At 37.4% G+C, this 248,632-nt stretch overlaps 3 protein-coding genes across 4 annotated transcripts; 1 reads left to right on the forward strand and 2 right to left on the reverse strand.

The window, feature by feature from the left end:
- Nucleotides 1–41,041: 41,041 nt before the first annotated feature.
- Nucleotides 41,042–238,542, reverse strand: IPO11 (importin 11). Of its 2 annotated transcripts, XM_043887205.1 has the most exons (30): nt 238,384–238,542; nt 216,078–216,221; nt 211,637–211,737; nt 203,788–203,860; nt 201,859–202,062; nt 194,030–194,162; nt 189,270–189,328; nt 185,228–185,276; nt 183,720–183,790; nt 181,882–182,074; nt 180,836–180,988; nt 178,294–178,337; nt 176,522–176,612; nt 174,630–174,677; nt 173,758–173,863; nt 170,824–170,950; nt 154,413–154,446; nt 154,164–154,204; nt 152,777–152,893; nt 147,923–148,036; nt 139,687–139,802; nt 133,549–133,625; nt 128,414–128,493; nt 127,930–128,010; nt 110,726–110,821; nt 109,942–110,055; nt 100,445–100,566; nt 71,771–71,866; nt 65,853–65,937; nt 41,042–42,414 (listed from the first exon to the last, which is right to left on the reverse strand). In XM_043887205.1, exons 2-30 carry the CDS (start codon nt 216,213–216,215, stop codon nt 42,250–42,252), a joined length of 2,928 nt encoding a protein of 975 aa, XP_043743140.1. In that variant the 5' UTR covers nt 216,216–216,221; nt 238,384–238,542; the 3' UTR covers nt 41,042–42,249. The 2 variants fall into 2 exon arrangements, with proteins under 2 accessions (XP_043743140.1, XP_043743141.1); XM_043887206.1 differs by lacking the exons at nt 41,042–42,414; nt 65,853–65,937; nt 71,771–71,866 and adding an exon at nt 84,678–85,675.
- On the reverse strand, nt 84,678–87,534 carry LRRC70 (leucine rich repeat containing 70). The gene is made up of 2 exons (XM_043887207.1): nt 87,222–87,534; nt 84,678–86,728 (listed from the first exon to the last, which is right to left on the reverse strand). Exon 2 carries the CDS (start codon nt 86,715–86,717, stop codon nt 84,822–84,824), a length of 1,896 nt encoding a protein of 631 aa, XP_043743142.1. The 5' UTR covers nt 86,718–86,728; nt 87,222–87,534; the 3' UTR covers nt 84,678–84,821.
- On the forward strand, nt 118,119–118,519 carry LOC122683549 (60S ribosomal protein L36a). The gene has a single exon (XM_043887208.1). It carries the CDS (start codon nt 118,144–118,146, stop codon nt 118,462–118,464), a length of 321 nt encoding a protein of 106 aa, XP_043743143.1. The 5' UTR covers nt 118,119–118,143; the 3' UTR covers nt 118,465–118,519.
- Nucleotides 238,543–248,632: the final 10,090 nt, after the last annotated feature.

The following is a 248,632-nucleotide window of genomic DNA, read 5'->3' on the forward strand; positions in this document are numbered from 1 at the left end:
CACTGCATATGGTGACTGCAGCCATGAAATTAAAAGACACTCTCTGGAAGGAAAGTTATGACCAACCTAGACAGCATATTAAAAAGCAGAGACATTACTTTGTCAACAAAGGTCCGTCTGGTCAAGGCTATGGATTTTCCAGTAGTCATGTATGGATGTGAGAGTTGGACTATAAAGAAAGCTGAGCACTGAAGAATTGATGCTTTTGAACTGTGGTGTTGGAGAAGACTCTTGAGAGTCCCTTGGACTGCAAGGAGATCCAAGCAGTCCGTCATAAAGGATATCAGTCCTGAATGTTCATTGGGAGAACTGATGTTGAAGCTGAAACTCCAATACTTTGGCCACCTGATTCGAAGAACTGACTCATTTGAAAAGACCCTGATGCTGGGAAAGATTGAAGGAGGGAGGAGAAGGGGACGACAAAGGATGAGACGGTTGGATGGCATCACCGACTCAATGGTCGTGAGTTTGAGTAGACTCTGGGAGTTGGTAATGGACAGTGAGGCCTGGCATGCTGCAGTCCATGGAGTTGCAAAGAGTAGGACACGACTGAGCTGAACTGAATCATTACTAAGGAATGTAGAAAAAAAATTTGTCCTTTCTTCCTCCTTGAGAATTCCAGACACCTATCTCCTCTTTGAGAGCCCCAGACCCCTTTCTCCTCCTTGTGGTCCCTGGACTTCTTATCAAGCTGCTTAGGAATTGATTCTTTCATTACTCTGCCTCTCTCCCCCACCATGGCTTTAGCCTCTGCTTGTAGATCCAAGCATTTACAAAAGATTTGTCTCCTTTGCTTATGCTCTTTAGTAACACAGAAGGGAGGGGATGATTAGATTTGACTTTCTAGGTCTCCAACCAGTCTCCAAATGGAATGACACAGTATGTAATTTTCTCTACTGATAGAAATTGTGTAACCTCACATACTTAGACGTCAAAGCAACCACTGTCACCTCTGTCTTTGCATATGTTTTCATCCTGCTACTCACATGTAATTCCACAAAGCCGTTACAGCCGATGCTATATTGTGAAGTGAAAAAAAAGCAAGCTATTGAATTGTATCCCAATATGGTATCCAAAATACACAAAGATGCATAGAAAAAAGATCTGGTGATATGCACCATAAAGTTAACAGTGAGTGGTTCTATTCTAGATATTTATTTTCTTTTATATATTTTTCCGTATCATTAAGGATATCTCTAATGAACATGTTTTACTATTATAAACAGAAAAAAAGATTATTTTTCAAGACAATTCTATTGCCTAAATTAAAGAAAACCAGGAAAGCAGATATTTTACCAAATTCTGTCTTCATAGAGTCCATTTTTCTGTGGTTCAGATTTGTTGAACTCTCTCCTCTGGGTTCAGAAGCAAGAATAATCCTGCTGTCCCAAAGAATGGGAACAATAGGGGAAACTTAGGGAAACTGGGGGAGCCAGGCTAACTTTTGAACCCTGGGTTTCATTATTTAAGCATGTGTCCTGAGCTGGCCCACCCTGCAATGCACTTGATCTTCTTTATTTGCCTGTTCTTCTTATTTCAGATCCCGCATAGTCAATTTCTTTCTTTCTTTTATTGGTCTGAAGTTTTGTGAGAGGAGTTTATTTTGTGTTGGTGAGTTTTTTAGAAAATTTATTTATCTTTAAATTGAAGGTTAATTGCTTTATAGAATTTTGTTGTTTTTCTGTCAAACCTCAACATGAATCAGTCGTCTACATATGTCCCCCTCCGTTTTGAACCTCCCTCTCATCTCCCTCCCCATCCCACCGCTCTAGGTTGATACAGAGCCCCTGTTTGAGTTTCCTGAGCCATACAGAAAATTCCCATTGGCTATGTATTTTACATACGGTAATGTAAGTTTCCATGTTACTCTCTCCATACATCTCACCCTCTCCTCCCCTCTTCCCGTGTCCATAAGTCTGTTCTCTATGTCTATTTCTCCATTGCTGCCTTGCAAATAAATTCTTCAATACCATCTTTCTAGATTCCATATATATGAGTTAGTATATGATATTTAGCCTCTCTTTCTGACTTACTTCACTCTGTATAATAGGCTCTAGGTTCATCCACCTCATTAGAACTGACTCAAATGTGTCCCTTTTTATGGCTGAATAATATTCCATTGTGTATATGTACCACAACTTCTTTATCCATTCACCTGTCGATGGACACCTAGGTTGCTTCCATGTTCTAGCTATTGTAAATAGTGCTGCAATGAACATTGCAGTACATGGTCTATTCTTTACTATTACCATTTTTAAAATTTTTTTGGCTGTGTGGCATATGAGGCCTTAGATTCCTGACCAGGTATTGAACCTGAGACCCCTGCTTTGGAACTGTGAAGTCAACCACTGGACCACCAGGGGAATCCGCCATGTGGTCTATTCTTAATGCCAGATTTACAGAAGATGGTGTTTAATCTAGTTAGTCCACAAGGATCTATTAGGGCTTCATTTCAGTTCAGTCACTCAATCGTGTCTGACTCTTTGCGACCCCATGAACCGCAGCACACCAGACCTCCCTGTCCATCACCAACTCCCGGAGTTTACTAAAACTCATGTCCATTGAGTTGGTGATGCCATCCAACCGTCTCATCCTTTGTCGTCCCCTTCTCTTCCCTCCTTCAATCTTTCCCAGCATCAGGGTCTTTTCAAATGAGTCAGTTCTTCGAATCAGGTGGCCAAAGTATTGGAGTTTCAGCTTCAACATCAGTTCTCCCAATGAACATTCAGGACTGATATCCTTTATGACGGACTGCTTGGATCTCCTTGCAGTCCAAGGGACTCTCCAGAGTCTTCTCCAACACCACAGTTCAAAAGCATCAATTCTTCAGTGCTCAGCTTTCTTTATAGTCCAACTCTCACATCCATACATGACTACTGGAAAATCCATAGCCTTGACCAGACGGACCTTTGTTGACAAAGTAATGTCTCTGCTTTTTAATATGCTGTCTAGGTTGGTCATAACTTTCCTTCCAGAGAGTGTCTTTTAATTTCATGGCTGCAGTCACCATATGCAGTGATTTTGGAACCCCCCCAAAATAAAGTCTGCCACTGTTTCCACTGTTTCTCCATCCATTTGCCATGAAGTGATGGGACCAGATACCATGATCTTAGTTTTCTGAATGTTGAGCTTTTAGCCAACTTTTTCCACTCTCCTCTTTCACTTTCATCAAGAGGCTCTTTAGTTCTTCTTCACTTTCTGCCATAAGGGTGGTATCATCTGCATATCTGAGGTTATTGACATTTCCCCCAGCAATCTTGATTTTAGCTTGTGCTTCATCCAGCCCAGCGTTTCTCACGATGTACTCTGCATATAAGTTAAATAAGCAGGATGACAATATACAGCCTTGACATACTCCTTTCCCTATTTGGAACCACTCTGTGGTTCCATGTCCAGTTCTGTTGCTTCCTGACCTGCATACAGGTTTCTCAAGAGGCAGGTCAGGTGGTCTGGTATTCCCATCTCTTTCAGAATTTTCCACAGTTTATTGTGATCCACACAGTCAAAGGCTTTGGCATAGTCAATAAAACAGAAATAGATGTTTTTCTGGAACTCTCTTGCTTTTTCAATGATCCAGTGGATGTTGGCAATTTGATCTCTGGTTCCTGGATTATATAACAATAATGTATCCTGCTTGAGGACAGTTCCTCCTTCCTGAAAACATTCTGCCTAATCCTGATATGTTAGAATGTATATCATGGGAGTGGGTCTGGTAAGATCTTTCTACTGTTAAATTCTAATCCTGTTATTTTAAAATGTAAATTGTGGGAGTGTGGCTAGTAAGAGCTATGCAACCTGGAGACATTCTTTTGATTTATTGTAATAACCAATTAAAAAGTATATAACTCCCTTGCTAACACTAGAAAGGGGGGCACTCTCCACTCCCCTTCTGATGTCTATGTCGGAAGCTTTCTCTGTCCCTTGTCATACTTTAATAAAACTCTGCCACACAAAAGCTCCTGAGTGATCAGGCCTGGTCCCTGGTCCCGAAACTAGATCTTCTTTTTCAGTAATACAGAAGGGGCCCAGAGGAATGGGACTTTTCAGGAGTCTACAATGATGCTAAATAATAGTAACACCCACTCCAACCTTTAGCACAGGCTGCTGCTCATCCAGATGACTCCCTAGAGTGGGCTGAGGATTAACCAAGAAAAGAGGGCACATGATGTGTCTGGGCTGGCTTGCAGTCTGGGAGATGAAAACTGAGATTGACAGAGCCAGAGCTCAGCACTGAAAATGCCTGCAAGAACTTAGCCCCTGGAAATTCATCAAAATCCTAGAGAGGATATTGAATTTTCCACAGGCTGTCAGATACAGAGCTTGAGCCAATTTCATTTCAGTCTCAATAGATAGGGGAGCTCAGATGCCATGTAGTTATATTGATGTCTCATAATTTATTTACTGAATCTCCAACCATTGTTCATTTATTTAGGGTTTTTCACTCTTCCCAGTGAAATGATAAACAATAGAGCAGAGACTGGTAGCCAGCCACCAAATCTTTGTCCTTCTTCTCTTCCTGAGCACAAAACTACAACTATATTTTCTAGTCTCCTGTGCAATTAGATGTGGCCGTTAAGACAGAGTTAGAGCCAATAGAAGGTATATGGGGGCTTCCCTGGTAGCTCAGGTGGTAAAGAATCTGCTTGCAATGCAGGAGTCCCCGGTTTGATTCCTAGGTCAGGCAGATCACCTGGAGAAGGGATAGGCTACCCACTCCAATATTCTTGGGCTTCGCTGGTGACTAAGACAGTAAAGAATCTGCCTGCAATGTGGGGGACCTGGGTTCAATCCCGGGTTGGGAAGATTCCCTGGAGGAGGGCATAGCAACCCACTCCAGTATTCTTGCCTGGCGAATCCCCATGGACAGAGAAGCCTGGCGGGCTACAGTCCATGGGGTCTACAGCCTGGGGTCACAAAGAGTTGGACACGACTCACTAAACACAGCACAGCACAGGAAGCATATGGTGATTTGCCCTCTCTAGGACAAGGCTTTTCTTTTTTTTTAATGGCCATACCACATGTAGGATCTTAGCTCCTCAATCAGGGCTTGAACCTGGGGCCCCTGCAGTAGAAGAGCAGAGTCTTAACCACTGCACCATCAGGAAAGTCCCCCAGGGCTTTCAAATAGTGGCATGTTTCACTCCTTCCCTTTTACCTTCTGCCAACTAGATGCAAAATAATGACGAGGCTCTAGGGAATGAGGGGGCCACAGATGGAAGGAGGTTGGAGCCCTGAATTATTTCATGGAAGAGAGCCCTCTGTTAGCCTGGAATCCTACTTCAAACTTTTTCATGAGTAAGAAAGAGCCTTTCTACCTTTTGGAGGCTTATTTGGAACTGCACTATTAGTTTACCCTAACTCTACAAACATCTGGAAACATCAGTGCTTGTACACCTATCTATATTACTTAGGACTATCACTAATTCATCACTGTCATGTTCAAGGTTGGGAACATTTTAAGGCATTTGATAAATGCCGTATCAAATGGCATTTATGATAAATGGTAAAGAATCCACTTGCAATGTGGGAGACCTGGATTTGAACCCTGGGTTGGGAAAATCCCCTGGAGAAGAGAAAGGCTACCCACTTCTGTATTCTGGCCTGGAGAATTCTAGGGATTGTACAGTTCATGGAGTCGCAAAGAGCTGGACACGACTGGGTGACTTTTGCTTTCACTTTCAAGGCATTTGATAAACTATGGCCAAACTAAACCCAGAATTGTGCCTCTGATAATTATTTGAGGTCATTCCAGTTCCTATAACTGCATATAAGAATGCATAAAATCGTTTTCAACTCATCCCTTTATAGAGAAGTAAAAAATATTTGTTGAGAATGACTGGACCCTCCCTCTGATGACTATACACTTTGAACCACAAAGAGTGAGTTTTCCTATTAGCTGAACCCAGTTCTTCATTAGTAATTTCTCAGTACCCTTAATCCATGTGGCACATCTTCATCTCATCTCCATCTTAGAGTTCTAATCCACTGATCCTGTCTGACCCAGACCCCTGCTTCTGGCTTTAGAGCCTTTGTTAAACAGTCACAATTTTTGCTCGTTTGTGTAAAGTGAGTCTCCAAGTATTTTTAAGTGTGTCCATAGAAACTGCTTTCCAGAAAAAGGCTGTTTAGTGAAAGCCTAAAATCAAAATCTATGTTTCAATACTTAGAAATCTCATTGAAAAACTTACAAAGAACCATATAAGATGTGGCATATTCAATCCTGTACTTGTAAAAAAAAATGTATATTGTATATAATATCTGACATATAATAAGGACTATAAAAGTAACATCTAACTTTCTCAAGTTTTGTGATTTTTCTCTTTTTTATGCTTAAAGTATTGAAAGTCAAGGGTTTATTTTTCAAGACCAGTCCTCTGAAGGGTGACCTTCCAGGAATGGAGTTGCTCTTCTGCAAGACTCCAAGGGAACTGGTTCAGGCCCACCCCTTGAAGCAATATATTTCTGGTTAAGCAAAGATTTAGACTCCAGTTCCCCATCTCGCCAGGATGGAGCTGAAATGGGTAATTCTACCACAAGCGGGCCCAACATTCCCAAAGGCTCGAACATCATCCCGTCTCACTACACATCAGAGAAAGAACCCGTGATTCCCTAGTCATGAAACTTAAAAGCCCCATAGCCCAAGGGCTCCTCTCTGGAGTCTGGTACCTGGTCCTGCCGGATTGCCAGGCTCAACCAAGATGGTCAAAAGTGGACAGACACCCTTTCTACTGTCTCTGTCTCCATGAGTTTCCCCTGTGAAGACTGCTCCAAGAGATTTACCATGTGCTGCTTGACCGTTTGCTTTTGTTTGCATGAAAACTATTTAGGGTATGGCTCTAATGTAATTAATGTACTTATTTACTCTCTAACCTACTCTCCAGTTTTGTCAATGTGTGAATGACATTAATGGATGGTATAGAGGTCAACCATCTTTGCATTTTCAAGATAAACTAGATCATGAAAGCTCCAGCTACAGATGTAAGTATATACACATTACATATTGTTGGCTTTTGGTTTCTTTTTTTTTTCAGATTGTTAGTTTTATATATATATATATATATATATATATATATATATATATATATATATTTTTTTTTTTTTTTTTTAATTGGAGGCTAATTACTTTACAATATTGTATTGGTTTTGCAATACATTGACTTGAATCCACCATGAGTGTACATGTGTTTCCCATCCTGAACCCCCCTCCCACCTCCCTCCCCATGCCATCCCTCTGGGTCATCCCAGTGCACCAGGCCCAAGCACCCTGTCTCATGCATCAAACCTGGACAGGCGATTCATTTCACATATGATAATATACATTTTTCAATGCCATTCTCCCAAATCATCCCATCCTCGCCCTCTCCCACAGAGTCCAAAAGACTGTTCAATACATCTGTGTCTCTTTTGCTGTCTCGCATATAGGGTTATCATTACCATCTTTCTAAATTCCATATATATGTGTTAGTATACTGTATTGGTGTTTTCCTTTCTGGCTTACTTCACTCTGTATAAGGGGCTCCAGTTTCATCAACCTCATTAGAACTGATTCAAATGTATTCTTTTTAATGGCTTAATATTCCATTGTGTATATGTACCACAGCTTTCTTATCCATTCATCTGCTGATGGACATCTAGGTTACTTCCATGTCCTGACTATTATAAACAGTGCTGCGATGAATATTGGGGTACACGTGTCTCTTTCAGTTCTGGTTTCCTCGGTGTGTATGCCCAGCAGCGGGATTGCTGGGTCATATGGCAGTTCTATTTCCAGTTTTTAAAGGAATCTCCACGCTGTTCTCCATAGCAGCTGTACTAGTTTGCATTCCCACCAACAGTGTAAGAGGGTTCCCTTTTCTCCACACCCTCTCCAGCATTTATTGCTTGTAGACTTTTGGATAGCAGCCATTCTGACTGGTGAAATGGTACCTCATTGTGGTTTTGATTTGCATTTCTCTGATAATGAGTGATGTTGAGCATCTTTTCATGTGTTTGTTAGCCATCTGTATGTCTTCTTTGGAGAAATGTCTGTTTAGTTCTTTGGCCCATTTTTTGATTGGGTCATTTATATTTTTGGAATTGAGCTGCAGGAGTTGCTTGTATATTTTTGAGATTAATCCTTTGTCTGTTGCTTCGTTTGCTATTATTTTCTCCCATTCTGAAGGCTGTCTTTTCATCTTGCTTATAGTTTCCTTTGTTGTGCAAAACTTTTTAAGTTTAATTAAGTCCCATTTGTTTATTTTTGCTTTTATTTCCAGTACTCTGGGATGTGGGTCATAGAGGATCCTGCTGTGATTTATGTCAGCGAGTGTTTTGCCTATGTTCTCCTCTAGGAGTTTTATAGTTTCTGGTCTTACGTTTAGATCTTTAATCCACTTTGAGTTTACTTTTGTGTATAGTGTTAGAAAGTGTTCTAGTTTCATTCTTTTACAAGTGGTTGACCAGTTTTCCCAACACCACTTGTTAAAAAGATTGTCTTGTCTCCATTGTATATTCTTGCCTCCTTTGTCGAAGATAAGGTGTCTATAGGTGCATGGATTTATCTCTGGGCTTCCTATTTTGTTTCATTGATCTATATTTCTGTCTTTGTGCCAGTACCATACTGTCTTGATGACTGTAGCTTTGTAGTAGAGACTGAAGTCAGGCAGGTTGATTCCTCCAGTTCCATTCTTCTTTCTCAAGATTGCTTTGGCTATTCGAGGTTTTTTGTATTTCCATACAAATTGTGAAAGTATTTGTTCTAGTTCTGTGAAAAATATTGTTGATAGCTTGATAGGGATTGCATTGAATCTATAGATTGCTTTGGGTAGTATACTCATTTCCACTATATTGATTCTTCCAATCCATGAACATGGTATATTTCTCCATCTATTTGTGTCCTCTGATTTCTTTCATCAGTGTTTTATAGTTTTCTATATATACGTCTTTTGTTTCTTAGGTAGATATATTCCTAAGTACTTTTATTCTTTTAGTTGCAATGGTGAATGGTATTGTTTCCTTAATTTCTCTTTCTGTTTTCTCATTGTTAGTGTATAGGAATGCAAGGGATTTCTGTGTGTTCATTTCATATACTGCAACTTTTCATTGATTAGCTCTAGTAATTTTCTGGGGGAGTCTTTAGGGTTTTCTATGTAGAGGATCATGTCATCCGCAAACAGCAAGAGTTTCACTTCTTTTCCTATCTGGATTCCTTTTACTTCTTTTTCTGCTCTGATTGCTGTGGCCAAAACTTCCAAAACTATGTTGAATAGTAGTGGTGAGATTGGGCACCCTTGTATTGTTCCTGACTTTAGGGGAAATGCTTTCAATTTTTCATCATTGAGGATAATACTTGCTGTGGGTTTATCATATATGGCTTTTATTATGTTGAGGTATGTTCCTTCTATGCCTACTTTCTGGAGGTGTTTTTGTTTTGTTTTTTTTTTTAATCATAAGTGGATGTTGAATTTTTTCCAAGGCTTTCTCTGCATCTATTGAGATAATCATATGGTTTTTATCTTTTAATTTGTTAATGTGGTGTATTACATTGATTGATTTGTGGATATTGAAGAATCCTTGCATCCCTGGGATAGAGCCCACATGGTCATGATGTATAATCTTTAAAATGTTGTTGGATTCTGTTTGCTAGAATTTTGTTAAGGATTTTTGCATCTATGTTCATCAGTGATATTGGCCTGTAGTTTTCTTTTTTTGTGGCACCTTTGTCTGGTTTTGGTATTAGGGTGATGGTGGCCTCATAGAATGAGTTTGGAAGTTTACCTTCCTCTACAATTTTCTGGAAGAGTTTGAGTAGGATAGGTGTTAGCTCTTCTCTAAATTTTTGGTAGAATTCAGCTGTGAAGCCTTCTGGTCCTGGGCTTCTGTTTGCTGGAAGATTTCGGATTACAGTTTCAATTTCCGTGCTTGTGATGGGTCTGTTAAGATTTTCTATTTCTTCGTGGTTCAGTTTTGGAAAGTTGTGCTTTTCTAAGAATTTGTCCATTTCTTCCAAGTTTTCCATTTTATTGGCATATAGTTGCTGATAGTAGTCTCTTATGATCCTTTGTATTTGTGTGTTATCTGTTGTGATTTCTCCATTATCATTTCTAATTTTGTTGATTTGATTCTCCTCCCTTTGTTTCTTTATGAGTCTGGCTAGTGGTTTGTCAATTTTATTTATCTTTTCAAAGAACCAGCTTTTGGCTTTGTTGGTTTTTGCTATGGTCTCTTTTGTTTCTTTTGCATTTATTTCTGCCCTAATTTTTAAGATTTCTTTCCTTCTACTAACCCTGGGGTTCTTCATTTCTTCCTTTTCAAGTTGCTTTAGATGTAGAGTTAGGTTATTTATTTGACTTTTTTTTGTTGTTGTTTCTTGAGGTAAGCCTATATTGCTATGAACCTTCCCCTTAGCACTGCTTTTACAGTGTCCCATAGGTTTTGGGTTGTTGTGTTTTCATTTTCATTCGTTTCTATGCATATTTTGATTTCTTTTTAAATTTCTTCTGTGATTTGTTGATTACTCAGCAGCTTGTTGTTCAGCCTCCAAATGTTGGAATTTTTAATAGTTCTTCTCCTGTAATTGACATCTAATCTTACCCCATTTTGATAAAAAAAGATTCTTGGCATGATTTCAATTTTTTAAAATTTACCAAGGCTAGATTAATGGCCCAGGATGTGATCTATCCTGGAGAAAGTTCTATATGCACTCGAGAAAAAGGTGAAATTCATTGTTTTGGGGTGAAATGTCCTACAGCTATCAATTAGGTCTAACTGGTCTATTGTATCATTTAAAGTTTGTGTTTCCTTGTTAATTTTGTTTAGTTGATCTATCCATATGTGTGAGTGGGGTATTAAATTCTCCCACTATTATTGTGTTATGGTTAATTTCCCCTTTCATACTTGTTAGAATTACATATTGTGGTGCTCCTATGTTGAGTGCATATATATTTATAATTGTTATATCTTCTTCTTGGATTGATCCTTTGATCATTATGTAGCATCCTTCTTTGTCTCTTTTCACAGCCTTTATTTTAAAGTCTATTTCATCTGATATGAGTATTGCTACTCCTGCTTTCTTTTGGTCTCTATTTGTGTGGAATGTCTTTTTCCAGCCCTTCACTTTCAGTCTGTATGTGTTCCTTGTTTTGAGGTGGGTCTCCTGTAGACAGCATCTATAGGGGTCTTGTTTTTGTATTCCTTCAGCCAGTCTTTGTCTTTTGGTTGGGGCATTCAACCTATTTACATTTAAGGTAATTATTGGTAAGTGTGATTCTGTTGCCATTTACTTTGTTGTTTTGGGTTCAAGTTTATACAACCTTTCTGTGTTTCCTGTCTAGAGAAGATCCTTTAACATTTGTTGAAGAGCTGGATTGGTGGTGCTGAATTCTCTCAGTTTTTGCTTGTCTGTAAAGCTTTTGAATTCTCAAAGCTTTTAATTCTCCTTCATATCTGAATGATATCCTTGCAGGGTACAGTAATATGGGCTGTAAGTTTTTCTCTTTCATCACTTTAAGTATATCCTGCCATTCCCTTCTGGCCTGAAGAGTTTCTATTGAAAGATCACCTGTTGACCTTATGGGAATGCCCTTGTGTGTTATTTGTTGTTTTTCCCTTGCTGATTTAGTATTTGTTCTTTGTGTTTGATCTTTGTTAATTTTATTAATATGTATCTTGGGGTGTTTTGCCTTGAGTTTATCCTGCTTGAGACTCTCTGGGTTTCTTGGACTTGGGTGATTATTTCCTTCCCCATTTTAGGGAAGTTTTCAACTATTATCTCCTAAAGTATTTTCTCATGGTCTTTGTTTTTGTCTTCTTCTGGAACTCCTATTATCTGAATGTTAGGGGGTTTAACATTGTCCCAGAGGTCTCTGAGGTTGTCCTCATTTTAATTCTTTTTTCTTTTTTCCTCTCTGCTTCATTTATTTCCACCATTCTATCTTCTACCTCACTTATCCTATCTTCTGCCTCTGTTATTCTACTGTTGGTTCCCTCCAGAGTGTTTTTTATTTCATTTATTGCATTATTCATTTTTAATTGACTCTTTTGTTTCTTCTAGGTCCTTGTTAAACATTTGTTGCATCTTCTCAATCCTTGTCTCCAGGTTATTTATCTGTAACTCCAATTTGTTTTCAAGATTTTGGACCATTTTCACTATCATTGTTTGGAATTCTTTATCAGGTAGATTCCCTATCTCTTCCTCTTTGGTTTGGTTTGGTGGGCATTTATCCTGTTCCTTTGCCTGCTGGGTATTTCTCTGCCTTTTCATCTTGTTTATATTGCTGTGTTTAGGGTGGCCTTTCTGTATTCTGGCAGTTTGTGGTTCCCCCTTATTGTGGAGGTTCCTTGCTGTGGGTGGGGTTGGACAGGTGGCTTGTCAAGGTTTCCTGGTTAGGGAAGCTTGTGTTGGTGTTCTGATGGGTGGAGCTGGATTTCTTCTCTCTGGAGTGCAATGAAGTGTCCAGTAGTGAGTTTTGTGGTGTTAGTGGGTTTGGTGTGATGTTGGGCAGCCTGTATATTGAAGCTCAGGGCTATGTTCCTGTGTTTCTGGAGAATTTGCATGGTATGTCTTGCTCTGGAACTTGTTGGCCCTTGGGTGGTACTTGGTTTCAGTGTAGGTATGGAGGTGTTTGATGAGCTCCTATTGATTAATGTTCTCTGGAGTCAGGAGTTCTCTGGTGTTCTCAGGTTTTGGACTTAAGCCTCCTGCCTCTGGTCTTTAGTCTTATTCTTACAGTAGACTCAAGACTTCTCCATCTCCTTTCGAAGACAATGGGCTGCCTTTCTGGGTGCCTGATGTCCTCTGCCAGCATTCAGAAGTTGTTCTGTGGAATTTTCTCAGCGTTCAAGTGCTCTTTCAATGAATTTGTGGGGAAGAAAGTGGTCTCCCCATCCTATTCCTCTGCCATCTTAGGACCGTCTCTGGCTTTTGGTTTCTGACTTTTTCAGCTTGGATCCCATGATTAGACTAAGTTTACAAAGTCGATTGATGAACATTTGCTCTTTTCTAGTCTCCTGAAGAGTTCAAGATTAGAATTAAGATCCAAAAATATTTCATTGTGCTGTTCTATGCTTAGTTGCTCAGTCGAGTCCAACTCTGCAACCCCATGGACTGTAGCCCACCAGGCTCCTCTGTCCATGGGGATTCTCCAGGCAAGAATACTGGAGTGGGTTGCCATACCCTCCTCCAGGGGATCTTCCCAGATGAGGGATCAAACCCAGATCTCCCACACTGCAGGTGAATTCTTAATATTTGGTGGATTTTTTATATTATATCCCCTGCATGGATCACAACCTTGTTATGGCATCGGGGCTTGGGTAACACAGTGAAGCTATGAGCCATGCCATGCAGGGTTACCAAAGACACACAGATCACAGTGAAGAGATCTGACAAAACGTGGTCCACTGGAGAAAGATATAGCAACCCACTCCAGTATTCTTGCCTGGAGAACCCCATGGACAGTATGAAAAGGCAAAAAGATATAATATTGGAAGATGAGGCCCCCAGGCTGGAAGGTGTCCAATATGCTACTGAGGAAGAGCAGAGGGCAATTAGTAATAGCTCTAGTAAGAATGAAGCAGCTGGACCAAAGCAGGAATTTCTTTCTCGATGCTCAGCTGTGGATGTGTCTGGTAGTATAAGTAAAGTTTGATGCTGTAAAGAACATTGTATTGGAACCTGAAATATTATAGGTCGATGAATTAAGGTAAATTGCATGTGGTCAAGCAGAAGATGTCAAGATTGACCTTTGACATCTTAGGAATCAGTGAACTAAGATGGACGGGAGTGGGTGAATTTAACTCAGATGGCCATTATATCTACTACTGTGAGCAAGAATCCCTTAGGAGAAATGGAGTAGCCCTCATAGTCAACAAGAGAGTCTGAAATGCAGTACTTGGGTGCAATCTCAGAAACATCACAATGATCTCAGTTTATTTCCAAGGCAAACCATCCAGTATCACAGTAATCCAAGTCTATGGCCCAACCAGTAATGCCAAAGAAGCTGAAGTTGACCAGTTCTATGAAGACCTACAGCAAAACCTTCTAGAAATAACACCAAAAATGAGGTCTCTTTTATCATAGGGGGTTCAAATGCAAAAATAGGAATTCAAAAGATACCTGGAATACCAGACAAGTTTGGCCTTGGAGAACAAAATGAAGCAGAGCAAAGGCTAACAGCCTTTTGTCAAGAGAACATGCTGCTCATAGCAAACACCCTCTTCCAACAATGTAAGAGACAACTCTACACATGGACATCAATAGTAGGTCAATACCAAAGTCAGACTGATCATGTTCCTTGGAGCCAAAGATGGAGAAGCTCTGTATAGTCAGTAAAAACAAGACCTGGAGTTGACTGTGGCTCAGATCATGAGCTCCTTATTGCAAAATTCAGGCTTAAATTGAAAAAAATGTAGGGAAAACCACTAGGCCATTCATGTATGACCTAAATCAAATTGCTTATGACTATACATTGGAGGTAATGAATAGATTCAAAGGATTAGATCTGGCAGACAGAGTGCCTGAAGAACTATGGACAATATAACATTGTACAGGAGGTGGTGACCAAAACCCTCCCAAAGAAAAAGAAATGAAAGAAGGCAAAGTGGTGGTCTCAGGAAGCTTTAGAAAATAGTGGGGAAAAGAACTGAAAGGGAAGGGAAAAAGGAAAAGATATACTCAAATGAATACAGAGTTCCATATAATAGCAAGGGAAGATAAGAAGGGCTTCTTAAATGAACAATGCAAAGAAATAGAGGAAAACTACAGAAAGGGAAAGACTAGAGATCTCTTCAAGAAAATTGGGAGATACCAAGGGAACATTTCAGGGCAAGGATGGGCATGATAAAGGACAGAAACATTAAGAACCTAACAGAAGCAGAAGAGATTAAGAAGGGTGGAAGAATACACAGAAGAACTATACAAAAAAGGTCTTAATTACCTGGATAACCACAATGGTGTGATCACTCACCTAGAGCTGGACATCCCAGAGTGTTAAGTCAGCTGGGCCTTGGGAAGCATTACTGTGAACAAAGCTAGTGGACATGATAGAATTTCAGTTGAGCTATTTCAAATCCTACAAGATGATGCTGTGAAAGTGCTGCACTCAATATGTCAGAAAATTCCAAAAACTCAGCAGTGGCCACAGGACTGGAAAAGGCCAGTTTTCATTCCAATCCCAAAGAAGAGGAATGCCAAAGAATGTTCAAACTATTGTACAATTGTGCTCTTTTTACAGGCTAGCAAGGTAATGCTAAAAATCCTCCAAGCTAGGCTTCAGCAGTATGTGAACTGAGAACTTACAGATGGACAAACTGGGTTTAGAAAAGGCAGAGGAACCAGAGATCAAATTTCCAGCATTCATTGGGTCATGGAGAAAGCAAGGGAGTTCCAAAAAACATCTACCTCCGCTTCATTTTCAGTGCTAAAGCCTTTGACTGTGTGGATCAAAACAAACTGGAAAATTCTTAAAGATATGAGAGTAACACCACCTTACTTTTCTCCTGAGAAACCTGTATGCAGGTCAAGAAGCAATAGTTAGAACTGGACATGGAACAACTGATTGATACCAAATAGGGAAAGGAGTATGTCAAGGCTATATTTTGTCACCCTGCTTATTTAACTTACATTCAGAGTGCATCATGCAAAATGTCAGGCTGGATAAGTCACAAGCTTGAATCAAGATTGCCTGGAGAAATATCAACAACCTCAGATATGTAGATGATACCACTCTAATGGCACAAAGTGTAGAAGAACTAAAGAGGCTCTTGATGAAGGTAAAAGAGGAGAGTGAAAAAGCTGGCTTGAAACTTAATGTTAAAAAAACTATAAGATCATGGCATTCAGTTCCATCACTTCATGGCAAACAGATGGGGAATCAATGGAAACAGTGACAGATTTTACTTTCTTAGGCTCCAAAATGATTGTGGATGGTGACTTCAGCCATTAAATTAAAAGACACTTGATCCTTGGAAGAAAAGCTATGACATACCTAGACAGCATATTAAAAAGCAGAAACATCACTTTGCTGACAAATGTCCATCTAGTCAAAGCTATGGTTATTCCAGTAGTCATGTATGGATGTGAGAGTTGGACCATAAAGTAGGTTGAGAGTCAAAGAATTGATGCTTTTGAACTGTGGGGATGGAGTAGACTCTTGAGAATCCCTTAGACAGCAAGAAGATCAACCTAGTCAATCCTAAAGGAAATCAACCCTGAATAGTCATTGGAAGGACTGATTTTGAAGCTGAAGCTCCAATAATTTGGCCACCTGATATGAAGAGCCAACTCACTGGAAAAGATTCTGATGCTGGGAAAGATTGAAAGCAGGAGGAAAAGGGGGTGACAGAGGATGAGATGATTGGAAGACATCACCAGCTCAATGGACTTGAGTTTGAGCAAACTCTGGGAGATGGTGAAGGACAGGAAAGGACAGGAATGCCTGGCATGCTGCGGTCCACAAAGAGTGGGGCATGACTGAGTGACTGAACAACAAGAGTCCATGGGAGGAACTGTTGCTGAAGCTGAAGTTCTGATACTTTGGCCACCTGATGTGAAGAGCTGACTCACTGGAAAAGACCCTGACGCTGGAAAAGATTGAAGGTAAAAGGAGACTGGGGTGACAGAGCATGAGAATGATTAAATACCATCACCAACTCAATGGACATGTATTTGAGCAAACTCCAGGAGGTAGTGGAGAGCAGAGCAGTCTTGTGTGCTGCAGTCCATGGTGTCACCAAGAGTCGGACTCAGCTGAATGACTCGGCATGCACGCACTGCCAGGACACTCCAGAAAGCTTTAGGTAACAAGTCCTACGATCATCATTACCTGGTACTGTATGCTTCTCTGTCAGAATGTAAACTCGTGGGGAAGCAACTGTCTTGGGCTCATTGATCACAGTGTTCCCATGTCATAGTACCACCTTGAAATATAACTGTTGAATTAATACACTGTTCAGTAAAACATCAAGAGAATCTACTGAAAAGGTATTTAAAATACTAAAACAAAATTCAGTATTTCTGTTTAATAGTAAAGCTACAAGCTACAAAGCAAGTTACAAAGTAATTATGTATAGCCCTCTTAAACATCAGTATTGACTAGTTTGAAAAATATTGAAATCAAAATTTCCATTCACATTGCCATCAGCTACAGGAGTCTAGGAACAAAGTTAAGAAGAGATGTGCACAAATTATAAAAAGAAAATTAAAGATGTGTTTTAAGGACAGAGAATATCTGTATAAATGAGGAGATACATACATTCTGAAAGTGGAAGGCTGTATCTTGTAAAGAGGTTGGTGCGCTAAAAAGTGAATCCATTGATTTAAATCCAAGTAAAGGAGAAAACAGAGAATACAAAGCCTTATGAGCTGAAATGATAACAGCATAAGATTTGGTACATGAATAAATGAAAAAAAGAGAAAGCTCTGTGTCTATTTCGGGTTGGACAAAATGTTCATTTAGATTTTTCATACACTGTTACAGAAAAATCTGAATGAATTTTTTGGCCAACCCAATATATGCTGGTAGGAAGTACTTATACATACTTACTATGTGCCAGACACTGTTCCACATGTTTTATGTTTTCATCCTTAAAACACTGACAGGTAAAGTGATTAACATATTCCCATTTTTACAGATGGAAAAACAGAAGCCAAGAAAATGGAATGCAGAAGGGGCCAGGGTTAGTCTATAGACTTACACATAATCTCTGTTTTACACCTATGCTCAGCCCTCTCTGGTTAACATCCCAAAGTCTGCAGACTCTTCAAAATTACGGGAGGCCTCCTGGGGCAGTGACCTGCCTTCTTATGCAGATGTCCGTGCAATCCTGCTCTCAAGTCTTCACACTCTTCTAAGACATGTGGTACCTCCAATTCCTACGCCCTTCAAAGTTTCTACAACTTCTAAATTTTTTATAATGATTTCATCCACTGCTGTCTCCAGGATTAAGTTTGTTGATTTTGACTGTTGATTTCTTCAAATCAAAACGGAGTTTAAGAGGTAGCCCAAGAAAACTTACTTTCAATGCATCATGTTCAACCAGAAGTCCACATATTAATTTACCCTAAAGAAGTTATCAATGAAGAACACCAAGATTTATGCTTCTTAATGTATAATGACAAAAAATGATAATGGTTAAAATAGCTAACAATAAAGGGTTAATTAAAGAATTTAGGGCATGCCTATGGTGACCAGGAAGCGGTGCCATTCAGATCTCCTTCAGCAGAATCTTCCACGAGGGACTGTTGACTGGAAGCTTTCGGTTGCCATCCCTTTGGCTCCACATTGTGTTCATGCTGAGGTCATGCCTTCTCCCTGCTGCCCACCCCCACCACTGATAGATGGGTGCGTTAAGAGTCAGGCCATTCTTCTCCAACATGAGAACTGTGCGAAGGGCAACCTCTGCCAGGGGCTGACCCTCCATCAGCCTACGCAAACCCTTCTCAGGACCATGATTCTCCGCCTGGCCAACCCTTCCTCCTCGTCTCCTCGCACAGATGTCACACTTGCACCACCCCACCTGCCCATTCCTGCTCCCTCTCCCTTTGTCCTTCACAGAGATTTCCCCCTACGTGGTCCTTGTGCGGTTAGTCTTCTCCTGGCATCTTGGAGGACCTGAACTGACAGAACACCCACCCACCAAATATTAAGGCAGTTTTCAAATGTTATATTTATAAAAAATATATAATGATAGAAAAAATAGGATATAATGCTCTCAAAAATGCCAGTATTCTAAATGTATATGCAAACAATCCTAGTTTGTTTTTTTAAAAACCACATATAGTAAAAGGCGTGTGTGTATACACAAAATCCTTCACACATACACATCACAACTTTTAAGAGTGGTTATCTCTGGGTGAATGGATTATGAGTTGCTGCTTCTTTATCTTTTTCTTTATTTTCCAGAGTTTCAATAAAGAACATTATTACATTTATAATCAGAAGCAAAGATAAAGTGCATGCACACACACACACAAAACACTCATAAGAACCCTCAGTTCCCCTGAGGCAGGATGCTGTCTGAAGGAGCCTGTCACGGGCCTCATCTTTGGAGGTCGATGCACTGCAGGCAGGCAAGCTGAGCAGCAAGAAATACAGATTACAATGTCAGCACTCAACAGCTTCAGAAATGTGCTTAGCTGATTCCAGATGTTTTCAAAATCCAAACTGCATTTAGGAATCTTGTTGGGGCATCAGAAGGGAACAAAAGAGATGGAGTACCAATCCTACCAAGTCAGTATTTGCCTAAACTACTTTATTTTTCATTTTATTACTTAACTGGTATGCAAGAACAGTCTCTCCTCCTCTTTGAAGAACAGGCGACTTTCCTCCCAAGTCTGCAAAAGTGCACCAAGCCGGTTGTGGAGCACACACACCATCCTTGATCCTGGTCACCCTCAAACTCACCTGCTTCCCTCCAGCATGGAGGCAGCTCCGTGTCTGCTGCTCTTGAGGAACCCTTGTGAACCAACCCAACAGAACAATGTGACACCAGCACCAAAACAACAGTTAGAGCTAATACTCATCTGAGGACTGCTTTGTGCAGGTCATGTTCTGAACCCTTTTCATGTACTGAATAGTTCACTTAATCTTTACAGGAATCCTACTGGGAAATAATAGCAGCATCCCCCTTTACCAGAGAGAGACACAGAGGTGCAGAGAGGTAAAGCAATTCTGCAGGACCACAGAGTCAGTGCGTGGTGGAGCTGGAGTCTGAACGCAGGATATCACAAAGGAGAAATAAGACAGAGAATGCTAGTATGCAGCTCAGGGGCTGCCTTTGACAGAAATGAAAGTTGGACAATGCTAGATAAGCGGCAGGGGAAATGCAATTCCACTGGGGAGTAAATCTGGCAAAACAGACAAGAGGATATGACTTTAAAAGACAAGGGAGGAAGTCAATCAACAAAGGCCAGCAAATATGCAAGGAAAGACACAGAGAAAGTGATGCAGATGACAGAGCTGGGGGACAGAGTCAACAAGTCCAAGAGGCCACTCTGTGGCAGAAAGGGCCATGAAGAAGGGGGGTGAGCAAGTGGAGATCAGATCTACGGGGTGTGGAATTAACAGGGAAATCAATGGTGGAGAATGGGGGCTGTTGGCCAGGAGGAAAGAATGGGAACATGGGAGTACAGATATCTCCACTCTGGAAAAGAGGCCAAGAGGAGGGAAGCAACTGGTTGGGAGGGAAGTGCGTCATCTCCTTTCCACTGTTATTTTAACCCTTGTGTGACGTCTTCCTCAGCTGCCCAGACAAACAGTGAGAAGGATGAATCCTCCCCCTGCTTACACGTTACAGGATGAGAAGGGAACATGTCACTCGGCGTGTGGAGTGAGGGGGGGATGGTTGGTTTTCTGTGCATCCTCTGTGCTTTCAGGGATTCTTGCCAAGAACAAGGTGTAATTTCAGGTGAGTAGGTGCCACATGAAAAGAGAATTCTCCTCTTGCCGAAATACTGTGGCTGTGAAGTAAGATCACACGTGTAAGGGACACATGTGCCAGGCCTGACATTTAGTATGTGCTCTGTGAGCAGGGCTCATGAGGAGGGGCTGTCTCTCTCTACTCGGGAACATTCAATGGCTCCTCCTTGTGTCAGGACACAAGTCCAGACACCCTGCCTGGCACTGGAAGCCAGTCGTTGGCGAGGCCTCTGCTTACATTTTTAACTGTTCACCGCATTTACATCTTGGCAGCCTTAGTCCTACTCAGAAATGTCAAACAGCCTGTGTAAGAGGATGTAAGAATTAAATGACATGGGGCCCCTTCATCATGGAGCTTAGTCACGCACCCCAGGAGTTTATCAGCTAACTCAGGTCCAGGTGGGCGAAGTGAGGGAACATCGTGAGCTGCATCCTGAGGCAGTGGACAAGTCTGGATGAGATGTGACACAGTGCTGGGTCCCCCACTGGATAGCAGCTTTCTGTTCAGACGGCGGCAGAACAAGAGAGAGATTGCGAGTTCAAGATCACAGGGACGAGAGACAAGAGTGCGTGTCTTGAATATTGTGTTCTAGGGTAGACAACCATAAGTGGTCACAGGCTTCAAGATAAGCAAACAGCAGTGAGGACAGGGCCCTCTTGGCAAAGTCCAAGGATCCGACAGCAAATAGGAAAAGAGCTGCAGATGTTGCTCTCCAGGACGACAAAGACTAAATGCCACTTGGATCTATATTCCAGACACACAAATCCCATGTTTACCAGTCATTCTTTGGCTGAGTGCAGAGAAGCTACTTTTGTTTGTTTTTTGTTGTTTTAGCCCTTCTCTGGGGAGGTTCCTTCCTGTGTTCAGTCCTCATCCTGACAATTCTGTTTCCGGTTCCAAATGCAGGTGCAAGACACAGGTTTGCTATGCCATCAGGGCAGCGAATTCTTTTTGCCCCAGTGATTGGTTCAGAATCAAGTCAGTGACCCAACAAGAACCAGTCAGATACAAAAAGACCTCTGTTGGGGCAGCAGGGGAAAAAACACTTTTTCTGCTGGAATTTCGAGAAGGAAAATGCTAAGTACCTAGAGTTGCCCAGGAAGCCAACACTATGCAAAACAGAGCCAAGAAATAGCCAGAAACTGGGTTGTCACAACACTGGATCTGATGGCACCTGAAACCAATATATTCCCACAATGTCAACCAAGGGAGCCAATAAATTCCATCTTTCTTAAGCCAGTCTGAAGTGGGCTCCATCCCCACAACAATGGAGTCACAACTCATGGAGAAATGGAAGCTGAGATTGAAATAAACTTCTCTCTGCCAGGGAGGTGGGATGGACCTTGGACATGGAGACACACTCTACCCCAGGAACCTGCCCAGCACACAAGAACCTTAACCAAAGGCTCTGCTTCACTGGAGAAAGAGCGGGTGTGGACTCTCAAAGACACAGCAGCTCTTTCCCCAGCCCTACAAGGAAAATAGACATCCTCCTTGGATGCAGAGAGACCTCGGGCAGGCAGCCAAGAGGGAAAGCCAGCTACAGGAGACCCTCCAGACGTTTTCTGCCCTGTGATCTTCACCATGGCCTGCTCAGCCCCTCTTGCCCACAGTCCTCCAACTTAATTCATCCTCGCCAGTGGAGTGGTCTTGTTGCAGTCCCCTGACCACACCACAAGTTCTCCTGACTCCACATGCCAGCTCCTCTTCCTCCACCTCCTCTTCACCCACCTACTGTGCCCAGAGTCCACTACCTGGCTCAAATCTTTGCAGTATCTCTGGCTACACCCACCCACATTTGGACTCAGTTTCTTTATCCATGAAGTAGAATAATCTTTTAGATATTTAGCTATTAAAATATAATAATGACAATTGTTGTAACAGCCAACATTTATGAAGCATTTTAAAATATATCAGGCACTGCCCTAAAAGTGCTTTACAGGCATTACCTTATCTAACCTTTAAGCAACTTTTGGGGAGAAAAAGGCACTATTTTTACACACATTTAGGCAACAAAGGCACAAGGAAGTTAAGTAATTTGCCCAACATTCTTTGCCCATAATTTGCCCAGAGCCTTCATTCTTAGCTGCTGCATTAACTGTTCTAAATGGAATTAGGATAATGTAAGAGTGTGGGATACAGAAATGTCAGACTTGTGCACAAACCACTTCCATTCCAAACTGAAAACTCCCTCAGAGCAGTTTAATCACAAGTGACAATGGCAGATATTTTTTTGTTGTTATACTATTTTATTCTTGATACCTTGGTATGAGGTCTAAGAAAGACGCTCTCTTCTCTTAAACTCTGATACAGGTCTGGACCCAGGCGAAAGAGGGAGCGACCCCACAAGAGGCTGAGCCTGTGCGCACATGAGGGTCTCCTGTGGAGGAGGCGTGGGGTGGGGTGGCCTGCCATAGGGACAGGCCCACTGGCAGCAGCAGACCTGCGAGGTGTGTGTTGGCATAAGTCCTTTCTGGAGGCCATCAGTAGCCCTGTAGACTGTAGGCTCCAGGATTGGGTCGTCTCAGGCCAAACAACTAACAGGGAGGGAGCACAGTCTCATCTATCAGCAGAAAACTGGATTAAAGATTTTCTGAGCAGGGCCCTGCCCACCAGAGCAAAACCCAGTTTTCCCCACAGCCAGTCCCTCCCATTAGGAAGCTTGCACAAGCCTCTTAACCTCATCCACCAGAGGGGCAGACAGAAGAAGTAAGAACTGTAATCTTGGCCTCCAGAAAGAAAACCATAATCACAGAAAGCTAACCGAAATGATCACATGATCACAGCCTTGTGTAACTCAATGAAGCTATGAGCCATGTTGTGCAGGGCCATCCAAGATGGATGGGTCATGGTGGAGAGTTCTGACAAAACATGGTCCACTGGAGAAGGGAATGACAAACCACTTCAGTATTCTTGCCTCGAGAATTGCATGGACAGTATGAAAAGGCAAAAAGATAGGACACCAGAAGATGAGCCCTTTAGGTCAGTAGGTGTCCGATATGCTACTGGGGAAGAGCAGAGAAACAGCTCCAGAAAAAATGAAGAGGTTGAGCCAAAGCAGAAACAACGCCTAGTTGTGGATGTGCCTGGTGGTGAAAGTAAAGACCAGTGATGTAAAGAACAATATTGTATAGGAACCTGGAATGTTAGGTCCATGAATCAAGGTAAATTGGACGTGGTCAAGCAGGAGACGGCAAGAGTGAGCATCAACATTTTAAAAATCAGTGAACTAAAGTGGACCAGAAGGGGTGAATTTAATTCAGATGACCATTAAGTCTCCTACTGTTGGCAAGAATCCCTTAGAAGAAATGGAATAGCCCTCATAGTCAGCCAAAGAGCCCAAAATGCAGAACTTGGGTGCAAGATCAAATGGATACAATGATCTTGGTTCATTTCCAAGCAAAGCATTCATCATCACAGTAATTCAAGTCTATGCCCCAACCACTAATGCTAAAGAAGCTGAAGTCTAAAGGTGCTATAAAAATCTACAAGACCATCTAGAACTAACACCAAAAAAGATGTCCTTTTCATCACAGGGAACTGCAATGCAAAAGTAGGAAGTAAAGAGATACCTAGAATATCAAGCAAGTTTGGCCTTGGAGTACAAAATGAAGCAGGGAACACACTGGTCATAGCAAACGCCACCTTCCAACAACACAAGAGACGACTCTACACATGGACATCACCAGATGGTCAATACCAATATCAGCTTGATTACGTTCTTTGCAGCCAAAGATGGAGAAGCTCTATATAGTCAGCAAAAACGACTGGGAGCTGACTGTGGCTCAGATCATGAACTCCTTATTGCAAAATTCAGGCTTAAATTGAAGAAAGGAAGGAAAACCACTAGACCATTCAGGTATGACCTAAATCACATCCCTTATGATTTTACAGTGGAAGTGACAAACAGATTCAAGGGATTAGATCTGGTAGACAGAGAGCCCAAAGAACTACGGACAGAGGTTCATAACATTGTACAGGAGGCAGTAACCAAAATCATCCCAAAGCAAAAGAAATGCAAGAAAGAAAGTGGTTGTCTCATGAGGACTTACAAATAGGTAAGAAAAGAAGAGAAGCAAAAGGAAAAGGAAAAAGGAAAAGATATTCCCAATGGAATGCAGAATTCCAGAGACTACCAAGGAGAGATAAGAAAGCCTTCCTAAGTGATCAATGCAAAGAAATAGAGGAAAATAATAGAATGGGAAATACTAGAGATCTCTTCAAGAAAATCAGAGATACCAAGGAAATATTTCATGCAAAGATGGGCACAATAAAGGCTAGAAATGGTATGGACCTAACAGAAGCAAAAGAGAGTAAGAAGAGGTGGCAAGAATACACATAAAAACTACACAAAAAAGGTCTTAACGACCTGGATAACTACAATGGTGTGGTCACTCACCTAGAGCCAGACATCCTGGAGTGCGAAGTCAAGTGGGTCTTAGGAAGCATTACTACAAACAAAGCTAGTGGAGGTGAAGGAATTCCAATTGAGCTACTTCAAACCCTAAAAGATGATGCTGTTAAAGCGCTGCAAGCAATATGCCAGCAAATTTGGAAAATTCAGCAGTGGCCACATGACTGGAAGGTCAGTTTTCATTCCAATCCCAAAGAACGGCAATGCTAAAGAATTTTCAAACTACTGCACAATTGTACTCATTTCACATGCTAGCAAAGTAATGCTCAGAGTCCTCCAAGCTAAGCTTCAAAGGTATGTAAACTGAGAACTTCCAGATGTCCAAGCTAGATTTAGGAAACGCAGAGGAACCAGAGATCAAATTGCCAATATCCGCTGGATCACAGAAAAAACAAGGGAATTCCAGAAAAACATGTACTTCTGCTTCATTGACTACGCTAAAGTCTTTGACCACATGGATGGCAACAAACTGTGGAAAATTCTTAGAGATGGGAGAACCTGACCATCTTACCTGCCTCCTGTAAAACCTGTATGCAGGTCAAGAAATAGTTAAAAACGGATATGAACAACAGACTGGTTCAAAATTGGGAAAGGAGTACATCAAGGCTGTACATTGTCACCCTGTGCATTTAACTTATATGCAGAGTATATCATGCGAAATGCCTGACTGGATGAAGTTCCAGCTGGAATCAAGACTGCCTAGAGAAATCAACAATCTCAGATATGCAGATGATACCACTCTAATGGCAGAAAATGAAGACGAACCAAACAGTCTCTTGATGAGGGTGAAAGAAGAGAGTGAAACAGCTGGCTTGAAACTGAACATTCAAAAACCTAAGATCATGGCATCCAGTCTCATCACTTCATGGAAAATAGATAAGGAAAAAGGGAAGCAGTGACAGATTTTATTTTCTTAGGCTCCAAAATCACTGCTGATGGTGACTGTAGCTATGAAATTAAAACACTTGCTCCTTGGAAGAAAAGTTATGACAAACCTAAACAGAGCATTAAAAAACTGAGATATTACTTTGCTTCAAAAGTCATCATAGTCAAAGCTATGGTTTTTCCAGTAATCATGTACGGATATGAGAGTTGGACCATAAAGAAGGCTGAGTGCCAAAGAATTGATGTTTTCAAAATGTGGTGCTGAGAATCCCTTGGACCGCAAGGAAATCAAAGCAGTCAGTCCTAAAGGAAATCAACCAATCAATCAATATTCATTGGTAGGACTGATGCTGAAGCTGAAGCTCCAATACTTCAATCCGCCTCCTGATGTGAAGAGCCGACTCATTGGAAAAGACCCTGATGCTCTGAAAGATTGAAGGCAAAAGAAGAGGGAGGCAGAGGATGAGATGGTTAGATAATATCACCAACTCAATGGACATGAATTTTAGCAAACTCTGGGAGATAGTGAGGGACAGGGGAGCCTGGTGTGCTGCAGTCCTTGGGGTTGCAAAGAGTTGGACATGACTTAGTGACTGATCGACAATGAACGACATTTGAAAATGTAGTCCCTCTTGAGTAAATATTCAAATTCAGGTATTTTGTTGTCAAGACTGACTGTCCAGTTTAATCCACTCCCTCTGGTTAAACTCTAAATCACCAGAAGGCTTCACTCTGGCTGTCACGGGGCCACAGAGGCATCTGGAGGACCGTCAGAGTCAGTTACAGGACCTGCAGTTCGGCCACCCCCAGCCTCGCCCCACCTTCCACGAGAGGGGGAAACCAGCCTTGCTGCCAGAATGACCAGAGCCTCTCAGGAGATTTCTTCAGGGTCTGACCTGGCGGAATGGTGAGAAATAGGCCAAGTGCCCCTCCCAGACCCTGGACCTTTGCTCTCCAGGAAGTCCCACTTCTCCTTCCTCCTCGGGGCCAGAGGGGAAGGGACTGGCACCCGGCCAGGCAGCTCCTCTGGTCCACTGTCTCGTTTCCTCTACTCCTGCCCAGAGTACACCAGGTCTCACCCTGTGCCTCACCTCGTGATTGATCTGGGGGTCTTTGTTCTCTGTGATCTTAAGGGGCTGGTGATAAGTAAAGGACAGCAAGCTTCACAGCTTCACCCTGCATCACAAGTACAGCCACCAAAAAAGGCTTCCTATGTACAGCTCCACGCCCCACACCCAAGTGCTCAGTAACACGCAAAGCCCCACCCGCCCGGGAGGGCATGTACTGCCTGGTTCCAGCCACTCCTGATTTCCTCCCGCCTTGTTTTGATAACATTTATCCTGGGGTGTTTGTCCTCTGCAGAGGTGACAGGGCAGGAAGCATCGGGATCCTGATTTATCGTCCTCTGCACAGACCCTGGAGTTGAAAGTCCGGCTTCAAAGCTTTGCTCTGTCACCTGCTTGCTGTGCGACCCCCGAACAAGCCACTCAACCATCTGAAACAATGTCTTCTCCGTGGAGAGGGTCGTATCATGAAAAGTAAAGAAGTCAGTAGACGTGAAGCACTTGAGGACCATTCCTGGCATACACTAGGTACTGGGCATAGTTGCTCAAAGAACAAGACAAGGCTCTGAAGGTCGAGGCTGCTACGGAAAGTACAGAGCATTCAAATGATTCAACTAAATTGCTACTCATCTCCCAGCACCTCCCCTGCATGCTTTAGAGGGGTGACATTAGCAGTGCTTAGCAGGAAGAGGGGCCCAGTGATCTCAGAAGAGACTGTCCCACTTGGGTCCTGGGATGCTGGCAGAACTGCTTTTCAGAAATTTGGCCGTGAAGTTTTTAATCGTTCAATCTTGGTTTTTCTGGCCCAGAGAACAGAGTTCCATGCCCTCAGACTTCTCCTGAGAGAAGTCCCTGGCCTTGACAAGGAAGGCTACTTCTTACCATACGGTTTTCTTCATATACTAACATCTGTTTCCTGTGACCAAAGGCAGGTCATCTGCATAAATCATGCAGACTTGACAACTGCAGAGGGACAGCAGGGATACCTGAACAGAACTCTTAATCTGTTTGAAGGGATCACAGTTCTGATATTGTGCTCAACATCACTAATTATCAGAGGAATGCAAATCAAAACAACAATGAGGTATTACCTCGTACAGGTCAGAATGGCCATCATCAAAAAGCATACAAACTATAAATGCTAGAGAGGGTGTGGAGAAAAGGGAGCCCTCCTACACTGTTGATGGGAATGTAAACTGGTACAATCATTGCAGAGAATAGTATGGAGGTTCTCTAAAAACCTAAAAATAGAGCTACCATATGACCCTGCAATCCTACTCCTGGGCATATATGCCCAGAGAAAACCATAATTCAAAAAGATACATGCACTCCTATGTTCACTGCAGTACTATTTACAACAAAGAAATGAATAAAGACGATGTGGTGAAAATATATACAATGGAATATTAGTCACAAAAGAGAACAAAATAAGGTCATTTGCAGCAACATGAATGGACCTATAGGTTATCATACTAAACGAAGTCAGAGACAAATATATAATACCACCTTTGTGTAGAATTTTAAAAATGATACCAGTTTACAAAACAGAACTTATTTACAAAATAGAAACCAACTCATAGATCTCGAAATCAAACTTACGGCTAGCAAAGGGGAAACATGGAGGGAGCAATAGGAGATTGGTATTAACATATAACATACTACTATATATAAAAAAGATAATAAGGACCTACTATATATAAAAAGATAATAAGGACCTAGTATATATGAAAAGATAATAAGGACCTACTATATATGAAAAGATAATAAGGACCTCCTGTATAGCACAGGCAACTCTACTCAACACTCTGTAATGGCCTATATGGCAAAAGAATCTTAAAAAGAGTGGATATATGTATACATATAACTGGATTTTTACTATACCCCTGAAATGAACACAACACTGTAAGTCAACTATGCTCCAATAAAAATTGAAAAAAAAAAAAAAGGCTGAACAGAAAAAGTGTTTTCTGTTCAGTGAGCTAGAGACCCCAGGATGGCCTGCACTACCAGAGCCACAACTGATAGGCTCTGGGCCAGTGAGCTGCGTCTAGTGGGACCTCAGGAGACTATTTCTAGAGTAGGGAAAGCGTGGAGAGAATGTGGTCATGAGCAGCCCTTGCAGGGAACGTACAGGCAGCTGAGCCCTCACGGGCTACAATGGTGAGTTTTCTCCAGACACCCCCTTGGTTGGGCCTATCTCCCAGTTCATTCTGCTGTTTGTGGTGGAAGCTTTGAGGGTACAGTGCTGGTCTTCACCCTGTCCTAAAAGGCAGCCCAGAGCATCTGCCCTCATGTCCTCGCTGCCTAGTAGAGAAGGTTCCTTGAATCCATTTGTAGCTGTCCAGCAGCTTCACCACTGCCTCCTAAACAGCTGCCCTTCTGCCCAGGTTTGCTCTCAGCTCCCCATTTTCGGTTTTGGCTCCAGTCTAGAGCCCTCATCCAGCTGTTTGCACTTGGAACTCCTGAATCTGAGTCTCTCTCCAGACATTCTGTGCTGGGTGTGCTGGGAAGCCATGCTAGTTCTGCTTCTTGGAATGCAACTCCATGTTCCAGGTCATGGAAACATGGCCAGGCTGCCCTGAGTACAACTGCCGAAACTTCTCTTTATGCTCCTGTCTATGGAGGAAGGGGTGCAGAGGAGAAAACGTTCCAAAAACTCTTGTCTGTCTTCTGATAATTTACTAAGTGGTAGATCTTTCTTGCTGAAGAGAAAGCAGCCAAGGTTTAATGTCAAGGTTCCACACTTGAAGAGCTGTCTAAGAAATACTGCTTCTAAGTGTAATGAAGCTGGATGAATCTCATGAAGTCTAATCAAGGGCATATGATAAAGCCTGAATAGGAATCAGAACAGTTAAGAACTAGTGAGAAAGTATCTCTGCTGTTCTTTGATGTTTATTCCTTTATGGATCTTTTAAAAATGCAGCACTTAGCAACACTTACCTCGAATAGTTGCTTTCCTTAGAGAAAAAGACATTAATTGAAAATTTTACAATTCTAATTTGAATTTCATATATTAAAGTGTATCTCTAAGGATTTATTCCAGTGATTATAGCCTTCTACATTAGAAATACCTAGAAAATATACTAAAAACACAAATATTGAAACACCATCCTCCTAAATTATAGACCCAAGGACTTGTTCTGGCAGCATATGTGATGTTTGAGAACCACCAGTCTAGTAGCGCCTCTTGAATTTTAAAGTGCATATAATCATCTGGTGAAGTTCAAAAAATACAGATTCTGACTCAGTCGGTCTGGAGTGTGGTCTAAGATCCAGTGATCCTAACAAGGTCCCAGTCTGAGGCCGATGCTGCTGGCCCACACGTCACACACTGACTAGAAGGCATGGACCACGGAGCCAGGTGCAACCATTTACCTGAGGGCTTGTTGTTGTTCTTTAGTTGCTAAGTTGTGTCCGACTCTCTGTGACCTCATGGACTGTAGCCCACCAGGATCCTCTGTCCATGAGATTTCCCAGGCAAGAATACTGGAGTGGGTTGCTACTTCCTCCTCCACGGGATCTTCCCAATCTATGGACCAAACCCGTATCTCTTCCAAGTCTCCTCCATTGCAGGCGGATTCTTTACTGCTGAGCCAACCAGGAAAGCCCCATCTGATGGAAGCTGGGCTAAAAATGGAGGCTAAGTACCTGAGAGAAAATAGTTTGACTCCTCAGGGCGGACTCCTGACACTAAGTCACAAAGTGATTAATGACGGATTTTACATACATCATCTCAGTAAGTCTGCACACACACTACACAAGATCAATATTATTATATATATACATATAAATATATATATCTATATATATATATATTTTTTTTGGATGAGAAACCCAAGACCCAGAATGTCATACAGCTAGTCAGTAGTGCACGTATTGTTTCTCTACTACTATTTTAAATTACCATAAACTTAGAGGCTTACAACACAAGTTTATTAACTTTTGGCTCTAGAGGTCAGAAGCCCCCAAATCAAAGCATTGGCAATGCTGTAGTCATATTCCGGGGCTGTGAGGACAGGATCTATTTTCTTTCCTTTGCAGCTTCCGGAGGCCACCTGCATTCCTTGGTTCATGGTCCCTTCCTCCATCCTCAAAGCCAACAACTCTCTGACGTTTTTCCTTTCTCTTCAAGTAGTGCTGGGAAATCTTCTCTGCTTTTAAGGACTTCTGTAATTAGACTGAGCTCCTCTGAATGATATAATGCTCTCCCACCCCAAAGTCTGTGCCTTAATCAAACCTGCAGAGTCCTTTTCGCTATCCCAGTTTCTAGGGATTAGAGCACAGATATCTTTGGGGCCCATTTATTTTGCCTACCATGGTGTTGGGGGTGGGGGCGGTTCAGTAAAGCTGGAGCCTGGAGTCAAATTCAGACCTGATTCCAAGGTCCACTCTTCTTCCCGCACACAACTTAAAACAGCAGCTAAATTGAATGTCCTCGTGGTTGTATTTTCCAGAGGCCAAATCAAGAATGGAGCCCAAGTTTAGTGCAGCTATAGGCACCCTGAATTCCATTATCATTTTAAATTGATCTAAATGGTGCTGGAGTGGACTTTGTTTATTGCAATTCATTCTGCATTCTCCTCAGACTCAGCAAAACACAGTCCTGCTATGCAAGAGCAGCGCCTTGGACTCTGCATGGACATCTAAGTGTGGTTCCTGGGTGCTATTTAATCTAACTAAAACATAAAATGGAAATCGAGGAACATATTTAAGATTTGACAATAAATTACTTATACCTTTAAGCAATGATTTGGAAGCAGGATTAGTAAATGAGCCTGGATCGTTCGATGGCCTTGCAGGGAGCCCCTGACTACTGAGGGGGGGTGTCCAGCACATCACTCAGGCTCCCCGTCACTGAAGCAGCAAGGTGCTTCTGCAGACAGAGACTCAGCCCTTAACCCGAGGCAAACCTCCACCCACTCTTCTTTTTAGAGCAGCAGGTACATCCACAGAACTGGGGTTTTAGGTATAAGACACATTATCACTGGGACAAGGTGAACAGAGAAACAGTTAGTATGGGTTCTCCTAAACCCATCTATTAGGGGTTGAATTGTGTCCCCCCAAAAAGAATTGTTGAGGGTCTAATCCCCAGCACCTCAGAATACAGCCTTATTTGGAAACGGGGTCACTGCAGATGGAGTTAGTTGAGATAACTGGTGTCCTCAGAAGAGGGAAGAGGCAGGTGGAGAAGGTGCCCATGTGACAAGAGGTGGAGACTGGAGTGCTGCATCTATAAGCAAAGGAAGGTGGAAGAGTCAGCGAATGCCAGAAGGTGGGGGAGGCAGGACGGATCCTCCCTTACAGGCTGCAGAAGGGAGCAGCCCTCCTGACACCTCAGTTTTGGACTTCTAGCCCCCAGAATTATGAAGGAGTACACTTCTGTTATTTTAAGTTGCCCAGTTTGTGGCAGTTTGTTACAGCAGCCCTAGGAAAACTTGATACACCATCTTTTAGGGTGTTGGGACAAATTTTATTTCTCACTTTATAGAATGGACACATTTCTGAAAAGGTAAATGAAAATAGATCAAATAGTAATTAAAACATGACTTAAGCACTGGAGATGTAGTTCCAGAGAATGATTTTGACTACAAGAGGTTACTTAAACCACACCACAGAAATCTTGCTAAAATACTATTCACTACAATGCTGAATATTAGCACAATGGGCATTTCCTAGTCCAGTTTCAGAAAATTCTAAAATGATGTAATAGGAACTTCCCTGGTAATCCAGTGGTTAAGAATCCACCTTCCATTGTAGGGGACACTGGTTCAATCCCTGGCCATGAAACTTAAGATCCCCCATTCAGCCGGGCAAGTAAGCTGGGGTGCAACTAGAGACTATACACCGCAACAAGAGAAGCCAGCGCGTCTCAACCACTAACCTGCATGCTCCAGAGCTGTGATCCACAACGAGAAGCCTGCATGCCCCAGCGAAGACCTGGTGCACCACCCCCACCGAGGAGTTTAAATGACGTTATAGAGCATGGACACAGCTCGGCAGTCACAGTAAGAGTCCAATGAGAACCCGCTCACTTGTAAAGCGCCTACTAGGCACCAGGCACTGTGCTAGGTGCTTTTCAGACATACTTGTCCAGATTATTACTTGTCCCTTTCGTAAAACAAACGAAAAACAAAAAAGCCTTTTCCTTAGGGCTATAACCTTCTACACAGGGTAAAAGCAGGGGCATGACTAATATAACTGAACTCCCAGCCATGGTCCCACACTGACCCTTGTCATCACTGAAACTGCTCCTCCTTCAGTATGTCCATCTCTCATCACCTCCGCCTGTCAGTCCTTCCAAGTCGCTTATCAACCACTCCTGCAGCCACTGCTCTAACACCATCAGGACCTACAGTCCACTGAACCTTCCATTTACCCTATCCTTTGCCTGCCCCGACCTTTATTTCCTTTTCATTCCTCTTAGAATCCACTGTCCATCATCTGGCCCTAACTCCTGAATCCTCTTCTGGCAGCATCATCCGCTGAAACCCAACTCTGCAGCTATAGGCGGACAGCGCAGTGCTGCCGGAGTCACACACCGCTGTTCACGACGAACACATGTCACTGTTATAATAAGGAAACAAATATTTTTAAAAAGCAACTGACCATGTAATTTCCTTGAAAGGTTTTTGCATTTATCAGAGTTTCAAATTGCTATCTCTAAATCATTTCAGAAACAAAATTGCCAGTCCTTTGAGTTTTCCTTCTCCTAATGTTCATCCTACAGGTTACACAATGGAAGGCCATATGGAGAGGACACTGGATGATTTCAGCTCCACATATGAAGGGTTTGGAAGTTGTTACTATCGTCCTTATGGGAAAAAACTGGACAAACTGAAAAACAATGGCTTTTCTTGGACTCAGAGAACTGAGTTTGCAAGGCTGTCTCCCCAAAACGTAGAAAAAAGGTAAATTTAGATTTACAGCTAACATATGCTTACTTGGATCAGAAGTGCCAGAGCCATAAACTGGAAGGATCACCTCTGGGGACCACAGTCTTAGGGGAAGCCCTTACTTTGTTGAGTATTACTTACGGCTCTGGCAGGTGGAGGGGAAGGGTCATGCTTGTGAAATATGACCAGGGATTTCTCTATCACAGAGGACTACTCCCCAGGGAAAATAATTTACTAGGCCCTTGTCCTACAACCATGGGAGAAGGACATTCCTCTCAATCCAGCCCCTTCCAGCTTTCATGTCAGAGGGACAAGAGGGCCATCCAAGAGGAAACACGTGATGGTCACAGGCCAGAGACTCAAGCCCACTAAGAGACTTGAGATTTAATCCTAAGACCAGAAACACTCCCCTCCCACACACTTTGCTACTTATCACACTAACAGGGCTCCAGTGAAACGGTGGACAGTCACTGAAAGAGCTATCAGACACAGGGTCTCTCTGAGACAAAGTACTTAGGGAAGTCCAAAGTCAAGAGGGGAAACAAAAACAAGACCCCTATCCTAGAACAATTTGAAATCTCTGGCACCAAGAGCCAACATTAAACGCAGCCTAACTCCTGGCCAGATCAGCATACATGCTCACACTAGAAAACCATTTATCTCAATTTCTATCACTCAACACAGTACATCCAGCTTTCAACCAAAAATTAAAAGGCATGCTAAAGGCAAGCGAAACAGACAGATCAAGATCTATGATCAAGCAGGAAATCAGAGCTCTCAGGCAAGCATCAGAATGAGACTCACATATATTGTATTTTTATCTACCTACCTACCTATTTATTTATGGCTTTGCCATGTAGCACACAGGATCTTAGTTCCCTGACCTGTGATGGAAGCTGGGTCCCTGCCTTGAGAGTGTAGTCTTAACTACTGGCCTGCCAGGGAAGTCTCTTGTATATAATATAGATGTTAGAATTCTCAGGGCATTTAAAACAGCTACCATTAGTATGTCAAGGGCTCTAATGAAAAAGACAACATGCATGAACATATGAACATTATAAGCAGAGAGGCTGAAATTCTAAGAAAGAATCAAAAGTGAATGCCAGAAGCCAAAAATACTAATAAAAATTAACCGAAAACTGACAACTAGGCATATCATATTTAATCATCAGAAGAGCAAAGGCAAGGAGAAAAATCAAAAGTCAGAGGAGGAGGGGAAAACCATTTTACCCATAGAAGATCATGGATAAGAACAACAGGGGACCGTTTTTCAAAACCTGTGAAAGCAAGAAGAAATACTAGCCTAGAATCCCACTTTCAGCAAAAGTATCCTCCACAAGTGAAGAATAAAGAGTTTCTCAAGCAAGCAAAAACTGAGACAGTTCATCCTCAATAGGCCTGCCCTGCAAAGAAATGTTAAGAAGGTTAGAGTTAAGTTGCAATGGTTAGGAAAATTTTATGTCAGAAATTTAGATCCACATAAATAAAGGATGATTACTGGAGAAGAAATAAATGAAGGTAAAGTTAAACTTTTGTGTGTTTTTTTTTTTAATTCTTAATTGATCTGAAAAGTAACTGCTGAAAGTAACAATGTACTGAGCAGATGAGTGAAGAGTGACAGCAAGGTCACAAGGGCGGGAAGGAGAGCTGGGCTCCTTGCTACCAGGCGCCTGCACTACACATGAGTAGTGTTATTTGAAGGCGGACCTGGGTCAGTAAAAACGCAACTTGTAAACCTAGGCAACCGTTAACATTTTATTTTTACTACTATTTTTTAATTAAAAAATTTTTTGTTTTTTTCTTTTAAATTTCTGCTACGAGGCATGAAGGATCTCAGTCACCCACCAAGGGATGGAACTCATGCCTCCTGCACTGAAGTGTGGAGTCTTAACCACTGGACTGCCAAGGAAGTCCCACCATTAACATTTTTTAAAAAGAAATATAATTGAAATTGGAAGAGATGCTAGGAACCCAAGGCTGTGGGCCCCACCTTTCCGGGCGCATTTCCTCACCTGTGAAATGGTAAGGTTAGGATAGATCCCCAGAACAGATCCCCTCTCTCTGATTCCCATCCTGCTCTGAAATTCTTTAACTAGAAACATTAAAATAAAACAAACAAACAAACAAAAAAAAAACACCTCCCTTCTTCCTTTACATATATCTACGAGGAGCCCTTTGAAAGGTATAAAAATAATCAATTCCCTTATGAATTACTGCAGTAAGTTGGGATTTCCATACTTCCATGGTATTAGCTGGCAAAGCAGGCTTATCTAGTAAATTTAATAAAATACTGGATTTGCTCACACAGATCAGCACATCTCAATGCACTGTGAGTAAAGAATGCATCCGGCTAAAGGAAAGGTCATCTCATAGCATTGATTTCACTGCCAGAGACAGCACAAGACATGTGCACTGCAGTCCAAAAACAAAACCGAGCTGCCTTCCTCAGCTAACAGAACTCATGATTAGTTGGTGATTACCTCCAGAACTGTCAATAGACTTTCCTTTGCTGGCTGGTAGGCTATCGATACACTTCTGAGCTCAGTTCACATATTTATGAACTACAACTTCCCTGACAATCAACAAGTTTTGATCTTCTAGATTACTGCTCAAGTTGTGTTCGACTCTTTGAGACCCCATGACTATACAGTCCACGGAATTCTCCAGGCCAGAATATGTGAGTGGGTAGCCTTTCCCTCCTCCAAGGAATCTTCCCAACGCAGGGATTGAACCCAGGTCTCCCGCATTGTGGGCGGATTCTTTAGCAGTTGAGCCACTAAGGAAGAAGAATACTGAAGTGGGCAGCCTCCTCCTTCTCCAGTGGATTTTCCCGATCCAGGAATTGAACCAGGGCCTCCTGCATTGCAGGTGGATTCTTTACCAGCTGAGCTACTAGGGAAGTCACTTAAGCTGCAAAATTCATTAAAAAAGAAAGGGGGGGAGCCCCTTTGGGGCTAGCCCAAATAGCTCTGTGTAGACACCTGCCTCTTTGGAAATGAGATACTGATCTTGCCTCAGGGCAGAGCTATGGGGGGAAAAAAAGCTCACTTGCAGGTCTGCTCACAGTTTATCTCCAGACCTTTCTGCTCTGTGTACTTAGTTGCCCAGTTCGACTCTTTGCCACCCTTTGGACTGCAGCCCGCCAGGTTCCTTTGTCCATGGGATTCTCCAGGCAAGAACACTGGAGAATGTGTGCCTGCTTTAACCCCTTGCAATAAAAACCCCCAACCAGCAGACTTCCAGTCATAAGGCTAATTTCCAGATTTAAAACCACGTGCCAAGTGGCAGACAAATACAAGTGCTTTAAGCCTCACTAGACTCCTACCTGTTCTAACAGTTACTTGCATTCTATTTTTGCCCTACTGGGAAATTAAAGTGGCATGAAAATCAATGCTTCACTTTGAAGGGAAAAAGGGCTGGATGACCAGACATCGATCCATTCCTTCTTGGATTAGACAGTTCTTCAAAGCACACTTGGCTAAATAAATTCCAATAGGCCCAGACGAGCAGGATGCAGGCATTAATTGAAACAAGGAGAAAATCTTGCTTGTTAAAGATCTATGGCTAATTGGAAACTCTCTACTTGTTTCAGTAAGAAAGGATTCTAGAGAAAATATAGTCAATGACTCTCAGTTCTGAATTTTATCCAAGTGCTTCAGACCAAAAGAAGTCCCCTAGGCCAGGAGTTCAACTGCACAGAAGTAAAATCAGGGAAATTCAGACCAACAGCAAAGCCCTTTTCCAGAGTATTTGCCCCAATGGCTCAAAAGCTCAGCTTCAGACAGTTGCACAGGGCTGTCATGGCACATCAGGTTCTTTATACTAACCTGGATGTGCTGAGGACAGAATGCAGTTTCTTCTTAAGAGGAAAAAGTGAACTTTCAACTGCTGTTTCAGGTGTCATGGTTCTATGGAGATACCAAGATCAGAGCTTCACATATAAGCCATAATTATTTTTTCTCTTCCCATTTCGTCAGCTGATAAAGTACTGCTTTTCATCCTAAGCCACACTAAAAGAAAATGCTCTAAAGTGTGGCATGTTTCTGCCTTTTAAGCTCAGACCAAATACAATGATAAAGTATTTGTGAAGTGTTTAAAAAAGCATACTGTTGCATATTTGCCAACTTTTTACAAATCCAAAAACAAGAAAAGGCAGTGCTTACCTTTATTTCTTCATTTTAGGTGGCATGTGAATTAAGGTTACATAGGTGTTCACAAAGATTTACATATTTCTTAAAAACACAAGGGGGTAGGGGAGAAAGACAGAAGGAATGAGAAAGAGATGACACTTAGCTGATGTGTGCCGGTAACAAAAAGGCAGCTTAGGACACTTGGGAAGGTTGATGAAACACACACCAGGTTCAATATACCTTTTCCATAGCTTAGTCATTGACTCATCCAGGTTAAGATAAAGCTGCAGAAGTTGCTGTAAATGAAAAGATAGGCTAGTAGAGGTTAAGAGTTTTAAGGTTAAAAAACAAAAACAAAAACAAACACAAAAACCAAAAGCACCACTGGAATTTCTACTGCTGGAAGGTCTTTGAAACACCATGGAGAGGCCTGGTGGGCACCACCTCATCCACTGCAGCGGCGGCAACAGACACAGTCTGACACTCTGCAACCCCTGATGGACACCCCGGCAAGGACACGCCGGAGGGAGTGTCGCTGCCAAAAATGTTACCCTGAATCAATTACCAGGAGACAATCAGAACACTGCAGACAGATGGAGATTCTACAAAACAGCTGTCCCAGACTCTTCAAAAGAGCCAATGATATGAAAAAAAGGACTACTGTACACTTAAAAACAAAAGCGCCAAAAGCACTGCATAAATGTTCAGATCATAAAACAAGCATGATATAAAAGATACCTTTGCGGGCATTTGTGAAAACTGAAATATGAACTATTTGATATTACTGGATTAATTTCCTTAGGTATACAATGGAATATTAGTGGATGTGTAAAGAAATACCAGTCTTAGAGGTAACTGAGGCTGAAGTATCTAACTTACAAATGGTTTAGCAAAAGCATATATACTTTCCATTTGTGTATGTGTCTATGTGTGGAGAGAGTAGATGTGTCAAAATGGAACAGTTTGATGAATCCAGATGAAGGGTATACTGATGTTTGCTACACTATGCATTCCAGCTTCTGTAGGTTAACTTTTTTTTTCTTCCTAAAGATAGAGGAAGAAAATAGTATTTTTTGTGACATGCATCTCTGGTTTTCCCTTCATCAGCTCTCTAACAACTTTTAAATTTCTACTCATTTGGTATTTATAAGATATGAAGAAACAGAAGACTATTACCCTAACAAGGTGAGCCTTATGTTATAATTCACTGAAATAGGAATTAGTTGTGAGGCTACAGAATTCTAACATTTCCAAAATCTCACTGATGACTTATTTTATACATCAAATAGCTCTAAGTCTGGAATCAGAGAGAAGCCCAATTCCAGTACAGAGCCATTTGGCACAACGCTATTTGAGAACAATTTTTTAAGGGATATCAAATAATAAAGTGCCAACATCATTCTTTTTTGTGAAAGACCTCCTTCCTCTACACATGTGCCCACTGCTCCTGAACACACATTTCCATTAGAACCATGATTTTCACATATTATATTGGCACGTGTGTGTTCCCACTGGACTATAAAACTTCATGAGGTAAGTAGCCTGTTCTAAACCCAGAATTTAGCATAGAAGTATGTTATAAAACAAGACCTCAACAAACAGTAGTTGAATAAAGGAAAAGGGAAAATAAAGATCTAAGGTGAAGATCTTTCAAGGGAATCTGAAAACATGAATATTTTAACATCTAATGATATGGCTTCTCCAACATGACTGGTAGGAGAAAGAGGAAGCAGGAGCCAGTCATAATAAAAACTCTAAAACGTTTACTGTTGGCCACATAGGCCTTTGTCAGAGGGCTGGGAGAAGTCTCTGGAGACAAAATAAATAGAAAAGGAGTACGTTTATGGAATAGAAATGATCATTACCTTATATTAGGAAGAGCAGTTCAACCCGAGGCCTGGCTGAGTTGTCTGTCCAAAACTTAAAAAACATTTGATATGAAGCTGCATTAATGAAGAGAATTCTGTAAATCAATAATTACATTTTAACTCTTAATTGAGCAGTTAAAGATTCAAGAATTTTTCTTTTTTTCTGAGCTTATTTTAAACATTGAGTTTAAAAAAATGAACCAAATTCTTTCCCCGAGGTATTTTTTACCTTTTCTGGCAAGGTGGCTATTTCAGTAACATTTGCCGTAACACTGTAATGAAATCTATCAGGAACTGGAAAGATGAGTATTTTACTGTAAGTGAAAAATGGGAGTATGTATGTGCATTTCTGAAAACATTAATGGGAATAGTGCCTCAAATGAAAATAATTAAATCAACAAGAGAAATTATTCTTCTTAGGCCAGTCCTGCGGACTGAGTCGTATTGATAAAGAAATATCATAGGAGGGAGGAGGCAAGATGGCAGAATAGAAGGACATGAGCTCACCCTATCTTACAGAAACACCAAAAGTACAACAAACTGCTGAACAACCATATAAAGAAAAAAGTTGGAATCCACCAAAAAAGATAACCCTACATCCAAAGACAAAGAACGTTCTGAGCTCCACATCAGGCTTCCAAGCCTAGGAGTCTGGAAGCGGGAGGAGGATACCCCAGAGAGTCTGACTCTGAAGGCCAGTAGGGTTTGATCCCAGGAAATCCACAGGACTGGGGTTGTGTATGTACTCGGACATTAAAAAGAGTGAAATAATGCCTTCTGCAGCAATACGGATGAACCTGGAGACTATCATGCTAGTGAAGTAAGTCACACAGAAAGACAAATATCACATGATATTGCTTACATCTTTAAAAAATGATAAAATGAACTTACTTACAAAACAGAAACAGACTCAGACTTATGGTTACCAGGGAGGAAGGGTGGGTTGGCGGGAAGGACAGACTCGGGAGCTTAGGACTAACACACTGCTATGTATTTGAAACAGACAACCAAAAAGGACCTCCTGTGTTAGCACAGGGAACTCTGCTCAATACTCTGTAATAACCTAAATGGGAAAAGAATGTGATAAAGATTGCACATGTGTAACTGAATCACTTTGCTGTACATTGTAAACTAACAGAACACTGCTAACCAACTTCACTCCAATATAAAATAAAATTTAAAAAGAAAAGAAACCTCATATTAAAGAAGTTCTGGTCATGAAACGAAAAGAGAAACTGAAAGGGTAACTAGGATTTGCTACATGAAGGACTGCCGCCTACTAAGAGAGAGTCAACACCAGACTCTGAAAGAAAACCTCTCTTCAAAATTCACTGGGCCATTCTTATGAACTCATTTTTTGTGAGGCAGGAAAAATAATCAGGCAAGTCAAAGGTGAGGTATCTTTGGAAAATTTAATTTGGACCATATTTTTCTTTCTTTAGCTGAAAACATCAAATATTTTCATACATTTTGGGCTCCATGACTTACAAAGGGGCAGTGGGTTTCCTGCAGTTACATAGTGTACCCAACTTTCTATAGAAAGATCAGACATTCTCCAACCTTGCTTTTGAATATTTTCTTTAAAATGCTTCAAAGGTTCTTTACAGTCAATGGCAAGTAGAACAAAGTAAGGCTTTTTTTTCTCCTTTTTCCCCGTTTTTGGTACTGCGTGTAGGAGGAATAAGGAAGGAAGACTCGTCACATCAGCGCTGGTACCCTGGGGGACTGCTGCTAGGCCCCCCACGGGCACCCCTGCACTGAGGAGCCCAAGGCGGGGGAGTGCTCAACAGCCTGTCACAGCAGAGGGGGGTCTGTGGCTGTTAGCTCCTCTCGGGTCCGCAGGGCTCCTGGCCTCCAGGAGTAACAGAGGACCGAGGACCAAACCACGACCAGATGTCTCCCACCTGGCACTGCAGTGCCGCGGGGTCACTTCTGTGGGCCTTACAACGTGCATTTAAAGACTAAATGTAATTAGTGAAAATAACACAAGGAAAAAAAAAAACTTTACTAATTCCCATATCAAATTACTAGAATGAAAATAAAAGCATCTGTCTGATAAAACATATCTTCTATTCGGTTGAAAGCAACTCCCCTGGCGAGACCATCTCGGTAATGTGTGTCTGCCACGACGTGTACACTTCTGCCTGGTGCACGCATTTCTTTAATTGCATCACCTGAACAGCGCTGTCACTTTTCAACTTGTAGTCTCATTAGCTTAGAAAAGGGATAAGGCAGCCAAATTTAACTAATTTTGGTTGCAGTAAAACATCTCAGACATTAAACCTTCTTCTTCTCAAGTGTTAAGAGCACATGATTAAAAGGTAATAAACACTTTCTTCTCTTAACAGGAAACTAAGCAGCTATTGTTGTCAAATCTATCTCTAGTAAACACAGGGCCCCTCATAAATATAAAATTAAATTCTTTTGAGGAATAGGTTTGCGATTTTAGTTATGTAGGATTTACATTTATTCGCTGAATTTTTGTAGTAAAAAAAGGCGTGGTCTTTGCGTCTCTTTGCTTCTTACACAAGGGATTTCTCCACCGTCCCAGCAGGCTTGCACACAGGGTGGCAGGCTGGCCTCCTCAGCCACGGCTCACACTCAGAAGCCCTGCAGAAACTCCTGCAGCTGGGTGACGATCTCGGTGTCCACCGTCTCCATGAGGGACTGGAAGCCTTGCTCTCCCAGCAGCTCCTGCTGGGCCTTGAGCTTCTCGTAGATAAACTGCTGCAGCGACACGGTGTGCACGGGGTCCTTCAGGGCCAGCTGTGGGACAGAGAGGAGCCACACTGCGTCACAGAGGCAAAACAAGGCCCTTATACCTGTGAGTGACTCAATCCTTTGTTAATTCCTTTCACAGCATCTAAAGTGCCTCTGCCTCCCTTCTTGCACGGGACTCGAGCGCAGCCTCAGCGTGAAAGGGTTGCCAAAGAAAATTTCACTAAGTGAGTCTAACCTCAGTCCCCTGCACCTCCAAGCACAGTCGTCTGATTAGCCCAATTTCTCAACAGCTCATCCATGTAAAGAATCAAAACCTGGTGGAAAGTACCCTAAAAGGAACACAACGTGCCAAAGAGCATTTAAACAGCTTTAACATGATTGGCCAGGGTGTCTCATAGGAACAGCAGGGACTTTACTGCGGCAGCTTGGTGAGGCCCTCAGGACTGACAAAGGAGATGCTGCCTTGTCCCGGATCGCTGTTACTTACACACATGTATATTCTTCTGGTTAAAAAGAGAAAGAAAAATAATTAGTAAAAATAGATTTTAACAACCCAAATATGTGCTCCTCCCCTATGGTTGAAGTATTTGAAAAACAAAAGAAATACAATTAAATTAAAAATAACCCATCCATCCACTTCCTAAAGATAACAATCTGACAGAAAACATTCTGGCCTCTTTGGCCTAGGGCATGCAGCTATGTACATATAAATACACAATTAATATTGCTGTTTGCACTTAAAATTATCACACAAAAAACTGTACTCTAATACATTTAAGGATTCTAAATATATTCGTCTTTTTTTTTTGTTATAGGCGTGTTGAAGTAATCAGTCTAGTTTAAATGAAATTTTTTTTTTACAATTTTAACTATAATTTTGCTAAATGATCTTTCATGAATAATGTTCCATGTTACTATGTATACAGCCTTTCCTTTACATTTCAGAGTATTTCTTGAGGATATCTATCACTATTTTAGAAGAATTACTAAAGTACATACGTAATTTTATGACCCTTGATACATACTATCAAGTTGTTTTTCCTATGGTTTGCACCAACTTAAAAGGTGTATGAGTTTTCAGCTTGTGACACTGTTGGCACTGGTATCGTCAGCATTTACATTACTTAAAATTTAAGAACTGAAAAATTACACATCTTTGCTTTAAGCTGTATATTGCTCTCATTATCAATAATGCTGAACATGCACAAGGCTTTAAGTAAAGCTTCTGGGTGAGAAATTCTCCTTCCTTACTGAGGCTCAATTCTCTTCTATGCAGATAAAGTAGCTGAGTCAGATCTGCTGTTTGAGCCATTTAAGTAGATTTTTATATTATGACCACAAATAGAAAATGTAACCGAGAGGCAAAGACACAGGAGCCACGAATATGAAATTGAATCCCTTATGTGACCATTCCGGAATTACAAAGTAAATTCATGGCAGGGGTAATTTCAATACTCATTCTTCTGGAAAATGGGTAGGAGAAAGAACAGCAAGAATTGACAGGCCTGAAGATATCATTCTACAAAATGTACAGAAATTGAACATTTAAAGGTACATGCTCTCCTAAGCAACATGTAATAATGTTCAATATTATTTTAATGACCAGGAAATAGCCTCTTATGAAAGAGGGTGTGAACTTTGTTGAAATACTATGAATTATCTCTAACTAAAGCCATCTGCTACAATATGAGTGAAAAGAAACTGAGCTTCAAGCTGATGTTCAACAAGTCACTCCAATTACTGAAACAAAGCTTAACAGTCTGGTTTAAATGTGGTTTCAATTTGCTATATGACACTGGAAGCAGTTAGCTTATCACATCTCCACTTTAATTTCCAACAGACTAATAAAGAAAGAAAAGAAAACTCAGCAGTGGCCACAGGACTGGAAAAGGTCAGTTTTTATTCCAGTACCAAAGAATGCAATGCCAAAGAATGTTCAAACTACTGCACAACTGCACTTATTTCATATGTTAGCAAAGTAATGCTCAAAATTCTTCAAGCTAGGCTTCAACAGTATGTGTACCCATAACTTCCAGGTGTTCAAGTTGGATTCAGAAAAGGCTTAGGAACCAGAGATTGAATTGCCAACATCCATTGGATGATAGAAAAAGCAAGAGAATTCCAGAAAACATGTACTTCTGCTTCACTGACTACACTAAAGTCTTTGTCCATGTGGATGACAACATACTGTGGAAAATTCTTAAAGAGATGGGAATACCAGACCACCTTATACCTGTCTCCTGAGAAACTTGTATGCAGGTCAAGAAGCAACAGTTAGAACAGGACATGGACCAATAGACTGGTTCAAAATTGGGAAAGGGAAATGTCAAGGCTGTATATTCTCAACCTGCTTATTTAACTTCTATGCAGACTACATCATGAGAAATGCCAGGCTAGATGAAGCAGAAGCTGGAATCAAGATTGCCGGGAGAAATAGCAATAACCTCAGATACACAGATGATACCACCCTTATGGCAGAAAGTGAAGAGGAACTAAACAGCCTCTTGATGAAGGTGAAAAAAGAGAGTGAAAAACCTGGCTTAAAACTCAACATTCAAAAAACTAAGATAATGGCATCTCCGTTTGATGATGGGATCACCAGTCCCATCACTTCATGGCAAATAGATGGGGAAACAACAAAAACAGTGACAGACTTTATTTTCTTGGGCTTCAAAACCGCTGCAGATGGTGACTGCAGCAATGAAATTAAACGATGCTTGTTCCTTGGAAGAAAAGCTATGACAAACATACACAGCATATTAAAAAGCAGAAACATTACTTTGCCAACAAAGGTCTGTATAGTGAAAGCTATGGTTTTTCCAGTAGTCATGTATGGATCTGAGATTTGGACCTTAAAGAAGGCTGAGCATCAACGGATTGATGGTTTTGAACTGTGGTGTTGGAGAAGACTCTTGAGAGTCCCTTTGAATACAAGGAGATCAAACCAGTCAATCCTAAAGGAAATCAGTCCTGAATATTCACTGAAAGGACTGATGCTGAAGCTGAAGCTCCAATACTCTGGCCATCTGATGTGAAGAGCCGACTCATTAAAAAAGATCCTGACGCTGGGAAAGATTGAAGGCAGAAGGAAAGGGGGACGACAGAGGATAAGATGGTTGGATGGCATCACCTATTCAATGGACATGAGTTTGAGCACACTCTGGGAGATGGTGGAGGACAGGGAAGCCTGACGTGCTGCAGTCCATGGAGTCGCTAAGAGTCAAACACAACTGATGACTAAACAATAACAAAACCCCACCAGATGTGGCAGAACACCTCATCAGTATATTTTTAAAAGTGTATTTTAACAGTGATCAGTCATGAGAAGATTAAAAACATTTATCTGCTTTATAAGGACCGCTGTGGAGGGAAGAAGGAATTAAAAAAAAAACAAACATACAGAATCTCTAACTGCACACCTTGCACGTGTCATGTGTGCTCGGTAATCATGTCCAACTCTTTGTGGCCCCGTAGGCTGCAGCTCACCAGGCTCTTCTGTCCTGGGATTTTCCAGGCAAGAATACTGGAGTGGGTTGCCATTTCCTCCTCCAGGGGATCTTCCTGACCCAATGATTGAACCCAAGTCTCCCACATAGCAGGTGGATTCTTTACCACTGAGCCACCTGGGGAAGCCCTAACTGTACACCTCAAAGGATCTTAAAAAAAAAAAAAAAACAACACTATATTTCATTAAAATAAAATACACATTGGCAAATAAATGTCTATTTTGGCTTGTGGTAGACATTCATTAATCATAGCTATTAATACCTTATTTTGAAGAATTAAAGCAGATTGACCAAATGATTGCCTAGAGAAGAATGATCACTGCACATGCACAAAAAAATTCAGACACTATTTTTTTGAAGGTAATAATGCCTATGCGTGTGTGTGCTGAGTTGCTTCAGTAGTGTCTCACTCTTTTTGACCCACGGCCCCACCAGGCTCTTCTGTCCATGGGATTCTCCAGGCAAGAATACTGGAGGGGGTTGCCATGTCGTCCTCCATGGGATCTTCCCAACCTAAGATCGAACCTGCCTCTCCTGCATCCCAGGCAGATTCTTTACCATTAGAGTCACCTGGAAAGCCCAAAAACGCCCGTAGTCACTAAAATTAAGAGACCCTGAAGTCACTAACAACGTTTTTAAAACTATTACTTTTATTTAAATAATGTCCACTTGACATAATTATTTGATTTAACGTGAAAATACACAAAATGCATACCATGTTTACCAAGTGGCATGTTCTCAAGAAAATAATTAGTTTTCTAATGTAGTAAGTAAACTGTAACTAGGAAGATACTGGACATTATACATAAACAAACTATAAGGAGGCTCCAAAAGGTGGAGAGAAGGCAGACCAGGGAGCCTAGCACCCAAGGAACAACACAGTGTTGAGCGCTCTTTCTTCTTGCCTAATAAATCCCAGATTTGGGGCTGAAGAAGCCAGCAACTGGCAACACCCATGAGCATAGAAATCTCCAGCAAAATATCTACGAGATCTCTAGCCAAAGGACGAGGAAAGGGACCACACAGCAAGACAAAAACACTGAGACACCTGCTCTACTTCAGACAAGCACCGCTGAGTAAACCATGGCCCACTCTCACTGTGCGATCACAAGGACGCCACCCTCTCCCGTGTGTGGGAGCCCTTGGGGACCTTGCACTCTCTCCTTTCTCCCCTCAGGAGGTATCAGTGGAGGCTCTGTGAAGGGGAACATGGCCTTCTTCCCCTACCTGGCAGTAACAAACTGGCACATCTACTTCTCCTGCCAGAGCAGGATCAGAAGAAACCAGTTAAAACAGAAGATATTTTTAAATAAGACTCAGAGTCTCACAACATAATACTAAAAGTGGCCAGTTTTCAGTAGAAATCACTTATAACGCCAACCAAAAGGAGAGGTCATGGCCAAGAGTGAAGTGCGTTTAATTATAAAAGGGTTCCAAATCTTGATTCATTAATTTCAATATTCTGGCTGTGAAGTTATAGTTTTACAAGATGTCCTCATCCAGTGGAAGATGGATCATCCTCCATCCATCCATCAGTGGACATCCAATGATGTCCTCATCACTGGAGGACATGAACAGTTAACAGTTTATAAACTAGAGAGATCATTAATCTGGCAACCTCAATGACCAAGAATACACTGGGAGGCAAGGAGTTAACTTCTAAAGATGAATGATCAAAATAGTTTGGCACATATATGCCCAATTTAAACAAAGTATTCATAGAAGAATCTTACAAAATCAAATTATTTATTCTTCTTTCCCAAACATATTCTAACAGGTGTGATTACCTTTGCTGAGGTGCACAAATGTGAGGAGATAAAAACCTGCTACAGGGAAAACAAAGGCAACAATATTGAGGTTCAACTGACAACATGGAAATACTGGGAGCAATGAGAAGAAACAGAAAACTATTAAACATCTGAACCAGACAAGATGCAATATGTGGTATTCTGGGCTGAATCCTGCAACCGAGAGCATGAGCAGAAACCTGGTGAAATTTAAGTAAAGTATGGAGTTTAGTTAATAGCAATATACCAAAGTGGGCTTCTCAGCTTTGATAAACGTACAACGGTAATGTAAGATGTTGACTCTAGGGAAAACTGGGTGAAGGGTGCATGAGAATACTCTGTACTATCTATCTTTGTTACTTTTCTGTAGACCTAAAACTATTTCAAACTAAAACGATTATCTTTATGCCAGTACCATACCATTTTAATTACTGTGGCCTTGTAATATATTTTGAAATCAGGGCATGTGATACCTCCAGCTTTCTTCTTTTTCAAGACTGTCTTGGCTGGCTATTCAAGATCTTTTAGGGTTCTATATGAATTTTAGAATTGTGTTTTTCATTTCTATAAAAACTGCCATTGACATTTTGATAGGAATTGCACCGAATCTGTAAATTGCTTCGGGTAGTACAGACCTCTTAACAATATTAAGCCTTCCAATCCATAAACATGGATATCTATTTGTTTTTAAATTCTTTTATGACTATTTTATAGTTTTTGGCATACAAGTCTTTCATTTCTTTAGTTAAGTTTATGCCTAAGTATTTTATACTTTTTGAGGCTATTGTAAATTTTTAATTTCTTGATTTTTTTCTCTTAATTTCTAATTTTTTTCCTAAATTTCTTAATTTAGTTTTCTTAATTTCCTTTTTAGATAATTATTAGCATATAGAAAACACACTGAATTTCTGCACATTGATTCTGTATCCTGCAACTTTACTAAATTCATTTATTAGGTCTAGTATTTTTTTTAACAGTGTCTTCAAGGGTTTCTCTATATAAGATCACGTCATCTGTAAGTATGAACAGTTTTACTTCTATCATTTCAATTTGTATGCCTTTAATTTCTTTCTTTCTTTTTTTTTTTTTTTTTTGCTTAATTGCTCCAGCTAGGATTTCCAGAAATGAATAGAGAGATCAGAAATAAATCTACACATATATAGTTACCTACTCATCTTCAATAAGGGTGCCAAGAATGCACAGTGGGGAAAGGATAGCCTCTTCAACAAAGTGTGTTGCGAAACTGTATATCCATATCTAAAACCTTTACCTTATACCACACACAAAAGTCAACTCAAAATTAAAGGCTTAAACATAAGACCTCAAACTGCAAAATGCCTATAATATAGGGGAAAATCTGTACGACTCTGGCATTGGCAATGATTTCATGGATATGATACCAAGAAACACATGCAACAAAATCAAAAACACGGGGAACTATGTCCAACAAAACTTTAATTAAAAGTTATTTTAAAATACAGATTTAGACTAAAAAATACTCTCCTCTGTGGATATATGGTTTGGGGACAAACTGCTGTAGAAGCCTGAATTAGTTGACAAAAATGTTCATTATATACACAGAATGTCTAATCAGTAAGACTGGCAAGTTCATTCTCAAAATGACAAAAATTGACAAACTTAGTCACATCCAAAGCTGATTCTTCTCAAGCTAATGGCATCATTAGATGCCACTAGACTACGGACTTCCAATTTCTTGGTTTTGTTCTTTCTGTTATGTCCATATGCCTAACCCCCATTCTTTCCCTTCAAGAAAGCACATGATAATTTAAGAAATATTTCCATGGTTATAAGATTAGGAAACATAACATTTTTCAGTTATTAGCAGAAGATAACTAGCCAGAATTTCCTGACTCCAAGGTAATGCCTAAAAAATTAAATGTTAATAACCTGACTCACTTCAAAAGTACATTCACTGGACTTTAATAAGCAAGTAGTTCAATTCCCTGGTATTGAAATTATTACTCTAAGACAGAATGATTCTGGTTGAACTGTATAAAGGTCCTTCTGTTGGTTAAAAAAAAAAAAATAAGGTCCTTCTATTGGTAATGATAGCTTTCTGATATAACAACAACGGACCCATAAGGTGTTTAGTCTCTAAAGTTGGTACAAGATTTTTAGCTCCTGTGGTGCTACTTGCCAAGATTCATGTATATTTCATGAGATTTTTATTCCTTAAAACTAAAAAACATTCCATTGCATTAATCTTCAGTTTCACCCAGCATGAATTTGGTAAAGCTGAATCTTTTATTTTCTTAGGTTATCTGGCATATTGGGTCATTGTTCACTTTTCTCCATATACCTTATGATAATGTTTCAGAAATTATTCACAGTTAATTTTTTTATATAATATTTTGCTAAAGAGAAAAAGTTTCCTATCTTAGAGAAAAATACAGAAGATGTTTTCAAAGAACAATATACTTTCTATAAAATCTCAGAGATTATGTATAAACACACTGGCTATGCAATAAGACAAAAATCTTAAAAGGAAAATTTGCCTACAAGGTATTTAACCATGTAGCCTTTAGAAATTCTTTAGTTTTGATCCTTTGTTTAAAATTATCTTCTTTTTTTACCTCTGATTGTTTTACTAAAAGGTAACTCAATTTCTAAAATATATCTAAATAATTTAAAATTTCTAAAATCTCTTAGGATATAAATTCTCCCTTTGTGGCTTAACAAAGAGTTTGAGGCCTGTAGATAAGGCCTGCAGATATCAACCAGAACCCACTTCATTAATGATGCTTGGCAGTGCAAATTTAGTCACTAATTACACCCAGTGTGAAGCCCAAATTCCAAGGGAGTCAACTGAGATTTTTACTTTATTCTATTTTTAAATTTATTTTTATTTTAATCACTGTTATGGTTGCTCCTTGAGGAATTTAGTTTACAGTTTTTATCTGATGAGCTTGTAAGTAAAGGAACTATCTTACACTGCTATGTCTAGAAAGAGTGGGATGGAGACTTGTTTTATTCTATTATACCTTTCCCTATAAAGTACATTAAATCTTTTGCAAAGTAAGTTTGAGAGGAATGCACAATTTAAACAATGAGCCAAGTATTTATTTCAAGTCCAGCTCTGAGGAACAGAACATCTGCTTATTTCTTTATATCTGTCTTGGTATGGAATGTTCTCTATCAGAGCAATTAAATAGAAATCAAAATATTCTATTTATATTACTAAATTCCAACCACAAGCAAGGCATGTGCTAGGCACAGACTAGGCCCTTCACTCACAATAAAGAATCCTAGGAAACAAGGGAATCTTCAGCAATATAACCAAAAATTCTGAAAGAATGGTGGTCCAGTGTGCTTGGCAGCGCTGGGAACAGTCTGAGAAACTGTTTAAAATGCTGATGTCTAAGTCTTACTTCTAGAAATTCTGATTTAACTGGTTTCAGGCACCAGGGTATTTTTGAAAGCTCTCCAGGTGATTCTGATGTACATCTAAAAGTGAGAAACCCTGTTATAGAAAAATTTTGAGGATTAAGATCTCAGAAAGTGAAAGTGTTAGTCACTCAGTCACATCTGACTCTTTGCAACCCCATGGACCATGTCCTCTGTCCATGTAATTCTCCAGGCAAGGATAGTGGATGGAGTGGGTTGCCATTCCCTTTTCCAGGGGCTCTTCCTGACCCAGGGATTGAACCCAGGTCTCCCACATTGTGGCTTAGCGGTAAAGAACCTGATTGCAATGCAGGAGCTGCAGGAGACCTGGGTTCGATCCCTGAATTGGGAAGATCCCCTGCAAGAGGGCATGGAAACCCACTCCTGTATCCTTATCTGGAAAATCCCATGGACAAAGGAGCCTGGAGGGCTACAGTCCACAGGGTCGCAAAGAGTCGGACACAACTGAAGTGACTTTTAGCAAGCAAGCAAGTTGCCATACTGCAGGCAGATTCTTAACCATCTGAGCCACCTAAGATCTCAAGTGAACCTAAAAAAAAAAAAACTTTGTATTTTTACATTCATTCAAATAAAAAGAATATATGTAACAGACTGGTATCTAGAAAAACATTTCCTTTATTCTTTAGTTTCAGTGAAACATTTTTAAGTTCCTTTTGCTTACTGTATGCATAAGGAGCCAGTCAGTGTCCTTAATCTATTTCAAAAAGTTGGATTATCGTCCATCAAATTGTAAACCATTAATAATTTACAAAAATGACAGAATATGAAGGCAATGAACACTTTCCAACCTGACCATTGCTGGTATAGCAAAACTGTTAGAGAATTTGCAGTATTTTAAGACTTGTTTCTGGGAAGGGAAATACTGTTCTATGGCTGTTTAACCTAAATTCACTGGGGTACTTGAGATGATATCATGCACAATTTAAATTGCATTGTGTGTTTATTTTAGTAGGCAGACTTGGCACAGAACAAAGGAATACACAGCATGCCTCCAGGACTGAGTTATCTGTGGAAGTCAAACAGAAAACTCAAAAAAATAGCAGCACTGTGATTAACAAAGATGGGACTGACTCGACAAGGTTTTAGAAAACAGCACAACTGAAGCATTTCAAAATATCTGTCCCACTATTACCTTTTAATATTGGAGTTTATTTAAATCTAGCCTACCAACATTTATTTTATTTCCATAAAAACAGACTAACCACAAGCAGAATATCTACAATACCCAATGGATTTAAGACCATAAATGAGCTTGTACCCGTCTCTGAGAATTACTCTCGTTTTATATTCAAGGAATAAATTCATCGTGAAATGGAACAAGTAGTTTCAGAAGCAATTCACCAACATCAAAGGCTAGATCTTTCCTGAAGAAAGGTCATCCAAATCGCCAGTAAATAGTTCATGTTAAGTGCTGACTTACGTGTTTAAAGAAATTTGTTACCACTAGCATCTAATTCAGTGAAAGGTTATTGAGTATCCATTTTGTACCATTCTACATATGTGTGTGTGCACGCGTGCGTGCGCTAAGTCGCTTCAGTCATGTCTGACTTTGCAACCCTATGGACCGCAGCCAGGCTCCCCTGTATGTAGTCAGGCTCTTCTGTCCATGGGATTCTTCAGACAAAAGTGGGTAGCTGTGCCCTCCAGAGAGAGTATCTTCCTGATCCAGGGATTGAACCCCTATCTCTTAAGCCTCCTGCATTGGCAGGCAGATTCTTCACCACTAGCACCACCTGGGAAGCCCTCAACATATATAACCTGTATGTAAAATGCTTTGGGGGGGCAGGGTAACATGAAAATTAGTGGTGTAGTAAAATTTTTTATATTAAATAGTAAAAAGCTGCTGCATCATTTGTTCTTTGGAATGAAACAGCTACTGTGTGTATGTGTGATAAAAGAGAAGATAAAGAGAGAAGGTGGGGAGAGGTAAAGAGGGTGCCAGGAGAGACAATGAAGAGAAGATATATCTCTCAGTTACCCAGGTCAGAAGAAAGCTAGCTGGTGATATAGCATATCGAAGAGCAACAGTATTCAGTGCGTGGAAGCAGTTAATTTGTAGTTAAATGAGTGGAGTAGGAAAACACTATCAAGTTCTCTTGGCAAGTATAATACTGGAAGCCTCTTCCCCATTGTATGGCTAAATACAATCTCAAACCTTTTCTTGCCAAAAGTTTTCTGTGCTACTTTTTCTTTTATTGAGAAAAATTTTAAAAAGTCACCAGATGATAGAATTTCTTTTTAAATACATATACATCTGGTCTACAACAAAAAAATGAGAAAAGGATTTCTCATTAGAAACACTGACTTTATAACCAAACTTAGTTAGAACATATAGGTATTCTGTAAAATAACCAAGAAGTAACTTAAAAAAAAAAATAATTGAGGTTTAAAACAAACCCAAAAAATGACAAAGTCAAAAGATTCCCTTTTATTTAGAGAAATTCTGACAGGGTACATTACCTTTTTTTTTTTTTTTTTGAGTGGAACACAATTTTGTTTTTAAAAGACAAAACCATCTATAACATCTACTTACAATTTTTCAATTAAAAGAAAATCTATGTGGATTTTTGGTGCAGCGGGCCACATAAGTGGTAGTCTGTCAGGGAAGATGAAAGGACTAATGGATACACTTCTTGGTTAACAATTCTGGAGTTTGTGGAAATGTACAAAGGTTAAAAAATGTACAAAAGAAGACAGCCTATAGTTTAACAGTCACATTACATAATGCCATTTTCTTAAAGAAAAAAAATGAACATCTATAAAATTCAAATGTAAAGTATGCTAAGGAATTATGAGTCAAAGATCTACACAGAAAACTTTAGTTCAAAGGAAAGAGAAAAACAGTTATTAATAATAAAGCCTTCTTCCACATTTCACTGAAAATGTGGAGATCATATTTGTGGAATTTAGGGTTTATACCCCAATTTACAAAAGTCAATTGGTATCTGAAGTTTCACGGCCTCCAGTATTTATGCAGTCACAGTCACAGTATTATGCAGTCAAAGTCACAAACACATAATTTATGAGTTAGCAAATTCATGATAGAGCATGGCTGTACAACAATCTTCTACAATACACATCTGACCAGGTCACTCTTTTGATGACAACTTTTTAATGCCTCCCTGTTCCTACCAAATAAAATCCAGATTCCCAGATATCCACAGCTACTGTAACAACCACAACTTACTATCTCTGCCCGTATAGATGAGAAGGCCAGAGGAGTCTCACAGGGCTAAAATCCAGGTGTGTCGGCAGGGCTGCTTTCCTTTCTGAAGGTTTAGGTGAGAATCTGTCTGCTTGGCTTTTATTCTAGCAGCCTTCTCACGCCATCTTTAAAGCAACAGCAGATGGAGCCTTTTTGACACTGCATCATTCTGACCCTCTCCGCCTGCCTCCCTCTTCGCTTCTATGGACTCTAGTGATTACACTTGACCCACCTGAATAATCTCCCTTGTGATCAGCCAATTAGCAACCTGAGTTCCACTTTGCTGTGCAACAAAACATGGTCATGGAGGACACAACATATTCATAGCTCCAGGGACTAGGACACAGATGTCCCTGAAGGTGAAAGGGATTATTCTGCCTACCACACTTAGCATAGATTATACCAGGCCCTCTACAACCCAGCTTCTTTTGATACATAGTGCTGCTGCTGCTGCTAAGTCGCTTCAGTCGTGTCCGACTCTGTGCGATCCCATAGACGGCAGCCCACGATGCTCCGCCGGCCCTGGGATTCTCCAGGCAAGAACACTGGAGTGGGTTGCCATTTCCTTCTCCAGTGCATGAAAGTGAAAAGTGAAAGTGAAGTCGCTCAGTCGTGTCCGACTTCGCAACCCCATGGACTACAGCCCACCAGGCCCCTCCGTCCATGGAATTTTCCAGGCAAGAGTACTGGAGTGGGGTGCCATTGCCTTCTCTGCTGATACACAGTAGGCACCTAAAAAATGTCTGAGTGACATTCCCCCCATGGCCCACTGTTCAGTGAAATAAGACAAAGAACTACTTCTCCTGAGTACCACAGCATGCTTAGCAGCTTCATTGGCTCCTACCCACTAAACACCCACAGCACTTCTCTGGCCTTGTGACAACAGAAATGTCTTTCAGACAATGTTGTAAGTCCTGGGGTTGGGAACAACTATTAAACAAGGATCCATTGTTTGTATCTAAAATAATGCAAACCTAATTCACACAATGACATAAAGCCATTTGACTAGGGTTAAGAAAGTCATCCATTTCTTCATTTCTTCCAGCTCAGTAAGGAAGTGGTGAGAAAGAAGTTACCTCCAGTTTAAGTTAAAAGAAAGTTAAAAATAACACTTGGCTACTTTCTATAACAAAAGCTTTCTTCTTTTTTATCTGTTTTAAAGTAATTTATTTCAAAGGGACAGTTTCAAAAAAAAATCAGACGACCTATTAATATGATCTTCACATACACTATCACATGTTAGATATTAAAAAAAAGCATAAAATTGTGAAAGCTGTTTTAAATCATTTCACTTTGCTGTGGTTTATGTAAAACTGAATTCGAGTAGCTAGGATACAATGAAATCCTATGAAATAATTAATTTGTTAATTCTTTAGTTAACAAATCTTCTTTCATCAGAAAGGATATTTTATTTGTATCCCTTTATACAGAATTAAATCATTTTAATTGTTTTAAATTAATACAAATGGACATGTTTTTTCTCATATTTTCTTCATTTGATTCTGAATCACAATAACACACCTTAGCTATTAATAAAACTATGTCTTTATTCATATCACACAGCGTGAGACAACAAAGAAGCAATTACTTTCAATGCACTGCTCAAAAGAATTAGCTGGACTATAATGTGAATGTATGTATGTATTAGATTTAAGAAATAGTCTAAAAGGAAATAAATCTGCAACTCTTAGCATCAAAACAGCAGAAGCCTTATGCCTCTGACTTTCAAACAGTCCTGTTTTTGCTGTTTTCCAGTAACCACACCTCTTTCTCACTTTAGACTCAGATAATTAACAATTCTTTAGTAAGTGTTCAGTTTATCTTAAAAATTATATTACGATGAATTTTCAAGTAAAATATCCTCAGAAATCATTAACGGGTATTAAAATACACTGTTAGGTTATAGTAATTAAAATAGGCAGGGATGTAGACTATAATATGGAGTTCTCAAATTCATGCAAGTCTGGCCATGTAGTACCTAGTAAAGGTAGCATTTCAAAATGGTAAAGAAGAGGTATGCTACGGATTAGTCTTGTGACAGAAGCCATATATGTAAGTGTGTATGTGTATAAATACATATATAAAGCTGATGCTCAATTCACTCTTACCAAAAAATTTCCAGTTAAAGATTTAAATGGAGTAAGCCCATTAAAAACATGAGAAATTATTTCTTGAGAGTGGGGGTAGCCATTCCAATCATGCCATAAAATGAGACACAACAAAAGAAGAGTTAAAAAAAAAATGGTTAAAATTAACAAATCGCTAACAATTAAAAAGGTGAAAACAACTACCACTGAAAACAACACATGGTGATGATCTCTCAAACAGCCGTGCAGATCTGGTGCTCAGAAGACAATGCTTCATCTTTCAGAAAGCAAGTCAAAGGAAGTGAAAAGGAAAAATAAAGCCTCACTAACAGTACCTGTAAGGGGGAGTCTGAGAATTGAAGCAGAGACCACTATTTGCAAAACTGTACCAGGACTTACAAACAGAAAAACTATCCTAAATCATGGTTTGCAAGACAAGCACTCTAAGCTCAAACTCTTTTAACACAGCTCATTGAGATCCATGTGCTCCAAGACAAGAAAACTGCTGACTGGCCTAATGGTAACTGTATGAACTTGTGTTAAAGCTAAGACCAGTGACTGTCCCGGCAAAATGACTGGCTTACAAATTCTGACCAGTCTTTGACAAAACCACTCTATGACTAAACTTCAGCCCTCTAAGCCCTATAAAACTCTTTCTTGATTTGCTCACTGTGACACATCCCATGTTCCCCAATGTGTGCATTCTCCCTCATTTTAACAACCTAGTATGCCTAACTTTGGTTCCTAGTTTTAGACAGACAGACAGACTGACAAACAGATAGATGAATAAATGGAAACAAAGGTGAGAATTAAGGGCTGATTTCTTTAATCTACAGAGTTTGTTCAGTTTTCTGACGGTGGCTTAATGAACTACTACAAACCATGAGGCATAAAACAACTGTTTTTTTAATGTTAATGGAGTCAGTGGATCTGGAATTCTTAAGAGTAGACAGAGGATGGATTGCCTCTGCTCCACGGTCTCTGGGGCTTCATTTGAGGAGACTTGAAGGCCAGAAGTGACTCAAGTCATCTTGGGAGTTGGAACCATCCGAAGAGTCACTCACTTATGTGTCTAGCAATTAATGCTTGTTGTTATCTGTGACTTCAGTTGGGGAAAATAAGACCTATGTTCTCCTTGTGGATGCTGGGGTTCCCTTACAGCATGGCACCTGGGGTCCAAGAATAAGTGTTCCTGGCGAATAAAGTGGAATCTATACCTAATGATCTAGACTGAGAAGTCATAAAGCATCAGCAAGCCTGACCAGTTTCAACAAAAGGAAATACATGTATCCTTTTAAGGAGGAAGAATGTCAAAGTCACACTTTAAGAATAGCATGTGGAATGGGAGATATTATTGTGACCATTCCTGGGAAACAATCTGTCACTCTTATTTAAAACCAAAGGAAAAAAAAAAACATAATTTCTAATAAAAAAATATAAACAAGTCATTCATCAGCCTCACTCATAATTAGAGAAAGTACATTAAACAACAAATTACTGCTTTCTAATTATCATATTGCCCAGGGTACAGGATAATTCATATACCACCACTGGGCATACAAATTTAAATTGCTAGTTGTTTTCCTTGAAGCGATGTGCTTGCTTTCAAGAAAATGCCAAATACTCAAGTCTGAATAATCATTTTTATCTTTCAAATGCTCTTCCACATCCACATTCAAGTGGTATTCATGAACAAGGTTTAATTCGGCTCAAAACTCAATCAAAAAGTAGTTTTCCTCAAAACCAACCATTGTCAGAGGACATCACCATTTTGACAGAAAATATTGAAAAGATGTACACTCAAGAGTGGAGATTTAGGAAACTTAACAATTTGTATTGTGTCATCAAAAACACTCTAAATTGAAACTGGCTTTAAAAAACAAAAACTAAGACTATGGTGGTGGAGAATATGATGACTACTAGCATAGTCGTATAGTTAGCTGCCATTGACCTTATCAATGCTAAGTGCCAGCAGTTATACCCACCACTGGGCACCCCACTGGTTTTAGCACCACCAGTACAAATGTTCACACATGAAAAGGGAAAGAATATCTCGGTATTATTATAAATGTTGCCTTGCAAAAGGGTATTCTGCATCAGACAAAGATTTCATGACTTTTAAATTAGTATAGGTTACTTTCATAATTTAAAAAAAAAAAAAAGTCTTCAAAATAGGAACTTCCTGATGTAGAACAATTCTTTGGAAATGTTTCCTAAATTTCCCTTTCTTCAAAAGACAGGCTCCTTATAAAAACACAACTAGCACTACTGATAATTTATTGAGAAAAAGAAAGAAGCAGTAGAGAAATAAAGTAGGAAAAACCATCAAGAAGACAGTCAAGAAGTTCACTGGAATGTTACCTAAGTACTCCTAAACTAGGCCATATTCTTCATCTAGAATATGAAGACTTTATTTGCATGGGGGTGTGGGGGTGTGCGTGCTCAGTTATGTCCGACTCTGTGTTACCCCAAGGACTATAGTCTGTCAGGCTCCTGTGTTCATGGGATTATCCAGGCAAGAATATCTGAGTGGGTTGCTATTTCCTCCTCCAGGGGATCTTCCCAACCTAGGGATCAAACCCATGTCTCTTGTATCTTCTCTATATACACTGAGTCAGTACCAAATCGCCAAAGTTTCCCAGTGAAGAGTGGCAAATTACTGAACTCTTTCTAAGGTTTTTAGTAACAATTCAAGTTGTTCTTGTTCAGTCGCTCAGTCATGTCAGACTCTTTGCAAGTAAATAATGAATAATGAGGCTGCCTCATTAAAATTAAAAAACTCAATACAAATGAATTTTTTTTAATACTCAAGAACAATACTGATGTCAGCAGGCAATTAGTCTCAAATCTTACCTAAAAACAAAAACTTAGAAGCATCATTTCATTTACTTCCAAGGGCATTTTCAATAGAATTGTCTTTTCCAGTGTCTTTTGATTACTATTATGTAGCCTACTGTGAAAGATCTTAACCTCTGGGCCTCAGATACTTTTTGATTAACATTTTAGTTCCATCAAGGGAAAAACTACTATCTCAGGAGGATGTCTGGTTATCAATTTGTGATTTTATTACATCTCAGTTGGATTATTTCAAGTCATTATTTCCTATCCTCTTGGATTTTTTAATGTCACATGCAACTCTACAGTTGAGCTGTACAGTAAGAGCTGAATTAACCACTGCAATAGCGTATTTCAAGATTTGGGGTAAATTTAACATTGACTTTGAGCTCTCACTGGTTAAAGAAAGTTTTGTTCAATCCAACTTTGAAATACTTAGTATTTTTATATAGCTGGCCTTAGGTAAAGTTATGTGTCCTAGGACAGTTTTGGTTACATCTTAGCATCACCTAAAAATCAAGATAAGGATATATTAACAGCAGTATGCCAGTCAAATGTAAAAAACAAATGCAAAAGAAAAATAGTTCATTTTGAAGATGCTACTTTATTGCCATTGTGTGGAGGTATAGAGAGACAGTTGTGTAACTACTGAAATCAGACTGATTATATTCTTTGCAGCCGAAGATGGAAAAGCTCTATACAGTCAGCAAAAACAAGGTCAGGAGCTGACTGTGGATCTAATCATGAACTCCTTATTGCAAAATTTAGACTTAAATTGAAGAAAGTAGGGAAAAACACTATTTTGGGCCACTATTTAGGCCATACAGGTATGACCTAAATCAAATCCCTTATCATTTATACAGTGGAAGTGACAAATAGATTCAAGGGATTAGATCTGATAGACATATGATGCCTGAAGATATATGGACGGAAGTTCGTTACACTGTACAGGAGGCAGTGATCAAAACCATTCCTAAGAAAAAGAAATGCAAAAAGGCAAAATGGTTGTCTGAGGAGGCCTTACAAACAGCTGAGAAAAGAAGAGAAGGGAAAGGCAAAGGAGAATAGGAAAGATACACCCATTTGAATGCAGAGTTTCCAAGAATAGCAAGGAGAGATAAGAAAGCCTTCCTAAGTAAACAATGCAAAGAAACACAGAAAAACAATAAAATGGGAAAGACTAGAGATCTCTTCAAGAAAATTAGAGATACCAAGGGGACATTTCGTGCAAAGATGGACTCAATAAAGGACAGAAATGGTATGGACCTAACAGAAGCAGAAGATATTAAGACGAGGTGGCAAGAATACACAAGAGAGAAAAGAGATCTTGTTGAATAAAGAAAAATCAGAAGACAGGATATCTTCCATTGTCATCAAAATAAAATTTCAAAAAGACTTCACAAGATTTCTATGGACAGAGGAGCCTGGCAGGCTACAGTCTATGGGGTCACAAAGAGTTGGACACGACTGAGTGACCAACACTTACAAATTAAGTAGAGATTAAATAAAACAATTTTTGTTTTCAGTAGTAAAAAGTTATATCAAAAGATTATTTTAGTGGGACTTCCCTGGCAGTCAAGTGGTTAAGACTCCATGCTCCTAGTACCGGAGGCACAGGTTTGATCCCTAGACAGGTAATTAAGATTCTACACGCAGCATGGCACGTCCAAAAAAAAAAAAGGATTATTTTAGTAATGTGAGAATAAGAGAAATGTTTTTTTTCTTTTATTACTTTAAAAATGCTGCACTGCTACTGGCTCGTTTATACCGTTTCCAATGACAAGTCTGCCATCATCCTTATCTCTTTCCTTCTCTATACAATGTGTCTTTAAAAAACACAGAAAGACAAGGAAATCTAGGTTAAAAGCTGGGAACATACATAAACACTAAGTCACTAAACTGTGTCCAACTCCGCAATCCCGTGGATTACAGCCCACCAGGGTCCTCTGTCCATGGGATTTCCCAAGCAAGAATACTGGAGTGGGTTACCATTTCCCTTTTCAGAGGATCTTTCTGATCCAGGGATCGAACCCCACATTTCTTGCATTGGCAGGCAGACTCTTTACCACTAAGCCACCAGGAAAGCCCAAAAGCTGGGAAAGTGATTGCAAAAACAAGGATGAATTATGGAGCTTCAGATAAATGGACAAAGCAGATTTGCCAGGAGAAAAGGAACAGTTAGTAAGGAAGAAGAAAAGGTTGTGATGAGAGAGAAATGTCAGAGTTCAGGATTTTGGATGAGATCAGTTCCAAGTTAAGATAAAGTCACGATGCAGCACAAGAAGTAAAGGTGAAAAATGAAACTGGGCATGTTGAGAAAAGGCAGAAACCTCCCAATTCATAACAGCATGCCATTTCTTGCAAGTTGAATATTAAAGAGTGTTTTCAGCAATTGTATGTTACCTCAACTACTGAATGTGATAGGGTAAGGATTTACAAAAGCAGTTTAAAAACCACAAATAACAAGATAATGAATTAATCTCACATTATCTGTAAAATAAAAATGCCTTTTTACCAGGCATTTCAAGGTGCTGTGCTGTGTTTAGTCACTCAGTTGTGTCCAACTCTTTATGACCCCATGGACTGCAGCCTGCCAGGCTCCTCTGTCCATGGAATTTTCCAGGCAAGAATACTGGAGTGGACTGCCATGCCCTCCTCCAGGGGATCTTCCCAACCCAGGAATCGAACCGGGGTCTCCTGCATTGCAGGCAGACTCTTTACCATCTGAGCTACCAGGGAATCCCAAGAATACTGGAATGGGTAGCCTATCCCTTCTCCAGGGGATCTTCCCGATCCAGGAATCGAACCAGAGTCTCCCGCATTGCAGGCAGATTCTTTACCAGCTGAGCTACCCAGGAAGCCCACATTTCAAGGTACTGATATTTAATTAAGAAGAAGACAGTACCAAAATAGTGATAATCAAATACAACTCTGTCCCTATACTGGTTTTTGTTCTGTTGAGTTTCTCTAGAGGCAAATGGGGCAACCAAAAGAAGTATCCTAACGGTTCTCAGTGATCAGAATAGTTCAGGTAGGGTTTACACATCCCACAGCAAACCATCACTACAGTGCACCCAACTGATGTTATATTTGTACTAAAGATTTACAAAATAACATTGTGGAACTGAGAAGGGTAACCTTCCCTCCAACAATATATTCTGTACATGTAAGCAAAAGTCTGAGGAAAACTGCTCGATTTCATAGGTAGGCAAAGAAGTTTTCAGGGAGAGTTGATGAGAGGAAGAAAGTTGACGGGAGAGGGAGAAGAGGGTGGGAGGCAGAGGCAAAGGTGGAGGAAGAGGCAGTCTGTTCTCAGAAAGAAACACCAGCTACCTGTAGGCTATGATTTTCAGACAAATTCCATTCCCACAACACAGCACTTCTGTCCCTCCCTGAACCAGCAAAGCAGCAAAGTAGACAATACTCACGCAAAGGCAATAGGCAAGGTGTGCTCAGGATTTATTATATTCACCATAAGACCTAGGATTTGGTCATAAATCTACCAAGTAAGATGCAACACAACCTAACACACCATCAATTTGCTTAGCTGCATTATAGCAAAAGCAGAAGACATATGGATGATGCTTGGACAGAGCTTTATTTGTGCAACTGGTTCTACTAGCACGAGTGAGTGAGAAGTCAGCACCATTTTAATAATGCTCAACTTATTTACACCTACCTCATTATCAATTAAAGTATCTATTAGTACACATAAAACTAGATTATTTTTATAGAAACAGATTATTAAAATATTTCTAGGGCTTAAACTGAGAATATTTAACAGGAAAGAATGATCAAAACAACTCTACTTACTGTATCAAATGTTATATTAACAACGCTTTCTTAGGTACCATAAGGTTGCCAGAAAGCATTAATATGCTCAAAACCTAAATTTGAGAAGTTTGAACTTTTAAGTGGCTTGTATGTCACATTTCACAAAAAAGAAATTAGAAACAACTTAAAATGTTAATGTGTTAGCTAAATTCTTTATAGAAGAGAGATCATGAAACCACTGTCGTACTATAGAAGCACACAGGACAGAGAGGAAACTTAGAAATGAAATGAAATGCTTGAGCCACGTTCAATCTTCTCAGAATGTTTCCCCAAACAGAAAGTACAGAGGGAGCTAGATTAAAAAAAGCACATAATCAAAACTCTGGAAAGCTTAATAGCTTTTCTGAATGGAAATTTCATCCTTATTTAAGATAAACTATAGAGAATCTTCATAAATTTATGGAAAATCATTTGGCACATTTGATATAATACTAATTATCTGTCTTTCTGAATTACAGTCACCACTGGTTTGCTCTACTAAAGCAGCTACTGAAATGAAGACACCACATTTTAGGGACCACTTTAAGACAACAACGACAGTAAATCAAACATTCAATTATGTAATCTTGGAATCAAGAAGCTACACTTTTTCTTCTGAGTAAATAAAAAATTCTGTTTTAAAATGAAGATAATCTTTGATGCTAGGCTGGTTTTCTTTTGAATAGTAATTCATAATCATCTACCAGCAAATACTACCCTTTGAAATTACAACCAATATACATCTAGTTAGTTCTCAAAAAATTTCTAATGTTAAAAACTTCACAGTACAAGAAAGATGATATAATTATGGGAAAAAATATATACTTTATTCTTGTAACCTTGAAGATACACTGAAACTAATTTTGTTTGTTACTGAAAAGTTATTGAAAAATTAGCCCTGTATTCATAATTATATTTATTCAAGGCTAAAATACATAATCTCCACACTGATCATAAATGCTATGATATTAACAGCATAAGACTAAGCTTTAAGTCTAAGGCACTAGAAATCTTAAGAGATGACAATGTAAATCTACATCCAATAGCTACTGTGAAGACTAATTTCAAATAAAATCAGTCACTTTAAAAAATAAAAGTTGTTCTATAAATCAATAATACCTAAAATAAAACAATAATGATAAAATAATGAGCTCTCAAATAAAATTTAGGATATAACAAAACTGAATCAAAAAACTTTAAGGGTTATTTCTAAAATTATGTTCTTATACTGCTCTTTGAGATAATATTTCATTTACATTCAAAATAACGTTAGAATTGAAATCTCTACCCTATGATGTCATGAAGCACTCTATATGTAAAAAAAGATCTGAGCAGATCAATATGCAAAAAGTAGATCTAACCAGACTAAGCAAGTTATTAAAGTATACAAAAAGCTGATGACTAAAAGGAACCAGGATACCTATCATTCATTTACAAGGACAGAATCTTATTAAGAAAAATGCTATCATATTTTTCTATAACATCAATGATATATTCAAAGTTTAAAAAAGCAAGACGAAAGATAAAGTATTATGTTATACCAAAAGGCTGTTATCATTCTAAATGCAGAAAATACATTATTCATGTATTTAGGATACCACTTAGCAGTCTCATTTCACAGGAGAATTATTTCCAGAGGTACACTCATAACTGAAAACTTCATTGGGATTCCATATATTGGGGAAGGAAAGTAACAGTATTAAGAGCTAAAAAAAACACACACAAATAATTTTTTAGCTCACTGCCCTTGGAATTTGCTAATCCAATTTCCCCCTCATTTCTTAGAAGAGAAAACAGTTCTCAAGAGACAGTGTGACTTGCTCAAGGTCATAATTAGCAACACAAACAGGACCAGAATTCAGGTTTTACAAATTCTGAATATTGTCCTTTCTTCTACACTAGTGCTAGGGAGATGACACCTAGCATAAAAACAAAATAAAATGGATTAAACTCAAACGCAGTTTCAAAGAAGGCTGTCAGAACAGTGCAGTATCAGCTATATACTGAGGATGAAATTCTTTGAGGGTTAATGTGAGATAATTCAGGAGGTGAATATCATGAGTAGACTAAAATAATGATACCCAACATTAACTATTAGGTGCTCAGCATTATCTCATGACCATTTTATATATTAATTTATTTATTCTACTTTAGAGGTAGATAGTGCTGGTGTTCTTAATTGCAAATGAGGATAGAAGGCACAATGAAGTTAATATTTGGTAAGGTCAGGAGACTAGAGCAGATTCCAAGAGAAAAAGGAGAAAAAATTTATTTACGTACCTATTTTATATTCATGTGTCAAAGTATTTACAAATTTATGCTTATAAATAACTCTTTTCTTATCAGATTCTTGTAGTAAGAGTTATGGTTTTCAAAACAATCTAGCAATTAATTTAAAGGCATTCTTATAAAGACTTATATTTCAAAAAACAATTCATTACAAGATCCATGAACTAACATGGAAAAAGGAAATATTAATAAATCTCAAAACAGAAGAATGAGCATTACAATTGAAGTAAGGTTTGAGGGTCACATTGTTCTTATAAGTAAAGGAGTAAGTCTTCTGCTAAGACAAGAAACAATTATTTCAGACCAAGAGTTAAACTCAAGTTCCTGCACTAGGAATACAATTTATCTGTTTTAGAAGTACACCCAAAACTTCAAAATCAGTTATTTTACATTAATTCTGCAACAAGGGGTGGACTAATGGATGGACAGATGGATTGGTAGATGGAAGAACAGACCACCAGGTATCTTCAAACCTCCAGAATATAATGATGATCTATGGTTTTCCCAGATTTTAGAAGCTACTTTTGTAACTTACCATCTTTTTCCTCTTATCCTGTTCTGTGGGTGGTTCTTCATCTTCTGTTACTTTTGGTTCTTCAAGATGAGACATTAACATACAGCTGCAATTAAAAAAAAAAGTTTTAAATAAAAAGTCTATAACATACATTTTGCATTGAGCATTTTTGCTTGAATATTTAGGTAATAAATCATAAGAAATTTATTTATAGGAAATTTTTGAACCATAAACCACAAAAGCAAGGTGTACCTTTTATAATCTTTCTAAAAATGATATGCCAAAGTCTTTGACTGTGTGGATCACAATAAACTGTGGAAAATTCTGAAAGAGATGGGAATACCAGACCACATGACCTGCCTCTTGAGAAACCTGTATGCAGGTCAGGAAGCAACAGTTAGAACTGGACATGGAACTTCAGACTGGTACCAAATAGGGAAAGGAGTACGTTAAGGCTGTATATTGTCACCCTGCTTATTTAACTCATATGCAGAAACGCTGGGCTGGAGGAAGCACAAGCTGGAATCAAGATTGCCGGGAGAAATATCAATAACCTCAGATATGCAGATAACACCACCCTTATGGCAGAAAGTGAAGAGGAACTAAAAAGTTTCTTGATGAAAGTGAAAGAAGAGAGTGAAAAAGTTGGCTTAAAGCTCAACATTCAGAAAACTAAGATCATGGCATCTGGTCCCATCACTTAATGGCAAATAGATGCGGAAACAGTGGAAATGGTGACTGACTTTATTTTTCTGGGCTCCAAAATCACCGCAGATGGTGACTGCAGCCATGAAATTAAGAGACGCTTACTCCTTGGAAGGAAAGTTATGACCAACCTAGATGGCATATTAAAAAGCAGAGACATTACTTTGCCAACAAAGGTCCATCTAGTCAAGGCTATGGTTTTTGCAGTAGTCATGTATGGTTGTGAGAGTTGGACTGTGAAGAAAGCTGAGCACCAAAGAATTGATGCTTTTGAACTGTGGTGTTGGAGAAGACTCTTGACAGTCCCTTGGACTGCAAGGAGATCCAACCAATCCATCCTAAAGGAGATCAGTCCTGGGTGTTCATTGGAAGGACTGATGTTGAAGCTGAAGCTCCAGTACCCTGGCCACCTGATGCAAAGAGCTGACTCACTGGAAAAGACCCTGATGCTGGGAAAGATTGAGGGCAGGAGGAGAAGGGGACGACAGAGGATGAGATGGTTGGATGGCATCACCGACTCGATGGACATGGGTTTGGGTGGACTCTGGGAGTTGGTGATGGACAGGGAGGCCTGGCGTGCTGCGGTTCATGGGGTCGCAAAATGTCGGACACATGTGAGCGACTGAACTGAACTAAACTGAAAAATGATACTTAGAAACACTTAAAATTAAAATTAATACTTCTTCTTTTACCATTAATCTTCGTATGTCTAGATTATTATATGTTTCATAATAGTAACAATAATTTAAACAGTAACATCTTTAAAACACTATTAATTATGTAACAATCTACTTTGTGCTCCAAATGACATTACTATGCTATGAAGAACTTGTCCCTGATGGCACTGCAGGACAGTTACAGACCATTTTATTTTGATTATCTGCATCACTGCTCTTTACATTAGCAGAGATAAGATAGCTTCCTATTCAGTCAACACTGGTTCCAGGGAGACAAGATGAATACTGTCTAGTGAATCAAGTTAAAAGAAGGAACTTTACTGTTCCTAATTTAGAACAGAATTCAGTAATTTATCAGAGTCATTAAGTTCTTAACCAATGAAAAACTGTGGCAAAGAAAGCTTGCTTTCTGTTATGTTTTGTAGCAAGTAGACATGAAGGGCATTTCTTGCCTTAGTTATAAATACCCTTCGATTCAGGGCTAAAGATAAGTGCCGAAACCAGAAACTTGATCACACTCACTCTTGTAGGGCATATGAATGTCCTTTTCTTCTTATCCCCCATCATTAAAAAATTAATTTTTTAAACAACTGTGTCTGACCCAGTCAGTCCACCTGATAGAATCAAATACTAAGAACCTTAAACTGGAAATCGGAAACCCTGAAAAACAGCAAGAACTCAATCTCTAACTCACTTCATGACTTTAGTCTTTTGGAGCTGCAATGCTTTTGTCCACCATGATGTACAGTTGACTCTTCAACAACACAAGTTTGAAATGCAGGGGTCCACTCATATCTGGATTTTTTTTCCTATAAAAAATACCATTGGGGACTTCCCTGGTGTCCAGTGATTGGGAATCTGCCTGCCAACGCAGGGGACACAGGTGCGATCCCTGATCCGGAAGGATCCTACATGCCGCAGAGCAACTAAGGCCATGCCCCACAACTGAACCCGTACTCTAGGGCCCACAAGCTGCAACTACCGCGCCCACATGCTGCAACTACTGAAGCCCAGGCACTCAAGAGCCCACACTCCACAGCAAGAGAAGCCACCACAATGAGAAGCCCACACACAGCCATGAAGAGTAGTCCCCCTCACTACAACTAACGAAAGCCTGCATGCGCCAATAAAGACCCAGCACAGCCAAAAATGATTAATTACAAAAATACTACAGTATCACATGATCCATGGTTGGTTGAATCCGAGGACATGGAACCAGATGAACTGTCGGTAAAGATGGCCAACTATAAGGTTTACTTGGGTTCCCACAGTCACAGAGGGTGGATGCCCCTAACCCCTGCATTGTTCAATGGTCAACCAGTTGGCCAAATAACTCTAGCACAAAGTTGGAAAATTATGATATTATTATAAAGGTATTTAATAAAGTGAAAAGTCTAGGAAAAGTTTCGATTCTATTTTGTATTAGAACTGAATAATAAGATGGAGTTCCTTCACATTAGCTCTCTGAAGTCTGCTGCAGACTTGAACTATAATCGTGATGAATCTGGATCTCCATGGAAGTAAGTTTTATACTGTATCAAATTCTTTCACTACATTTCAAAATCTAACTTACTTGTACTGTGAAAAGCTCTCTGTTCTCCCTTCCCTGAAGATTTATTAATAATAAAGTATACTCTGGATATAAATATACACATTTTTGTCAGACGGTGGGATATTTGTACTTTGCAATTCTGAAAAACTGCATTCATTTGGGTCTCTGAAAGGTAGAAAGTGAAAAAAAAATTTGAAAAGCCCAAAGCTGAAATTTTCTCCTGCAGGAGAATCCTCAAGTAAAAGTCAAAAATCTAATTCTGTTGACAAAGATTAAAGATAGGGAATCACATTTTACACAAAAAGCAAGGTAAAAATTAATAGAATTTTACTAAGCTAAAAGATGTGGACTGTGAGTACAATAAAAGTAATTGTAATAAAATTATAATAACAACAGCTTAAAATAGGGACAACTAACATGTAAGCATAGGCAGGCACCCCTCACATTCTACACTCATTCACTAAATACATCAAGGCACTCTAGCTGGCTAACTCAGAATCTTTCCCAACAATAAACTGCAACCAGCCAAACACAACCAACAGTATTAGCATGCAATATGAAATTATTATTTCTGGCTTAAAGGTACAACGTTTATTTAATCTATAGAAACCCACTTCTTAAGGAGATAAGAAAACTAGAACTGATGCTATTCCATTGGCCTCTGCAGTGGACACTTAGGTTGCCTGTATAATTGTCCTCCTTCCTAACAGAGCCCTGAACTTGTCAGTTATCCTCATGTTCCATGTACACCATAAGGTTCAGAAAAAGTTGATCTGAGCCCTAACGCCAGTGGCTCAGTAAGCAATCAAGGAAATCCTATTCCCCTGGTTGATGATGCTTTCAACATGAGTGTGTTTAAGAAATTCTAGCCAATTAGACATGGAAGGAAATCTGATGAAATGATTTCTAGAACAGTGCCCTATGAAGTTAAAATGACACGAGGAGAAAGATGACTACTTGGGTGGCACTGGCAGTGTCATGAACTGTAATATCTAGAACTACTTTTTGACAATGAGGGTAAGTAGCCTGCATATGAAGTTAATGTGTTGAGGGGATGGGGTAGGAAGAACTGGGTCTTTAAGGTACTGTGCGGTCACGAATAGCTAATCCGAGAGCCTCCCACTCGCATCCACGTGTGCTAAGTCGCTTCAGCTGAGTCAGACTCTTTGTGATCCTATGGACCGAAGCCTGCCAGACTCCTCTGCCCATGGGATTCTCCAGTCATGAATGCTGGAGTGGGTTGCCATGACCACCTACAGGGGATCTTCCCAACCCAGGGATCAAACCTACATCTCTTAGGTCTCCTGCATTGTGAGGTGGGTTCTTTACCACTAGCGCCACCTGAGAAACCCTCTCTCACCTGCAATTATTTTTTTATTGTTAAAGTCAGCTGACTCAGGGGTTTCTCTTACCTGCAGCTGAAAATCCTTTTACAGTCCCTTATGTAAGTATCACAAAAGTATCTTATCAAAAATTCACTTCTTGATTCAGGACAAGAAACAATCTCCCTCTCTTGATACACCTACTCCCTTCTACATGATAACAGGAACCAGGTAATTCCAAATGCTTTTCTCTGCCCTGGTAGGTAGTAAAGTCAAGGCTGTTTTACACCTGGATGGCATGTTTCTCCATTCAAGATTTCTTGTTTAAATTCCTTCAATCCCATATTAATAGTTTTCAGTCACAAAGAGCATGTGCTTTTCTTATTCACTGCCTCAAATCCTCTTATGACCACCAAATTGAACATATGCAACTAACTAAAAGTTGTATGTTAGTAGTACAGACAAAGTGTCATGAAGGAACAGAAAGTGAAAGTGTCAGTCGCTCCTGTTAGCCCTGTCTGAGTCTTTGTGACCCCAAGAACTATAGCCCGCCAGGCTCCTCTGTCCATGGGATTTCCCAGGCAAGAATACTGGTGTGTGTAGCCATGCCCTTCTCCAGAGAATCTTCCCAACCCAGGGATCGAACCCAGGTTTCCTACACTGCAGGCAGATTCTTTACCATCTGAGCCACCAAGGAGCAAAAAAGGAAGCAATGAATTTTTACTGAGATTATAGAAAGGAATCTAGAAGTAGGTATTTGCTACACAGGGCAATGCTGAGCGCATGACCTGCCAAGAAGAAGAAATGTTATGAGTCAAAGGAAATGGCATTCCTTCGGCACTCAATAAACTCATGTAACAGTGCTACACATATTACAATACTACACGATCTGTGCTTGGTTGAATCCACAGATACAGAATTTCAGACATAGAGGGTCAACTGTAAAGTCATATTTGGAGTTTCAACTGTGAAGAGGGTTGGTGCCCCAAATCCCTATCCGCCCTGTACAAGGATCAACTGAAATTTTAGTACTCTCTTTTGGAACTAGCCAAGTACCATGTGACCCTCTACTATCTTAAAGGTGCCAGTGATGCTTCAACCAGTCAAAAACAAATATAGGATGCTAATCCACTCCCCTTTTTCTCCATAACTTGCCTGAAGGGCAAGGGAACACTGTCAGTGGAAAAAAAAAACACATTCAAAATATTTTGAAAGATAAGATCAGGCGTATTTAGGGTGGTATGCCTAGTGGGATGGGGTAGGAGGAGGTGGGAGGGGGGTTCAACAACATATGTATGCCTATGGCTGACTCATGTTGATGTATGTAGAAAACAACACAATATTGTAAAGCAATATCCTTCAATTAAAAATAAACTAATTTAAAAATCTTAAAAAGGGAATTTATATGACAAAATACACTTGCAATATTTTTTAAAACCTAATGTCAAGACATAAAATGATTGACTAGACCAAAGAACCCCAATTCAAAATTGCACTATAAAAAAATTTAGCTTATCTCAAGATGAAACAATATTACAAGCAAAATAACAAAAAAGTTTTCTTTTATAAAGAGAAAATTTAAAAGCTGCCATATGATGCTTATATGGTTATGATAAAGAAAAATAATGTAGAGTATAATTAATTACCAAAGTTCAAGTGCAATTAATTAAATGATACACCTACTCTTTGTAAGTTCCCGTTTCAGGATCTTCGGTCATGACGTCATGTAGGCCCTCCACTGAGATGTTTATAATACCACAGAATTTATCCTGGATAACACTAGAATACAAGAAGAGCAAAACATGTTGAAATGGATTATTTCAACAGATAATTGCTTTTTTCCCTCCTAATTATCCTCTTGAACATGAAGATAAATTTTAGTGTGAAAGTATAAATGAAACTTTCAAAATATATTTCTTAAAGCAGAAATTGTACTTTGCATATTACATTAAGATTTTCTTTCACTAGATTACCAGTATGCTTAAATACTTACTTACGTGGATAGATTAGAAGGGAAAGAAACACTTTAACATTCTTTATTATAATAGTCTTACGTTAATGTTATAACTAAAAAGATAAAGGTACAAAATGTTGAAGCCATAGACTGTGAAAAAATATCTGTAAAACAAACATCTGATGAAGATCCTGGCTCTGAAAACTCGGACAACAAATAACTCAATTTAAAAACAGGGCAAAAATTTGAAGATACTTCCCCATGTAAGACATACAGATGGCATATGAGCACTTGAAAAAATGCTCAATATCATTCATTAGTCACCAAAGAAATGCAAATTAAAACTGTAATGAGATTTTAATAAAAAGTAAAATGATGAAGACTGACAATACCAAGTGCTGGCAAGAGTAGAAACAATAAGGCCTCTCATACAGTCCAGTAAGAATACACACCCATTTTGGAAAGAACATTCACAAGTTTTATAAAGTTAAATATTCCATACATGTAAGCAACCTCATTCCTAGGTATTTACCCAAGACCAAAACAGTATTCTCAGAACTGTATGTGAATATTTATAGTAGCTTTATTCATAATCCCAAACTACAAATGATCTGAATGTCCACCAACTAACAGATGGATAAACTGTGGGTCACTTGTCCAACAGAACAATCAGCAATAGAAGGAAACAAACTAGAGATACATGCAACAAGTTGGAAAAAAAAAAATCTCAAAAAACATTATGCTAAGAAAAACAGATTTGAAAGGCTATATACTGCATGACTTCATTTATGTATGTGACTTTCTGGAAAGAAAAAATTACTTAATCAGTGGTTGTCATGCAAAGGGACCACAAGGGAACTTTTGGGGTGATGGCTACATACTGTACCTTTTTTTTTTTTCTTCCATACTGTACCTTGAGTGAGGTACTGTTATATACTGTGTATATCTGTCAAAACTGTATGCTTATGAGGTTTTACTCTATGTGAACTATACCTTAATAAGCCTGACTTTAAAAAAGGAGAAGTATATAACCATCCACTGGTACACAAAATTATGCTATTTGAATTTTAAAATAATTTAAAATTTTAAATTATTCAACTCTTTTCTCCAGAGAACTCATACTATCATTCCTGCATGGGACATATCATGTTTCTCAAACTGCATTAATAAGCATAATTAAGTTTTAAAATATTCAGTAAAGTAGTTCCCAAAGTCAACACAGTTTGGGTAATGTTCCTGCCTTTGTAAAGTCAAAATCATTTGTCTGTACTCTCAAGTGTGATCAGATTTTAGAGAACTAAATCAACAGATCAGCAAAATAATAAAAAGTTGATATCACTGATACATTTTAATGTGTATATAACAGCCTATTGAAATAGTATATATTTTTGATATCACTATATATCCTTCACGTAAGAACTAAAAAACCTCTCTCCACTCCGCCAGGCCACCCCTCTAGGTCATACGACTGATTCACACTGTTGTACACCAGAAGCTAACACAACTCTAAAGCAGTTATGGGATTCCCAGGCGGCGCTAGTGGTAAAGAACCTGCCTTCTAGTGCAGGAGACGTAAGAAACGTGGGTTCAATCCCTGGGTCGGGAAGATCCCCTGGAGAAGGAAACAGCAACCCACTGCAGTATCTTTGCCTGGAGAATTCCATGGACAGAGGAGCCGGGCAGGCTACAGGCCATGGGGTCACAAAGAACGGGACACAACTGAAGCGACTTAGCATACAGCACAAAGCAATTCCACCCAAATTTTAAAAAACTAATAAAGTGAAGAAAAAAAAAAAAACTAAAAAAAATAAAATAAAATAAACACACAGTCTGCCTTATGCGGTTCAGTGAGAAACATCTTAGAAAAAGGTATTGGAACTCATATCAGATAAAATAGACTTTCAAATAAAGGATGTGAAAAGGGACAAAGAAGGACACTACATAATGATCAAAGGATCAATCCAAGAAGAAGATATAACAATTATAAATATATATGCACCCAACATAGGAGCACCGCAATATGTACGGCAAACACTAACGAGTATGAAAGAGGAAATTAATAGTAACACAATAATAGTGGGAGACTTTAATACCCCACTCACAACTATGGATAGATCAACTAAACAGAAAATTAAGAAGGAAACACAAACCTTAAATGACACAATGGACCAGCTAGACCTAATCGATATCTATAGGACATTTCACCCCAAAACAATCAACTTCACCTTTTTCTCAAGTGCACACGGAACCTTCTCCAGAATAGATCACATCCTGGGCCATAAATCTGGTCTTGGAAAATTCAAAAAAATTGAAATCATTCCAGTCATCTTTTCTGACCACAGTGCAGTAAGATTAGATCTCAATTACAGGAAAAAAATTGTTAAAAATTCAAACATATGGAGGCTAAATAACACGCTTCTGAATAACCAACAAATCATAGAAGAAATCAAAATATGTATAGAAATGAATGAAAATGAAAACACAACAACCCAAAACCTATGGGACACTGTAAAAGCAGTGCTAAGGGGAAGGTTCATAGCATTACAGGCTTACATCAAGAAACAAGAAAAAAGCCAAATAAATAACCTAACTCTACACCTAAAGCAATTAGAGAAGGAAGAAATGAAGAACCCCAGGGTTAGCAGAAGGAAAGAAATATTAAAAATTAGGCCAGAAATAAATGCAAAAGAAACTAAAGAGACCATAGCAAAAATCAACAAAGCTAAAAGCTGGTTTTTTGAAAAAATAAACAAAATTGACAAACCATTAGCAAGACTCATTAAGAAACAAAGAGAGAAGAACCAAATTAACAAAATTAGAAATGAAAATGGACAGATCACAACAGACAACACTGAAATACAAAGGATCATAAGAGACTACTACCAGCAGCTCTATGCCAATAAAACGGACAACTTGGAAGAAATGGACAAATTCTTAGAAAAGTATAACTTTCCAAAACTGAACCAGGAAGAAATAGAAGATCTTAACAGACCCATCACAAGCAAGGAAATCGAAACTGTAATCAAAAATCTTCCAGCAAACAAAAGCCCAGGACCAGATGGCTTCACAGCTGAATTCTACCAAAAATTTAGAGAAGAGCTAACACCTATCTTACTCAAACTCTTCCAGAAAATTGCAGATGAAGGTAAACTTCCAAACTCATTCTATGAGGCCACCATCACCCTAATTCCAAAACCAGACAAAGATGCCACAAAAAAAGAAAACTACAGGCCAATATCACTGATGAACATAGATGCAAAAATCCTTAACAAAATTCTAGCAAACAGAATCCAACAACATATTAAAAAAATCATACACCACGACCAAGTGGGCTTTAATCCCAGGAATGCAAGGATTCTTTAATATCCGCAAATCAATCAATGTAATACACCACATTAACAAATTGAAAGATAAAAACCATATGATTATCTCAATAGATGCAGAGAAAGCCTTTGACAAAATTCAACACCCATTTATGATTAAAACTCTCCAGAAAGCAGGAATAGAAGGAACATACCTCAACATAATAAAAGCTATATATGACAAACCCACAGCAAGCATCACCCTCAATGGTGAAAAATTGAAAGCATTTCCCCTGAAATCAGGAACAAGACAAGGGTGCCCACTCTCACCACTACTATTCAACATAGTGTTGGAAGTTTTGGCCACAGCAATGAGAGCAGAAAAAGAAGTAAAAGGAATCCAGATGGGAAAAAAAGAAGTGAAACTCTCGCTGTTTGCAGATGACATGATCCTCTACATAGGAAACCCTAAAGACTCTTCCAGAGTTAAAAAGAATTCATTTGAATCAGTTCTAATGAGATGGATGAAACTGGAGCCCATTATACAGAGTGAAGTAAGCCAGAAAGATAAAGAACATTACAGCATACTAACACATATATATGGAATTTAGAAAGATGGTAACGATAACCCTATATGCAAAACAGAAAAAGAGACACAGAGGTACAGAACAGACTTTTGAACTCTGTGGGAGAAGGTGAGGGTGGGATGTTTCGAAAGAACAGCATGTATATTATCTATGGTGAAACAGATCACCAGCCCAGGTGGGATGCATGAGACAAGTGCTCGGGCCTGGTGCACTGGGAAGACCCAGAGGAATCGGGTGGAGAGGGAGGTGGGAGGGGTGATCGGGATGGGGAATACGTGTAACTCTATGGCTGATTCATATCCATGTATGACAAAACCCACTGAAATGTTGTGAAGTAATTAGCCTCCAACTCATAAAAAAATAAATAAATAAATAAAAGAAAAAGGTATTGGAGCCAGTAGGCACATGAAAAGATGCTCAACACTGCTAATTATTAGAAAAATGCAGATCAAAACTACAACGAGGTATCCCCTCACACCAGTCAGAACGGCCATCATCAAAAAGTGTACAAATAAGAAATGCTGGAGAGGACGTAGAAGAAAAGGAACCCTCCCACACTGTTGGTGGGAATGTAACTTGATGCATCCACTATAGAGAACAGTGTGAATGTTTCCTAAAAGTCGGAAAATGGAGTTAACTCTATGATCCAGAAATCCCACTCTGGGCATAAATCCGGAAAAGATGAAAACTCTAATTCAAAAAAACACAAGCTCCACAAAGTTCAAAGCAACATAATTTACATTAGCCAAGACACGGAAACAACTAAATATCCATCTGCAGACGAATGGATAAAGAAGATGAGGTTTATATACAGGCATAAACATATACACACATTGGGATACTACTCAGGCATAAAAAGGAATGAAATAATACCACTTGCAGCAACATGGATGGACTGAGAGATTATCTTATTAAGTGAAGTAAGCTAAACAGAGAAAGACAAATATTATATGATATCGCTTAATATGTGAAATCTAAAACAATGATACAAAATAACTTATTTATGAAACAAATAGACTCAAAGACATAGGAAACAAACTTATGGATACCGAAGAGGGAAGGTGGGGTAGGATAAATTAGGGACTTGGGATTAAGAGATATATATTAGTATATATGAAGTAGATTATCAAGAAGGACCTACTGTATAGCATAGGAAACTATATTCAGTATCTTGTCAAAATCTACAATGGAGAAGAATCTGAAAAATACAACACACACACACACACGCACACACTTGTGGGCTTCCCAGGTGGCTCAGTGGTAAAGAATCTGCCTGTTAATGCAGGAGACTGGGGTTCTATTTCTGGGTTGGGAAAATCCCTTGGAGAAGGAAACAACAACCCACTCCAGTATTACTGCCTGGAAAATCACATGGTCAGAGGAGCCTGATGGGCTGCAGTCCATGGGGGTCACAAAAGAGTCAGACATGACTTGGCCACTAAAACAACAATAAATCATACTGATCATTGCTGGAGCTACCAGCATGGGCACACGTTTCTGAGGAGAGGGTAAGAAGACATATCTTTGCCATAATTAGAAAATAACACACTTCTACATAATCAGGCCTCAATTCAGATATGCACATTTATGGAATGAGCTGAAAACAGATTACGAGAATCAAACTGCAACATGGACAAGATAAACTTTTGAATGCACAGTTATTGCCAAAAGCAGTAACTTCACCCCTTTCTCATAAATGAGGAGACTGTTTAGCTGACACTGTTGGAATCAGAATAAAGCTTGAACAGTTCTGACAGAAATCTAATGGGTTTAGGAACCTGAAGTTTACAGAAAGCCAAAATGTAGAATTAGTGAATGACTGACAAAAAGAAGTGTCAAAATCTGCCAGAAGATGGGATAAGGATATTCCCAGAAGCAGACTGGACACAGGCCAGAGGATACAGGTCCAACCTCTACCCTGCCTGCACACAGCAGTCAGAAGAAAGACTTGTCCTGGCCCGTGGCTTACTCAGGCTTAGAGAAGTCAGTCAAGTGACCATCAGGATTCACTCCCTTTCTTCCCTCCCCTGCCTGCAGATGAATTTCTAGCTCTACCAAGGGAAGTTTGGACGGACGCCTGTCTTGTAGGGGTAAAGAACTGAGGTGAGGCAACCTCAGTCAGTCTGTTGTTTTTTTTCACTAAAATGTGACCCATGCTGCACAGAAAAGGACACAAGAGGCAGAGATGAGCTGGGGGAAAGTGAAAAGTGAAAGTGAAGTCGCTCAGTCGTGTCTGACTCTTTGCGACCCCATGTACCGCAGTCTACCAGGTTTCTCCGTCCATGGGATTTTCCAGGCATGAGTACCAGAGTGGGTTCATTTCCTTCTCCAGGGAATCTTACCGACCCAGGGATCAAACCCTGGTCTCTCACATTGCAAGCAGACGCTTTACCCTCTGAGCCACCAGGGGAGGGGAGGGTTAATTCCAGTAGACAAAAGGAAACCATGCTCACTCTGGAATATCTATTAGGTACCAGAGGGAGTGAGGCTTGGATTTCAAGAGGGAAAATGACTATGGTCCAGAGTAGAAAGGTATGTAATATGGCTTTGAATGAAAAGAGTTGATTCTAGAAAAGGAGAAGTACTGAAGAAAAAGATTCTATGCAATATTTGTATGTGTGAGTGTGCTCAGTCGTGTCCCAGTCTTTGCGATCCCATGGACTGCAGCCTGCCAGGCTCCTCTGTCCATGGGATTTCCAGGTAAGAATACTGAAGTAGCTTGTCATGCCCTCCTCCAGGGGATCTTCCCAATCCAGGGATCAAATCCTCATCTCTTGCATTAGCAGGCAGATTCGTTACCACGAGTGCCACCTGGGAAGCCCACATTTAGGGATCAGTAAAAGGAGAAGTTATGTATCTTCAGAGCATTCAAATTCAAAAAACCACTCAGAAGGATGCAACTCAATTATCATTCATTAAGCAGTTTGGGAAAAGAACCCCCAAATAATGGGGTAACAAAAAAGCCAGAAGAGGATTGTACTTTCCTGGCATACAGAACAGATATTTAAAGAAAAGAAGCACTATGAAGTTATAGTTTCTTTTTCTCCTTTTTGAAGTATTACAGAAATGTTCCCTCCAAATGTGTAAAATGTAACACTTTAAAAAGAAGCATTTAAAGTAAAAATTTTTTTTATTTTTTTTATTTTTTTTAATTTTTTTATTAGTTGGAGGCTAATTACTTCACAACATTTCAGTGGGTTTTGTCATACATTGATATGATATCAATGTATGACAAAGTAAAAATTTTATACAGCATTCTATACGAAGTTTTGAATATCAGGCATTTGCTTTCCTTTTTATTCACACAATTCTCTCTCAATGCTGTTATAAATTAAGAATTTTGTTGTCTGTAATATACAATCTTTCTGAATTACATGCTTTAAAACGTAATTGGACATCTAAAATGGAAACAATCAAAGGAGCTGTAAACCAGGAATCAAACAGCAATGGGTTTGGTAGAAGAGAGAGAGAAGGAGAAAAGTCATTGTACTTAGATAATCTTATATACATTATTTCTTTAAACACAACAAGCCAAGAACTAGGTATTACACTATTTTTGTTTATGAAAAAAGCTGTTTTTTCTTTTCTATGTGCTACATACTGGACTTATGAGTAACACATTATTGGAATTCTCAGTGTATCATCTCCTAATAGTAGTCTTCTCATGTAAATCCATTCAAATCTAGTGTCAGGTATAAGGTGGAGAAGTAAAAAGTAGCCAGAGAAGACCATGTACTTTTAGAAATTCTAATTTTCTGAAACCAGTGCATACCACAAGTGGCAGTTCACATTAGCTAGAACACAGCCATCTAGTGCCTCTGAAAGAATTAGCCAAACTCCATGCTAGTCTATACAACTGTGCTTGGATATCCATGGATGCTCAAGTCCCTTATACTCTAAAATGATATAGTACATGATGTCTTCTGTATCCATGGATATGGAAACTTAGGTTTTCTACAGCACAACAGTAAAAACAACATCAGGAGTTTACAAACAAACAAAAAAACCCTGATAGCTGATTATTAAAGCCAAAACTTTATCTTAGTGTAGTCCCATGAGCAGACTTCAGAAGACTGGCTTACTGAGTATTAAAAGCAGGTGGATTTACACCCGGATATCAACTAACTTGGGCTTCCCAAGTGGAAAGTGAAAAGTGAAAATGTTAGTCACTCAGTCATGTCCGACTCTGTGACCCCACGGACTGTAGCCCACCAGGTTTCTCTGTCCATGGAATTCTCCAGGCAAGAATACTAGAATCAGTAGCCACTCCCTTCTCCAGGGGATCTTCCCAACCCAGGGATTGAACCCGAGCCTCTCATACTGAAGACAGATTCTTTACCAGGTCACCAGACTCTTTACCAGAGTCACCAGGGAAGAATCCGCCTGCCAACGCAGGAGACACAAGAGATATGAGTCTAATCCCTGGGCCAGGAAGATCCCCTGGAGTCCCTTAGGGTAACATTATGCATCATGTGAATACATAACAAATAATCATGGGAATTTATGATCCCCAAAGCTCAAAAACTGCCCTCCCTTGTTTTATAAACAATATTATTTTTCCTTATTTCTTTTTTCAATTACAACAATGTGTAACTAAGTTGCAGATAACATATTACAACTGATTCAATCTACACCAGATATGAGGCAGAAAATAGAACAGAAAGTCACTGTATTGAATGAAACCTGTGTCTGAAACATTCATCTTAGATAATGCAAAGAATGTTTAACATCAAGGATGAAAAGACAATAAAATTAAAACTGAAGGGCAGGAAGTATAAGCAATCTTCCTTTTTACTTATCACGTTTTTCTTATTGTTCACATTTGGTTGATACATTAATTTATTTGCACAGACCAGAGTAATATCTACATTACAGACAGAAAACGGGCCTTTTTAAACATCTGCTTGTTTTGTATATATGTGTGTATATACATTATATACATATATATATATATATACACACACACACATACACAAACATTAAATAAATAGGTGAGAATATGAAAAATTTTACTCAGTAGGTAAAGATCACCTGATCATTGAAAACGATTCCACTTTTTAGTAAACTTTCTTTTTTTAGTCAAATGCACAGGAGTGAAACTACAGCTCTTAACCTTAGTATTTTCTAGACGTATGCCATTTTGAGGTTACTGTCTGGGTATATAAAAGTACCTGCAGAATATGTGAACTGCAGAAACTTCATAGAAAGTGATTTTTTTTCCTTACTGTTGAAAACTGTGCACAATACTAAAAAAAAAAAAAAATCCTTCTTTCTTGTGTTTTTCACCCAACTTAAAAAAATCATGGTGGCTTAAAACTATTTCTGTCCATTTGTATCATTACACACTCAACGACAGGTGTTCAGAAAACAAAATACCCCTAAAATGATAATGCAAAATTCTTAATCCCAAAGGCACAAATAAAAAAAAAATTCTAATATTCATCTGGTTACCCAAACAATAAGTAATAGACTAAATGTGAACAGGACTCTAGTTTCTTTTCACTTGTCCAACTTTTATTAGTAATTTTCTAGTGAGCACTTCACACTTCTAGTTTTTAAATTAACTGATTCATCAGCACAGATCATGTGTCTCAAATAACTTCTCAATGTGATGAATTTACATACTTAACATCACATCTTCATCCCCTTGGGCCCTGGAGAAAAACAGGTATTCAGGAACACATTTACAAGAACACAAAAGTTTAAATTACCTGTTCTGAACAGTTCTACAACCTAAAGTTGATGATTTAAGTTTTTCATAGTAGCAAGCACAAGAAAGAAACCAGAACTTTAGTCACTTTAAAATTTTCTCTGCTCTAACTAGATCACAACCTGTACACTGCACCTAATAATATTTGAACTCACATTAAATCCTAAGTTAGAGGGTGGATGAACTTAGGGTAATTTAAGAAAATAAATACGTTTTTAAGCACTAAAAGTCACAACCAAATAAAATATTCTCTAAAGTGTACTTTTCTGCTTATATTAACAAGTCTAAGTAAAGAACAGTTTATTGGAAAAAAAAAGGAAAAAGCCCTGATATGTCGGTCTTATTCTAGAATTCCTACCACACCAGAAGCTATACATTTACACTAAAATCAGGTCCCCCCTCCTCTATTTTCCAGGACCTAGGCTGAAAATATTTCTGTCACTTAAGTGGAAACATACATCTTTCTACACAGTTAATTCTCTTCATGGTCACGTGAAAAGTGACCATTGACAAATGTTAGCAAGGAAACAGGATAAAAAAATTCATGTGGAAATTCACTAAGTTATTTAAAAATAAAAGTTTATACCCAACAATTATCCTTACAAAGTCTTTCATATTATAAACCATTCTCCCATTTGTGTGTGTGCTCAGCAGTGTCTGACCCCATGGACTGCAGCCCTCCAGGTCCTCTGTCCATGGAATTTTCCAGGCAAGAGTATTTCCTACTCCAGGGGATCTTCCCAACCCAGTGACCAAACCCACGTCTCTTGCATCTCCTGCACTGGTAGGCAGGTTTGTTTTTTTTTTTTTTTTTACCACTAGTGCCACTTGGGAAGCTCATGTTATAAACCATTCTCCCAATTAACTTTTTTTTAATGAGTGCAGAGAGGTGGGGGCGGAAAACAAGCCATTTTCTTTAAGAAAATAAGAAATAACTACAGTGATCTGTGTGTAATGAGATGGGCAGAAACTGCCATGTTACATGATTTTCAACAGGAAGACTATGCTTTAAGAAATACTGTTCAATGAAGATATACTAAAGTTCCATAAAAAGGAGATGATCAATGATTGGTAAAGAACCATTTGGAAAAGACATTAGGGTGAAAAAAACTAACCAATACTTGTTTTCAATGCTTACAGGAATCACTTGACAAACTGGTTCTCGTGTTTTTCCTTTTTTTTTAAGTAATATAAAAGAATTGAATAGATTTGATAATTATGGGGTTGGACGCATGACCTCACCATCAAAAATATTTTTAAAAACTATACTTGAGATGGTGTAATACTGAAAAAAGCAGGCCCATTATCTTAACAGTGCTCCCTAACTGTGAAGTCATGAACAATCTAGATAATAATGATACAACTGATTCATATCCCTCCCCACCCACCTATGGCCCCATCAGTAGGTACAGTAACACAAAAGAAAAATACAAGTTTTAATGAGAAATGAAACAGGCCTTCTAAAGAGAAAAAAAAAAAAGTTATTATTATTTTGTGGGTGATGCATATAAACAAAGTCTAACTTGTAAAGAGAACAACCTTCTCTTTGGTTTCACCTACCCCATTCTCTTTACTCCTAGTCCAGAGCAGCACGACACATTACAAGTCCATGCATATGTTTTTCGGTCTGGCCTAGTAACAGAAGACGAGCCAAGAAGTGGGAAGAACAAGAAGTGCAACAGGATGGGGGGAGTACATGTGCAGTCAACTTGGTGGGTAGGAAGACCTAACATCAAAGCTGATTTTCAGAGCCTTAGAAAAGGTTTCCAGGCTTCCCCCACTCCCCCGCCCCCTCCCCCTGCCATTTTCACAACCCTTAAAAACAAACATGACAAATTTTGCTGTTTCTGTTGCGGTATGGGTAAGATAATGGAGTAAAAATGTCCTAATTACATATGGGTCCCCCTCTACCTTAAACACTTGGCTATCTCTATAATCCTCAAGTTTAAGAATAGTCCACATATATGTTACCTTTGAATGTTCTATTTCTTGACCTAAGTGGTGACTCAAACAGGTCTATTTTGTTCTGCATGTGGTTTATAAATGAACAGAAGTTTTCTAAAATGTTGCCTGTAATCTTAAAACAAATATTTTCCAAAAACCTAACATACAATTTATCCCCCGTCTGTCACTCCTCAGCCAATCACCAAGGCACCTTGCAAAGTAGCTCTAGAATTCCTCCATCCTCTCTGCCAATACCCTGGTCCAGGCCTCCAGCATCTCTCCCCTGGATTAATGATTCATATTAATCCTGGTTCTAGTCTTGTCATTTCCAGAAACAGTGCACTTCAGTTTGTATTTGCCAAATGCTAAATATTTAAAAGAAGCACTGAATGTGTCACCAAACAATAGCATTTGCTACTTTTACCATTGCTTAAGATCCTTTCATGGCCCCCTGCTGCCCCGGGGAAAAACATGAAATTACAACATCCTTCATCATCTGATTTTTCTCTCTAGCTGAGATCTCAATACCATTCACAACTCCAGATGGAGTGAATTTTAGTTCCTGAAAGCAGTATTCTATTTCTTCAACCCTTCTGATATAATGTTATCTCTACCTACTACTCAGCTCTCTTCACTAGGCTAATGTCTACCTATTCTTTGCAAGCCAGTTTCAGTGTCCCTCTTCTTACAAAGCCTTCTCTCATCTCCATGTATATTACAGAAAACAGTACCTCCAAGTGCGGTAGTAACCATACGGTACAGTACCCCTATGTGTCCTCCTCAACATCGCAAGCTCTACCAAAAACAGGAACCATGCCCATGTTGTTCACAAGTATAACCCTAGCACCCAGGCAGCAGGATAGAAAAAAATTAAAAGCATGCATTTGGAAGTTGGGACAGTTTCTTAACTCACTCTGCTTAGGTTTCCCTATTTGTAAAATGAAGATATTATTACCTTTAGGCTTTTTAAGGATTCAGTGTGATATGTAAAATATTTAACATAGTGCTTGGTACACAGAAATGTTAGCTATTATTATTACTTAATATAGTGCCTATCAAAGATAATATTTACAGAATGAATACAGTATTCACAAATTATTAAAAACCTGTATTTATTAATACTAAGCTCACAGAAATCATTATATACCCAAATAAAGTCTATAATTCTATAAGGATGTTTCAGTTTTATTCATGTCCATGACACTGAGGTTTTCTTACAGCCCATTATTTAACTGAATTATAAGGCAGAATGTTCAAAGAGAATGACCTGTGCCTCACTTTCAGGAACAATTTGTTTATGAAGTTGAATCTGCTCCAAACCAGGGCTTTCTACAGAATTTGGGGAAGTGTTACAAATTGAAGCTGTTACATTATACCTTGCTGACTGATAAAAGCTGTAGTATTCAAGTCTATTTTCCCCTGAGTTTTCTGGCGCCTTTAGTTTTTGTTTAAATTGAACAACTTTGTAGATCAAAAAAACAATTAAAACACAGGCTAAAATAAAAAACGCTAGCAAAATGTCAAAAGCCTCATTCAGCTTTTCAATTTCTTGGGTACAGATCGGAGACGCTTTCCCTGATACTGAAGCAGCATCAATCGGTAGAGCACTGTGTTTTTCCAAGTTCAAGTCAGCAGGAGAAGTACGCTGTATCTGCACAGGTAACATCGCCGTGGTCTGTAACGGATTACCAAAGGTATTCTCTTGAAAAAATCTACTGGCAGGTGAAGCACGAATTCGTTCCCCAAAAGTAACGCTCTCAGTGTTTTCCAAATATTTCCCATTTGTGGTTATTTTATGCCAGGCCATCATTAACGTAGTGGTCTTGTGGTAAATATGAAGAGATTTTATAGCCCAAGTTCTGGATACATTTGCAGAAGATGTAACACAATTTGTAAAGTCAGTCCATTTAACATAATGCAACGCTCTGCCACGCATGGATGGGGGATTCTGACAAAAGATGTTTAGAGTAATGGCTGAAGATGCTAACCAGTCACGAAGACCCAACAGTTTGCAGTTACATTCCCAAGGATTAGAATTTGCCTGAAGATGAATCAATGAAGACAATGGCTTAAGGACCCTTGGATGTAAGTCTGTAAGATTATTAAATGACAGGTTAAGAATCTTCAAAGATGCTCCCATGTTTTCAAATGTATTATTATCAATGCTGATTATTCTGTTTCTGTCTAACCTAAGGTAAATTAAATTCTTTAACAAGCTAAATGTGTCAGAATTTAAATTTTCTAAATCATTATGACTTAAGATCAAATGTTTAAGGTTACTAATTCCACTAAATCCATCCCTAGTAACATTTTTAATTCTTGAATTTTTCAGGAGGAGATATTCCAAATTGACAAGTGCTTTAAATGCAAAGGGCTGTATTGTTTCAATATGGTTATGAGACAAAGAAAGTCTTTTAAGACTCTTAAGTACTTCAAAAGCATTTGATGGTACTTTTGTTAAATTATTACCTTCTAGATACAAACAATCCAGGTTTCCAAGGTGTTGAAAGCCTGAGTCTGATATTCTCAAAATTTTATTGTTTGACAAATCAAGTATCCGGAGAGCAATCATACCAACAAAGGTACCACTCCCGAGGACAGTGAGACGATTTCTTTGCAGATTTAAGTACTGAACTGAAACTAAATCATGAAACACTCCTCTTGGAACAAAAGATACTTGATTAGACTGTAGATATAAATTACGAAGATTGAAAAGTCCCTCAAATATTCCAGGATCCAAGCGTTTTATAAAATTATTATTCAGGTACAGAAAATACAGATGCCTCAAATGAACAAAAGCTTTTGGATATACATACACAATGCTAGAATTATCTAAATGCAACGCTACAAGTGAATGAAGTCCAGTTAATTCACTTTCATTTATATGAGAAATATTATTTCCAGTCAGATACAGAAAAACTGTACTTTCAGGGAAATTCTTAGGAATGCTTGAAAGGCCTAAGTTACGGCAGTTAATTTGTCTCCCAGTGCAGAGCTGGCAAACAGACGAACATCCAAGAATCTCTTTATGGAATAATAATACAAAATAACAGGTAACAAGTAGAAACAGTCGTAGGCAAGGCAGAGAAAAACGTACTCCACACATAGCCCTGTTCTTGGTTTCTCTGTTCATATCAAAATTGGCTACAAAAAGAAAAGGTAAAACTTTAAATCATCAAAAAGTTCTTTAACTGAAAGCTTTATAGTACTAGAAATTCTACACCCTATTTTATTAAGATTAGCCATAATACTAAATATCATAAATCATACAACAGTGATGGCATAAAATAATAAGTTTGAAATACATTCTAGAATTATTAGCACCTCTAGGCCATTAACTCACTGTCTAACAAAATGATAATCAAATTTAATGAACTGCAAAATAAAATGTTTGCTAAGTTAACCTGAAATATTACAACTGACTATAACAAAATTGACAAATGATGATGCGGAGATAAAGATCTTGGGTATAAATATGCCCTTCATCAACTTTAAGTCTACTATCAATTAAGCAACATAATTTTTGAAAACACAAATTCAGTACAGAACAATTAAACTCTCTTTAAACTATGGATTTTTACAAATCGAATTATTTCTTGTTTCAGTTGAAAGTTCATATTTAAATAAATAATCTTACCAAGAACAGGAAATTCATATTATTAACACTCGGCTGATTCAAGCAGAGGTTTTCTTTCTAAATCTGAAGAACGACATTTCTAGGCTGCGTTTCTTTTGTGGCACTGTTGACCTCCACCCCTCCACCTTTTTTTTTTTTTAAAGTCACAATTTGCTCAGGAAACACCACTCTTCACATTAGTTCCTCCACACTCACTGTGTAAAACACAGGTTGCCATGGATACAGGAAACTAAGAGACAGGAAGTCATGTTATCTGTGTTTCAAAAGTTTGCGAAAAGGAAATCTCAGGAACTTATTTTTTCAGAATGCAGTTAATTTGAGTTTTCTCAATGCACAAACTTAAATATTTCATCTTTAAAGTAAGTATTTTTAAAAATATGTATTATTTAAATATTCAGAATGAACAAACTTCTGTATACATCAACTACAAATAGCTATCAAAAGGAAAAAAGTTGAAATAAGATATAAATAGAGTAATGTAACTTCTGTGAATTTTTTAAAAGTACCGAATATTTATATTTCTATTATTCTGAGTATACAGTAGAGACTTTAATTTTGTTTTATTCCTTAAAAAAAATAGGTAGCAAAACAAGTAATTTAGAATGATGAACATAAAGGCTGTTCCTCTGTGCTCTCCTTTTTTGATTAAAAAAAAAACTGGCACATAAAAAGTACTGAATACCACCAATAAGTACCTTAATACATTAAGCTATATGCCTTGAGCTGGAAAATGACAATTTGTATACCAAATCACTGACAAAGGTGATCTTTGATGAAAGACACCCTTTAATGACTTTTCATTATATATACATCTCAACTAGTCTGAATTTTTTATAAAACACATCTGTGCATAATGCAATCCTTTAAAGTAAGGATTTAAAGCACTGACTATCCACCATATATATTAAGTACTGTTCAGTCATTACTTTTCCAAAAATGTGACTGCTTAGGCTTTCTAATTCTGACTTATTAATATTACCAATACCCTGACAGTGTGATTAAAGCATCAGTAGTAATACGTATAATTGTATACTATAACTCCCTTTGATACTAAAGCAGCTTTTTGACATCAAGACAATTACTTCAGATAATAATATGAATTATTTCCATATTAATATTTTGTATAACCCAGGATTTTTTTTACAATAAAAATTCAAAAGTGTACTCTAGAGACAATCTTTATCAAAATGATTTACAAATCTCACAACTACCTTTTCTGGCTTCTATTGTTATTACTATTTTATAGTTACAGAAATTAGAAAACAGCAACCAAAAACCTAAATGACAGGGAAATGACATGAATCAGAGGTAAAGATGAAACAAGAGCTAGGTTTTTCAAGTTCATTTTTTTCATATTTTGAATAACATATAGGATTTTTTTCAATTATGTCACGTAACTTAAAGAATTATGGTGGGGTTTAGGACATACGACCACAAGATACAGCACCCTGGCATACTGATACTTTAAGCTGAAGGGGACTGAGCATACAGCCTAAGCAGGAAGTCCTCCCTCTCTGATCTCCACAGCCACAACCCCATACTCCTTGCCCTTGTCCCCTGAAACAAGTCATTAAACCCTAGAGTGAGAAATGCCCTCCCTATAATGGGAGGAAGGGAGCACCCTTATCTCCAAAGATAAGAGGACTCAGAAGAACCCAAACAAATAGGACTTGCAAATTTCCCCCTGGTTTATTATGCATACTCATCTCATTCCCTTCACCCTAGATATCTTCCCAAGACTGCACCAAAGCTGGTGTAAAAATACACAGGTTTAACGGTTTCTGTGGGTCTTCATTTCCTCAAGAAGACTCTCATGATATGTAAAAGTGAAAGCGTTAGTCGCTCAGTCCAATTCTTTGCAACCCCATGGACTGTAGCCCAGCAGGCTCCTTTGTCCATGAGGATTCTCCAGGCATGAATGCTGGATGGGTTGCCATTCCCTTCTCCAGGGGATCTTCCCGACTCAGGGATCAAAGCTAGGTCTCCTGCTTCTTCTGCATTGCAGGCAGATTTCTTTCCAGTCTGAGCCACCAGGGAAGACCAGCTCTCTCCCAGAATGTTCCTCATTTGGGGTTTGTCTGATATTTCCTCATGGTTAGATCCAGGTTAATCTTCCTTGGTTGGAATATTACATAAGTGATACGTTATTGAAATATCACATCTAGCAGTACATAGTGTCCACCTGCTTCTCATTCATGATGTTAATTCTGAAGGTTGCTAAGAGTCAGATATGACTTAGCAACTGAACAACCACCACCCACTTCCCTAGTGGGCCAGTGGTGGAGACTCTGCGCTTCCACTGCAGGAGGTGTGGGTGCGATCCCTGGTAAGGGAACTAAGATCCTGCATGCCACATGGTGTGCCCCACCCAAAACTTAAAAACCATTCAGTCCATCAGTGTTTTGTTTTTTCTTTTTAAGTGTCATTTAAAAGTCACAAGTATTCAGGAACTTCCCTAAGCAGTTAAGACAGGAGATAGAAGACATAAGTAGTTGTTTTTCTAAGAAGCCAGGTTGAACTGAACAATAATGTGTAAACTGAATGCACAGCATGGCTCCCTAACACATGAAAGAAACTTCAAAAATATTGCTGAATGTCTGTTGTATCAGTATCATAGGCTTGACATGAGATAGGAAGGTAGGGGCACTTTAGTTCTGCTATATGTTTCAAGGGTACAATGAATTTGTATGAAACCAAAATGGACTATTTCCATTCAAATTCTAAGGTGGAAGGATAGAAACACTTCAAAATATCTCCAAAGGTGCCAAACTACTGGGTGGGGAGAGACATTGGGTTTTCAAAGGACTGGTCAGAAGAACAAGCTGACATTCAGCTTTGAAAAGTTTTATAAATGATAATAATTTTTTTTAATCATCAAGCCCAGGTATTAATAATCTCCCTCTTTTTTCCACAAAACTACTCAGTGAACATGCAATTATGGCACCAAACTGTTCATCTCCCTAAACCATATTGTCTACGCCTCCCAGCTTCTGTTACTGAAAGATACACGTGCACAGTCGAATCAAAAAATAAAACATGAAAAGCTGCATCACAGAGGGGTTGTTCCTCATAGACTGAAATGATCTGAACCAATCTGATGTAACCTAATATTTTCCTCTTTCTGTCACTGTATCTTTGCTCATTCATATCTCCATAGACAAGCGTGCCCCTAATACCTCAAACTCTTGCCAGAATATCCACATCAAGATCTAGCGTCTTCATACACAGGTCAGATGCCAAGTACAAAGCTTCCGCTGCCACAAAGTACACAAAATTTACCTTTCAAACTCTGCTGGCATGTGGTGTTAATACTTACCTTGCGCTTTTCAAATATCCTGGTATCAGCTACCATCCCTTCAAGTTTACCACTCTTTTACATACTCCCCAAACTAGAACTGTCATCTTCCCTCATAGCTCAGTTGGTAAAGAATCTGCATGAAAGGCAGGAGACCCAGGTTGGATTCCTGGGTTGGGAAGATCCCCTGCAGAAGGAAATGGCAACCCACTCCAGTATTCTCGCCTGGAGAATCCCATGGACAGAGGAGCCTGGCAGGCTAGAGTCCATGGGGTCACAAAGAGTCTGACATGACATAGCGACTAACCCACCACTTAATTAGAACTATGAATTTCTCAATGGTAATGTCTATGCCTAAAAGCCCTGTGTATTCACATAATACTTAGTTAATACAGTTTTTTATATATATATTTTCAATATATGTTTTAACGCAATAACATAATTCAAGCCAAATTCACCAACTGCATATTTTTTTAAAAGCTGATATAACTGTGATTACAATAACATGAATACCTCTGCTGTTTCCCAAACCCATATAATCACTGTAATTATCTGCATAAAACTCACTATTGGACCACTCCCAAGACCTAACCAAACAAATATATTAACACAGGGGGAAAATGCCATAGCAGTAGGTAACATATTTCTGTGATTCTCTTAAGACCCTGCAGCATTGCACTATATTTTAATCACAGGGAAATTTAGATAAGTTATTTCAAATTAAAACAATCTAGGATGATTATAACAATCATAAAGGTAAAAAAAAAAATATGTCTATTAAGGAGTAAAATTCCCAAAGACACTAGTTATTACTGTAATTTCCTGCTCTCCATTTTTTCCCCTGTAGTTCTTGAGACAATCAAAAGCAACTGCAAAAGAACTACATTGACATTAAAATCGCTCTGATAAGTATAAAGTAAAAGCAAACAAACAGTTTTAAAAGTAGGCATTCTGTTCAAAACAAGGACCAAAATCTGTTGGTCCTAATCTATGTGACTATCAACCACACGAGATTTCCTTTTCTGTCTGGGCACAGCAAACTTTTCAGCTTTCTCTTCCTCTCTGCCCATGGAAATGGAGCAGAGGAAAAGGCTGCAGTTTTTGGACCTAAAGTGTTTGGGATCCAGAATTCACAAAGCCGGCTTTTTGTAGTATAGTATTACCAAATTTCCTTTGATTTCTCTAAATTATCAACGTGTAACATTCCTTATAAATAACACTCTTATTAGACGAAAACATCAAACAAAACCACCACTGGAGAAAAACAACTCAGTGTCTATGCATTGACTGACTTTAAATTCGGCTGGAATAACAGAAAGACTGGCAACATACCAGAAATTCAACTCCCACAGAACAACAGATTACTTACTACTTATATTTCAGAGCCTCTATAAAAATGGCAATACTATGCAGCAGCACCAATCTGATAATGAAAAAATGATACTAATTGAAGAACAAGCTGCTTTTGGGAGAATATATCAGTTTTTCTAAACATAAAACATATGGGTTTCTTTTTTTCCATACAGAATCAAATGTAATCTAGTAACTGTAGCCATAACAGCAAGTAATATCAATTGAGTCCTTTATATCTAACATATAGAAGCAAGTAACATTATACAAAAAAAACTAATAATAATCAATGAGTTTTGAATTATCTCACTTAACCTTTACCAAAGGATGTCTACAAAAGAGATACTATTAACCTCATTTTAAAAATGAAGAAAAAAATGTAAAGAATTTAAATAGCTTGACCAGAATCACAATTAAAAGGTAACAGAAACTTGGGAGTAAGATTCTCAAAACACTAAGGTATATATTTAGTGATGATTTTCAGGAACCCCCAAATTAGCACATAGTAATCATAGCCTTGACTAGACGGACCTTTGTTGGCAAAGTAATGTCTCTGCTTTTTAATATGCTATCTAGGTTGGTCATAACTTTCCTTCCAAGGAGTAAGCGTCTTTTAATTTCATGGCTGCAATCACCATCTGCAGTGATTTGGGAGCCCAAAAAAATAAAGTCTGACACTGTTTCCACTGTTTCCCCATCTATTTCCCATGAAGTGATGGGACCAGATGCCATGATCTTTGTTTTCTGAATGTTGAGCTTTAAGCCAATTTTTTCACTCTCTTCTTTCACTTTCATCAAGAGGTTTTTTAGTTCCTCTTCATTTTCTGCCATAAGGGTGGTGTCATCTGCATATCTGAGATTATTGATATTTCTCCTGGCAATCTTGATTCCAGCTTGTGCTTCATCTAGCCCAGCGTTTCTCATGATGTACTCTGCATATGAGTTAAATAAGCAGGGTGACAATATACGGCCTTGACGTACTCCTTTTCCTGTTTGGAACCAATCTGTTGTTCCATGTCCAATTCTAACTGTTGCTTCCTGACTGTCCTGTCAAGGCTATGGTTTTTCCAGCGGTCAGGTATGGATGTGAGAGTTGGACTGTGAAGAAAGCTGAGCGCTGAAGAATTGATGCTTTTGAACTGTGGTGTTGGAGAAGACTCTTGAGAGTCCCTTGGACTGCAAGGAGATCCGACCAGTCCATCCTAAAGGAGATCAGTCCTGGGGGTTCATTGGAAGGACTGATACTGAAGCTGAAACTCCAATACTTTGGCCACCTCATTGGAAAAGACCCTAATGCTGGGAGGGATTGGGGTCAGGAGGAGAAGGGGACGACAGAGGATGAGATGGCTGGATGGCATCACCGACTCAATGGACATGTGTTTGAGTAAACTCCGGGAGTTGGTGATGGACAGGGAGGCCTGGCGTGCTGCGATTCACGAGGTCGCAGAGTCGGACACGACTGAGTAACTGATCTGAAATGAACTGAATCAATCAATTGTCAAAAGATGTTGTGTCAAGCAAGCTGCCCAAAGGTAAGTAATGGTATAGCAGAACTCTTTTAAAAAGGTTCCTACTACAATTAGATACCACCACTTCATACCAACCAGTATGGCTATAATCAAAAAGAAAGAATAATACGTGCTGCTAAGGGTATGCAGAAACTAGAATCCTTATACAATGCTGGTGGGAATATAAAATGATATAGCTAACTTGAAAACAGCCTGATAGCTCCTTAAAAAGTTAAACAGACTTACTATACAACCCAGGAATACCCAAGAGAAATGATAAGTACCTACACAAAAACTTGTATGCAAATAATAGCACCATCATTCACAATAGCCAAAAGGTAGAAACAGCTCACATGTCCATCATTTGATGACTGGAGAAACAAAATGTGGTATATTCATACAGACGACTATTATTTAGCAACAAAAAGAAAATAGTGATACCTGTCACAATGTGTAAACCTTGAAAATATGCTAATTTAAAGAAGTCAATCACAAAAGACCACATACTGATTCCATTTGTAGGAAATGTCCAGAATAGGCAAACCTCTATAGAGACAGAAAGTAGATTAGTGGTTGGCTGGGGAAAGGAATGAGTGGTAAGGACTGCTGAAGAATGCATGGCTCCTGAAACTTTTGCAACTTGTTTTAAGTCATTGGATATGTCCCAGTGTCTCCTAGTTTATAGTCTGTGGGAACTTGACTAGAATTTGTATCCTACTATTGTGTGAAAATTGTATAAATTTAATTATGTTGAATTGGTTCATGGTGATTTTCAGGTCTACTATATCCCTGCACTTCTCTGCATATTCATTCTAATAATTTTTGAGAGTCTGATATTGAAATTCCAACTAAAAATTTTAATTTATATAAAAAAATTATATAATGGAACTATCTGTAACTGTGTTCTGTATTTTCCAAGTCTCCTGTAAACGTGTTATCATACTTTCATAATTTAAAAAATAAAGAGAAAAATACTTAAGAAAAAGAGTACATGGTTCCTCTGGAAATGATAAAATGCTCTAAAATTGATTGTGGTGATGGATGCACAACTCCATGGATATACTAAAAACTACTGAATTGTACACTTTAAATGGGTGAGCTGAGTGCTCCGGCCTGGTGCACTGGGAAGACCCAGAGGAATCGGGTGGAGAGGGAGATGGGAGGGGGGATCGGGATGGGGAATAAGTGTAAATCTATGGCTGATTCATATCAATGTATGACAAAACCCACTGAAATGTTGTGAAGTAATTAGCCTCCAACTAATAAAAAAATTAAAAAAAAATAAAATTAAATTAAAAAAAATAAAAAATAAATGGGTGAGCTGAATTATATCCTAATAAGCTGTTACCACACACACACACACAAGATGCTTCTAAGACATTTTTCTTGTGAAAGATGTAAAAAAAAAAAAAAAGATTGAGAACTAATTTTTACTGTAGAAAACCCACTAAACTATTAGGTTAAGAATTTACTGATAAAAGAAAATACTATAAAATGCTAAATAAGAATGCATGACCTAGAAGTTAAAATGTATCCTATTTTAAAGGAAGAAAATAAAATTTTGTCACACTAAATACCCACTTAGGAATGGTCAGTTTAAACCAAACACAGTTCTGGTAAAACAACACATCCAAAATTTAAAAAATTTTAAACTGCCATTTATTTAACTATATTTAAACATTACTTTGTCAACAAAGGTCCGTCTAGTCAAGGCTATGGTTTTTCCAGTAGTTATGTATGGATGTGAGAGTTGGACTATAAAGAAAGCTAAGCGCCAAAGAATTGATACTTTTTGAACTGTGGTGTTGGAAAAGACTCTTGAAAATCCCTTGGACTGCAAGGAGATCCAACCAGTCCATCCTAAAGGAAATCAGTCCTGGGTATTCATTGGAAGGACTGATGTTGAAGCTGAAACTCCAATCATTTGGCCACCTGATGCGAAGAGCTGACTCATTTGAAAAGACCCTGATATTGGGAAGGATTGAAGAAAGGAGGAGAAGGGGATCACAGAGGATGAGATGGTTAGGTGGCATCACCAACACAATGGACATGAGTTTGGGTAAACTCCACGAGTTGGTGATGGACAGGGAGGCCTGGCGTGCTGCAGTTCATGGGGTCGCAGAGAGTCAGACACGTCGACTGAGTGACTGAAGTAAACTGAAACTATACCAAAGTATTACTCTTTGGAACCTGTCATCTTGATTCTACTACCTTGTTTTAAAAGTTGTAAACTGGTTTAGAAAATTATATTAGAAAATTTGTACAGAATAATAAATTTCCAAATACTGATATTTTATTTATACTATTCTTGAGATAAAAGAGAACTATGGAGAGATACTAAGTGACCAATCCAAGCATGTCTAGTAAATCTGATACCCAGAGGACTTTATTATAAGGCAACTTCTCCTGGAAAGCAAGCCATCATACCTAAAAACCCTGTTGCTTTGTCAATCTTTTTTTGAATTATTCAACTAGCTTAAGAAAACCATTCCCCATGGGTGACTTTCTTAAATCTTTAAAAAAAAAAAAAAACTAAACTAAATTCTTAAAACATTTCATCTCAGAGAACACTTACACACATCTGAAATTCTTAGAACTACATTATAAAAATAAGTCTATGAAGTTAGAGAATGAATGAATTGCTATTTCAGAGAATAGAGCCAAAGAAAAGTTTGATTACTCTCATTTTCATCTATGAAAAAAGGTTTTATTTAATCTATGTCTTTGGACAAAAACTTTGGAAAACTTTAGAAGAGCTGTATGTAAATAATGTTATTTTCATATAAAAATTAGCAGAAGAATATATTACTGCCTTTGTGCATAAATAATATAGACTTTAAGAAATAGAAAAATTCAAACTTGGAATCACTCCAGTTATAAAACAAAAAGGACACAAGATAGTTGTACCACACAACTAACAAAAAAAAGATTGTACTATATTCAGAAGGTGACCAAGAAGATATACTAAAAATGCCTAAAAGATATACTAAAAGACAAAGGCAAAGACAAAATTATATATTTTTAAGTTAGTAACAGTGCAGAGAGAATACTACAAAAGGTCATTAAGCTGAAGGTGATATAACCTTTGACATATGTGGTTAACATATTTTTAATGAATTAATGAACAGTTTTATAAATACTCAATATACTGAAAATGTCCTGAATTTAAGATTACAGGTACACAAAAAGACTTAAGCTTTTAGAACTTATACTGCAGGAAATGGATGAATGGTTGAGAGAGAGGAAGCAAGGGATAAAACAAAAACAGCTAACTTCATTTGTCTAGACTATGTGACCTTAATATGTAAACTCATTTAATCTTTATAATACTCTAATCAGGAAGATACTATTAATATCCTCATTTCAAAACAAGGTAACTTAGGCACAGGAAGTTATTTGGCCATGGTCATTAGTGACCAGTGGCACTAGAATTTGAGTGTGGTCCTAAAGCCTACAGTCTGCCAGAGATCTGAATCAGAGGTAGTGGATAATGGTAAAAAATAGCTTAAATAGCTTCCCAGACAGTCATTCTTCAAATCAGTGGTTCTACCAGCATCTAGTGGGTAAAGGCCACAGATGCTGCTAAAAAGCCTAAAATGCACAGCACAGCCCCAGTATCAAACAATCATCTGGGCCCAAACAGTCAAAAGTACTGTGGTTGAGAAACCCTGCTTTAGAAAAGTGTTATTTCTTGCATGTGGAAATCCGTTATAATAAAGAAGAAAATAACATTTCCCAACGTAGCCTGATTCAAAATATCATCATCAACACATTATTCGCTAGATCTGCTTATTTCAGGCAAAGGAAATGTTACACTGCAAAGCCTAAAAGAAACACAGGAAGAAGAAATTACTATTATATGGGAGATTAACCAGAAAATATCACTGGGGACATGAAAGAGGGAAAATTTTCCTCAAACTCCATCAGCTATGTAGTTTTAAGTACTGAAAATTTTTCTATACAGAAAAACTCAAAGGAACTTTTTGGTCAACCCAATAGAAGAAAGGTTATAACGGGAAATGATAAAACTGCTGACACTGTCAACATTCCCTTCCACTAAAGCACTTGAACCTAAATTTTCCAAAGCTATGTCATGGGCCAATGATAATGTGGCAAATTTTTAGAGCAATTAAGTTGTTTTGTTTGTTTTTCAAATGGACACATTTCCTGTATCTATCAACGCTTCTTTACTCACTAATCCATCAAGGTGTATAAAGTTAAATGTTTTAAAATTCTATTACCACATTATTTTAAGACTTTCTAGGTACCCGTAAAATGATATGAATTCACAACCACTTAGCAGACTTTTCAATACTTCATTTTAAAAACAAAAATAAGATCTGATTTTCCTATTCAGAAAGCTATTTCCTCACAATTTTTAATTTCTTTTTTATATTTTTAAAATTTATTTTTTCTATTGAAGTATAGTTAATTTACAATGTTGTGTTAGTTTCTGGTGTATAACAAAGTGATTATATATTCTTTTTCAGATTCTTTTCCATTATAGATTACTATGCTGTGTTCAGCCACTAAGTAGTGTCCGACTCTCTGGGACCCCGTGGATTATAGCCTGCCAGGAACCTCTATCCATGGGATTTTCCAGGCAAGAATACTGGAGTAGGTTGCCATTTTCTTCTCCAGGAGATCCTCCTGACCCAGGGACTGAACCTGTGTCTCCTGCATTAGCAGGCGGGTTCTTCACCATTGAGCCATCAGGAAGCCTGATATCATGATATTTTTAAATTAAAAAAAAATTAATGTTTAAGAGAAATTCAAGCCTTAATAAAATCTTGCCCCTTAATTTATGTACACTGAGATAGGCCCCAGTCTAAGTATTCTTTAACCTTAACAGAAGCCTTTTTTATTTTCTTTAGAGAAGTCAACTATTTTCACAACTTACATATCAAAAATATTTTTGAAAATTTAAAAAAATTAAATATTGAAGTCAACCATAGTATCAAAAAGGGTAAAACAAATATGCTTTAGATACAATTAGATATCTTTCTCATCTTTTAACCTATGTCAAGTTTTCTCTTAATCTCAGTACTTTATGTTAGAGAACACTCTAACATGCTCTATCAACCTTAGTTTTTTTTCCATTCATTAATTTACTGAGCAAATGTTTACCGAGTATTGACTACTGCCAAAGAACAGATTCTTTAACATCTCTACTTTAAAGGCCTGTTAAACCTCTAGTCACTGTTTTTCTACTAAAAAGAAGGGAAAGACCAGTAAGTTAAAATGTTGGTAGCTTCAGTTTGGCTTCCAAAAATAAGATGCCACTCAGTTTCACAGAGAGGAAATAATGTTGCCCTTGTGTACATCCACCTGGGAGCTAAAAGAGCAAGCTCCAGCATCAAGCTGCCCAAGGTCAAAATCTGCCCTCTGATATGCCCCTTACCAGACCCTAAGCAAGTTATTTAACATTTTTAAGTTATTTCTTTGCTCTATAAAAACAAGACAATTATGTCTCTAACTCAGGACTGTTTAAAAATTAAATGAGACATAAATGTAAAGTACTTAGTGAAATATAAGGCAAATGGTAATGTAAGCATATAAGGTAGGGGGGTCCCTAGCGAAACAGAATGAGGCATGGCTTTCTTGACATAAGAGAAGCCATTTTTGGCCTATGCCATTTTGTAATCTAAGCCTGGTTACAATGCTTAATACTGAGAAGGATTTAATAATAATGATTTTAAGGGAACAAAAGAACAAACTGCTATCAAGCAAGAGAAGTAGCAAACATGACAATAGCAAAACATAATAGCAAACATAACAAACCAGCTGTAAAAACTCACAGGTCTGTTTCAACAGTAAAGAACAGTATGAAGCACTTTCCTGAGCAGTTTTGCAGAATTTAAACTTCCCAGGCATTCAACCTCCTGATCAACTGGAACCTAAGAGATGATGATGTTCACCTTTACTGACCCTCATGACGTCAACCAACCAAAGCTTGGACTCTGAGGACTACCCATGCCCCTTCACAGTTATGCATGGACTGGGAGCTTAAAGCTTCCCAATGTTGCTGTTCATGGAGACACCGCATGGGGAAAGGTCCCTGCTACTCTCCTTCCTTGCTGCAAGTACTTAATCCTTCATTCTCCCAGTCTTTGACTTGTTGTGTCTTTTGGCTGGACACTCACCAAGAGGTAAACCCAGTTTCTGGGTAACAGCAAGGGCTCAAAAATTATTATCTATTTTTATAATAACATACAATAGCATATGATATTATTATGATGTGAGGACTAAATAATTACCTGTGTTCTTAATCCAAACTGCTATACCAGAAATAATAATAAATTTTTAAAAAGAATTTCTAAAGCTAACTGCACTTATTTCACTAATTTATCACTAGGATACAGGTTTGTAAAAATTCTCTAAGACAAAAAAATCTAATATATTATTCTTCTCATACAACATGAAATCTTAAGGCCTGTTTTTACACTTGTAAAATTAAAAATACCCCAAAAAGAAATATAATGCCAAACAAAAGACAGGGATAAAAGCAAAAAAAAAAAAAAAAAAAAAAATTACTCTTCTTTAAATGCCCAAAATCAAAGCATTTTGTATTTGCTTTATGGAAATGAGAATTTTAATAAAGTCTGTAAAATATAATATAATGACTTCATCTATATAAGGAGAAAAAAATAACTTGTAAGCTTCTATAGAGATAATCCAAAATTAACAATTATGTAACAAACTATTGAATTACTAGGAGGATAATACACTTTATGAAGTGTTACTGACATTGAAATATTATTTATTTAATATATTTATATAAAACAAGGACCCAAAATTAAATCTAATAAAATCTGGTTATTTTTTAAAATGGGAATTCAGACAAAAATGAAATAAATTGGTAAAATGAACACCAACAAATTAAACTGCAATGCCCACCATTCCCACCTTTTTAGATCCAGGTCAGCACTTGGTTGGTTATCAACTAACAAAATTAGCATACATATGCATAAAACAGCACTGCCCAGTAATACACAGCAATACCAACAGCCAAAACAGTGTTAATATTTTGATGCTTTAACAAAACAAATTTTAAGTAAACATTTCCTCACCTATTATCAGATGGCAGAAGAGAAAGTAAAGCCAAAGCTGAAAGTTTTCTTCTTTCAGGCTGAGTAATATTGTCCATGCGATCAACCCACATTTCAATCATATTTCCCAAAAGCTGGTCCATCTGAAAAAAAGACCAGGAGGCATCTCAAAATATTTGAAATGCTCTTTACTTATAAGTAGTGTTAAAGGCAAAAAGCTCATAAAAAAAGGTTAAAGTACAATTCCAACAAACCACAGAATTGGAATACAAGAATGTGGGGCAAGCTGTGAGCTGGGGGGAAAAAATGAGCAAAATCTGAAAAGGAATCTAATTAATCTTGAGAGCCAATTGAGTGCCAAATAGACTTGTTCAACTCATCTAGGCTAAGGGTCCACTTGTTTGGTCAAATGCTAGTCTAGACACTGCCATGAAAATATTTTGCAGATATGATTAACATTTGCAATGAGCTGACATTAAGTAGATTACCCTAGATAATGTGCTATAGTGTCATTCAATCAGATGAAAGCCTTAAGAAAAAACTAAGGTTTCCTATAAATAGAAGAAACCCTGTCTCAAGAATGTAACACAGAAATCCTGCCCAAGTTTTTAGTTTCAGCCTGCCCTACAAAATTAGGAATTGCTAGCCCCTGCAGTCAATCATAGGAGCCAATTCTTTTAATATCCATGTCCACTTCTCATGTGTGCGTACCTGTATGTGTGTATATTCTCTCAATGTCTCTCTCTCCATACACACAGAACTGGCTCTGTTTTTCTGAAGAACTGTAACTAAGCCATAGGTAGAATCTATATAATAAAACACAACCAAGTATACTCATCATGTAGATTGGAAGTGGGTCTCAGGTTTGCTTATAAACATTTGTGCACTATTCACATCTTTTAAAAAGTGCATTGAATACCAAAATTTGTACTTCACAGATTTTAGTACATAAAATCAACCTTGAGTTCCCACACTTTCCTACTTTTGTGCTTCTACATCTTTTCCAAGAAATGCTTCAATACATTTCTTTCCAACACAGTTTAAATGATTATAAACAGTCAAGTGAACACTTATTAATTCAAGACAATCATTTATACCTGAGCTCCCCTAATGGTGTGCTGTGTCCTAAGATGCCACAGTGAACTCACAAAGTATTTAAAATTATTCAGAGAAACACAGTGACATCTGTCGATTACTGCAAGAACTACTAGCTCAATATAGTTCCGTTTTAACATTACATTCCTTTTGATGACTTCCTATCTTTGCACAGTACTATCAAAAAGGCAAGGTAGAACAGAAGATGAAAGCAGAGGTGTCCAAACTGAATCTAAGGTTTAAGAATCTTGGTAGTGCCCAATGGCCATTCATATTCCACTAATCAGTAACTACGGCTATTTAAGAATGAAATAAAGATGTTATTCTTCATATTTTTGTGTACAATTTTCAACAGATATGAAGTTATAAGGACATGAATACAAATTAAGTTATTTGGATTATGTAATCAAAAGAACAGTTAGACATTTACTCTAGAGGCATTGTGAAAATGTTACTAACACATTAAGGGCACCATGAAGCAATACAGTCTAGTAACTGATGATTTATACCATGTGTCTTCAATGTTCACTTAATTTGGAAACAAATGGCTCAGATGCTTTACAAATTTACTGCAATTAATATCAAGTAAGCAAGATTTTAAAAACAAAGCATAACCAAACAAAAGAAAGTATCAAGTTACTAAAATCTAATATATACAACTAAAGCTACAGTAACATGTAGTTGAAATGAAGATGTAATCAGCAGAGACAGACATCTCTATGGTCTAACACTATTTATAACTTACATTTATTTGCTCTATTATAAAAGTAACAACAGGACATAACAAAAGCAGAAATAAGACAATTGTAACAAACGTTGATGACTAGTTATAGTGAATCATGAAGCAAAAAAATTCTGCAGTATTTCACAGAACTATTAATTTCTAAAATTAAAGTATTTCTTAAGCAGCATAATAAAAAGATGATGAGATTTCTCTACCTTGATAACATGCAGAAATCTACCCTGGCAGGTCATGCTAAAGATACCACAATTAAATAAATACCCATTATAGAAAGAAAAAATTTTATTTCTGACTGGTTCTATCCCTTTTATAACTTTAAAGAATATGAGTTATGCTTTCTGTAAGAATTAAGTAATGTTATATAATTATATTCCTTGTAGGAACAGAATAAAATGTTTATGCAAATAGCGATCTTTTTTTCTCTCTCCAAATGTTGTCGTCTTAATCTAACCTTCATAGCAGCTGCTATTCAAGCAATAAAATGTCATTTTTACATAAGATTTCATGAAACATCATTCATCTTGTGGGAAAAAAAAGTGCCTTCAAACTCTGCAGTATCAGAAAGATATGTGCTATTTCAAGTCAAACACTTAAAACAGATTAAGGGGAAAATAATCTAAGAGGCAGGTCTTGAAGAAAGTCATCTCTTTAAGATGAAACATCTTAAACTGAAGTATGTTATCAAAATGTTAGAACTGAAGTATGTTATCAAAATGTTTCACTCCTCCCCCCAAATTTACAAAGTTTAAATTAAAGGGTATTGCCAGAAAGAGTAAGATGATAATGTTTCTAGAAAACAAAGAAATACTCAAGGTATATAGTTCAGTCTTAGTTTTGTAGAAAGATAAATAGATACTATTCCAATTATTCAGCTACAAACAACTTGCTGAATCTTTAAAAAAAAGTTATTTACCCTAGAAGCATATTGTTACTGTGAAAACAATTTTAGTTTAGCATTGAACATTTGCTCACTACCTCTGAAATTCAACTAAAATAAAAGTAAATAAATATAAAAAGCAAACAAATAACGCCACAGGGTCTATAAAAGAGAAGAAACTACAATTGGTAAAGATGGCAACAACTTTTTAGAAGATGACAAGTGGATGAAAGAGTGCTTAGTAAGTGACTTCAGTTCAGTTCAGTTCAGTTCAGTTCAGTCACTCAGTCATATCCGATTCTCTGCGACCCCGTGAATTGCAGCATGCCGGGCCTCCCTGTCCATCACCAACTCCCGGAGTTTACTCAAACTCATGTCCATCGAGTTGGTGATGCCATCCAGCCGTCTCATCCTCTGTTGTCCCCTTCTCCTCCTGCCCCCAATCCCTCCCAGCATCAGGGTCTTTTCCAATGAGCTGACTCTTCACATGGGGTAGTCAAAGTATTGGAGTTTCAGCTTCAACATCAGTCCTTCCAATGAACACCCAAGACTGATCTGCTTTAGGATGGACTGGTTGGATTTCCTTGCAGTTCAAGGGACTCTCAAGAGTCTTCTCCAACACCACAGTTCAAAAGCATCAATTCTTCAGCACTCAGCTTTCTTCACAGGCCAACTCTCATATCCATACATGACCACGGAAAAAACCATAGCCTTGACTAGACGGACCTTTGTTGGCAAAGAAATGTCTCTGCTTTTTAATACGATATCTAGGTTGGTCATAACTTTCCTTCCAAGGAGTAAGCGTCTTTTAATTTCATGGCTGCAATCACCATCTGCAGTGATTTTGGAGCCCAAAAAAATAAAGTCTGACACTGTTTCCACTGTTTCCCCATCTATTTCCCATGAAGTGATGGGACTGGATGCCATGATCTTAGTTTTCTGAATGTTGAGCTTCAAGCCAACTTTTTCACTCTCCTCTTTCACCTTCATCAAGAGGTTTTTGAGTTCTTCTTCACTTTCTGCCATAAGGGTGGTGTCATTTGCATATCTGAAGTTATTGATATTTCTCCCAGCAATCCTGATTTCAGCTTGTGCTTCTTCCAGCCCAGTGTGTCTCATGATGTACTCTGCATATAAGTTAAATAAGCAGGGCCTTGATGTAAGCAGGGCCGTACAATATACGGCCTTGACATACTCCTTTTCCTATTTGGAACCAGTCTGTTGGTCCATGTCCAGTTCTAACTGTTGCTTCCTGACCTGCATATAGGTTTCTCAAGAGGCAGGTTATGTGGTCTGGTATGCCCATCTCTTTCAGAATTTTCCACAGTTTATTGTGATCCACACAGTCAAAGGCTTTGGCATAGTCAATAAAGCAGAAATAGATGTTTTTCTGGAACTCTCTTGCTTTTTTGATGATCCAGCAGATGTTGGCAATTTAATCTCTGGTTCCTCTGCCTTTTCTAAAACCAGCTTGAACATCTGGAAGTTCACGGTTCACGCATTGCTAAAGCCTGGCTTGGAGAATTTTGAGCATTACTTTACTAGTAGAACAAAAAAGCCTGAAAACAAACTGCTTGACAGGGGAATAACAGTCTAATGCAAACAGACTTGTTTCTCAGAATCTTGCAATTATCAGGCCACAAAGAAGACAGTGGCATAGAGCTCAAAACAGGAAAACTAGTTGAGAATCTGTATAAGGAACAATTAGAAACTTCCAGATCACCATCCCCACTCCTATAGGAGCACAAAGATTCAGTATCTGCAAAAATAAATTTTGAGAAGTTCCAACTCAAGGCATCAAGAACAGGGAGAAGACAAGGTGAGAAACAAATTAAAATTAGATGATCTAAACGAAAATCAAGATGCTAAGTGGTGAAAAGCCATAATCCCCAAAGCCCGTCCCCCCGTACTGAATTCCACAACATGTGTTTACAAGAAGAAAGATGCTATCCTTTGGAAGAAAAAGTAAGTCTATAGAGAAAAGGGGCCTACAAATACTGTCATTTTCTAGCAAATTCCCCTACAGCAAAAGTACCATTCTTCAATACTCTAGGCTCTAAACTGAATTAGGTTTTCGTCTAAAAAGTATTCTTCATTCAAGATAGAAAACGACTCTGAAAGACTTTGATTAGCAAATGCTTAGAGGTGGACTAAGCAGGTGCACTGTTCTAACAGTGACTTTTACAACGAACCCAACTTCTTTCCTAAAAATATAAAATCACTCATAATTAACTTGGTTTCCTCTACTGACAACTGTTTTCATATGTTTAGAAGAGACAAACCCTTCTGCAAAGTCTTTGCTTGTTCAAAGTTATCTGAATTTACTGGAACTCCTTTTCCTAGTCCTATTTAATTCTGATGTCCTTTAAAACCATGCTCACAGTCAACAGTAGTCATTTTAACTACAGTAAAATTTCATTCTCTTTCATTCACATAGTCTCTTGACTCAAACATGATGGCTTTGACAATTTTTGGCCAATTCTTTGCGAAAAACATTTTTTCTTCACATTGAGAAGTGTTCCATGAAAAGCCAGTGCTCCTACTACAGTGACAGAAGTAAGTCTGACCCTATAACATCTCTCTCCAATCCTTCATTCTGTCAACAGGCTGAAGCAGCACCAGCACCTGCCACAGGTCATTATTTCTATTTTGCCAGGAACAAGGCAAGGATGCCAAATTTTACTTCTATTCAACACAGTATTACAAGTTCTAGCCAGAACAATTAGACTAGCAAAAGAAATAAAAGGCATCAAAACTGGAAAGGAAGATGCAAAATTATTATGTTTTTGGATGATATGTTCTTATATATAGAAAGTTCCAAAGATGCCACCAAAAAAACTGTGAGAATATATAAATTCATCAAAGTAGCAAAATATAAAGTCAACAAACAAAAGTCAGTTGCATTTTTATACGTGAGCAATGAACAATCTAAAAAAGAAAGTACAAAAACAATTCCATCTATATAACCAGTAAAAAGAATAAAACACTTAGGAATTAACCAAGGAGGGGAAAGACATATAACAAAAATACTAAACATTTTTTATTAAGACATTAATAAATAAAAACATAGCCCACATTCATGGATTGCAAGACAATATTAAGAAATGTCAATATATCCACTGGATCATAGAAAAAGCAAGAGAATTCCAGAAAAATATCTGCTTCATTGACTAAGCTAAAGCCTCTGATATGGAGATCACAACAAACTGTGAAAAATTCTTAAAGAGATGGGAATACCAGACCACCTTACTTGCCTCCTGAGAAACCCATATGCAACTCAAGAAGCAACAGTTAGGCCAGACATGGAACAACGGACTGGTTCAAAATTGGGAAAGGAGTGCATCGAGGCTGTATAATGTCACCCTGCTTATTTAACTTATATGCAGAGTACATCATGAGACATGCTGGGCTGGATGAAGCTCAAGCTGGAATCAAGATTGCTGGGAGAAATATCAATAACCTCAGATATGCAGATGACACCACCCTTATGGCAGAAAGCAAAGAAGAATTAAAGAGCCTCTTGATGAAGGTGAAAGAGGAGAGTGAAAAAGCTGGCTTAAAACTTGACATTCAAAAAACAAAGATCATGGCATCCCGTCCCATCACTTCATGGCAAATAGATGGGGAAACAATGGAAACAGTGACAGATTTTATTTTCTTGGGCTCCAAAATCACTGTGGATGGTGACTGCAACCATGAAATAAAAAGATGCTTGCTCCTTAGGAAAAAGCTACAACAAACCTAGACAACATATTAAAAAGCAGAGACATTACTTTGTCAACAAAGGTCTGTCTAGTCAAAGCTATGGTTTTCCCAGTAGTCATGTATGGATGCGAGAGTTGGATCATAAAGCATGCTGAGCACTGAAGAATTGATGCTTTTGAACTGTGGTGTTGGGGAAGACTCTTGAGAGTTCCTTGGACTGCAAGGAGATCAAACCAGTCAATCCTAAAGGAAATCAGTCCTGAATATTCACTGAAAGGACTCATGCTGAACTTGAAGCTCAAATACACTGGCCACCTGATGCAAAGAGCCAACTCACTGGAAAAGACTCTGATGCTGGGAAAGATTGAAGGTAGGAGGAGAAGGCGGCATCAGAGGACAAGATGGTTGGATGGCATCGCTGACTCAAAGGACACAAGTTTGATCAAACTCCAGGAGACAGTAAAGGACAGGGAAGCCTGGAGTGCTGCAGTCCCTTGGGTCGAGAATAGTCGGATATGACTGAGTGACTAAACAACTACTCCTCAAAGCAATCTACAGTTTCAGTGCAACCTCTATCAATATCTCAATGATATTTTTTCTTTGCAGAAATAGAAAAAGTCATCCTAAAGTTCACTGAGAATCTCAAAGGATCCTGAATAGACAAAATCATCTCCAAAAGGATGAAAAAAGCCACAGGACTCACACTTTTGAATTTCAACATACATTACAAAGTTTTAGTAATCAAAATTATGTGATAATCATACAAAAGTAGACATATAGACTGATGGAATAGAATAGAGAGCCCAGAAATAAACCCTTGCATAAATGATTGAATGATTTTTGACAAGAGTGCCAAGATCATTCAATGAGGAAAGAACAATCTTCACAATAAATGGCACTGTAAAAAGTGAATAACCATATGCAAAATAATGAAGTTGGATCCTTACCTCATACCATATACAAAATTCAACTCAAAATGGGTCATAGATAAACAACAAGGACATACTGTATAGCACAGGGAAGTACAGCCATTATCTTATAGTAACATTGTACACACACACACACACACACCGACACACACACACACACACACTCACACACCCACACACCCACCCCCACACCCCCCCCACACACACATACACACACACCATGGACATACACACACACCCCCACACTCACACACACACATACACCCACACCCCCCCACACACATCCCCCCCACACACACACCCCATGGAATATTATTCAGTCTTAAAAAGAAAGGAAATTCTGACATATTCTACAATACTATGAACATTCAGATCCTTGGAGAAGGAAATGGCAACCTACTCCAGTATTCCTGCCTGGAGAATCCCATGGACAGAGGAGCCTAGCGGGCTACAGTCCATGGAGTCGCAAAGAGTCAGACACGACTAAGCATGCACACACCATAAACATTCAGAATATTATGCTTAAGTGATATGTTAGTCACAAAAAGACAAATATTGCATGATTCCACTTATACGAGGTATTTAGAGTAGTCAAAAATCACAGACATAAAAAGTAGCATGGTGTTTCCAGGGGCTACAGGGAGAGGGTAATGAGAAGTTATTGTGTAATGAGTACAGAGGTTCAAGTTTTAGAAGTCTGAAAGAGTTAAGGAGATGGATAGTGGTGAAGATTGTACATTATTATGTTTAATACCATTGACCTGCATACTTGAAAATAGGTAAAATGGTATTTTATGCTATGTGTATCTTATCACAAGGAAAAAAAAAACTGGCGAAAAAATGTAACAGGAATTTTTCACTTCCCACAGCACGCTGGACATAATTCTAACATAGGACATATAATATAATAACATTACAAAATGGCCTGTTAAGTACTCTCTCCCTTTAAAAAGCAAGCTTGTCAAACCAAGTGTCTCCAGTATACAGTGGAGAAGTGCCTATTTCAGGATGTACAGGAGGCAGCAGAATGTGGTCACTGAGATGAAGTGAGGTTACTGGGGTGTGCATATCAATTCCATCACTTACTAGCTTTGCAAACTTGACCAAGTCACTGAATCTCTCCAAGTCTCAACTGTGTCAGGTGTGAGATAGATATAGAAATATCATTACCTCATTGGGCTGTTGTGAGGACTTAAAATAATACATAAAATTTATAAATATATTATTACTAAGATCACTCAACAGATTTCGCTGAACTCAACTGAATACACTCTTTAAACTTTTAACATAATGAAAACTCTCTCCTGTCTATTCATCAAAATGAAGTCTAGGTTCTCTAATTAGGTTAGTCTAATTCTGTAAAAACTAACATACATTCTACAATTTGCACTTCCTTACTCTGGATTTTCATTAAAAGTGGAGATGGTAATATCTGTTTCAGCCACAAACCTAAATTTTTCACAAATTGCCCCTCCATTCTAGAGATACCAGTCAGGTAAATTCTACCTTCTACATTTTATAAACCTTAACAGATGAATCATTCAAGACATAAAAACCATATCTCAAGTAACCAACTCTTTGAAGAACCTATTCCAAACTTACTCAGGTGACTGGTTTCAGCTTAGTATGTTTTTAATAAACTACTGCTGAAAAGGTCATTTCCTACAGTAATGATGACAGAAACACTGCATGACATTAAAAACAAGTTCATTAAAGAAATGAAACAAAGGTAGGACATGATTGTATGTAAAGTATTCCTGTTTCATTTTATGTATGAGTTAACAAAAACTACAACCACAAACAAATCAAAATTCAATCCTAGTTAAGTAGAATAACACTGTCTATTTTGAGAAAGAAAAAAACTAAAGTTTCAATTGCCACTCACAGATTCCTCTTTCTTCTTTTTCACAAATTATCGTATAGCATAGGTTATTAAAGATTTAAAATAACAAAAATACTTATTTCAAGACCATACTTGTTGAAAGTAATTCCATGAATGATTCAACTACGTACAACTTCATTTTGTATTCTTGAACATAATAATTTGATTCAGGCAATAAATAAAGTTTAAGTACTTCAAGGTTTTTTTAATAGACTCATTATCTCACCAATTTTTTCCAAACTTCATTTTGATAAAGATTTTCTTCAATATAAGTACATAGATTCTTACCTCTTGATTAAATTTATGTGCCATTTCATTAAGAAGTGAAGAAAAAAAACTAGTGTTTTGTAGCAGGACTCGACCCATAACTCCGAGATATGTTGACATTACTACAGGATACCTCTGTGCAATTAAAACACAGCACATTTAAAATTGTGTTATGGTACAAGTATAAACAATCATAAACAATCATTGACAAAGTAACAATCAACAGGGATATGAAGTAATATTCTTCTTTATACTGCTTCTTTAGAATGTTCACTGCCAATATTGTTGAGTTCTAACTAACTTACTAAATATATATGTCACACAAGGTAATATATATGTATTATGTACATATTTATATGGTTTATATATGTATATATATAATAAAGAGAGGAACAAAGAAAGAATATTTATCAATGGCACACTTACACATTTATATTACTTTAAAAGCTCCTAACATACATATTTAGAGTCTATTAAAGAGCTTAACTTAGAAGAAAACCAGCATATTCTGTATGTAACAAAACTAGCACTATTTTTCCCATTGCTATGCTTAACATGTGTGTGTATGAATACACATGCATATGAGTGAAAGACATGAGATAGCAAAGGAAATTCATACTCTCCAATGTAGAGAGAGAAATAACAAAGCTGTATAACTACCCTGAAATTGAGGTAATTTACTTCAAAATAATCAAACAGTAAGTCCTTTTCATATCTAACAATGAATAAGAAGTAATTTTCCAAAGAATAAGGAAAATAAGCCTAGAATCTAGTATTAACATTAGAAGCTTAAGAAAAATCTTACCTCCCCCTCTATAATACCTCTGAAAATACAGGGTAGAATTGGTTGAAACATTTGTGGGCCTAATACTGGGTTCACTTTAAGGGCATTTTCCACAACCTAAAAACCAAATGACACAATGGTAATGCTTAGTAATGCAAGTCAATGCTTTACACAAAACATAGGTAAAGAAAATAATATATTAAATACACATACATACAAACACATGAAATATTCATTATCCTGACACTAGACACACTTCTATAAGATAGTCCATTAAAAATTACAATTCAATTTTAAGGATATAACATTTAGACACAGCTATATATTTCACATAGAATTATAATTAATCACATTCTGATAACACAAGTTTCATGATGTCAATGTACTTCTTATCTTTGCATTTTAAACAAACAACCCTTAGAAAATGTTTAATGATGCTTGCTTAATGCTTGGTATCTGTTTAATATTTATGGCCTTACAGAGACAAAAGGCATTTCAAAAGTATTCTAATAGTGAAAAGCAAAATTAGTCAACTATACTCACTATACAAAACTAAGCCTACATTTAAAATTTTTATTTACTTATTTTAATTGGAGGAAAATTACTTTACAATATTGTGATGGTCTTTGCCATACATCAGTATAAATTGGCCATAGGTAAACATGGCCCCTCCATTCTGAACCCCCCTCTCACCTCCATCCCCACCCTGTCCCTCCAGCTTATCACAGAGCACCGGCTTTGGGTGCCCTGAAGCCTGCCCTTTTAATTTATCAGTCAACTGGATGGAAACGAATGCATATAAACTGCATATTTATTAAATGAGAAATAATCTTATTGTATTTATAATATAATCATACAGATTATTAACCATGCACACTGACTGTAACATGTGAAAATTTGAAACATAAAGTACTTTTATATGAGTGAGATGGGTTCCTTCTAAAACAAACACAGCATGAAATTCAAACTGGGCTGGGATTTTTGTTTTGGTGGGCAGGGGTCGGGGTGCAGGGAGTGAGGAAGGCAGTGGTCAGAAAGCAGCAGTGAGGACCAAGAAGAAACGCCCATACTTCTAGTCCCACTGCTTGAGGGGTGAGAATGAACACAGACACCATCTGAGAGGGTTGCGGACAAGCACCAATCTCAAAGCAGAGGCAGGCTTCCCTGAAGAGCTTCCGGCAATGGTTCGCAGGACCGAATACCGGCATTCCCAGTGGGACAAGGGTTTACTGTGCAGGACTATTCCACCTATCAAAGGGTTTTAAGCATCTCTGATCTCTGCTTATTACGTTCCAATTGCATGCCCCCAATACAGTGACAACCAAATACACCTTGAGCATTTCAAAACATTCTCGGAGAAGGCAATGGCACCCCACTCCAGTACTCTTGCCTGGAAAATCCCATGGATGGAGGAGCCTGGTAGGCTGCAGTCCATGGGGTCTCGAAGAGTCAGACATGACTGAGCGACTTCACTTTTACTTTTCACTTTTATGCACTGGAGAAGGAAATGGCAACCCACTCCAGTGTTCTTGCCTGGAGAATCCCAGGGATGGGGTCGCACAGAGTCGGACACGACTGAAGTGACTTAGCAGTAGCAGTAAAGTCTACTACTACTTTATTTAGAGGATAGGTGTAAGTGAGAGCAGGAGAGAGTGGGGTAGACACACCTGTCCCTGCTTTCCTCATCCCATCTGGACCCTTCTTTGCCCTTGAATCTATTCCTCCCTTTCCCCAGCAGTCTATTTATTAACTAGCAAGAGGGCAAATAAGGGATCTTCTAGGATTGATTTTGCTAATTTTTTTGAGGATACCGAGCACCATTTCACCATATTCTGTACCCTTATCTGACATTCCCTCCCAGAACTGAGTTTTCTTTTCATCCAGGTTCAGAAGGAAAAACAAAAAACAAATCATATCGTCACGCACCAATAAAAAGTAAGCTGTCCAGATGGAAATAAAATCTAATTAGGCAATAAAAGTAGAGATTGTGGGAAAAAAAAAAAAAAACATTCTCAAGGTAAGCAAACAGTACAATGAACGACAAGATTCTTTTTTTGTCCATGAGACAAAAGGAATGTCCAAAACAAAGTTTAAAAATACAAAACCTTTTACTGTGGGCCAAACACTATGCTATCTACTAAGAGATACAGGAAAAAAAAAAAGATATCACAGTTTATGATTAAAAGCCACAGGAAATGATAAGACTCAGAACATAATTAAATCTGACTTCAGTAAGGTTTGTCAAAAAAATTAGACTCAGAATAAAGAGCAGGGGGAAGGTGTAAATAAGCTACTCAGAGGTAGATGTCACTAGAAATTTTATCTATGAATGGAAAGTAAGGCCATCTGCTGACTGTTGGACCCACTTTAACTTCCTAAAACTCCACTAAAATTAGAGTAAGAAGATTTTAAAGGGAGGGTGAATAATTTTAAGAAGACAAAAGGAATGAGAGATGAATACTGGAAGGTACAAAAAAGAAATTCAAGAAGTGACTTATCAGATGAGAGAAAGCTGAAACCTAAAACTGTAATACAGAAAGCCAAGAGCAACTCAATGTGTATCAAATTTATCTTCTCCCTACAAATTCTTCAAGAGATGGGAATACCAGACCACCTTACCTGACTCCTGAGAAACCTGTATGCAGGTCAAGAAGCAACAGTTACAAATGGACATGGAACAACAGACTGGTTCTCAATTGGGAAAGGAGTACATCGAGGCTGTATATTGTCACCCTGCTTATTTAACTTACATGCAGAGTACATCATGCGAAATGCTGGGCTGGATGAAGCTGAAGCTGGAATCAAGATTGCCAGAAGAAATATCAATAACCTAAGACATGCAGATGACACCACACTTGTGGCAGAAAGTGAAGAGGAACTAAGGAGCCTCTTGAGGAGAGTGAAAAAGCTGGCTTAAAACTCAACATTCAAAAAACGAAGATCATGGCATCCCATCCCATCACTTGATGGCAAATAGATGGGGAAACAATGGAAACAGTGACAGACTTTATTTTCTTGGGCTCCAAAATCTCTGCAGATGGTGAGTGCAGCCGTGAAATTTAAAAAAAAAAAAAAGCTTGCTCCTTGGAAGAAAAGCTACAACAAACCTAGAGAGCACATTAAAAAGCAGAGACATTACTTTGCCAACAAAGGTCCATCTAGTCAAAGCTATGGTTTTTCCAGTAGTCATGTATGGATGTGAGAAAAGGAAAAGGAAAGTGAAGTCACTCAGTCGTGTCCAACGCCTTGAGACCACGTGGACTGTAGCCTACCAGGCCCCTCCATCCATGAGATTCTCCAGGCAAGAATACTGGAGTGAGTTGCCATTTCCTTCTCTAAGGAATCTTCCCGACCCAAGGATCGAACCTGCATCTCCCATATCGCAGGCAGATACTTTATCCTCTGAGCCACCAGGGAAGACCGTTGGGGATGTGAGAGTTGGACTATAAAGAAAGCTGAGCGCCGAGGAATTGATGCTTTTGAACTGCATGTTGGAAAAGATTCTTGAGAGTCCCTTGGACTGCAAAAGGATCAAACCAGTCCATCCTAAAGGAAATCAGTCCTGAATATTCATTGGAAGGACTGATGCTAAAGCTGAAGCTTCAATATTTTGGCCACTTGATGCAAAGAACTGACTCACTAGAAAAGACCCTGATGCTGGGAAAGATTGAAGGCAGGAGGAAAAGGGGATGACAGGATGAGATGGTTGGATGGCATCACCGAATCAATGGACATGAGTTTGAGCAAGTTCCAGGAGTTGGTGATGGACAGGGAAGCCTACAGTGCTGCAGTCCATGGGGTTGCAAAGAGCCAGACACGACTGAGCGACTGAGCTGAAGTGAACTGAACTACCTCTTCTCATCAAAAAGCACAGGAATTAGCAGAACCATAAATCTCTGGAAAGGAGGGTAAAGGAAAAGCTAAAAATAAGACTGGCTTGAAGTCTACTTAAGAAAAAATTGCCAGATATTCCCAAGTCTGCATATTTGGGCAACTAACCTTCCCCCACCCCAGGAGAAGATAACGTATTTTCTTTAAAGGGTCTAAAAGAGAGACGTTTCAGAGTAAAAGGGCCCAGCAGTGCCTGGTACTATTAATTGAAATAAACCTACATCAAGGCACATCATTGTAAAATTTCAGAACACTAAGAACAATAAAAAGAAGCTATAAGCTTGGGGAGGGGAAACAAGGAGGGGGAACTAGCATGACTCTGAAAGAGACTTCTTCAAGAAAACTGAAGTACATTAATAAAACCCCTATGGGTCAATCCGTCTGAATATGTGGAACGGAGAAGCTGCAGACAATTTAGTGCACTTAAAAAATTACACCAAAAAATTTATTAGCTCCAAACATTATAGAAGCTTGTGCAGAAAGGTAACCACATGCTAAAGATTAAGACTTTTAATATATAAATTCATTGAAATGTACTGTTCAGTACAATCCAGCTCTCTGCCATTAGGCATTTTCCTTATATACAGAGGTAAAGTTACTGTTGTGTAAAGGATTCACTTATTTCAGAACTAAAATGGAGGAGTCTGTAATCAAAAAAGTTAGGAACCATAGAAACTATGAGACCCTTTCTGAAGAATTATACAGGAAAATGCAAGTACTGTGGATCAGAATTAAGAGAAAATTCAGAAAGTATAACTGATCAGATATAGAAAAGAATTTGAACAGCTGATCAAAGGTGAAGAAGTCTGGAAATACTCATTTTCACATATGGTCAATGGGTACAATTGTGATGCCATTAATAATAGTGAGGCTTTGTTTTAGACACGGTGAACCTGAGATAATTTTTCCTGTGGGAAAATCCATATGGGAATGGTCTTATATTATTTTCACACTCATGACACTCTATAGGGTCCACTTTTCAAGGAAGTTATTGCAGCTGTGACTGAAAAATCATAGAGTTCAAATTATAACTATTAACAAAGTGAAAAAAGAAGGTTCTTGCATGATGATCAAAATCCTATCTTTCACTTCTTTTTTTTTTTTTTATCTTTCACTTCTAAACAAGATTTCTGAAAAACGCATCTAGTGGTTTCAGTGGTAATAAACAACTTTGCATATTTTAAGCAAAATGCATGTATACCTAGACGGCCAAACATCTCCAAGAGGAAATAATACTAAAGACAACTACAATAATAAACAACAGGTAGTTTTATTAAAAGATAATTTACAGATATTACGAGAATTTAAATCATAACTTACTCCTCTTGGGGGGTGGGGGGCAGAATCATTATGTCCTCAGAGATTTTAACATGTGCGATGTGTTTTAATCCACTTATTTTAGTTTCCATGCTCAAACTGTACCCTTACTAGTCAGTGGGAGCTCCTTCAAGTTGACTCTTGCATTCTTTAGGCAGAATCCCATCTTCTCTTCCTGGTTTATCTTGTGTCCCTCCCACCTGAGCTCTGGAGTCAACCAGCAGCAGACACGGTGTTCACAGGCCACAGCATTTAATCTAGGTTCTGAGGTGCTTATTGCCACTGGGCTGACACTGCTTCTAGGTCTGGCTTACACGAATTAGGAAATCTGTATTTCTCTTCCTGAGAAGCACATACCAATAATTTGCCAAATCCAATTTAAGATTATAGCATTTTATGTTGTTGTTCAGTCGCTAAGTCGTGTCTGACTCTTTGCAACCCCATGGACTGCAGCATGCCAGACTTCCCTGTCCTTCACTATCATCCTGAATTTGCTCGAAGTCACGTCCATTGAGTTGGTGATGCCATCCAACCATCTCATCTTCTGTCACCTCCTTCTCCAACTGTCCTCAAGCTTTCCCAACATCACAGTCTTTTCCAAGTTGGCTCTTTGCATCACATGGCCAAAGTATTGGCGCTCCAGCTTCAGTGTCAGCCCTTTCAGTGAATACTCAGGACTGATTCCCTTTAGGATTGACTGGTTTGATCTCTTTGCTATTCAAGGGACTCTCAAGAGTCTTCTCCAGCATCACAGTTTAAGCACCAATTCTTCGGCACTCAGCTTTCTGTACAGTCCAACTCTCACATCCGTACATGCCTAGTGGAAAAACTACAGCTTTGACTATATGGACCTCTATCGGCAAAGTGACGTCTCTGCTTTTCAATACGCTGTCTTGGGTTGGGAAGGTCCCCTGGAGGAGGGCATGGCAACCCACTCCAGTATTCTTGCCTGGAGAATCCTCATGGACAGAGGAGCATGGTGGGCTACAGTCCATGGGTCACAAAGAATCGGACATGACTGAGCGCCTAAGCACAGCACAGCACAGGTTTGTCATAGCTTTTCTTCCAAGGAGTGTCTTTTAATTTCATGGCTGCAGTCACCGTCCACAGCATTTTATGTAACTTCTTTGATTTTATCGTTCCATCCTTCTTCCCTTGTATTGAAAAATATCATATTCAAATAACCTTAACTTACATGGTATGTACAAAATATCCAAATATGTACATATGGGTTTCAAAATAACAATACCAATATTACTGATAACGATAACAATACTGAAAGCAATTGATAATTTCCTTATGTTTCTTTCTGTTTTAAAGTTATATCTCACCAGGAACATACATATAAATAACTGTGTATTAAAGTTACTTGGAATATTCTCAGATGACTTATTCCACCAACACAGTAATAGATTCAAATGTTTCCTTTTTAAAAAAATCTTTAGAACTGCTTTTACTTTATTAAGTCATGTAAAACGTCTCTATGGCTCCAACCCCTAAAGTACAAAATGTACTTTCTGAAAGACTTAGTTTGCATTCTGTTTGCATTCTCTGCCCCTCTTTCCCCTACTTAACTACTTTTATTAATTTGGTTTATTTTTCCATTGCTATCTATGTGCACTCTTTAAATACAGGAAAACTCTGGACTCTGTTCTTTGCTTATAGTCTCAAATCACTCTGAAACTGTATATAGATGTTGTCTTCATTTCTTTCCAAGGTTGCACAGTATTTCTCTGTGGCTGAATAAGCTGTAGTACCTCCTATCCTATCATCTAATCCCCTACTGCTATTTTTATCAGCATTTTGCTATCACATACATAACTTCTGAATTTTAGTTTCAATCCACCCCCTTTCTGATTATACAGTTTAGAAACAGACTATTTTTATAGTTCCTGTGAAAAATGTAGGCTTTTAGTTTGTGCCTTACACTCAAATCATTTTCTGGATTTAGGCTTACACAGCATACAAAATGATTAAGAGCACAGATTCTGAAGTCAGAAAGCCTATGTTAATGTCACGGTTCTAATACTTACTAGCTGTGTGACCCTGGACAAGGTATTTATTTCTTTGTGATGTAATTTCTCATCTGTTAAAATGGGGGAGAGAACAGTACTACCATCACAGGTTTATGTGAGGATTAGAAATGTGTAGTAAACAGTCACCGTCTAGTATTAGCTATAGTTACTAAAGAATAAATTATAGCTTTTTGTGCTGGTATCGCTGTCGCAAACATGGTGAACGTTCCAAAAACCCGCCGGACTTTCTGTAAGAAGTGTGGGAAGCACCAGCCCCACAAAGTGACACAGTACAAGAAGGGCAAGGATTCTTTATATGCCCAGGGAAAGCGGCGTTATGACAGGAAGCAGAGTGGCTATGGTGGGCAGACTAAGCCAATTTTCCGGAAAAAGGCTAAAACTACAAAGAAGATTGTACTGAGGCTTGAATGTGTTGAGCCCAACTGTAGATCAAAGAGAATGCTGGCTATTAAGAGATGCAAGCATTTTGAGTTGGGAGGCGATAAGAAGAGAAAGGGCCAAGTGATCCAATTTTGAGCTTCATATTTTGTTTTATTATGAAGACAATAAAAGTCTGAGATCGTTTACTTCATTTAGTTCCAGTTGGTTTTTTTGGAAGGGAAATAAAAATGTCATCAATAAAATCCTTTTTGGGAAAAAAAAAAAAAAAAAAAAGAATAAATTATACCTTAAAGATATGTGTGCCATCTTAAATAAGGCTTATCACAGTCAATAAAACCAACGTGGCTCACTACTGCTTGATAAGACCATGATAAAAAAAGAGAATTTCTAAACTCAAATTGGTGTATACAATAGAGATAAATTTCAAATTTAAAAAAATGTTAATTGAAATTTGTGTATTTTTAGAATATAATTGTATTCATCTAGATAATGTGTTCCAACTCATAGAATACAATAAAGCCTATTTTTGCTCCTAAAGCAGGCATACTTGTCTCTCTATCCAGTTTTCATAACATTATAATTTTCTGCTTCAGAGAACAAAGAAGCTACTTCCAGATACTGTCAGAAGTAGTATAACAGTGACATTTAGTCAAAAATATATTAAAAATGTTACATAGCAGACTCTACTAAGAAACAGTATCTGAGAGATATTAAAAAATGCAAAAATGAGTTAATATTAAAAACTATTATAGTTTTATTGGAACTCTGAGAATAGGAAAATGCCAAAAATTTTGAGTGTTATCTCAGCTTTCAAGTGCAAGCATAATAGCACCATTATCCTAAAATATTATTTTGTATAAAAAATGCAAATAATTCATGATAATGAGTATATGTCTAGTACTTAACATCCATTTAATAAATAATAAACTTCCCTTTCTGGGATTTCAAATCAAATATGAGGTTTAGCTACAGCAATGCTATATAAAAACAGTCTTAAACATAGGTTATTAGACTGCCAATTTTTTTTTTATCATAAATTTTTTTTTTTTAATTTTTTTTTTTTTTTCCAGTGGGTTTTGTCATACATTGATATGAATCAGCCATGGATTTACATGTATTCCCAATCCCGATCCCCCCTCCCACCTCCCTCTCCACCCGATTCCTCTGGGTCTTCCCAGTGCACCAGGCCCGAGCACTTGTCTCATGCATCCCACCTGGGCTGGTGATCTGTTTCACCATAGATAGTATACATGCTGTTCTTTTGAAATATCCCACCCTCACATTCTCCCACAGAGTTCAAAAGTCTGTTCTGTATTTCTGTGTCTCTTTTTCTGTTTTGCATATAGGGTTATCGTTATCACCTTTCTAAATTCCATATATATGTGTTAGTATGCTGTAATGTTCTTTATCTTTCTGGCTTACTTCACTCTGTATAATGGGCTCCAGCTTCATCCATCTCATTAGGACTGGTTCAAATGAATTCTTTTTAATGGCTGAGTAATATTCCATGGTGTATATGTACCACAGCTTCCTTATCCATTCATCTGCTGATGGGCATCTAGGTTGCTTCCATGTCCTGGCTATTATAAACAGTGCTGCGATGAACACTGGGGTGCACGTGTCTCTTTCAGATCTGGTTTCCTCGGTGTGTATGCCCAGAAGTGGGATTGCTGGGTCATATGGCAGTTCTATTTCCAGTTTTTTAAGAAATCTCCACACTGTTTTCCATAGCAGCTGTACTAGTTTGCATTCCCACCAACAGTGTAAGAGGGTTCCCTTTTCTCCACACCCTCTCCAGCATTTATTGCTTGTAGACTTTTGGATAGCAGCCATCCTGACTGGCGTGTAATGGTACCTCATTGTGGTTTTGATTTGCATTTCTCTAATAATGAGTGATGTGGAGCATCTTTTCATGTGTTTGTTAGCCATCTGTATGTCTTCTTTGGAGAAATTAGACTGCCAATTTTTAATTCTAGAATTTATATGCTATTAATGACCCCCTGCTGGCATACTAAACTGGCTTAATGTGTAATATATGTTAAATGTTATAAGTATTTCAGTGTTTATTTGGATGGTAACTGATTTGTGCTGAATCATTCAATCAAAAACCATTAGGCACAACTGGGGAACAAATAATGATATTATCTTCTTTCAGTTCAAGGAAAGAGAAGAAGCAAATAGATTCCTTTTCAGTGAAACTATAAAGGTAGTGTTGTATGTGATGTAAACTTCAAATTTTCCATAATAAAAAGTTTTAAAAGACTGTGTAATTCTGTAAAGGAAGAATTTAAAACAACTATTTTTTAAAAGCCAGCTGAGATACATGGCTTTGAAAAAAGAGTAAAGCTCTATCACTGTGTAAATTACCTACTTAAGTCTTAAAAAATTTCACTAATGTATTATTTTAAACAAACATTTATTTATCAGTAGAAGAAATGTTCAAAGGAGGAGTTCCTTAGTGGACTGTTTTCCCCAAAGGGAGATTATATAATTAGATAAAAACAGCCAACACTTGTACTGTCTGATTATATGTTAGGCAATGTTTTAAGTGGTCTATACATATAAGGTTATGCAATCCTTACCTCAACCCTAGGAAGTAGGTAAAGTTTTTCTCCTTATTTGACAGATCAAAAGTGAGGATTAGAGATTAACTTGCTCACCTCACCCAGGTGTGAGGTAGCAGAGACAATATTCTAATTGTAGCAGTTTTGCTTAAGTCATCTGTTAAGTTACATACACTACATCAAGAAAATAACTTAAACAGTAAGAGAAAATAGTCTCCTTAGGACATATCCTAAAAACTTGCCTCACTTTTCAAATAAATTTCACAATCTCATTCTGTATGACAGAACAAGCTGTCTTCAACAATTACTTAACTAATAATATTTCAGAAAAGCAGGAGGAAAAATCTATTTAAATTTTTTCTGGTAGGTGTTTAAACATAGGAAAAATTCTAAGTTTTTCATCACTTAGAATTTATAGATTATAATTTAACACAAGAATTTCAGATAATGGTAATTACAGGTTATTAAAATCATATAGTATAACACCTTTTAGAATAAATAAGAGAATTTAAGTCCAGAATGTACTCAAGAATGTGTAAGTAGCAGAGCTGGGTGTACAAAACGAAGACACTGGTCAAGGAGAAAATAACATTCCACATGCAGTTATTATTTACTAAACTTAGGCTCATGGAAAAGCTTACAGTCAAGAAAAGAAAGATAAAACACACACACTGAAAAATCTACAAAAGCAACATCAAAATGACAAGGCAACTTTCTCTCAAATTTCTATCACTCCCACATTACCAATCAGTTATTTCTCAAACAGAATTAAGTTCAAAGTATCAATTCCTTGTATCTCTACTTTCAGAGAAGAAATTATCACTGAGGCAAAAGATGAAGCTCAGATTCTGTAAGACAGATGGAATCCTCAACATAATCAGTTTGGTAAGAGAGTAAATGCAATAAAAATTCACAAAAACATTTCAGCAAGCAACAGGACAAATGTTACTTGGCTTGTAAGCTTTAGGGCTAGAATACTTTGAAATTAGTAGAAGTGAGGCTGATAGACACATGGTGGCAAACAGGCCTCCCGGATCTGGGGTCAAGACCAGTCACACAGAGATTATTACTCCTTCAGGGCCCAGAAGCTTCTCAGGAACAAGGGCCTATACTCCCACCCTTTATCCCCTACTCTAAATAAGAAACCAAAGAACCTATGAAATTCAAACCAAAGAGTCCTGCTGTATTTTCACTCTCTATTTACCCACTTCCTAGCTTACAATACTATGATTTCGGACTTAAGTTTCCATTGTGATTTCAAGCATAAAACGCCAAATCAGAGAGTGTGCTGAAGAATGTAATGGGTTAGATAAATAATCTTTCTGGGAAAAATCAGAATTAACCAAAGAACTTTTTATTTCAAGCCTTGTTAAAAGCCTTTCTGCAGGAAATCTCTCAGAAGTCTCCAATGACACTTTAATTGAATCACTCTTAAATATCAACCTAAAAAAAAAAAATCAACCTAAACATCAATAAGATATAATTCATTTAAGAATGAATACTGAAGGGCCTCCCTGGTGGTTTGGTGGGGGGGAGAGGGGTGAGCCTGCCAATTCAGGAGAGCCAGGAAGATCTTTGCAGGTATAATTAAGATGGAGTAATGAGGGTAGGCCCCATCCCTGGTGGTTCAGAGGGTGAAGAATCTGCCTGCAATAAGGGACACCCAGGTTCGATCCCTGCATCAGGAAGATCCCCTGGAGAAGGAACTGGCAACCCACTCCAGTATTCTTGCCTGGGAAACCCCATGGACAGAGGAGCCTGGCAGGATACAGTCCGTGGGGGTGCAAGAGTTAGACACGTCTGAGCGAGTTACACACACTCAAGTCATTATGACTGGTGCCCTTATAAGGAGAAAAGACAGAGATATAAGGAGAAGGTCATGCGACAACCGAGGCAAAGACTGGAGTGACGCATGTTGAAGCGAAGGAAGTCAGAAACTGCTGCTAACTACCAGAAGCTAAGAAAAAGGCAAGGAACAGATTTTCCTCTAGAGTCCTCAGAGACAGTGTGGCCCTATGAGCACCATGATTTCCGACTTCTAGTTCCTAGGACTCTGTGGGAAAGATAATCACTATAAATATTATAGATTAGTTCCCGTTGTTATAAACCACTCAGATTGCAGTACTTTGTTATGCTAGCCCTAGGAAACAAATATCATTCTTAATGATATCATCATTTTCTCATTGCTTTACAATTTAACACTTCAGTAATTTGGCATATGAACCTCTCCAATTTATCGATACTAAAGGTTTTAAATAACACCATTATCCCCACCCTCAACAGATAATTCTCACAATAGTCCCTCTGTTCTTGTTCACGTCTCTGCAGTATCTAATACTGTATTAATCTAATTTATCCTGCTAGGATTGCCAGATTTAGCAAATAAAAATACTATGTTTTATCAGCAACCCTAACCCAACCAAACAGTTAAGACTCAGTTCCCATCTCAACTCGCTCTCTCTGAAAAATGTTCTCTGCAAAATGTTGGGTTGGAAGATCACTTCTGTATTCCCAGAGGAACATAAAGCGAATAGACAGCAATGTGGTTAAAGCGTCTGCCTGCAATGCGGGAGACCTGGGTTCGATCCCTGGGTCAGGAAGATCCCCTGGAGAAGGAAATGGCAACCCACTCCAGTATTCTTGCCTGGAGAATCCCATGAACCAAGGAGCCTGGTGGGCTACAGTCCATGGTGTCACAAAGAGTCAGACATGACTGAGTGACTTAACTTTCTAACTTTCATAGCAGAAAGTGCTCATGAAAATCACCTGGGGAACTTTTTAAAAAAGAAATCCTAACATCTTATGTCAAATATGTACTCAAATTTTCAAAAAATTCACCAGGTAATCTGAGATACCTCTAATCCAAAACTATGTAACACACTAAATATGGGCTACCTGTTTACCAGCTTCCAGCCCCGAAAAGAATGACTACTCAAAAGCAGAAACTGTGGTTTTCCCATCACATGGGCTTAGAAGAATGCACTGAAGACCAACAGCAGGGTTGGCAGACAATGCTGCTGGGCCAGATCCAAACAACTGCATGATTTTGTTGGATACATGTAGTCTATGCCTGCTTTCAATCCATAACAACAGATATAAACAGTTTAGACAAAAACGCTATGGCCCACAAAACCTAAAACATGTACTATACAAAAAGTTTGCTGACACCTGACTCACATGGTCAGTTGAAGCTGAAGTTTAATGGTTCTATGAAGACCTACATGACCATCTAGAACTAACACCCAAAAAGATGTCCCTTTCATTACAGGGGACTAGAATGCAAAAGTAGGAAGTCAAGAAATACCTGGAGTAACAGGAAAATTTGGCCTTGGAGTACAGAATGAAACAGGGCAAAGGCTAACAGAGTTTTGCCAAGAGAATGCACTGGTCATAGCAATCACCCTCTTCCAACAACACAAGAGAAGACTCTACACATGGACATCATCAGATGATCAATACTGAAATCAGATTGATTATATTCTTTGCAGCCAAAAATGAAGAAGCTCTATACAGTCAGCAAAAACAAGACCATGAGCTGATTGTGGCTCAGATCATTAACTCCTTATTGCTAAATTCAGACTTAAATTGAAGAAAGTAAGTAAAACCACTAGACCATTCAGGTATGACCTAAATCAAATCCCTTATGATTATACAATGGAAGTGACAAACAGATTAAGGGATTAGATCTGATAAAGTGCCTGAAGAACTATGGACAGAGATTCCTGACATTGTGCAGGAGGCAGTGATAAAGATCATCCCCAAGAAAAAGGCAAAATGGTTGTCTGAGGAGGCCTTACAAATAGCTGTAAAAAGAAGAGAATTGAAAAGCAAAGGAGAAAAGGAAAAATATACCCATTTGAAAGCAGAGTTCCAAAGAATAGCAAGGAGAGATAAGAACGCCTTCCTCAGTGATCAATGCAAAGAAACAGAGGAAAACAATAGAATGGGAAAGACTAGAGATCTCTTCAAGAAAATTAGAGATACCAAGGGAACTTTTCATGCAAAGATGGGCACAATAAAGGACAGAAATGGTATGGACCTAACAGAAGCAGAAGGTATTAAGAAGAGGCGGCAAGAATACACAGAACTATACAAGAAAGATCTTCATGACCCAGACAATCACGATCGTGTGATCACTCAAATAGAGCCAGACATCCTAGAATGCGAAGTCAAGTGGCCCTTAGGAAGAAGCATCACTAAGAACAAAGCTAGTGGAGGTGATGGAATTCCAGTTGAGCTATTTCAAATCCTAAAAGATGATGCTGTGAAAGTGCTGCACTCAATATGCCAGCAAATTCGGAAAACTCAGCAGTGCCACAGGATTGGAAAAGGTCAGTTTTCATTTGAATCACAAAGAAAGGCAATGCCAAAGAATGCTCAAAGTACTGCACTCATCTCACACGCTAGCAAAGTAATGCTCAAATTTCTCCAAGCCAGGCTTCAACAGTACATGAACTGTGAACTTCCAGATGTTCAAGCTGGATTTAGAAAAGGGAGAAGAACCAGAGATCAAATTGCCAACATCCGCTGGATCATCATAAAAGCAAGAGAGTTCCAGAAAAACATCTATTTCTGCTTTATTGACTACGCCAAAGCCTTTTACTGTGTGGACCATGACAAACTGTGGAAAATTCTTCAAGAGATGGGAATACCAGACCACCTGACCTGCCTCTTGAGAAACCTGTATGCAGGTCAGGAAGCAACAGTTAGAATTGGACATGGAACAACAGACTGGTTCCAAATAGGAAAAGGAGTACGTCAAGGCTATATATTGTCACCCTGCTTATTTAACTTATATGCAGTACATCATGGGAAATGCTGGACTGGATGAAGCACAAGCTGGAACCAGGAGAAATATCAATAACCTCAGATATGCAGATGACACCACCCTTATGGCAGAAAGCGAAGAAGAACTAAAGAGCTTCTTGATGAAAGTGAAAGAGGAGAGTAAAAAAGTTGGCTTAAAGCTCAACATTCAGAAAACTAAGATCATGGCGTCTGGTCCCATCACTTAATGGCAAATAGATGGGGAAACAGTAGAAACAGTGGCTGACTTTATTTTGAGGAGCTCCAAAATCACTGCAGATGGTGATTGCAGCCATGAAATTAAAAGATGCTTACTCCCTAGAAGGAAAGTTATGGCCAACGTAGGCAGCATATTAAAATGCAGAGACATGCTGGGAGGGAGGATCGGGATGGGGAATACGTGTAAATCTATTGCTGATTCATGTCAATGTATGACAAAACCCACTGAAAAAATAAATTAATTAAAAAATAAAATAAATAAATAAATAAAATAAAATGCAGAGACATGACTTTGCCAACAAAGGTCCGTCTAATCAAGGCTATGGTTTTTCCAGTGGTCATGTATGGATGTGAGAGTTGGACTATAAAGAAAGCTGAGCACCGAAGAATTGATGCTTTTGAACTGTGGTGTTGGAGAAGACTCTTGAGAGTCCCTTGGAGATTCAACCAGTCCATCCTAAAGGAAATCAGTCCTGAATATTCATTGGAAGGACTGATGCTGAAGCTGTAACTACAGTACTTTGGCCACCTGATGGGAAGAACTGACTCACTGGGAAAGACCCTGATGCTAGGAAAGACTGAAGGCAGGAGGAGAATGGGACAACAGAGGATGAGATGATGGGATGGCATCACTGACCCAATGGACATAAATATGAGTAAACTCCAGGAGTTGGTAATGGATAGGGAGACCTGGCGTGCTGCAGTCCATGGGGTCGCCAAGAGTCGGACATGACTGAGTGACTGAACTCAACTGATCCACATGGTGAAACTGAATAATCAGCAGTGATATTAAATGCAGCCATTTGAAAATCAAATTAACATCCATGCTAACACAGATACCTGCAGCTTTATACGTGCATTTAAGTGTATAATAAATATCTGAAGAACAGCACATTAAATAGTGTGATGCTTGAATAAGTTCCAATGGTTGGTTAATATGGAAGAAAATTTTACTATCTACACAAACTAATACCCACTTAGTTTCCCAAAATATACTATGGATTGCTGCTTTGATTACTGTAGTTAATGCATTTCTAACAATGAACCTTTTTGGGAAAACACATTTTCATTTCATTGGGAGGAAATCAAATAGCTTTTAGGATGTAAAGCCAGGACTTTCACATAAAAAAAATGCTACTTGGTTATGTTAAAATAGTACTTCACCCAACCAGCTCTCATATCTGACTTAAAACATAGCTAAGAAATTAGAAACAAAAAAATAGAGGCTTTTAACAAGTATACCTTCTCAGAAAGTTCCATACAAAGTAAGTGTGTATGAACCACACATATACATGTAAAGATATATTAATATATATTTAAAATATTTATATCTAAGTATACACATTTGATACAATTCATAGCTTTAATATGTAGATATATAGATAACTCAGAGCCTGTTCTTAATTATACACAATTATATACAATATATAGAGATATAGTGATTCCATAAAGATATAATGCATAAAAATCAACTCACAGCCTATCAGTTGTTTTTTTTAATGGGGATATAACTGACATATAACACTATATTGGCTTCAGGTATACAATGTAATAATGCAACATTGGTTCTTTTTTATACACAATTCATACCAACTTGGCCAATCCAAATTAAAAATACCAAATTATAGTGGGATACTGTGTCCCAAAAGCAGGTGAACAAACTGGACAGGTGAGAAGTATCAGACGTCACCACCCTTTGGGTAATTTATAAGTTTTTAAAGCCTTATTACACCAAGTGAAGTCTCAGGACAGGGGCAGGGGAGACTTTGGGGACTCATCAGCAGACACTTGGTTAGAAATGCGAAATCTGCATTTTAACAACATCTTCAGGTGACTTATATGCACAATCAGATTTCAGATCCCTAGTCCAGAAGTATTAGACCACGTTAATACTGCTAAAAGAAAATATTCTGTCTAGAATTACTCTTCCCCTTCTTGTCAATCATTCAAATCCAAATGAAGGTCCAATTTCACAAAATACAGATGGAAAACTTACAATAATAGTCATTACCTTCAGCACTTGAACTTGACCATCTGTAGTAATTTCCTTTAGCAGTTCACAAAAGGACTGACATAGACCTACTGCATAGGTCTGAAATGCAATGAAAAGTCAAATTATACTTATGAATATATCTGCAATATCAAAAAAGGCATCTATTTGAGTATTAGATACTAAAGCTCTAAGTATACAAAATTTCAATTAGAACTCCGTAGGAAAAGTTTAAGAAATAAAAATACAGTTTACTGTTATTCTGATTTTTATAGCAATGTAAGGATATATTTATACATAGAGCATATTTTCTGTGTTAAATAATGTAATTCATGGAACTGCGTCACATTTGCAGTGGGCAATGCTTATGACAATCCCCCCAACCAAAGTAATAAATCCATCTTTTAAACTTTGAAAAAGCTTCAAAATAAGATTTCTGATTTCAAAGAGGAAACAATGAAACAATAACTATATAAATTCTAACAATGCAAAAACTACAACATACCTGTAAAAATTCTGTTGATGATAAAAAGATATAACCATTGATGATCTTAAAGCAGGTTCTGAGACTTTCTGAACTCAGTTCTGCCAAAATAACAATAATAATAAAGAACAAATTAATTAATTGTTCAAAGTCAGTTTAAATGAAGTGATTCATTTAAAGCTAAGCTACATGCCCTTCTTTACAAATTTTTTCTGAATGCTATTCTGACTGATAGTATATCAATATCTATCTAAAAACTGGCATTAACCTGTAATTTATGCTTTCCATATACTCCCATTAGTTAAAACAACTTAGAAAATACTAAGCTCCCTTTTCTTTCCTTTTAGAAAATAAGTACATAATCCAACCTTTCATTTCAAATTAAATTCTAGTACCAGTATGACAAACCACATGCAACTGAATCATTTTACCATCATATTTTGACATCTGCTTAAATGGGTTCATTCAATAAGCATTTACTGAGTGTCTACTGTGCTGGCATTGAACATGTAACCCTACTTAAAGGAGTGCCTGTTATACTTTGAAAATTATAATTCTCAATTTTTGGGCTTTGTTATTCAAATCCACTCCCCTATGAAAACCCTACACATAGGAAATGTTCTTAAAAGTATTATTACAAGAATAGTATAGGAAAATAATATTGTTTTTAGGTATTCCTTTCAAAGTGCAAAGCAAAAAACCATTTTGTTAAAATTGAGTATGATCAAATGTTTATGCAGTGCTATTTTACATGTCATATCACAAACAATAATGGTAAAACAGAATATAAATTACATGTATTTACTATACAAATCAAAACATGATCCCCAAAATATCATCTTAATCTAAAACTTTTCAATTTTGTATTGCTATTATTTTATTTTTTTCCCATTTATTTTTATTAGTTGGAGGCTAATTACTTTCAATATTGTAGTGGTTTTTGCCATACATTGACATGAATCAGCCATGGATTTACATGTATTCCCCATCCCGATCCCGCCTCCCACCTCCCTCTCCACCCAATTCCTCTGGGTCTTCCCAGTGCACCAGCCCCGAGCACTTGTCTCATGCATCCAACCTGGATGATCTGTTTCACCCTTGATTATATACATGTTTCGATACTGTTCTCTCTAAACATCCCACTCTCGCCTTCTCCCACAGAGTCCAAAATTCTGTTCTGTACATCTGTGTCTCTTTTTCTGTTTTGCATATAGGGTTATCGTTACCATCTTTCTAAATTCCATATATATGCATTAATATACTGTATTGGTCTTTATCTTTCTGGCTTACTTCACTCTGTATAATGGGCTTCAGTTTCATCCATCTCATTAGAACTGATTCAAATGAATTCTTTTTAATGGCTGAGTAATATTCCATTGTGTATATGTACCACAGCTTCCTTATCCATTCGTCTGCTGATGGGCATCTAGGTTGCTTCCATGTCCTGGCTATTATAAACAGTGCTGTGATGAACATTGGGGTGCACGTGTCTCTTTCAGATCTGGTTTCCTCGGTGTGTATGCCCAGGAGTGGGATTGCTGGGTCATATGGCAGTTCTATTTCCAGTTTTTTAAGAAATCTCCACACTGTTTTCCATAGCGGCTGTACTAGTTTGTATTCCCACCAACAGTGTAACAGGGTTCCCTTTTCTCCACACCCTCTCCAGCATTTATTGCTTGTAGACTTTTGGATAGCAGCCATTCTGATTGGCGTGTAATGGTACCTCATTGTGGTTTTGATTTGCATTTCTCTGATGAGTGATGTTGAGCATCTTTTCATGTGTTTGTTAGCAATCTGTATGTCTTCTCTGGAGAAACGTCTGTTTAGATCTTTGGCCCATTTTTTGATTGGGTCATTTATTTTTCTGGAATTGAGCTGCAAGAGTTGCTTGTATATTTTTGAGATTAATCCTTTATCTGTTGCTTCATTTGCTATTATTTTCTCTCAATCTGAGGACTGTCTTTTCACCTTGCTTATAGTTTCCTTTGTTGTGCAAAAGCTTTTAAGTTTCATTAGGTCCCATTTGTTTATTTTTGTTTTTATTTCCAATATTCTGGGAGGTGGGTCATAGAGGATCCTGCTGTGATTCATGTCGGAGTGTTTTGCCTATGTTCTCCTCTAAGAGTTTTATAGTTTCTGGTCTTACATTTAGATCTTTAATCCATTTTGAGTTTATTTTTGTGTATTGCTACTATTTTAGAAATCATATGCACTTGCAATAGGACAGACTAAAAAATGTTTCCTGGCAGAAGTGTAGGTTCTGGGTTCTTATCTAACGCATATCATACAAAGTGAGAAGATCTTCTATTTAGATGAGAATAACCCATAAAAGACGCTTGCTCCTTGGAAGAAAAGCTATGACCAACCTAGAGAACATACTAAAAAGCAGAGATGTATCTTTGCCAACACAGATCCATCTAGTCAAAGCTATGGTTTTTCCAGTACTCATGTACAGATGTTAAGAGTTGGACTATAAAGAAAGCTGAACGCCAAAGAATTGATGCTTTTGCACTGTGGGGTTGGAGAAGACCCTTGAGAGTCCCTTGGACTGCAAGGAGATCCAACCAGTCAATCTTAATGGAAATCAGTCCTGAATATACACTGGAAGGACTAATGCTAAAGCTGAAACTATAATACTTGGTTACCTGATGTGAAGAACTGACTCATTGGAAAAGATCCTGATGCTGGGAAAGACTGAAGACAGGAGAAGGGGACAACAGAGGATGGGATGGTTGGATGGCATCACCGACTCCTTAGACATGAGTTTAAGCAAGCTCTGACAGTTGGTGATGGACAGGGAAACCTAGCACGCTACAGTCCATGGGGTCGCAAAGAGTCGGACACGACTGAGCAACTGAACTGAACCCACCCATATGTTTTTATCAGTAGATGAAAAACATACCCCAAATTCAAAATGTTTCAAAGGAATTATTTTGTATACTTTAGGATTGAACATATCAGTTAAAATGAGAATGTAGAGGGGACAGAGACTAACCAACTCGTTACCATGCTAATCAAAGACAGAAATAACAAAGGTTGTCACCGAAATATACAAAAGTGTTAGTATCTCAGTCGTGGGCTCTTTGCAAGCCCATGAACTATGGCCTGCCAGGCTCCTCAGTCCACGGGCAAGGACACTGGAGTGGTTTGCCAATCCCTTTCCTAGGGATCTACAGGCCCAGGAATCGAAGCCGGGTCTCCTACACTGCAGGCAGATTCTTTACGATTTGAGGCACCAGGGAAGCCGTTTCACAATAGAAGTAAGATAAAATGTCAGGATAAAAGGATAGACAATTATATTGGATAAAGTTATCCTTAGGAAAACTTCACACTGTCCTTTTCTCCTTAAGGAGCAAGTTCAGTCAAGTCTGAACTTGGGCACATTGTTTAACAGACAAACAATGAACAGCAAACTACTTGGCCACCACTGTGATAAATAAGGCAGAAGGGTCTACACTTAAGTAAGAAATCAGAATGGTTACATTCCGGGTATGTCTCCACATATAATTTCTAAATCACTGCCATCTAAAATTTTACCAAGGTCTATGAAGAAGAAAACAATATTTAAGAAAGATTTGATTTTGAAAACCATAGTTCCCATCTCTTCTCACAGATATTTTAAAAGCTATTTCTAGATTGATGTATACAAGCAAAAGCAATTAAGTCACTTTATACTGTTTTCCATGTCTCCATCATGCCAAGTACAGCTTATACTAAGGAATGCTATCTTCAACAAATACTACATACTTATAGTAAAAAAACAGCCCTAAAATTAACAAATTTATCTTCAAATATATTGAACACTATTCACTGTATCTATGAGTTCCTAGTAAAACTCTGATTTAAAAAAAAGTTACTGTCTGGTCCAAGTATCAAGAGGAGTTGACCATGCAATAGATCTGTATTTATTTTCAGACTATGAATAATTTAATTCAAATGCTCTCAACCATGGGCAATTTTGCCCTCTAGGGGACATATGGCCATGTCTGGAAACTTTGGCTGTTAAAACCAGCATCCAGTGAGTTTTAAGGATGCTATTAAGTGTCTTACAATGCACTAGATTCCTCAAAAGAAAGGAATTAAAAGATGTTTCACGGGTAAGTATTAAAGATTGGGAACTCTGAATGGAATAAGCGTAAACAATTTTTACATTTTGTAAATAAACAATGTTTTTAAATGGCAGTAGTTTGCAGACTGAAAAAGAAGCAAAAGGCCAGTAAGTAGCACTGTATACAACTCTTAAATAGTCTATACAGTTTAAATGTGAATCTGCACTGGTAACAGTTACACACAAAATAACTCTATAGAAGTATTTTTTGTAAATTTAAGATATCATATACTTGTGAATGGTAGCGGATATGTAGCAGACAAGCATTGGCTTTCTATGGTTAAGTATCATCAGCATACATGTTCACGTTCAGAAAGGAATCAAACTACATATAATCCATGGTAGCTAACAGAGACTAAAGAGCCTAATCCTAGCACAGTGTCTAGTTCTCTAGTGTCACATGTCAAAAGTGTTGATTCAAAACATTAAGCTTCCGGGACTTCCCTGGTGGTCCAGCAGTTAAAGAATCCGCCTTGCAATGCAGAGGCAGAGTTCAATCCCTGGTCAGGGAACTAAGATCCCACAGGCCTCAGAGCAACTAAGCCAACGCGCCACAACTAGAGTCCACACGCCACAACAAAAGATTCCACAAGACACAATGAAAATCACACAGTGAAGACCCTGTGTGCCGCATCTAAGACCCAACAACTAGCCCTGACTCCGCCGAATAAATAAAGAACTTTTAAAAAAGAAAATTAAGGTTCCTTGTTTCAAGCTCATACATAAATAATACCTCAACAAACAATAAATACTTTTCTAATATTTAATCATCTTTATTTTAGTGGTTCCTTAGCTAAATCAGAAATATGTATAGAGCTCATTTATGAACAACTGATATAACATGAAATGACTTTTCAATTAAGTAAATTTAGTGTTTGCTCTTTAATACACAGAAATAGTTCTAAAAAGTTATACTGCAGGAAAAAAAATTCAGAAACTATTAGAATACTATCCAACTTATATCTTAAAATCAAGGGTTTATTAAAAATGGAAGGTATAATTTACAGCTACCTCTAAAACAGTAGTAATTTTATGTTTTAAAACTTACCTAGAAGTGGTGACATATTCTGAAATATACGAAGCAACTCTGGTGTAATACATGGGCTGTTTTCCAAAGTCACTAACCTAGGAAGGGGGAAGTAAAACAATGATTAAATCATCTTCCACAGCCTTTAAAGCTATTAACAATACAACTTAAGTATTTCAAAACTGTCCCATTTAAAGGAAGAAAGCAAAATAGACAATACAGAGAATTATTTTTTTTTTAAAAAGGGGGACTACTCAGTCTTTTTGTGGTGAGACACCAAACCTCTCCTCCATACAAAATACAGAAATTAATTCCAGGATTTATATGAGAAAAGTAAGGTTTTACAAAAGGTCAGAAGATTTTTATGGCATTAGATTAGAAAAAGTCTAGAAAAAGACTGATAAATACAACTACAGTAAAGTTAACAACTACTATGTACCAAAAGCTGTCTCAAAAAAAATTAAAACATAAAAGTTACATACTGGGAGGAGATATTTTTTTTAAAAAGTCAAGAGAAAAATGGACAGAACACATGAACAAATATTTCACACAAGATACAATGGTTGACAATAAACCCGACTTTAAGATATCTAAGTAGTAATCAAGAAAATATAAATTATAACTAAAACAAGGTACAATTTTATCCCATCAATCAGCAAAATATTAAGCGTGACATCCCATGTACTGTCAAAGCTACAGAACAGTAACTTGCACACTGCTAACAGCAATGAAAGTTGATACAATCACTTCAGGAAACAGCTATTATCCAGTAATACTGAATATGTACCTGTGTATATAGCTATGACCTGGAACTATTTCTAGGCAGAAATGTTTACAGGGCATATGGTCTTATACATTTGCTCTAGGAGTCAGGCACAAGAATGTTCAGAGTTACATTATTTGAACATCAAACAAAGTGGCAAATGAGTAAGTGAATTGTTACAGTCACACCATTAAGCTCATCACTATGGATCAATCTCAAAACAGGAAGCAAAAGAAGCAAGTTAGAACATACACGATACAATTCATAAGAAGTTAAAATATACTGTTTAGAGATACACACACATATGTGACTTTAAAAATATAAAAACACAAGAAAGAAACTCAAGGAATGAAAACAAAAAAATTGGTACAGTGGGTCATCCCAGCATGGAACAAACTTGCCATACCATGGGCTTCACAGATACTCTCACTGTTCTATTTCTTACCCAGAATATGTAAAATGAATTTTCATTTTATATAAGTTATAAATAAACAACATGACCCCCATATTATTTTATGTCTACGAAATACTTCACAAATGTTAAATGACAAAATCAGGTAATCTAGGCAGGCGACTACACAGGGAAAACCAGGTACCTCCAGATGAAGTACTTCTCAATAGCACAAGGAATGATATCTTTAGACACCTTAACTTGATCAAGAGTAACAGGATTTTAAAGAGAAAGACAAATACCATATGATATCATTTACACATGGAATCTAAAATATGGCACAAATAAACCTATCTACAAACAGAAACAGACTCGGACACAGAGAACAGGCTTGTGGTTCCCAAGGGGAGGGGGAAAGAGGAGGGAGACGGACTGGGAATTTGGGGTTAGTAGATGCAAGCTGTTACATACAGAACGGATAAACAAGGTCCTACTGTATAGCACAGGGAACTATACTCAACATCCTGGGATAAACCATAATGGAAAAGAATATAAAAAAGACTGTATGTGTGTGTATAACTGAGTCACTCTAGTGTACGGAAGATATTAACACAACATTGTAAATCAACTATATGTTAATAAAAAACCAGTTTAAAAAAAAACAATAACAGGATTTCATTTTTAAAGAATAAAATTTCAGGTAAGGTTAAAAAAAAAAAATCCTATTCATCTTTAAAATACCCATGAAACCAAAAGAAAAGCCCCACTCCAGTCCTGAGGTTTCACTGAGAAAAACATTGAAAGGCATACTCTAAATGCTAGAAGATGTTTAAAAACACTCCTTTACTAACAGATCCAGAAGAGATTCTATCTGAAGCGTGCTCTTTCCCTTCCACCATCATTACTTTAGTGAAAACGCCACTCAAGTCACTGTCACTCCCACTTTCACGGCAGTTTCCATAGCACAAACTATGCTATTCCAAAGAGGGAAAAGATTTGAAGAACTGAAACTACTTAAAAGTAAAATTACATGATTTATAATTTCATGTTAAAAAATAAAGACTTGGAAAGGAGAGGAAGTGAGAAAAAGTCAAAACACTAAATTCTTAACCATCAAGGAAAAGGAAAAGTTAACTACTTTGATGAATAATTAGACAAAGATGTATGTACCTATATCTTTAAATAGAGAAATTCAAATTTAATGTTAACCTTCCAAAAAATGTACAAAAGAGAGAGAGGGCATAAAGTAAAAAAGATATATCAATTCAACAAATAAATATACAACTATAAAAGTTCTTTTGAAGTAAAGCATCCCTGGTTAGGTTAAAATGTAAAATTAAAAAATTTGCTCTGTATAGGAACATAACTAAATTTCAAATAAAAAAGCTAAGATGTAAAAAAGATGAACATAGATAGTTAAATCAAATCTAAACAAAACAGGGCTTCTCTGGTGGCTCAGTGATAAAGAATCTGCCTGCCAATGCAGGAGACATGGGTTTGATCCCTGATCCAGGAATAACCGCCCCCTCCCCTGCGATGCCACAGAACAACCAAGCCCTTGCTCCATAACCATCAAGCCTGGCAGCTGCAACTACTGAAGCCTGTGTGCCCCAGAGCCTGTGCTCTGCAACAAGAGAGGCCACCTTCAGTGAGAAGCCCACCTACTCCAAACTACAGAGTAGCCCCAACTCACCTCAATTAGAAAAAAGCCCATGCAGCAACAAAGATTCAGCAAGCCAAAAATAAAATAAAAAAATTTTTTAATCTAAATGAAATAAACCATACAATATTAATATAAGATTAAATGCAAAAGAATTTAAACACTGTACACATATATTACATCACATTACTTCATAAAAATTTTTAAATATATTTTAGTTCTTAAATCTTATAACACTATACAAAAGTATCAAAATTTTGTGCAGTGAATATCTTCTTTAACTTATAGTTCAAAAATGCTAGGAATAAAAAGGGGCACTCACATGAAGAAAACTGAATGGGATATTTTAATAGATCAGTGTCAGGATAAAAAACCAAAATAATGTGAACAAACAATCTACAAGTTAAAAAGAATAGATATCATAGATATTCATGAAAGTGCATCTTTGATACTATCATTACTATTTATATGAATATATTACTATGTAAGTCATTAAAATTCAAATTAAGTTTAAAAAACTTGTACAAGTGGTATGTTGTATTTACAATGCAATAAATCCAGGCCTAAATCATTTACTTTAACATCAGCAAAAAAAAAAAAACAATGTTGGGTCAAAGAAGTCATGGGGGGAAAAAAAATCACATAATCAATCTGAAGAATTTCACTTTGCACGTAACAAATAACAACTTGTACCTCCCTATCAGTTCAAATTTCCATTCCCCAAGTTAACTGTTTTATACTTTCGTCCCCACAAATCTTTCTCATCTTATTTAATACTCCCATTCCAGCCCATAACACTCAGTTGATGACTATCCTTCATACTTTGTTGAGAAAATAGACATTATGAGATGGAATATCCTCCCATCTTATTCTACTACAATACAGAAATCTCTCTCTGTCTCCAGTTAGAATAGATGAAATATCCCTGCTATCTAAAGGAGAAAAAAGGAAAAAAAAAAAATCAACCCCTCCACTTCACGCTGAATCCCATCCCTTCTTGCCTCCCTCAATTATCTCACTCTCTTGAGCCTCATCATACCTCCAGATCTTCATTCCTACACTGGCCAACTGTTGACCAACTTCAACATCCTCTTCACAGTAGCTCTCAAAACAACTCTTCAATGCTCACAGGCTGTGCTTAACTCCAATTTATTCTTCAGTCTACTCTCCTCCTCCTCCTGTTCTCGCTACTCCACTGAAACCCCTCCTGCCATCTCCCTTCACTCCTTACTATGGACTACTCTCACTGTGACAATCAACAACGTTTGACATAATTAACCATTCCCTCTTTTAAGATATATTCTCTCTTGGCTTGGTTTTCCTCCTCTGATAGCTTCTCATGTGACCTCAAAATTTTTTCTTCAGGATTCCGCCCAGAACACCGTGTTCTCTATTTGCCCTTTTCTTCCTAGGCAGTCTCACCAATTCTCAGACTTTATAAATCATATATATCATGTGCTAACCACTTTACAAACAGCATCTCATGCTCATATAACCAAGTCAGGTAGAAATTATTTTTCCTCATTTCACAGATAAGAAAAGATGTAATCATCAGATTATGATTGCAAACCTAATGTAGTGGTACATACATGGGACTGCCTACCTATGTTCCAAATAGAGGAGTTTGGAATACTGATTCCAAACAGGAGTTCTAGCCCCCTAAAAAAATTATATTAAGAAATATGTACTTTGATTTTTTAAAGTATCTTAGCATTAGTAAATCTGATAAACTTTTAAAATGCATCCTAATGATTTAATTTTGTTTATATATAATGAAAGGCTAGGAAAAAATGAATTACCATTAGTAAAGCAATGCATTCAATGCATTCCTATTATCTGTTAATATAATCCTTAAAAAATGTGTACACCTTTCATTAACACATTAATATACTAAATCTGTAATTATATTGATAAACATATGAGTCTACCTCTTTAACATTTTCAAGTTATGATAAGTAGTGTGTGTGTATATATATATACATATATATGTTTACAGAAAAGAATCTATTTGCCAGAGATTACTGTTTAATTTGTAATCTAGAGTAGAAGTTGGCAAACTATAGCTCATGGGCCAAATCCAGTCCGCACCCTATTTTTATAAATGATGTCTCACTGGAGCACAGCTGCAGCCACTTGTATAAAGACTGTCTGTGACCGCTTTGACACTGCAACAGCAGAGCTGAATCTCTGGGACAGAAAGTTACAGAGCCCGGGAAGCCTGCCATCTGCTCCTTTACAGAAAAAGTTTGCCAACCTCTGATCTAGAATAGCCCACACTGTACAAATAAAAATATATGAATATAAAAGACTCCAACACACGTTAGTTCACAGTCAAACCATCCAGAAGTCATTTAAATTCAAACAATATAACCTAGAAAATATGAGAAACACAAACTGCAAATTAGTAAGTATCTACCTATGTTTTTAAATTGTTCATCTAGTATTCTGATTTGTTGTTGCTGTTGTTTACAGACCATTCATTCAGCATTTGCACCTAAAACAATTTCTAAGAATCAAAAAACTGTTCACTCCTACATCCAAGGAAAACGGAAGGAAGGAAGAGAAGGAGAGGGGAAGGAATGACAGAAGGAGACACCACTAATGTTTCCTTTTTTCTGTGTTTACTTTCTTTGATTTGCTTTTTTAAATTCCAATACTAGGTTTTTTACATTGGAGTTTTAAAAGCTTTCCTGTATTACTAACTACATCTTAAGTAGATCTGCCCCAAAAGAAACTGCTGCCATCAGTAAGATGAAGCAAAAAGATTTCTAGTCAATGCTCAGTCTGTGTTTACTTAACTCCAATTCATTCATTCATTACATAATTCGTGGCTCTGAGATGCCACACAAACAGGGTCCGACTGTTTTCACTACTTAACACTGTATACTACTATACTCAGTAAAATAGGAAGTCAAGACTACGTAGCATTAACATTTGGGGCTGAGGTATTTTGTCCCAATATTTACAGGGTAAAGCAGTAAGAAGTTGAAAATAACTCAATAACCCCTCAAACATCCCATTTAACAGTGCGGAGGTTTTTATGTCAATTTTTAGTTCTGGTCAAGATTCCTCATTTCACATTCCAAATTCCAAAAGATGAAATGCAGCTGAGTTCTTATTGAAACTTCCTCTCTAACTTTTACTATTACAAGCCTACAATGAGTGACAGATGCAAAGAAAAGTAGGAGTTATTACGTTACCCAGTTCAGGGAAGCTGACTTTATGTTTTTGTTTTTAAATGCTGAGCTTTTAACCCTATTACATGACCTTTGCTTTATTGGCATGAGTAGGGAAGGCCAGGAAAATAAATAAATAAGATTCACAGTATCAAGTTTTTCCTCTTACCATAATTCTAAACCATCTTCCAGAAGATAAACATGTGGAGGCTGGGAAACATCTGTACTCAGTTGAATAACTGGGAGCAGGAAAGGGTACAGGTTCTTGCTGTCTGCTCCTAATCCCTATGGGAAGTATAAATAAAACTTAACATAGATAAATCTAAGGTCCCACCTCCCACCAAAAAATCACCTATCATATTAAAAAGCCCTAAAACCAATTTATAAAAAAATCAATCAGATTTTAAACGGATGATTCTAAGAATTATTAAAACAAAATTAGTTCTGTTTACAAATGGAAATCAGTAGTAAAAAAATATTATTCAATTGCCTAATGGTAGTAAAACCATATAAATCAAGGTTACAAATATATGTTCATTTTAAGAGATGTCTCATATACATATTTATTTTTCTTTCCATGATGACTGAAGATGTGTAAACAGTGATGTGTTAAATTCTACAAATTATCTCAACTAAATAACTAAGCTAAAAAGAACCTAATCTAAATGTTCATCAGTTAAGATAACTACATTATAATACCTTCATATTCTAGAATACTCAGTAGCCATGAAAAAGGATTAGGCATGGAATGAAAACAATCTCAAAAATAATGACAAATTGGGATTAAAAAGAAGGGTGTATAACAATTCCACAAGCCAAACAAGTTTTTTAATAGCTATATATCTGATATGAAGATATACACATAAAAAAGTTTCTTGGGAGCAAACAGAGAAAACTGTTGACACTAGTTAAATATGGATGTTGGAAAAGGATGCTGGGGGGGTAAAAGGAGTCTTTTTTTTTTTAATGTGTGCATTTTTTTAATAAAGAATTTATGCCAATTAAGTTAATTTATGCCAATTAAGTTAAGAAAACAAGGATGGAGGAAGAAGAGGGGGGTTTAACCCCAATGTTCATCGCAGCACTGTTTATAATAGCCAGGACATGGAAGCAACCTAGATGCCCATCAGCAGATGAGTGGATAAGGAAGCTGTGGTACATATACACCATGGAATATTACTCAGCCATTAAAAAGAATTCATTTGAACCAGTCCTAATGAGATGGATGAAGCTGGAGCCCATTATACAGAGTGAAGTAAGCCAGAAAGATAAAGAACATTACAGCATACTAACACATATATATGGAATTTAGAAAGGTGATAACGATAACCCTATATGCAAAACAGAAAAAGAGACACAGAAATACAGAACAGACTTTTGAACTCTGTGGGAGAATGTGAGGGTGGGATATTTCAAAAGAACAGCATGTATACTATCTATGGTGAAACAGATCACCAGCCCAGGTGGGATGCATGAGACAAGTGCTCGGGCCTGGTGCACTGGGAAGACCCAGAGGAATCGGGTGGAGAGGGAGGTGGGAGGGGGGATCGGGATTGGGAATACATGTAAATCCATGGCTGATTCATATCAATGTATGACAAAACCCACTGGAAAAAAAATAATAATAATAATTAAAAAAAATAAAATAAAATTCTAGTTGACTAATTACTGTCTTATGGAGGTTGACTCAGTGCATCACACTAAATCTAAACATTTGAAAGGAACAAAAAAGGATAGAAAATCAATTTCTAACTCATAAAAATCTCTACCATCTAATAAGCAAAGAAAGGAAACCAAACTAACTATCAAACACCTCCTCACTTAGAAAATAATTCAGATGTCAATACAATTAATACATAATTACAAAGCAACAAAATGTATATGAATGCCTCTTTTAATGACATACACATACATATAAAGTCAAAATTTTATCAGCAGAATATAGATACTTCAGTGGAAATACACTAAGTTTATTCTTAAATACATTAAGTTTGGGCCTTTCTACAACTATGCAAGGATTGATAGACTTTTGAAGATTTTTCCAAAGAGAAGATTTATTAAAATGTCACATTCAATAAAGTAGTAAACTGGGCCTTAAAATTCAGTTAAATTTTACTCTCCACAGCTCAATTCTTAACAGAACAAAAAAAGAAAAAAAATTAAGGAAAACTAATCAAGTTCAGTTTTTAATATCAATAGACAATATTTCCTAGGAATGTTAGAATCTACTTACTTAGTGCACATTCTAATGAGCACAAAACGCTAGCATTAGCAAAACTGAAGTTAAGTAACCGCTAAACATAAAAGACTCTCTCAGTTAAAGCGTCAAGAAATTTAGATTTGTAATCTAGTGGGTTGAAGTATGTGTCTAACCCCAGATATGCAGCTTTAAGTAAATTTGAACACTTTCGATCCACAACTGTAACTATAAAACAATGTCTACAATTCTGTGAAATGATTGCAGTTATAGTTACAGTTAAGCAGGGAGAAAAGAACACCACTCTCTAAAAAGTGTGTTTCTCAGGGTACCGTCTTTGGCTCTCTTCTCACGTGCTTTGTACTTGCTGATAATGTCCAAAATCTATTATTGCCAACCCAACACCTTTGAACTCCAGACACTCCTTATGACACAGGAAATCATCAACCAGAAGGCATCTCAAGTAAATCACTGAACCAACCCACTATCTTCCTAAAAAATAGCTCCTGTTCCTGCATTTCCTAACTCAAGTGACATGAACCACTGTCTACAGAGCAAAAATTTATACCACAACTACCTCCTGTGCTTCTTCCCCCTCACCCCAAATCTAAGCAATCCTTAATTCTATCTCAAATTCTCCCCCTTCTTTCCATGGCTTTACTTCACATCATCGTCTCTTTCACAGTTAATAGAAGAGCTTCCCAACTATTTCTTTGACCTTAGTTTTACTCCACTCTAAACCAGTGTCCCCACTGGTGCACTGATTACCTTTCTAAAATACAAATGATAACACTCCTTCCTCTGAACTTCAAGACACATTCTTTATGCCTTCCTAACCAGGCCCCAGGCTTTCCTGGTGGCTCAACGGTGAAGAACCTTTCTGCCAATGCAGGAGACCTGGGTTCGATCCCTGAGTCAGGAAGATCCTCTGGAGAAGAAAGTGGCAATTCACTCCAGTATTCTTGCCTGGGAAATCCCAAGAACAGAGGAGCCTGGCGGGCTACAGTCCATAGGGTTGCAAAAGAATCAGACATGACTTAGCAACTAAGCAACAACAACAAGAACTGGCCCTTACACCCAACTGTGATACTCAATGTTGCAGCTATACAAAATGACTCTGTATTAGAAATCACTATGTTAGCATCTGGAGAAAGCTGATGGATATAACACATGCATTTACTACTGTGCTCTCCCAAGATCCACTAAAAGGATATATGAGTATGTGTTTTTAAAGATCTAGAACTCTAAGTACAAAGACAGCTTAAGAAGAGATAAAAGCAACTTATTTTTGGAAGCAGGAAAGAAAGACTGATTTAGCAGACTCAGAAAACCAAAGCTCAAAGCCAGTAGTGAAAAAGGGCAAGAAACCACGTGATGTACACTACAGAAACTCCAAAAGACTTGGGAATTGACAGCACAAGGTATTTTGGAAAGGGAAGCCGAAGGGAAATATTAAAAATAATAGGACCTGTAGAAGGTATTTTAAAATACATTTGATGACAAGATCTCATCCTTGTGCATAGTCAAACAACTGGCCCTCTTTAATCAGTACAGATTTGGCCATTTATTCTCATAAGGTAAAACAAAGCATCTGAAGACAAGGAGACATCAGGTAATCAAGACTAGGAATACTATATAAAACAGTGATATAAGATAATGGGCAAAAGATCGATGGATCTTTCACTAAGGAAAGATCTCAGAATCACAGAACCAAAACATTTGTCACATACAAAAAAAAAGCTTCCAGCTAGACTCTTCTAAAGAAAAAACCCACAATCAGCAAGTTTCCCATATATATATTCAATCCTTTTGATTAACTTTTTAGTGCCCACTCTAAAATATAAAATTTATACAGACAAAATATTGATACAGCTCTTGAAGTTGAGAAATGGTTACCTAAGGATTCATTATACTGTTCTTCCTTCTTTTGTGCATGCTTCAGTTTCACAAGAAAATAAAAAGAGTAGGCAACCGATCACATCAACAGATACGACTGAAGGAAACAGAGACCACACGTAGAGACAAAAGCTTATAAAAATACTAATATCCTTATTAGAATAAAACACTGTATTCATGAAACAAAAATGAAATGATTTTTCAACAATACAAATGATTTTATCTGTATACAAATGATTGTATACAAATATAAAATGATTATTCAACAATACAAAAAAGAACTCATCGAGTGAGGACGGACAAAACAGGGTTATGGGATTAAGAGCCACAAACTCACACGTATAAAATAATCAACAAGGATACAGGACACAGCACAGAGAAATGCAGCCATTATTCTGTAATAACTTCAAATGGAGTGTGATCTATAAAAATACTGAATTGACTATGTTGTACACCTGAAATTAATACTATAAATCAACTACACTTCAATTCAAAATAAAGAAATAAAATTTTAATTTAAAAAGAAAGCACTCATAGACATTAACAGTATTACAGCAGGAAAGAAAAACTCAATAGAAAGATTGAAAGATAAAGCTCAAAAAATTCCCCAAAAGGACAAAGAGAAGGAAAAGCAGACATGAACAGTAAGAAAAATATAGGGCTGAGTCATTCATCTATCATCTAAGTAACAAGAAGCTCAGAAAGAGACAAAAGAAAAACATGAAGATGTGGAAATAATCAACAGAATGTAATAGAGTTATCTAGAACCCAAGAACATGAGTTTCCATTTTGCAAATATACATCAAGTGTCCGGAACAGTGGAATGAAAATACACCCACATCATCATGAAATTGAAAATAGAAACACAGAGATCATATAAGTTGCCAAAGGGAAAGAAGAGATGACACATTCAAGAAACAAGAATTAAAATGGCTAAGGATTCCTAAGAGCAACTCCAGAAGCTAGAAGACACAGGAAAAAGGCCCCTAAAGGGGTAAATTCAGAATTTTACACCCAGCCAAACTACTAGTCACCATGAAAACTATAAGGCATTTTCACACATGCAAAATCTTGACAAAATTTACCCCCCAAGTACCTTTTGCAGAATGCCACAGACATTCGTGGGCTCCAGCAGAAAGAGGAAGTCATAACAAGGAAGAAGACAGGTACAGAAAACAGGCATCCTACAGAAAGGATAGGCAAGAAGAACCCTTCTGATGACATTGAAAGGGGATCCAGTTATAACAGCCATGAACAAGCACAGAATAAAAACCAGTGCATACTAAAGCTCATATGAATTTTCCAGATTCCAAGATGATGAAAGTAATAAAATACCTGATGTGTATGAACATACTGAGGGAATGTTTAGATAACAGGTGGACAGAAGAGATTGTTACACAGAAAGCTAAATGTAGCAGGCAGAATTCTAAGATGACCACCTATGACTCTTAACTTCCTAACTTCAGTGTACACAGACCATTCCCCAGTTATTCAATCAAATGCTAATTTAGATATTACTTTCCAGATGTGATTAAGGTCTCAAACTGAATGATCTTATAATAAGAATACTGTACAGATTGGCCTGACCTAACCATGCGAACTCTTCTAAAGAGTTTTCTTTAGCTAGTTTTCTTTAGCTAGTTAAGAGATTCAAAACCTGAGGGGATTTGAAAACCAAGAATTTCCCCACTGCTGACGATAATGATGGAAGGGGTCATGATTAAGGAATGTGGCTGGACTCTAGAGACTGGGAGGGCCCCCAAGGCTCCCCTGGTAGCTCAGTTGGTAAAGAATCTGCCTGCAATCCAAGAGGCCCTGGTTTGATTCCTGGGTCAGAAGATCCCCTGGAGAAGGGAATGGTTACCCACTCCAGTATTCTGGCCTGGAGAATTCCAAGGTAGCCTGGCAGGCTACAGTCCATGGGGTCACAAAGAGTCAGACACGACTGAGCAACTTTCACTTTCACTTGCAGCTGACAGCCAGCACTAAACTGGGACTTTAGTCCTACAGACCAAGGAACTGAATTCTGCCAACAAGCTGACTGAACGTAAAGAAAAATTTTCCTCAACGCCTCCAGGGGAGAACTTAGTCTGGCAACATGTCAATTTCAGGCTATCAGGCTGATCAAAGAGTACAAAATGGTGCTCGACCTCTGACCTGCAGAACTGTGAGGTATTTTGAATGCCGTTTTATTCCTTTACATCTGTGGTAACTTGCTGCACGGTAACAGGAAACTTATAATAAACTAAGCAAACAAAATTATTAATACAGGAGCGGAGATTAGGCGGATGGTTGTACAGGATAGAAAATTAGCCATATATAATGATAAATGACTTCAACATTCTTTATATATGAACTCCGTGTATGTAGTCATACAAACACTAAATAGTGACCTAATTTAAATTATAATCTAACTATATTGGGAGGCTTGAAGGATAGGAGTCATGATACATAGGAAAATGAAAATTAAATCCTCATCTTCTATACAGGGAGGTCAAGAGATAATGATACACTATTTGGGTATCACCTCTGAAGGAAGACTTCTCTGATGACCCACATGAGGTCTTCAAGTCTGAGACAAGTAACCCACCAAGTACCCCACAGCACCCTGTTCTTACTGCTAAAAGAGCACTTAGCTGTCCAGTCTTTCCCTAGACAACCACATTCGCAGAAAGCCTGTCCTAGTCATTTCTGTTTCCCAGTGGCTAGTATGTATTGCATATTGCAGGTGTTCAAAAACATGTTTATCAAATAAATGAATGCCTACTTCTACTGCAGCCAACTACTGCAGGTGAGAAAGTTTATTTTCACTCATTATTACACTCCTCAATCAGACAGACTATCAGTCTAGGTTCCCAGAATTTTAAAAAGGAAAACAAAAATAAAAACAGACAAATACTTATACTAATATCTGTCTACTAAATTTCAATAAATAAATAAATAAAAATGATAGTTGAAAGATGCAACAATTTCCATGAAAGGAAACTGACCAACAACCCTAATAATTATATAATTTCCTCAAATGACTGAAAAACTTATTTTAAGGTAGTCTCATTTTTAATGTTAAACATTATATGCTTTCTCCAAGAAGGGCAGATGATTACTTAGCTGAAAACTTGCACCACTGGCCTATACATACCCAGGGTGTCACAATGAAAGGAAAAGGTCCTATAGATTCCAAACATTTCCCACAAGTTACTATAGCTTCCTAAGGTTTCCTGAGGTAACACTGCTTGAAGAGCACACCTCCTTCATAAAAATTTCAAATTGAGTCTAAAAACACATTTAGCAGAGATATAAGGCAAAAGACATGAGGATCACTCTGTTCTGATGCTTACATGAGCAATCTCAGACTAATTGCTAACCTTCTATTAACCTTTGTATCCTCATCTATTAAAGGGATACAATTTTTCAGGATAATCACAAGAATAGACAAAAGTGCTTAAAAAAATTTTTTTATCACTATCTATGTATCTAAAACTGTCTCAGATAGAAATTTATAACTGTAAAACTCACCATAAATATCTGGTAAAAGCATAAGTTTATGCTTCAAGGTGACTGAAAAAGGTTTTTTTTAAAAAAAAAAAAAAAACACTAATATTAGTTTAACTTATTGGAACACTTTAGAGTAGTAATTCTTAATTTTGAAAGAGATCTCCCCATTGGAAAAACTCTATCAACTTTTGCAGCAAAGGCAATAAAAGTCACTTGTGCATCCCTGCAGACAGATATTCTCATTAAGTGCTTGCCTCTCCATTCTCTTACCATCAGACCATAATCCACCCTAACAGTTCAAATGAGAACTGCAGCTCCAGCTCTCTCTGAAATTTTAGGGTCTCTCAACCTGCTGCACATCCCCATACCTCAAAGTCAATATATCGAGTATCAAATTAACTCCTTCCCTCAAAGGCAACTCACCTGTTTTTCTGTCTTCCCAACAATATGAAAGGGAAAATTTTTACTTTAAATTAAGTGAAAATGGAGAGTAAGTTTATGTTCTTCCCTGAATACCAAGGAAACGACATGCAAAAAACAACTGACTGTAAAAATCACAAGTCTATCTTCTGGGGACAACCGCCTCTAATGAAAGAAATTGTCTTTTAAACGTAGAGAATATTTTTTTATATGTCAAAAAATGCTCATAGTAAACATAAAAAAAGTGTGTTTAAATTCTGTAGATCACACATGAAAAAGAAAAATGTGAGGTCTTTCACTGCCACTAACACCAATCACATGAAAATAGTAAAAAAAAATTTTAAAGGAGGAGAAAATACAAAAAAACTAAACTAGAAACTGTGGAGAAGAAACTTACCTGAACAAGATGAATAAGTGTTGTCAGAATAGCACATCTCAACATATTGTGCTCTTCACTCTGCTTCCAAAGAAGAGGCAAATATTGTACCAAACATCCTACATACGGTCGTATCTATCACAATAGAAGCAGAGGAAGCAACAGAACTGTGTTAGCAAAGAAGGTGACTTATTTTAGAAACACTGACAGACCTATCAGGTCCCAGGTAGCAAATGGGTTAATACTTACTGGATGTAATGTATGAAGTATATATCCTTTTAAAGATAAATTCGACAGTACACAGAGACACAGAGCTCTAGGGTAAATCTTTTTAAATAATTTTAAACAAGCAGCAAATTTATTGCATGAAATAAAATTTAGGAATATAAAAGTTACTTCTTTAACAGAAATAATAGAAAATGCTGTTATATCCTGGTTCTTTTTAATGAAACAACTTATATAATTGGCAATTATAATGTTTTTAAAAGAGTCAGCATTTCCTCATTCATTCAACCATTACCAAATGGCATCTTTCAAGTATCAGGCCCTGAAGACTAGGCACCAAGAAGAGGAGGATATAAAGGTAAACATATGAACCCTTAATCCTTTTCAAAGGATAAAACTGTTAACCCCAATATGGATTAACTTCACCAGTTTTAAAAAATATCCCCTACATCACACACAGCACAGCTTGATAATGAGATTTTTGGAAAATAAAATGGAACCTGATTCCACACAGAACCTGGAAACAGCGCTCCAGGTTTAGGCCTACAGTCACCCAGTATTTGGAACTGACCTGGTGACAGTACACTTGGTGATAAAACAAAACACTAGAGTTTCACAGTTTCAGTACTATCAATCCCAAGGATTAAAAATTAAAATTTCTCCCATACATACGGCTGATTCACTTTGTTATACAGCAGAAACTGACACAATATTGTAAAGCATTATACTCCAATAATTAAAACAAAAAAATTGCTCCCAGAAACAGTAAGAGTGTCTTTATTCTGCTTATAAAACATCATACACTAAAAGTACAGCAAAAAAAATCTCTAAGATTTGTTCCCCCCCCGGGTTTAGGATAGGAGATACCAAAAGATAAGAAGTTAAATATTTGCCCAAATATTTCAGTGAGATAAAACTGAATAAATATTAAGAAACTCTTCTTGTATCCAATTCTGAATCATATTATTTTAACAGATATTTATTGAGCAGTTAATTTTGCTAAGTGCTCTATCTCAAAGATCCCTCCAATTAATTTATAAAGGCAGACCGGTTAATACATAAAAACAGGTTTCAGAGTAACTAATGCATTCATATTCAACTAAAAACAGCATGTTTTACTGATAAGGAAAGTTTGGGTTTTGAACAAATTAAACAGAATATCTTCCAAGGCATGGAAGAAAGGAAATATGTGCTATGAATTATAGACAGGGAGAATAATAAAACCAAGCACCCAATTACATTTGAAAGTCATGAAATATTTATATCCCAGTCTCAGTTGTTCATTAGAGTATGCTCTAAATTAAAATTAATGCTTCAAAGACACTATCTTAAAAACCACTCATATGATCTGAGAGAACAGCATTGAAACATGTATATTATCAAGTGTGAAACAGATCGCTAGTCCAGGTTGGATGCATGAGACAAGTGCTCAGGGCTGGTGCACTGGGACGACCCAGAGGGATGGGATGGGGAGGGACGTGGGAGTGGGGTTCGGGATGGGGAACACATGTAAATCCATGGCTGATTCATGTCAATGCATGGCAAAAACCACTACAATACTGTAAAGTAATTAGCCTCCAACTAATAAAAATAAATGGAAGAAAACAATCACTCATAGATTCAGTGTTGTAGGAGATTTTAAAAGGGGGCTGGCGATTAGAAAACAAAGTGATAACATGAGAGCCAACCACATTTCCTTAGGTTAGGAGGAGGGAGGTAAAAAAATAAATTATTAGGGCAACTGAGAAAACCTGAATATGGACTTGATATCAGAAAACAGTACTGCATCAATGTTAAGTTCTCTGAATCTAATCATGATTATGATTAAAAAGGAGAGGTCTAATATACTAGGGTAAAGTGCTGTGATGAAATGAAGTGAAGAATATATGGGTAGTGATTTACTACAACATGTCTGCATATTTAAAATTTTTCAATGAAAAGATGTAAAAGATTAAAAAAATACTATAAACAGTTCTTAAAGTGATTATGCATTTTTGGTAGACCAATGATCAGTTATTTAAATAACATTTTAAAAACACATAGAATTAAGAATGTTCTATAGGTATCAGGCTGAATATCCCACAACAGAAACTGAACCACCAGCATAGCACAACTGAGACGAGAGCACTCCTCCTCTGGCACTTCTCCTCCAAAAAACAGAATGGGGTGGGGCTCTCCTATGAGCATTATAGTCTCACCAGTTCATTCTACACAGGAAGATACCACTTTCATTCATAGCACATTGGAAAAACAAGTGAAACTCGAATATGTCACAGACTAACAAACGTTTTAACAAAGGTTCCATTCACAAGGGAATTTAAAAAGTAAGTCTCTATTAACATCTCATTTTAGCTAACACTTTCAACAGAATATTTAACATTTCACACTGGCTCTTTAATTTTTAATTTTGTTCTTTTCCTTCAGAAATGCTTAAGTCATTAAGAGATGCTTACCTGACATCTTATCTGATGATTAACACATTTTTTCTTGACTGTGTATTTACAGAATACCTGAACTGGAATAATTTATTTACAGGTTTTTCGAGTACTTCTTTTTTTAAAAAAAAAAGAAGAAATATAATCTTCAAAAAATTTCAAGCTATGGTATAAAGATGGTGACTTCCCTAAAACTTCAAAAACTATTATGTGTCAGAAAGTACAGCTGTAAGACGGCTCAAAATGTTTGCAATCCAGTAGACAAAATCATATTTATATACAAATGATACCTGAAGAATATCTAAGTGATGGTGTTGTTCAAAGGTTAACACAAGAGAATGTTTTTCCTGAAAACATTTTTCATGACCTTTTCCTATTCATGTTCTAAAAACAAAAAGTATTAATGGATAACTATATCTTATTTACTAATGATATAGACATATGAGCTGCTTAGGCTATGTGTGCTGTGAAAGATAACCATGGATAGAAACGAAAGAATTTTTAAATTTACTAAGCAAGAGTAATGTTAAACTTGTGTGGGAAAAGGTTTAGTGGTTTGGGGAGATAGGGCTAAGAAAATTCATTTCTACAAAAAGAAAAAAAAAGCCTTCTTTAAGAAATTCCCATTAGCCAGATGATATCTAAATAAGATTATTTAAAAAACTGCCAAATCTTGCTTCTACAATATAATCAATTTTTAAATAATTTATTGCAGTTGTACAGTAATCTGCATATTGAACATTTAATATTAAATATCTGTGATAATTTTATACTCAGGAATCCTTGAGAGTTATCTTTACCATTTTATACATGAGGACTCAAGGTTCAAGACCATATCCAAGCCAAAGAGCAGAGACAGGGACTTGAAATAAGTTTAAAACACAGTCTCAATGTTATTTATAAACCAATATCAAAATGAAACAATGTAATTAATGTAATAAGAAACACAACTGTTAAAAAATTTTAAGACATTACTACTTTTAGACACCAGGCCTCAAATCTGCTCAAAATGATTAATGGTCACTCAAAACTGCAATGGGTGTTCCATCAATATAACGCTGAATTCAGTTAGTTAGTCTGTTAGTGTTAGTTTCTCAGTCACGTCCAACTCTTTGTGACCCCATGGACTATAGCCTGCCAGACTCCACTGCTCATGGGAATCTCCATGAAAGAATACTGGAATGAGTTGCCATTGCCTTCTCCAGGGGAGCTTCCCAACCCAGAGATTGGACCTGGGTCTCCTGCATTGCAGGCAGATTCTTAGCTGAACTACCAGTGAGAAGGTTAACATTGAGTTTGAATATTATCAATGCCACTAAAACATCTGAACTTTGGCAAATTTCTTGAAGCCTCAAATTGTTCGAGATAATGAATTCTAATTCCCACTCAAAGGTTTTTTTAAGGATTAAATGAGAAATATATGCAAATCACCTGGCAGAGAAGTTGGAAACTTGTCATTACTCAATAATTGATAGCAATTCTCATCAACTGCTTAAGAATTAATAAGCAGGTTCAAGGTTGTCAGAAGTCACTAACAGATTCAGGAGCAGACTCCAGGACTGTGGACTTAAATTCAGTTATTTTTTCCTAATTAATACCTCACAGATTTACTCAGCACTTTTCAAATAAAAATATGCAGTGTAAACTTAGATGTAAGAAATTACAGGATAATTACAGTGTGGTTCCTGGATTAACAATTTTTCACAAACATTAGGAGTGATAAGGGAAACTGAATACAATTAAATAATAATTTACTGTTAAAAACTTTACATATTATTTTTACATTAAACCAGTGATGGATATAACATGGCCTAGACTGCAAAACACACTCAAGTTTTTAAGGTACAAACAACAGATTTCTGAGAATATTTGTATTTGCTGACTGACACTTGTGAGTATGCACTCAAACATATTAAATTTTAAAAAGTATTAGTCAATATAAACTGAATTTTATAAAAGATATATAATTTTGCTTTCTAACAAACAACACTACATTGTTGATCCAATTTTTTATTTCTTCATTTTCTTAGGTCATTTTTTAAAAACGCAAGTATAAAAGTCAATTTTGATACAGAACTGAAATCACAACCTAATAGAACCATTTTAATGAATGTTTTAACACTAAACAATGTGTACAAAGCAAAGATATTAATGAATTCTACATATACTCTACACATTTCTCTAACATTTATTTTCAAGTTTACAACAAAATTACCTGCACGTTGACTCTTTCAATCACACAAGATAGGACATGTAAAACATGCATCTTTGTGTCACATTCTGTAACTTGCTGAAGTAACTGAAAGAGTAGTGTGAACATAGTTTCCAAATACTGTAGGTAAAAAGAAAAAATAAAAGTTTGGTACAGAAATGTAAAAAACCTTCACATAAAGACAGAAATAAGAAGTAAAAAAAAAAAAGAAAGAAATAAGTAAAATTAAGTCATAATATCAAAGAAATAAAAGACAAATAGACAAAACCTTACCATTACCTATACAACTTCAAATTGGTTAAGTTGTCAATATTTAGGGCAGTGATCTTCTTCTTTATTGCTGTTAAATGTGCCCATTTTCTAATTTAATTCACCCACAAATGTTTTCAGAGAAAAAGTGTGTCTGAACTTTCTGTGTTTAAAGTTTATACAGCTAATTCAACCTTTAAAAGTGCTTTGTCACTTCTTTTCCACATATGCCTATTGTTTTGCAAAGTCTACTCATTATAGCAAGAGGAATGCCATTACTGCACTCACATACCAGTTTTCTGATATAAATTTTTGTAGACAAACACTTGTAATTGTAAGTACAACAAAATGTTTCTGATTAGGAAATAGAAAACAAAAAACCTATGTCTGACTTTTAACTTCTGCATCATGAAAGTTATAGTAGAAATTAACAAATCATAGGATGTCAGATACAGAAACGTCTGCTCTTTCAGATATTTGGTTCACCTTTAAACAGATTGGTAAAACATCTTCCTTTCATCCAAAAGCATTTAATGATTCTTCTATTAAAGAAAAATCTCTGTTCTACAAGTTTACCCATTTATGACTCCATAAGAAATATAGGCAGATATTTTATCATAAAGTTTTCTTGTCTAGCCCTCTCAAGAAAACCAAACACTAAGGCCCCAATCATACTTACATATTTAACAAGTGTTTACTGAGTCACAACTATGTGGAAACAAAATAGGTGCTGAGGGTTGAGTGAAGAAAAAAAAGGAGTAAGACTAGGTATTGTGCTTTTCAGGCAATTGGTACTCTTGTGTAGGATAGACATATATACACAGACAACAGAGGGGGATAACCTAAGGATGAAAAGTAACAGACAAACATGAAATGAAATGAATAGATGCCTTATAATAGTGAGAACAAAAAGTGCAGCAGTCAACTCTAAAATGGATGACAAGATAATGAAACAAAAACAAACATAATTATTAAAATTAAAGTTACCAATAAAAGCGATCACTTCCAAAATAATCTAAATATACTTTTGAAAGCAGCTTTACTAAATAATAGATACATACAATTTCAGCTGTAAAATAACACAATATTCAAAAGACATAAGCAGAGAAATTGTTGTAAAACCTGAAATAAATATTCTTACCGGCAGAAACTGATCTGTTCTAAACTCAAAATCATCAACAGGTGAAGAGCGGTTAAGGAATACTGAGAATACATGAAATTGAGAATATATGAAATTATCAGGATAAAATATATGTAAAAACCAAATATAACAAACCAATCAAAAATTACATTTTAAACTACCTCATAAATTACTTTTTAAAAATAATTAATTTTAAAGTGTTGCTAAAATCCCTTGCAGTGAAGTATTTTTAAAATATTTAAAGGATATTTAACTTCAGAGTTGTAGCTGTTTCAATACGGACCTAAAAAGAAAATATATTGTGAAATCTGAATCATTCTGGAATTAGTAAACATCATTAACAACGAATGAGAAAAAAACATATCACATATTAATTTCTCTATCCTTTTTGTTAATATGAAAGTCACAATGTACATTAACATCTAGAAACAAAAGGACATTCTCCTTCGCAAGCAAGGGCTAAAAAGAAAAAGTAAAATTTTATCATTTCCCACCCTTCTCAGTTAACCATGATTTGCTTAATCCAGTCGAAAAATAATTTGCCATAAATCTGCAGAGACTGTGAGACTGAGAGAAAAGACTGTGGATGATGCCAGAGGGAAAGGGCAAGTTGAGAAGCAGAGAAGAGAAGCAGGAAAACAGGGCGGGCCTAGGGAAGCTGGAGGATGTTAAGTGAAGAGGAGCAGGGAGAAGAGAAAGAAGGCGGAGAAGGAAAAAGAACACAAAATGCCACTTGTAACCTCAATTACAGGAAGTTCTTGAAACAACCAAAAGATAAAGTCTGCGACTTTCTAAACCTCAAAGTTCACAAGAGCTTTCTACAAGCTCTTGACCTTGCCAAATCACATTTTTTTGTGTGTGTATCAGCATGTTATGTGGGAAAATCATATCATGACAGCATATTCTACATTTCCTTTCAGGTTTTACCTGTGACTTGGCCAGCTAAATGGCACAGGCTACCACACTCCATCTCCACACCAAGTAACACAAACTCAAGCCGTGAATAAATTCTATATGCTACTCTGCAAAATAATGTATCTACAACTTTTAATCTCCTGACCAACAGCCTCTAGTTTTTTAGATGCTGTTACGCTTTCCACACCTATAACAGCAACTGGTTTTTCCTTTCAAGTCATTTTCTACAGACAGTTTTGATCATTTTACAGGAGCTGAGGACTTAAGGTGCTTATTAGCCATGTTCATTGAGTTAGCTAAGTACTCTAGTGCCACATCTAGAGATCATAAAAACCTTGTGCGCAGCTGCTTTCTCATCTGCTTTTTCTTTTTTGTCATTGTTTCTAAAGGTAACACGAACATTTCTAGATTTTTAAATGATTTAACAAATGTGCTGATTATCCAATATACATAAAGCACTATGCCAAGTGTTCTACTATGAAATGACCTAATGAAAAGATGACATACTCATGCAATTAAAAATATTCAACAAGGAACTATTTCTCCCAGGCATTATGTTGGGTGTTGTAGAAAAAGAGTTGAGTAAGACACACCTCCTCTTCATGGATCACAACCCTGTTGTGACGAAGGGGATTGTCTAACTCAATGCAGCTGTGAGCCATGCCATGCAGGGTCACCCAAGATGGACAAGTCATAGTTAAGAGTCCTGACAAAACATGGTTTGCTGGATATAGGAATGGCAAACTCCAGTATTTTTACCACAAGAACCCCATGAAAAGGCAAAAAGATAAGACACCAGAAAATGAGGCCCCCAGGTCAGAAGGTGTCCAATATGCTACTGGGGAAAAGCAGGGGGCAATTACAAAGAGCCCCAGAAAAAATGAAGCAGCAGGGCCAAAGCAGAAACAATGTCCAGTTGTGGATGTGTCTGATGATGTTGTAAAAAACAACATTGCGTAGGAATCTGGAATATCAGGTCCATGAATCAAGGTAAATTCGGATGTAAGCAGGAGATGGCAAGAGTGAACATTGACATTTTAGTCCATCAATCAGTGAAATAAATTAGTGAACTAAAATGGACAGGAATGGATGAACTTAATTCAGATGACCATTGTATCTATTACTGTGGGCAAGAATCCCTTAGGAGAAATGGAGTAGCCCTCACAGTCAACAGAAGAGTCTGAAATGAAGTACTTGGGTGCAGTCTCAAAATGGACAGAATGATCTCAGTTTATCTCCAAGGCAAGCCATTCAACATCACAGTAATCCAAGCCTATGCCCCTACCACTGATGCTGAAGAAGGTGAAGTTAACCAGTTCTACAAAGACCTATAAGACCTTCTAGAACTAACACCAAAAAAAAAAGACATCCTTTTCATCACAGGAGGTTGAAATGCAAAAGCAGGAAGTCAAGAGATACCTGGACTACCACACAAGTTTGGCTGTGGAGTACAAAATGAAGCAGGGCAAAGGCTAACAGAATTCTACCAAGAGAATGAACCTGTCATAGCAAACACCTTTTTCCAACAACACAAGAGACAACTCTACACATGGACATCACCAAATGGTCAATACTGAAATCAGACTGATTTATATTCTTTGCAGCCGAAGACAGAGAAGCTCTACACAGTCAGCAAAAACAAGACGGGGAGCTGACTGTGGCTCAAATCATGAGCACCTTATTGAAAATTCAGGCTTCAACTGAAGAAAGTAGGAAAAACCACTCGGCCATTCAGGTATGACCTGTATCAAATCCCTTAAGATTATACAGTGAAGGTTACGAGTAGATTCAAGGGATTAGATCTGGTAGACAGAGCGCCTGCAGAGCTATAGAAGGAGGTTCGTAGCAATGTACAGGAGGCGGTGACCAAAACCATCCCCGAGAAAAAGAGATGCAAGAGGTAAAATAGTTGTCTGAGGAGCTGAGGAAAGAAGATGAGCGAAAAGCAAGGGAGAAAGGGAAAGATATACCCAACTGAATGCAGAGTTCCAGAGAACAGAAGGAGAGACAAGAAGGCCTTCTTAAACGAACAACGCAAAGAAGTAGAGGAAAACAAGAGACTGGGCAAGGCTAGAGATCTCTTAATAAAACTGGAGACATCAAGGGAACATTTTATGCAAGGGTGGGCATAATAAAGGACAGAAATGGGAAGTACCTAACAGAAGAGATTAAGGTGGCAAGAATACACAGAACTATACAAAAAAGATCTTAGTGACCCAGATGAGTACGATGGTGTGGTCACTCACCTAGAGCCAGGCATTCTGGAAGGTGAAGTCAAATGAGCCTTAGGAAGCATTACTGCAAACAAAGCTAGTAGAGATGTGAAATTCCAGCTGAGGTATTTCAAATGCTAAAAGATGTTGCTGTTAAAGTACTGCACTCAATACGTTTGCAAATTTGGAAAACTCAGCAGGGGCCACAGGACTGGAAGCAGTCAGTTTTCATTCCAATCCCAAAGAAGGGCAATGCCAAAGAATGCTTCCATAGAATTGTGCTCATTTCACATGCTAGAAAGGTTATGCTCAAAATCCTTCAAACTAGTCTTCAGCAGTATGTGAACCAAGAACTTCCAGATTTACAAGCTGGGTTTAGAAAAGGCACAGGAACCAGAGATCAAGCTGCCAACATTCACTGGATTACAGAGGATGCAAGGGAATTCCAGAAAAACATCTAGTCCTGCTTCATTGACTACCCTAAAGTCTTTGATTGTGCAGATCACAACAAACTGTGGAACTTTCTTAAAGAGATGGGAGTACCAGACCACCCTTACCTGTCTCCTGAGAAACCTGTATGCAAGTCAAGAAGCAACAGAACCAAATATGGAACAACAGACTGGTTCAAAATTGGGAAAGGAGTATTAAGAAGCAGAGATATCATTCTGCTGACCAAAACACATATAGTCAAAGCTACGGTTTTTCAGTACTTAACGTACAAATGTGAGAGTTGGACTATAAAGAAGCCTGAGTGCCAAAGAATTGGTGCTTCTGAATTGTGGTGCTGCAGAAGATTTGAGAGTCCCCTTGACTGCAAGGCTCTGTTTACTTGACTGCCACTCTGTTTACTTAACTTATATGCAGACTACATCAGGAGAAGTGCTGGGCTAGATGAATTAAGGCTGGAATTAAGAATGCCAGGAGAAATAACAACAAATTCAGATATGCAGATGATACCATTCTAGTGGCAGAAAGCAAAGAGGAACCAAAGAGCCTCTTGGCGAAGGTAAAAGAAAAGAGTGAAAAAGCTGGCTTAAAACTCAACATTCAAAAAATGAAGTTGATGGCATCTGGTCCCATCACTTCATGGAAAATAGAAGGGGTAAGTGTGGAAGCAGTGACAAATTTTATTTTCTTGGACTCCACAATCACTGCTGATGGTGACTGCAGCCATGAAATTAAAAGATGCTTGCTCTCTGGAAGGAAAGTTATGACAGGCCTAGACAACATACTAGGAAGCAGAGACATCACTCTGCCGACAAAAGCCCATATAGTCAAAGCTATAGTTTTTCAGTTGTCACGTACAGATGTGAGAGTTGGACCATAAAAAAGGTTGAGCACCAAAGAATTGATGCTTCTGAATTGTGATGCTGCAGAGCATTTGAGAGTCCCTTGGACTGCAAGGAGAGCAATCCAGTCAATCCGAAAGGAAATCAACCCTAAATATTCACTGGAAGGACTGATGCTAAAGCTCCAATATTTTGGCCACCTGATTCAAAAGGCCAACTCACTGGAAAAGACCCTGATGCTAGGAAAGACTGAAGGCAAAAGGAAAAGAGGGCAGCAGAGAGCAACATAGTTAGATAGCATCACTGACTCAATGGACAAGAATCTGAGCAAACTCTGGGAGATAGTGAAAGGGAAGCCTGCTGTGCTGCAGAACATGGGGTTGCAAAGAGTGGGACATGACTAAGTGACTGAACAAGAACAAGATACACTTAGTCCTTGTTATCAAAAAGCTTACAATTGGGGGGAGGAGCCAAGATGGCGGAGGAGTAGGACGGGGAGACCACTTTCTCTCCTACAAATTCATCAAAAGAATAACTGAATGCAGAGCAAACCTCACAAAACAACTTCTGATCGCTAGCTGAGGTCATCAGGCGCCCAGAAAAGCAGACCATTGTCTTCGAAAGGAGGTAGGACAAAATATAAAAGATAAAAAGTGAGACAAAAGAGCTAAGGACGGAGACCCGTCCCGGGAAGGGAGTCTTAGGCGGCCTTGCTTGGGCTAGGGTCCGGGCCTGAGTGCCCTGAGGACAATCGGAGGGAGCTTCTGTGAGGTGCCAACTTGAACTGTGGGAGAGCAAAAGAGAGAAAATTAACCGGCCGGAACACACTGCCGGCCGTTCGCAGAACAAAGGGACGGAGAAAGTCCCAAGAAGAGGTCGCAGGCTGCGGACCCGCCCAGCCCCGCCGGAGGCAGGAGGCAGGGGGGAGGGGAAGGTCGCAGCGAGACACAGGGCGCAGGCACCCGACCGGCGCGGGCGGGGACTGGGGCTGGGGACGCAGAGGGCGCAAGGCGCGCGCACCCGACTGGCGTCAGCGGAAACTGAGACTGGGCCCGCGGAAGGGAGTGAGTGTGCCACACCTGGGGATAGTGCGCCCATCAAGCCCCTCGCTGCCTGGACCGCTCTGACGGGGAAGGCACAGAGAGCAGGTGCAGCTTTTCCTTCCGCGCTTTTGTGTAACACCCGAGGGCTGGAACCTAGCGCAGCGCGGGGCGCGCTCCATATAGAACAGCCGGGAGCCTGAGCAGCGGCAGACGAAGAAAGCAGCGTCAGCCCCTCCCGGCAGCGCCAGCCCGCCCCCGCAGGGCCAGCCCCTCCCCGCAGCGTCAGCCCCGCCCCGCAGCGCCAGCCCCTCCCCGCAGCGCCAGCCCCGCCCCGCAGCGTCAGCCCCGCCCCGCAGCGCAACGGAACTAGCTAACTGAATAAGAGCCCACCTCCGCCCGCCTGTGTCAGGGCGGAAATGAGGCTCTGAAGAGACCGGCAAACAGAAGCCAAATAAACAAAGGGAACCGCTTCAGAAGGGACTGGTGCAACAGATTAAAATCCCTGTAGAAAACACCGACTTCACCGGAAGGGCCCTGTAGATATCGAGAAGTGTAAGCTGGAACGAGGAGCTATCTGAAACTGAGCCGAACCCACACTGACTGCAGCAGCTCCAGAGAAACTCCTAGATATATTTTTACTTTTTTTTTTCTAAGTAAGGAAAAAAAAAAATTTTTTTTTATTTTTTCTTTTTTATTTTTTCTCTTTTATTTTCCTTTAAAATTCCCTATTACTCCCCCATTACTCCTTAACTTTCATTTACATAGATTTTTACGATTTTTTTAATTAGGGGAAAAAAAAATTTTTTTTTTCTTTCTTTTTTTTTTTTTTGTTTTTTTTTCTTTTTTTTCTTTTTTCTTCTTTTTTTTCCTTTCCGTTTTCTCTTTTATTTTCTATTTTTCTTTTTCTCTTATTTCTTTTAAAGTCCTCTAGTACTCCTCTACTACTCTTCATTTTCATTTTCACTACACTATAACCTTACCAAAAAAAAAAAGAGAAGCCCTATCTTTAAACCGAAGATTATTCTCTCCCAATCTTGACTCTCTGTTTTCTACCTCAGAACACCTCTATTTCCTCCTTTCCCCTTCTCTTCCCAATCCAATTCTGTGAATCCTTGTAGGTGTCTGAGATACGGAGAACACTCTGGGAACAGACAGCTGCGTAGATCTGTCTCTCTCCTCTTGAGTCCCCCTTTTTCTCCTCCTGCTCATCTCTATCTCCCTCCTCCCTTTTCTCCTGTTCATGTAACTCTGTGAACCTCTCTGGGTGTCCCTAACAGGGGAGAATCTTTTCGCCATTAACCTAGAAGTTTTATTATCAGTGCTGTATAGTTGGAGAAGTCCTGAGACTACAGGAAGAATAAAACTGAAATCCAGAGGCAGGAAACTTAAGCCCAAAACCTGAGAACACCAGAAAACTCCTGACTACATGGAACTTTAAGCAATAAGTGACCGTCCAAAAGCCTCCATACCTACACTGAAACTAACCACCACCCAAGAGCCAGTAAGTTTTACAGCAAGACATACCATGCAAATTCTCCAGCAACACAGGAACATAGCCCCGAATGTCAACATACAGACTGCCCAAGGTGACACCTAACACATAGACCCATCTCAAAACTCATTACTGGGCACTCCATTGCTCTCCAAAAAGAAGAAATCAAGTTCCACGCACCAGTACACTGACGCAAGCTTCCCTAACCGGGAAACCTTGACAAGCCAATCGTCTAACCCCACCCACTGGGTAAATCCTCCACAATAAAAAGGAACCACAGACCTCCAGAATACAGAAAGTCCACTCCAGACACAGCAATCTAAACAAGATGAAAAGGCAAAGAAATACCCAACAGGTAAAGGAACATGAAAAATGCCCACCAAGTCAAACAAAAGAGGAGGAGATAGGGAATCTACCTGAAAAAGAATTTAGAATAATGATAATAAAAATGATCCAAAATCTTGAAAACAAAATGGAGTTACAGATAAATAGCCTGGAGACAAAGATTGAAAAGATACAAGAATTGTTTAATAAAGACCTAGAAGAAATAAAAAAGAGTCAATTAAAAATGAACAATGCAATGAATGAGATCAAAAACACTTTGGAGGGAACCAAGAGTAGAATAACGGAGGCAGAAGATAGGATAAGTGAGGTAGAAGATAAAATGGTGGAAATAAATGAAGCAGAGAGGAAAAAAGGATCAAAAGAAATGAGGACAACCTCAGGGACCTCTGGGACACTGTGAAACGCCCCAACATTCGAATCATAGGAGTTCCAGAAGAAGAAGACAAAAAGAAAGGCCATGAGAAAATACTCGAGGAGATAATAGCTGAAAACTTCCCTAAAATGGGGAAGGAAATAGCCACTCAAGTCCAAGAAACCCAGAGAGTCCCAAACAGGATAAACCCAAGGCGAAACACCCCAAGACACATATTAATCAAACTAACAAAGATCAAACACAAAGAACAAATATTAAAAGCAGCAAGGGAAAAACAACAAATAACACACAAAGGGATTCCCATAAGGATAACAGCTGACCTATCAATAGAAACCCTCCAGGCCAGAAGGGAATGGCAGGACGTCCTGAAAGTAATGAAAGAGAATAACCTACAACCTAGATTACTGTATCCAGCAAGGATCTCATTCAGATATGAAGGAGAACTCAAAAGCTTTACAGATAAGCAAAAGCTGAGAGAATTCAGCACCACCAAACCAGCTCTTCAACAAATGCTAAAGGATCTTCTCTAGACAGGAAATGCAGAAAGGTTGTATAAACGTGAACCCAAAACAACAAAGTAAATAGCAACGGGACCACACCTATCAATAATTACCTTAAATGTAAATGGGTTGAATGCCCCAACCAAAAGACAAAGATTGGCTGAATGGATACAAAAACAAGACCCCCATATATGCTGTCTACAAGAAACCCACCTCAAAACAAGAGACACATACAGACTAAAAGTGAAGGGCTGGAAAAAAATATTTCATGCAAATGGAGACCAAAAGAAAGCAGGAGTCGCAATACTCATATCAGATAAAATAGACTTTCAAATAAAAGCTGTGAAAAGAGACAAAGAAGGACACTACATAATGATCAAAGGATCAATCCAAGAAGAAGATATAACAATTATAAATATATATGCACCCAACATAGGAGCACCGCAATATGTACGGCAAACACTAACGAGTATGAAAGAGGAAATTAATAGTAACACAATAATAGTGGGAGACTTTAATACCCCACTCAAAAAGCTTACAATTCAGCAGGGGGGAAAAAACACCCAGATATTAAGTAATTATTAATAAAAATGGCTAATATGAAGAGCTTAAGAACAGGATAATTCCCTTGAGAACATGAACTATTTCTAGGATCTTCAAATTGTCAGTATTTAGTACATTGTGCGGAGAAGGCAGTGGCACCCAACTCCAGTACTCTTGCCTGGAAAATCCCATGGACGGAGGAGCCTGGTAGGCTGCAGTCCATGGGGTCGCCAAAAGTCGGATACGACTAAGCGACTTCACTTTCACTTTTCACTTTCATGCATTGAAGAAGGTAATGGCAACCCACTCCAGTGTTCTTGCCTGGAGAATCCCAGGGATGGGGGAGCCTGGTGGGCTGCCATCTGTGGGGTCGCACAGAGTCGGACACGACTGAAGTGACTTAGCAGCAGCAGCAGCAGTACATTGTGAGGCACACAACTGGCACAGTGGCAGTAATTTAATTCACAAACAACAGGACATGAAACATGCCCCGCCACCCGCCCCCAGAAAGGAAATGAAACTGCCAACAGCAACTTATCCTTAAATCTTCATTCATCTTCCTCCACAAAAGGACCAGAGATGCACGCTACCCACAACAATGACATTTACACAAGTTAAGTATAGGAAAGAGACACCTGAATGAAAACTAAATGTGTTTTCCCTCCTAACAAAGGGAAGTCAGTGCAGTATTCCATACAGACAAAAAGATAAAACGAGTCACGATGACTTGCCTGCACTTTAACTACAAGAATAGGAAGTCAAATCATCAGGGGAAGAAAAGAGCACACAGCTTTAAAGAAAAGAGGAGCACTTAAAATGACAAACACAAATAACAACAGAATGAGCTCTTCCTGAGCTATAGAAGAAATAGGAAGCACTTATTGCATAGGAACAATGAATTTTGCAGCAATTCACAAGTTATGGGAGGAGAAAGTCAGAACCTGAATTTCTAGATTGAAGAGTAGGGGAATCGGATGGAGGATGGGCAGAGGAGAGTCTAAGACAATTTCTAACACACAACTCAATAAATAATAAATAAATGCAAGAAAATGAAACAAAACAAACAAAATTTTCCCTTAACCAGACTCTAAACATGACTTTTCACACAACAGACACAGACCTCTGAAGGAGAGAACCAGACCCAGACCGTGAACTCAGGCTGAGTCTACCCTACACCTTCATCTGAGACATCAAAAAACTTCTAAAAAGATAACAAAGTAATTCCATACAGGGGCAAACAAGAGCCACCAAGCCATCAGAATCATTGGAAGGATTCCAGAGAAGCATGACAGCAACAGAGAAATGAACAAGAAGGAACTGCAAGTTAACACTACTTCCAAAGACTGGCTGCTACATAAAGGCAAGAGTAACAGACACTGCCATGACTGACAGGAGAATGAGCCTTCACGTAACTGTCACGGTGGCTGAGCCGAGGTCCAGGCTTGGAGGAACCTCAAGCTTGACCCCTGCCACAGCCCGCCCACAGCAGTGGAGGGAATGTCACACACTAAAGCCGTGAGCGTGGAGCTGGGAACAAGAAACGGCAGTGTCTCAGGGGCTCAACCATCAGGAAAAGGTAAGACAGACATCAAAGAATAATTCTGAAAGAGATTCTATTTCTCTGCTGAAGAGAAACAGAGTAATAACTTTATAATCTTGTATCCTTATCTCAACTGTTTCATTAAATATTTTCTATTTTTCTGACTTGATGCTAGGCATAAGAGATACGTTAATATGAATAACATTATCCTACTCACTGGCTCTTTTACTACTTAGTACTACTATGGTACTCTTTTCATTCTATTCTGCAATAAAGTCAAGATCACTGAATTACATATTTTAATGTATTTATTCTGAAATATGCCTGTAAATACGTTTCCTAAAAGGATTTAAAAAAAAAAACCTTCCATTTACTCATTTCCTTTTAAGAAAAAAATTTTAAAGCTCATTTTCATGCAATATGGATACCAGACCTATCAATACAAAGCCAAAATAGACTACAAGATACTTACTAGATTACTAGATTAAGGCTGCCTTTCCTCCTGGTTTTAGAGGGTCCTAGGAATTTATGGCTCAAACACAGATTTTTTTTCTTTTTATGTTTTCTTTGGAAATTACATGTGTTGAATATAAGTGAATTCAGAATTCATTTTGTGAAAACACAGACTAACACAAAGTTTACAATAGTGCTTTGAGACACAAAAGGCGGATAAGCGGGAAAACTCTGTAATAGTGTTTTTGAGACATGAAGGATGGACAGACACGTGGGAAAACAAAATCAAAACTGTAAGATAGAAAGTTTGATAGAATTGGGAGACCCATGAAAGACACAAAAGTGAAAAGATAGGAGAATTTTAATGCACCTTGTTAAAAAATATCTCTGCCCAGATCCCAGCTGCAACTCCCAGTGTTTTCAGGACCTGCTGCAGTCATGTACATGCCAAAGTGCCTTCTTAAACTCCATCTAGAAAATTCACTATTTCTATGCTGGTAGTCAATCTGCCCATGGGAATAGCCTTTTCTTTGCTTGACAGACAATAATTCCAAAACACCCATCCCCAAACTATAAATCTTCTGGTTGTACTACAATATACATTATATACTGCCTCTCATAAGAGTGAAAGTGAAGTCGCAGAGTCGTGTCAGACTCTTTGTGACCCCATGGACTGTACCTTCCAGGCTCCTCCATCCATGGGATTTTCCAGGCAAGAATACTGGAGTGGGTTGCCATTTCCTTCTCCAGGAGATCCTCCCGATCCAGGGATTGAACCTGGGTCTCCTGCATTGTAGGCAGACACTTTACCATCTGAGCCACCAGGGAAATCCTTATAAGAGTACACTAACGCTAATTTTCAAGCAACTACTGCTTGTTTTATTGAAGACTGCATAAATAACCCAAGTAAAAATGAGTTTTTAAAATTAGTTATAATTTCCAAAATTGAAAGATATTAATGGGTCAGAAACCTTACAACTAAAGCAGCCCCGTACGTAAATCAAATATTCTGGTTAGAGAATCATCTAGAGTCCTAGGAAACAAAACTTCCTCTCATCAAAAATTTAGCCATTCTATTTCTACTGTGGTAATAACATTCTAAAATCTGAAACTTGCCATAAGCATTGCATCTACTAAGTAACATGTTCTAAGAGGAATGGAAGAAAACATGCAGAAGATACTTTTTAAATGGATTTTTCAATAAAACACTGGAGCACTGTTATCCTCATTAAAAAAGTAATAAAAATGGAACCTTACTTGATATCATGTTGATAAATAAATCCCAGGTGGAATAAAGAAGCAAGTATGAAGAAAACCAATTTTTAAAACAAGAAACAGAAACAACAAAACAGAAAAAAGAAATCAATAAATCTGATTACACTAAAATTAAAAAACTCTGTTCAACAAAAAGACAACAGAATGAGCACAGAAAGATACAGGTGGGAGAAAAGAAAGATACAGAGATTTCACTCCATTTGTAATGTTTTATTTCTTACATACTTGAAATATTACAATGGAAATATGGAAAACCAGGTAGCTCTAATTCTAGTCACTGAATTTTTCTCTGTACTTGATATAATTCTTATTTTTAAAAAGTAAAAAGTTAAAAGCATCCATTTTTTAAACATGAGTCAGGAATAAGCTCAAAAGTACAAATTTTCAAAGTAGCATTAGCATTATCTTAAACCTAATTAAAATTCCCAACATTACAAAAGAAGTTTCCAAATATTGCAGTATCATCAATGATTACCGATTATCCCTAGACCAAGTTTTAATTACAAAATACTGATAAAAAGTTGTAATACTACTTCAAATAAACCAAAAAATTTTAACTCAACTTGCATTATAATCCCCTGGATCAAACAACATTATCATGCAACTAACAGGAGTAGAGATTTTCTCTACACAGTAGTTTCCCATACTATAAAATTTTAAAGAATCCTGAGTTTGAGGTTTTTCAGCATAAGCTCCCTGTGCTCCTTGCTTGCAAGGCCCTCCAATAAACCCTCCTTGCTCATAAAAAAAAATTCTTTTTTAATCGTCCTATTTTCTCTTCTATTTGCCATGAAGTGATAGGACCAGATGCCATGATCTGAGTTTTCTGAATGTTGAGTTTTAAGCCAGCTTTTTCACTCTCCTCTTTCACTTTCATCAAGAGGTTCTTGAGTTCTTCTTCACTTTCTGCCCTAAGTGTGGTGTCATCTGCATATCTGAGATTATTGATATTTCTCCCGGCAATCTTGATTCCAGTTTGTGCTTCATCCAGCCCGGCATGTTGCATGATGTACTCTGCATATAAGTTAAATAAGCAGGGTGATAATATATAGCCTTGACATACTCCTTTCCCAATTTTGAATCAGTCTGTTGTTCCATGTCCGCTTCTAACTGTTGCTTCTTGACCTCCACACAGATTTCTCAGGAGGCAGGTCAGGTGGTCTGGTATCCCATCTCTTTAAGAACCTTCTACAGTTTGTTGTGATCCACACCGTCAAAGGTTTTGGCATAGTCAATAAAGCAGAAGTAGATGCTTTTCTGGAACTCTCTTGCTTTCTCAATGATCCAACGAATGTTGGCAATTTAATCTCTGGTTCCTCTGCCTTTTCTAAATCCAGCTTAAACATCTGGAAGTTCAGGGTTCAAGTACTGTGAAGCCTGGTTTGGAGAATTTTGAGCATTACTTTACTAGCGTGTGAGATGAGAGCAACTATGCAGTAGTTTGAACATTCTCTGGCATTGCCTTTCTTTGGGATTAGAATGAAAACTGACCTTTTCCAGTTCTGTGGCCACTGCTGAGTTTTCCAAATTTGCTGGCATATTGAATGCAGCACTTTCACAGCATCATCTTTTAGGATTTGAGATAGCTCAACTGGATTTCTGTCACCTCCATTTGCTTTGTTCATAGTGATGCTTCCTAAGGTCCACTTGACTTCCCATTCCAGGATGTCTGGCTTGCTCCTTGGAAGAAAAGCTATAACCAACCTAGACAGCATATTAAAAAGCAGATACATTACTTTGCCAACAAAGGTCCGTCTAGTCAAAGCTATGGTTTTTCCAGTAGTCATGTATGGATGTGAGAGTTGGACTAAAAGAAAGCTGAACATGGAAGAATTGATGCTTTTGAACTGTAGTGTTGGAGAAGACTCTTGAGAGTCCCTTGGACTGCAAGAAGATCAAACCAGTCAATCCTAAAGGAAATCAGATTCATTGGAAGGACTGATGCTGAAGCTGAATACTTCAGCCACCTGATGCAAAGAACGACGCATTGGAAAGGACCATGATGCTGGGAAAGATTGAAGGCAGGAGGAGAAGGGAACGACAGAGGATGAGATGGTTGGATGGTATCACCAACTCGATGGACATGAGTTTGCGTAAGCTCTGGGAGTTAGTCATGGACACAGAAGCCTGGCATGCTGCAGTCCATGGGGTCGCAAAGAGTCAGACACAACTGAGCAACTGAGCTGACTGACTGAACTGATACCAACTGGAGAGGCTGGTTTTCCCAGCTGCTGTACTATTTCTATTCTGCCACAGTCAGCCTTGTAATAACGTGTCTATAAGACTAGGAAACCACACAGACAACTACAATTATATATATCCCATCTATGTAACAGCAGCAATCAAGCAAGTGACCATGGACTCTGAAAGCCAAAGAAGATTCAGATCCATAAAAATCTATGTGCTTTGTGTGTGTGTATATGTGTAAATGTGTACATAGACCCACAAAGTATATGGGCTTCCCTGGTGGCTCAGATGGTAAAAAATCCGCCTGCAATGCAGGAGTCCTGGGTTTGACCCCTCAGTAGAGAAGATTCCCCTGGAGAAGGGAATGGCTACCCACTGCAGTATTCTTGCCTGGAGAATTCCATGGACAGAGGAGCCTGGCGGGACACAGTCCATGGGGTTGCAAAGCAACTGAGCAACCAGCACTTTCACTTCTTTCATATGTGTATATACATACAAATGCACTTGCATGTATGTCTGTACATGTATGTCTGAACATCTGTACACTGTTGCATCTGTATATGCTATCTTCCTACATTTCATCAGCCAGCATTTCTCACAAGTTGAAATTAGAACAGTATATCTTACATACTACTGATCTTAAAAGTACTTAAAAGAAAAAGGAGGGGGGTAAACTATACAATGTTAACTTAGTGCCTTACAAAACACTTTTTTCTTAAGAAGTTATAACAAACAAATGAGACATAGCCACCAAAAGACGGACAGCAAAGGGGCAAAAGCTGTATCTGTAATAGCATTTCCTCAAAGTGCATTCCTTGGATATTAACGTATTTGTCATCTTGGATAGTCACAACACAATCAATGTACATTTTTAACGTTCTGATTGATGCTATAGGAAAGAGGATTATTTGAATATGTAGTTCAGTGTTTTCCAAACTTAACTGGTCATGAAACCCTTTTGCCCAATGTTTGTTAATGGGATAGAATTAACGTTCTGCTTTTAAAGTGCTGACCAAAATGACTCATTTTTCTCTTCATTTCTTTCCCAATAGACTCATTAAAGAAAGAAAAAAAAAATCCAAGAAATTTCTCTTTTCCAAAGAAAATTTACCTGAAATTTATATCTTTTCTAATACTTTCACATAAAGCATTTAATGTCTTCTCTCTCACACCACTGACAGAATAGCAAATAATATTTCCAAGAAGGAAAACAAAACTTAAATCTTATAAATGCTTTATTCTAAATAAATAGAATTTATTCTATTTATGAAAGTAAATTAATTCCAGCAAACAGTATTCTTAGAAAGAGCTTAGATAATATCAATAAACTTCTAAGAATTTAAACATGATAAAACTAGATTCCCTTGTTTAAGCATGGGATACTTAAACTATTTAATAATTATAGAATGATATTTAGAGTAAATTCTCAATTATTTATACAAGAAGTAACATTTAAGCAGAAAATCCAAAGATCAGTTCTATTTGCTTTCAGAATGCATCATGCTTCTGCAATTATGATGTTTTCTTAATTTCATATTTTCCCTAATTATGTTTTCTTTTGTCGAACATTAAAAATAGTTTATATTATCATGTACACATGTGAAAAAGAAAAATGACCCAAACCTTTGCTGGAAGATAGGGTAATCAGGTAGGTTTAAAACAATTTTTTAAGGTGGAATACTAAGAAATGATTAAATAAGATCTTATCATAATTTAGGGGGTAAAAATCATTTAATTTTACCTACAAATAATTTGAAACTCGGAAAAAGACAACCAGATTCACTTTTCAAAGACTATGCTGGAGTCAAATCTAAGTACAAGACAAAGTACATTAAGTCATGAATATATTCTCACTCAGGCATAAAATAAAGCACTGAGGGAAAACCTCTTTAAAAAAAAAAAGCTCTTTGAGTAATCAACATAAAATAAAGCAACAAACCTACTGAAGTGGAACAAAGCAATGAAGAAGTCATTATCAAGTTTTCAGTAACACAAAATCAGTGTTACTTCAGCTACACATGAAGAAAAAGTCCTAAAAGAAACAAGTCCAAAGTCTAAATCAAAATTTAAAAAAAAAACTTCTCAAAACTGAGAGACAAAATAAGAATCAACAGCAAGGATAAAAGACTATGGTGTTAGCTCAAACGTAAAAATTACATATTCTATCATGAATAAGAAAAAGGATATTTAAGCTATAAGGGGATTTTTTTTTTTTTTTAAAGAAAACTGCCTTCTTTTATTCGTACTAAAAAAATGATAAATAATTATAGATTAGTAGACTTTGGTTAATTTTTTCTTCATTGACTAGTGATGAGAAGGACAAATGGCATCAAAAAGACTTTCTTCCCTCAAATCAAACTTCTCACCAAGGAATAACTATAGCATTGAAAGACTACCAACATTCTAAGAAAAGATATAAACCATTTCTGAATCTGAACTTTGACATATGTGAAACTTATAAAGAACTCTTTTAAGACATTTAAGCAACATACCACTAAGTCTTGATCCTGAAGCAAGTTACATATTGCTTCATATAACATGGGTCTTAAGTCAGACTTGAATTTCACAGAAATCCACTGACCGATGAGCCAAATCACCCTGCGCCGCAATGGCTTATACCTAGATGGGAAAACCATGCAGTTAAAACATTAAGTATTTTAAGAAGCCTATTTCACTAAGCATATTTTATCATTTAAATCTAAAATGTAATAAGAAAGCAATAAGCATTTTATATAAAAACCTAAAAGCTACTTTTAAATGTACCACAGTACAAATACTAACAACAAAGTTCTGATCTAAAAAACTGAAAATTCTTAGCAGACATATTATAAATCTGATTATTTTATATTAAGTATTTACAACATAGATATGTACATAAAAGCCAAATTCACTTCTATTCCTCAAGTAACCAAAAGGAGTTCATCTTAATAGGTGTAAGTAGCTGATGTCCCAAACCCTGAGGCAGGAGAGGCTCCAAAAAGTAATAATAATAATGAAAATAAAGGAACTCCAGTACTCATTTTTCTAATTCCAATTTTGTTCATCTCACAAAGATTATTTTCAAAACACTGTGAGAAATTTCTAGACTTAAGACATTTACAGTAACATGCACATACACTTGTTTCTCTATGGCCATCTTTGCTAAAGAAAATGAAGGTTCTTTAGGCAAAAAGAAAAACCATGTGTGTCCAAGACACGAACTCTCGGTATTATATTTATTTTAGTGGCAAGATGATATTTCTGGGTGACAATGTAGTAAACTAATGAATATAACACATCTTTTAGAAAATTACAATCTTTTGAGATTATTAAACACATATAAAGAATTACTCATTAAAGTTCCAATAAAAAGTACATTTCCTGCTCTCAAAATGTTTAACATATCTAAAAGAATTAAAGACCACAAAACTTTAGGATTGCAGAAACATAAGAGAGAAGAGCAGGCAGAGGGAGATGGGATTTGAATAGCGTTTCCTGGTGGCTCAGACGGTAAAGAATCTGCCTGCAATGCAGGAAACCTGGATTCGATTCCTGGGTTGGGAAGATCCGTTGGAGAAGCGAACAGCAACACACTCCAGTATGCTTGCCTGGAGAATCCCGTGGACAGAAGAGCCTGAGAGTCTACAGCATATGGGGTCACAAAGAGTCGGCACGACAGAGTGATTTGCACTCACTTCACTAAGATAAATAGTATCTGGGGCAGAAAACTGAAAAAAATGCCTTTTCAAGGGATAGGGACAATTTGAACAGTCACAGAGATAGAAGTAAACAAGACTCGTATAGAGTAGAGTAAATGAAGGAACCACTGAAGTCTTCAATTTTGGGCTGAGATCCCTGGGATTACCACATTCAACACTCGAGACACAGAGAACGAAGCTCAGAAAGGTTCAGATTCTAAGATGACAAAGTTAATAGTAGGGGTCAGTTTGTTCCTCAAAGTGTGAGTCCCAAACCCGCAGGATCATTACCTGGAAGGATTACAGAATCACACAATCTGACCAGGACCTTAGAACCTGCATTTTAACCAGTTCACCAGGTGATTCATATGCACATTAAAGTTTGAGAAATACGGGTCTAGACAAGTTTTGTCCAAAAGAAATATAATGTAAGCCAAATACACAATTTTAAATTTACTAGTATCCATATTAAAGTAAAAGATACATGTGAAAATTTAACACTTTCACTTATTGCAATATATTCAAAATATTATCACTTCAATGTCATCAATATATATTTTACACTGCTTTAGTTTTTAAATTCAAATTTTAGTTAATTAAAGTCATTTCCTCACTTGCACTAAGTATGTTTCAAGTACTGAGTAACCATATATACCAGCTACTGTACTGGATAGCATGGGTCTAGACTAAATAGCCTCTAGGATTTAAGGACAATCAAACTGCAAATCTGTCTCAATACTGAAGGCTTTCTCTCCATCAAAGGCTCACAAGCAACCAGAGGGCAGACCTGAAAAACATTTTAATCACCACTGCCCTGACAGGACACAGCAAATCCCAGTGCTGAAAACATTTCATGATCGAATAAATGACTGAAAACTGAAAGGATAGCTACTTAATGGTGAAAATTACCTTTAAAGCATCTCTAGCTCAAAATTCTTGCTCTAAATATTTATAAAATGATCCATACATGAATGGTTCTCTATTCATGTATTAAGGTAGCCATGTTAACTGTTCTATGACTGTATGCTAAGCATTCTGATAAGTACCACATTTACAGAAATAAATCCCTGGAATTTCCCAATTCAAAACAAGAAAAAAGGCTCCTGAAAATTTTTAAGCGTCTCATTTTAAATGAAGAAAAATTTATACAGATTATGAAATGCCTTTTCCCCTTCCATTTTACTCTTTCATTACCTAAAATTAAAATTGGGCAGAAGTCCTACGTACTAAGTTGTCAGACTGATCTTCACTACTGAATTAGACACCTTAATACGAGCCTCAAGTGTGTCCAAACGCTTTCTGCCATGGTGCCACTGCAATTTCTTTTCCCCACAGACTTGCAATGCTCTGTGATCCTCAGACAGCCACTTTTCATGGATGTTACTTGGTTATGATCCTTTTGACACCAGCCCTTGTCTCTGCTAAGTCTTAACTGGCTTCCTTTTGTACATAATCTTCATCTAGGATTCAGAGATCCCCATCTTCCATTATCTTTGCATAAAATCCTGCAAACTATCTTATCAAATGCTTAACACATGTCACAATTCACATTTGAAGTAAAATAACATAATAACAAATGATTTTGCTTTTCAGTTATAAATTCAAGTCTTATTCCTTTCTACATTAGACACTATTAGCTAAGTAATACTATGATTTTTTTAAAATTTTAGGCAATTTTAACACCTAGTCTTCATTAGAAAATCTGTAAGGTAAGATAAGTGTATAACAAACACAAGGTTTTATACTTGCCTATTGTGAATGACTTGCAATTCTGGCAGAAGCTGGTTTTTAAACCACTGATCAAAATCAACACTGTCAAACAACTCATAAGCCGCTAATCCAACAGCATTATACACTAAGAAGAAGATTTAAAAAAAAAATTAATTTCAAATACAAGGGCAAATGCTAATTGTCCTTATGTAAGAAAATAAGTCTTAAAGACTACTTTGAAATATGTAATAAGTTAATAAGGGAAATCTATGATATGTTAATCCAGGAAATTATTTAAACAAACATTTTAGAAACATTTAAATTATATCACTCTATGTTTTTCTTAAATATTCAGTGTTTCCAAAGAGAAAGTTACATTCATTTAAAAATATTCATGTCAAATTATAAAAATAACATCTGCTTCCAAATGGATGCAAGATTTTATGCCATGGTCCCTGATAACCCTCTTTCCAGTCTCTTCTCTCACAACCCCTTAAACACTATGTTCCAATTACATCAAATACTCCCAATTCAAAAGTTAACTGTGCTTCTCCCTCTTCCCTTCAAGCTTCTGTCCATATTGCTCCTTTTATCCAGAACCACCCTTCACCACTTACTAACTCTCACTTATCCTGTGTCCTCACAGAATACTTCTTTAGGAGACGCTCACTGGGTACACCAAAACTATTAATACCTTGTAGTTTTCCACAGCACTATCTGATTACCATCTATTTTAGCATTAATCAACTGGTACTATGTTATAATCAACTGCTTGCTCACTCTCCATCACCAGATAATTCCTAAATTTTAGATATCCTTGTAATCCAACTCTCACAGCATAATACCTGCCACAAAACAGACACACCCTACTGAAGAAATCGATGTTTCTAAATCATTTTCGTTTAACATACCGGCATCTTTGATTAATAGGGCGTTCATATCTTCCACATTAGTGGGACCTGAAAAAACAAGTATCAGCAAGGGTAAACTAAGACTAGTTTTTAAAAAATCACTTAAACTCAATTTGTTAGTTTCTCAATTCAGCTAACTATAATGTATTTTGTGGATATTAAATATATAAGAGAAAGTTTAAGTTTTGTTATCATCATCATTAGAGAAGACAGTTACAACATGTAAAGCCATACTACAGCTTTAGAAACCATTATAACATACTTGGAAAATGTTACATCAAGCAACATTCTAGAATAACATAGGTAAAACTGCTAACTACTGTATTATATCCTGATTATAAGAGAAAATTTTTAAAGAGAATAAAAAGATGAATCCCACAATAGGAAAAAAAAGAACAAGAATAGGCAATTTCATACAAAAAGTTTTTTTTCTAAATACAAAAAATAAGCCAGGTTATGACAATACATTAAAGATTTGACAACAAAATGAAAAATGTAAATGAGAAATGAAACAAAATGAAAAATGTAACGTGGAAACCAGAATAGAGAGCTGGCAGTCCCTGCACAACAATCCAGAAGGAGACGACCACAGTTAAGACACAAAGAACACAGTTTAGTTTACTCAGTAAGCATATTTCTTTAGGACAGAAAGGTTTCTAGCAAGTTTATCAAAGCACTTTTCTGCTGTTAAATATGATTTCTTAAGCATACAGCCCTAAATAAGTAAATCACTCCAGAACTGGAAAGAAAAGAACTAAACTCTGAAATCACTGTAAACCTTACCATCATAGAGCAACTTATCAGAGGGTAACCTAATTAGCTTAACCACTTTCCTAAAGTGGTTTAATAAAAATAAATGGATGGGAGAAAACGGAAATAATGTTCCAAACACAACAACAAAAAAGGTAACTTCAGCAGTATATTACCAAATTTAAGAATCTATAATGTTGCGTTAAGAAATTAGTAAATAACTACATCAGAAATCAATCTATATCAAACTACAATGAATGCTCACATTATCTTTTAAATGAACACAAAAAACTTGATGCATAGCTCATTTACTCCCTTGGTTTACAATTTAAGCAGGAGCACTCCACTAGATTTTTGAGAAAACAAAAGCCTAAAAAGTGAGCTACCCTCTGATGGTACAAACAAGATCAAGAATCTCGTTCTCTACAGGAGATCCTCTTACCTTTATTTCCTTACATTACCACCTACTCAACACTTGATCCCTTACAATTCGACTCCTGCCCAAACCAATCAAATAATCTGTGTAAGATTCCCTTGCCCAGCAGTGTCAGTTAATCGCCAAAAGTCAATCAATCAACAGTTACCATGTGTACCAGACACTGGGAGCAAGGTGAGAAAAAAAGATGTATTCATGGCCTCCTCCCTGAAATTTACACTATATCAGAACAGTCAGAAATGACAAATCACTTTTAATAGTTAAATAATTACTTATGTACAAAGATCAAGTGCCACCCATTTCACTTCATAATTCTCTCTTAAATCCATTACATTCTTTCCACTCCCACTGCCACCGTCATGAAGCTAACATTTATTATTTTAACTTTTTCATCCAGTACTTCTCAAAACATGCTCCAAATAGATTCTTCCCCCCCCCCCCCCCCAAGCAATATACATGACTGCCCACTATTTTAGTATGCTTACCAGAGCAAAAATCTAACTATCACAATCAAGGCCTATCTCACTTGTGAGCTGCCATTCTTGTTTTCTATTTTGAAGGCTACTCTTTCAGAAAAGCACACATTCAGTCTTTTTCAAATTCATGTCTGGTATATGATCTAGGAAACACATCATAGCAGGAACTCAAAATATTTTTTTGAACACTGATTAATAGGTAAATCAAAATATCACAAAATAAACCTCACCTTGAAGTGTTTGCATCATTTCTAAAAGTACAGGAGTTAGAGTCTGATTATATTCATGGAATATATCTATAAATAATACTTCAGTGCATGGCTGTTGGGAAAAAAATAAGTTTCTGATGAAAACAAGGGTATATTGCAATGATTAATTCTACATTAACGCAAAGAATACTCACTCTTAAAACTCTGAAAATGTTTCCAATTCTTGATGTTTTTTTGAAAAAAGTTTATTAGGGTTTTTTGTAAACCCAATGCGAAATAAAATTAAATTATAATAATTTCATTCATAACGTGGAAATTCACTATTTCAATCATTTGGCATTATACATTCAAAAATGCAAAACAACAGAGAGGAAAATTTTCCATTTACATTTTACTTAATTCTTTAAATTCAAAAAGCAATCTGGAACCACATTTACTTATAGATTCAGAACTCTAAATGACTGTCTTAAGAATTAGTATGCTAAAAATTATTTATTTTTCCTGGCAGTGACATAAGTGACAACAGCGATGAATGAATTCAATTCACCGCAGAGCTGTCTTTTCTCTAACAGACACAAGGTGTACAAGAAATCACAGTGATCCCATGCGTAGAACAGACAGCTAACGCGAGCTGGTGCACAGCGCCCGGACTCAGCCTGGCGCTCTGTGACAGCTTCGGTGGGGGAGGGGGGGAGGGGGAGGGGGGGAGGGGGAGGGAGGGAGGTCCAAGAGGGAGGAGACACGCGTCTGCCTACGGCTGATTCATGGCAATGTGTGGCGGGAAACCAGTACAACATGGTAAAGCAACTATCCTCCAGCTAAAAATAAATTTTAAAAACAGAAATCACACTGTTAATTACATAAAAGGATGACTCATTTTCATTCTTAAAAGTACTAAATCACTAGATGTTTCATAAAATAGAATACAATTAAATTTTGAAGGTATTGTGATTTATGTTTAAAATCAATTACAGATGTACATACTTCAATGTGTACAGATGAAATGATACATCATCACAGATATTTGCTTCAAAATAATCCAAGTGGGTGAAGGAGTACTCATACAAAACAAGACTAGCCACGAGTTGATAACTGATAAAACAGGTTTTGGATATAGAAGAATTCATGATATTATTCTGTCTCTCAATATGTTTAACATTTTCCATAAGAGAAAGTTTTAAAAACTTAAGAGCAGTAAAAAAAATTTTTATAAAACTTTTAAGTTCTATAGAAGTTTATGAAACAGGTAAGGTAATGCAAATTATATAAACAAAAGTCTTCAAAAAAGAACAGTTCAAAGTCCACATTTGATAAACCTTCCTCAATGTTAGCCATATCAATAAAGTACATTTAAAAAGAATTCTATAACTGAAAGCAATGGGCTGGTCTCTGAGACTCATACTAGGTAGTTAAGAGAAATAATGTACCAGAAGAAGCTTTATAATTACTGAAATATTTAGGAGGAAAAAACTGTTTCTAGCCAAAAAAGGTAACTTTCAAAAACATTTCCTATTTCTGCAATCACAATTATTTCCAATTTATAAAATGAAGAAAAATTCAGTTTGCAAACCTCCAACTTAACAAAAAAATTTCAGATTCAAGTTCATAATTTAATTAGGTGCTTTCTTCTCAAATATGGACTCTTGCAATAATAACTGTTTCCTACCTGACTTTATGCTTGAAATCTTCAATATAGTATCATTCCCTACTAAGAGTTACAGTAGCAAAAAAAAAAAAAAAGTACAGAAGCATTACCGTTTTCCCTATCGATTTTTCTTTCAATCAATACTCACCCTCAAACTGTACTTCCAAGAATCTCCCCCTGTTTCTTCCGCTGCTGCAATTCAAAATATGACAAATGATGCTCTCCACAAATGCAATAATGATGTTTCTAAAATCTCAGTTTGGAAAACCAAGATTTTCAGTAATATCAATATAATACAGCTACAAATTATTATAAAATAACACAGAGCAAACAGTTGGGAACACAAGGCCTTACACCGATCTCTTTACCATAAGTTACAGATGACATCTGTGTACATCAAAGTGCTCGTAACCACAAGCATTCTCACTTTCATGAAAAACTCTGTACGAAGACTTCTTTGGCAGTCCAGTGGTGAAAATCCCAGGCTTCCAAGGCAGGGGGCATGGGTTCGATCCCTGGTCAGGGAACTAACAGCCCACATGCCACATCCAAAAAACAAACACACACACAGACACACACACACACACAGACACACACACACACACACACTCACTCTGTATGGAGAAAAGCTCAAAGTATTTGTCACTCTCTGAGTCTGTGACATTACCTGATACACTGTCATTACAATCCTGAGAATCATTTCATACAATAGTGATGTTTTACAAGTTTAATTAGTCACATTCTCCATAAATTTTCTATATTTCAAGTAAAATATTTCCAGAACTCTTAAAACTCTGGGGATTTAGTGTTTCATGTTATAATATGGTATTACTACATTGAAAAAGCAATATGAAGCATATGAGTTTAGCTACGAGAAAAAGCAAAAACAAAAAATATGCATTATATAACGCAGTGTTGTATGTTCTAAATGGATTAAAATATTTCTAAACAAAAAAGAAGGTAAGGCTTACAAAAATGTTTATGATGTTTTTAAAATATTGGAAACATATGTGTAAAACTACACAAAGGCATCCAGTCAAAGGGATGAGTAGAGGCTAAAACCTAGCCTATGTCTGACCACGGCAGGAGTTATTAGGTTGGTGCAAAAGTAATTGCGCTTTTCCACTGTTGAACTTTGTCTAATACTGGAATGCAGTCTTAAATAAACATGGTTATGCTATCCATCACCTTAAGGTACATTTTTCATTCTATGTTTTGTTGCTAATGACTTATTGCTTACTGTTTATATTTATTTTACACTAGGGAAATGATACTAGAAAAAAGGCAACTCCAAGCGATTTTCTTATTTGAGTTCAAAATGGGTCAAAAGACAACTCGCAACATCAACAATGCATTTGGCCCAGGAACTGCTAATGAACATACAGTGTACTGCTGGTTCAAGAAATTTTGCAAAGGAAACAAGAGTCTTGAAGATGAGGAGCCAGCCATCAGAAGTTGACAACAATCAATTGAGAGGACCATCAAAGCCATATTTACCTGACCTCTCTCTCACCAACTGACTACCACTACTCAAGCATCTCAACAACTCTGTGCAAAGAAAATGCTTCCACAACCAGCAGCAGGCAGAATATGCTTTCCTTAGGAGTTTTTCAAATCCCAAAGCATGGATTTTTATGTTACAGGAATAAACAAACTTATTTCTCATAAGCAAAGAGTGTGTTGATTATAATGGTTCCTATTTTGATTAATAAAGGTTCCTATTTTGATTAATAAAGGTGTGTTTGAGCCTATTTACATTGATTTAAAATTCATGGTTAGAAACTGCAATTATGTTTGCACCAACCTAATAAACGACACACACACTTTATTCACATCCTACTTTATCAAGCACACAACCCCTTGATTTTCTGTAGCAAAGGCCCTGATGGTCAAGATTAAACAGACTTCCTACAGGGCTTCCATGGTGGCTCAGTGGTAAAGAATCCACTGGCCAAAGCAGGAGACACGCATTGAAACCCTGGTCCAGGAAGATCCAGGAAGATGCTGCAGAGCAACTAAGGACGTGATCCACAACTCGTGGATCTGTGCTCGAGAGCCCAGGAGCTACAGCTACTGAGCCCTCACGCCAAGACTACTGCAGTCCACGTGCTCTACAGCACACGCTCCACAACAAGGGAAGTCACCCCAGTGAGAGCCCACGCACTGCAACTAGAGAAAAGCCCACCAAAAATAAAATAAATCAATAAATAAAATTATATTTTAAAAATATCTCCTACAGAAATATTTTAATCTAAAAATTAATTTTAAATTAAAATATCTTAAATAGGTAATCCATTCAGCAATTTAGAAATTTTCATCTCCAAACTACTTTCTGAAGTAAAAATTTCTACAAATAAAAAATAATAAACAATGAACCACAGAGTAGAAAGTGATCTGGTAACAGAGAAAGACAGTTAATTTTATATTTTTGTTTTAAACTATGATATAACCCTAAAAAATTGTATCTTTCTGGAAAAAATTCTATATAGTTGCACAAGTAATTCATTTTCTGCTTCTCAATTTGTAATAATGGCTAATAAAGAGAGGATAAACTAACTTTTGAAAGTTATATTCTCAGAACAAAAGCACTACGTTAAAATACAATGTTATTATATCTATCATCAAATAAATGATATCTATTGATGAAAGGGAGGAAAAATTCATGCAAAAACTGAAAAACTGATACTTACTAAAGCCTTCTGGGTCTTCTTCCCACATTGTCAGCTCTTCTTCAGTTAACAGAAAATAATGAGAGACTAATCTTCTACATATCTCTGTCAAAGTAGGATATGTGAAGAATGCCATCTTAATCTTATGAGCTTCCAGAGTTTCAGGACTGCTATCTAGAAAAATAAAATTTCCAAGTTAATTATACAGACAAGCATTCTACCAATGCTGGATAGTGAAACAAATCAATTTAAGAATACCTTCTAAATAGTAGTATATAAATTTTCATTTGTATTATGGACATATCTCAAAGATGCTCTTGCTTTTATTTATACCACACACACATCAGTCTTGCTTCTGTCTTACCACTACGGCTGGTACATTTCCATCCTATATTATCACATCATATTGAAGTGACTTACCTATATGTCTCTCTCTCTTCTACAAGACATTCTCATTCATTGTGATAAACACACACATGAATGAATTCCAAACAGAGCTGACCCCTGAACTTTGTGAGTCCATTTACACTCAGATATTTTTCAACAGTAAATACTAAACTACAGTATACACGGTCTGGGGTTGGCTGAATTCCCCAGATGCACAGGAACAGTGAATACGGATGGCCAGCTATAAGTTATACTCATTAACCCCTGCGTTGTTCAAGGGTCAACTGCAATATAACAGTTTAACCTATTCTAGAAGCAACTTTAACCTGCCTAGAATCATTTTATCTAAGGTCAAAAGAAAACTTAATTGTACAAATAAATACAGTCTACAAACGAACTATAGCGGTTACTGGAGTACTTAATTCTTAAAAGACCCTAGGCTTCAACTGATGTTCTACTGTGTTACAAAAGACAGTAGTTTACTAAATGCACTGTATGATTTTTAAAAGCTGGCATTTATATACCACAAGTTCTAATCCTTATCTCTATTTCATGTCCCAGCAATAGTTCATTTCTCAGACTTAAATGAACTTCAAAAAACTTACATAAAAATAGCAATTACTTCACACTAAGATTAAAATAAGGAAATGAAAAAAATAAAACTACCAGTAAAGGATTACCTTCAAAATTTTTGGATGGCTTATAAGCATAATTTTTGACAATCATCTTAATAAGATTCATGCACTGGACAATGAATCGTTCAAATGTAACACCTTCACCAACTTCCGTAAACACATAGCTTACAGAAAATTCCAGTGATCTCTGAATTAGAGGAGTAAATGAAAAGGGATGCTGATCCAAGAAGTCCAAAAGCTATAAAGAAAAAAAAATTTAATATATTTTCTTCAAATTCACATAGGAATATAATCATTCATAGGTACATCTAATAGCTGGTAATAAACACTTAGCAAGTTTGGAATCTTGGTGAGAAGTCCAGTTTCACATGTAATATACTCCTGGGGTATATCATACAATGTGAAATAAATCAGATTGGATCTCATTACCTGAACTTTCTATTATTTCTAGTTCAAGATTCAAAATAAACTTACTTCATACTTAATTTGATATCAATCAGCAAATGTGATACCAAAAGTACAAGAAACGCCTTTAAAAAATAATGAAGGCAAATAATCAAAAATGTATCCTGCATTAACTGCATCTCAATGTATCAAATAGATGATGAGAGAGATTTCTTCTATATAGAAGAATTCCAGCTAATAAATGTAAAAGGAATAATTAATAGAATTAGAATGCCATTATTTTGCAACCCTATTCAAATAAAAGATCTAAGCTATGATAATCAATGGCTGCTAGAATCAAGGGAAAGGCTGTTGAAGAATTTAATAACTCAATAAACTCAATGAACAATTTTAAGCAATCAGACGTTGTGCATCTTCTGATGTGATGCAATAGGAAATACACAGCATCATCTGTAAAATAGTCTTGTCATTGTCACCCTACTCTATTCCCCCCATCATTAAAAAAAAACAAGAAGAAAAGCCTGAATGTGATCAAGTTTCTTATCTAACTAGAAATTTCTAAGAAATACGGGAGAAGGCGTATAGAAACAAAGGAATATGTTAACATGTTCTAGTTGGAGGCACATGTAAAATGTTCCAATTTCAAAAGCTTTAATAAAGTCATGAGATCATAAACATGAATTTCATTAATTATTACTTTTTTATTTGGCCATGCCATGTGGCATATGGGATCTTAGTTCTCCAACCAAGGACTGAACCATCCTCTGCATTGGAAGGGATTCTTAACCACTGAACCACCAGGAAAGTTCCCTCACAAATTTTTTTATAGTTGGTTTCTTGAAAAGGATTCAGTAGTGTCGGTTCTCTTTTTTTTTTTTTTCTTGTTACTTATTTGTTGAGGTAACAGATCACTTCCTGCAGAGTTTTCCGTGTTGTGGATTTGGCTGTCTATATCCATTAATTTTTTTATAAAATAATTTTACCTGAAATATATACATATTGCCTCAGACAGTGCACCCATATGATTCTATTCAAAAGATATGTGATATTAATGATGATAAACTGTCATTATGAACATACTGATTTTTTGGTATTATCTATTGTAACATGTTACCTACTTTATGCTGTGCTGCACTATCTTTTTTATCTCTGCTTTTTCCAGTGGGTTTGAGAATAATGAGACTTAGAGGAATCAACGTCTCTGTTATTAGGACTGATTTTTTCACATCCAGGTGACTTATATATTATATGGTATATATAAATTTAATTATTATATGCCTTCTAAAGGCGTTAAGATACAAAGGGCTTTTTTAGCTTTCCTGTACACATTAAGAAAATAAGTTATTTTAACACTGAATCGAAAATGTATGCTTAAAAAACATCACTTTCTTTACTAAATTTGAGTATCTATATATACTAAAATCGAGTATCAATTATGTTGAGAAAAAACATAATTAAGATTAAAAAAAAAAACTTACCACTTTAGTAAAAAGAATGATGGTCTTTTCCAGTCTATCTCTACATACATTATCTGTACCTATACTTCTACCTATTAAAAATACATTTCACATATTAGTACAAGTTTATAACATTCTATAAATTTACAACCAAGACAATGACAAAACTTTTTACAAAAATACCATCAGATATGTTTTTACCCATTTCATATTATGAATTCATGAGTGTGCACCCCCTACTCTAAGTAAATAAATAAGTAAACCATTAAAAAATTAAGTTTTTAGAAAGCAATACTTAGGCTTACAGTTGACACAGAAATGCTCAATGCCATATTTCATAAAATTAATCCTAAAACACTAACTGAGCCCATTTCATAGTAAAAATGTAGCAATTTTACCTGTAACATCATGTTATGACAGTTAAAATACTTTTAAAATAACATAAATAAAAACAAAGAATTCAAAGATTAACATACTTATTTTTCCTATATCTTCTAACAATTTTCTTCTGATCATTTCCTTGGTATAATTAATTTCTGTACATTCAGAATAATGTCCATCAGCTCATTAGCTATCCTGCTCCCTAATCATACACCTCATACTCTGTCTCATCAGTTACGTCATTCTTCTCTCCTGGACGGACTTCTATTCTTTCGTTTTAGTCCCCCATGGGGAAAACCAGAAAAAAATGACTACTTTTAAGGGAAAAAAACAAAAAAAAAACCATATGAGCTTTTATAGTATCTGGCAACAGACTCAACAATGATTCTACTAAACTGAAAGTGACTGACAAAACAATCAGCAACTCCCTAAAAGTGAGTACACTAAGGTATATTCTCAGGGTACTAAGTCTCCAGACACACTCGCACATAAAAAACACATACATACATGTTATACGTATGTGTGTGCAAGAATGTATATATATGTGTGTATCCTGTGTGGTGTGTGTGCATTCTAAGAAAAGGTGCTTATAATCATAGGGAAGAGAAAAGGATAACAGATCACCAGCATAATACAACACAAACGTAAATAGTAAATTCTTCCATATGGGGTAGCAGATTCTAGAAAGGGTTCTACAGGTACGTCAGTAATGGTTAGCAGACCAGGGATTTACACAGTGAAAGTACCATTTAAGGATATTTATATCAAACAGATAAACTTAATATACTAAAAGAAACAGAATCAACAAAATGTCTAAACAGCATTTGGTATAGGGCCTACACTCAATGATGATTTGCTAAACATACTACTGTTGTGGGTGTCTGCAGGGAACAGAGTAGTAACAGCAGAAATGGAGAAGATGGAATTGATACAAAATATATTTTTTTAGAAAAAGGCTTCTTCAATACTTATGACAAGACAGGTATATGAAGACAAAGCTGAGCTTCCAATTTAATTTTAGATAATTAATTATCAATATATAAGATTTCAGCCCCCTGAGATTTGCATGTGCGAAACAGAAGCTACTAATGAATAAGGATTCTATAGTAAAAATTACTATCATGGGAGTACTTTATGGGAGTACTTACTGCATTCCAAAAATTGTTTTAAACGTTCAAATATTCCATGTAAAAAACCCTAGAAAAGAAAAAGATTTTTGAAGGGTTTCAATTTAATCTGTTGTAAGAATTTACCATACACTTTCTCAGGGAAACTAAAATATACCTATCATATCATATTAAAAAGTTAAAATTAGATAAAGTAAAAATCATTCTATTACTATAATAATGCCTCCAATCTTCCACAAGAAAATAATAGTATTTCATCTCCTCAGTGTCTCACTTCAATAACCTAAATCACTTTGCAATAAATAAAAAATTATTTATTAAGTATTCTATTTCACTAAATATCCTCTATTCCTCTTACTGTTTTATTTTTTTCCATAGGCCTTATAACCCCCTGACATAATTAGTCTCCTCCACCTAAAATGTCAGATCCTTAAGATTCAAGAACTTTGCCTGTTTGCTTTGCTCTATCCCAGAATCCAGAAATGGTATTTAGCAATAATCAGTATTCCTAATATGAATAAATGGTATCAACTATTTGTGGCAGAGGTTTTCAATCTCAAGCATTAAATCACATTAGCCTTCAGAGACCAGAGAAGGCAAGAATCACCATTTACCATATGGGTCCAAAACACCTTTTACTATATTTTTTTAAGACATGTTATGAAAACTTTGCAGAAATAAATATAAAGGGGTACTGAAAAAAAATATTAAAATTTTTAAGAATTTAAATATCACAGACTTTTTGTATCAATAAATTTTGGTGTATAAACATCATAAAAGATGTCACATGTCCTTTTAGCAAATGAGATGATCCAGGTTTTTGTCACAAAATACTATACACTTTCCTGATGAATGACTGACTAGAACAGAATGTTGTTATTTCTTCTTTGAAATACAGAGATATATTGCTCACTCATCAATTCTTGAGTTTGAGCCAATTCACCTAGGATGTCATCACCTGAAGTCACAGAGGCTAAAACTCCACTTAGACAGTTTCACTATCACCACTGGGGTCTAGGGGGCTGCTACCAGTCTCTTAAACAGTATCCATCTTCAGATTCATGTAAAAATCATGAAACATTTTCCTCTGTCAATTTTCATCTCTCAGTCATTTTGAGCAGAAAATGAAAAGCTGAATTATCAGCTATGTTAAACGAAAGCTAATAGCAAAGAGATAGTGTTTGTGGTCTTCTTTTATACCTTCCTGAAAGATGACGCAACACATTAGATAACATAGTAAGAAAACCTCAGGACAAGAACCAGTTTCACTACTGCTTCATCCTCCGGCTATCTCGTCATTCTCTCATTTTCATACTACTTCAATCTTTTTAAAACACAGTTGAGAATAAATTATATGCAATGATAATTAACAATAAAGTAATTTCTAGGATGATGAAATAGCAGAATTTTCAATATAGGAAAAATAAAATCACCAAGATCCCATACACATGTTAAATTTATACAGAAGCTCAATGCAATGGTCCCATACAGTAGCTACAAGACAGAAGGAATTTTATTCTACTTTCTTTTAAACAAAATTAGTGCATCAGTCAGGGTTCTCTAAAGAGAACAGAAACTTATGAAGGACATCGATTTTAGTAAGTTCATCAAGAGGATCAGGAATTTATAGAATTGGGACAACTGACTAATCCAAATAAACCAAGTAACTTGACTAATGTTATATAATAATAAGAACCTCTTAAAATAACCATCAAATGGCAATTTACAGAACAGTTGAATTAGTTGCTGAACTCATTTCAAAAATCATTCTCTCTCATAATCCTCACAACATCCAATGGGATATGTACTGTTATTTCATCATCATATTGCAAAAAAAGGAAACTCGGTACCAAGGAAGATACTCTGAGGCCATGTTATCATGAAAAGACCAAGCCAAGATTCAAAGCCAAATCTGCCTGCCTCCAGAAACCCAAATCTCACCACTAGTATATAGTACTTCTTAAGTATCATTTACACTCCATCTTATATTTAAGATCTTTATGCTATTTGAAATGTTGTCCATAATTTGTTAAAATTCTATTCTTATTTACAACTAATCAATGATACCACAATACAGCAGGTATAACTGAACAGGAGCTGACATACAGCTTCTGAGACAAAAGAAAGACTCAAGGAAAAGCCAAAGGCTCACAAAATATGGAGAGTATCCATTGACAACTATTATCCTAATTTACAGAAATGTGATTCATATCAGTTTATTTACACTGAGAAAAAACTGATAAACATATTCAATATTTTAATTTTATGATACTCAGAATATTATATATAATTACTGAGTCTTCTGATATATTTCTACCATATCAGTCATTCACTTAAATAACTACTGAGCATTTTTATACAGCAGATATTATCCCAAGCTCTGGAGTGAAGAATGAACAAAAGTCTCTGCATTCATCGAACTTACATTTCTCATGAGGGCACTGAGGGAGCTGTCAAACTGGTTTCTAGAAAATGGTTTTTGATAGCATGGCAATAAACGTAAATATTGAATTGGCCAAAAGCTGTTACAGAAAAACAGGAACGAACTTTCTGGCCAACCAAAATATTTAGATCTATCAGTATTGAAAACTGGGGTTGGTTTTCATATATCTTCAGGTAATTTGGTTATATACATGAGCATCAAATATGTGGATATACTTTAACCTAACGTTTCCATTTCTAGGAATTTATCCTAGAGATCACTAGAAAAGTACACAATGACATATGCACCCAAATGTTCGTTTTAATATTATTTCTCAACAATTAAAAACTGGAAACAAACTACATGTCATCAAGAGATCACTGGGCAAGTAAATTACAGAAATTCTATGATTAATTTTATTATTATTTTTTAATTGCATACCAATAGTAATTGTATTTAGCATAAAATCATCAAAAACATGATATATAAAAATATTATTGACATGCGAAAAATATCCACAATGCACTAAGTTTAAGAAAAAGCAAGGAAGGAAACAACATATAGGTCTCATTCATATGAAACTGAGGAAGACAGACAGTATATCTGAAATAATATGTTTACGATATTATAAAGGAAACTTAGAACTGTTAGCATAGTAAGTTTTTAAATGATTTATTATTTTCTACTTCCTCTTCTGAGTTTTTTAACTTTAAAAAAACATGTAATATTTTAAAGAAAAAAACTGTATTCACATTAAAATGATGAATATTAGCAGTTTTTAATTCTTTTAACAATAGAACCATTACTTCAAGCAAAATCTTACAGAAACACAAACTAAAGTTCAAAAAAATAAAAGTGTGACTCTGATCAAATGTAAATGTAGTAGGACAAACCCAAAGAACCAATTAAATATACTTTTTCCAAGCTTCCTGTGCCGCCCCAAAGGCAATTCACAGAGTAACATTCTAGATGACCTAAACTCACTGTGAAAGCCAAAACAGATTTGAACAAGTATGATACAATTCCATTTTGCTCAGGAATAAAATATATGCAGCTATACATTTTTGCATATAGAAAAAGTAGATGCCATGATATGAAAATGAGTATACTGCAAAGTTTTTTGGGCTTATCAATGGAGTTTTCCTCTTATATATATATATTTTATAATTGATTACAAAGAACAAATATAAATGTTATGATTCAAGAGAAAAATACCTCATTTTAAGTATATAAAAATAGACAAAGGAAAATACCAAGAATATAAATCAATCTACACTGACCCTAGTAATGTTATCATAGCATTCAAATTCCTAAGAGTTCACTTGATTTCAAATTCAAATAAACACTCTCAATGTACCATGGCATCTTGAGAACCATCCTAGTTCTAGTTCTTCCCTTTCACATAATAGTTGCTTTGATATATTTTCTGTATGTCTGAAAACAGACCACAAGTCTAAAAGTATAGTATAACATATACAGAATGGTAAAAAAAAAAAAAAAGAAGAAGAAGAAATTAGGTGGTCACTTAATAAAAAAACTTTTAAATGAATGCCAAGTAAAAAGAATAAGCTTTATAACATACAGGAAATGCCAGGCACTTTTCCACAGTTACAAAAAAAATAAATGACTTCTTTTACTTACCATCACCTCCATATTCTTATGAGGTTCCACAAATCCATTAACAGTTAACTTACGCAGCACTGAAAAGTAAAATCAAGCTTTACTCATACCTTATTTTTTCATATTTTTCCCTATTAAAATCATAATCATAAAAGACTCAGAATCACAAAGCCTCATCAAGCTTGGATAAAGAAAGGTAACTCCTGGTCACTGGCTTGTTCCCAAGTGGGAAAGATGGAACTAAAGCCAAGTTATTGTGTCTCTAAAGCAGTGTTCTTCTCACTTGTAAGTACTCATGTTTCTAAAGCCATATTGCAAATTTTAGTTCAATTTACACAATTATTAGTACTTCTCACTTGCAATGATACCTATAGGTTGAAGTTGAGAAGGTTACTTCTATTCCATAAAGTATGACTCAACAGTAATGAAAAAGCTTCATTCGGTTTTAAAGTACATTAATGAAAATACAATATCTCCAAAAGGGATATAAAGATTAAACTCTATTCCAAATCTGGAATAGACTACAGTGCTCAATTACAAGCATCACATTTTATGAGTAAACTGATATACATGGGAAGATAAGCAGAATAACAGATTTGAAGTCAGATCTAGACTTAGAAATCCTAGCTCGTGTCTAAAACTATATTATTTGGGGCATACCTCATTATATTTTACACTCCTTGTTTATAAAATGTGGTTACACAGATAATAAAGAAGATGTGATATACATGGAATACTATTCAGACATGAAGAATAATGACATTTAGCCATTTGCAACAATATGGATAGACCTGGAAGGTATTATGCTTAGTGAAATAAGTCAGACAGAAAAAGACAAATACTGTATATTATCACTTAATATGTACAATATGAAAAATAAAACAAATCAGGGAATACAACAAAAAAGAAACTCAGAAATACAAACTAGTGATTGCCAGTGGGGAAAGAAAAGGGGGTAGGAACAATAGGGCTAGGGGATTAAGAGGAACAAACTATTATATATGAAATAAGTTACAAGAATATATTATACAGAATAGGAAATATAGGCCATATTGCATAACATCCTCAAATGGAATATAAACTATAAAAATTTTGAATCACTATGTTGAATAGCTGAAACAAATACTGTAAATCAACTATAAAAAAAATTTAAGGTGGTTATAAATCCTATTTCATAGAGTTAACAAAGGATTCAATAGTACAACACATGCAAAACACCTAGCAGAATTTAGTAATAACCAGCATGATAGCAGCATCAGACTATCACTTTATACTATCAAATTTAAAGTCACTTCACTTTAAGAAAACAACTTTATAAATCACATTGCTTTCTATATAACTCAAGAGTTAGTGTTCATGAGGTGAAGTGTAAAGGCAGTGTAACCCACACACCTACAGTCAATTAATCTTCAAAGAAGGCAAGAATATACACTGAAGAAAGGACAGTCTCTTTAACAAGTGGTGTTGGGAAAGCTGGACAGCTGCACATAAATCAATGAAGCTAGAATACTCTCTTATACCATGCACAAAAATAAACTCAAAATAGCTCAGAGACTTAAACAGACAACACCATAAAACTCCCAGAAGAGAACATAGGCAAAATATTCTTTGACATAAACCATACCAATGTTTTCTTAGGTCAGTCTCCTAAGGCCATAGAAATAAAAGCAAAAATCAATTAATGGGACCTAATCAAACTTACAAGCTTTTGCACAGCAAAGAAAACCATAAACAAGATGAAAAGGCAACCTACAGACAAGGAGAAAATGTTCGCAAATGGTGCAACTAATTAGGGCTTAATTTCCAAAATATACAAACAACTCTTATAACTCATATATAACTCAAAAACAAAAACAAACAACCCAATCAAAAAATGGGCAGAAGACCTAAATAAACAGATGGCCAATAGGCACATGAACAAAAGATGCTCAACATCACTAATTATTAGAGAAATGAAAATCATAACTACAATAAGGTACCACAGCAGTCAGAATGGCCATGATGAAAAAGCCTACACATAATAAATGCTAGAGAAGGTGTGGAGAAGAGGGAACCCTCACACACTGTTGGTGGTAATATAAACTGGTACAGTCACTATGGAGAACAATACGGAGGGTCCTTAAAAAACGAGAGTTGCCATATGATCCAGCAATCCCATTCCTGGGCATATAGCTAGAGGAAACTCTAATTCAAAAAGATACATGTGCCACAATGTTCATAGCAGCACTATTTACAATAGCCAAAACATGGAATCAACCTTCAGGATAGATTATAGTTAGGGTTATATCCATTTATGTCCACCAATAGGAAAACGGAGAAAGACACGTGTGTGTGTGTGTGTGTGTGTGTGTACATACACATACATATACACATATACATACATACAGTGCACACACACATATACACACATACAATGGAATACTACTCAGCCATAAAAAGAATGAAATAACGCCATTGGCAGCAACATGGATGGACCTAGAGTCTATCAGACTAAGTGAAGTCAGAAAGAGAAAGACAAATACCATGTGATACCACTTTGTATGTGGAATCTAAAATATGACACAAATGAACTTACTTACAAAACAGAAATGATTCACAGATACAGAAAACACACTTATAGTTACCAAGGGAAAAGGACTTGGAGGGAGGATAAATTAGGCGTTTTGGATTAGCAGATAAAAGCTACTATATATAAAACAGATAAACAATAAGGTTCTACTGTATAAAACAGGGAACTATATTCAATATAATAAACCATAATGGAAAATATATAAAAATAATACACATATATAACTGAGTCACTCTGCTGTACACCAGAAACTAATACATTATAAATCTATATTTTAATTAAAAAAAAAATGAAAGCAGTGTATTAAAATTAAATTTATAATGCAAATGTCTATATACCTTTGGTTTCATACTATCAATTGCATACAACTCAAGTTACTGTATCATAACAGGAGAGAATAGGGTTTAAGTAGAATCCCTTATTCTGGACAAGATCTTTTCCATCACAGGACCTCGGTCTACACTATCTGGGACAGTCTTTTCTTTCTCCTTTTATCACCCAGTCAACTTCCGTTTATCCTTTATGATTTTGGTTCAAATATTACTTTCTCAGGGAAGTCTTTTCTGACCATATTATCAATCATCATAACATTGTAAAGCCCTATCACAGATGTCATTTTACATGTATTTGCACCATCATTTTATTATGTCTGTCTCCTCGGTGCCAAGCACCTACCTATAAATATGGTGAATGAAATAATGAACACAGTCATATCTAAAAGATACTAAACGTGCACAGGTATAAAGGCAAAGATGACATGTGACAAAAGCTCTAGTCCTAAGTACATTTAAGTCATGAAAGGATAGACATTTATACCTGGACAGACGAGTATTTTAAAGTAAAGTGCTATGAGATTTCCCCAGGTCAGGATGCCTTAGAAATGCAAATGAGTACCAAAGACCTTGAGACGCTGAGGTGCTGAAAAGCTTAGAGCATGCTAATATAGATTAGTATGGCAACATCTGTGTCAGGAGCAAGACTTTGAAGTCAGACAAGAAAACTCTACAATCAAAAGGATTCATGAAAAATTCCTTAATCATTAAACACACTACTTATATACCACTTTGTTTATCTTTGGAGTTCTCTTGTGGCTTAGCTGGTAAAGAATCCGCCTGCAGTGCGGGAGACCTGGGGTCAATCCCCGCGTTGGGAAGATCCCCTGGAGAAGGGAAAGGCTACCCACCCCAGTATTCTGGCCTGGAGAATTCCATGGACACAACCGACCGACTTTCACTTGTGTTAGTTAACATTTCTAAGGCCTTTTAATTGCTTCCTCCCTGATTTTGACAAAACCATCTCATTCACTTGTAAAACCACCGGTACAACAGATTGGATTTTACATATCAACAGTCCTTTAAAATGATTCACGTTTGTCCACAAGGTTCATCAAAATGTGTTGACAGTTTGGGGTTTGTGCATCCACTGTCTGCTTAATACAAGTGAGGCACTAAAGTAATGTACTTTACTTTAGTAAAGGCACTGTAAGGTACTAGGGTGAGTATGATAAAAGAGCTTACAAATAAAACAGAGAATGCAAAATGAGCTGTAGTAAGAAAAATAAAGCCTCTTGAGTTTAAACTAAGAAACACAAAAGAGCCTCAAGCAACCAGAACAGAAGGAAGACAAAGAATGAAATGATGGTGAATGTCAGAAAGGAAAGGAACCTTAGAATGAATACATGCATCAAGATAAGCTCAGCTCAGGGAAGTCAAAGACATTTATGCGAGGGGGATGCCCATAAGCAAAGCATCAGAAAACACAGGCCAACATAGCAACCCAACAAGCAGCTTCTAAAATCTAAGTACAAACAAGAAAGATGAGTTCTCAGGGAAGAAAGCTGGGAGACAGAGCTCAACTAAGCCTTGAGGACAGAAGTTTAGGAAAGTTGGCATGAATGGCAGTAGCCCAGAATGAGAAATGAAGCAAAAAAGAAGTGCGAGTGTTTGAAAGGTATGTATTCAGAACCATGGCCAGTAATGTGAATATAACTTAAAACTAACCATTTGAACTATGTGTACTCTCATGGATTTGACAAAGTAGAAGAGCTACTCTTACAAAAGAAAAACATAAGAGCCCTTGTCTTTGAGAGAAATATTAACCCTTTATTCTTCTACTAGTGCAACTGGAAACAGAAAATCCATAGAGAGGAACTGTTTGGCCACTATTCTGAGGTATGCTGTTTCAAAAATAAACATATCAAGCTTAATAGTACCTTTCAAGGATAGTAGAGTTCGTTCAAGTGAACTTAGAACTGCAGCTTCATTGCCAGAAGAAACTTGTTGAAGGAATGTGTCTGTGTGGTGATTCCACAGAGAGCAGGCAAAACTATAAATTCCAGAAGCTAACTGCAAAGATATCAACAAATTTGTTCACAATATTATTACAGATTTCACTAATCATTAGACCTACATAGTAATACATTTTCAGTGAAATTCAAAATAGTCAAGAATCACTTATGGCAACACGTCTAACTCTTTTAGTCACAATGTCCAGCAGTAAGTACTTTACATTTGCTGCCATTATAAATACAAACACACACGCACGCCACCCCCCCAAATGTTATTAGCTTCTTGAAATGTTACTTAGCCTAATGCCTGCACTGCAGTTTGATATTTCCAATCCTTACTCTTTTATTTTCTTCCACTATTATTAACAGTTTTAACACTTGGCTTTAAAAACACTTGACTTATGGACTATCACTGAATTTACCAGATAAATCAATATACTAAGAAATATAAAGGATTTAAATTTCTGTGTTCTGCCAATTCTACCCACCTGGTTTGGAGTATTTAAAGCCAAGAACATATTAATATGTACCAGTATTTAAAATCCTGACTCAAAATGAGAACCACACTCCAGTGGTATTTTCAAGCTTTTTCCAGGAAGTCTATAAAAGCAATCCACCTCAGCCTACATGGCCATTTGCTTTAAATAAAAATTTAGTGAAAGTGCATCTGATCATTAGCACACTTCAGAATGATTTTTTCTTACTTGAGATATGTCATTCCAACTAATGAAACTATTTGTAATAAGATCAGGCATCAGAAACCAAGTCAAAAATGCAATCCTGTAAATATGACATTTCTATGATAAAGTCAAATTCCACTTTTATTATTTTAATGCAGTAATTTTAAAAGCCTAGGCTTCCAGATACAGAGAAACACCTTCACCATATCCCTTGAAACTTTGCACATATCTACGGCGTAAACCTCAGCTAATGAGCACAGGCAGAACATCCTGTAACCCTCCTGGAACACAACAGGATGAAAGGCTTATAAGCAACTGCTAGAACACCATCTCCTGCTCACCCCCCTATCTCCTCTGTTAGACAGTTTCTCATGGCTTCCGGGTTCTGATAAGGTATAAGGTATCCTATCCCACCCCTAGACTCTCCCCCAGAACAGAACTGCAAATATAAAAACACTTGGTTACAATCTAGAATTGGCTTCTCAGCAAAGCAGCATCCCACAATTTGAACTGGAGTCATCCAACCCCTATTGCTTTGGTCACTGTTTTTAGTGTGAAGGCACACAGCATTTGTGACAGAAATCTAGAAATAAACAGTAGTATGAAAAAACTCTAATATTTCTCCTTTGTTTCACATTCCAGTTCTGGAGCTAAGCACCTACTTTCAGCATTAGTCAGCTGTTACAATCCCAATTCCTAACTCTTTTTATCTAGCCTACAAAAGGGCTCTGCACAAACAGAGATGATTAGAATGAAGAAGCAATATAACACTATGCTCTCAGCCCAAGGGTGAAAGGTGGAAAAACAAAGAAGGAAGAAACCACAAGAATTTGGGAAGGAATACTATTAACTATCTTGTAAACACAAGTCTTTCACGGGTTTTCATCTGCTCCAAAAAATACAAACTGATATATGCTCACAGAAGGCTTATCTGGAAAAGAGAAAATAATAGATGACAAATAGAAAGGATTAAAATATTTCTACAATTTCTCCAAGAAAATATAGAGGGGTAGGGAATATTCAGTTAGACAATAAAAAAATAAGCTATTCAATAAAAATTTTAGGTGTTGGTTCATGAAAATCCCAAATACTTGCATTTTTCTTTTTCTAAACCAGAAGAAACAGTGCCACCCACTGACTGCTTAGTAGCTTCTTAAGTCTGTGAGAAACACACAGACTTGATTCCTTGAGTATCAAAAACAAAACATTATGGGAAATTTTATTTTAGTATTTTAGATATTCTTAAACTTTTCAGCTTCAGGACTAATTTTCCCCTAAAAAAAAATGAGCACCAAAAAATGTTTAAATCAAAGTCTTGTAATTCATCACTAATAGTGGGGCAATAAAAATTATCCACAAACTGGAGCTCTCAAAACGTGCTTAACCTAACTCTACTCAACAAGATAATTAACAATATGTCAATGGTGCGCACGCACACACACACACACACACACACACACAAAGACTGAATACTATTCTAACTTTAAAGACATTTAAGAAACATGACCAAGTGTGATGTACCAACCATATTCATTTTTCTGGCTCAAACACACCACTTGTAATAATGTACTTAAGAACAATGTAGAAAATTGGCTAGAAATATTTAATTATATACAACATCTCGACAGGATGAAATGGCTGGATGGCATCACTGACTCATGGACGTGAGTTTGAACAAGCTCTGGGAGATGGTGAGGGACAGGGAAGCCTGGTGTGCAAAAGTCCATGGGGTGGCAGAGTTGGACACAACTGAGCAACTGAAAAACATTATATCATACTAGATTACTGTTTTTATGTGCATTATATGATAAAAGTTAAATGATTACATATGCTAAGGTAATCAGATTAGGCCCAAGATGAAGTCACTCATGCTGAGTCCCAAGGCAGCAAACCAAAACTTAGAACTAGGTTCTGGGCTCAGCTCTCCCAGAAAAGGCAGGTCTAGGTCAACCAATCAGTGCCTGCCTGCTCAACACAAGTTACCTGACCCATCTCTAAGATTCCTCAAGACCTCTAAACCTAGTAACAGCCATAAGGCTGTCCTTAGTTACTGATGCCTAGACAATGCTCTCAGGTATAAAGAGTATGAACTCAATGTGAGTGAGGAGGAGGTGAAAACACCCTCCTCTCTATTAGTGATCCTACTTTGCTCACAGCTGCAGTTCAGGCATCCAATAGTGACTAGCAGAGTAGCAACTCACATATTTGTCAAATGGATACAAAGATAGGGAAAAAGCAAAGTTTAACTCAGCAATGCTTTAAAAGTCCCCTTTCCGAGGATCCAGACAAGAGTTCTTACGAATCATACAGAAAGGATAAACACCATACTATACTCAAAATCTCCTGTTCTGTTTAGTGCATAGTTCTTTTTTTTTTTTTTTTTTAATCAAGCTAGCCATCTTGAGTCTTTCCTTGATTAAAGCTTCCACCAAAAGGTTCCTCTTTCCCTCATATTTATATAAGCCTAGATACAGACACACATACACACAGATACACAGACACACACACATGCACACACACTCTCTCTCTCTCTCTCTCTCTCTCAAATCCCCACACAGGTTCATAGCAGAAATGACTCTATGGATTATAGGAGTCATTCTTTAAATAATGTGTTTAAAAGGCAATCTGAAATTAGGCAAAGCAAGAGACAAGACCTAAAAACAGCATTTAGAATCACCCAAAACTGAAAATGATGAATTTAACCTACTTGATGATTTGCTTATAAACACACATTTATGTTTTAAATAAATTTCACTATTCTGTAAATTTCCTGAAGGTTTGAACTATACAGTGTAAGTGGCACCTTGGCATTCTCAAATTTAACACTCAAAACTTCAACCATTTGCGAACTTTCCCTCAGAACCAAACATGAAATTATAAATTTATAAGAAATAAGGATGAAAATTTCTTTTATGAGGCTGAGTTAGCTATCTCATGCCAATCAGCCCATCTCAAAGTAGCTATGTGGATCTCTTTGGTTAGTTTATTCATAAAACAGTAACTCATCAGGAAGACTATTCAGTAGTATTGTAATCTGACTTCACCTTGAAGCAGTTTTCTCTTATCCTCATCATGCAAATATATATGCTATTAGTGGGAACACTATTCATCATAAATCCTTCAGTTTTTTAATTTTTGCTGAATTTTAGCTTTGACTATAACAACAATGTAATACAGTATGGCAGATTTTAACAAGTTACTAAATGACCTTTGAAGATTTGTGTCTTATGATTTTTCCCATGAATGTCAAGAGATGACTATTCGTGTCTTTCATCTTCTTCAGTACTGTACATACCTCAGTAGGCAATCTGTTGACTCACTCTCGAGGGGAAGTTAAGAATTTAATATTAATTCCTAATGTCCAAAATTAAAAAATTCAAAATAAAAACTGGTTATGGAATATGTCCTTTTTTGAGATTCATACTCTAAATAGTATTGGGTAAAATGACATATCAAGATTTGCTCCAGCAAATAGGAAAAGTAAATGTGGCAACACCTTAAGAACTGGTAAATATCAGTGAAAAATATATGGAGGTTGTTGAATTGTTTTCTCAACTAGAGTTTATTTGAAATGTTCTTAAGTAAGAAAAACCAGTATTTAACTGATTATATGCCAAAATTGCACAGCAAAGTATCTAATAAAGTCAGGTCAAGAACTTAACTGCCAAGAAAATAGTGAAAAAGAAAAAATTAAAACTAAATGTACAAAGGTCTTAGCTTCTATAAAAAAAAGCAATTAAAAACACAAAATCAATATTTAAATTACACTATAACTAAAATTTCCATCTCAAACTTTAATGGTATTTATAAAGATTTGCTTGGAATAATAAAGATTATAAATTCATAGAATCACACAGCTTTGTAATTAAAAGATAATTTTAAAGAATCATAAAGTATAAATACCTTACTCAAAATTCCAAAACTGCTCAGTACAAAGAAATACTCTTGACTAGAAGCCAGGTCTTCTCATAATTGTTAACCCATACTGCTAAGCACAACTGAAATATACTTGCTTTCAAAATATTTCTTCTTCTATTTTTTAAATTTGAATTACTTCACTAACCATAGCACATACCTTTGTGGGTTACACATCACATCTATAAGATATTAATTGGTTAATACATTTACAAGTATATTAGAATTACTATCTGTAACCTAAATTTCCTGGCTTTCAAAGACTAAATTTAGATTTTAACCGTACTTAATGTCAACTTTTTTATATTCAGGTTTGTATGAAAAGCATATAATTTTCTAGAAAATGAATCCCCTTTGTGTCAAATCAGCTCAATTTTGTTACTGTAAACAGCTACTACTATTGATTTTGTTATCTGTCACCCCTAAAAAGAACTTAACTTATTTTAACATGGAAAGAAAACACGCTGGGAAAAAAAATTGCTGGGACAGGTGAAGCAGTAGGGAGGGGTATTAAATGCACCATGAACTACTTTGTCATACCAAGTAGCTCAACTATGACTTTACACTTCTTTATGTGGGAAACTAAAAAAAAATCACTGCAGACAGTGATTGCAGCCATGAAATTAAAGACGCTTACTACTTGGAAGGAAAGTTATGACCAACCTAGACAGCATATTAAAAAGCAGAGACATTACACTGCCAGCAAAGGTCCGTCTAGTCAAGGCTATGGGTTTTCCAGTGGTCATGTATGGATGTGAGAGTTGGATTATGAAGAAAGCTGAGTGCTGAAAAATTGATGCCTTTGAACTGTGGTGTTGGAGAAGACTCTTGAGAGTCCCTTGGACTGCAAGGAGATCCAACCAGTCCATCCTAAAGGAGATCAGTCCTGGGTGTTCATTGGAAGGACTGATGCTGAAGCTGAAACTCCAATACTTTGGCCCACTCATGCAAAGAGTTGACTCATTGGAAAAGACTCTGATGCTGGGAGGGATTGGGGGCAGGAGGAGAAGGGGATGACAGAGGATGAGATGGCTGGATGGCATCACCAACTCGATGGACATGAGTTTGAGTAAACTCTAGGAGTTGGTGATGGACAGGGAGGCCTGGCGTGCTGTGATTCATGGGGTCGCGAAGAGTTGGACACAACTGAGTGACTGAACTTAACTGAACTGAATTTAGTACATAAAGACCATCTTAGCATTAAAGTAACCACATTATTAAAAAGATTTTCCCACACTTCAGATTACCAAAATAGTTGGGCCGTTTAATTTACTAGCAAATTTGCTCTTTATAATAATATCTTCCTATATATGCTACCTTCAATAAACTATGCTTCTTGTTCCCCAACCCCATTAGACAAGATTTCCATCCTAGTCCCTACTATGTTTCATGTTTCCAGGTTCAGCTACTCCATTCCAAAATAAAAGGTGCTACACTGAATTATTTTTTCCAGATATCTTGAGTTTAGTATATACTCCCCAACTCCTGCTTTTTGAAGTTCTATACCATACCATTTTGAAATCTAGAATGTATCTAAGAACAAATCTCTTCCTCTACTGTTTATTCATTTAACAGGTATTGTGCACCATCTGCTCATGTGCATTCTTCTGGGCTAGACAATAGGACTATAATAATAATTCTAACAATAACAGCTACAGTACTCCCTCATAAAATTCAGTGTGGTGGATCTCAGAAAGGGTGAATCAACAATTAAAATGTAATTATAATGTAATGTACAGTGCAATAAATACTATGCTGGATGTAAGTACAAGATGCTAGGTAGACCTATATTTAATTCTATATAGAGAGGAAAGAGCCTCACACTACAAGAAAACCAAGCAAGAAAGTTGAAGTGGACAGGAAGCTAACCCAAACAAGTTTTACAGAATAAGGCTAATTTAGATATACTTTGTAGAGACAGAGTAGGCTAAATACACATTATATTTGAAAACCAAGGCAATACATTAGGAGAGTACAACTTGAGAAAGCCAAACCAAGAAGTAAGACTTCCATAGAAGGGAACCCTTCAATAAAGAGTAATTGTAACCCAGAATCTTACACACATTAAAACTTCTATATAAAAGTGAAGGGGACTAAGTTGGGAATAAAAATGAGAAAAGTCAAGAAATTCACAGAAAGACTTGAGAAGATAAAATGTCCATTTCTTTAGTCCTTGTTAGGTATCAAGTAAAAGTGACAAGGATTTAAAATGAAACCTTTAACAGGAAGAATTTCTCTTAAATTCAGTATCCTCAGATAAACAGAAAATTGGCTATTTACACCTACTGGGTTAAAAGTAAAGAGGACATAATATGGTTCTGGTTTAAACTTTGGTGTCTTAAGAATCACCTGGGGAGCCTATTAAAAATTCAAATTCCTAAGTCATATCCTCAAAGTGAGGATTCCGAAGGTAAGCAAGGACACTGTTAAAAATACTTGGAGGGAATTCCTGTTGGTCCAGTGGTTAGGACTCCATGCTCTCACTGCCAAGGGCCCATGTTCAATCCCTGGGTAAGAAACTAAAATCCACAAGCCACAGTGTGGCCAAAAACAAAACCTGGAGACTCCCACTGTTATCTGGCAGTTTAAAATGTTATGCTGAAAATATGAAAATCGCTATTCGGTAGTTCAAAACAATGAAATACAAAAGCACCGAAGCAACTGAATGAAGGAAAGAAAGAGCTTTTTCAATGAATAGTGCTAAAACACTGACAGATGCCACAAGCTGTGTCAGACTGCTTCCTACATCCACCACTTACCCAGACAAGTCAATTTTAACTTCCTAAATCTCACCTCTGTATGCTCCTGAATGTTCTCTTTACCACTTCTTCATTTGAGAGCTTTATCATTGCATCTGAACACTACTTCAGCAGCCTCAAACCAGTCTTTCTGCCTTCAGACTGTTCTCCATTGATTAATCCCCCTCATTGGCAACTAAGTGACCTTACTGGTCATATCACACACAATCCAGCTTAAAACCTTTCAGATGTTATCTATTATTATGACCCTTCTGAGGTCAATCAGGAAAAATTAATAATCCACCAGTAAGATATCTAGAGGAAAAATTACATTTTAATACAAGTAGCACTGTTTTCATTATGATTTTAATACAAGTAGCACAGTTTTCATTATCAAATTTAATTCCATTAAATCACTTACATCATAAAACAGTTTTCTATCAGCAGCTAGTCGTTTAGACGCCAGAGTCTTGGTAACATGATAGAAGGTAAGTAATGCTCTGTGTTGTCGAAGATCATCTTGGACTTTCACAGATTCTATAAGAGTGGGAATCAGTTCAGGCCACTGTCGAGGACAATCCAATCGAGCAACTTTTGCAATCAGCACGGCAATCTGAGTTGCAATCTAAAGGAAAAAAAATTAACTTTCAGAAATAAACATGAAATTAAAGCAATAGGTAAGGAATATGTTCACAGCTGAAAATTACCTTCTTAGTGAATCATACATTTAACAAAAATAAGTAAGATTTCACTGAACAAATGTTTAAGACAGTAGCTCTCAACATGTGGTCTATGGGACCTTGGGGGGCCTAGGATCTTTTCTATGAGGTCAACCCTTCTATAACTTCTAAAATAACATCACAACATAGTAAATACTAGATATATTTGAAATTCTAGACATTTTTTAAGTAGCCAGACAGTAAAAAGATATGCAAAAATGCAGAACAATGTTACTCTCTTCATTAAATATTTATTGTTTGGGGAAATAGCTACCGTTCACTATGTAAAATTACAGTTCACTTTTTAAAATTCAATCCATATTAATAAATGTTTTAGGTTTATCATTTTTAATTTCTAGTACAATAAACATCAACATATATAACTCTTCCATGTTTTATTTCAGCAGTATAAGGAAGTTCTAAGGATGTAAACTTTGAGAACCACTGATCTAAGAGTGGAAATGAATATCAATATTAGGTATTCACATAATGATATTTGTTCAGATCAGAGTTTCAAAATATTGGTTGACAGAAAACCTAAGCAATGGTTTACCCCTCAATTACCCAAGCCCCTCCCTGACAACCACCTCCTTCCCCACAGAGAGTAACTCTGTTCCTCTCCAACTTTCATCAATTCTCCTTAGCTGAGAAACTGCAAAAAAAAAAAAAAAAAAAAGAACTCAGATCATGTAAGTAGGTTTAGATAAAACTACATTGGATACACCTCCTAATACAGTGTGCTTTAAGAGTCAAATGAAAAGAATCAAATGTAAGAAATAGTAACTTGGAAAATATAATTTTTGTATCATAAGCAAACTTATTTTATTCTTAAAAGAAAAATCTCACTAAAAGGGAAAGAAAAAATAAAATTATATAATCCACTATCTATCCCCCACAGAGTAGTAAGAAGTGAAAATGTGATGAGGGAAACAGACAAAATTCAGAAGTCTGGACTTCCCTGGTGGTCTGCTGGTGGGGAATCTGACTGCCAATGCAGGGGAAATGGGTTCAATTCCTGGCCTGGGAAGATCCCACATGCCGTGGAGCAACTAAGTCTATGCATCACAATTACTGAGCCAGTGCTCTAGAGCTCACGAGGCACAGCTACTGAGTCCTGCATGCCTAAAGCCCGGGCTCCGCAACGAGAGAAGCCACCTCACTGAGAAGCCTGTGAGAAGCCACCTCACCGAGAAGCCTGTGAGAAGCCACCTCACTGAGAAGCCTGTGCACTGCAAAGAAAACCTAGCACAACCAAAAATTAAAAAAAAACAAATCTTTTAAAAAAAAAATCAGAAGCCATCCTGTAATTGGGGGGGGATTATTTCAATAATTAATATACAGAGAGATAATTTCAATATTGGCTCCAAAACTGGGAAGTTAAAAAATATATAGGTGTATCTTCAAATGATTCTGAGTTTTAAATCAGTAAGAGCCAAATCTAATCAAAATTCTTCACAGCTAGAATTGGATATCAAAATTTAAAAACCATCAGAGAAGTGTATATAAACATCACAAGTGAGCATTATGTAATAAAATTTTATTTTTAAAGCAAAGAACCAAAGTTAGTTTGGAAAAGAAGGAAAAAAACCAAGGGAAAGGGAAGAACAGTTGGCACTCATTTTCTCACTAACCTGGTTTATCGGTTCATTGAAGTTGGTGATTAGTCCTGCACGCAAGGTAGATTTCTCCTCCTCTGAGAGAGCACTGTAAAAAGACATGTTTATTATGCAAGAGAACGCTGCAAAATTATGAATGCAGGTAAGCATGACAGAATTTTAACAATAAAAAGTCTTTCAAACAATGTGGCCCTGATTGTTCGGGTAATTAAACAGAATTATTTCCATTTCTTGTATACTGACACATCAGGTAATTCAAACTTCCTTCACAGCTGAATAAATAGGAAGCACAAAACAGTGCAGAAACTACTAGGAAATAAGACAAGTCTAGACTATAGAAGGTGATATTCTGATGTCTGCTTCTACTGATATAAAAACAGCTGCTGACTAAAACATTTAATGTCTGGCTTTTAAAAAAAATCTATAAATAAATGCTAGTCTTACACTGACTTCTTTACAAAATTCTCTGTGGAAGAGAGGATCAGAAACAAGAGAATATTTGGTATGGAAAACTTGTTAAATCAAGCAGCTTAAAATCTTTCAGGGACCTCCCTGGTAGCCCAGTGTATAAGGCTCTGGGCTCCCAAAGCAGGGGCCTGAGTTCGATCCTTGGTGGGACTAAGACGCCAGAGTCCGAAACTGAGTCCATGTGCTCTAGAGTCCGCGGTCCGAAACTAGAGAAGCCATGTCTTAAAAGGCTGAACATAACACTGATAATTTTGACCGCAAATGAGGAAGGCAACTAGACAGCAAAAGGACAGATATGGCAAATATTCACTGTATAAGACTGCACATATTTTGAATTATATGAATGTTTTATTTTAAAATTAAATTTTAAACCCTTCATTTTAAGGTTTTCTATTCTGGCTATGATAAAGTAGCTGTTAGTGAATGAATCACTCCCCAAAAATTAGCTATATAAAAGTTGCATACAATTTTTTCTAATGTTTTAAGGCATCTGTTGAGTTGAAATGTGCCCCCCACTCCACCAAAAGGTATGTCCAAGTTCTAACCCCAAATACCTGTGAATGTGACCTTATTTGGAAGGGCTTTGCAGATGCAATCACACTAAAATGAGGTCATACTGGATTAGAGTAGGCCCTAGTCCAATGATTGGTGCCACTCATAGGAAGAGAAAATTCTGAACATAGACACAGAAGAGACACCTGAAAATAAGGCTATGTGACAATGAAGACCAAGACTAGAGTTATATTTGAAGATTAATGTACCTCTCTTGGTAACTGATGAAAAAGCAGCACAAAATCAGTAATAATATAAAGGATTTGAATAACATAATTAACAAATTTGACCTAACTGATAAACATAATAAAACATTACAATCCACAACAGCAAACATACATGGTTTACAAATGCATACAGAACATTTACCAACATACCATATGTTGGGATCATAAAATAAGACAGCATAGTCCAAAGAATGAAATCATTAACAGAAAACAAAAAAAGTCCCACATGTTTGGAAATTACATGATATACTTCTAACTAACCCATGGGTCTAAAATGAAATCAAAATTTTAAAATATTTTTGACTAAATGGTAATGAAAATACTACATATTGAGGCTTATGAAACTGAACTAAAGTCACAATTATAAAAAAAAGCCTTATGTTTTAAATGCATATAGAAGAAAAACTGAAAACTACCTAAGCTTCCATTTAAAAAAGCTAGAAAAAGAACAGTCAAATTAAATTCAAAAAAGTAACTAAAAGTACATTAAGCCTGATAAAGTACAATACCTAAAGCAATGAGAGACAAATAGGTCAACAAGTTAAAGTAGAGAAATCCAAAAACAGACCCCTATGTGTAAAGTGCCTGATAGGTTATAAGGGAATCACTGAAATGCGACAGGGAAAAAACACATGGAGCTGCCCTACTTCACATCTTTACCTTACACAGCAATGACAGACACACCATACACCAAAATCTGAAAAGCAAAACAAAGCTTCTAGCAGAAAACACATTTTCATGACGTTGTGTTGAGCAAAAACTTTGTAAACAGATCCCAAAAGAATGAATTACAACAAGAAAGGTAGCTAAACTGAACTTAAATTAAAACTGAGTTTCATCAAAAAATACCAGTAAGAAAGTGAACAGGCAAGTCATGAAACAGGAGAAGATATTTTCAATATGTATATTCAACAAAGGACTTCTACCCAAATATATATAAAGTTCCATAAATCAATAAGATAGTTCCATTTTTTTAGATGTGCAAATGGCAGGTCCTTCACAAAAGAAGAGCTAATGAGGACGAGTCCGGTCAGTTTAGTTGTTCAATCGTATTCGACTCTTTCTGACCCCATGGACTGCAGCATGCCAGGTTTCCCTGTCCATCACCAACTCCAGGAGCTTGCTCAAACTCATGTCCATCAAGTCGGTGATGCCATCCAACCATCTCATCCTCTGTCGTCCCCTTCTCCTCCTGCCCTCAATCTTTCCAGCATCAGGGTCCTTTCCAATCAGTCAGTTCTTCACATCAGGTGGCCAAAGTATCGGAGCTTCAGCTTCAGCATCAGTCCTTCCAGTGAATATTCAGGACTGATTTCCTTTAGGATTGACTGGTTTGATCTCCTTAGCAGTTCAAGGGTCTCTCAAGAGTCTTCTCCAACACCACTGTCGAAAGCATCAATTCTTTGGCACTCAACTTTCTTTACAGTCCAACTCTCACATCCATACATGACTACTGGAAAAACCATAGCTTTGACTAGACGGACCTTTGTCAGCAAAGTAATGTCTCTGCTTTTTATAATGCTATCTTGGTTTGTTGTAGCTTTTCTTCCAAGGAGCAAGCATCTTTTAATTTCATGGCTACACTCACCATCTGCAGTGATTTTGGAACCCAAGAAAATAAAGTCTGTCACTGCTTCCATTGTTTCCTCATCCGTGTACCATGAAGTGATGGGACCAGATGCCATGATCTTTGTTTTTTGAATGCTGAGTTTTAAGACAGCTTTTTCACTTTCCTTTTCACTTTCAAGAGGCTCTTTAGTTCCTCTCCGCTTTCTGCCATAAGGGTGGTGTTACCTGCATATCTGAGGTTATTGATATTTCTCCCAGCAATCTTGATTCCAGTTTGTGCTTCATCCAGCCCAGCATTCTGCATGATGTACTCTGCATATAAGTTCAATAAGCAGGGTGACAACATACAGCCTTGACATACTCCTTTCCCAATTTAGAACCAGTCCATTGTTCCATGTCCAGTTCTAACTGTTGCTTCTTGACCTGCATATAGTTTTCTCAGGAGGCAGGTAAGGCGGTCTGGTATTCCCATCTCTTTAAGGATTTTCCAGTTTGTTGTGATCCACAGAGTCAAAGGTTTTGGCGAAGTCAATAAAGCAAAAGTAGATATTTTTCTGGAACTCTCTTGAGACTAGCAAGTATATGAAAAAACTACTCATTGTCTATAAGGAAAATGCAGTAATTTCCAAGCACACCAGCATGACTAAAATGAAACAAACCAGACCAACTATGGTGAGAATGTGGAGCAAATGTCAACACTCATGCTACTGGTGGAAGGGCAAACTGGTAAAAATAGCTTACAAAACTAACTGATAGTATCTACTAAAGTTGAAAGCAAGAAAAATATCTATTTCTGCTTCATTGAATATGCTAAAGCCTTTGACTGTGTGGATCACAACAAATTGTGGAAAATTCTTAGAGATGGGAATACCAGATGAGCATATGTGTCTTCTGAGAAATCTGTATGCAGTTCAAGAAGCAACAGCTAGAACTGGACATGGAACAATGGACTGGTTCAAAACCAGGAAAAGGAGTACATCAAGGCTGTATATTGTCACCCTACTTATTTAACTTAAATTCGGAGTACATCATGCAAAATGCCAGGCTGGATGAATCACAAGTTGGAATCAAGATTGCTGGGAGAAAAACCAATAATCTCAGACATGCAGATGATATCACTGCAAATTAAAAGACATCTGCTCCTTGGAAGAAAAGCTATAACAAACCTAGACAGCATATTAAAAAGAAGAGACATTATTTGCCAACAAAGGTCTGTATAGTCAAAGCTATGGTTTTTCCAGCTGATGTCTATGGATGTGCAAGTTGCACCACAACTTGCTGAGTGTCGAAGAATTGATGCTTTTGAATTATGGTGCTGGAAAAGACTCTTGAGAGTCCCTAGGACTGCAAGGAGATCAAACCAGTCAATCCTAAAGGAAATCAACCCTGAATATTCATTGGAAGGACTGATGCTGCTGTTGAAGCTGCAATACTTTGGTCACCTGATGCAAAGAGCCAACTCATTGAAAAAGACCCTGATGCTGAAAAAGACTGAAGGCAGGAGAAGAAGGGGCAGAGGAGGATGAAGCGGTTAGATAGCATCACTGACTCAATGGACATGAGTGTGAGCAAATTCCAGGAAATGGAGGACAGAGGAGCCTGGTGTGCTGCAATCCATGCGGTTGCAAATAGCCAGACATGACTTAGTGACTGAACAACAACTAAAGTTGAACATACACCTGATCATCATAAATGACAGTAAAATTCAAACTTATATATGCAACAAGATATGTAAAAGGTTTTTCAAAGAAGCATTATCTTTGACAGTCAAAAACTACAAACAACCTTCATACCCATCAACAGCAGAATGGACAGACAGTGGTAATACATTCCTAAAATGGGATGCTATACTTCTACATAAAAGAGCAAAGTACTGCCACTCGCAACTACATGGATAAATCTCATAATTATAACACTGGATACAAGTCAGACACAAAAGAGAACATACTATGACTTCCATTTGTGTGAAGTTAAGAAACAGGTAAAAACTAATCTCGGGTGAGAGACGGCAGATCTTTGAGGAGGGTATATAGGTGACTGTGAAGGGGCAAAAGGGAAGTTTCTGGGGTGCTAGTTCTACCTAGTTCTAAGTGGCAGTTACACAGGTGTGCTACATTACAAACATTCAAGGTGTACCCTTCATGTGTGCACTTTTTAAGCACATTTTTATTACACTTCAATAAGTGTTTTTAATCTTAACAGTGACTTCTGTAAGATTAGTAAACAAATGAGAAAACAAAGATTAAAATAAACATGGGGGGAGGGGAGATGTGGAACAGGTAAAAAGAGTTAAAAAAAAAAAGTAGAAACTTCCAGTTATAATGCAAAATAAGTCATGGGGATATAATGTACAGCTTGGCAACTACAGTTAATAATACTGCACTGTGTATTTGAAAGTTTCTAAGAGAGTAAACCTTAAAATTCATCACAAGAAAAAAAAAACCTCTCTCTGTGTGGTGACTTCCTGATGGCTCAGCAGGTAAAGAATCTGCCTGCAATGCAAGGTTCACAGGAGACACAGGCTCCATTCCCGGGTGGGAAGATCCCCTGGGGAAGGAAATGGCAACCCATGCCAGTCCTCTTGCCTGGAGCGTCCCACGGGCAGAGGAGGCTTGTGAGCGACAGGCAGTCCAAAGAGCCTGACACGACCCACCCAAGGGCACAGCAGCACATGAATGGGGACGAAGTAAACTGCGCACAGCGGTGATCACTCCACAATACAGACACATTTTGAATCATTACGTAATTATATTGGAAACTCATATGTTATATGTCAATTGAACCTCAGTTTAAAATACTAAATATCAAAAAAAAAAAAAAAAAATACTAAATATCTAGGCAAAAGGAGTCAAAGCCCAATGCAAGTCTATGCTTTTCCATTAAAAATTATCCCCCTAATCTTTTTATAATGCTGCTGAACTTTCCAATTTTAATAGTTTCCTTCTGTCAATCAAATCCCTGAAACAATGCTTTTTCTTAAAATGTTTTGATTCAAGCTTGAAATGCAAGTTTTCTTCTATGCCAAGAAGGCAGATTCAACAGTTTTCATGGTTCTCATAATTTAAATTGAGAGTATAATATAACGATTCGTTACCAAAGCAGAGAAGAGACCATGTAAATATACATATATACCTGTTAAAGAAAAGAAGCCCTTAACCTGAGAAATCTCATGACTTCAGCAATTTTCCAATAACAGTTAGCACACACCTTCAACTTGTGCATGTTTTCAATTAGAAGAATTCAGACTATATTCCAAACAGAGACTGGACAGTATCTAATTAATTAGGACCCAGTAAAAGGTGCATTTTATGTAGTAATGATAAAGCTTAATCATTCTGTGAAAATATTAGTAAGAATAGAAACTATAAGATGGCACTTTCATGAGAACACAGATTTTTTTTAAGTGTCTTAAGTTCAAATATGAGTTCAATAACAAATCTTTGCTCCTTTGTTTTACATTTTTACCATCTTTGCTGTCTAAGTACATTCATCTCCCTTCCAGTTTGGATCTCAATATTATCACTAACAGCTTGGGGTTTAACTACCTAATTAAAATTTAAACTAAATTCCAGTTTCCAATTCTTTACATGAAAGTACAATCTGAAATATTTAATCATAATTCACTCTCCCATCCAAGACAGTCATTTATTCTTCATATAACTTGTAAAACAAAATTAATTTTAGGAGACACATAAAATCTAATTGGACATAGCAACAGAAACATGTCTTGCTGCATTGTTTCCTACAACTCAACAAAATACACTTTCTCATCACTAAACATTCCATTTCTCTCAAAATTATGAATTAATTTTAAAAGAAAGATTTGATTAATATTACAGCATCCTAACTGTAGCCTTAAAAATTCTAGTTACTTCCAGTATTATCCAAGAGCATATTTTACAGCCCACTTTGAGGCACTCTATTTTTTTAAAAAGGGCCTATGAACATAAAAACTGCAGAGCTGCAGTACCATCTACTGGAGAATAAAGACTATGTTACCTCTTTGGCAAAGTTTTACATTTTTTTTAATTGGAGGATAACTGCTTTACAATACTGTAGTGGTCTCTGCTATAAGTCAATGCGAATCAGCCATAATTTTATACATATCCCCTCCTCTCAGGGCTTCCCCAGTAGCTCAGCAGTGAAGAATATACCTGCAATGCAGAAGATGCAGGTTCAATCCCTGGGTCAGGGAAGATCCCCTGGAGAAGAAAAGAGCAACCCACTCCAATATTCTTGCCTGGAAAACCCCATGGAAAGAGGAACCTTGCGGCTACAGCCCATGGGGTCACAAAGAGTCAGCTGTGACTTAGTGACTAAACAACAACAAACTCCCTCTTGTGCCTCTCCCCCAAACCAAAGTTTACTATTTCCTACCAAATTCCTGGGTCCTGTCTATACTGTCTTTCCATCAATCATATAACATGCAATTAACTATTACAATAGATTTTCTCACTTAACCACCTACCGAGTAGTTACAACTGAAACTGATATTACAAATGTGTACTACTCAATTTCTACCACAGAGGCAACTATGCATAAGACTAGACAATTAACATCAGCTGACACAGAGATGACCTGGAAGTTCCTTCTCAATGACATTTTCCAGAATTCTAGCCTTGTACTTTCCTTTAAAAAAAAGGCATTTTTTTCAAATATGTTTCAGCATTTATTTTGTGCCCATAAAATTAAAGATCCTTGAAAACAGAAGGCCAACGAGAAGTCCACATGTTCTATGCCCAAAGCAGGGGAGAACTCACAGAGAAAAGCAGTAAGACAGCTAGTGATCTGTAATTAACCATGTAGAACACATTTCTTCTTCAGTCGCTAACACACCTTTTTTTCTTTTAAATATCAAACAAATCACAAATGTGCATAGCTCAGGGAGCATATAAATCTCTGTATTGTTCCCATTTTAGTATATGTGCTACTGAAGAAAGCACAAATGAATTTTTTTATATACAGAGTGAAGATTAATGGATGACAGTCTTAGACCTCCTTGAATGTGAAAAGGATGAGCTTGAGAGGGGAAAAGAGATGGAACTTACTGAGGTGCTACACGTCTCCAGTAGCGATCAATTCCATTTTTAAAATACAACACAGCAAGCCACCTTACATTTATATCCAGAGTGTGGTTTGTGAAAATATTCTGTAAATAAAAAACAAAGCATCAGAATGAACATGTAATAAGTTAAATGTATAGTTAATATATCACAATAAAGTACAGATAGATGTTTCAGACACAGAAATACAAATATCATATAATACAGCTCATGTGTGCGAGCTCAGTCATGTCCAACTCTTTGCGACTCCATGGACTATGGCCCACCAGGCTCCTCTGTCCATGGAATTTTCCAGGCAAGAATGCTGGAGTGGGCTGCCATTTCCTTCTCCATGATATAGTTTATATGCAGAATCTAACAAAAGGGTATAAATAAACTTATTTACAAAAGTGGAGTCACAGATGAAGAAAACAAACTTATGGTTACCAGGGGAAGGATAATTGGGAGGTTGGGACTGACATATACACACGACTATACATAAAATAGATGGTAAGAACCTGCCGTATAGCACAGCAAACTCTACCCAATATTCTGTAATGGCCTGTATGAGAAAAGATTATTTTAAAAAAACAGTGGGTTTATGTATAGGAATACCATTCACTTTGCTGTACTGAAACTATCACAACACTAAATCAATGATGCTATTGTTGTTTGTTGTTTAGTCACTAAGTCATCGCCGTTTCCTACTCCAGGGGATCTTCCCGACCCAGGGATAGAACCCTCGGCTTTTACATCTCCTGCACTGGCAGATGGATTCTTTACCACTGCACCACCATCAACTATACCTCAATAAAATTTAAAAACAAAAAAAATTTAAGTATGGACAGATTTTTACCTAAATGCTTCACTTAAATTTTATCATTACACATATATTGTTACTTTCTAAGTATCTATAGCTCTACGTTTCATGTAAGAAAGCATATCTGCTTAGGAGTATGCTAATTATGTAAGCTGAGTAATGGCTATGTACAGAGTCATTTCACTATTCTATTTTTAGGTATATTTTAAATTTTTCCTAAGAAAAAATTAAACTTGAAACAACAAATCTAATTATACAGTAAAATTTACCACATGAAACTAAAATAAACACCTCTAGGACTTCCCTGGTGCTACAGTGGATAAGAATCCACCTGCCAATACAGGAGACCTGGGTTTGATCCCTTGTTCAGGAAGATCTCACATGCCCACACCACAGAGTATCTAAGCCCATGCACCATAACTACTGAAGCCCATATGCCCTCCAGCCCTCCAGCCTTCCAGCCTGCATGCTGCAATGACTGAAATCCCACATGCATACAGCAACAAGAAAAGCCACCATGATGAGAAGCCCCACAACTGGAAAGGAGCCCCTGCTCTCCACAAGTAGAGAAAGCCTTCGGGCAGCAACAAAGACCCAGCACAACCAAAAAATAAATAAATAATTTAATTATATAAATAAAATAAACACAGCTAAATTTAGAAAGAAAAAGTAGACCCACCAACAGAATGAACTAAATAATTTCAAAGTATCCTCCTTATCAAAGCAATTATGCTTATCAACAAGTTAGATAACAAAATATTTTCAAGTATTATAAAAGCAGAAGTGCTATGAATAATTTCAAATCAAAGTTAACCATTACTCAAAAAATTTATTCCCTGTGTTAATCCCAATACAGGCAATTCCTGCCTTCCACCATCATGAGACAGTGCAAAAACGACTGTGCAAGCTAAACCATGCAATATGACCTTGAAATCAAAATTACAACTGTTATGTGACCTTTTAAATTTATTAAAACTGTTACCAAAAATTTATAATAATTATAAAGGTATATGAAATAAGAAGAGTAAAATTAATATTTACAGTATAATTTAAAATATCACAAACAGAATTAAAGTGTATTTTATTGCTTTCTAAGAAAATCCCTGGCGGTCCACTGCTTAGGACTCCATGCTTCCACTGCAGGGAGCATAGGTTTGACCCCTGGTTGGGGAATTAAGACCCTGCATGTATAATAATAAAATTCTAGAATAGTGGGTAGATGGGACAAATAGGAATTGTAGGGATATATTAACTAAAACTGTACTACAATTCAGACCTAGAACAACTCAAATCCCTAGAACTGACCTCTTAAACACAACCTTGTGTGGGAAAACCTCAAAGTCAAAAATACTGATGTGGAAGTATGTCTTTCACTATATAAAAAAAATTTATATGTTAAGTATTAAAAATAGATATGATACTATAATCCTATTTTTAAAAAATCATGTGCATACCAAAAAAAAGCTACAGAGACAGTTGTGTAATGCCTATTTATTCCTTAAAATCTGTGACAACTGAGGCAGAGTCCCTCTGCCAGTGTCCTTGCCAAAGAAAGCACAGTTTCTCTCACCACATTAACTGCAAGACTAATTAATTAATTGCATTAGGTCTTAGCCATTTACATGTCTACCTTCCACACTAGACTGAGTTGTGCCTTATGAGTGGAGTCCAGCACAGAGCCTGACAAAGCAGAAACTTCGTAAGTATCTATTGAGCAAATGAGTGAATGAATGAAAGCAATGTGGGAATATTGTGGAAGCTGGTAGATCTCAACCTAACTCAGCTATACCAAGGAACCAAGAAAAGTAAAGCTGCAGGTGTCAATACAAGTAAATATATATTAAATAAACATATTGAAAAATCAGGCTGGAACACACACCTGAGATCAGGTACACAAATTTAGGAATCTCCAGACTAAACTGGATGGCTAAGGCTCAAACAGAACCAACGTACCAAAACAGTGAGAACGGGGAAAAAGAAATAACTTACATTCAGCAGTTTTTAAATCTATTATTATCTATACTCCATCTAAAAGAAACTTTACTATCCCTCTAAGAAGAAAAGTAAACCTAATAAAAATAAAAACAAACAGGTTTAGGCACTTAATATTTATAATTCATACATTACACAGAAAGTATCAAGCAAGTCTATTGCTTCTCCCAAAGTCAAGCAGTAACTAAAATAAGAAATTCCAGAACTCTTTTATATTTTGGTCTGAAAAAACACATGACTAATTACAAAGCATACTCATTTAAATAAGCATATGAAGAGTAAAGACACAAGATTTTCTAAAGATTTACATACTATGCCCCAAATTTACAAACACAATGCTGGAATGAGCTATGAGAAGACGACACTTTCTTCAGTCTCTCTAGAAATTAATCTGTTTTTTATCTCTGTGTTACTGTGCCAAAGAGACAATTTTCTCATGTTATATTCAGAATACCCAGTATGACTTCGGATACTTAATCTCCCTTCCAGGCATGACTAGTATATCTTCTCAAATGGAACAATCAAAACTTTTCAGTCATGAAGTCAAAATATGTATGTAATGCCACAGCTTTCTATTTTACAAGATACAGTAAACTGTTCTGTTCTGAATTTTTGACCCAGTCACAAATACTGAATCAGTTTTGATTCAATTCAAAGCCTCCTTGCCATGGCCAGAAACTAAATCTCAAACACCAATCAGAGTTCTCAAATTTTCAGAAGAAAAAGAATAAGAAAGGTCTTCAATGCAAAAAGACATCTTTTCATTCTGGCAATGAGAAAACAATTTTGATTAATTATCCAAAAGCTTTAAACTCCCAGAAAGACTTAAAGCAGTGTTAATTATTATACTATTTCCCATAATATCCAGGAAAAAAAATCAGATATGTTAAGAAAATAATTTTTAGACGGGGGAAAAGAAAATGTTTTAAAGTGAGAATGATAGACCTGACTAATGCAGCAGTGGGGAGACCTCTGACAAAGAATTCTGACAATGTAAACTAACTGGGGCAAGGAGAAGGATGAAGACAAAACATCAAAGTGTACCACTATAGTCTTCATCCAGTCAGCATTAACACAGTAAAACAGATCATCAACACAGTGCTGCCTGCTGAGCAGATTGTACCAGTTAAGTCCCCTACACACAGACCAGTCGTGTCCCGAGAGAGCGTTCTTAAATCCAATATGTTCCTGAGTTCAACAACGTTAACCAAGGCACCCAACTAACGGAGTCAGCTATATACTCTACTGTAATAGGTTTATAATACTTCTCACACAAATAATATGAACATAATTTTTTTTAATCTTACAGTCCAGTCCCTTGAAAAGTACAGTAGTAAGTGCAACAGCTGACATACTGACAGGGGCTGGCACACACGTTCACATCGTTAAAAGTTTGCAACTTGAAGATTCATATGTAGGAGACTTACTGTACCCTGAGGGGTTATTTATTCAACCATCAACAAACATTTCTTAAACATCCTCAAGAGCCACGCCCTGAATTAGTATGTGGCAGGAGGGATGGCAGCCAAACATCTGGATCAGTTTCACTAAAGTAAGTTAAATTTAATTTAGAACAATTAAAATAAACTACCTCATTCTATCGAAAATAATAGTAAACTCTTTAGAACAACTTACCAGCAACACTGAATAGAAACCTGGCTGCGTTTCCCACTGCTTCAGCTGCTCTTCAGCGGGTTTTAACACGGCAGTATCCTGACTGGTGGCCTGTGTTAAGACCTGAAGGACAACAGTACTGGCACTATTGAGATCCATGGAAACCTGGAAATGACAAGTCAACATGCCTGAATGTACATTATACTTAAAAAATTAACAGTAACAAAAATGGAGAAAAGGCCTCAATGCTCTGAATTACTCCCATACTTCAATCTTTTACCTACTCTTTCAAGCTTCTGCTGGATTTCTCTTTCATGTACCACCCATACTCTTACTTAAAACCCCCATAATTCAAATTGCCTTTGCTTAAACCAATTTATTTCTAAAAGAAAATGCCATTTTATTATCCCATAAATACAAGGCAGTAAGTTGGAGGGGGGAGGGGCAATGACAAACAAAAAACAAAGTTACTAAATTCTGGTTAAACAACACTGCCTGCTCAAGACTCTAATTATTTTGTTTCTTTTTCTAGATAAGCATTATAAAAGCTATAAAAGTATTAACCATTTTACCCTTAAGAAGACCAGAAGGAAGAGAACTGAAAAAGGAATGCTTTGACTGATTGCTAAGTACCTCATGTTATCATCTTAGGTGCCTCCAATAATATGTATCTGAAACTTTTTTTTTTAATATAAAAGACAAAAGCATACCCAAGAGATATTGGAGGGGGGTGGTGGGGGGGAGGCAAGAGGACCTAAACCAACAAACAAAATATAAACCTTAAGTTAGAAAAGATCTTAAAGGTTGGATCCTTCAATAAAAATTTTTATAGAAGTTTAGTTAATGTACAATGTTGTGCTATTTTAAGTACACACCAGAGTGATTCCATTATTATAGTGTCTGAAACCATCCTAAAAACACATAAGGAATTTATTGAATTCTCTAGGATTCTGTTTCTAATCATCTCCAAAATTGTGTACGATTGTTTGTTAGGAAAGTATATGTAGTTGTTCACAATACACATATACAAAGTATGCAAAAGCAAAACTGAAAACGAGGACTTCCTTGGTGGTCCAGTGTTTAAGACTTCGTGACTGAGTCTGTGCTTCCACTGCAGGAAACTCGGGTTTGACTCCTGGTTGGGTCACTAAGACCCCACATGCTGCACAGCATGGTCTAAAAACCTTTAAAAAAAAATTTTTTTTTTAAAAACTGAAAATTAAAAGTTGATAGAAACTAGTTCTTGGTACAGAGGTGACTGGGAGTTAGCTTTGTGATTCAATTCAGTTCAGTTCAGTTTGTGATAGCAATTGTCTAAAACTGAAGAATGTTCCAGATAGTAAAAGTCTAAGTCATTAACCCATAGTCAAAAGCAAATTACTTCCTTTGTTAAGAGTTGTAATTAAATTACAATGACTCAAGAAGAGGGAAGATCCCAAAAAGTTATTCAACAAGAAATCTGACCCAAAGTATTATAACTTTTAAGGAAATTAATCATTTTGAAGCCTTTGTGAATAAATAAGGGCAAGGATATAATAACTGGAATCAGACAAATATTACCAATTAGCAATGGAGTTGGACTAAGGTTATAAATTAGTAGTCTGTTCTTGTCTATATCTTAGAAATGATTAGGGTGGTTCCTTGTAAAACATATATTACCTCCCTCACTAATTAGGAGTTTTTTGTGGGTTTTTTTTTTTTAACTTTCTTGGTAAATTTTTTATTGAAGTTTAGCTAATGTACAGTGTTGTTAGTTTTAAGTCAATCACACATCAAGGTGATTTAATCACATTTGATCACAAATCACACAAAGTGATTTAATAACATATCAAAGTGATTCAGTTATTTTTATATAATATATATATAAGTCATATATATTTTTTCAGATTCTTTCACAGGAGCTTCTTGAATAAGTTTTAGTGTTTCGTTATCACTTGAAAATAAGTGTAAGGATTTTCACTCAATTTACAGGGTTTGTTGGTAATGTATGATTTCAAAAATAGGCTATAAAAGAGAGACGCACTTTATGGAGGCCCAAGAAGATACTTTAAAGAGACAGGCAGGACCTCCCTGGTGGTACAGTGGGTGAGAATCCACCTGCCAACGCAGGGGACATGGGCTCAGTCCCTAGTTCAGGAAGATTCCAGCTGAACCACCGCTGAGCCTGTGCTCTAGAGCCCATGAAGCACAACCAGTGAGCCCTCAGTCACGGCCGAGCCCTGCGCTGCCCGCAGGCTGCAGCGACTGGAGCCTGTTCTCCGCAAGAGAAGCCACCGCAGTGAGAAGCCCACGGAGCCACACCTAGAGAAAGCCCACGCAAAGCAATGAAGGGCCTGCGCAGCCAAAAGTTAACTAATTAATTAGTTAAAATGTTTTAAAGAAAATAAAGACAACAGCAATATACTTTTCTACCTAGTTGAAATACAATGCAAAACACAAAAGCAAGCCGTGTATGTAATTTTTACCTTTTCCAGTAGACACATTAAGAAACAGAAACACATGAAATTAGTTTTATTATATCATATTGAACTCAATATATCCAAAATGTTATCCTTTCAATATTTTGAAAATACTAATAATGAGATATTTTACATCTTTTATCCTAAATCTTCAAAATCCTGTCTATATTTTATACTTAGGGTACATCTCATTTCAAACTAACCCAATTTCAAGTACTCAACATCCACATGTGGCTAGTGGCTACCATATTAAGACAACTCTAGAAAAACCCACTCAAAGTGGCACCAATCAAGGACTGGCAACACCAGCATCACCTCACAGAAACACAAATTCTCAATCCTCTCTCCAAACCTAGCAAATGAAAACAGGGGCTGACAGCAGGAGGCACTGGGACGAAGAGCTGTGCTTTAATAAGTCCTCTAGGTAAATCTTAATAATTGTCAAAGTCTGAGAAGCACAACTTTTAGAACATCTACAACTGAGGTCCATCTGAAAGTCCAGCTCTACTGGTAATGCAGTGGATGACAAAACATACAGGAGCTTCCATTACACATTCCTGAAAAAGGTCGACCAGCACTGATTTGCAGTTCTCACAAGGGAACTGTCTAAAGTATGAAGAGCAGGAATTCACTGATTCTCCCCCAAGCAAAAGAAAAATAAAGGTTTTTTTTTTTTTTTTAAAAAGCCAGCATCTGAGCATATATTGCATGCCAAGCATTGCAGTATGTGCTTTATGTATTTATTCCTAATGATTATTCTATGTGGTAGGTACTATTATCACCATATGTTAGGTAGGAAACTAAAGGATCAGAGACCTTAGCTTGCCAAGGTCACAGACTACTAAGTGGCAGTCCCTGGACTTGAATACCAAAGCCACTACTCTTAATCAGGATCTAATTCTGCCTTTCTGTGGTCCATGGGCCCAACAAGACACACAATATATAGTTAATAGATACTTGATGAATTAACAAAAGTGATCAATTCTGAACAATAAAGGACTTCACACTGAACCACATAGAAGCTTATTAACTGATTTATTCAACGAAATTACTGAAAACCTTTTTGTACCAGGCACTGTTCCAGGTGCTGTGAATACAGCTGTGAACGACATGGTGTCCCTGACTTCATGGAGTTTACATTCTAGTGGAAGAAGATAGTGTTAGGAGGTGATAGGAGGTAGTGATTAAAGAAAATAACGTTAAAGATGGACTCTGACTGTGTTACTTTAGATGAGTATTCTGAGAAGTCTGCTCTAGTGACATTTACAAGAGACATGAGAATGACAAGAGAGACCCAGCCGGGCAAAAATCTGAAAGCAGAGATCTGGATGCGGAAACCAATCGAAAGCAAAGTTTTAATATTATAAACAAACCTAAGAAAGCCAGTATAATTGACATTTAATGAGAAGAGGGGAAAGTTGTACAAGATAAGGTTGGAGAAACAGGCAGGAACAGATCATGTGAAGACTTTGCAGTGGAAAAACTAAAGTGTCTGGACTTTAGTACATGCACAAAAAAAAAGCCCCTGGAAGACAGGAAGAACATATGAATATAATAATAGAGAAAGGCTCCACCAGAACTCATCCCTACTCCAACCCCAAAAAGAAAGAAAAATACCATGTCTCTGTTTTGGGCTACTACTAAAAAAATAAAATCACTGACCACTGCCAACCCCCAGAGCAATTTATACCTAGAACAAAGATTACGCAGAGCACTCACACACACCTTCACACTTTACACTTCTCTAGACCTTCATGACAAAGCAATCTATGCACTCTAACCTTTATGCTCCACTTACCCTCACCATTTGGGCTTCCCTGGTAGATCAGTGGTGAAAGGAATCCACCTGCCAATGCAGGAGACACAGGTTCTATCCCTGGGTCAGGAAGAACCTCTGGAGAAGGATACGGCTACCCACTCAAGTATTCTTGCCTGGGAAATCCCGTGGACAGAGGAGCCTGGTGGGCTATAGACCATGGAGGCACAAAAGAGTTGGACACGCCTCAGGAACTCAACAACAACCCTCACGACTCATCTGGTCTAATGGGAATGACAGAATCCCTACCTCCCTCCAGCACCCTGATCCATCCAAGTCCTCCCCAGAAGAATATGCCCTGTCCTCTCCTCCTCTCGTTTTTGATTCCTGCTTCCAAGAGGCTCATTTCAGTCTGAGAGGGAGAGCTCAGCTTACATATATTTGGAGAACCAATGCTGTGCCAAGTACTGAAATAGTTGTTAAGAATTGAAAAGGGTCTTTTCCCCCAAAATATGGAGAATAATGAGGTGTGAGGAAGAGTGAAATATTCTTATTAAAACAAACTATGAAAAAGAAGTTTCTAGAATACCAGTTGGAATCCAGAGTACATTTCCCCCACAAAAACAATATTATGAGTGGTTTATCTAATGGGTAAAAAGGTTTTTTGGCCTAAGAAACAAATCATCATTTGTAACTTCTACTGGAAATATTTCCAAGTACTAATTAACTTACAAGGGAAGCTTTAGGCAGCAGTCAGTTCCTGAATTGCAGATTAAGTGTATCCTCAAAAATTAACAATTCAGCAATGACAGACCCATCACAATGGATTATTTAAAATGCCACATTACTAAAGCATATTAAATTTTTTAAAGATCCCATACCAAACCAATAAAAAGCAAATGTGGCATATGTATTAGTGTCATTGTTTTATAGAGGAAGAATTTACAGCTATCAAGAGAGTTGCCCAGGATCACTGCAGAAAACTAGTACATGGTGGAGCAAGGCCTAATATCAAGGTTCTGGAAACTCAGCTCTTCCTACTGAATTCTAAAACGGCCTCACCACACCACCCTGCTCCCAAATACCTAGAAACACACCATGCATTCCCATAACAGGTTCCTAGAGAAAAGGATTCCTGAATCCATCAGAAATCTGAAAGAACTACATTTCCTATGTATGAAGTATTCATGCGGTACTCAGTTGTAGAGTTCTTTTGAAAGGACAACAACGGCAACAAAGAACAGAGAGAAATGTACTGAGTCATTGAACTGCAACAGTGCGGAAGTCAACTTCATTTAGGATAAAAGGCAGATGACTACCGACTACTAGCAGTCTGAAGGACAGCACACCTGGAAACCAACCTTCAACATCTCTCTTTTGGAATTAGCATACAGGGATATAAAAGGGCTGCTACCGTTATCTCCACACGGCAGTTGAGGCAGACATAAAACTAGCCTCCAAAAAACTGGAGACCTGAGACTGAAAGAGAGGGAAGGAGAAAAGGAGAAGGGGAAGGCATGAGAGAAGGGAGGCGGGGCCCAGGCAGGAGGAGAGGCAGAGACAGACAGACAGACTGATAAGTTAGCTACAGCCAGGGGCACACTCCCCGAGGGACCGGACAGGTCTTCACGGCATGACAGGCTCATCAGAAGGGAGGCCTGAAGGCCGGAGCAGCTAGTCTCTCACACTGCAAGTGCTGTTACAGGTCTGTGTGTGGGGAGAGAAACCCCGCACCCGTGTTAAAACCATGTCTCCTTTGCCTTTCAGTGTTCCCGTTAATTATCAATACCCTGGGGACAACCAAGCAAACAGAAAGATGTTAAATTTGCCTAGATTTTCTAATTAATTATGCATACAACTGAGGTTGTTTTGATTTTCATTATTTTGAACAGTTTCAAAACCATAAGCAAGAGGAAACACTCCTTATGAGCATTTTATAAGCTCTTAACTATCTACCGAAGAGAATTACTCAAAATCTAAATGCATACTCCTTTTCTCCCCTAAGAACAATATGAGGAAAGGTGAAGGTGAAAATTAAAAGAGCAAGTCACCCTTCTCACTATTTCACAAGTCGGTCAGTTCGATTTATTCATTACCGGACCTACTATAGTCTTCAATTATATTAAAGTCTAATTAATCTAGCGATATGTGACCAAGAGCCTAAAACACTCAAACCTTCTAAGTGGGCTTCCTAGGCTAGATTCTGTAAGATATCTTCCCAATTCTGGAAAAATCCAAAGTCCAAAGATAATACAGATGTGCCTACAGTTGAAAACAAACTAATTTTCATTAAAAGAAATAAATAAAGAAAACCCAATACCTCTGCCTGTCACCAAAAAACAGACTTCTCAGGCCTGCATCAACTTTAATTTCAGTCATGACAATTTTTTAGTCTACTACATTACCTGTGTTTATCCTTAGTTTTAAGACATTCCATGCAAACAATAACCCCACCCCACTATTAAAAGCTAAAGCTGTGAGTAAATAAACTGAGAAAAAGAAGGCGTAAGATTATAAAAGAAGTTGAAGGAAAAAGAATTTCAAAATCAAAAAAGGTTCCCTCAGTGATATAATTTATTCAGGCATGGATCAATATGGATACTAAAACCATTAAGTGAAAGAAGAGCTGTTGGGAAACAGGATATTCCCAGTGTGTCTAAGTATCATCCCACAGATTACTTGCTAAATGCAGTGAAGAAATGAACCTTTAAAATGAAGGGATCTGTCCGTCACCAGGTCAACCAAGAAAGAAAATTTATTATAGTATCACCAACAGCTGCACAACTTGAGCTAAGTGCCTTCTGAGGTGATACAAAAAGAAGTATACAACCTCATCTCTGAAATACCAAAAATGATCGGCAACAATCAAATCAGCACTCTAGCTTCCATGTCCAGTTTAAAGGAAAGAAAGGAGGACTTCCCTAGCGGTCCAACTGGTTAAGAATCTGCCTGCCAAAGCAGGGGACACGGGTTCGATTCCTTGTCCAGGAAGGTCCCACGAGCTGCAGAGCAACTAAGCCTGCGCTCCGTGAGTACTGAGCCCGCGTGCTTCAACTACTGAAGCCTGTGCGCCTAAGCTGGAGCTCCACAAGAGAAGCCAGCACCACACTGAGAAGCCTGCGCACTGCAGTGACGTGTAGCCCCTGCCTGCTGCAACCAGAGAGAGCCCATATGTAGCTATGAAGAAGCAGCACAGCCAAAAATAAATAAATAAATAATTTTTAAACAAGAAAGAAAGAAAAGAGAATACTTCAGGAACAATGGCATGAAGAGCTCCATAGATCCTCTCCTCAGTTAAACTATAACTGATAAAAGTTACAAAAAAGAACCATTTACAGTCTCTGGAAAGTGTCTTTAAGGACACACAGCAAACAGAGAAACACTTACGTGAGAAATACTACTAAATTTTGGTAAAAATAGCAAGAATCTGTGGCACTTGAGCCACAAGCTCATTGCTGCTCCATAAAATGATAGAGGCTATACTCCAGGCAGAATGAGCCAAGAACAGGCAGCTCCCTCTGACCCCAGAATCTAGGGCTGCAGTTTCTCCCCACCAGGGGCAGGCAGCCAGCATTTCTCATCTGCCCCAGCTAGGTACTGCAGCTCTGTTCCAGACAAGCACAGCCAAAAGGTCTGGGTACTCTTCTTCCAGCCTGGCAGCACTCACGGGGCAGAAGCTCTCCCCCAGGACTATCAGGCCGAGCACAGTGGACCTCAGTCATGCCCACCCCAGGATGCTCAAACAGAAACAGTAACAGCTGGAGATATCAGTACTCCACTTTTAAAAATGAACAGACATCTAGAAAGAAGATCAACAAGGAAACATGTCTTGAACAACATGATACACAAACCAGACCTAACAAACATTCCACTCAACAACAGTAGAACGCAAGCAACCATTCATCTCAAGCGTATATCAAACATTCTCCGGGAGAGGCCATAATGCTAGACCAAAAAACAAGTCTCGACACATTTAAAAGAATTGAAATCATACAAATAAGTTATCAGATTGGAATCAGTAACAGAAATATGGAAATAACACTCACACTTCCAGATTTCAAAGCTTACAGTGGAGCTACAGTAATCAAGACAGTGTTGGTACTTGCAAGAGGCCAGATACACACATTAATGAAACAGATTTTAAAGTCCAGATAGACCCTTACATCTAAAGGCAAGTGATTTTTAACAAGGGTACCAAGACAATTCGATAGAGTCTTTTCAACAAATACTGAGGGAACCACTGAATATCTACATCCTAAGAATAGCTGGGCCTCTTCCTTATACCATAAGCAAAAATTAACTCCAAATGAATCTCAGAGCTAAGCATAAAGAGTTAACTCCATAAAACTCTTAGAAGGTCTAGCAATAAATCTTCATGACTTTGCACCAGGTAAAGCATTCTCAAATACGATACCAAAGCACATGCATTAAACTAAGAACAATTATATTCATCAAAATTTAAAACTTTACCAAGCAATACCATCAAGAAAGTAAAGACAATTCACAGAATGGGAGAAAATATTTGCAAATTGACTAGACTAAAGCATTTGACTGTGTGGATCACAATAAACTGTAGAAAATTCTTAAAAAGACAGGGATACCAGACCACCTTACCTGCCTTCTGAGAAACCTGTATGCAGGTCAAGAAGCAACAATTAGAACCAGACAAAGAACAATGCACTGGCTCAAAACTGGGAAAGGAGTACATCAAGGCTGTATATTGTCACCCTGCTTATTTAACTTACATGCAGAGTGCATCATGCAAATGCCAGGCTGAATGAATCAGAAGCTGGAATTAAGATTGCCAGAAGTATCAACAACCTCAGATATGCAGATGATACCACCCTAATGGCAGAAAGCAAAGAGGAACTTACAGCCTCTTGATGAAGATGAAAGAGGAGAGTGAAAAAGCTGGCTTAAAACTCAACATTCAAAAAACTAAGTTCATGGCATCCAGTTCCATCACTTCATGGCAAACGAGTTCAGTTCAGATGCTCAGTCGTGTCCGAGTCTTTGAGACCCCATGGACTGTAGCACACCAGGCTTCCCTGTCCGTCACCAGCTCACAGAGCTCGCTCAAACTCATGTTCATCGAGTCGGTGATGCCATCCAACCATCTCATCCTCTGTTGTCCCCTTCTCCTCCTGTTTTCTATCCTTCCCAGCATCAGGATCTTTTCCAAGGAGCCAGTTCTTCATATCAGGTGACCAAAGTATTGGAGCTTCAACTTTAGCATCAGTCCTTCCAATGAATATTCAGGACTGATTTCCTTTAAGATGGACTGGTTGGATCTCCTTGCTGTCCAAGGGACTCTCAAGAGTCTTCTCCAACACCACAGTTCAAAAGCATCAACTCTTCAGCGCTCAGCTTTCTTTATGGTCCAAGTTCCAGTCTTTGGCTACTTGATGCAAAGACCTGACTCACTGCAAAAGACCCTGATGCTGAGAAAGACTGAAGGCAGGAGGAGAAGGGGTCGACAGAGGATGAGATGGTTGGATGGCATCACCAACTCAATGGACATGAATTTGTGCAGACTCCAGGAGATGGTGAAGGACAGGGCAGCCTGGTGCGCTACAGTCCATGGGGTCTCAAAGAGTTGGACACAACTCAGCAACTGAACAACAACAGTATCTGATATGTGATTTATATGCAAAATATATAAAGAATTTTTACAATTCAATAAAGATAATCTAATTAAAAGGCAAAAGATGAGGGGAGGTTTCTCAACCTGATGAACACTATCTACAGAAAACCCACAGACAACACCATACTTAACGGCGAGAAACATAGCTTTCCCACTAACATCAGGCACAAAGGAAGGATATTCCCTCTTACCACTCCTTTTCAACATGGAACTGGAAATCCTTGATAATACAATAAAGGTAAGAAAAGAAAAGGTATATAGATCAGAAAGGAAGACCAAATCTGGTCTGCCTGAAGATGACATGGTCATCTATGTAGAAATCTGAAAGAATCAATCAAAACCTCTTGGAACTAATAGGCAATTTAGAGCAATTTAGAGCAATGTTGTGTGAATATACAAAAGTCAAATGCTTTCCTGTATACCAAGAATGAACAAGTGGAAGTGAAAATTAAAAACACAGTATCATTTACATTAGCACCCCCCAAAACTAAATACTCAGATATAAATCGAACAAAATACATACATGGTCTCTACGAGGAAAACAACAAAATACCAATGAACAAAATCAAAGAACAATTAAATAAATAGATATTCCATGTTCATGGATAGGAAGACTCAACACTGTCAACATGTTACTTCTTCTCAACCTGATCTATGGATTTTGGTTGGAACCAAAACTCAAAAAAATTATCTTACAGATACAAACAATCTGATTCTAATCTTTACACGGAGAAACAAAAGACCTGGAATAGCCAATACAATACTGAAGAATAAACCGGGAGGACTAACACTATCCACTTCAAGACTTACTATAAAGCTACAGGAATCAAGAGAGTGATTCTGGTGAAAGAGTTAGACAAACAGATCAATGAAACAGACTGGAAAGTCCAGAAATAGACACCCAGAAATTTGATCTTTGACAAAGGAGCAAAGGCAATACAATGGCAGAAAAACAATCTCTTCAATAAATGGCACAGGAACAACTGAATCTCCATATGCAAAACAAAATGAATCTAAACATAGGCTTTACATCTTTCACAAAAATTAACTCAAAATGGATTACAGACCTAGATTTAAATACAAAACTCCAAGAAAATAACCTAGAAGAAAACCTAGATGACTTCAGGTGTGGTGATTTGTTTTTAGACACAACACCAAAGACACACTCCATGAAAGAAATAATTGATAAGCTGGACTTCACTAAAATTAGAAACTTCTGTTCTGCTAAAGATAGTATCAAGAATGAGAAGACAAACCACAGACAGGGATAAAATATGTACAAAAGACATACCTGATAATGAAAATATAAAAAGAACTCTCAGGACCACCTGCCATTCCTTGGGGTCACAAAGAGTCGGACGTGACAGAGTGACTGAACGGAAGAGGCCTAGCTGGCGGTCCAGTGGATAAGGTTCCGTGCTTCCACTACAGGGGACTCAGGTTCAATCCCTGGTCAGGGAACTAAGATCCTGTTTGCTGTGCAGCATGGCCAAAAAAAAACAGAAGAAAAGGCAAAATGCATGCTGCAGTCCATGGGGTCACCAACAGTCGGACATGACTAAGCAACTGAACAGAACTGAAGACTCAACAACAAAAAAATCAAACAGTGTGATTTAAAAAATGGGCCGAAGACCTTAACAAACACCTTACCAAAGAAGATATATAGATGTGAAAATAATCATATGAGAAGATGCTCCACGTCATATGTTATCAGGGAAATATAAATTAAAATGTCAATGAGATACACTACACACCTATTAAAATGGCCAAATGGTAGGTAGCAAGAATGTGGAACAATAGAACTCTCAGACATTGCTGGTGGAAGTACAAAATTGTATAACCACTTTAGATGACTGTTTGGTGGTTTCTTAAACATATTCTTACTATACAATCCAGCCATTGCATTACATGGTATTTACCCAAAGCAGCTGAAAACTTTTCATCTATACAAAACCCTACACATACAGGTTTATAGCAGCTTTCTTCCTAACTGTCAAAACTTGGAAGTAATCAAGATATTCTTCAGTAGGTGAATGGATAAATAAACTGTGGTGCATCAAGACAATGGAATATTATTCAGTGCTACAAAGACACGATCTACCAAGCCACAAATAAAAAGGGATTGAGAAACATGTGGAGTGACTTCAATCTGAGGTGATGAAATGTTCTAAAATTGTTTGTAGTGATGACCGCACAACTCTGTGAATATACTAAAAGTCACTGAATTGTATACTTGCAGTGAGTGAACTGTGTGGTCAGTGCATTGTATCTTAATTAAGCTGTTATTTTAAGTGCTCTAACTATGTAAATGCCAAAGTTAGCAAGAGACCAAAAAAAGTAACTGAAGAAATCAAAAACATGTGGCTGAAGTATTAATAAGTAATGTTAATAAGAGCAAGAAAGAGTAATAGTTTAAGAAATTAAAGCAAGATTAAAGGACATAAAACTTCTGAAATAATCTGGAAGGTTCCAGAGGTGCTAGTCCCATTCAAATCCACACTTTACCATTTGAATTCATTTCAGTTTCTCAACAGGAAAACTCTTCTCCATACGTGCATTATAGGTTGTTTCGCATCCTTGCACAGTATATGTAAGTAACACTTCCTAAAGACAGTTTTCACTCAAAATGCTTCCATATATCTCCAAATACCTTTACGTTAAAGAACCATCAGAGCTGTTGAAAAATTCTCTATATGAGATGTCATGCAGATAGTTAAAGACTGATCTACTTTGGGATAAAAAATACACAATAAAACATATATAACAACAAGAAAGAGAGAAGATATTCCCTTGCTTTCTCTTCTCTATGCTGAAATATTCTATCTATTCAAGAGTGTCAAAGGACCTACAAACTACTTAGTGGTAGAAATCCAAGTTTAAATCCTAAACCAATCAGAATTTTAAAAATGATCTTTTTTAGTCTGTTGTGTAATTAGAGGAATATCTATAATATCAAATAAAAAATACTACATAAAATATATGCAGCAAAGCTATACAAATAAAAAATGTCTAAGAATAAAGACAAGCGAGAAACAGAATCATAAACAGTACTGTTCTAAAGTAGTCCCAGAAGGTAGAGGGATTTTAACAGTTTACACATTTTACTTTTATGATGAAAAATGATTTTTTTTTTAAGGCCAAGAATTTTCACTTTATATCTATTCTAAATTTGCATGGGAATACTTGCTTGATTTCTCTTCTGTAATCCTAAAACATTCCAACTCAAGAGCTTCAAATCATGATGTATTTCTCTTGACAAGCACATACCAAGAGATCATGGCGACATATTAAACATGCACATTTAAGTAGATAATGTGGTCAATAAGTGCACTCTCATCAAAACATTCAGGAGAAAGCTTACGAACTTGGTTTTCAGTAGCAAGAGTTGATAAGCAATAGTTCTGCCATATTTACCTAGATCTGTGATAGCAATGTTTACCAAAAGACAATCCTCCTCATGCAGGGGACTTTGAGCCTTATAATCCAGTTTTAACTACAAATATTCATCTCTAAAAATTCTTATGAAGTGATGTCAAGAGTTTAAAATATTTAACAAAAAAAAAAAAAAAATATTTAACAGTCTGAGAAAAATGAAACTAACAAAAAAAATTTTTGATTTATTACTTTTTTACATAACGCTTCACATACATATATATTGTACTTTCATCACATAAAAGGAAAATAAATTTGTGTTTGTTAGCAATAGTGTGTTTATCTTTAATTTTACTTTGAAGTCTTTTCATGTTCCATGAAAGCTTCCACATCTACACACTCCTTTACCAGACAATGGCCTACTGCTGCTACTGCTAAGTCACTTCAGTCGTGTCCGTGTCCGACTCTGTGCGACCCCGTCCCTGGGATTCTCCAGGCAAGAACAATGGAGTGGGTTGCCATTTCCTTCTCCAATGCATAAAAGTGAAAAGTGAAAGTGAAGTCGCTCAGTCGTGTCTGACTCTTCACGACCCCATGGACTGCAGCCCACCAGGCTCCTCCGTCCATGGGATTCTCCAGGCAGGAGTACTGGTGTGGGGTGCCGCTGCCTTCTCCGAATGGCCGACTAGGATGTAAAAATAAACTGATTAACCTGCAGTGCCACCTGATGGTGACAGGTAAGTAGCACATCCCAAGAGTATGTTCCAAGCATCCTTCTCCCTCACTGACCTGGGAAGAGCACACTGTGATTCTCTTTAGTGACCACCTGGCCAGGACAACCATCTGCAAGGTGGCAGGAAAACTTCCTTACACCACTGTCTCTACTTCTTTATTTGAACCCTGCATCATGAAAAATACTCTCATCTCTAGCAAAAGAAAATGTGAGATGAAAATATGTTTTTGAGCTTCATAGAAAATAAAATGATAGAACTTAAGAAAATGTAATACTCATAAGCAATGTTTTAGCATAAAGGAGACTGAGAAATTGTGGAACAGGAAAAGGCAGAGTGATAAGAGGAGCAGGATGAAAACACCCAAAGAGAAAAACACTGCAGTAGTCCACATCTGACAGGACAAGTGTTCAGAAAGAGGAAGAATGGCGAGACACAGGCCTTTGAGAGTGACATAGTAACTTGAAAGCTACAATTTTCCTCCTGGAAGAATAGGTACTAGGCAAATAAAAACCTGAATGAAGAGTAGCCTTTTTGGTGAAATGTATAAGCAATACAGTATTTACCATAAATTACTGGAACATCCCCTACAGAGAGATAAGGGGAAGGTGCTATTTTTTCAAAGACAGTTAAAATTCCTGAAAGTCAAATCATGATCTACAATTCAAGTCTATGAAAAGAAGAACAGAAGGCAGAAAACATATTCTGGAGGAATCATGGATAGGAAATATTACAAAACTGCTAAACTGCCTAGGATCAAAAGCAAACTAGTGAAAAATGTGTCAAAGAAAAGGAAGAAATGAATTTCTGTGAAAACTAGGGGAAGAGTTCCAACATAACAAAAAAGGAAAGTTATCAAACTAAAAAGCATAAAGAAAGGGATATTTTATTACTGTGAGAAACCAAAATCTTAAAGCAGTTTGCCCAAAAACTAAGTTAAATTCGAATCTGACCAAGCTTCTAGATAGTACAAGCAACAGTTAGAGGGGAAGCAGGTGGAGGTAAGATGAAATAAGATTGACCATGAGCTGACAACTGTTAAACCTGGGTGGTGAGTAGATAAGGGTTCCTCATACAATTCCCCCTACTTTTATGTATGTTTTTTCAAATGGCAGCTAATGGACCACGGTACAGAGAATATGAAAGCCACTGCTCACTCCCGACAACACCCACTCTGGGAACTTTAACTGCATTAGATGTAAAGTGCTCCTTCCGCCACACCATTCTTACCTACAGAACATACTTCTATTACTACATCTATTTCCTTGTTAATTTGAGTCCCACCTACAAAATTAGGAGCTGCATAAAGGCAAGAACTGTGTCTTATTCATCTATACCTGCCTGCACCTAATATAATGTGTCAAAGATGTAGTAAATGTTCAGTAAATGTTTGAGGAACTTAAAGCAATAATGTGATTGCAATTTCTAAGAGTGGAAGGCAGGCTTTCAGAAAAGGCAAAAAAGAGGTGAAAGAAACATTTCTGGAAGTACAGGAATTACATCACAGTAGAGAGAGAAATATCTATAAAAGATACTACAAAGGTAAACAGTCTGCTGAAGGGCTAAAAAACAAATGAAGGAATAAATGAACAAACAGTTCACTCAGCAGCTTCAGCTACTGAAATGGGGCACATTGAGCCAATAAAAGTTAACAATGCTTTTCACTGGGAATATCTAACATCCTTTGTTCTAATCCTGTGCTCTTTATCAGCTTTCTCATACTTACTGGCTTATCATTAGACTTTTCCACATTCATTCATTCAAATGTTTATTGAATACCTACAAATGCCAGACATTATTCTAGGCACTTAGGATACACCAATGCACTAAAAAAGCCAAAAAAAAAAAAAAACCCTGTTCTCATGAAGAGTATATTCAAGTGGGTAGAGACACAGAAATAAACGTGTAACCTATATAGTACATAAAAAAGCAGTATACAGTGCCAGGACGCAGCTGTGAGAGAAGGCCTACCCAATAAACCCACGGATTTGTGTTGTCCTGGGAGTTTTTAGTAAAATGGCATTGAAAAACTTCAGTGAGTCTTTTGCCTGTTTGGTATACATGGGAGTCCCCATGACTGAACACATCCTTGTCAGAAAAGCTAAGGAACTTTTCCTGAACAGTGACACCCACCAACGTAATGCTAAGCAGTGAGGCCCCAACTAGGTCACCACCACCTTCTTTGACATCTCTCTAGGTGAAAGAAAAAAATACACATTTGTATAAAAACTACTAAAGAACAGCAGTATGCTTACTGGTTTTAAAGTTCCTTGTCTGATGCCAAAGAAATGAGAAGGAAAAACTCTTAAGTGTGACTCTGGACAAGATACTGTTCTTTGGGAGTAATAGCACAGCCCAAATTTTATAGACCATAACTGACCAAATTCTAGTCAAAACTTTTTGCTAACTGTGAAGGGATCATCAGTCCTCTACAAATGTATGTATCTTTGACTAGTAGTTTCCAATTACCCATCCAGGATATCTATGATTCGTCTTAGAAGAATCTCATAATCTTGTTGTGACAGTTTAGCCTGAAGAGTCATTTGTATTTATAAAAATTCACTCATTAATGTATAGGCTGTATGCCCAGTAGCATCTTCAGAATTAACAACTGTTCTACATTTCATCACTAAGATAATATTTTGCATCATTAAAATAATTTTGTATCACCTTGGAGCCATCCATACCACTTCTCTCAACAGTAAATATATCTAATTTAAGCATTCTGTTTTACTGGCCAAGAAACTGCATTCAAAAGGTAAAAGAGATAAATTGTGAATCCAGTATGGTCACAGGCAAATTAGTGACATTTCTGGGGATTTAGAATTCAAGCCTCCATCACAACCCCATACTCTCTATTGATCACCCAATTTTTTCTTTTAATTGGACTGTTGTCAAATTCCAAGTGAAATTAACTGGTTTTTAAAAATCTTTAGACTTGAGAGCCAAAATACAATAAAGACTATAGCTTATCTTTCTGATAAATATTACAGCAAAACTGAAAACCAAAATTAACATCAATGAAAACATAAGTTAAAAAGCTTAATATTAGGAGAAATTGTAAATGACTAAAAAGATAAAGGATTATTATACAGAATATATATGGAATGTCTGTAAATCAACAAAACAAGAAATAAAAAACAGGATGAGGGATACATAGAGACAATTCATAGATGGGAAAAGTCAAATGGTCAACAAAGATCAGGACAGACAGATAGCCTCACTGGCTATGAGGAATTTTTTTTAATTGAGATATTACTTTATAATCATCAGACTGGCAAAAATTACAAAGCCTGAAAGTATTCAGTGCTTGCAAGAACGTATGTAAACAGAAATCTTTAAGCACTGCTGCTCAGAGTATACATTAGTACAGATACTTCAGACAGCAATCTTGCCATCAGGAGTGAAATGCGTTTGTGTGCGGGGTGTGGGGGTGTGTGTGTGTTTATGTATCCTACGATGAGGTAATATCCTATGCCCAGCAGTTCCACACTTGATACTGTAACTAAAGAAACTCCTGCATAGGCATACAAGGAAGAGAAAAGGATAAGGCTATCTGTCTTGGCACTGTCTACAGTAAGAGCTAGAGACAATATACCACCCGTCTTTAATGGAATGGATACATAAAATATTTCTTCTCTTCCCCCTGTAGAATGTGTTCCCTCTGGCTGTAAAATTCTTGCCTCTAGCTATTAGCATGTCTTGCTGTTTAGCTTCAATCCAGTTTCTGCTCAAACTGTCAACTAATCAAATAAGTCTTCCCTGACTGCCTAATCTAAAATATAAAATAGCTTTCCCTTCAATCAAGAAACTCTCTACTCTGAATATCCTTCCTTCTATTTTCTAATCTTCCATTTTAATATTTTTAACTGTCTATATTCTAATATAAATGTTTTTATTGTCCAGAATCTCAATTATAATCTAAGATCTAGAGACCAGGGACTTCGACTTGTTCAAACGTATGTCACCAGAATCTAGAAGTAGGATCTGGTACACAAGAGAATGATGAATAAATATTTGTTAAATAAATGAATCCAATGACTAAATCCCAATATCTGTGTACAGCTGTGTAAAGTCACAAAAACTAACCTAAGTCTTTGATGTTTCAAACTCACTCAGTCTAACCTCCAGAATATGTAACATTCACATTTTTTTCAATTTTCTGGTTATTCACATTCCATTCACAGTATTCTGCAATAAAGCAGGAACTACTCTGAGAAACAAATAAGAGAGTCACTGCATTCAAGTCTAGAGAGGAAAAAAGACAATTACAAAAGACATTATAAAAGCTATACTAAGCTGTTATGGAAGAACACTCAGAAGACCTAACTCACCCTAGGAACGCTAGGGAAGGCTTCCCAGAGAGCAAGGCCACATTTGTGCTGAGTAGAAGTTATCCAGATGAGCACATATGGGTATTTGTCAGACAAGAGATGGGTATGTTTGAGGCAGAGGACACACAACATACAAACATCTCAACTTTAAAAAAACATCCAAACACGTCTGAAGACCTGTAAACAATTCAGCATGACAAAAGAATGTGAGGCTGGAAATAACAGAAGGTGAAAGCAAAAAGCAAGCAAGACCCAAAGCATTAATGTCTCTATTTCCTAAGCCTGGTAGTTTGGATTTTTATCTGAATGCCTGTATAAAAGGACTGCAGAATAACAGTACAATCACCCTACAGAAAAAGAAAGGGTACAGAGGGGTGGTGCACTGTCAGAAGCAAGGGAATTTTTTAGAAGGTTTAGATAGAAGTCCAGATAATACTGATAATCTGAACCAAGCTGGTAGCCACAGAGAAAAAGTAGATGAAAGAGGTAAAACAAGATTTGGTTAATTATTATATAGGAAAGTGAGGGAAGGTCAGCCCATCAATGTAGTAACAGGGAAGAGTTAAGATTCTGGGTGTCTCCAACTGAGTGATGAGCTGTACAGAAGAATCAGAAGAGGAAGGGAAGCAACTTCAGAAAGGGTGAGATACATAGTTTTTCTGACATAAGTTTAAAGTGTCTTACAACAGCCACAGTGTGTCAGTGGTTAAGAGTGATGTATGCTAAACAGAGATTTGGGAGTCACCAAAATAAAGACAGAAGTTGAAGTCATAATAGACGAAATCCTTCAAACAGAGTAGGCAGAGAGGCAGAAGACAGTACCCCAGAGTGAAATGAATATTTAAAGTGGCCAGAGAAGAGAGAAAATATACCAAGGAAAGACTTAGCAAGATATAGAAGGGACATAAGGAAACTACAGTGGCACAGAAACATAAGAGAATTTCAAGGGGGACAATCAGTCAAAATGTCAAAGATTTACAAGATTCCATTAAATTTCAGACTAAAGAGATCAATAGTGACCATCACCCCATCAAATTCAGTGACTGCAACAGACGGCAGCCTTCAACACATTGAAAAATAAACAAACAAATAAATAAACAAATATATAAGTAACAGGAAGGTGGAGAAAATGAGTATAGACAGCTCTTTCAAGAAATTTAAGAAAAATTATTACAGATAAAACTGAAGAGGAATCTAGAGTAAAAAGAGTATATTTAAAATGACTGCAGTATGTTTAAATCCTAGTAAATTAGAACCAGTTGAGAGTAAAATGGATAAGCAAGTGTTATGGACTGTATTCCCCAAAATTCATATGTTGGAGCCCTAACCTTCAGTATCCCTGATATTGAAGATAAGATTTTTGAACGTGTGATTAAGTTAAAATGAGTCTATCAGCATGGCCTCTCATCCAGTGTGACTGGTGTTTTAAAGAGAAAAAGAGACACTAGAGGTTCTAGTGCTCAAAGGTTCAGCCATGTAAAGAGGCAAAAAGAGTGTGGTCATATGTAATGCAAAGAGAGAGGCCTCAGAAGAAATCAATTCTGCACTAACCTTGGTCTTGGGCTTCCAGCGTCCAGAACTGTGAGAAAATAAATTTCTGTTGTTTAAGCCACCCAGTCTGCTTTTTGTTATGTCAGCCCTAGCAAACTAATACATCAAATAAACATTGTCCCTGAGGAAAAAAGAGAAATCCAGAGCACAATTAGAGATGCACAGATAAAGGTGGATGAGTACTGGGTAAAAGAAGGCAAAAGCAATGACATTCCCAGCATTTCCTCTGTGAAGCAGAGGACAAGATTATCCAGGAAAGAGTAAGGAAGGAAGGAGGTAGTGGGCTAATAACCACCATGGGAGACAAGAGTAATTACTAAAGACATCCAGGATTAGTAGGCTGCCTTTTCATTAGTCAATAAATGTTTGTTATTGAATGAATACCTAGCTGTCATTCATGAATGCTTTAGTTCAGTTTTGATAATGTGAACTCCAAGTAACTAGCAAAAGAAATGCATTTATAGTGATTCAGAACCTGAGTTAAAAATTTAGATAATATGTGACCTTATGCAAGTCACTTAGCACTGCTGGGCCTTTAGCTGCTTCAACCTAACAAACCAGACTTGATATCCAGCATAAGATCACCTCAGATTAAAAATAAAAAGTGCTATAATTTTTATGCAGGTTTGTGCATGACCTTGGTCTTCAACTTTTATCAACCAACATAGTGTGCCTCAGGCTATAATGTACATTCATGTCATCTGGAAAGCTTGTTAAAATGCAGATTCTGATTCAGTAGGTCTGGGTTAAGCTGGAGATTGTGAACTTCTAACAAACTTTCAGGTCATGCCATACACCACATTTTGAGCAGCAAGGGTAGAACACTGTTCCAGCTCAAGTTCTACAAAGCTTTTAACTGTCGATTTATCTGTAATCAGCCTGAAATTTAAAAAACCAAGCAAAAACACTCCAGATTCACATCTGACCAAAATGTGTCTTGCTGTTTCCTAAAACACTCTGAAATTAACTGACAGTCCCCATTTGGTGCAGACAGGGAAAAGAAAGGAACTGTCATCAATAACACTAAACTAGGAAAAGCCCAAGATTAAATACAAACACACACACACATACATATATACAACACAACGGTTAAAATCTATCTAATCAAACTATGAACATTTCTGGAAGAACACACGTACTTATCTCTAGAAAGATTTTCAGTACACTTTAACTGCCAAGTGTCTACAAGGATTCTTTTGCTTTCAGGTTTGATCCTGAATAATCTTCACCTATTTATTTAGAACCTCCAATCATTATTATCACAACTAAATTCATTTGTGTTGAGTATTTCCTTCTGCTTTAGGAAGTGTAACTGGGGCAGAGACAGTCCAGCTGCCCTAAGGCTGTAATATATTGCCACAAATCACTGCTATAATTAAACTGTTCCTTCTATTCCCTGTCTTAGGAGTTACAGGGGGGAAATTCCACAAACCTATTACACCAGTAGGGAAAGATATTCAGTCTAATTTCACAGAAATCTTCTCTAGTGACAAAAGATGTAAGGAAATGTCATGAAAAGGATGTCATAGTCACACCACCTTTAACCTGAAGCCTCGGTACTGAATAGAGAAGTCTGAAATAATGTGAAAATGAAGGAATGAACTCCCAATCCGTTAAAAAGATAAAAAGCATTACGGTTGTAAACTGCTCTTCCTTATTCCCTTCTTAAGAATAGACAAACTGCAAGGGCACTACCGCACTACAAGTGAGGTCGTTCAAATGGGGTGGGGAGGGGAGATGTCAATTGGAATCTTGGCTCCAGGAGGCAATACAGCAATCCTAACTATGTTGTCAAGTTAATCTGAAAGAGAATACTGCCCTCTTTCACCACCACGTTCACAAAAGGATAAAGAAAAATGACAGATGCAATGGGCCTCAATATAGTATTGCTGAATCACAAAAACCCTCAAATTATAAAGCTGCAGAAGAAGCTGGGCTCAAGCATTGGCGGCCATACCTTAGCAAGTAGGTCCTCTGTGAAAATATATAACTTCCTTCACGTTTTCTCTAAAGGCAAGCAAGGATCTAATAATCAATTAAAGCTTTCACAGCATTGCTATTAGCAGCAATGTCGTGGATGCAATATGCAAAAACGTACAAGGATTTTATACTAAAGATGACCACGGTCTCTGCAAATTAGCACCACCTATCCCCCAAGGGCAAATGCACCACCCTAACCCGCAATCGCAGCCACAATGAGCACCCTACGTCCTCATTTTGACACCCAGTCCCGGCTTCCCCGGACCCTGATTCCTCCGCGATCATGCTTCCCGCTGCCAGGCTTACTGGGGCAACCTCGAGCTCCCAGGGGTCCTTAAAGTAACAGAGAGCCAAGCCTGCAGGCCGCCCTTTTCTCGCTACTGCTATGCCTGGCCTCCCAACAGCCACACGTTCTTCCCTCGCCTCTCAGGTCTCGGCTGCCCAGCCCACTCCTCCCTTCCACAGGCGCGCGCTCTGAGGCTCTCAAGCCGGGGCCTTACTGTTTGGTTCGGTCCGGAATAGCCGGTCTCTCCCGCTTCCACGCCCCAACACGAAGCCGCGTCGGCTGCTTCTGCGCCCCACGCTTCCAGTCCACACGCCGCCGCCTACTGATGCCGAAAGCGGCTTCTAGGAACGCGCCATGTTCAGCGTCGCGGCTGTAAACGACACGGGCGCGTGAATACTGCGTCACGGACACCGGAGCGCGTGGACTAGGCAAAGAGAGAAGATGATAGGAGAACGGCGAAAGGAGAGGGAGGAGCTTTCTCTTCGAAACCAAAGGCGCCGGGCATCTAAGGCAGCTCTGTGCGCTTGCGCAGTATAGGGAGCGGGGACCCCCAGATGCAGCGCGATCTGTAACCATGGAAACCATAGATTCCCTTTGCCCTGCTCCCAGGAAAATCAGTTGTTTCCTGGGTTGATTGAGACTTAAATCAAAATAATTTCCCCATTCTTATTATGGATATCAGCTGCCAAACTGCACTGTTTTACAGATCTAAAGAGAAAAGAATTGTTTAAAATAATCCTACTCTCAGCGGTCAACCCTCCCATGTATATTTATTTTTTAAGGTCATACACTTGCTTCGTGGGCACTCTAGTCCAGAATGATGAGGAGGGGGGGAGGAGATTAAAATGAGATAAATCCAGTTATCTTTGCCTCTGCTATTAACTAGCTTAGTGACCTAAGTATTCTTACATTTAGAAAAAAATTGTAAGGAAATAGTCCTGTGTTCATAAGGATTAATAATAATATTTTTTAAAGATGATAACAATCATTTAGAATGTGCTAGATACAGTTCTAAGATCTTCAGGTGAATCATGTATTTAAATCCTTAAAACAACCGTATGAGATGCTTTTTACTGTGCCCACTTTACAAATGAAGAAGCTGAAGCAAGGAGAAGTCAAGTAACCTGTGAAAGTTCACACAGCTAATAAGTCGCAGTGTTACGATTTGGATCAGACAATCATAAGCCTTGCATTACAAGGATGTTCATCGCCCAAGAGCTGTTTCTCAAAGTAAAAATATAAAAAAATTACCTAAATGACCACCAAGAAAGGGATGATTAAATTATGACAGATGCATGTATAATACAAATTGGCAATACAATGCAAGCATTAAAAATTATGTTGAAAAATAATCTGAAAAAGAATGGGTATATGTAGAAGTACAGGCTTTCCTGTGGCTCAGGGGTAAAGTACCTGCCTGCTAGTGCAGGCGATGCAGGTTCAATCCCTGGGATGAGAAGATGCCCTGGAGAAGAAAATGGCTACCCACTCCAGTATTCTTGCCTGTGTTGACTTAAAAAAATAGTCACAGTCTGAAAGTTGAGAGTCATGTTTTATTTGGCAGAAATGTTTAGGACTTAAGGCTGGGAGGGAGCATCTCAAGTAGCCCTGAGAGAGCTGCTTCCAGGAGGTGGGGTGGGGGAGTGGTAGAAGTTTGCCACAAAGTGCAGGTAGTCTGAACATCAAAAGTATTTTTGTGAATTAAAGAAAACCAGATATCCCACGTTAAAGAATTTAGCGTTTTTCTATGTTTGGGAAGATGCAAGAGGCTGGGCTCACTGAAACCATTGCTTTCATATGCATCTTAGCTATCCTGAGGGCAGTATTCCGTGTTTTTTCATATCCTGAGTACCTCCATGCTCACTGTAGGGCCTGGCTGCATCCTAATGGCTGCCAGATGGTGCAGGTCTTCTCCTTCTGTAGTGCCCCGGAGGGCTGGAATCGCTGATGACTGTGACATCCTTGTTCACTGATGTGGCAGGAAATACTCCATTTCTCACATGGGAAATCCCATGGACAGAAGAACCTGGTGGGCTACAGTCCACGGAGTTGAAACAGTCGAACACAACTTAGCAGCTCAACAACAGCAACATGTACATATAAAACTAAATCACTCTGCTCTACACCAGAAACTAACAGGGCACTGTGAATTAACTAGACTCCACTGCAAAATTAAATTTTTAAAAATTTTAATTATGTTAACATGTTCACAATGCAATAAAGAGTGGGTCACAAACAAGATGCTTGGCATGGTTTTTTGGAAATTAGTATATGCCAAAATGTTAACAAGGTTTTCCATTAGTTGGATGGTATTGTTGGCACATTTTGTGCTTTAATTTATTTTGCATGATTGTATCTTCTGATTTTACTGAAAGGTAATAGTTTGCAACTGTTAATTTTGCATAGAATCATATGGGGATCTTGTTAGGAAAAAAAAAACAAACAGATCCTGATTCAGTTGGTCTGAGATGGGGCCTGAGAGTCTTCATTTCTAATGAGTTTCCAGTTAATGCTGCTCATCCATAGATCACACATTGCATAACAAGGCTATAAGGAATATGCAACAAAGTAGAGAAAAAAATAACCTAATTTTAATTAAGATGAAAAAATCAGTTTAGGAGGCTCTTTCCTCTTTGGAATAATGGGTTCTTTAGATATTGAAGGAAAGCTGTAACAGAAAAATGCACATACATACATTTTCCCTACAATTTCAGGGTACCAAATTAATATGCACTTGGAGGTCCTAGCTTCAGCTACTATGAATGTAAAATCTAGTAGGAAAAAAATGTGTACAGCTGGATAAATAATTTCATATAATTGCACTTTGCTGCTATATTCTCATATTCTCACAGTCTTTGGAGGAAAAAGACAAATATTAATTTAAATTAATTACTGGACTGTTCAGAGTATATTTAAAATATAAATATATATTCAGTGCTTTTCCCCCAAAACAGTTGAAAACTAAAAAACAGAAAGTTGATTAAACAAATGCTAAATTAAAGATGCATCAGAGCTTTCCTCACCTGTCAGTCTCAAGTAGGTTCCAAGATACAGATAAAGATAATAATAATGCAACTCATTGGTCTCAGTAATTGTATTGTGATTACTAAGTTCTAGATTTTTTTCTGTGCCAGTTATTGTTCTAAGTGCTCTTTTAAGTGTTTGGCATTGAACTGAAGACATCACATATGATTTAATTATACTCATCACCAACCTAGATGGAAAATATTCTTTGCTTTATTTTACAGATTAGAAGATGGCGCAGGACTTCCCAGGTGGTGCCAGTGATAAAGAACCCACCTGTCAATGAAGGAGACATAAGAGATGTGGGTTTGATCCCTGCATCGGGAAGATCCCCTAGAGGAGGGCATGGCAAACCACTCCAATACTCTTGTCTGAAAATCCGATGGACAGAGTTGCCTGGTGGGTTACAGTCCTTGGGATTGCAAAGACTTCTTTTCCTAACCTGGTAAACTTCAAATGAGTTAATTTATAAGCAGCTGAAAAAAAAACTATATTATAGAGTTGCCTAAGACCCAATTTTACCCCAGTCCACTGAAGCAACTTGGGAGGTTCATATGAATTAAGTAATTCCAAATTCTTAAGTGAAGGAGCACAGACTCAAATTTAGATAACTGCTTGTGTAGACAGAATAAAAGAGCCAAACCCCAGGCCCTGAAACCTATGAATATATTACTTTTCAGTGGAAGGACTGATGCTGAAGCTGAAGCTCCAATACTTTGGCCACCTGATGCAAGGAGCTGACTCATTAGAAAAGAACCTGATGCTGGGAAAGACTGAAGGCGGGAGGAGAAGGGGATGACAGAGGATGAGATGGTTGGATGGCATCACCAACTCAATGGACATGAGTTTGAATAAACTCCAGAGTTGGTGGTGGACAGGGAGGCCTGGCGTGCTGCAGTCCATGGGGTCGCAAAGAGTCGGACACGACTGAGCAACTGAACTGAACTGAACAGATACTACTTTTCATAGAAAAGGGACTTTGCTAATATGGTTAAATTAAAAATCTTAAGATGGGAATGTTATCTACTGGACCCAATGTATTCACAGGGGTCTTCATAAGAGGGAGATGGGAGTATCAGAGAGAGAGAAATGTGACTCCGGGAGCAGAGGTCACAGTGATGTGGGCCATAAGTCAAGGAATGCAGGCAGCATATAGAAGCTGGGAAAGTCAAGGAAATGGATTCTCCCCTACAGCCTCTGTAAGAAATGCAGTCCTGCAGATGACTTTAGACAGCTGACCTTCAGAACTCTCAGACAATAAATCTGTTTTTGTGGCACCAGTGGTAAAGAACCTGCCTGCAAATGCAGGAGATTTAAGAGTCACAGGTTCAACCAGTGGGTTGGGAAGATCCCCTGCAGGAGGGTACAGCACACCACTCCAGTATTCTTGCCTGGATAATCTCATGGACAGAGGAGCCTGGTGGGCATTGGTCCATAGGGTCACAAAGAGTCGGACAGGACTGAAGCAGCTTAGCACAGCGCTATTTGTGGTCATTTTTTATAGTAGCAATAGAAAACTAATATGTACTCCCAAGTCATAGGATTTCCAATTTGCTACACACCATTTAATATTGCAACTGGGATAAAATCAGGTCTTGGGCAGCTCTATAATATAGTTTATTTTAGCCGCTTATACATTAACTCACTTGAAGCTTACCAGGTTAGGAGAATAAGACTTAGAGAAACTAATCAATCTGCCCTTGGTGATATAATTTTGCAGCAGATTCAATTTTGTTTATAATTTTTAAAAAACTTGAAACAGTATGTCTTTCACTAAGGACTGATTATATAAATTATGGTATGTTCATACAATGGAATACTCTCTACCTATCAAAAATGGTGACATAGATTTATGCCAGTTAACATTAATGACTGGGCTGGTGGTCCAATGCTTAACATTCTGTGCTTCCAATGCAGAGGGTACAGGTTCAATCCATGGTTGGCGGGCAGGGAGGAACTAAGATCCCTGTATATCATGCAGTGCAGCCAAAATGTAAAAAAATAGTTTATCATGTTTAATTAGGTAAGGACAGTAGGTTAGATGTAGATTTCACTTTCTAAAACCTTTTTGTATAATATAAAATTTTTTGCAATGTCTGAGTATTACTTTAATAATCAAAGAAAAATAATAAAATATTTCTCCTTTGGAAAAAAGAATATAAGAATACCATGGACCTATGTATTTTTTAAGGTGAAATGACATTTTTTCATATTCTACTGGTAAGAATGAAAATTGTTTTAAAAAATAATCTATTAGTATATCTTCAGAGACTAAAATGTTCATATATTTTGATTAAATAACTCCATTCTTTGATATCTCTACTAGGGAAATAATTCCAAGTTTAGAAAATATTTTTCATAAATGCAGTAAAATGTGTATGGATCTATTTTAACAATAATAGTATAGGAAAGATTTAGTGAACTCTTACACATTCACAAAATGAAATCATCCACAGCAGCTTTCAATATTGATTATCAAGATTGTATAATACCTGGGACGTGTACTTTTTATGTTAACTATCTTTTATGGAAAAAACTGTAAATTATATGACCTCAACTATGTAAAAATATGTATTGGTAAAACAATAGGAGAAAAGTCTATGTAAAAATGTTCACAGAAGTTATCCCAGAATAGTGAAATTAGAGTAACTTCTTCTTCTTTTTTCACCTTCTGTATTTTTCAGGATTTTTGCAAGTTAAGTTTTTGGTTTTGTTATTTTTACAATGTAGTTGTCCTATCTTTGGGGCCCTGGAAACAGAAGGGGAAAATAAATCAGTTTCACTTACTTCATCTCTGTCATTAATTGTTACTCTGTACACTATTCAATTCATGGTAAGCAAAGATTTAATTTTGTAACTCCATACTTTAGAATTCACTTAAATCTCATATTGTTGTTATTTAGTGGCTAAATCCTATGGACCGTAACCCACCAGGCTCCTCTGTCCCTGAGATTCTCCAGGCAAGAATTCTGGAGTTGGTTGCCATTTCCTTCTCCTGGATCAGGGGATCTTCCTGACCTAGGGATTGAACCTACTTCTCTTGCATTGGCAGGCAGATTCTTTACCACTGAGCCACCATGGAAGCCTGAATCTTATATTAGTCTGCCATTAAAGAGGGAAATTAACTTAACTTGTATCTAGATTGACTCAGTATTCTTTGCTTGCCTGTCATTCCACTACAGTTGTTCCAGGAACCTTCCTGGATACCAAAATCTGCAAATGACTAAGTCTCTTACAGAAGATGGCTTAGTACACTGGGTCCTTGGTATCCACGGATGTTTAATCAGCGAATTGACTGTAATGGAAACATTCATTACAGAGAACAAGGGAGGCAACAAAAGGCAGGCTGGTGTGGCAAGGGTACAGACTTCCACCCTTACCTTTGCTGCCAACTACATGAAAGGTCTTGCACAAGTACCTTTAATCTCTGTGACACTCAGCTTTTTCGTATGTAAATAGGATAAGTATGCTTGCCCTAACAACTTTCCAAGGTTTCACTGAAAATCTAATTGAGTGAAAAGTACTTTGAAACCCATAAAATGCAATATGAAAACATAATATATAAATACAAATATAAAAATATAAAATAGGCTCTGGTACAATCCATGAATAGAATTCTCAGTGAAATAATTTTTCTGTTGTATTTGGAAAGGTTCAAAATGCTTCATTTTGCAACAGAATATATATATATTTTTTATAGTAAGGATGGGAAAACATTTATCCCATAGATGCTTTTGGAAGGTTTTAATTATTACATATTAGATTTTCACTAACAATTTATTAGATATTACTAACAATGCTTAGACTCATCATGCTAGTATTAAACAGAGACCAAAGTCATCTTTCTTCATTAGTTATATTAATTTAAATAGCATTTCAGTAATCTGGAAAAATTATAACATTTGTAATAGAAGAATACTAAGAATCTCATAGTATTCACAGAAAGATCCTCTGGAGAGGGAAATGGCAACACACTCCAGTACTCTTGCCTGGAAAATTCCATGGACGGAGGACTCTGGTAGGTTACAGTCCATGGGGTTGCAAAGAGTCAGACACGACATGAGCAACTTCACTTTCTTTTCTCTTTTTCATAGTATTCAAGGTACATCACTTCTTTCAGCCAAATTTCATCTTATTTTTGTTACAATTTAGACAGCACAGTAGAAATTAAGTCTACTTATAAGTTAAATCCTACTTTGTAAGGCAGCACTTCATTGTAGTGTTTAGATTTGTATATTGTCACAATATTTTTTTTTGTTTTAATAAAATTTAACAGCTTGATAGTAAGTAGAGTTATATTTAATTGTGTTTTATCTCGGGCATGTGAATTACATTCCTTTTTTTCAAAGAAACAGTATTTCAGTTAATAAACCTGTTAAAAGTGTGAAACTCGAACAGTCTTAATGTCTTTATGACTTTTAACTACATTAAAAGTCTGTAAGGAAATACAAGAAAATGCTCACAATGTTTTATTTTTATTATTATATTTCCTGGCACCTTAAAAATTTTATCATTTCAAGCATGCTGTGAATTTAATAACCATCTTCTACCAAAGCAAACACTACTGTAATTCTTTTTCAAGTTAAGATACATTTTGTTAACCTCATAAGCACTATAAGAATGGCAATGATTCAACTGTGCACTCCCAAACTGAGAGATAATTATTTTTAGTTAACAAAGGATATAAATATGAGGCAGAGAAGCATAAAATTATTTTTTATAATTGCAAAGCCATTCACAGCTGCAAAGATAACTTCATGCTGATTTCTTTAAGGCAGCTCATGTCTCAGCATCATCCACTTCCTAGTACTTGTGGATTCACACTGCTCCCAATATTGTCTCACTTTCAAATACTACCTTGGTACTAATAGAAAAAAATTGGAGAACAATTTCCCTGTATTGATGAGGGCAGCCCTTCCCATCCTTTTTCACTTCTATAGAAATTCCTCAACCAGTTATGTTATCTTAGTGCAGAAAGCAGTGAATGCCTTCCATCACTGTGCATCAGAATCTCCTAGAGGGTCTTTTAAAGATGCTTTTGCCAAGGCCAGATCCTATTCTGATGCATAATGTCTGGGCATGGGGTTGGGAATGTGAATTTTCATTACATATGGTATTAGTATGCTAGGGTTGCCATAATAAAATACCACAGACTGGGTGGCTTAAATAACAGAAATGTATTTTCTGTCAGTTCTGGAAGCCGGAAGCCCAAGACTGAGGTGTCAGCAGGGTTGGTTCCTCCTGAGGCCTCTTAACCTGCAGGCGCCTGCCTTCTGGCTGTGTCCTCATGCGGTTTTTCCTCTGTGTGCACACACCCCTGGTGTGTATCCAAATTTCTTCCTTTCATAAGGATACCATTCAGACTGGATTAGGTCACACTCTAAAGGTTTCATTTGAACACATTATTGCCTGGGGGAATTTTTGCAGAAACTAACCTCTGTGGCCAGCAGTTTGTTATGTAAGTGAATACTGAAACACGCCAGTCAAAAATGTTTGTCTTACAGAAGACACAAGACGACTCTGGTCAATCAGTAGTTAACTTAGTCACCTCTTTTAAGGTCTTATGTCCAAATACAGTCAGATTCTGAGATACTAGAAGTTAGGGCATGAATTTGGTGGCAACACAGGTCAGCTCCTAACATATGTCCCAGTGTTCCACACACAGGTGACTCCAGGTTCATACCTAAGCAAACACCAATTTAGGCTGTAGGTCACCTAAATGTGCACACTCACCTCAGTCATTTAGCTTTATGTGACTTACTATGGAACCTCTTTCAGGAGGGTCTTGCTACCTCATTCCTAAAGAAAAGTGTCATTTGGTTTCCATTCTTACTGTCCATCATGCTACATAAAATAGCGTCTCCTGCCCCTCCTGTCAATCCCTGTCTCCTCCACTCTTTTCGTCACACTTACCGTCACTGACACTCTTCACTAGAATGTAAGCTCCGCTTTGTTTTGCTCACCACTGTACTCTCCCTCCCCACCCCATGGGTGGAACAGTGACCCAGGAGGATGAGCGTGTCCTGCAGGTGATATTGTGTTCCTTCTGTCAAGTAAAAAGCAAGGTCTTCTGCTGAGAAGGAGCTAAGGAGGTGGTAAAGCAGGAGGCCTGAGAAGAATTAAGATTTGAAGATCCCTATGGAGAATGGGAGAGGAAGATTAGAGCAAATTCAGGAAGAGCTGGCTAGGCAGGCCTCAGAATTCAGCACATATGGGGAGCCCATTTATGTTTCCGATACATTCTATTGTATGATCTCCAGCAGTTCTCACAGCTGCGGAGGAGCAGAGAGGGCAAATTGGTTATTTTGATTTCTCAGTGATTACCATTGCTCCTTGGCATAACATTCAAGGCCCTTCACCATAAGTTCCTATTTATATTACCTGTTTACTTCTCAGTTATAACAAGTTTCTTCTTCTTCCTCAAATCCTCTTACATCCTGTCTTTTTTAGTGCTTTCCCTTTGAATTCTCAAACGTTCCCTGGCTAAACTTTCAGTTGGCCTTTAATGATTTAGCTCAAATATTCTATGTTGAAAATGCTCCCCAGTCACCTCAAGTATTAGCCATAGTGCTAAGATCATTCCTGTTTTAGAGCACATTGTCTTCAGAATACAGAACTAGTTTCAAGATGCAGTTGTCATTTACTGTGTGATCTTGAGCAAGATATTTAACATTTTTGTCCTTCAGTTTCCTCATCTGTAATATGAACACAATGATAAGCCCCTATTTTAGAGAACTGTTTGAAATGATGAAAAGATATATCAGCAAATGGTGCTATTATTGTAATTATTTGCATGTCTTCCTCTCTTGAAAGTTCTTTAAAAGCAGGAGTTGTCATTCATGTTAATTTTTAAAATTCCTAACATTTGACACAGTGCCTGGCGCACTGTAGATGTTCCAGAATTGTGGAATAAATTAATGATCAATGGAATTAAAGAGATATTTGAAATTGCTACCAAGGTATATACACATTTTTTTCTTAAATTAGAATTACAGCAAAGAAAGAGCAAGGCTAGGGAATGCACACAATAAATCGTGCAGGGAAGAGAAGTCAGCTTTGGTAAAACAGATTGCTTCTTCAGGTAAATAAGGTACACACAGAAACATTACACTGAGCTAAAACAGACATGGACATTGTGTTCATGTAACTTACAGTCAGATACACCGTCCTGTCACAATAACCGATACATAACAATGACCACATTTAGTTTCAGACTTTTTGTCTAACCCTCTCAATAGAATAAACTCTGAGGTCAGTTTCCTATTTACCTTCGAATCTCCATCACCCAGCAGTGTTTAATACACAGCAAGAGCTCAATATGGAAAGGTTTAGGAAATTAATGACGTGCCACACAAAGAAGCGAAACCACCAGTAGGTCCAGTCAAACGAAACACTTAATTACATTTTCAGAGTTACTTTCCACAACACAAGCAGCGGAG

This window comes from Cervus elaphus, chromosome 25 (assembly GCF_910594005.1).
Source record: "Cervus elaphus chromosome 25, mCerEla1.1, whole genome shotgun sequence".
Classification (NCBI taxonomy): Eukaryota; Metazoa; Chordata; class Mammalia; order Artiodactyla; family Cervidae; genus Cervus; species Cervus elaphus.

Coding starts and splice junctions, on each gene's coding strand:
- LOC122683549 (XM_043887208.1), top strand. CDS start 118,144: ATGGTGAACGTTCCAAAAACCCGCCGGACTTTCTGTAAGAAGTGTGGG.
- LRRC70 (XM_043887207.1), bottom strand. CDS start 86,717: ATGAACAGAGAAACCAAGAACAGGGCTATGTGTGGAGTACGTTTTTCT.
- IPO11 (XM_043887205.1), bottom strand. CDS start 216,215: ATGGATCTCAATAGTGCCAGTACTGTTGTCCTTCAGGTCTTAACACAG. Junction 152,894..154,163: donor GAACAGATCAGTTTCTGCCG/GTAAGAATATTT, acceptor TTTTACCTACAG/TATTTGGAAACTATGTTCAC. Junction 128,494..133,548: donor GAATATGTCACCACTTCTAG/GTAAGTTTTAAA, acceptor TTATTTTGGCAG/AACTGAGTTCAGAAAGTCTC.